This window comes from Lissotriton helveticus, chromosome 3_1, assembly GCF_964261635.1.
Source record: "Lissotriton helveticus chromosome 3_1, aLisHel1.1, whole genome shotgun sequence".
NCBI lineage: Eukaryota > Metazoa > Chordata > Amphibia > Caudata > Salamandridae > Lissotriton > Lissotriton helveticus.
The window spans coordinates 2,076,152,708-2,076,441,065 of NC_136061.1; the positions used below are offsets into that span (position 1 = coordinate 2,076,152,708).

The following is a 288,358-nucleotide window of genomic DNA, read 5'->3' on the forward strand; positions in this document are numbered from 1 at the left end:
TGATCAGCGCACGTTCTAGACATAACACATATGCAGCTGCGGCCAACTCTGGCTTTTGGCGCGTTTAATAATGCACTGCGCAGAGCATGCACACACACTTGATGAATATTCGCATGCAGAGAGCTGGTGGAAGATGATGTGATCCCTTTCCACTAAGATCAGAGGTATGGGGGCTGCCCTTCTAAAACCCAAAGAGACCTTCTTTAGATATAATATAATATACTAGCAAGGGAGGGTAAGACTGAGGTGCCATTTAGCCTTCTTCCCTTTAGCATTTTAACATGCTTTCTCCTTTTGCATTTTATGGACTAGTAACTATGCTGATAACCTTGTTGCTTATAATATGTTTGCTTGTATTAGCTATGATACTGCGCCTGAGAACACAGCATTAGAAATAAACATTTCAAACTTGCACATGTCTTCATTTACTCCTCGTTTTGGATTGGTATGTTAGTATAACAAAAAAGTGTTCAGGTGTTCCACGTTACCCGAGGTGTTCTAAGTCCATGTTCTGGGTTGTCTAATCATTGGGGGTATGAAAGAACCAATGAGACACTGATTGCTAGTCTGGTAGGGGATTTTGGATACAAAGGTGAGTTTTGGTACACCCTAATTCACTGAGGTTCTAGGTCTCTATGCACAGTTCTGTGTAGGAGCAGAATCCCTGCGACATGGCGCCCAACCGGTGGTGGTCTTATTACATGACAATTGAGTAATGCTTATATCAGTCCTTAACCCCCTTCACTATTGTTTCCGGAAGACAGTGGTGTCGGACAAACCTACCAATAGTTACATAGGTCTTTTCAAGTTTGAATCTTTTCAAACGGTTTCCTTTTGAATTACTACCCAGTTGTGCTACGTAGTTTTTTGTTGTACCTCTTTCTTACTGTGTCACTATGGCTTACGTTGACATTCCGCAGCATAGTCGAATTGCGGTTCGCAATCATTTGCAGGCTTATAACGTCGGGTTGGAGGGCATGGCAGTTATTATGGTTGTGAGTACGGAAATAGCTTACCCATACGAAATGTTCTATTCGTGGGTGACCTTCCCGGCTGTGAAAGCAAATACTAATGTGTTCGACACTTATACTGCTACTGCCGTGCCTCAGGAATATGCTCCATATAGGACAGGAGGTTCCAACTAATGCTTGGCAGCATCGAGTTTGGTTTAATGGCGCCCTACCCCACACTTTGTTGGGCTCAAGGTTAGGTCCTTTGTCCATTCCAGGCACTACCTGGCCTGTTTTGGCTGGATTTACACCGCATCCTAGACATGGAGCGGTTCCCGTTGCAGATTTACGGCTGTTACATACAGTCGTAATAAGTGTAATTCGATCGTTAGTGTCATACATTACCCGCAATCTCCTGGGCGGGGCCCCAGCCGGACCGAGCGGTATGAAGCTTAGTCCTGTTATGGTTAATGCAGTGATGGGCAAGCGCCCCAGGATAAGGATGATATGCCTTTCTGGCTTGCTGAGAAATTTGACCAGCTGGAAGCAGTATTTCCTAACACGACTCCTGTTGAAAAACACAGGATTCTGACAATTAGTTTACCTACAGACTTGATACCAGAGGTAGGTGACTGTGAGTCTTGGGGTAAGATTTTTGCGGCGGTGTACACGAGGTGCTTCGGCACTCTGTCAATGACCGTCCTTCCCTCGGTCATTAAGCGTGTTCAAGATTAGCACGGATCGGAGGCATCGGTTGAATTGGGTATGCGGCTTTGCGGCAGTTTTGACGTAGTTTCTGATCTCGTACTTGCGAATGTCAAGGGAGATGTGGTAAGCTTTCAGGTGTCTAATGCTTTGCAAGCTGTGCCCGATGCCGATAAACCCCGCTAGTTACCGAGAATTATTACAGCGGCTTATAAAACCGTGGGTCGTAACAGTTTGGGTGTCAAGCCTTTCTCATCAAAAGAGAAAAAGCAACCCCAAGGGCAGAGGTCGGAAACTGACGACCAGCCCAAGGCTAAGAAGCAAAATTGGCCGAAAAAAAACAAAGACAGGGTAAACAACAGCAACAGAAACAGGGGTCACGTCCTGCATCTCAAGTGCCTGCACCTACAGAACGTGTTTATGACTTGCGCGATGGCGCGACGATAAAATCTCCTGATCGATTTCAGGTTTCTGAACAACGCTCTCCTCTTTCTTTTCAGGACTCATCGGCCTCATCGACCGGTGGTGGAGGAGGCGGCAGAGGTCGGGGTGGCCAGCAGGGACGCGACCAGCCCCGCCCGAAAGACAGTAAAGGCAAGCAGGACAATTCAACACCGAAAAGACCGCAGTTTCAGAAAAAGAAAGTTGCCGCTTTAACAGCGAGATATGACACAGATAGTGAGAATGCAGCTTCGGAATCTGACATGGGCTCTGACCTTGCTCGGCAGCGCGGCAGAGATTACCATAGTGCGAGAGGCCCTGCGTCCACTACTGAAGGTGACAGCGACTGACCAGTATGTTGTTGTGGAAACAGCTGATACCAGAGTAGCTCCCCCTGATAGACTTTATAACATTGTCCTTTTAATTGAAGGTGACATACAACGTACCGTAAAAGGGGTATTTTAGGAAAATCTTATGACTACCTATGACATTTTGTTAGCGGAGGCTGACTGGCTCCCACCTTTTGTTCTCGCAGCTCCGAGAGGGGAGGAGGTGACCCTCCCTAGTTTCATGCACACTGTCTCAAAGGAGCATGCACTGAATTTTGCCCCTGCGCTGGCTCTGTACCGTACTCACTGTGGTTGGGATGAATTTTCCCCACTCCACGAGATTCCCTTACGGTCTCATCCTCAATATCTCATCCGATGCGAAGCTAAGGCTTCCGTTGCGGATATCCTTGAACAATTGAAATATCAAGGGGTAATTGAAACTTGTGTGTCACCGATGAATAACCCTCTGTTTACTGTGACCAAGCCAGATGGCTCGTTCCATTTGGTATTGTATTACCGGCATTTGAACTCGCATTGTCGTACCTGTGCAGTGCAGAATACCCACGGCTCTGCTTTAGTGGATGGTCTTGTGCGTAAACGGTTTAAAACCACACTTGACATTTCCAATGTTTTTTTTGCCCACAATTTAGATGGTCTTAGTTCCCAATGGACCAGTTTTACAAGTGGTGGCAAACAGCGCCAGTAGAGAGAGTGGACACAGATGCGTGTTCGTATGTGGATGACATATATCTCACAGACGACGAACTTTGGGCGCATCTGTGTCGCGTTGACCACATAATTTGTAACTTTGCGGACTTCGGTTACAAATTTAACTTTGCAAAGTCTCATATTGCAGAGTACACAGTGTTGTTCCTGGGCTACGAGCTCAACAATGAAGGTCGAGGATTGGCTCCTCACTTCTTGGAGAAATGCGCACAACTGCGTGCTTCTACAACTCTGAAAAAATGACCGTCCTTGCTGGGATTTTTGAATTTCGGGCATACATATATTCCTGAATATGCCCAGCGTATCAAGCCTTTGTATGCTTTGATACAACCTACTTTTACCAAATCGTGCTGGCTTCCGGAACATTCAGCTATTTTGCAATCTTTGCAGGCTGATCTTCTAGAATCTAAGGGGCATATTATCAAGGGGGTTTATCTCTGCTTTTTTGGCTTTAAAAGCCAAGAAAGCGGAGATAAAATGATCTCCCTATTACCTAGCTGTTGCTAACACCAGTTAGCGACAGCTAGTAGGAGATAGCGACCATCTTGGGCCCCACTTTGCATGTCAGTGATATTTATCACTAATGACATGCAAAGTGGGCGTGCCAAGATGTTAGCGACTGGAAACAGTCACTAACATCGCTATCTCCTATTACCAACTTTTGTAGATATTCGCGCTAAGCGCGAATATCTCCAAAAGCTAACACCTGCCCTGAGCAGTTCTTAGCCATGTTATCCAATGGGAGGTGGATAACATGGCTAAGAGCATTAGCTCGGTAATGCATGAATATCGCAGACTTTTCAGCGATATTCATGCATTGCGGCCGTTTTTTATCGCATTTGCGATAAACCTTAGTAATACCAAGGTTTATCTGCGATAAAAATCGCCGCAGCTTAGCAGTAAAATGTTGTCTCTAACAAAGCAATAGCGATAATTATCGCTATTACTTGGTAATATGCCCCTAAATTCTTACTGACTCGTGATAACCACACCAACCTGGTGATAAGAATCATCCCTGAGGTGGTGGGTTTCACTTACCTTACTTTTAACGAAGGAGACACAGTACCTATTGCTCACAAGTCACACTTGTACACTTCGGCAGAAATGCGGTTTTCCACTGTGGAAAAAGTTTTGACAGCAGTGCAGATGGTGATTCTTAAGGAATGTGCACTGTCGCAGGGAAAACGCATGTTGGTTGTTACCCCGTATCCTGCATTAGAGGCAGTGACGAAAAACAGTGTACCTAATTCTAAAGGTTTGCACCCACGGTGGATACAATGGGCAGCATCATTGACGTCTCCGGATGTCACATTTATTTTTGATGCCTCCCTACAGTCGCAAGAGTTTTTGCAGTATGAATTTGTTCATCCTGCGCCTTTGACCATGCGGCCTTTGGAGGACTTCCATTGCATCATATACACTGATGGTTCAGCGCAAGTTGCGCATGGGTCTAAGCACGCATACGTTTCAGCTTGCGCCATTGTGGTAGGTGCCATGGTGAACGATGAGTCCAGAGTCGTGCACACGCAGACTTTAGGGGACTGCACCGCACAATTGGCAGAGCTTCGTGCTCTGATGCTTGCATTGGAGTACGCTGATCCTAGTGTGACTATTCTTATTGTGAGTGATTCTTACTACTGTGTCCAGTCTTACAATGAAAACCTGTTCTTTTGGATTCAGAATGATTTTCGTGATCCCAAGGGTAGCGCAATAAAACATAAAATGATCTGGGTCCGAGTGGCTGAGCTTAAAGAGCAGTTGCCACTCCTGTTTGTAATTCATACTCTCGGTCATCAGCTAGTAGGAGTCCACGCTGTTGGCAATTATTTGGCCAATGAGGCCGCAAAATCAGCAGTATCGACCTATTTGGTTGCAGCAGTTACACGTTCCAAAAGTAAGATTGATGATGATAGCTTGGCAGCTGTTGCTGCGACTGAGAAGGGAAGTAAATATCCTAAGGGTTTTCCTTCGAAGTATTCATACCACTTAAGTCCTGATAAAGTACCTTATGTGAAAATACCAGACGTTGGTGAAAGGTTAATTCCCAACGCAGACCGCGGGCCAGCGCTGATTACTGCAGCCCATGAAGGTGTTGCGTCTGCGCATGCGGGCGTTTCGGCTACTGTATCTCAGTTACAACAACGTTTCTGGTGGCAGGGACTGTACAAACAGACGCGTGATTATGTCCTTCAATGTGACATTTGCCAGCAGATTAAGCCTTCAACTGCTGCGCGTCCGCCCCAGACACAGTTGTACATTTCTAATAAACCACTTGGTTGTTTATTTAGATCACTGCGGTCCTTTTTCTTCTGATACTGCGTATAAGTATATCTTAGTAGCAGTTGATTCATGCACATGCTTTATGTGTGTGTGGCCACACCGTAGTGCTGATTTACGAACTGTCATAAGAGACTTGCGTGTCTTTGTAGGGAGTTTTGCCTGTGTAACCTTCCATTCGGATCAGGGTCCGGCTTCGCCTCTAAGGCGTATAAGGATGCCATGACTTCATTGGGGGCCAAGTCAAGTTTTCATCTCCATACAGACCTTAGGGTAATAGTGTTGTGGAACGAATGAACCGAGATTTAAAGCAGTCTTTGACAGCTAGAGTTATAGGCACTGGCAGGAACTGGCTGGCCCACCTCAATAGCGTGCAGGGTGCTCTAAATAATCTCCCTAAAAGGTCTCTGGGTGGGTGGACCTCATACGAAATGCTCTTTGGTATCAAGATGTTTGTACCGGACCTTGACGGTCTAGACCAGGCGGCTGTTGCTGCCTCCTTTGATGTAGATGTACATTGCAATGTTTTACAGAATCTACAAGAGACGAGAGACAGTCTTGCAAAGGAACATTTGCCCTCCACCTCGGATGATGCATTGCAGATCTTGGTAGTTGGCTGGCTATCCCATGTTGGAGAATTGGTTGTGAAGAAGATAGAAAACAAGAAAGAATTTGGTCCCTCTTATCAAGGTTTCAAGGTTTAGTTTATTGTACAGTTAATAAAAACTCACAATATATAAAAACGTGCAATTATAAAAGACAGTCAGTAGCAGAAGGTCCCTCTTATCGAGCTCCAGTTCCAGTGTTTGGAGTGAAGGGCACAAGAACAGTCATTTTACCACCACTTCCAGGTCGTAAGGAAAACAGGTATATCTCCATTGACAATGTCAAGATACACAGAGTGGCCGATTCTTCTTAGTATGACACCGGCAGTCTCATGTTCTTCGATTTTGAGAAATTCTGTTTTGGCCCTGGCTTCTGATCCAGTGCCTGATGTTGCCCTCGAGATGCCTGCAATTTCTAGTCTTTTATTGAGTACACTGCCTGGTACTCAACTTGATGAAACTGACTACACTTACCCAACTGACTTATCGATGCCTGACTTGCAAACTCGCTTGGCTACAGAATCCAGATTTTCATTTGACACTGATTCACAAACATCGTAGAAACCTTCAAAGGCCTCTGTTTTGGCTAAATTGTTGTTTTTTTAAATGTGATTCCCCCTTGGACCTACATTTGGTTGGTGCTATCTTCAATTTACCTTTTCATGTCAATTGGCTTTGTGGTATATTTTGTTCGGCTTGTCAATGGACACTATGTCAAAGAGAGAACATGCAGTTGACATATCAATTGAACATTGGCTCCCCATTCCTCATCACACAGATTGAAGAGAGACTTGGCTTTTGTTAATATCACTGCTTGGCCTGTTTTAGATGGGATTGTATGGGATGCTGTTCGTTTTCAAATTCATGGGCCCACTGAGGTTATAAATGTCCCTAATGTGCTTAGAGTTTCTATGGGGGATGTAATTAAACAAAATATACATTCTGATGATTGGGATGTTCAGGCCGTAGAAGCTTTGTTTTCTGATTTGAAATATTATGCTGCCTTTGATGCTGAAGATTTGTATTTAGAATCTGCTAATTACGGTGATTTATATTGTTACCAACATTTTGGCAATCACTACCTGCATAAAACTAATACCAGGAGGAACACTGTAAATTATACACAATGGGAACATTGTCCAGCTCTTATACAAGGCAGTTCTGCTTCCTTTTTGAAAAGGTTCACTTATTTTACTGATTTTAATCAGTCAAATCCCAATGCATTTTATTTTAAGATGTCCACATCCAAAGTTAGACTTACTGATACTAAATTGTTATATTCGAAGTCCTTTCTAGACCAGTTAGCTGTGGGTGGCTACGAGTTGTGGAAGGATACAATTGACCTTAAATCAGTTTGGGGTTCTAAAAGCTGGCAAGTGCAAGGCACTGAAGCTTTGCACCGTGCATGCCTCATCCCGAACCATATGTTGTTCTTGAATTCTACAATTTCACAGACGACATGCTTTGGATTGGCTACTACTAAAAAATTAAATGCTCCTTCTTTTCCTGAATTAGAAGAATATTCTGGTTGGAATAATGCCACTAAATTTTCGATCAGAGAGTTACAAACTCTGTTGCAAAATTCTTCCTTTAACATATCCAGTTTGGATCCTAAGGGTTGGTTGCTCTGGCACAGAAGTGCTGATTCGTGCCAGCATTGTTTTCTGGGTTTGGCTCAAGGCTTTACACAGGTCAGGGTGGATCCCCGTTTTGAAAGTGGCCATTCTGTTACTACCTATTCTGTAGGCAAATTATGTCAGAATTGGCTCAAACATTCCACTTTGACGTCGGTTAAACTACATTTATCTAAACTGACTGACGATGTTGATCTGAATGATTTTATAAAGGGCCCTGCTAACGGCAGATCTAAAAGATGGATATATGCTATTTACAACGAAGTCTGGAAAACGTCCCAGATTGAGTCCGCTACCCGCATTAGAGCTATAGATCAGGCTAATTTAGAGAAAGTGCTAGCAGTTCTAGATAACAGCATTAATACGCTTTCTTCTCGCATTTACACTTTGGACAATATTGTATCATCTGTTGTTGATACTGTGCAGGATGAAGTGTCTGTTTTGTACCATGGTCAAAATCAATTACGTTCCATTATGCAGTTTGCATGGACTTTACAAACCTTAAAAGCTGGCAGAGTGCCATGGCATTGCATGAACACGTCATCATTGTTTGCACCGTTTAATTTAACTGACAAGCAGCGTTTACTGTCAATGAAAGATGCATCCTTTTCTGTGTTACATATTGAAAGGTTAGAACCATTACCGTTTTCTGTGGCGGAGGCCAATTCTGCAACGTGGCTTATCCACGGGTTAATAACTCTACCGTTCCCTCTGTTCAAGTTCGAGGGGTGTATGAAGTACTTTACAATTGGTAGATATGAACCTCTTGGAAGTACTTATCTCCATGAAGCTTGGTCGCTTCCATTTACCTATAGATGCCTTAGGGAGGGTAAAGAAGTTTATTTGAATGGTGAAGATTGCACTGAAACACCAGATCACTCATTGATCTGCAGACATATCCAATTGCATGGCTCTTGTAACCAGAATGAGCCGAATTAAGCATTTATTTTGAAAGGTACCAATTGTGCTAATGACGGGTCCCTTTATTAACGTCACCGACGGAAAGCAAAGCACTCATAGGTCCTCCTTGCCAGAGATACAGAATGGTAGTAGAGGGTTGGAACGCTGAATGATGTGCAGCTAGGCTCGCGCCTCAGGAAAACAGGATCTGTGGAGCGGGTGTATTTGTAATACCTAAAACAGTACCACCTCCGACTCCTAACCCTAAGCCCTAACCCTAAAGCCTAAAACAGTACCACCTCCGACTCCTAACCCTAAACCTAAGCCCTAACCCTAAAGCCTAAACAGTGCCATAACCGACTCCTAAGCCCTAGCCCTAAAGCCTAAAACAGTACCACCTCTGACTCCTAACCCTAAGCCCTAACCCTAAAGCCTAAACAGAGCCATATCCGACTCCTAACCCTAAGCCCTAACCCTAAAGCCTAAACAGTGCCATATCCGACTCCTAACCCTAAAGCCTAAACAATGCCATCTCCGACTCCTAACCCTAAGCCCTAGCCCTAAAGCCTAAAACACTCCCATATTGTACTCTTAAACCTAAGCCCTAACTTTAACGCCTAAAACACAACGGTATCCCTAAAGCCTAAAATCCTACCCTCCACTGAACTCAACCTTACCTATCTCTCGCAGTGGTTCCAGCGTTGTCTCCCCGCCATCATGTCACAGCACCTGTGTTCTAAAAGCGACTGCGATGTAATGGCGGCTGCGATCTAACGTCGTGCGTAGTGAACGCACGCGTCGTAATGTCATGTGCGTTGTGACAGCACGCGACGTATACGCATGCGATGCGACGCATGCGTTGCTATGGGTGTTTCCCATTATTATGGTATGTGTTATCAATTAAAACATCTCCCGGGTTCCCTTCATTTAGGAGTAGATGGTTATTACAGGCCGTGGAAGATGTGTGAAATAGATTTAACATAGATCCCACAATGGGAATCACATGAGTGCCAAGAGAACCGGTGTCATAAATGACCCAGACCGTCGTGTTTTGTCTTTTTAGCCAAGCTCGCATTACAATCTCAAGTCGTCATTTCAGTTTTAATTGTGTAGCTTTGAATTCAAAATTCCAGAATGCTAGGTGCTTTTGACTAGAAAGTCCCGGTTTGCTGAAAGGATCACGCGGTGGTACCCGGAAGTTATATTTAAGCATCCGGGGTAAGTGAGAGCCTGTTCTCAAGGTTTCTGGTCTGGCAGTGAACTAGGCCACAGCGTTGATACATGATCTGGGCAGGAAGTTCAGGCTTAGCATGTCCTTAAAATGCTATCATTGCCTATAGAGTAAACTTCCGGTTCGGGAGAGGGCTGTTGCTTTCATTGAGTCTGTTTCGTGAGTGTGTTCCACCTGCCTCAATGGGATGAACCGAAATGGCACCGGATTTCAGCATTTTAGAGTAAAATCTGAAAAGGAGTTCGGTCAAAGGATACAATGAGATTTCTTTGTTTTAAGCACAAATGGCGCCCTTAGTACGCACCTCAGCCCCATGTGTGGAAAGTGCTCGGGGCTGGCCTCGCTTACCCAAAAGCAGCGTACACACCCGAGGGCCGACCAGCTCTCTAGCGCTAACGCTTTTCCTCCCCAGGAGTTGGCGCGCGTGCGGCGCTATCAATACTTTGCTTCAGTGAGCGTCTATCTCCGGTTAATGCATGCAAAGGGTTACAATACGAAAAACCATTGGCTGTAACGTAAAGTCAGGTCTTCTACGCTAACATGACCTGTCTTTCTGTCATATTCTGCCTGAAGCAGAAGCAAACAAGCAGCAGGCGGAACATTGTGTGATACTCCCTTGGGTGACTGTCATTCCAAGGAAAGGACACATCTTGCACAGTGTACCTTTGTACGGATGTCGACTGTCCTCGCATTGAGATCTGTAACAGAGGCTCCCATTCGAGCACAAACCTTGCTGCTGGACACCGATGGCTCATAAAATGAAGGCCTGTGGCCTGCAGGCCGCCACAGACCTCCACAGACCTCCCGCAGAGAGCACTCACGGCTGTCCTACCTCAGGGCCCAGGTGGCCGTTTCAATCCGGTAAAGATGGGTTATTCGTGTAGTTTGCTCCTGGCAGCCACCAGGGGGACAGACTAGCCAGCTCTAAACATCTTTCATGTTCGTTGTCTTATGGAGGCGAGATCTGCACCGGTGGAAACCGGAAACTCCATTCGAGGCGGAAATGACCCGCTGGCTCTCGCCAGACATCTACCTCAACATCTTCCGCTCCCGGGGCCGTCCCTGCTCACTGCCCCGTGCGTGCACCCCTCCTCCTACTTAAGGAAGCCACCTTCCAGACTCCGGTGGGACGCTCGAGAACCATTACCTCAATCCCTATTTTGAAGGGGCTTGGATAAACAGTTGCGTCATTTAATCTTCATCAGAACGTACTAACATCAGCATAAGAGCTCAAAGCAGGGGCACGCCAGCGTAGCCCCTCAAAGGAATACAACCCTGAAGGGACAGAGCTGGGCAGGACCGACCTGCGCAGCACCGCTCAATAGACTGAGCCTGGCAGCACAACCAGGAGAACAACACGTCTGAAGGAGCAGAGCTGAACAGCACCTCCGCTTCCACAGGGTTGGACAGCGCCTCTGTATATAGACCCTGGCTGCTGCCCTAAACGGACAGAGCTGGACAGCATCTCTGCAAGAGTAGAGCTGCGTAGCACCTCTGTATGAGCAGAGCTACACGGCAGATCTGCCTCAACAGAGCTGGACAGCACCTCTGTACAGACAGAGCGGGACAGCCCCTCTGAATAGACAGAACTGGACAGCACCTCTGAATAGACAGAACTGGACAGCACCTCTGAATAGACAGTGATGGACAGCACCTCTGAATAGACAGAGCTGGACAGCCCCTCTGAATAGACAGAACTGGACAGCACCTCTGAATAGACAGTGCTGGACAGCACCTCTGAATAGACAGAACTGGACAGCACCTCTGAATAGACAGTGCTGGACAGCACCTCTGAATAGACAGAGCTGGACAGCCCCTCTGAATAGACAGAACTGGACAGCACCTCTGAATAGACAGTGCTGGACAGCACCTCTGAATAGACAGAGCTGGACAGCCCCTCTGAATAGACAGAACTGGACAGCACCTCTGAATAGACAGAACTGGACAGCACCTCTGAATAGACAGAACTGGACAGCACCTCTGAATAGACAGAACTGGACAGCACCTCTGAATAGACAGTGCTGGACAGCACCTCTGAATAGACAGTGCTGGACAGCACCTCTGAATAGACAGAGCTGGACAGCACCTTTGAATAGACAGAGCTGGACAACACCTCTGAATAGACAGAGCTGGACAGCCCCTCTGTAGAGAAAGACCTACACAGCATCTCTGAATAGACAGAGATGGACAGCCCCTCTGAATAGACAGAGCTGGACAGCACCTCTGAATAGACAGAGCTGGACAGCCCCCCTGAATAGACAGAGCTGGACAGCACCTTTGAATAGACAGAGCTGGACAGCACCTTTGAATAGACAGAGCTGGACAGCCCCTCTGAATAGACAGAGCTGGACAGCACCTTTGAATAGACAGAGCTGGACAGCAACTCTGAAAAAACAGAGCTGGTCTGCACCTCTGAATAGACAGAGCTGGCCTGCACCTCTGAATAGACAGAGCTGGACAGCCCCTCTGAATAGACAGAGCTGGACATCACATATGAATAGACAGAGCTGGTCTGCACCTCTGAATAGACAGAGCTGGACAACACCTCTGCATGCACAAAGCTGGAGAGCACTTCTGCATGGGCAGAGCTAGACAGCACCTTCGAATAGACAGAGCTGGACAGCATCTCTGCCCAGGCAGAGCTGGACAGCACCTTCACGTGGACAGAGCTAGACAGCACCTCTGAATAGACAGAGCTGGATAGCACCTCTGCATGGACAGCGCTGAACAGCACCTCTGAATAGACAGAGCTGGACAGCACTTCTGAATAGACAGAGCTAGACAGCACCTCTGAATAAAAAGAGCTGGACTGCACCTCTGAATGGACAGCTGGACAGCACATCTAAATAGGCAGAGCTGGACAGCACTTCTGAATAGACAAAGCTAGACAGCACCTCTGAATAGACACAGCTGGACAGCACCTCTGCATGGACAGAGCTGGACAGCACCTCCGCATGGACAGAGCTGGACAACATCTCTACATGGGCAGAATTGGACAGCACCTTTACGTGGACAGAGCTGAACAGCACCTCTGAATAGACATAGCTGCATAGGCCCTCTGAATGGACAGCGCTGGACAGCACCTCTGAATAGACAGAGCTGGACGGCACCTCTGAATAGACAAAGATGGACAAAGCTCGACAGCACCTCTGAATAGAGAAAGCGGGACAGCACCACTGAACAGTAGAAGCTGCACAGCACCTCTGAATTGACAAAGCTGGACAGCACCTCTGAAGAGACAGAGCTAGACAGCACCTCTGAACAGACAGAGCTGGACAGCACCTCCGAATAGACAGAGCTGGATGGCACCTCTGCATGGACGGAGCTGGGTAGCACCTCTCAATAGACAGCGCTTGGTAGCACCTCTCAATAGACAGAGCTGGACAACGCTTCTCCTTGGACAGAGCTGGACAACACCTCTGAATGGACAGAGCTGGACAGCACCTATGAATGGACAGAGCTGGGCAGCACCTTTGAATGGGCAGAGCTGAACAGCACCTCTGAATGGGCAGAGCTGGACAGCGCCTCTGAATAGACAGAGCTGAAAAGCATCTCTGGATGGACAGCGCTAGACAGCACCTCTGAATAGACAGAATTGACAACACCTCTGCATGGACAGAGCTGATTAGCACATCTGGATGGACAGAGCTGGACAGCACCTCTGCATGGACAGAGCTGGACAGCACCTCTGAATGAAAAGGACAGGGCGGCACATCTGAATGGATAGAGCTGAACAGAGCCTGCATGTGACGCAAATAATACAATTAAAATTAAACAATTAAATGTGGAGTAAAACATGGGGCAAAAGCAAAGATCATCGTGTTTGGTGCAATCTATGCATTGCCAGGAGCTGTGCGGCAGATGGAAGCTCACAGTAATGTATAATAACAACATCAAAAACATGTAAAACGACGGTGTTTTAGTTTCCCTTTTAACCAAAAGAAAAAAGGCACCCGTTTTTGTTTCGTCTCTGACTCCCCGGTGGGGTATTTCATTATTCATTTGCGCTGGTGGCCGCGGCTTCTTTGCATATAAAATCCCAGACACCCTGCAAATCCCTGGCGTGCCATGTGTCAGGCTGGGCTGTGATTTGGCGCATGGGGCTGCCTGCCTCGGAAAAAAAAGCATCCTGGCAGATCAAAAACATCTTTTTCATTAAAAACTAAGCACGTGAGCGTGGCCTGCTTTGTTTTACGGAATCTCCCTTATTAAAGTGCGATCGCCCACATTGTGCTGGCGGAGCGCGGTAGCGTCCTCGGTGCGAAGGCCACGGCGGGTGTGAGAGCGATCAGACATGCCAGGTTCCTTGGAGACACCGGCGCCGAGGGGAGGGGGCCGGGATTAGCATATCCTAAACAGCGGCCCTCCCCCAGCCTTGAACTTGGCCTTGCCCGTGTCTGCTCGGGCGGCCCAAGGCTGCGGGAACACAATGCGCGGGGCGCCCCTTTGTTTGGGGGAGACATGGGAACTGGATCACCTCTGTTGTTATTGTGGGAGCGTGCATTCTGCATGCAGAACAAAGGGGCGGCTCTGCCCAGACAGCAGGGCACGCACCGCGGCAACTGAAGGAGGAAAAGAGGGAACGCGGGGTGTGCTTGTGTGTCAGTGTACATGCGCGCGCGACTGGGTGTGGGTAGGCGCGCGCGTCCCCGTGTGTGTGTGTCTGTATGGGGGAAGCTTGTAGTCGCGGGGCGGGCGTTTGTTTGTGTGCGCGTGTGCAATCTTTGCTGACAACACACCTCATGCATCTATACATCAAAGGTGTAGCTGCGATCCAGTCCGATTCATAACGCCACACACAGCGCCTTTTGCGATGTATACGCCACAAGTGACTTGTAAATACACTTTGGGTGTTGTGTGATTTGTGTTTTGCATGGCTTCGCTGGGTTTCGTTGGCACTACATTGTTGTATAAAACAGGGATTTTAATTCAGTGCATTGAATAGTCGAGGAGCAGATTTCGTTGTGCGCGGTGACATGAAACAACATCGGTTGTAATCTCTATGGTTTTGGTGACATGTTGTCCTTCTTTCAGCAGCATATCCTGCTTGAAGGCCTGGATCTTTGGCAGCTGCCCCATGCCATGATCAGCCAACAGTAGATTGGTGACAGAGTGGGCCGTGCAGCTTGTGTTAGCTTTGCATCGTGTCTGCAGTCGTGCTTAAGCTGCATTGTTGGTGTAACTATTCAGTCAGATTCACTCGGTGAGAGAAGAACGCAAATTGAGCAATCAATCAGAGGGAGGCGGTCATTTTCAAGGCTTTGGATTGGTTAAAATGTACAGGTCTTAGAAGCCAGTGTTGTTTCTGTAACAATAATAACGAACCATCTAAATACAGTGCACGCGCCAATTTCTGTTGACATAGCATTTATATTACCATTGAACTACATGTGATCAATACGATTTTATTTGAAGCACGTGTATTAATAAATGAACAAATTAAGTACAAAGGTTTAATGACAGGTTATCACCACAGGACAGCATATGTCACTTGATGACCTGGCACAGTACTTCGCACGCCCCATGTTACAACTCATTGCAAGGATCTGTATGTGTGCGGCACTCACATAGGCCCGTTTGTGAAATGTTGTAGGAAGGGCATCGAGTTGACCTCTCCTGGCTCTGGGTTTTTACTCTCTGTCCTCAGGTGCTGGTTATTTAACCTTCATCCTACTCCGGCCCCTGCTCTGGTATTTACCCACTGTCCTCGGATTATTTAACCTATTTTCTCTGGCTGTGGTCATTTCACCTCCGTCCTTCGGCTCTGATTATTTACCCTCCGTCCTCTGGATCTGACTATTTAACCTCCATCCCCTGGCTGTGGTTAGTTAACCTCTTTCCTTTGGCTCTGGTTATTTAACCTCTGTCCCTTGGCTCTGGTTATGTAACCACTCTCCTCTTGTTATTTAACCTCCGTACTCTGGTTATTTAACCTCCTTACTCTGGTTACTTAACCTCTTTTCTCTCGCAGTGGTCATTTAACCCCCGTCCTCTGGCTCTGGTCATTTAACTTCCGTCTCCTGGCTTATGTTATTTAACCTCTTTCCTTTGGCTCTGGGTATTTAACCTCCGTCCCCTGGCTCTGGGTATTTAACCTCCGTGCCGTGGCTCTGGTTATTTAACCACTCTCCTCTTGTTATTTAGCATCCGTCCTGTGGTTATTTAAACTCTTTTCGCTGGCTGTGGTCATTTATCTCCTTCCCCTGGCTATGGATATTTAACCTTTTTTCCTTGACTCTGGTTCTTTAGCCTCTTTCCTCTGGCTGTGGTCATTTAACCTCTTTCCTCTGGCTGTGGTCATTTAACCTATTTTCTCTGGCTGTGGTCATTTAACCTATTTTCTCTGGCTGTGGTCATTTAACCTCTTTTCTCTGACTGTGGTCATTTAACCGCTTTCCTCTGAATGTGGTCATTTAACCTCTTTCCTCTGACTGCGGTCATTTAACCTATTTCTCCTACTGTGGTCATGTAACCCTTTTTTCTGACTATCGTCAGTTAACCTATTTTCTCTGACTGTGGTCATTTAACCTCTGACTGTGGTCATTTAACCTCTTTCTGTCGCTGTGGTCATTTAACCTTTTTCTTCTGACTGGTCATTTAACCTCTTTCCTCTGGGCATTTAACCTCTTTTCTCTGGCTGTGGTCATTTAACCTTTCTCCTCTGACTGTGGTCATATTTAACCTCTTTCCTCTGGGCATGTAACCTCTTTTCTCTGGCTGTGGTCATTTAACCTTTTTCCTCTGACTGTGGTCATTTAACATCTTTCCTCCGACTGTGGTCATTTAACCACTTTCCTCTCACTGTGGTCATTTTACCTCTTCCCTCTCATTGTGGTTATTTAACCTCTTTCCTCTGGCTTTGGCCATTTAACCTCTTCCCTCTCACTGTGGTCATGTAAACCCTTTCCTCTGACTGTGTTAATTTAACCTCTTTCCTCTGGCTGTGGTCATTTAAACATTTTCCTCTGACTAGTCATTTAACCTCTTTCCTCTCACTATGGTCATTTAACCTTTTTCCTCTGACTGTGGTCATTAAGCTCTTTCCTCTGACTGTGGTCATTTAACCTCTTTCCTCTGACTGTGGTCATGTAACCTCTTTCCTCTGACTTTGGTCATTTTACCTCTTTCCTATCAATGTGGTCATTTAACCTCTTTCCTCTCACTGTGGTGATTTAACCTCTTTAATCTCCCTGTGGCCATTTAACCTCTTTCCTCTGGCTGTAGTCATTTAAGCTCTTTCCTCTGACTGTGGTCATTTATCCTCTTTTCTCTGGCTGTGGTCATTTAACCTCTTTCCTCTGACTCTGGTCATTTAACCTCTTTTCTCTAGCTGTGGCCATTTAACCTCTTTCCTCTCACTGTGGTTATTTAAGCTATTTCCTCTGGCTGTTGTCATTTAACCTCTTTCCTCTGGCTGTGGTCATTTAACTTATTTTCTCTGGCTGTGGTCATTTAACCTCTTTCCTCTGACTGTGGTCATTTAACTGCTTTCCTCTGACTGTGGTCATTTAACGTCTTTCCTCTGAATGTGGTCAGTTAACTTCTTTTCTCTGACTCTGTTTTTTTTAACCTCTTTCCTCTGACTGTGGTAATTTAACATATTGTCTCTGGCTGTGGTCATAAAACTGTTTTTTTCTGACTGTGGTCAGTTAACCTTTTTCTTCTGACTGTGGTCATTTAACCTCTTTTCTCTGGCTATGGTCATTTAACCTTTTTCCTCTGACTGTGGTCATTTAACCTCTTTTCTCTGATTGTGGTCATTTAACCTCTTTTCTCTGATTGTGGTCATTTAACCTCTTTTAACTGTGGTGATTTAACCTCTTTCCTCTGACTGTGGTCATTTAAACTCTTTCCTCTGACTGTGGCCATGTACCTCTTTCCTCTGGCTGTGGTCTTTAAACACTTTCCTCTGACTGTGGTCATTTAACCTCTGTCCTCTCACTGTGGTCAGTTAACCTTTTTCTTCTGACTGTGGTCATTTAACCTATTTCCTCGGACTGTGATCATTTAACCGTTTTTTCTGACTGTGGTCAGTTAACCTCTTTTCTGTGACTGTGGTCATAAAATCGTTTTTTCTGACTGTGGTCAGTTAACCTCTTTCATCTGACTGTGGTCATTTAACCTTTTTCCTCTGACTGTGGTCATTTAACCTATTTCCTCTGGCTGTGGTCAGTTAACCTATTTCCTCTGGCTGTGGTCATTTAAGCTCCGTTCTCTCACTATGGTTAGTAAACCTCTTTCCTCTGACTTTGTTCATTTTACCTCTTTCCTATCACTGTGGTGATTTAACCTCTTTCCTCTCACTGTGGTGATTTAACCTCTTTAATCTCCCTGTGGTCATTTAACCTCTTTCCTCTGACTGTGGTCATTTAACCTTTTTCCTCTGACTGTGGTCATTTAACCTTTTTTCTCTGACTGTGGTCATTTAACCTCTGTCCTCTCACTATGGTTAGTTAACCTCTTTCCTCTCACAGTGGTCATTTATCCTCCGTCCTCTGGCTCTGGATATTTAACCTCCGTCCTTTGGCTCTGGTTTTTCAACCTAGGTCCGCACTCTCTGGTTATTTAGCCGTCGTACCTGGCTCTATTTATAACTTAAGCACTTAAAAAAGCGCGGCATTCGCCATATTCGGAGGAATAGGCCCAATCTTACTAATATTTAAGTTAGGGAGGTGCCCAACGGTCCGTCCTCTCACTGGAGATTCTGCCCCCCTTTGCCACACAGCGGTAATTAGTAACATATTACACATTGTATATAAACGTATATGTATAGATAATAAGTGTTTACGTTCATCGCCTGCAGCGCGAGGCCAAGCCACTTGTACCTCTTGTTGGTGAGGCATACCCACGCATCTCCCGCCCACTCCAAATGTCACACGAGAGACTCGTTCAAAAAAACACAGGTTTATTTCAGAAGTGCCTTTATAAATACCAACAGTACAGCGTGCGTCCATCTCCACATTGCCCACAGGGGGCGCAAAGCATTCAAAGTCGCCTTCCTGAAGGAACGACGGGAACGTGAGATGTTCTGCTTCATCACGAACGTGATTAACAATTTGCATAAATAAAACATCAAATAAAATAACACTGCAATTCGGAATCCGAATACACATACATTGGCTCGATTAATCATTTTAGTTCAGAGAATTTGGGAAAACGCACGATTTTATTTATTTCTGTGTGTACAAGATGTTTTAAAAAATACTTTTTAAAGCGCTTCCTGGTAAAGCCTTAACACGTGACTTTATTTAACCAATTAGACTGACCGTAAGGGGTTCAACAAGAGACATCTATTCCCAGTAAGCTATCAACACATATGGCAGATGGCACGTGCACGTGCAACAACCAAAGGATGCACGCTTGATTTTATTCTTGGAATTAATGTCCCAAACTATGAAACTTTGACAATTTTTGCTGGGAAATGTAAGGCCATTTTAATAACATGGACTTAAAGGAACACCTCTCCCCCCTCTTAAATCCAACTTACTCGTGTTCCATAAAAATACAGTTTTGAGCCGCACCAGTCATAGCAGGGTACGGCCTACTTCGGAAACCAAAGGGCCAGCTTCTGGGGTGCCTGATTTTTTAACTTTCAGGAGCCGCTTTACCACAAAACAGTAATGCAAGGTGCACAATATATCTCATTGGCGTTATGTTCTCTTGTGTACTGCACACAACAAGGCCCCACAGAACACACAATTACCCTGGGCCCTCCTTCTACACCATTTCCTATATTGAGACTGTAATTTCTCTTCCCGTCGAAGCCTAGAGCTGTGAGTGGCCTATGAGAGGCCCACAGAGGCGCTTCTGTCTGCACAAGGAGAGGAGGTGATGCTGCTTCGAATAGTCAGGTCTCCTGGAGATCTTCAACTGTTCCGCCTTGTAAAACCTAGGAAATAAAGAGAAATCGATTTTAATATGTCCATGCCCTCTGGTTATACGTGTCATCTCTCTATGCAAGATCAACATTGAAACACACCGGGAGCCTGCCTGTGCTCTGTGGCATGTGACCCCTGCGCCTGTAGTCACTGGGCCAATCTTTTAGTCATTTTACTTTGGTCAGCCCTGTCTATGACATTGGCGACCAAGCTCTGCCCCGTGCAATGACCAGCCACCCTGGAACCGCACTGTTTGCAGCCTCTGCACTTGCAAAGACTGAGGAAGGAGTAATTATTGCTCTGGTGTCAGCACAGGTGTTTAGTAACAGAACATCGAGATAGTTCACAAGGGCCAGGCCTAGTCCAGTGCAAAGACAGATCCCCCAGTTACTGTCCCGCTTACAGGTCATGAACATGTCAATACATATGTGATCTATAGGTGCCACCACATGCACATAATGATAGAACATTCAGATATGACACTGGGGCCAGGCTCTCCACCAGTGCAAGGACGCACAACTTGTTATTGTCCTGATTTCAAACCATGCAAATCAAGAGATCACTGGAAATCTGTGAAAAGAGCTGTTGACTTGGTGCCAGCATGTGCTCACGTGCACGCATTCACTGACTCGCTGCACCAGTGCCGGGTCCTGCACAAGCGCTATGGCAGATCATCTTATGCTGGTGATTCTAGAGACTGCACATGTACCTGTGTACAAAGTTCATGAATTCTTGGTAGCACGTGCATGTACGCATAGAAGACAGTGTTAGAGCACTTGTGCTAAATCGAGCGCAAACACTTGTATTAACAACCCCTTAATTCCTTACTTTGGTGCCAAACCCTGCAGGTGTGGGCTTTGGAAGCCCACTGTGGCATTACTATGGTCTCAGACCTTGACGTAAGGGCAGCTCAGTTTGGGGCTGGCCTGACTGCTTACAAATCCCCTCTGAGATGTTTATCAGCCTCACATCCGGGGTCCTGCAGGCAATCAGGGATCAGGTCTCTTCCCTGCAGGCCTGTGGTACTCTGGGATTAGCAGCACGTCAGGGCTGCTGAAGGGAAGGGCCTGTGATGATTCAATTTGGATGCTAACTTTCCCAGTACAAAGGGTGTGCGATTTAGAAGGACGTTTTAGTTTCAGACCGCACCCTTCCAGGCCTCGATATCTCCCACCCTGTGCGCCCTCGTACTCTGCATCTCGTATGACTTTACACTCTGCCCCTCCCACCTTCTCACCCATTTCCCTTCTACTTTATGTTCTCACATTCTTTGGACATTGTTTTGCATACTCTCAGGTTCGAAGTGGGACAGAAAAAAGGCCTGGGCACCAAAATAAAGGTGGCCCCATTAGTGAATCAGATTGCTAAAAAAAATGTGTCCCATATTTAAAAATCGGGGCATTTTTGAACTTGTAAAGACGTGCTCTACACGTGTCTTTTCAAGTACGTGCATACATTTATCCTTGCTACAGGAATGCAAACCGGTCCAGCAAACCAGAAAACAGGCCCAGAAACAGCTAAAAAGCCACCCGCACACTGACATGTCAGAAAAACCATGCTGCCACTACCAGATTGGCCAGAAGGCCAGTCCGACCCTGCACACTACTGTCCCATGCCTTCTGACATTACCTTTCGCATTTTTTTGTCTAGCACTGACACTCCTAATGTTCCTCATCTGTTACTCTGTTTCCTCTCCCTGTTTCTCCAGTTCTGTCAGATTATCTGTGACTCCTGCTTGTGTTCTTTTGTCTTTGGCACGCTCTTTACCCGCTGATCTTCATACTTTATTTCCTTTTCAGCTTCTCAAACCATTCTGTTCTTACTTTCTTTGGCTCTTGCGTCCTGTGCGAGTGCGACCCAACTTGCACCCCTTTTCTCCCATCTTGTACGTCGTTTCTCCCCAGAATACTCCTCGACCCCCTACACACTTCCTCATTCCTCATTGTAAACTGTTCCCTATTTCTTTGCCTCCTATTCTTAATCTTTTTAGCTAAAACTCACACGCCGACAAGCCCGGTGTGGTTTTGGCTTCCAGCTGCATTGTGGTTTGCTACCTACCCTTTCATCAAGTAAATGTGCCCCAGTCTGGTCTTAGACACATTGATCTCGCTGAGTTCCACCACAGAAAGGGGTGTATATGAGCTGATCTCCGCACTAACAGCTGTGAAAAGCAGCCATATTTTAAGTAATTCGCCAAAGGGTCAACATCAACAACAAAAAAGAGTGAGAACACGCTGCCCCCACCGCCCCCAGAATAAAAATCATCAAAGAATGAAAATAAAATATTAAAATCTGGATTTTGTGGAATATTTGAGAGGCTGCGGCATTGACATGCAAAGAGGGCAGCAGTGTGTCGCGAGTGAGATTTGGCCATCAGTGTCCGCCAGGCTTACAGGCCTGTCCGTCAGCCTTGGTAGCTTAAGCCCGTTCCAGTCTGAACACATCTCAGGGCTAAATATAATGAGGGGGGCAACAATGGTCTCTGTCAAGAACCGAGGAGAGGCTAATTTGTAAAGGGCGGTGGTGGCCTCTTCCCACAGGAAGGCCATCTGCCATACTATACCGGGGAGCCCAGACTCGTGCACCAAGCCTGCATCAGCCAATTGTATCCACACACCATGTGTAGTGACCACCAAACAACTTTAGTCACGCAACGTGTGAACACCAGGCAATGATATCCACGCACAATGTATATACCAGACAATGTCCTCTACCCAGTTTGTCTACACTAGGCAATGGTATTCACTCACAGCCTGAGTACTAGGCCTATGCAGTTATCCATACATGACAAACACCAGGCGATGGTAAACACACACCACCTTTAAACCAAGCACTGTTATATATGCACTGGATGTACACCAGGCAATGTTATGCAGATTTCATATATGCAACAATGTTTCCCCACACATCACAAGTACCCCACACAATCTTCCATACACAATACATACACATCAGGAAACGTTTATTTACACAGCACAGTGTTATCCACCCACCACATGTAACTGCATGCTGAGTTATCCCCTCACACCACCTGTATACATACAATTATCTACCTACTACCTCAACACCAGGCTATGGTATTCACACACCACCAGGTCATATTATAATCACACCACATGGACGAAAGGAAATGTTATACACAAACAATAAGTTAACTAGGTAATGATATCCACACAGCATGAGGACACCATGCGTGCAATGTTCAACATACACAGCTTGAGCCTCAGGCAGTCTTATGCACACACCACATCCACACCAGGAGATATTACACCTGACCGTCCCAACACAGAAACCCAGTGTAGATCAAGTAATGTTACGCTGCACCTGCCAAATTTACATGCCTCTTACAAATTAAGCAACATTACACTGTGCCTCCATAATATATGCACTTTATTCTACCAGGCAGAATAAGACCAAATCCCTTCTTAATACAAGCAGCCCACGTACATTCGGTACAGGCTGTACACTATGCCTTCTCAGAAGACATACTAGGTGGTGACCCCAGACTATATCACACTTTACCTTCCCAATACACATCTTTTTGGACCAGACATTGTGACATTATACCTTCACACTGCACGCAGCTTTTTTACGCAAGACAACATTACAGTGTGTCTCCCAAATACACAAACCCGAAATAATTCAAGTGAAATTACACTGTGCCTTTCCAGAACATGCACCTGGTATAAACCTCAGGCAGCATTATGTCGTGTCTTCACAATTAGAATATATTACAAAGTTCCTTTCCAGTACTGATGTTCTCCCCAGATAATATTACAGTGCTCTTTCCGAATACATTCAATTGTAAACCAGGCGGTGTGACATTGGCGCTTCAAAATACACATGGCCGTTTTACTCAAGACTTTACACTATGCCTTCCAATAGCAAACAGCGTAAACTAAGCAATATTAATCTGGGGTTCCTGTTACACACTCTATGTGCAGAACCAAGACAATATTACACTGTGCCTTCCCAAAATACACACACTTTGGAAATGAGTCAATATTGCACGGTTCCCCTTGTACACACAACCGTTATTTAGCACTGTGCGTCCCCAGTAACATACCCAATGGAAACCTAAGGCAATATTACCCCACACTATCCCAATACTGATGCTCTGTATAAAAGGGCACTAACACACTGTGGCTTTTAATTACGTATGCACCATTTGGACAGAGCATCCACCCCCCGAATGGGGGATGGACGCAGCGCTTAGACCGGGCCCCCGAGGACAGGGACTCCCGCGATCCGGCAGCCAAAACCGGATCCAGGTTCCACGCGTTCCGGCACCCCTCTCTACAATTGGTGGGCGGCCGGAAGCGCGTCATCGATGGGCGCCGTCATCGGGGTGGCAAGGGGTGGGGGTAGAAGGACCCGTGCCCCTTGGCCTTTTTCTCACTTGGCCACCCCGACGGAGGAGCAAAACCGGCGTGGCATCTTCTCCCTCCCTTCGGACCCTAATGTTAAACTTATTGGGTCTAGAATACTTAAGTCACCCCTGTCAGTTATCAAGGGTCCTTCAGAAGCAGTCCCTCCCTTAGGACAGTAGCAAGGGTTAAGGTTAGGCAGTCCTGGGCCATGAGGATGTACACCAGCTTGCGGGCTATGGTGCACAGTTAGATCTTGGGGGTCGGCTTGGGGTGCCCTGCTCCTGCCCACCTTTACTGCAGCCCCTGGGGAGCTTGGTGTTCGAGGGGCGTTGCCCATTGAGCAGACAAGGGTACAGGGGCATGGGGCGCCCCTCGCGGATGCAGGTGGTTGCACCTTGTGTGGTCCAATGGTGACAGGATTGCAAGGCGACCCCTTGGAAAAAAGGGGGTGTCTGGATATTGAGCTTCAACTGGCACATGAAAAATTGAGTTGATGGTTTGCTTTGCTCATGATTTTCACACGTTTGTATATGATTAGTTTACAAATGATTCTTATTATTTTAATGCACCTTTTTTCTTGTGCTGTATTGAATTTACCAGATCTGCTCAAAGTTTGTAATGTTAATGTTGAAATAAAATGATCCACAAACTAAGCTTACTTGTGTCCTGTTGGTAACTCGTTTGGGTGGTGTTGAGGTCCGGTCCTATCGGGGGTTCCTTCTCTTATAAACCATTTAATATCATCATTTGCTTCCCAGTATGTACACCCAGTGCAGACTCCTGCCAACTTGTACTCCACACTGTCCAAAAATAGCCATCCTTGATACAGTAGGCATTAGTCCACTGTGCTTCCCCAGGACACACACCCTGTGTAGACCACAGAAAATATTACCTTGTAATTTCCCAATAGACACATTATTGGAAATCTACATTATTAAAGTGTTTTCTCAATACAAACTTCATGTGTGAAGTAGACCATATTTCACAGTGCTTTCCTAAAACGTACGCAGAAAGTGTCACACTAAACCTCCCTAACACCCCTGCCTTTTTTACAGCAGGTAATGTTACTCTTTTCCTTACCAGCACACCCCCATGTACACAAAGTACCCTCATGCTAAAACTTCCCTATATGGTTTAATAAAAAAAGTTTCTATATCATTAAATTGAACCCACTGAAAGGTCAATGTCTACTGAGCTGCGCCAGTCTACTCACGGCTATTTTTTCAACTTGTTTGATTACAAGCCATCCATTACTAAATGCTCCAAATCTTTTGGCTTTCCGCAGCACAAAAATCTGAACCTACATGCTCACGTTAATTCTTTAGCTAAAGGCACACAGTACCAACTCAAATTCCTTTGAGGGACAAAATCCTGTATCACAGAAGATTATTTTAAACACAGTGGCATGATTCCTAGTCGTATCAAGGACTCATTATAGCAACTTGTTACTCATAGGATCCACCTTGCTCTTCTTAAGGTGGCCCTTTATGCCACCTCAATAAGGAACCAGATGTTTTAAGAACATCACGCCATTTCTGATCACCATTAAATGACTTCCTGTTGAAACCCTGAGTTTATCAAGTAGGCCAGTAAGGTTCATAAAGTACTTCCTTATGGCGAGGCACCACATTTCTGGTCTCAAACATTAGTCCTTTTAGGAGGCCTTTGCTCCCTTCAGTCTTCTAATACCCTTCTAGTAAAAATGTCCGCTTTCGGAAAAGAGGGAATACCAACAAAGTTCTTCTCTGGGGTGCACCCAAAGTACAGAACTATATTGCACAAGCAATTGCGACAAATCCCATCTATGAAACATTCAAAATGGGGCAGAAATGTCTGATGTTTCAATGTCATTTTCACATGGTACCTGTCACATGAATATGATTTTAGTAATTTTTTGCACCTTACAGAATGCCTGACATTCGTAAGAAGAGACAACAAAGTATTCAAGGGCGACCTCTTTGAGAAAAGCCTTTCATTAAACAGGACCAATGACTCTGTTCTGACAATCTCTTCCCTCAGAAAATCAGCACTTGCTGGCACAACATACAAGCAAGCAAACTGATACATTTAGGACTAGAAAAATGACCTTACTAACAATACATCGCATTGTGTCGTTGTCCCTGCCCATGTAAAAAGGCAGTCTTATTCTGGTGGTCAGAATACACCCAGCTTGTAAGTATCAGTCGACATTACACTGTGACTTTTTAATATGCACACCATGTATGCTGGTTACATGAGGTGGTAACTAGTCCTTCCCAATTCACCCACCATGTGTACCTCAAATAATTGCACAGTGTCTTTCCAATCCGCACACCCGCAAGTGCACCCGGGTGATTGCACACTGTCTTTTCGTAAACAATTCATATTTCTATGCACCTTCACTAGTCACCAGCTCTGCAAACTTCAAGAAACTTTACACTGCGCCTTACCAGTGGAAAACCCATGTGCACAAGGTAGCATTTCATTGCGCCTCCCCAGTGCAGACACACCAGTGCTCCAAGTTATGCCACATGGTCTTTTCAAGGCCCCCACCCCAACCAAGAAACGGTGGGTGGTGTTAATCTAAATGGAAACCAGGGTCGTCACAGGGTTGGTGTACATTAATGTGAACAGAATCAAGAGGGCATTTGGGCCACAACACCCAGAGGCCAAAACACACAAAGTAAACTTGCTCTAGAACTGGGAAATATGTAGACGTTTCAGAAACCTGTTTTCCTATTCATTTCAAGGGCCCCTGTTCAAATTTACGCTTTATGTTCTGGTATGCCATCAAAGTCTTTCACAACATGTGTATACACGTGCCAAGGGACATAAAAAAAATCGAAGAAAAAAAATAAGCAAAAAGATGCCGGGCTTGGGCAGCACAGAAAGAAACAAAGAGGAGATCCGATGAGAATAGGGCATCAATCACAGTGACCGGGTATGAAGGGAATCAGCAAGAGTAAGCCTCTGTCGTTCCTGGATGGACACTGTGTGACACTCCCTGCTGGCTTAACAGTGCCTCTAGTGGACTGTGTTTCTCATCCCTATGTGTGTGTACTTCATACACCCTTGTGATCCTACTGACACTCATTGACCCTAAAGATCTTCACCCCTAAAGATAGTAAGTACCCGAATGTGTGACTGCATCCACGCTCAGCAAAAACCCCATGTTTATGTGCAGCAACTTACACACACCATGGTTTCACCACGCCATCAAACCTTACTCACCTCGCCTACCTTGTCCCACAGAGGCCAAACATCAAACAAAGCTCTTACAAAGGCATGACTTGCTGCATGGAAGCACTATACAAACACCAATACAATACCTCGCAATAAGCATTGGCACCAAACCAAGTCTAAGAATGAGCAAAAAGACTCGAGCACTAAGCAGCAGAAAAAGAAATGTGCATCGAATTAAGAGTCGGCACACAATAAAAGTTAGTGGGGCAAAGTTAAGCAGGAAACGAGGATACTTTAAGGGATGTTTTCTCCCAGTTTGTATTGGTGCCACACCTTTTTAGAAACCGAACTTGTCAAATGCTAATAGAAAATAGTCATGGTTCAAATGCTTTTTCTTGTAGCCAGCCACATGGCCTTTGCGAGAAGGAGATATTTTAAAAAGTGTACACACCTGAGGGTATCAGGACGGTGTACATGTCAATAACATAAATGCAGAACTTCTATACAAGGCACAAAATTGCAACTATGGTTTCACAAACTGAAGTGACAAATTAAGGCCCGTTGTGATGGCAGAAAAAGAAACAGCAAGCATAAAACAGTGGAAAAGAGTATAAAAATAGGGTATGCTAAAAGATGGAAGTGGGTAGAAAAGGGTGGGAACAGCAGGATAAAGAGGTAAGGATGGGGTGAAGCTGTAAAAGTGAGCGTCAAGAAAGATGTACAGGAGGGGGTTAGTAAAACAGGGGTGAAGAATACTGCTAAAAAGGAGATATGACAGTGTAGGGCAGGAGTTTGGAGAAAGTCAAAGAAAGTGGATTGACGACGTTCTGTCACCCTGGAAGAATAGATGAACTGGAGAAACAGTATTATGTTAAACTCGGAGGAGTGGTTAGTTGAACTATAGTTTGAAAATGTGGGTTTCAGGTTTGTTTTTTGAAAATAAACTGTGTTTCAGCATGTCATAGGCTAACAGGAAGGTACATTAAAAGCAATAGAGCTGTCCCGGAGTAGGAATGTGTTGCATCGTTGTTGTTCTGAACTTTTTAAACTCTAGATAGAAATTATCAAGACTTCTTAGGTTCAAGTTGACACAAGTGTCTCAGTTGCAAGTTGGTAGATATTATGGTTGTTTTACTCAAGTTAGTATTGAGAGAAAGTCCCCCTAAGTTTAGAATGCTGTAAAAAGCACCCTGAAATTGCCAACAAACTCCAGCTCAGATGCGAACCTGGTTATCAATACAAGAGGCAAGCCTCCCAAAGCACCCCATGGTGGCTCTTAGCACCCGACAGAGAGATGGGATGCGCAACCAGCCTCGTCTCCCAGCATGCTCATCTCACACCACCCCCAAAAAAGCGACCAAAGTGAAGCACTGGATAAAAAGAAGGCCAGTAACAGCAGCGAAAGTCACAGTCACGCCCCCCTGTCTTAAGGGTAAAGCTCCACTTTTGAGATCCAACTGAAAACCACCAATTGTGTGTCTTATTCTCTGGAAGATCTCAAGATGACCAGAATGCTACCTCACCAATACGACAAGAGCAACAACCGTGACATCAGAAAAGAGTAAATCAGAGCAAACACAAGGAGATTGTGCTAGAAACCCCCCCACAACATAAACTCAGAGGGCTGGGTGGAGAATCCATGGCGAGCAATCCAGATGCTGACATAGAGGTGCTTGCGAGGGCTGGCACTGAACAGAGACCACTCTGGACTAAGCACTAGTCTTTAAAGTGCCCAGGCCAAGCCCTGCCTCCACCATACAGCCACGAAATATCGACTGCCAGGAGGACATCTCACAACGATTGGTGGGTCTAGGGATCAAAGGAAAGATACACTGCGGCTCAACTCACCATTATTTAAAAAGTGCAGTCATTCCTGGTGCTGTTGGACCCTGTCATAAGGTCGGCACCTCCCACTCTGAGGTCACCTTGTGTTATTCTGGAGACATTATAACTACAAGATCAGAACCACGAGATGGCAAAACAGGATCATATTTACATATTGTCCATTATGGTTTTTTTGATTTACGTATGTGTTTTGGGGTACTTAACTAGAAAAAAATGTATTTTTCAAACAAGTAAATATTTATTGGGAAAAAAATTGAGTAAAACACCAGACTATGCTATTTGGCTATTTGCTTTGAAAATAACATATATTTATAAATAGAAGAATGTAGAATTTTAGGAAAAAAGCACTGTGCGTTGTTAAATTTCTTTTAAATTTTCAAGTGAAGAATGTTGTCTTATGTAAAATTGTTATGGTTTTAATTAACTGTACAATAAACTAATACATCAAAAATCAGTCTGCATTGCTAGAACACTGAATCAGAATAGAAGGTATAGATTATTGAAATAGTTATTTCCATGTTGTAATGATTGGAATTAGAATGTCTAGGTTGTGTTTACCTTTCATTAACAGATTGTAGATAAAACAAATAACAATAATCAGGGCGAGTAGAATTAAGCAGTTCTATGGCTGTGGAATTTACAGTAAAATTATGGATTTATTGAACTGAAAGCATTATTTTCTGCAAAATGTCCAGGTTTCAACAAACGTGTTGCTTCTAGCTCAAATTGATGAACGCCCTACTGTCTGAGAATATGCAGCATCATGCTGGATTACTTGACTTTTCCTGCAGAATAATGAAGACAACTTTGCTATATAATTTAGTTGACCACCGTCACATTCTTCTAGGGCAGTGGCACTTAAATTGTGGCCAATGGGACACCTGCAACCTGACAGACACTTCTTTTAGGCCTCCTGGTCTTATTCTGGGACCCCTGGTAAACCGAGAGAGAAAGCCTCTTAAAATCAGTGATTGGCTAATTCTGCTAACCTAGTAACATTATGTGATTCTGGGCTTTGTTTCTAGAGTCAATTCAGCGTGTTTATGAGCAGGGCTTCCCTGGTTATAAGACAAGCAGAAATTACACTAGATGCAAAGCTTAGAATGAGAAAGACAAAACAGATGTTGCAAAGGCACATTTTGTGCTCTTTTTGTCATGGGCTTTGATTCTATAGACATTTCAGCTTGTACTTCAGTAAGGTAGCTCCTTCTCATTGGTAAAAGCTTAGACAAGATGACTTTGAAAGTGCTTAAAAAAATATAGGAAATGTGGTTGTGAATACGATGGGGGCATGGTCAGTGAATGTGTGGAGGGGTGGTAGACAGGTAATTAAAGAGAACAAAATATTTTGTACCTATTTGTTGGCTTTATAGCCTACAGGTACCTGAATATAAAATGTAATGCACACACCTTAAATGAAAAATGTGTGCAAGTGAAACTATCTGTGAAATAGTTTTGGTAGGAAAGCTCAGTTTATTTATGTATGTGTTTTATAGAGCACAAACTTGACTCGTAAGGGTATCAGAGCACTTTACAGGAATCATGGAAGTGTACAAAAGGCTAGGAATTGCAAGCATATACAAAAGGTTAGGAGGGGGCGGGGTGCTGGGTACAAAAGGGATAGCAAGACACGTATATTCAGTTTACTTTTACAAATACTCAAGACAAGGTCCGAGGTTCCTTGGTGGGGTGTCTAGCTAATCTGACGGGAGGCAGTAGTCGGAAGTAAATCAGGGTCACTGAGGTGGGTGAGGGCAAAAATGTAAGTGAGAAATTTACCCATGAGGAAGGTTTTGACATCCTTTTTGAAGCGTGCTAGAGAATTAGTTCTTCTGATGGCGGGCGGGAGTGAGTTCCATATCCTTGGTGCAGACCCAGAGAAAGCCCCATTATACGTTTATTTTTCCGAAAGCGTGCAGGTTGGAGCAAGAGGTCTCTGGCGGACCGGGAGTTTCTGATTCCTCCAGATACCACAAGTTTTTGTGCAAGATATGCAGGGGAGTTGGAGTATAAGACCTTGTGGGTGATGCATGCCAGTTTAAGCTGTATTCTGACCTCGAGAGGAAGCCAGTTCAGAGCTTTCAGGTGTGTTGAAATGTGGTTGGATTTCCTTGTGCCGGTGAGTAAGCTAGTGGCCTCGTTGAGGCAGGCTTTTAAGGGTGCCAGGGAGATCTTGGGTAAACCCAAGAGGGTAGAACAGCCAAATTCCAGTCTGGAGATGACTTGTGCTTGGACTGCCATTTTTAGGTCGGGAGCATCGAGGAACGGTTTCAGTTTCCAAAGATAGCTCAGGTGGAATCTGGCAGATTTGGCCATCGAGTTAATGTGGTCTCGCATGTTCAATTTGCAGTCGAGGATTATTCCCAAAGATTTGGCTGAGTCGACGATGGTCGGTGGGCAATTTAAAGCTGTGATAGCCTTAGTCTGTATCTGAATCTCAGGGTTGGTTTTTGGAGGGGAAATTAAGAGAAATTCAGTTTTTTCGCGTTTAGTTTGAGTTGATTGGAGGCAAGCCATTTAACAGTCAATTTAAGGGACTCGTTCAGGGAGAGGATCTCCTTGAGAGATGAGGTTTTGATGTAGATCTGAGTGTCTTCAGCATACATATGGAAGGAGATATACGCTTTGCGTAGTACTTCGGCAAGTGGTTCTAGGTAAAGGTTGAAGAGGGTGGGGGACAGGGTTGATCCTTGAAGGACTCCAACCGTGAAACGGAGAGGGAGCAGACGAAGGTTGCCGTTAGTTAGGAATCTCTGTGAACAGTTTTGGAGGAAGGACCTAAACCTTTCTAGAACAGGGCCATCCAGTCCCATCCTGAAGTTGAGGCGTTCGAGTAGTTTTTCATGGTTGACCATGTCGAAGGCCGTGGATAGGTCTAGGAGGATTAGGAGACAGGTTTTGCCTTGGTCAAGGGCTTGGAGGGCATCATCAACGATGTGGAGCATGGTGGTTTCAGTGCTGTGCCCAGGTCTGAATCCGGTTTGGACAGTTAGTTAATGCAATCACAACACAATTCACATTTCTATGTGAGAATCTAGATAGTCACTGTATTACATCCTGGTTGGTGCATTAGGGAAAAGTGATGTGCATATAAAATGCTACATGGTTCCTTCCTATGACAGTAAGTACTCTGGATATGCAAGTTATTAATTAAAAAAATGTATTATACACAGTATAAGGTAGCCTTCACAATTTTAAAACTGTATAGAATACTAACAGTACAAGATGAGCTGCTGCAAAACGTACAAAAAGACTTTAAGGAAAGCATTTTCTAGTCATCTTTAGAAAAGGTGCGTTTTTCTTTCTGTTATCAATAATCCCCCATCCTACCCCGTCTCCTTGGGATGCCACAGCATTGATGCGGACCTCAGGTACAACCCAGACTGTACATTTTGTCCCCCCACAAAATGTTTGTGAGATCCCATGTCCCAGACGGTCTAACAGTGACAATGGTCAACCACAATAAATGCAAAACTGACTCCCACTAGACCTGTATTTCTTTCCTATTGGCTTATCTAAGATGTATGGGCTGACTATGAATGTACATACAATTACGTTTATACTTTATTTCTGTATTTTAAATTGTTTTGGTCGTTTTAGATATATTATGTAAAAAAACTTTCTGTTCATACAAATAATTTTCATTAGTGAAGAATAAACAATTCTTCTACAATATAATGCATGTTATTTAGATCAAACATGAACCTTTACAAAAATGGAAACAATACAATCAAGTCTTAATCTGTCCCCATCCAACAGCCACACAAGTCCACTCTCTCCTTACACACTACAGCACACATTCACATACACATCTCATTCATAACTTTCCCAACCAAAAATGATATACACTGGTAGATACAACGGAGAGATAACTTCAACTTTAGCTGTTATTGTGTTGTAAGTTGGGATCCTGTGACAAGAGGCCTACAGGATCCTAAAATATGATACCAGTCTGCCTATAGTGTTATCAATTACTTGTTACTTATTTTCTACCCGGTGTGTACGGGCATCTATTTTAAAAGCTGGGTCTACCGGATAATTTTAGTTTTTCAACTATGTATTAACACTATTTCATTACCTTTTTACATGGTTTAAAAACATTAATTCCGAAATAGCACTTCTTTATATTTAGAACTCCTCTTTCTCTTAATGTTGCACTGCATGCGCACTTTATCTTTGCAAGAATCATGTGTACAAATTGTGCTGTAATTTTTTTTCTGTGCTTTTATGGCCATAAAGGCCGAAATAAAGAATGTTTTAATTGTATTGACAAGCGCTTAACGTTTGTTTCTGTGAAGCTTATTAATTGAATCCACCTTCATCAGGACCACCTATTTATATAATTAAAAACCGGTGGATATTGGGGGGATATCTCTTGGTTCTTAGAGTTCTGGGCCAAATACGCAGTAGGTAGTGTATGAGAAATCCAGAGCATAGGTGAGGTTTAAATAAAAGAAATGTAAAACTTACCCCAGGCGTTTACTCAGTGATAGACTTCTAACCGGAGAACCATTTCCTCAAAACTAAGGGTCCAAGCGATGTTCGACAATTTCTTTTCTGTACCCCACTATTGCCGTAATCTTTGCATACATCTAGCCGCGTTTCAAACGGGTGAGTTTCCGGAAGAATTAATGGTCAAACACTGCACAGTTTTGTCAATTTTATGATGAAACCTATATTTCACTATGTTTTTGTTTACGAATTGTTCCCTCCCTCTCGCATGCACTCTGTTCTTTTCTACCTCGTTTTACTTTTCTTTTTCAGCGTACAGTATTTCATTTCACCTGTTTGTGTCGCCTCTTCGGATTAGATGCTGGTTGGAAAGGCTGGTTGCACTTTTAGCTTTTAACGGGAGCTCCTGGTCTGTGTTTATACAATCTCAAAGCCTTCCTCTTATAGAACAGATTCGGATCCAAGCGCTTTGGCTCGAATCAGAAATGCTTCAAGATGCGGGCTAATAAAGACCTGTCTGCATCTCCCCCCTATTCATGCGCTCTGGACGGTGCCCCCCTCCCTTCTTTACAAGCCATTGACCAATTCGCAGACTCCCGGCGAGGAACTTTCAGGACAATTTAATCTCTCCGGGGTATTACTTAGCAAAACCCTTTTCACTGTCAGCAATCGCCCCCCGCCTTCAGCATATCCCCGTCCCACTGCCCCACCCAGCTCGCTCTCAACAACACACCAGCGGCTCCCTTCCAGTCTGGAGTGCACGTCACAGCGCTGGGCATCTTTCCCAGCGGCAGTAGTATGCGGTGGCACGCCAAGTGAGTGAACCCGCTCTCCACCGCAGTGACCTTAAACTTAAAGGTGGCCAGAGGGCGCCTTACCCTAGCCTGCTACCTCCCCGGCACGTCTTATAACTCCAGTCTGTTCAAAAGACCCACTGGGCCCGTGTTGTGCGCCAAGGCGTTCTGGATTGCACTGCGAGCAGAAACAAGTGGGAAGTCTCACACAAGGGGGCTACATGCAGGCGCGCAACACCCATTGGGCTCACCGGGCTTCAGCCCCCCCCCCCCCTCGCCTCCTCTGCCCGGGCTAAGATGACACGCACTGAAATCATTGAGTAATGCTGCGCATCGGAGCCGAGAATGTGATTTTTATTATGCATTCTGAGAGGCCCAGCAGCCCGAGCAGACAGCCAGCCTCTAAACAGTTTCCTCGAGTGAACCCCCCTGCCCTGACCTCTTGTTTTCCTTTAGAGTGGCGCAGAGGTGAAATCCTTGCCTGAAGGCAGGGATTCACCTAAGCACTTGATGGGTTATAAGCATGGGGTGTGAAGTGCACAGCAGGGAGGAAGGCATGGCCAGTGCAGGTGACGCTTTTCTTTTGTATGGGAATTTCTGCTGGCAGCATAGCCCAGGGTGTGCTGTCTGTGCACTTGTAAGGATGTGTATTCCATACAAGTGCACAGACAGCAAACCCTGGGCTAAGACACCAGCAGAAATTAATTTTCAAAGGAAAAGCATCACCTGCACTGCCATCCCTTTCACCCTGCTGTCTGTGCACTTGGATGGAATTCACATCCACCGCACTGCTCACCAGATAAATGGTGAACAGGGCCATGGATCTTTCTATTTTCGCATCCAAGGGCAGCAGCGAAGAAGCAGAGGGGACCCAGGCAAGGAGAATCCAGGAGACCTATCTACTCTGAGACCTTCGAGGGGCTGGATGCCAGGACGCAGTGCTGCTGATCAGCCCGACTCCACAGTATAGTATCAGAGGAGCAGTCAGAAGTTTTTTATGTAAGTTCCAGTGACTCTAATGCATTTTTCAGCACATCATTACCTTTTGGGGGTGCTAGTGGGTAACTTTAGAGTTCAGAGTGGGTGTGGGTTTTAGGGAGCCAGTGAGGAATTTTATGGTTCATGGTGGGTTACAAATTGGGGTGCCAGGGTTTAATTTTAGGGTTCTGAGCGGGTATAGGTTTTGGGGTTCCAGGGGGCAATTTTAGGGTTTAGGGTGGATATGGGTTTTGGGGTGCCAGGGGTCATTTTGGGGTTCAGCGTGGGTATGTGTTTTGGTGTGCCAGGGGTAATTTTAGGGTTCAGGGAAGATGTGGGTTTTGGGGTGTCAGCGGGCCATTTTAGGGTTCAGGGTGCGTATGGGTTATGGGGTGCCGGGGGAATTTATGGTTCAGCATGGGTATGGGTTTTTGGGTGCCAGAGGGTAATTTTAGGGTGTGGGGTGGGTATGGGTTTTGGGGTGCCAGGGGTGGGGGGGATACTTTTAGGGTTCAGGGTGGGTGTGGGTTTTGGGGTGCCATGGGATTCATTTTAGGGTTCAGCGTGGGTATGTGTTTTATAGTGCCAGGGGTAATTTTAGGGTTTAGGGCAGGTGTGGGTTTTGGGATGTTAGGGGGCTATTTTAGGGTTCAGGGTGGTAATGGGTTTTGGAGTGTCAGGGGGCAATTTTAGGGTTCAGGTTGGGTATGGGTTATGGGGTGCCGGGGGGAATTTATGGTTCAGCATGGGAATGGGTTTTGGGGTGCCAGGGGTAAATTTAGGGTTCAGGGCGGGTATGGGTTTCGGGGCTTCAGGGGGGTGATTTTAGGATTCAGGGTGGTAATGGGTTTTGGGGTGCCAGGGGTAATTTTAGGGTGTGGGGTGGGTATGGGTCTTGGGGTGCCGGGTGGATAATTTTAGGGATCGGTATGGGTTTTGGGGTGCCAGGGGTAATTTTAGGGGTCAGGGCGGGTATGGGTTTTAGGGTGTGAGGGGGTTAATGTTAGGGTTCAGCGTGGGTATGTGTTTTGGTGTGTCAGGAATAATTTTAAGATTCAGGGTGAGTATGGGTTTTGGGGGGCAAGGGTGTAATTTTAGAGATCACTGCGGGTATGGGTTTTGGGGTGCCAGGGGTCATTTTAGGGTTCAGGGTGGGTATGGGTTTTGGGGTGCCAGGGGTAATTTAAGGGTTCAGGGCGGGTATGGGCTTTGGGGCTCCAGGGGGGTGATTTTAGGGTTCAGGGTGGTAATGGGTTTTGGGGTGCCAGGGGGTAATTTTAGGGTGTGGGGTGAGTATGGGTTTTGGGGTGCCAGGGGGGGATAATTTTAGGGATCAGGATGGGTATGGGTTTTGGGGTGCCGGGGGTAATTTTAGAGTTCAGGGCGGGTATGGGTTTTAAGGTGTGAGGGGGCATTAACCGATCCTGATTATCTGCCATTTTAGCTCCGCCCCATTGATTAACATTAGCCACGCCCCTTCTTTTGCCATGTTAGCCCCCCCCCGAAATGAAGACCTAGTTGCGCCCCTGGCTACATGTACAGACGAAGATTACTTCCCATTGAGAGGGGGCAGGGGGGGGGGGAGTATGGCCACTACCAAAGCTGATGCCCTTAAAAGCCCAGTCTGACAGAATTGAAGAGACAGACAGAAAAACTTAAAGCCAGAAAGGGAGGGGCACTCACAGAGGGACACAAGTACACACGCACAAAAGTTCTCACAAACACAATGAAATATTGAGACAGTGACGTTCTGAACGGAGACCAGAGAAACAGAAAGTTAAACATGAACTTGAGTTACTGCCCGGCTCAGCACTGACAGAGGGAGTTGGTACAGTGGGCAGCGAGAGACAGCCGCTCACCAACACACTCGGAGACTCCGACCCTGCTACAGGCAGAGAGACGCCTGAAATCACCGCGCCCCCCACCCAAACACGCGCACAAGTAAACAGAAGCAGGCTGGCACACAGAGGCACAGACGTTCATGCAGAACCCCAGAGGAAACACACTCGGGCACCATTATGCACATGTACGGGTTGGTTTATCTGTGCACGCGCCTATGTCCTGCAGAGACGTCCCGGCTGCTCTTCACATATGCCATGGAGTCATGGACCTCCCCCCCTTGTCTCCCGGAGAGGTTCATGCATACATTAGTATCAGGCCCACCGCATAAATGCAGAATGAGGGGGGACTTCGACCAAGACACGGCGGAATGTGTCAAGAGTTGGAAAGAAAGGGGAGTAGGAAGGGCGACGGGCAGTGGGAACGTCAAGGCCCCCCCTGACTAATGAATATACAACTCGCCCTTGAACCTCGCTGGGCTCTGCCATTCCCAGGCTCCAGACAAGGGCCGTGGCACGGCTGCGCCCAGCTGCAGGAGGCCGGGCCATGGCTCATCTCAGACACTTTGACAGGCCGGGTCTATTCAGTGCATAGCTCGGGCCTGCCTAACTACTCCCCTGGCAACAGCAGGGCGCAGGAACCCGGGCCCGGGTCCCCTCTGGTGCTGCTGCAGACAGGAGCATGGAGAGAGAGCAGCGAGAGACTGGCGCGTGAGCTGCAGCCGATTAACCCCTTCTCTCCCGACTCGTCGAAGTAGGCTTCCTTTCCATTGGAAGCGACGAGTCAACGCTGCCTCTCTGCTCTCTACGTGAGCAAATCGGTGTATTAACTCAAAAACCTTGTCATGAGTTGTGCTTTCGTTTTGAAATACGATACTATCATCAGCTGCACTTGCTGACAACCACATTACTCCGAGTTGTCCTATCGAGCAGATTCCTTTGCCCTGTGATCGGCTTGCCTAAATACCATCATTTAACATTTACTAGCATTCTTTGTTTCAAATCTTTCATACTCGATTTTTTCACTCTTATTGCTTTGGTTTTGTTGAACCTGTAGCATCTAACTTCTTTTCGTTTATCTTTTTACATCTTGAAACGCATAATCAGTACATATACGTGATGAATACATTATAATTCTTGCTGGTGTGAAGTTGTACATTTTTGGAAAAGGTACAGGCAAACGTCTAGCTTTGGCAACTTGTAGAAATCCACGCCTAAGATGAAATAGTAACTGTTTCATTTAGTTTTTTCACACACACAACTTGATTCTGTGCTGGGGCTCAGACAGCAGTACAATATAACATCTATATCTGTGATAATGCATGGCATACTTGGAGTAGCAGTCTGAAATATAAAATTAGCACTCCTCAGACTGAATGGTGTTCTGAAGGACATGAAAGTAATCATGTTTAGACTGGGGTTCTCAAGCCTCTATTTGTACCAAAAACAGGGTTTTTTTTGTTGGTAGAACTAATACTGTCAGTCATAAATATACATAAACAGCCTTAAAAGACTTGTTTTTCATGGAGTGTGATAGCTGGGGATGAAAAGAATCATGCGTTAGATAGCAGTTCAACAAGCACTACATCAGCAGTGCTAGTCTCCAAACATTGCAATCCCTTCTTCTCCAAAAGACAGAAAACGCGGAACACTCGAGTGGCAGTGTGTTGTCAAAAATGGTGCGTAACGAGTTACCAGTCCTTGTCTGTTCCCTGATGGCATTCTCGCCCCTTTCTGCCTCCTTCAAGGGCCTGTCCCTCTTCCGTCCCCCAAAGGTGATTACACACCCTTACAGTGCTTAGAACCCACCCCACCTCTTCACATCGGGCCTGGAAACATTTCCCCACCCTTTTGAGAACTCTCGTCCCACTTTTTCCCCTGCAGGATGAATCACCAGTATGTCGGTGGTGGCCCGTGAGATGGAAATGTGTCGGAGTTGGTGGTTCCGAGTGGTGACGGTGAGTGATGGAGGAGGTGAGTTTTATGGTTGATAAGTGTCACAGGTGTAATTGTGGTTATTTTGAGCAGCTAGTTGAGTTATGAGGTAGGTGGAGGGGCATTGGTGATTGGTGGGGTCAAACACTCTCAGGTAGATATTTGGTGCAGGTGATCAGTGCAGAATAGGGTAAGCTCGAGGTAGGTGGTGGATCTAGAATACTGTGAATAATACTGGACGCGTGTTCAAGAGGAACCATGTGATGAAACGAGCCTTGCAGCACATTTGAGTGAGTTTGACTTGTAACAAAAATACTTTTTTCTGTCTGTGCTAAGATTGGGAGTGAAAACAGCAGAAGAGAAGTACTTGCCTGCTGCTAGTAAAACACATACCTGCCTACTACAACACAGTAAAGCAGCACACCCTTCTTGATGCCACACAAGCACGGCCACCCATTGCTTCTGACAACATATCAAAGCACCATGACTTTCTTAACGCTAAATAGTTAAAAAGCTTCCCCTTTTTTCTTCCACAAAGGAAGTTAATATCTACTGCTCTATGTTAAATAGCACATTGGACTGTCTTTGGCACTGCGAATGTTGCTACCACACAGCAAAGAAGTATTTTCTGAGATGCCACATTCCTTTTGTGTTACTGCACAGCACACACTAACCACCGTTTGCTGAAAAGATGCAACATCCGCGTGGTGCCCAAAAGCAAAATCTGCATCATCTGAACTCTGCCTAACAGTAGAAATCCATGCCCTGCCTCCTGCCACACAGGAAATCAGAATCCACAGCTTGCTATTACACAGTAGACCTGCATCCCCTCTAAGGCAGCGAAAAAATATCACAAATTAAAACTGCAAAATGGTATCCTATGCATGCAGTCAAACAACAAGTAGTACAACTTTCCTAGTGTAATATAAGATACTGACATAACCTGCTTGCTGCTACTCAATGATGCACCATCATATATTTGGTACCGCAGAGCAAGTTAGCAACCGCCACTTGTCGCCGCAGAGTAAATCAACAGCCTGATATCACACAGTAAGGCTTGATCCCCTGTCTGCTTCCATACAGTAGAGTAGCATCCTGTCTGGTGCCACAAAACAAGCCAGCATGCCTGCCTGACTCACACAGCCAGTCTTCACCCTTCCCTGTTAAGGCCCTGTAAAATCAGGGCAATCTAAACAATTGATCTTGAAACAAGAGAGGGTAAACTTTGTCTTCTTAGAGGATTGTAAGTGGCTATGTGCATCTGTTATCAATTTATGGAGTTGTGAGTCGTTTGTGGGTGTTTGATAGTGGTTAATGCTGCTCTGTCGTCTAAAGTGCCACAATGAATATTGGAGGTGGTAGAGTGGGATTTAAAAGTTGGTGGAAAAATAAAATTCTGTTTCCCTCACCCAGTGCAGGGGTGGGTGTCTCACTTCTTAGACCTCCCTCCAGGCCACGGCCTGTGATTAAGGGTGGGTGGCCCCTCCCCCCTTTTCAGGTGCACGAAGAGTGTCTGTCAGGCTGAGCAAAGGTCAGCCTGATAGACACTCCTGATGGTCTGGTCAGGCACCCAGGCATTGTACATGCGCTAAATACGCAGGTGCCTGGCTGCTTGAGCCAGAATTTGTCAGGCTGAAGATTTAACAGTCCGATGAGCGTAACCTCCTCAACCCAGCAAAGTCTTCTGTGAGCTTCCCCTTCATGATGAGGGGGGGCATCACTGATACACCCAGACCTGGGCGCTTCAGTTTTAGGCCCTGGAGAGCCCAGAGCCAAGTGTCCACCACTCACTCTCATAACAGAGTGTGGTGGGGTCGGCAACTCTCACTGACCCTATCCCACTCTCTGATGGGAAAAGGAAGATCCTCCTTTAATTGGCTGGCCTTTCACAAGTGATCTTCCTTCCAAAACAACTGAGGCCCCAGTAAATAACAGAGGCCTAGTGCAGGCCAGTAAGTTTTTCTTTTCAATGTGGATTGCATGTGTGCATTTATACATGGATGAATGTTTGTGTACTTGTGCGTGAGTGCGTGTTGTGAATGGGTGTGTGCATGTGTAGGTACTGGGTGTAAATATGTGTGTGCATGTGTGAAAGAGTGTGCATATGTGCATGCCTGCCCCAACCCTGCTGCACATTATGTAATGCCACAGCTCCCTCCTCATTTGAAAATGTATATTTATTTTCCAAAATTAATTGAAATTCCATGACAATTGCAATGTGATTTTCTGGTATCTTGCATCACTTTCTTTTACCTGAGTGCGCAAATAGCATCAAAAAGCCTTGCAAGATACTGGAAGGAGAATGATTTGAGAAGAGATTGTCTCTTGGCAAGACATTTTCTACTCAAATTGATACTAAAAACAGTGTTTCACTGATATCTCGTGAGACTTTTTAACAAAAGATGTGCGTTTCGGTAACAAATATATATATATATATATATATATATATATATGTCAAATGGCGTAATATGTAATTTCGAGAAATTTCATGAATTTCGCATAACGCGATATTCAAGCTTTTTGCAGATTTCACCAGCATAATTAAAATTTCTCCCAAGCCTAAACTGGAGGCCATAGGGACAGTAGTCTCCAGTTTCTCAGGGTGGAGCCTGATGATACGATGGTTACGTGGTTATAAAGCGACTAGCACTGATATGTCACAGGTTGCACTCTATCCCATTGATGAGTAAACTGACACCTATTTGCAGCAGTACTGTCACGTTAAGCATAACCCCTAGCAGACTGAGCAGCACTCTGACTAACTAATTGAATAGTTCCAATGCATTTTAAGCAGCATATCTCATGCTGGGTAGTATCCAGTCTACAGTGAGAAGCTGCCTGATCACACTGAGCAACCCCTTGACACACTAGGTAACGCTATTGCATCTTGAGTAGCATCACTGGAAATCTGGACAACAATCCTGACATTAAGCACAACAATGTCAGCATATTGAGCAGTATGCCTGTTCCATTGAGCAGCATACTAAATACACAGAGCAACCTCTTATGCGATACCACACAACGCCTAACAGTGAGTCGGTTGTAAAGATGAGCTGCACCCTACCACACTGAGCAGCCCTCTGCCATATTTTGCAATGTTCTTGACATTCTGAGCAGCATCCTGGCATTTCGAGTAGTGCCCTGTGTCTCTGGGCAGTAACAACAACATACTCAGTAGAACCCTAGCACACTGGCGGGCCATTGGCCCATTAAACAGTTCCCTGGCATCCAGGGAAGCACAATGATTTTCCTGCCAGCAACATAGCATACTAGTCAGAATTATGATACCCTGGCAGGAACATAATATACACTGTAATTGAGCTACACCTAACCCTTTTTGGCAGAGGTTTTGAGTTAATCTTGTTTAACTTAGTGTTCACAAACATTTTAGCAGTACCTGTAATACTCAGGAAGCAGTCAAATCTCCTTGACTGCACCATGCGATACAATGGTACACCTTCTCTTGGTATGTCTGGTACAAGAATTCCTTTGAAATGCTCACTGGCACAATAAGTTTGAAATATATATAACTATTTGGAGATTATTTAAAACAGATCTTATTTATACTGATTCCTTTTTATAGGGGTGCATTGTTTCCACTAGGGAAAAATACATCATGGAGCCCTGATTTCTCTGGTGGTGTGCAAGGTTTGTTTCAGAAGAAACGCAAACTCTTCTTTTGAGCCTACAGTGTGACTGCCAAACACACACCTTCTTGATGGCCACATAAAATAGATCAACTGCAGAGAAACAATACTACTTAACTTTTGACTTATAGTATTACACCATAAGCTCCCCTTCAGGAATATCTTAAAACTATTGAGAAAACCGGCTTTGGTGTGATTTTGACAGCAACAGTGGAGGGAAAGTATCTTAAAACTCCAGTTGGGAATGCGATAATAGAAAATTTTAAGCTTTGTGTGCTGTACCTGGGCTTTCACATCACCAAAGCCCAGATGTTCGCAGAAGTAGATGAGCTGTACAAATCTGAACAAAACACAGTTTCCGACCACATATACACACCAAATTCCTTAAATGACATTAAGTGTATATACAGCAAATCGAAGGAAAACTGTTCTGATCTCTTCAAGGCGCTCAGTTTCGCCACTTCCTTGCTGTTGCCTGTCTCATGCTTTTTAAGTCAAGTCTACTAAACAGTGCATGCAGTGTCTGTTGCAAAGCATTTAGTGGATTACCAATAACACTGAGGGGCTTGAAGCCTGGCCAATGATTGCCATTGGGCGAACATTTGCCTGCTTTCTATTTGTGCGCCAGCTTGTCAATCTGTGTTTGTCCCTCCATTAGAGCATTGCCTCAAACAGTCCCCTTGATTGGCTGGCATTGCTGCTTTCACTGCTTGGTTTTCAAGCACTACTTTAATCTTTCGTGTGGAGCACTCCATTAGAGTCTGCACTCCCTGTTGCTCCCTGTTACTCTCTGTTGTCCAAGTGCTTGTCCCCATCCCCTCCCTCTAGAGATCGCCTGTGTACTGCTCCACATTGCTTTACTCCACCCATTCCGACCATGTTGTTTTCCCCTAATCCTCATGTTGCTTTTGCTCATACCTTCCCCCAATGATTTTGTATACCCAACTATGTTGCTTTGCTGTTCACACCACCCCTATCAAGTTATAACAGGGAAGCATACACATAATGCCACCTCTCACCTTCTTTTACCTGTTGGAGACTAATGAAAATACCCCCTTTCCACCTTCCCTCCTTTCTTTATTCTGATCTTTTCATCTCTCCCCTTCTTCTTCCATGTTCCTGTTTACCAGCAGTCACTTTGCACTTCTGGTGAATTTCGGCAGGAAATTCACAAATGTGATGTTGAAATGTACCTCACATCCTCTAGCCACACTCTCCTGTGTCTAGTTCTTAGGTCCAATTATTAAACATATTCGGGGTCCACAGAGGATAGATGGATTTCCTGCAGAGGTTTACATGTTTTCTTTGCATAACTTGATTATTATTTTATCTTACACACTAATATTGTGTTATATCTTCGTTAAAGTCTAGACTTTGTGTATGTCAATACCGTATTTCTTTGATGAGTGGTTTAGAAAGATGACGGACACCCACAAAGTAATTTTTTCACACCAAAAATGATGAACATTTTAAAGTTGCTTAGATTGGCAGAGCAGGAAGTCACTCACTGAGTACTATAACTTTATTGAGAGTATGAGCAATATAACTATTTAAACACTCATGTAATTTAATGAAACGCAACACATATGCCACTACTAAACTGAGAGAAGCGATAGAAAACAGCTACTTTGTTGCAAAAAATAGTTTTTAGAATCTATGTGAAATATGGTGTCAGAGATTTTACTCTGGAGTAATAATGGGGGATAGTCCCAAGATATAAGAGGATCTCCCTTTTCCAGCGAGAGTAGTATGCACTGAGGACACCCAGTATTCCTCTGTGAGCAGATGTTTTGGTTTGTAAGCGTGTGGGTATTCCTTTTCTATGTTCGAATATCTTAGTGCGCCCGATAATGCTTTGAACAGAATATAAGCCGCTCATTGGAACCAGCGATCTTCCCCTGCATAAACATACTGACACCGCACATTGAACCGCAGTTTAACCAGCAGTTTCCAGTTCGTTGAGGTTGTATTTTTCAAACTAGGATTACCCAAAGACACATTTTTAAAGTAATTGATGTCTAAGGATTAAACTCCAATGTTGCAAACAAAACAAAACTCTCTCCAGCTCTCCAACTATTTGCCTGGCATAATCCAATCTGAATTCTTCAAAACACACTAGATGTGCAAGTCTTAACCCCACAAAACCAACACAGCACCATACACCATACATAAACTGCTCGCTATCAAAAAGAGAGATCATTAATATCTATAACACACTCAAAAAACATTGCACAACATATATCTGTACGCCCACTTCAGCAATCATATCAGAACACAGTTCACAAACCAACATCACACCCCATACAATTAGCACAGCGGCTTTGTTGCATAAATAGCATTCTCTTACTAACTCATGCACTAAATACAAATAGAAGGCAACCCTAAAGCCAACGGAGAAACCTTTACAAAGTCATTTTACCAATACAATATATTAGAACAACACTAAATTCGGCATATTATAGAACTACTTGCAAAGCACCCTTCAGTACTCCACTACACTACTGACGTCATGCACAGCCTCTCCTGATTCTCCATGCAGTGGGCAGTCACTATGTTTAAAGAACATTAAGCCAAAGTGTAAAGCCATATGATTCATCTCTCATCCACACAGACACATACATGGCCCACAAGCTAATCAAGAAATTAACAGGGCCACCACGTGGTCCCCCAATAAATAGTATTTTCATGACCAAATACACATTGCATGCAATTGAAACTACACCAACTAGGAATCATGAGCTTCAACAATACACAAACACTCTTAAAAAACAGATAGAACATTCTGTTGGAATCCAAACTCAGTCTGCAAGAAAGCATAGAAACATGCAGAAATGCATGTCTACTGAAATAAAAGGGCATGCCAATGGCAGGTGTGCACTATACAAACGCTGGTTTCATAACACAGCATAGTAATAATGTACAGCCTTGGGTTCACTGGACCAAGACTATCAATCCCTCAGATAGCAAAGAATTACCTTCAGGCTCTGTTGAGGCTACACTGAGCAATTTGTTTTAACTTAAACTGAGTTCGTTTGGTTGGGCATTCTAGAATGAGATGAACTAAATATTCCCTACATTTCTCCATAGGTTTGTTTGAAACTTTCAGTGGTGATAAGTAGAATAGAGGGTCTGTGCTGATTAGCAGAGTTTCAATGTCCAGTTGGGTAACCTGAGTCTTCCTCTATGTGGTCAAAGGGATGTAAATTGTTCTCTGGTCCATGGCTGGGCGGCCATTGTCTAGGTTTTTTGCCCTGTCTGGTCATGTGCCAGTTGATATGCATGTCATTGGCATGTAGTTCTATGTATGGCCCCCACTGTGGTCTAGTCCAGAGCTGATGGTGACTAGTGGGTTAGAAATTGTGGGGGTGAGAAATAAGCATAGTGTAAGCGTGCTACACAAACTCAAGTCTACATGATAGAATTTCCCAGAGTCTGGTTTGAATGTTTTTGACCAAATGTAAAAGTTAACAGGGTTCCAAGTTCAGGATCTAAGTTGCTGTCAATTCGACATCGGTCCCATTTATTCCATCAGAAGCTGCCTGGAGAGCGAACCCTGATGCACTTTGAAATAATAGCAGAAGATATTTTTAGCACGCTAATGATCACACAGGTCGGTAGCATACAGAACAATTAAGAGGCTGAACTAGAAGTAGAGTCTTATCAACAGTCTCAGATAAAATTAGAAAAGAAAAGACAATTGAGTGATTCAGCATGGTCCCTGATGAATCATTTATATATGGTTTTAACAAACTGTAGGCCTTATTCTCAGACTGCTCCTCATTCTAACCGGCTGAAACTAACTCGGACAGTTTTCTGACCCTGGGACATCACAGACAAGTGCTCCAAGGAGATGGCGTATTCAGATATCGAACCATACTCCTCTTCATACAGAATGCTTATGAAGAACTTTTTTCTGGATGACGTCCTGAATATTTTGTAAGATTTTGCCATCTCATTCTTATTCCTTGCTCTTCACTGTATGATAAGAACCATCTCATTAAAAAAAGAGAAAGAGAGGCTGAAGGAGAAAGAAAGAAAGAGGGAAATGTGGGATAGGATAGGATAGGATTTAGGCGCCTTCATTTGGGTTGCTTTGAAGGGCTGCAGTAAACAAATAACCCTTTGGTTTGACTCAGAGACCCACAGAGCAGGCAGCTATGCAAGTGAACAGTGAGGACTTGAAAGACATAGTGCTTAATTATTTGTAAATGGAAGCGGACTGTATCCCTGCTCTTATTCTGCTCCTGCTACAATTTAATATCAAGAACAGTGTTGACGAGACAAGAGTGGATAAAGCAGACGACGCGGAAACGTTTGATGGATAAATCCTGCGATCTTTGTCTTAACTTGGCTAATCCACCTGTGACTGAGGACGCCATTCAGTCGAAGGGCAAAGCAGACATTGATGATGCAAATCCCAGCGCTATATGAATGCCCAGCTAACTCCCAGAAACATCGCTGCCACGCCACATTTGGGGGGTGCGCAGTGCAGCAGCTTTTCATTCAGTCCTTTCCACTCAAACTAATACCTCGGTGATGTCTCCACAGATTAGCTCGCATTGTCTGGACACAAAGGGAGGAGGCCCGAACTGCCTAATGAAGTGGTTGTTTGGATTCCTTTGTGGCACTCCTGAAGGGCTTTGTGCACATGCTTGGCATCTCTTTCTCTCGGCCTCTCACTCCCACTCTCTCTGTCTGCAGCCTCTCTCTATCTCTGTGTTATTCTCCCGCCTTTTCTCTCCACCTCATATGAACCTCATGTGCACGAGTATTTGCCACACTGGAAAGCCAAGACCCAAACACTGAGGCCCATGGCCCGAAAACCAGGCGTTGCCAAATCCAGTATCCTAGGTAAGAAGATGTCTTCGCCTCAGAGAGGAGTTATAGTACAGCAAGACACACAGAATGGTCACATGCAGCACACACCGCAGGCATGACATAAGTAATAGTAGTACAAGCTAGATTGACACCACATGCCCCTCAATATCAAAGACAGAACATCGTGGTATGGAAATATGGTGAACAAAATATAGAAAGGTCAGGACCTAACTCCACATGTATTTACTGTGATGATAGAGAGATAGATAGATAGATAGATAGATAGATTTATTATCCCTATCTCCATGTCTATGCACGTTGAACATATATGTATATCTTGTGGAATATATATATATATATATATATATATATATATATATATAGATATAGATATATACATCAAACACCGAGTTCATCAGACTTCTTGTTCTAACTTTAAGGTGAAAATCATAGAACAGACCTCAAACCAAGGACTATCAACACCAAATCTCCCGTCAAGGAGCACCAGCCACACAACGAATCATGATCTTGATTCATGTACCTCCAGCCAATTAGCAACAAAATCCACTGAGGTGTGACATTCTACCTTCCACGCTCATCATTCACATCACGGTATTTCTAATACAACAATAGTAAACAAAAGACCATGATCTTTCCTTTCCTACTGATCATAAATGAAAGAGTGACAGCTCAGCGCGGTATAATTCCCACCCGAAGGAATAAAAGTGTTGCCATCTCTCGATCAGCCATACCATAAAAAGTGGGTGGTGGCTTGGGAGCGGGCAGCCTCTTTCCACACTGAACCTTAAAAGTTCTCCTGCCACTCCAACAGCACACCAAGACCAGTATTACTCGTTCGATGGAAAATTCCAACACCTTTGCAAGGGTCAGTATTATAAGGTATGGAAACTTCCTCGCACCCGGCAGTCACTAAGTGTGATAAAGTCCACTGCCACTGTTGAATTTTAGCGTGTCCAACCTGTTTGAATTTAACAGGGGGAAATAGCCCTGTAATTATCAGAATATGCAGACTTTGGTGTGGTATGTACCTAAATCCGGATTTAATATCCCATTGTAATATAAAATTGTAATATTTACTATTTCTTGCACCTGATAAGTTCTGACCCCTACAGAGGTTTTTGTCAGGTGTGTTAACACTTACACCCTCCTCCAGAATACTCATAATGAACGTTTAGGTGATGAGAACCTCTGGCAGAGGCCTGCACTCTCAGGCAACCTTCTGTAATACTCTAAATTCTACCCTGTAACAACATGCAGTGAGTGTCCTGGCTTCATCAAGTTACTTACATTTGAGAGAAGCCCATTTGAATGAACACATTTAAGTGATCATCACTAAATTAAGAAAGACATTTGCAAATTCAGAAAATAAATAAATAAAAATAACTTTCATTGAGATACAACAGTAATGTGAGAGATTTTGTCAAGATTAGGAATGGAGACAGGATTAAATCCAGGTTTTGATTTAAAATAAAGGTTCAGGTCAAACAGCAATTTTGGGATATGGGTCCAGGTTAGCTATAGTTATGGTTAGGGTAAGGGTAAAGGGGATAGTTTGGGTTAGGTTAATGTAAGGGTTAATGTTATTGTCATGGTTCCGGGTAGTAAGGGATTAAGGTAATCCCTGGGTCATGGTCAGATCTAAAGTTTTATTCAGGCTGGTGTTTGGTTATGGGTAAACTTCAGGGTCCAATCCAGCATTAGAGTTAGAGGTAGGTTACGATCAGGGCAACAGTTAGGGTCATGGTTAACTAAAAGCCAGGCTAATTCTTAGGAACAAGACTTGTGTGCGAAAGAGGGTAAGATTAGAGTTACAGTTTGGGGTAAGAATAATGGCTCCGGTAAGGATTGGCATTATAACTAGGGTTTGGTTTATAAACCATGCCTAAGAAGCATTTCCAACACATACTTTTCATTGAAATATTAATTTCAAGGCACAATATAGAACAATCTGACTATTTCATTGAAATAGTTTTAAACAAATATTTTTTTCTGAAATGGAATTTCCATAAATTGCACTTAAATAAAATAGCATCCTCTTGTGTCCCATCGGCCACCATACATTACTACAACATACTTCTCAATCCCATTCCCTTATACTCTTGCAGACATCCTCCACTGTCTTCCTTCTACAGCCTCCCAAGAACATTTTTAACTACCCTGCTATTCCACCGTAGACTATTTTGTTAGCCTGCTTCATCGTCCATATGAACCAATGAAATGAAAGGATTTGAACAGTAAAACAAGAATAAGTGATGCATCCCACTATTTCTTGCAAAATACCAGTCCCAACACGTTTCCACTATTAATGCTTAAGTGCCCCTGTGCCAATACTTAACAATGTTGTACATTTTAGAAAGTTGTTGCTATGGATGCTGCATTTTGCAAATGTTCTTAAAAATCTAGAAAAAGAAGCACTGTAGTCAAATCATATTTTGTATAGCGTTCACGTCTGTTATTAAAGCCTCCTTTACTGACAACAAGATTCAAGTGCAATGTAATGAGGCCACAAAACCAACACATTAAAAAATTATTTTACTGCATTTTCTACATTAATTCATTTAATTTGACAGACTAGCTAGACCTACTAGTCTTTAAAAAGTGACTTTGAAATGGGACTATGCTAGGTGCTGTATTCATTTCCTTACCTTTACAGGCAAAACATGGATAGATTTCTCAAGAACGACTTTATAAACATTTTAAGGTATCTATTTAAGCGATGCAGTCCCTGTTTACATTTCACATGTGTTACTTAATATAGCCTTCGCTAAAAGCATTTTTCTTTTCCCGGATATTGTTTCTGTAGATTTTTCATGCATGATAGGACTGTTGCATAGATCATACTGAAAATGTAGTCGCTTCAAGGAGTGTGGGTGTATTCACGTTGTGGGTGGGTGTTCCTGATGAGACACAATAGAGAGTTCAGGAGTTGAGGTTGATGGTAATCCTAGGTGCTCAGTGCCAGTTAGTTGGTCACAAAGGTGTTCAGACCACATACTTATGTAATCCATGGCATCTCTGCTGAGGACACGGAGTAATGGTCACATTTATTTTATGTGAAAGTTTGTGAATGAGTTATACACAACTGTTGGAACACTGACCTCTCCAAATGAGGAGAGATTGAGAGAAGGGGGTATGGCGAAGTGAAGGTGAAGAATTTGAGTGTGTGTGAGGGGGTATGGAGAAGTTAGGTGACACAAGGGACCACATGCAGACAGAATGAAAGGAAAGTGATGAAGAGGAAGGAGATGGTGTGAGCATATGCATCTGGAGGGTGTAAGAAAGTTGTGTGTGGAAATTGGGTGTGTCTAACAGAGAGAGAGAGCAGGAGAGCAGAGGAAAGTGGTGTGAAGGGGAGAATGGAAGTGACCAAAACTCTCACGAAGAAAGCCCATTCTTGTTCTACAGACTTTAGTAATATTCATTCACATTCTCGTTATCAAAATTGAAATAATTCAATTCTAATTATGTACAACAAATCATTTTGGTGACTCACTTATCTGATACTGCTAATAAGCATGTGCAAAGTCAACAGGTCTGGCTTTTTTGTAGGAATATTTTCGTTGCTGTGTGGTTTGCCTGGATGCTTTAACAGAGGCACCCTACTACTGGCCAGGTGAAGCACATCATTTTAGCTCAAATGTTGTAAGCAATACCTTTGATCACAACTAATTCCAATCATATTTCTTGGAAAGGATTCCTGTTACTCTTCATAGGCCAACCCCCATTTAGAGACTCCCCCTCCATCCCACTTAAAACACTCCTTCACTAAAACACAAAATGGGTATTTCCAAGTTAGCTAGAACGCTGCAGACATTCTATAGGCAATCACGTGATTCCGCAGGCCTGCGCTAGTTTTAATGAGATTGAGTGCAAACCGCGTAACAAGACTGCAGTACAATTGAAATAAGAGAAACTGTGCTTCTCCGTGAGACCGGATTATAAATTTGGAGCTATATAGCAGTTGGTCTCAAAGATTACAATGTATTTAAGAACAGCACCAACATTCTCTGTCACACTGGATTTCATAGAATGACCCATGCCGCACTGCCACATGTCCACAACGCGGCCTATATTGGTGAACATCAAGGCTTTTAAGGGGATGAAAAAGTGTGGGTCTCTAAAAGGGGTATGGCCGATGTAGTTATAGGCATGGCTTAACCACGTAACTACATTTGTGAATCCCATAGTATGCCCCGACCAGTATTTTGGTGTCTCTCTGAGCTTTCTGATATTGCATCCAAAGATAATAGCAGCAATTGGATGACCATGTATTCTGGACATCTTTTTGACCCACTGGCAGGCACTTGTAGAAACTCGCCCTGCCTTCAGCCTCAACCCTGGACCTCTTAACCCTAAGAGGGGGAGGAGGGGCCGCGCGGCGCTCTCGTACTGGTGACGGAACCGCTCCGTCACGGCCCTCGGGTGAGCTGTGCTTGTGACGGAATGGTTCCGTCACGGCCCCGCCCGCTCTTTAGAACATCACACAGGCGCGGAATTCGCGCCGCGCAGGCGCGGCGAGCTTTCCGTGACGGAACCATTCCATCACCAGCACAGCCGTTCTAGACACATGGAGGAGACTCATTTCAAAGCATCCACTGTACGAGAGTAATATGTAGCTGAACGAACAAAAAATACAAAAACGCAACGTACTGGCAATAGGTAACCCCCCATGGAGCGCAAGATTCAGTAAACCATGTGAAATATAAACAGGAAGTAAATCACTGGCATGGTTTACCTGAACATTTATTACATTACCTGTTCAGAAATCATCAGTTTTTCCCTGTAAAGTTAAGGACATGATGAATGTATGGCCCGAGAGGATGTCCGTTCTAAAGAACTACCGGGTGTGAGACCCGGAGGGACCCGGCCCACTTAAACCTCACTGAACATATTCCTTTTGGTGTTTCTATGTCGGGGAGTAAAAAAGTGATTAATAACATGAAAGTCAGATAATGGCAGGGAGTGAAGGGTTGCATGCACATATATATTCTCTCCCCCAACTAAAACAAATATTGTTGGAAAACGCTGCCGCATCTGTGTGTTTTTACGTTGCCCCCTTACAACTGAGTTGGCCAGCCCTTGTAAAACATACATTTCCCACTGTTCTCCATGCTCCGCGCCTACAGCCAACACGCCGTTCAATGTTTGGAATGTGATTCCCGGCTTTGGAGGCAGCTCTGCCAGCAGGGGGACTTGAAAGATCCCCTGCCACTGTGACAAAGCCCCCACCCGGCCCTTCCGCGGATAATCATGCTTATCTGCAGATTAAGAAGCAGAGCGCTGCAGCTGAGCTGGGTCACGTGGCCTGTGCTGTGGGGAATCGAATCTCTCTTAAGCAGCAGCGGCGGAGGTGAGGCGCCCACCGGAGCCATGTCAGGCATCAGAGGCGGCGTCTCAGCCGCGAGATCCCAGCACTACAGCATGGGCGAAACCAAGTTATGGTGAGGCGCGGGGAGGTCCGGAGGGATCCACAGGTGCGAACACTGCTACTATAAAATATCAGTGGATAAGTGCCTCGGGTGTGCTACCCTCAGTTTTTAATATTCTGCAAATAATAGAGTAGTTGTAATGCTAATAAAAAATAAAAAACAATCGCGGAGATAATGCTATTGATGATAATAACATATTAATTGCCAGTAGTATTAATGAGAAATGTTTTTGTGACTTTGCAAACTGTTATGTATTTGCAGGTCACATGTATGCACTCCTGGCTTTTCTTCGTGCCCTTCCCCCTTGCACGAGTAATAGAGGCCGAGACCTCAGTGCAGAAGAGTTAGGAAGAGACAAATGGGAGACGGGCCTAGGCCTGGTGAAACGAATGAGCAGTGAGGAAGACATGTGCAGACTATGGGAGGCTCGAGGAAAGGGAGCAGCATCTGAGAGATGGGAGATTGAGCATAAGAGATGGAGAATTTAAAGCAGAAAATAATGTCTACAGATAAATGCATGAGCAAACGGAGAAAAGAGGCATTCAAAACCGATGCTTACATCAAGAAGTGGAACAGTGAGGAACATGATTCAAGAATAGCAAAATAAATGTGTATGTTTGCGTACAGAACACTGTAGTAAGAAAAATTGCATAATCAAAATTTAGGACCTGATTACGAGTTGGGTGGTCTGACTACCTTACCACTGCAGCAGCAGTCCGAAGAAGACCGCCGCAACAGTGGTCTCCCGCCCGCCATATTACAATGTCTCCAGTGAGCCGGCAGCGTTCTTTCTGGCGGCGGTGAATGTTTTTTCATATTTGTCGATACATGTGTGTTTATTCTGACTGCACAAGAGTCAAATGTACTTATATGTGTGACACGTGAAAAAGTACCTACTACTCATTGCTGGAGTCTGGACCATATGTGCCCAATCCAGTCAATGGGCAAATACTACAAAACAGACTTCGGCACCAGAAGGGTAGTTTTCTTTGGGGTCAAGATGTTGCTGTGAAGGGGGGACCTGGAGGAATGGATTCACGTCGGAGACTGAAGGGTAGAAAAGGAAATGGGTGTGTATGCACTCCCAATCCTTTGTTTCCGATGATTCTAAGTCGGCTGTCCCACCCCCACGATTGGCTCATCGGAAAGCCAACTCATAAAATGGACGGCAGAGAATCTTCTCTGTACCACCCTATAGCAGCTATTTTTCCCCGAACGATGCCACAGCAGTCGGTGAATGGCTGGTGGTAACGGCGGTGCTCCGGGGGTCTTTCATTCTGAAATCCGACTACATCATAATACGGCAGGCGGACCACTTAATAAGCAGTGGTGAATCTGACACAACAGCGGTGGTGAGACCAAAAAACTCGTAATCAGGCCCTTAGTAAAAAAGGCAATATTGCCTCAGTTACCTTGGATTAAGTGATGAAATCTTCACTTTATTTCTTTAATTAAAATGAGTTTTTAAAAGTGATGTGCAGTTAAATATTTTAGAAGCACGTTGGGAGGAAGAAGTAGACACAGTCAGGTTTACAAACAGTAACGCACCTTGACGAAAGTGTGACTACAGGGGTTCCTGAGCCCTTCCTGCATGGGGTCTGTATGACCCAATAGTGGGTTACTTTTGGCCTTGGTACATTAAAATGTGACAAAGGTCAACCATATTGTGATCAGTGGCACACGAGTGCGCAGTTGCTACATTTGAATCCAGTGTTTCGTTCTGAAGAATGCCATGGACTCACATGAGCCATCGGGCAGAAACCTGTTGACGGCACATGTGGTGATGGGGTACTAATTCCCCTCATTTCCACACTGGTTTTTAATACCAAGTGATACTTCCTGTGACCAAGATTTCTTTATGATGTCACATTGGGTTTTAATCTTTATACATCATAGGTCCTTTCTTAGGTAGAAGTGCCTCTATCAAACTGGGTTTTGGAGAGCGTGGGAGTCCTATGATGAAGCATGGCACCTGGTGGTGTGTGAGGACATCCCGTCACATTTTTGTGTATATCCAGAAGTAGATTGTTTTAGGTAGAATCCTGAGGGATATATGATAAGCAAAAGGCAATCTCGGGTGGCTTTGTTGTGTTAGAGACATTGTGTTTGAAGGCCAGTTTACCCATGTTGTTAAATGTCAATTGTCCAATCTCAATATAGAAAATTGGTAGTTTTAAACACATTTTGGTATGTTCTCTCAATTATATGATCAAATATTGTGTTGAACCAAAGTGAAAAAAGCATGCCAACTACTTCTCACCCCAGTACACTAAAGATACTGTGCCTCAATTTACTAAATATTGCTGGACACTATAAAATGTATTTTCCCATAACAGTGTAAAACATAAAAATCTATGCTGCTTAGACGACCAGATAAGCGATCAAAACATTTTGATTTTGAAATTATATTAGACTGGTCAGATCTCTATTTCTGTGCTCTGCATTGTTTGCATTTCTTTAGTAGTGTCCTGCCGTGGCATTTTTAATGTAACATTTTGTTGTGGCAAATCACCATCACAGCACAATATTTAAGTCAAGAATACCATTTAAGATGATGATGATAACACCACATAAGACGATGATGATAAAACCAATTATATAAGTATTCCACTGTGCATGTATAAACACATTATTGCAAAGTAAATAGTTTAAAAATGATATACACATGCTCATAAAAACACCAAATACTGAAGTCACCAATTAGAATCTACATGCTGTTCAAGTGTGATGTCAAATGAAAAAGGTATCTAAATGCAAAAGATGAGCAAATATAAAAGAGTAAAAGCTAATTGGAAGAGAGCATACCATAGAACACCATATAACATATTACCAAAACCTGTACCCCAACTCTGCCAGTCTGAAATTGATGGCAAAATTTACCATAATGCAAAATGTGGTAAATAACTTACGTTTGCTAAAGGGATGAGGATTTCTAACTGTGTATCTGTCAACCTTAGTAATTCCCAAGATGTTTTATGTTTTAAGGCGACTGCATTAATTAGTGAACCCTGGCAACAATTATAACAGGGCATGCAATGTGCAGAATTATGACATACTACAAATATGTGACTCCCCTTTTCAGAACTGCATTTCCAGGAACACCCTTCACCTATACATGGAAGTGCAGAAGGGTTATCACTCAGAACACTCTAAACACAGTATTGACTTATTTGATAAAATGACATGCCCAAACTAGCAGCTTGAACCATGAAATGCATCACTTTAACCCCTTCCACACTCATGACGAGCTGGGCTCGTCATGAGGTAGCCTCCTCGCACGCTCATGACGAGCCCAGCTCGTCATGAAACAATGGGAATCAACAAATATCAGCACAGATGGGGAATATGCTGAGCATCGATGTGGTTAAAATATATCAATAGTTGTTGCGTTGTGAGGGCAAACAACACATGTGATAGTTATAGGCATTTAACTCAGTCAAACTAAGAAACACATGCCACACTTAGATAATAAAAAGAAGATCAACTCTAGTTATAATAAGCCATATAACAAGTCTCTAAATCCATCTGTTCCTCCCTCTCAGCAGTTCAAGTGCCTCATATCTCAACTAGTTTTAACTTTATCATGAGCAGGGGAAAATACAGCAGAAGCGTGCATCATATCTCAACTAGTTTTAACTTTATCATGAGCAGGGGAAAATACAGCAGAAGCATTGTTGGTGTACATACTGGTTAACTTTACAAAGAGAAGATAGCTTATTTTTAGCATTAAAAAACTGGCCTTCAGAAAAGAAAGGATAATAGTCCTACTTTGAAAAGGAAAAATGTTTTTCATGGAAAACATTGAAGAATTTTGGAACCAATGCAATGATTCAGAGAGATACATCTTTCAATTCAACCTTCAAAGCCCAAGAGAAGTTGCTTCTTAATGTTGAAATGAATATACTGTTCTCTTTTAAATATCAAGACATTTACTGTACACAGCAAATGTAGTATGTAGCATGTTTAGCATGTAGCATGTTACAATGTACTTGTCTGTAATGTATGTAATTATAGTGTATTGCTCCTTTAATGTATTTGTTATGATTTGGATCTCTTGCTGCCTAGGGATCGTCGGTATAGTAAATTGCCAACAAGGGGATTTGTTTGAAAGTATCTCAGTTACAGGCGATTGATCAATTTGTATTTTAGTAAATTCAGATCAACTTAATTCAATTAGCACCTGTTGTTTAAACTGATTTTGTCAATTTTAACTACGACAAAGTGGTAAGTACTCACAAAAGAGAGCTACACAGGGAATAGATTTAGTAGAAATATGTGGGAGAGTTGTGGCGCCGCGGCCAGGGCGACTGACGCTGGAATCTGGGGACCACGGTTCGATCCCCGGCTCCGGCGGCAGGTTAGCCCAGCACCATGTGACTCTGGGCAATAGCTCGCTTAATCTTCCCGACGGCCCCCCAGCGCCTAGAGACCCTTACGGGTGATTGTGCGCTTTACAAATGTGGACTTTACTTTACTTTACTTTATATAAAGTTTTCATCAATAAGGGTACATTTAAAAAAAAAAAAGAGAACAGTGAAAGAAATCAACAATGAACAAATGGACAAGAAATAAATAAATTGTTCTTTCAATCCACTTGCGTTGTATTCCACTCTGTATAGATAGATGACAGCGTATCTTGCTAACTATACACAAAGATGTCACTGTACAGAACGTATCTGAATACAAAGATGTGGAAAAATAAGTCTAGGGATCTTGGCTGGTTCTGGAGTGCACAGGTGGATTATCTATTCGCCTGTCGTCCACAGAGCCAGACGATCTCCAGTTGTGGTCGAGGGTCCTCTAATAAAGAAGACTAAGAAGTTTAACTTAAACCCAGGACTGGTGTCTAGTTGGTGTCCCGTGTTCCTCAACAGCATACATACCACGGCAAGGCTAAATGTTCAAGGTAAAAAGATGTTGATGCAGTTGATCAACAATTGTTTTAATGTCTATTCAGGTAGCCTCCGTATTTGGAAATGTGAGAGTCTATTGCTATACCAACTGATTCAGGTGAGTCCACTTCTGAATGTCTTTTCATTTATCAATTATGTCTACTGAGGAAGATGCAAATTCTATAAAATGGCTGTCTACTAATGTACTAGCTGGAAGTCACTGGATAGATTGGATTCAACATGCACTGGCTAATATCAGGCCGAGGCAATATCAATACACAAGATATAGAGGGAGCTGAACTCTAGTCTCCTACCATATTATAAACTATGGGTGTACCTCATAACTTTCTATGAGCTTCTTTGTGTAATGTTTTGATATAATGTACATAAGGTACCCTTTAGTTGACAAACATTTATTTGAGTTTGCTTTGTTCCTCAAAATCCACTGATCATGAAATAATGGTATTTGCAGAGTCACAACCAAATGGCCGTGTATCCCCTATTTTTATGATGGCTCCTCTAAAATTGTGATTACTTCATAACAGTAAAATATTTATGCAAATTCACAGCGCAGTGGCGAATCCACTACCAAGAGTTCTTTTAGCCTATGCGCAATCAAAAAACCTATCCATGGAGTGAATGTAAAAGTATTACCTGCAAGTATATAGGATACAACAGTGATTTGGAAACATTCTTTGCCTGCATGCGAAAGATGTATTACTTTGTCAGAGTGGGAGAGCAAACAGTGAAGAAAAAAGATTCATGAAAGGAGAGCGGAAGGTCCCATTGCATAATGTTACTATCAATTTTACTCTTTTTTAGTATTGTGTTGTAAAGTTCCAAAAATGTTACTAAAGACAAGGTTACCAATGTACTTTTGAGAAGAGAGAATTTCAAGTGCAGTTCCTGTGAAATAAATGCATTATGAATCATGGTTAACAACCCAGACAGTAATTCCTCTACTCTGACAGCTTAAATACCCTAAGTTTTGTAATATGGGCGTCAGTCTGAGACTTTACTTTTATAGTAAACTTCAGTTGCCCAATACATTTACAAAAAAGCATAAAGCCAAGATATGGTTTAGCACAATACATGCAAGTGAAAAAGTATGCATTCAAGGAAAGGCCATGCGAGAACTCTTGGACCTCCAGTGGAGAGGTCTCACAAACTAAGTGTTGGGTGTCAAAATCTAGGTACAGTAAGCATGTCCTGCACTCAGGCTCAGACGAGGGCCATTTACTTTTGGTTCATCTCTAGAACCAAGGAGCACTATAGGTCATTGATAGAGGCACACCTTACCTACTTTGAGCTCTCAAAATCGGTTTAAGGGAGCACATCGTGTTGTCCCTCTTATAGCCCTCAACAAAGGTTGAATGAACTACAGCAAACCCAGCCTGTATATTCTCTGTATCACGTTTCTTAATTTAGGCTCCACAGTATCTTTAAAGATCGTGACACATCTGCTGCCTATGCCATTACTAGTGCTACAATGCTATGATCCCTTTACCATGGAAAACAACAAACACATTCTCTACATACGCCAATATCCTCCTGCCACCACTCAGTTCATGGGTTACCTCCAGATTTTTCTCTTGCATTTACTCTTTCAAATGAAGCTTTTCAGCACAGTGGAAACTCTTCAGAGTTCAGTTTTTTGTCACTCACATCATCCTCCTTTCCAAAGCAGTGCACTGTTTCTGATTCACAACAACAGCTACATCAGCGTGCAGCTGCTCAGTTGAATCAAGGACTTAATTAGTAACACTGCATCCGTTGCACCACATTTTAACAGAGCCTGCCAAGCTGTTTACTGTCAGCACTTCACCCAGTCTCACTTCATATTTGACTTTCTTGTCCCTATTAATCATTGCTGAAATCACCATAAAGCCCCCTTTACAACTACCTCACGGGCTGCCCAGAAGTAGGAATCACTTACATTACCCAAGTCATTTTTGATAATATATCCACTGGTTCATCTCTGCACATCGTCTACAAACGCTTTAATTTACAGAAGCCGATCACTTAGTCTCCAGCTCCCTGTAATCATAGCGCCTTGTAGAGCCATCTCTAGCTGACAGTGCTCAAGCGAGGTCAATGACAGAAATTGGTCCAATCTAGCACAGGTGTGATGTGCAGACTGGTAATAGGTGTAATCACTGTGTCAAGGGACAACATAGGTCCTCTAGTCCCAAACGTTGGAACAACTCTTACCCCTCTCCTTACAGTGAACCCATTTCCCAACTTTTGCACAGATCTTTTCTTCATACTATTCTTTTCAAACTAGAGGTTGTCTCTGATAATAACCTCATACTCAAGCCTTGTATAATGTTCAGATGGTATGGTGAAGAAACTTCTTCTGGCCACTATTTGGGACACCATGGGAAGCTCTAACCAATCTACAAGCCAAGAGACAGGAATCTGCCTGCAGAGTTTGACTTCACCTTGGTTTCCTCATCCCAGAAATGTACTAGCTACCACCTTCTTCTTTTTAACTTGACTCAAAGAGGAAATCCGATTGAGGGACCACTTAGTGCTTAGCCAAGATCAATATTTCCTTGGGAGATGTCCCGCCCTGAGCTATGAAGCATGTGTAGAATTGCCAATTATTTTGCCGCATTACATTTACCAGACCCCGACATTCCAGCTAAAAATTTTGAGCATTTTATGTCATTGTTACAACCCTCCCTAAATCTGTTCTCCACGGGCTATCAGTCAAATCAAGTACTTCCACAGTTGGTGCAATAACATCCCAGGAAGAGTAGAATCTAAACCTTTCCAGCCTGAGGTGTCCTCTTCTGAACCCCCAATCAAACAATGAACTATGGCAAAAATCAAACTAATAACCAGCCTATAAGGAAGCCACAACCCATAGTAAGTCCTCATCACCGGAATATGCCCTACCCAGTAATATTTGAGAAAGGCTCAACCCTGCCCTTTCTCCTCACCTACCCCTACTATCCTGTAATATTTTCGAAATCATGCACCTTTTGTGCACATATACAACCTCATAGATGGTTTATCTTCAACACACAGGGTCTGATTCCATTCCTTTAGCTTAAGATCAGTAGGTCAATGAAGTCAGCCAATTGCTTCCTGCCTTTCTTTGGTGGTGTAATCTGCTTTCAGCCACATTCACTAGTTCGTGGACAGGATTGTCCTCCATCCTTCTCATCTTCGTCTCATCCACAGTCTCGCCTTTCCAAGAGGCAATCCATTTTCCCCCTATTGGTTGCCGCCTTCAAGATTCAGAATTTAAAAAAACTTCTGTATTTGAACGAAATTGATTTAGCTAATTAGCTGAAAGGAGTGGCACCACCTGTACTAAATGTTGTGTGGCCAGGGGGTTAAGCAACTTGGCAAACGGTCCTCTGTTTCTGCAATATTTCCATTAACAGGTCCTGGTTTATTTGAACCATGTATCCCTCGAAAGTAAAGTGACTTTTTTTCTATTATCACCTTTATGACTGTCTCCTTAAGCAGAAACAAGTGAGCTCTTGTCATGATACCAGCAGGGGCGCCCCTAGGCAGGGGGTAGGCAGGGTATGAGGCTGGGCATATTTTTATATATACCTTCACCGAAAAACATTTGCGAAGGGTAAGTTAAGTTTTTCTTTGCTCATAAGGCATTAACATGTTAAGAAAACCTTCAGAAATTCTTTGAAAAACACAGAGTGAAAATTACACTCTAGTTACCAATTTAAACCTAACCACCACTGAATTTGGTCAGTTAAGGTTAACTGTGCAAATCATATTTCACCCCACTGCTTTGCTACAGACTACACGAGATTGTGAAGACATTACAAATGTTATCATTGAAGAGATGACTTGTGACATTACCATTGACATTGACTAATGTCTATGAGCAAGATACATAAAAATTTCACTCTTAGCAAGAGTTTTCCGTGAATATGGATCGGTTTTTGATGATACGACAACCTGCTCCTATTGTTCTATATTTTACTTTTACCAACCCTTTGTGAGGCCAACCCCCACTGCACATTGCTTTCTGCAATTTACAGTCAGTGTTGGTCACAGGTATTGGCCGTATTTTTTGGGGGAGTTTTATATAGCGCAAACTAGACCCGAAGGTATCAGAGCGCTTTACAACAGTTGTGTTACAGACGGACACATTCCTTTTTTTTGTTAGGCACGGGTAGGTTAAGTGATTTGCCCAGAATCACTGGCTGTTGAGTGTCCCTGCCGAGACTCGAACACAGTTCCCCAGCTTCAAGGTTGACCCCCGAGCCGCTAGGTCAACTCCTCTCCCCAGACTATACTCCTAACCCTTGCTCTCCACCGAGCCCATACTCCCAACTCACCATGTGACCACTCTCTCACTATGCACAGCAGCTGGGCTTGACTTGCCCCAATCTCCCATGAAGCAAGGCCCTGCTGAATACAGTAGTCAGCCATGCACTGCATTCAGTCATGTATAGTGAAGGTGGACCACAGAGAGTGACTTCTAGCTAGGTCAACCTCCTCTGTGGCCCCCTCTTGTTGAGCACAGCCTTTGGCTATGTGGAGCTTGGGTTAGCCATAGGGCCTGGCCTGCACCCATGGCAAGCCCCCAAACACTAATGGACACAACCTCCAAAGTTATGGCATTCATCCATGTGCAGTGGGAGCTGGGTGCATTACCTGGCTTGTAGGTATATAGCCTTGACTGTGTAGGTTACCATAAAAAATTATTTTCATGTTGTATTTGTAGACATCTAACTGGGTCTCTGAACCACTGGAGTAGCGCGTTCGCCATGGGCCCTCTGGGTCATTGTTGTGAACATGAACTCAGAGAAGGATGCTTTAGTTTAAAACATTAGAGGCTATATTGACCCTTTTGGGATCCAGGACCCCGCATAACCCTGGAGGTTAGGGTATGCTCTTTTCCCTGCATCGCTTATGACCTACTGTTTTTTTTCTTTGCAGTAATGTGTCCAAAACCCACATTACAAAATGGTGACCACAATTGAAATGCTCCTGTTGTGGTCGGCCAAAGAGATTGTGTGGGCAAGATGTGCAATAAATGTAGCTCCTCAAGTCCACCCATCACCTTTTTTTAAAGCGCACATCTCAAAAACAACTGAGCAGATTTACACGAAACCCCACAGACATCCCATTTTGAGCAAAGCTCAACTTTCAATCTAATGTTGGTGTCATTTCTGCAGCAGCTTTTGCTATTGAGGACAGCAAAAATTCCTATGTGAGCTAGAATGGGAAAAGCAATGAAAAAAGATGTATTAGCGAAGTATTACAAGTGTAAGCGTGAGTGAAAAATAAGCTAAACAGTACTCTGAGGCTGAGTGCAGGACAAAGCGAGATAACAGGAGGTGCGGGGGTGGAGAGTTTTGTAAGAGGCAGATCTGTCCCGAATTCTTATTAAGGAGTCAGTACCCGTGTGTCTGTCCCGAGCATGTTCCGCCCTGCTGCCATCCGGCCGTACGTGACTGCAGCAATGCCAACAGCCTTTGCTGTGAGAGCTCGCAACCCACTCTGCGACCACAGATTCATTAAGAGGCTTTACTGTTATGGAAATCTTTATCCAGGGAGGCAAGTCTTTTCCAGATCAGCGTGGCATGGACTTTACAAAGCAGTTTGTGCTTCAGTAGCCATTTGGGGAGAAAATAATGAATAAAGAAAAAGTCTGAGCTAGTGATGCAGCACACAAAAGATTCACCAGGAGGGGTTTGCAGACAGGGATATGCTCACCAACAAACAGCCTTGTCGTGGTGGGGGAAAAGGTCATTATTTTATCTTAGAAGCTAAACACATCCTCAAACCGTGCAGCCTATTCTAAAGCACAGTCTCCAGGTCACCAGAAACAGACACTGACAAAGTCAATTTTTTTTGTACTTGTTTACTGTACATGTTTTCTCAATCTTCAATGAGGCAGGTACCACATGGGCAGTAGGAAAGCATGCTTTGCTCACCCACACACAAGGTTTAGCATAGACAGCTTCTTTACAAGCTACATTTACACACAAAAATAAAGGCATGAGTTGCGATTGGGTGAAAACCCTTCAACTTCTGGAATGAATGCTAAAATTTGAGGATAGTCCACTGTTTTTCAGTTGTGGATAGTGTTCCCCCCACAGATTTCAAACACTTGGATGCTTAACCGCTCACACACACAAAAACACAAACACACAGACGTATATTTACACAGATAAACCAACACACATGGAAAGGAACACATACAGAGATACTAATAGTCGAGGATGCACAAAGCTTCCACCCCCAGTGTTAGGGACGTATTCATCATGGATTCATTCCAGGTTCAAGGACAACTGTGTGTGCTCAGGGTATGCAGAGGCAGAACGATGCTTCATAGTGAGGCTTTGATCTAAGAGAGTGCTGAATGCTGGGGTTCCAAGGGGGGACTAGTATGGCCACTAGGCTGCTTGGGGTCATAGGGTCGCGGATGATCTATGGAAATGACAGGTTTAGCTGCAGTGTTCCGTCTGTACTCTGAGGGTTGGCTGCAGTGATGTGTGTGCAGTTTTACTGCAGTGGTGCTTCTCAAGATCGCGCCATGTGAGTAGGAGTGAGTGCGAGTGATTTGATGCGTCAGAAGGATATCTGAGGATAGAAACTGAGTGATCAGAGCTCTGAGAAGCCACTAGGAGAGTAGTAAGTACCTCCAGGACAGTGGTGAGAGTCAGGACGTGGGAAGGGGTAGGAGGGAAGTGAATAGCCATGATGAGCATGGCTCGCCAGTTAATTTTGCCAGTGGGAAGCGGATGCATGTGGGGGTTCATTGTAGCCAACAGATTACAGTAACAGCAATCTTAGGCAGTGAGCGAAGAAGCTCATGTAGGAAGTTCAGCACTGGTGATATTCTACATCTCCTCTTACCTCTATACAACAGGCAGAATGGGACCAAATATTCAGACTGGAAATGTACATGCAATATATATCGTTGGTCCAGTCCAAAGAAAATTATGAGACTAGTTAATTACATTTCGGAGAATAATCAAGGAAACTTAAATATTTTCTAAGATTATTTTCCAAAAGAAGGGCAAAGCTGAAACTACAAACTAGATAGTGTACTGATAGTTAAATATCATATGCAAATGTAAGGGCCTTCCGTAAATGTATTCAGGTTGGATATGGACCCATACTTAGACCAGAAAATGGGGGTTACATGGAGTGAATCTTTCTCCTACAAATAAACCTCCTATATTAGTGTATTTAGAGATCAGTGACCACTAACAATGGTACTTCTTCTTTCTCTTTGGTTTAAGTGAGGGCACAGACAATCCCAAACTCGTTCTGACTTTATAAGGATATGCCACTATATTTCACTTTCCAGCGCCTTTCCAAAAAAATGTCTGGATAGAAAAATGTCTGGATAGAAAAATGATTCGTACACTTTGACAGTCTTTCCACTAAACTGATAGAGAGATGAACTGGTTCAAACATACCACTTTAATGTGACCATAGTAATTAATCAGGACAAAACCAAAATATCACCCTCCAAGGCCAAAAGCAAACCATATGCAATCAGGAGTTTTCATTTATACCTCTAGTAAGTGTAGAAGGAACTATGACCCGCCTCCAGCTTCACACTACTCAAAGTGCACCACAAATGCCCTGTAGAGGTACACCATACTCTAGTACTCTGCATAGCTGGGCACCAATGAATTTCTGCAAGAAAGTGTGCTTCTTTTCTAAGCGTACTAACTGGAAATGAAGCTTGTCCTCAGACGTCTTGGAGCATATTGTACACTCATAGATAAAACTACCTCTGAACAATAACAACCATTAGTGGTCACAAACAAAAGATCCCGTTAGCGCAGGGCAGATTTATCAAAGCAATATCTTCTCTTTTCAGTTATATCACAATCTTTTCCTATAGCGTGTCCTGAGCACCTTTCCATAAACTGATGTGGCCAGGTGCAAAAAGAAAAAAAACATGAGCATACGAGCGTCACCTGCCTCAGAGTGATACATTTGTTATAAACCCATTCAGCTTCAAGTGATAGTGTCACACATGCGAGTCCTATCTGGTATCCTGACAAAGCCCCATCAATAGAGTGATGTTCATTTCGTGTATGCCAAGTTACTGCTTAGAGTTATCTAATGGTAACCAATAGAGTGTAGGTTCTGCTAATGGCAGGTCACAGTCCTTCCTAATGCAGGTGATGTGCATTGTAATCGCAATAGACTTCAAGTCAATAGGGAGAAAACCAAGATCTGTTATTTGTGACAAAGAGAATTAAAACTGCATGGGGTCTTGGTGGAAGTAAGTTAGAAGCGGTTGACATTTATTTGTGCCTGTAAATGATGTTCTCTCACACTCTAGCATGGAAATCACGCTGCGTAAACATTAAGTCTCAAAATCGTTAGTCACCTTATTAGTTAGGAATACAGTGCTAACATTTTCTGCAAAACAAAAGGTTTGCTTTTGGGATCCTCTTTGTGTAGTAAAGGTGAGCTGGTTTCAAGTGTAGAAATATGCTAAGAGTATGGGTGAATACAATAACCCCCCTTTTCTCATCATATCGTCAACTTCAACATCCTGGATAGAATTAATGATCAGAAAGCTCAAAGGTATGGGAGGTGGTTGAATCACGTTAAAAAACTTGGGTTTTAAAACAAGCGGAATGTTGTAAAATGGGGGTAGAAATGCAACAAAGTTGTCCATCACTACCACTGCAGTAAATAAATACAATTGAAAAAGCAAAGATGATGTGAGTGTGAGAAAATGCCCTCTTATCAGATGCCCACCCCATATTTGCTGAATATTATTGCTAGTTTGTAGACTCTGCATACTGCTGCTCTGCTGTCCAGTGGCCAGTGTATGTGCTTTGATCTCTAAAACATGTAGAAATTGGCTAATCCATGACTGGCATCTTCAACTCTTCTATAATGCCATAGTATATAGTGTAAAAAATACTCCACCAGTGGAATGGGAAGTTAAATGTCACTTTTGGACTGCAACAGTAATGGTCCATCCACCAGAGTGACAAAGAAAACCAAGGCTTCAGGCCTACCATTGTAGCCGGACTGCTGCAGTGTAAAACGTGCTGTGTGACCTGGTAAAACACCCTTTATAACAGGTAAAAACCTCCCATTTAAGTACTAGTAAGTCAGACCTGTGTATGCCTTCAAACCCACAAGGTAGGGAGAAAATGAATGTTGACATGTCCTTATAGTAACAAGGCCCTAAAGCTATTTTCACTGTGAAAAGGCCAAGCTTTCAATTTAGAAAATCGGATTTAAATATAAATACTGTATCACTGGAATAGAACTAGCTTAGATAAATAATTAAGCCACTATGTTTAATGGTCATTATAAATTCAATTCAATAGTGAAGTTAGATTTGTATTAAATAAGAAGACAAAGTGACTTTTAGAAAGTTAGCTTTTACCTACCCAAACTGTCAGAAGACTAATTACATAAGCCTCTGTTAGCTCCTATCCTGTGCGCACGCCCAGGAGTAGGTGTGGAAGAGGTGTAAAATGCATCCCAGGAGCAAGCAATTGGCTGATCTGAATGAGCAGAGATAACTCCTCTCAAAGCCATGGAATTTTCAGAGTGGGGGCTTTAGGCATATTGTGACACCACACTGTCTGTCCTGCTCAATGGGTCTGTGAAGCTACATGTAGCAGGTGCGTACTCTTGAAAGGGGAAGAACAGAATGTGAAGACTTTTCATGAGTTTCTCCTGTCTGGTTGCTGAAGCACTCTGCATTTTTCCTACCAGACGTATGTCTCTGGGTTTGTTGTGAATACAGTGCCAGCTTCGAACTGAATTTGGGACAACTCTGTCTATTTTCCCTATAATATTTGGCCCCATCCCTTAGAGCCCATGTTTAATGTGGCTGAAGATTTCCACCATCTTGAAACTGCTAGTTGAGCCCCTTCTACTTGAAATTAAAGGACAAAAAGGTCTCCAAAGATTATTTATCTTATTTGGAGAGAAACTAATCTCACAAGTAAAGAGCGTCTCTGGGTGACAGTGAGACTTATAGTGGCTAAACTTAACATCGTTAGATTATGCAGTGCCCCAACGGCCCCATGGCTGAATAATTGGACAAGTGATATGGACTGGTGCATGGTTGCTGAGAAAACCGTATATAAAAGTAGGGGCTACCCAAACAAATGGTAAATAATTTTGGAGGGTGGAACAAATATCGAGGTATGATAGGCACACCAATACCCCGCCGAGATTAAGGAATCAGTTGGAAAACACCGAAGGGTTGGACTCTTGGGGGTAATGATCGAGAAGGTCCAAAATGCATGGTCTGATTAGAATGGACATTATATCACTCTATTAGACCCACCGCATGTAACATAGTACTAACTGTGCTTTGAAATTGCTGATTGTCTTTGTTTTGTTTTCATTTTATTATTAAAATAGTTAAAACATTTAAAAATAAGATCATATGTCTGATCCCCTGGGGGCCTCCAGAACTATAAAGAAGCTGAAGTGGACTATCTTGTGAAGAATTCCAGCTGACCAGTGGCCACTGGGTTTGGACTGGATTTTGCTGTTGTCCTTTGCCTGACATCCTGGAAGTCTCTAAGTGCTCCATATAAAGTCCTAGGAGCATTTAAAGTGTACTCAAGTGGTTGTTTGGGCACCAAAATAAGCTTGGTAACTTTTCAAAATATTTTGCTCCCGGGCTTCAAGGGAACCAACCACAAAAAGTAACTAACTTGCATTTCCAGAGTGTTGGATTGAATCTCAGGTTTGTCCCATGTGGAGAAGAGTTTTTTTTCTTAAAGTCGCTTTTTAGATTTAGACTTTTTCAAACCTGCCTACGTCCAAGCCCTAGCGGTGCCAGTCTACTTGTGCTACACGAACGGGGCCCTTTCGCAGTCAGGCTCAAATCGCACATAGGTCCCAGTCTTTCCCAGCCATTGACCACAGTTGGTGCTTTGTTCTTTTTGGAGCTATTTTCACTTACATTTTTAAAAGTTCATATCTTTGCCCACCCCCCCTCTTATTGACATTTTGATGTTTTGTTGTCATTTTGCTTATGAACGTTTTCTCTTTTTATAAATTGGAGAGGGATTTTGATTCTGTTGTGGTTTTTAACTTTGAAACCATTTTGGTACTTTTGTATAATTTACACAGTCCCTTTAGTTAAGCCCGTCTGCTCTGCACCATAACTGCCAGAGGTTGAGCTCAGATTTAAGTACTGAAACATTTGTGGACCTAACAAGTTAGTGACTTTATTACTTGTGGTGAACTACCATCCACCCCAATTAGTAATTCACTTTCTTACAGTAGGAAAACAATAACAGAATTAAAACGCCCAAAGGCATAAACAGTGAGCAGAAATAGGGGAACCACACTTGATTTAAGCATGCTTAGTAGGCCTAGATTTTCTAATGTGCTTGAATTTTATATTTTTTATATGGGGATTTTGTTTTTACCTCCCAAAACTAAACATGAGATGCAAATATATTTTGTATGTATTAAGTAAATAAAAACTCACAGAGAACACAACAAACATGTATATGCAAACTATATAACAGAATAAAGAAAAAAAATAGAAAGTGGGAAGGGGGAACACATAAAGTATGCCAACAAGCAAATGACAAACAAGGGGAATGCCTAAGCCCTAAAAATGAAATCCCTAACAGTTGATGGCATCAATTTTGAAATAGGATCTGATATCTCCCAAATCACAGCGAATAAGCGGTGGGAATTTGGTAACTTGATTGAGCCTTTTAAAAAATTGGGGGCGACAGCCCAATTGAGATTCCCAGCTAGTCTTCAGGTGATGCATAATAATAAGAAGCAGAATTTCTGAAGGGTAGAAGATGCTGTGGAATTCCTTAAATCCTTATCTGATACAGGGGTGAGGTAGGGACTTGTCTGTCAGCATATCCGTATCTATTAACATCACTTAACTATATTGCCCCTTTCTAATCTAGTTTTGATTGAGCGGAAAGTATTTTCAATGTAGATATGTTCTCGTAAATTTAGGGGGCCTCTTCAGGCTTAGGCCATAAAGAAAGAAGAGGAGGGTTTTCCAGGGGAGGGAGGGGCAGGGGGTAGGTCACAGGGTAATGCTAGTGCACGGGTGTGGGAGCAGTGGGTGAAAAAGAAAAAAAAATGTGGTCCTCGTGGTAGAAGCTTGAACTTAGATCCCAACAAGATAATGATTCTAAGAAATAAAAGATGACATCCAGCCAGAAAGCACAGATATAAATCTTACCATGGAATGTCAATGGGCTCAGAGTAAAACATAGAAGGGAGAAAATCCTGCAATACTTAAAAGATGCCCCTGCCCAGATTATAATACTTCAAGAGACCCATCTAACTAAAGATGCGATGAAAGAGGTGTTTAAATCAAGGAAATGGATACAGAAAGCGGTATTCACTGAGCAACAGCGTACTATTAGAGCGGTAGCGTTTCTGGTGAAAATTAATCCCCAGATAATGGTAGAGCACAGTAGAGTGGATGGGGCGGGTAGATGGGCGATTGCCAAGATAAGATGTTACATTCAGACCTATACAGTGGTTGGCTATGATGGCCTTACCCTTGATGATCCCACGCTGTTCGGAAATCTGCTTTCAGAACTTTTAGATTTCCCTGACCCTTTCATTATGGCAGGGGATTTTAATATAGTTCTAGATATAAATCTAGACCGGCCACAAAAAGTAGAGCTGTATTAAATAATAAAATGCGTTCCCTCATAAAAAACTCAATAAAGGATCGAGGTTGGTTTGAGGAGGAAGGGTCCCCTTAAGACTTATACCTTAAACAATAAAAAATATGGGCACCCATCAAGAATAGACCTATTTTTAATCAGTCAAATTATAAAAGACCAGGTTGGAGCTGTTAATCATGTGGGACCACACCTATCAGATCATTCAGCCATCATGTTAGTTCTCGCCCCCCCCCCCTTAAAGGTGAAATTAAAAAGAGATGGTCTATGGATCGCACTATATTACTTGATGAGGGAATAGTAGAACAACTAGGAAAAGATACTCAAGAGTTCTTTGAGACTAATTTAGAATCATCATCACTAGGTATATTCTGAGATGCCTATAAGGCTTTCGTAAGAGGAAAAATAATTTCCATGCAATCCTATAAAAATAAGCAACAGAGAGAAGAGATAGCTAGTATTGAGAGTAAGATCCGACTGTTAGATTAGCAGTTGCTAGAGAATGGGATAGGACAAGGAGCCTTGCAAAATGCTATTCTGGATCTAAAGAACGATATTGCAGGGGTGGTGGAAGGCAGATTACAAGAAAAGTGGCGAGCAAGTACACTTGCACATTTTAATAATGGTGAAGGATGTAGCACACTACTGGCGTGGAAGGTGAAAAATGAGCAGTTAAAATGTTTTATTAAAGAACTAAAGCAAAGAGGTATAGAGAATCCAATTTTGACAAGAGAAGGTATAAAGGAGGCTTGTTTTAATTATTATGGAGAAGTCTACTAGGAATATCTTACCATGAATGAGGGGGGGTGGAATAATGGTTGGGTCAAGAGACCCAACATAAAGTCTCGGAAGCCCAGAGGGAAGCTATCAGTAGCTCAATAAAAGAAGGTGAAATAAGAAACTCCATTAGAGCAGTGAAATCAAACAAAGCAGCAGGGCCGGATGGTCTCCCAATGGAGATTTATAAACAGTTAGAGGATTATTTAGCCCCGATCATGGCCAAGTTGTTGTCAGCTATTTTTGAAAAAGGTAGGGAGATTCCACTATCCAGGGATGAAGCCACGGTGATGCTGAGACTAAAACCAGATAAACCTCCTAATTGTTGTGAACCATATCAGCTTATCTCTCTACTTAATTCAGATTATAAAATCTTTACGAAAATATTGGCAGATAGCCTAAATAGGGTGGTGGACATCCTTCTTCATGAAGATCAGAAGGGGTATTAACGAGGCAGGGGTATTAAAGATCTTACCTATAATTTAATTGAAGCCATCAATATAGCCACCACATATAAAGTACCATTGGCAGTAATTCCATCGGATGCAAGCAAGGCCTTTGATAGGGTAAATTAGTCCTATCTACAGAAGATCCTAAGGCTATCCAATCTTGGTGCGAATTTTTGTAGGGCAATAGATCGACTGTATAGAAACCCTTCTTCTAGAATTTTAGTAAATGGAAATCTCTCAAAATCATACAACATCTTTAGAGGGACGCGGCAAGGATGCCCATTACCTCCCCTCTTATTTAATATACATATTGAGCCTCTAGCGGAAAAGATAAGAATGCACCAGAGTATTTTGCCTTTTAAATTCTGAGCCTGGGAGAAAAAAGTTGGGCTACATGCCGATGACTTGGTGGTTCATTCCTCCGAGGTTGCTACCTCACTACCGGTGATATATGAACTGGCATCACGCTTTGGTCTCATCTCAGGGTATGAGATAAATAAAGGTAAAATGGTCATAATGACTTGAAATATCAACTCGCAACTGATTTGTATTAAGGAGGAGATGAGATACTTGGGCATTAAGATCGTTTCAAAAGTAGAACAAATCCGGGAGTCCAACTTCTTTAAGAATAATAAAGAAATGGGAAAATTACTACTAAGTTGGACCCATCTTCCCTTGACACTATACGGCAGAAGTAACCTCGTGAAAATGTCTATTCTTCTCAAATATACTTTTATGTTCCAGAATATTCCAATAGCTGTTAAGGAAGAATGGCTTAAAAAAGCTCAATCAAAATTACCAGCTTTATCTGGGCATCAAAAGGGGTCCGTATTGCAGGGAAAAAGCTAAGGAGGCAGTATGATAAAGTGGGGCTATGACTGCCAGACTTATCATATTATGATTGGCTATTTCTTCTAAAAGGAGGAAACATTTTATTCAGCACTCTGAATATCTCTGATGTTGGGAAAATGTTTAAGGTAATGCTCCAGGATGTGGAAGGAGGAGGAGAAAATGGTTTTATACATAAATATGGAGATCCACGTTTATTTAAAAAAGTGAGGTTAAAGACCCTACAGTCTTTTGCAGAGACATGGTATAAGATCAGTAGAGTATTAAAACTAAATTACTATAGTGGAACGGCTCCTATCTGGAACTCTCCTGGGTCTCCGGAGTGGTCCATGGATAGTCTGGCACTTCCATTGAAAAATGCAGGAATAATAACCTGGAGACAACTGACAGTGGAAGGAGCCTTGATTTTCTGGGAGGAGGGACAAGGAATAGCTAACAATCAGCTATCAATATAAAAAAATCTCCAAATTTTGAGTTGGCTCCACAAGGCTGGTCCCGGTGTGGGAATATCAAACGATTTAGAATCTAAGTTGATGTCGAATGTGACCCGCAAAAAGAGGTGGTGAGCTGGTATTGGCTTTTAATGGATTCAGCAGATGGAGTCTTCCATCTACCATCGCTATTGTGGGAGAAGATCTTGCCTGGAGTACAGATGGAAGCGTTATGGCAAGTATCTTGTAACTTTTTATACTCAACGGTTTGTGCTGCAAATCTAAGGTGGAACCACCTTTTCTGTCTTCACAGGGTTTATTGGACTCCATATAAGCCGTCTAAATTGGGGAAGGGTCCCACGCCGAGATGTCCAAGGTGTGGTAAGGAAAAAGGAGACGATAGACACATATTTCTGGAATGCCCCGAAGATTTCTGGCAGGACGTGAGTAATATTATTTCCACAAACCTTAGAGAGCCACTCCAGGTAAGCATAATACTTGTTTTCTTTGGGATTCCGGAACATTATGAGTTTCTAACAAATATAAAAAAATTGATTTTCTATCTTATACTTTTGGCTTGAAGAGAAATTTGTAAAAACTGGGTAGAAGCCACTCCGACGAACAAAATAGAATGGATGATGTCAATAAAACATATTACCCGGCTGGATTGGGTAGCTCAGAATAAGCCTAATGAGTTCTGGCTTCCCTATGAGAATTGGGTAAAATCTATTTAATTCCAGTCCGATAATTAGGCCTCTATACTTTTTTTGCATAATCACTCCTTTGGTGGCTTCACAGGTGGCTGTGAGAAACTAAGCTACCTCTGGTTGGAGAAATATAAGCAAGGTGTAGAGTGCTCCATTCATGGTTCAGGAATAAATCCCTCTGGTCAGTGCAACTGCAAGGGAGACCCCGGAGAACAGTTTACCATTTTTGGTTAACCAAGGCAAATGAGGACAAACAAAAAAGGGGGGAATGCCTAATCAATAGACCAATGTTAAACAGCAACTCTATAGGAGGAGGTATAATGCGCATTCAGTTTTAGTGACCACTACACGCCTATTTCACAATGATAGCAACTTAGTCATCCCTTCAGATAACTAGATACCTGACTGTTAGTAAGGAAGATATTTAAACCTTCAAAAGACGTGGCAATCGAGGTTTTGCAAGTATCTGTTGTAATACAGAAATATTAGAGAGTAGCTCATTACTATTATTAGCTTGTCTTTTGAGTTTCTATTTAAATATAAAAAGTCAAGGATAAGAAGAAGTAATCCTTGCTTTGATGATTGCCATCCAGGAAAGCTGTGGTGTTGGTGATAAAAGGTAGTTACGTTTTTGGCAGGGTGAACTTTATGAATAAAGAAATTGAATTGAATTGAATTGAAAAAGGTAGTCATGTAACACAGAGTAGCTAATTTGCACTTCTTTCCCGATTTATCTAGGAAAAAACAGATTCCTCCCAGGTTCTACAAATCAAGACAATTGCATTTGTGGCTCCATTACCAGTAAATATTATATCTGAACTAGTTAATGAAAGACTATAAAAATATTTCAGTGTGGCAGTCTGTATATTTATTCTGTAAGGAGGCTTTTCCTTCCCCAACAAAGAACCACTGGAAGAGTTGCTGTAATAAAAAAGCTTTTTTAGTTATATAAAACATTCTTGAAATCCAAATTTCCGACATCTATATTACTCTTCCAAACTTTCCAGGAAACATGCCTGTTGGACCCGACTTCCTTGATGTGGTTTGCCCCCTACTTTTTACCTCACTCCTCCATTTTGGTGATCTCATATTGTTTACCTTAGGACTCGGTGCACTTCACCACTGCTAACTGGTGCTAAAGTTTGTGTGTTCTCTCCTTTGAACATGATGAAATTGGCTTACACCCAATTGGCACATTTAATTTACTTGTAAGTTCCAAATAAAGTGTTGCTGCGTGTAACCTAGGCCTATAAATGAAATGCTAGTAACGGGGCTGCAGCACTTATTGTGCCACCCCCTAAGTAGCCTTTAAAACATGTCTCAGGTCTGCCATTGCCTCCTGTGTGTGCAGTTTAACCTGCCATTTCACCAAGCAAAAATAAACCTATTTTCAGGCCTAAACCTTCCTATTTAATACATTTAAGTCACCTCTAGGGTAGGCCCTAATCAACCCGTATGGGAGGTGTGCTGTGAATTTAAAATGTTGAGCAGGTACTTTTAAGATTTACATGTCCTGGTAGTAAAAAACTCTTAAATTCCTTTTTACTCCAGCAAGGCTTACCTCTCCCATAGGATAACATTGAGTTAACTTATTACATTTAATGATTGATAACTTTCAATTGGAGCAGGTAGGAATGTCAAGTTTTGTGTCTAAAGAATTGTAATTTAAAACCCTTTTAAATGGTAAAGTTGGATTTTAAGTCACAATTTTGAAAATGCCACTTTTAGAAAGTTGGTATTTTCTGTCTTAACCATTTGGTGCCTGCAGCCCTCTACCTGGTACGCATGACTAGGTGTAGGTGGCAGTTGGTCTTTGTATGTTGCTCCCAGACAGTGAGACAAAGGAGCATAAGTGTTGGCAGGATGGGCCATCTTTGACTTGATGAGGCAGTAGCTGTCATCTGCCACACTTGTGCTTCACAAAGGCTCTACTTAAGCACTCTCAAAAATGGTTTGACACTAGTCTATTGTGACCTCAGACAAGCTGGGGCCAGTGCAGAGAGGCAGGAAATTCCAAACACATCTGGTCATGGAAACCTCCTGAACCTTCTCCTACTTCAAGGTGGGCACCAGGTATCAATAATACACCCTCAGACCCAGCTCTCCAGTACACCTCTGAACCTGTGGAAGACTCAGAAGGACTGATGTGCTGCTCTTCAAGTTATACCAACCCGGCAGCTCCAACACGCGTGGCATCTACAGTAGGCCACTTTAATGCGCATTGCCCCTTGCCGCATTCCCTGAGGCTGATTCCAAACGTTAGTGATTTACGCCGACCGTCGGCCATACATACATGTCCTTATGACAGTGCGAGCCGCTACAAAAGCATTTACAGACAGTGGCACCCTAAATGAGACCATTGGTTTATATGTCATAAGGACATGTATGTATGTACCCATGCAGTTAAACGGACTTAATAATTATGAAACGGAAAACAATGTGCGCCGCTACAAAGGCATTAGCAGACAGCGATACCACAGGATTGAATGCAAAGGAGTTGGTTTGAGACAATCAGACATGTCCTTATGGCCTTTGGTTAATGTTAACAGCTGGCGACACACTGGTTATTCTTGCTGTTTGAGACACATTCATGGGGTTGATTTAACAAAAGAATCTTACACTTTGGCATTTACACAAAATATTCATATCGATACATGTAAAGAAAGGAGATAGTAATGGTTAGAATGACTAGTACCTTTGTGACTAATAGCAGCAAATTGACTCGTCCGTTACATGCTTGCGAAGGGATTTTACAAGCCAATGTTTTTAAGATTTATGTGTTGCACTTTGTTACTATGTGCTGTAATATGATCCAGTTAAGGTTGTATGTTTGCCTTCAGCATGGCCAACCATTAACCCCAATTTTTTTTAGGGAAGATTGACTCAGTGGTACGTAAGTAAAGTGTTAGTTATTTGGTAGTACCGCACTGAAGGAAGTTCTGATAGCATTTTTGACAAGCATTGTTACATTAATATTTACCAAAATCAGTGAGTTTTTACTTTAAGGAAAAGTCTTCATTTGCAATAGCTAAAACGAATGATCCTATTTTAGGGCCAAATTGAAAAGTTAGGCCAGTGCACATTTTTTGTGAAGCAATCATAAAATTATAGATCCTGGTCCATAGCCTGGGAAAGAAGGTGCACACGAGTAACAAAAATGCATGTATTATTTTGAAAAATAGAAAATGAATAAAAAATATCCTCACTTAGTAAAATGTTACAGTTATGGAGGTCAATACATTTCAGAGAATAAGAGTTACATTAAACTAGATCCCTGATAGGTGCCATTAGGACATCAGAAGAGTGTGTGCCTAATTCACATTCAGGTGTAAATGAAGCCTTTGCAGAATATCATTGCACACTTTACACTACGCCTAAAGATATTGGTCCACTTCGACTTAATGCCTATGTACATGGAATCCCTATCCTTAAGATTGACCTGGAAGAGTCGTTGAAATAGAAGAAATATACACTGCTATAGATCAAATGGCACGTAACAGAACAGCAGGGGTGGACAGAGTCCCTATCGCGTTTTATAAGTATAACACCTATAAAACCCATGTCACGCAAAGCTTGCTCGCTCAATGTGTGTTATGCGGCCAAACAATGTGGAACATGAAGCATTGGCAATGGTCCTTTCTAATCAAGGAAGGGACTCCTTGAATGAATGTTCTTACCGCCCTCTGTCCCTACTTAATTAGGATCTTGGGCACAATACTGGCCAATAGACTGCGTCCGATAATCGAGACATTAATACACCCAGACCAGGATGGGTTCATACTGAGAAGAAACACCTTCCACAATACTTATCTATTCTACCTCATGAAAGAGGCTGATGCGAGAGATGAAAAGTACTTACTACTGTGGCTCGACAAAGAAAAGGCCTTTGACACCATAGCATCATCTTATCTCATGTTAGTCCTAAAGAGGGTGGAGCGTGGCCCAGAGTTTTTCAGCTAGATTCAATTACTATGTACCAACCTGACTGCCAAGGTTTAAACTGACCAGATAGTTTCAGATTGCTTCAGTGTCATCAGGGGTGCTAAGCAGGGGTGCCCACTGTCCCCAAATACTTTTGAACTGGCTATGGAACCTTAAGCATTCCTGCTGAGATTGGAGAGTCCAGACTGGGGTGTTGCAGCACTAGAGAGCTGGCCCATAGTGTCACTACGTGCATGACACACTTATCCCCACAAAGCCCAAGAAACTCTACTGGCGATGATGACAATGCTGGATCAGTTTGACAACTTCAAATTTCTGGGGGTAAACACTTACCAGGAGTATGGTGACCTTGTCAAAGGTAATCTATGTCGGGTCTAATGGCTAGTCGCCAGTGTATGTATTTCAGAATCAACCTCCCACTGTCACCTCTAGGACGGGTAGTAATAGCCAAAATGTTCATTTTGCTGCGACTGTTGTACCTATTCGTAGCCCTGCCGTAATTCTCAGGAAAGTGTTTTTATGAAGCACCACAGTGTTCTCTATGTGGAAAACAGATGGTTGTACTTCCTAAGAAACAATTCCCCATGATCGAGGGGGCCCGAATTATGAAATATACTGCGCGGCAGCCTAGCCACAGTGTCCGTTGTGATGGCTGGAAAGGGCGCCTAACCCAGAGCGAGCGGACTTACGGCAGAGGGTAGTGCGAGCATTGACTGGGTATTGACCCCGGCGCTGACACCCCACAGATTGAACATGTTCCCAATGGTGGTGAAAACTTGCGGGCACATATATTTTCATGTGCATGGACAACTACACCACCCCACCCCTCCACCCTCTGTATGCACCACAGTTAATATTATGGACGCTTCTTGAATAGTGATTTCAACTTATATGCATGGCAGGAGGCCATGGATAGATGCGGGCGTGCAAATATTTGGTGGCATGTATACAGAAAAAGGGATGTGCACATTTCAAACCACAAGGAAAGCATGCATGATAGGACCTGGCCAATTCTTAACTTACAATGCCTTAGTGACCAAATTGAGACAAATATGGGTCCAAGATCATGTAAAGCCTGGCAAGCCTGCGGTAGTGCTGTGCTTACTGAATCATGGAAACGGTGGAAAGCAACCACTATACTTTATAATGCATTGATCACACGACACTCAAGCAGAGCTCATATTTAAAGAATATGTGGATCTAGGACACAAGCCTTGACATGTCAGATACACAATGGGCAGCTGCATTAGAACATGTCACAAAGTACAGAGAAGTTCCAGACTCAAATTCACACAGTTCATTCTAGCTCATTCCGTAGTGCATACAGCGAATGTTTGCACACGCATCTTCACAGTGCCTTGAGTTCAGGCACCTAAATGCAAAGTTTTATCACAGTGGGTGGAACTGTCGTGGGTTAAAGGGATGGAGGTGCATCGGACCTCACAGAGCGAAACATCACTCCTAAGCCTCAACATTGTAGGGACGATCTAGGACGCGTACCTCATAAAGCCGGACACAAGATCCGATGATAGACTACCCTGAGGACCTGTGCATGAGCTATAGCTTAAACACAGCGACTGGAGGCATAGTTGTCTGTATCAACATGTACTTTGTGCAGCTGGATCGGACTGACCCTGCAGTGATGACCAAAGATATGACATGCACTGGCTTTTGAGCTCAGGCTCTTCTTCAGAGATGCCCACTTAATTTGCCTAACTGTATGTCTACAACTGCACCATAGCATCTTTGCAAAGTAGTACTGTTATTGCTCGGATTATCCATAAAGTTACTGACGGTCAAGACACTGGCATGGTTCATTATACAGAAATGAAGGATCACTGAGTGCTTAATTCCCAACACAATGCACTGTGGATGACACAAGAGAATTCATCACATCTGCCAAGTCAGTAATTAATGGCATCAGTGAAGGCATCAGACCTGAGATACTATGCACGTGTATCTCACAGGAGATGACAGCCAACCCAGTTTGATGTACTGATATATGGATTGGGAAGCAGTAGAAACCCCATAACTATAAAGGAGAAAGTACATTAAATGGCACTCCTGTAGGCCATTATTTATTAGGAAAACTGCGAGTCAATGCATAGTTAAAGTCTTTCATTGCAGAAAAAGGTTTGTTCCTTAATTCCATCTTCAGATCTCATCCTGATTATATCTTCCACCTCCATTTATGACCATACAAGGCTCTTTGGTAAAGTTTACCTACGTGGGAGTATTTTCATAGAAATACAAAGGTTCGGCAAATAAACTGAGCAGAAAACTAAAAAGCAGGTACCTGAAGTTAGTGCAATTTAATATCAATAAATTGGTGGTATGAAAAGGGAAAGAATAGAGAGAGGTTGACAGCATGGAAGGAAGAGAATGAGGAAAGAGATGTTATATGATATAGGAAGAGGTAAGGGACAGGAGTTGGGGGATGAGATAAGGAAGGATGTGATGTCAGGTGCATGAGATAAAGAGAGATGAGGCAAGGTGGGAAGAAAAGAGTGGACGAAGGGAAAGCAAAAAGAGAAAAGAAACGAAAGAGAAAATAGAAATGGAAAACCAGAAAACGAAAACAATTGAAAGGAAGTAATGGGGCAAAAAATAAGATCGGAAGAAGTTAGATGGAAAAGGAGCAATGAGGGCAAATGCGAAAAGGAGGATAAAGACTGGAATTCTTCCACTCCCTTCATTTGTGGGACTTCCCTCACTCTCCAGCTACCTGTGGTGGCTAAACTTGAGGACCAGCTGTGTTGGAATGTATTCAAATGAGCTCTGCCTCTCTAGGTGCAGTATAATTACTTCATCATACCCATACTTTCTGTGCATCATAGGTTTATTCAAATGATCTAGCAATGAATTACAATGTGTTTTCGTGGAATCTGAAACTATTATGTAATGATTTATGATTATTTATGTCTGCTGTGTGTACACACACACATGCGTTGTTAAAAAAACAATAGCGCCAACTAAAATATTCAAAAGATTGTGTACCTGCTTCTTGTCTTAATTCTTTGGTTTCATGTTAGTATGGGTCCACTTTCCATTGTTCATTCGTCCAATACTTGCGCTAAATCATGGATTATGACTTGCATCCTTTCCTGCAAACGATTAATAATAATAATTAATATTATAATAATACTTACTACTATTTACTCGAGAACTAGAGAATCAAGCATGTTTTTTTAAACAGTAAGGTATACAGCAATAAACTCTAAACAATATGTGGCTTCATGCATGTCAGTATCATTTTGTTTTACTCTGGACATAAGAAGAGATGGCTAGCTCAGAAACTCGTGGCGGTGAGAGGCAGGATAGGCGAATGTAAGTTATTCTCATGCATCGATCGTTTTGTCGTTAAATGACTAACTTCAAAACATGCACAAAGAACAAAAATAAAAGTTGCAAATAGCCTTCTGTGTATTTGTTTTTGAAATCCATCTTTTTGACAGCGTTTGTGTGAAACGCTGTCATGGAACTCTCTCCCCGCACATCTACGACTGACCAGGCCCAGACTGGCCATACCGGCGCACCGGGCAATCCCCCGGTGCGCCGCAAGGGTGGGGGCCGGTTTTGAGCCCCTGGGGGCCGATTTTGAGGCATAGCTGCAAAATCGGCCCTGCAACAAAATCGGCCGAAAACCGGCCCTAGCAAAGCGCTCGGCGGCACCTCCAAGTCCCCCGGGGGGGGGGGGGAGGGCGGCCGAGCATTTGCCAGGGCCGGTTTTGGTTCCCAGTCCAACCCTGCGACTGACCCAGGACCATCTCACCTTCAGGAGACACCTCAAGACCTGGTTATTCGAACGGTAGCGGCACCCCCCCCCCTCCCTTCAGCGCCTTGATACCCTCACGGGTGAGTAGCGCGCTCTACAAATGTATTGATTGATTGATTGATTGTCAGACCATAACATTTGTTTGTAGGTTTCAGCCCTTCTGAATTATCGCATTGTCTAGGAGACTCTACCCTTTACAACTGTTTCTTGTCGTTTGATATAGTCTAGTAGGAGCTACACTCATAACGCTGACTCATTGTATCATGGAACAGCATCAGCCAGGTTGTATGTTAGGATATCAGTAACAAAAATTAGCCTGACATAATACCAAAGACCAACCATGGTCTCTACAGGGTGAAGATTTTCTGTTATTACCTCAAATGAGGTGAAAGTTTTGCAAAGGATATTTAGGAAATAATCAGTGCTTAATTTGTAAAAAAAATATATATATACGTTTTGGGAACCAAAGTTTTGCTTAGAAGCCTGCAGCTGGCCCTACAGAATGTCCAGGGTGCCAAATAACTAAGCTTCTTAGTCTTGAGTATCCCTTGTGTCTCTTTCATCCATCATCAGACTCTTCCTGTCCTTTTAAATCACTCTTGCAGTTTTTTTCATCCCTGATATGTCTCTTTGTCACTGTTTTTCCGTCTTTCTCTTCCTCCTCCTTATATATTTTTATCTCCCTCTGTCCAAAGTCAGAAGAGGAAAAATAAGTGCAAGTCCCCAGAAATGACTGCTTTGGGCCCCACCTGCAAGCACCGGTTCAAAGTAAGCAATGGACACAATATTTCTGTCAGACAATATTTCGGCCACAATATTCTGGTTCCAGTTCCATCAGACATGATGATCCGTAGGTCATCTTTCCAAAATTGCATTATTGTGCATCTGGCCAAGCGACATAATCATTGCAATGTCCATACACAGACTAAAGAAAAGGACGGGGAGGGGAACCACAAGCGAGACATTTAAACTTCCAAACGGAATCCTTACAACATTAGGCGAGCTGGTTTAAAGAGCATCCCACTTACAACTAAGGGTCATAATACAAGACCTGAGATTTGAGGCCCAATGGCAAAGAGTGGTGCACAAACAGATTCTTCCCAGACCAAGCAGGTGTGGCAGTCTCCTTAAGAGAATCCACAAATACCTGTGATGGGGCCCATAGAGTGGTGATTGAGGGAAGCTACATTTAGAGCCAGAGAACGAGGAGCCATCAGTCCTCAAATAATAATGAACTATACTTTAATGTACGTGTCTGTTGTGTGTCTAATTAGTGTACAAATGTAAGCTAAACATTGCCATAATAATAATTCATTTAGATATCCCTAGTCTACAATACCACTGCATGCTGAAATATCACCTCGGCTAAGGTCTGAATTGAGAGTCCATTGACTAAATTTTTCAAGACTAGACTCAGTAAATCATGCCCTTGTGAAAACTGTTGTAGTTGGCGTGACTGATAGTATGTTTTCAGAAACTGAGTAACGTCTCATGCATCCGTTTCATTTTACACTCGTAAATAAAAAGGAAGTTGGTGATATATTATATGTAGTTTCTGTGTGCAATACATGCATTGTCTTGCAGTGGAGAATGCAGATTTAGATAGATTTATTACTTTGGTAATGCACATAGAAATGTATGGGTTAGAATGTATAAAAATATAAAGTTACATGTGGTGCATAAATTGTACACTCAAGATTAAATATAGAAAATATAGATTTGGAAGTGTAATGCTCATGATAAATACACTGTTCAGAATATGGACTATGAAGTGCATTGGGTCAAAAAGATAAGTCATACTTAGGTAAAAATGTGAGCTATATAAAACAATGTGTCCTATGTGGTAGAATGACTATATATGGGGAACTGTGTTTCATGTGATATAATGGATGTATAGATATTATTGTGGAAAAAACAGTATTTATAAACAGTATATGAAAGATAAATGAAAAGCTGTGAGAAGGACAAGAAGGTGGAATTAAGGGGGGTGTGGCTGGCAGAGCAAGATGGTGGCAGCTATTTGCTGAAGCTCCCAGCTGGCGTCTAGAATCCAGCAACATTCTACCCACCCAGCGAGGTACCCGTACCTTAATGGCTTGGCAGGACTGGAGCCCACTGAGCTGACAGCCCCCATGCCCAAAACCCTTTAGCACAACTCGGTGGCCCTACCCCCTGAGTGCTACCAAAGTTCCAAGGGAAGAGTCTTCTTCAGTCAGGGAGAACATGTGTGTGGAGCCAGGCTTGTCCTGCTGTCCCTCGTGGGCATCTGGTGGGCCTGATAATCCTGAGTCCATCATCTGCAACATGGCAAAGGATATTTATCCCTGAAACAAAGCAAATTAGACAAATTCACCAAGCCCCTACAGCAGGGTGACGTTCTAGCTGTCCACCTGACTCATGAGGCAGCCCTTACTGACCTGCCTTTTACTGGTAAGGGTGTGAGTGTGCCGACCCTACTGCAGGCACACTCACACCCAGGACTCTAGACAGCTCTAGAAACCAAAATTGAGAAGTTTAAAGTGGATTTTTCCCTACTGCACCTGGACCTCTGCAATGCAACTGGCAGGGTCAAGAAAGCTGAAACCCCCATCTCGACCATTGAAAGCATGTAGTTCCACCGGCAACAAATGGATAGCAAGCTCCAGCTGCCAGGTTTGGACAAGGCGGTCAGGGTAGATGACGCAGAACGTCGATCCCATCGTAATAACTTACAGTTCATGGGCTTCCCAAACGAACCAGAGTATCCCCGCCAAAAGCCTTTCTTGCGACCCGGCTTCGATCGTTTCTCCCCTTGGACCACTTATCGCCCTGCTTTTTCATCAAACGAGCATGTAGGGCCCTTGCCCACAGGCCTCCCCCCGAGCTGCCCCCACCCGAGCTGCCCCCACCAGAGTACTTTTCGCCCGTTTCCTAAACTATGGGGGACAGGGACTTAATTCTCTGCACAGCTAGACTTAAGGGTAAAACTCGCTTTGAATTTTCACAGTTATTCATTTTTCCTGAATATACGAGACTGGTCCAGGCCCAGCACAGTTCATTTGGTCAAGTGAAGCAAATCTCTGAGCTTTAGGTGTGAAATTCTCGTTCCTGTTCCCTGCCAAGCTCAAGATACTCTTTCAGGATAAAGCTCTCTTCTTTGAACATACTGACAGGGTGTGGGAATGGATCTAGGGGCACACTCTGTGTGCAGGGTGGGCCTCTCCCCTGGCGGTGGCAGACAATGCCTCAGCTTCACCTCAGCAATCCCCCCTAGTTCTTTGACTGTTTTTCCTAATAGGTTCACTTTATCTGTTGGAGAGAAGCCCTGTAATCAATTAAATGGTTAGGGAAGTACACTGCCCTCACGCCACTATGGAGCGGTACCTGGTTAAATCACACAACACAATTAGAGGGCATCTGTGGGTAGGACCTCATGGGATCTTGTCTCTAGGGGACCAGTAGCAGGGTGACCATATAGAATCCTTTGATCATCTCAAAACCGAATTTGGGCTACACTCTACTTAATTCTGTAAATACTTTCAAGTGAGACACACTTTAGAGACCCACAGAGAGACTCTAGGATCAGTGCCAAACTTTAACTCTCTGGAGGCAAAACTAGCATTAGGCCCACATAAAGATATCTCATGATTGTACAACTCCCTGGTACTTAACACGCCTGACTCCCTGGTAGTGCTGTGTGAGAGGTGAGCAGAAGACATTGGAGGCCTGGACAATGAGGACTGGCATGAGGCCAAGATGGCCAATCAGGTACTGGCTATCCTGCCTACCCTGAAGCTAATTCAGTTCAAATACTTCCACCATTCTTATGACAGTCCATCCCATCTGTGGAGAATGGGGAAAGCAGAGTAATCAAGCTGCTGGTGCTGTGGTGACCTATGGGATTCCTTTTATCACATCATATGGGCTTGTCTGCACATTGCTAAATACTAGAGGTCTGTCCACACCTTAACAAGGCTTCTCCAGATTACTGAGTGCCTAGACCCAAAAAATGCTTTGCTGGAGTTAATGGAGGGCGGAGCACACACTAGATACCAGCGTCTCATTCTGGGCTAGGTTACCTAATTGAAAAGAGAGACATTGCTAGGAGCTGGAAGACTCCAGATCACCCTTTGATGACTGTATGGGAGACCATGATGAAATGTTGCTGCAGAGCCGAGAAGGAGATTAATAAATGGAGGTTGTAATACGGAATATAAGACTATTCTTCAATATTTATGTCTGCTACCTCGTATATTTTGAGACCTATTCTTCCCCAGCCTATCCCCTCCTTTACTATTCAACTGTTACCACATTAACTGTATATATAGTTGAGAGGAGGCAGTGAAATATAAAGTATGGACGTCTACCCTCCTAGTACATTTTATAGAACAGTAGTTGCGTGGAATCTCCATTGATAGCTTTGCGCCACCATGCAGATTTAGACGTCTATGTGGCACACAGTGTTGTAGAAAAGGCATCTGGAAGCAGAGGCCAGGCATTTGTTTCCCTAACCCGTCTGTGTGGATTTTTTCTCTTCCAAAGAGCAGCATTCATTCACTAGAGTTTCACTGAAGATACCCAAAGTAAATGCTCTAAGCAGTGGTTCTTAACCTGTGGTCCAAGGACCCCTGGGGTCAATGAAACCTGCACAGAGGGTCCGTGACTACTTAGAAGATGAAACAATATTAACAGATTAATAAAGTCTAATATAAATAAAGAAGAAAAATTTAAAATTGAAAATGTTTAAACTGTAAATGTTAAGTATTTTACATTGGAGGCTAACAATTAAATCAGTATCTTTAGATACTCAGATTGATTGTAAGAGCAGTGCACATGCATTAAACCAAATATAGTATGGCCAATGAGTGCCTTCAAATGAATTTAGAAAAGCTCCAACCATTCCATTAAAGTTAAAATGTGAATCCTTTGTACATTTGTGAAATATTTTATCATTTGTGAATTTGTTTGATGAATGCCTTTTTCTGTATTGTTCTGTATTGTCTTGTGATTCAAATTATCAAAAATACTTAACCCAGGGTCTCCGGCTCACAGTAATGACCCAGTGAGGGACCTTGGATACCAATAATGATTCAGTGGGGTTCCCCGGGTTCCAGTAATGATTAAGTGAAGGTCCACAGGAGTCAAAAGGTTAAGACCCACTGCTCTAAGTACTTAAGCACACCTTGGGTAGGTATAGAGCATGTATGAGCACAAGGGGGGACATATTTATACATATTTATATATGTAGTTATGGGGGCATATGGCAACTCGAGAGCATTTAGTGAAATATATACAATACGAACTCGAAGGCACATTTCCTGGCAGATATGATTGTTTTGTAGGTCAAAAGTTTCTCAATCCATGCTTTTGCTATCAAAGCAGCTTCTGGTTTCTGGTTGTTAGTTTGTACTTTTAGGATCGGGCACAGTGTGTTTAAAAACTGAGGGACCTTCACCCCTAAGGATCAACTGGCATACTCAAGCTTATTTTATTCAGTTAAACAGGCCATAGTATTAAATTTTTTTATAGAATCCTCGTGAGCGTGTTATGTGTTGCAAGTTTTTGTCCCAGGTATAATTTCTAATTTAAAATGCTTGTAAAGCGCAGCATACACCTTGCGGTTTCTTGGCGCTGAAGGTTCAGTGGCTGAGGGGAAGGAAGACCGGGGAGAAAATTTAGGCGGGGAAAGCCTGGCTAAATAGGAAAGTTTTCAAATCTCCACGGAAAGAAAGGTACTGAGTTGCGGAGCGGAGGTTATCAGGGAGAGAGTTCCAAAAGGAAGGGGCCAGAGTAGAGAAATTGGATCCACCCCATTTTTTGCGCGAGAAACGGGGGATCAGGAGAAGGGACTTGGAGGAGGACCGGAGATTTCTTGCGGGGACGTAGGGTTTGATAAGTGAAGTGATGAAAGCAGGGGCAGTGCCCTGACGGGCCTGGAAAACCATGCACCCGATTTTGAAGAGGGAACGTTGTTTCACGGGGAGCCAGTGGAGTTTCTTTAGGAGGGGGGTGGAGTGGTGATAACGTGGGAGGCCAAATATCAGTCTGGCCGCCTGGTTCTGGATGGCTTGGAGTCTACGCAAACTATAGGCAGGGATGCCATGGAAAAGAGCGTTGGCGTAGTCCAAACGCGAGATTACCAGGGCGGCCATGATGGTCTTGAGGGCCTGAGGGGTGAAGAAGCGGGAGACAGAGCGGATAGTTCGAAGAGTGAGGAAACAGGAGGAGACCACGGAGCTGATGTGAGAGTGAAGAGTGAGCTGATTGTTCATTTTTACACCCAGTGTTTTGACAGTGGTGGAGGGGGAGGGTGCAGGGCCAAGAGAGGGGGGCCAGAAAAGAGAGTTCCAGGGACTGGACGAACCACCAGTGAGAACCAGCTCAGTTTTATCAGGGTTCAGTTTAAGGTGGTTGTGATTCATCCAGTCCCTGATGAATGTCATAGTAGACTGGAAATTGGAGACCGAGAGAGAAGAGGGGGACAGATCAAAGATGAGCTGGAGGTCATCCGCGTAGTTAAAGACGGTGACCTCCAACTGCTGGAGAGCAAAGATGAGAGGAAAGATATAAAGGTTAAAGAGAAGAGGGGAGAGAGAGGAACCCTGGGGAACACCACAAGTGACAGGGAGGGGAGTGGAGGTGAAGTCGCCTAGACGGACCGCCTGGGTGCGGTCCCTCAGAAAGGAGGAGAGCCAGACAAGGGCTGATCCCCCGATGCCAGCCGCCTTGACACGGGTGAGTAGGATGGTATGGTCCACCGTGTCAAAGGCGGCGGAAAGATCGAGGAGGACCAGTGCCTGGTGGTTGTTGTCATCCATGCCCTTTCTGAGGTTGTCTAGGACGGCGACTACGACCGATTCTGTTGAGTGCCTGGGGCGGAATCCTGCCTGACGAGAAGCCAGCCCCCCATTCGCCTCAATGTGGGTGCTCAGAGCCGCGGTAACATGGCGTTCCATCACCTTGCCCAGAAAGGGCAGCAGGGAGATGGGGCGAAAGTTGGACGAGATAGAAGGGTCCGAGCCGGGTTTCTTCAGCAGGGGTACTATGGTGGCTGCTTTTAGTACCGGGGGCACCACACCCTGTGCCAAGGCGCTGTTGAGGAAGGCAATCGGGGGATCAGGGCAGCTAGAATAGATTTGCTGTAGGATGCGAGCAGGGCAGACATCCGCCGGTGACCCAGATTTAACTTTGGGAAGGATCGACAGAAAGGATTCCTGAGTGAAGGGAGGGATGACAGTGAGATGATTTTGAACTGGGGGGGGGGAGGGATCGACGAAGGTAGGCGAGGGTAGAGGGATATTGGCCTTGATATTGGTGATCTTATCCACGAAGTAGTTGTTTAATTGGTCGCAGAGAAGCTGGGAAGGAGGGATTTGGGGCGAGGCTCGATCTGAGAACGCCAGGTCGTTTACGATGTCAAAAATAGCCCTGGGTTTGTTGGCGGCCGACATTATTCTCGTAGAGAAGTAGTCGGTCTTAGCAGCTAGAATTGCTGATTTGTAATCAGCCAACAGTGTCAGAAAGTGGGTTTTTAATAACGGGCAGTAGTTCTTCCTCCACTGCCTCTCCGCCCTCCGAACGCTCAGCTTAAGTTCTTTTAGATGGTCGTTAAACCATCGGTTAGAGTCCTTAAGCCGGCGGATGGAGATGCGTCGTAAGGGGGCCTCTGAGTCACAGGCTCCAGCCAGCCAGGTGTTAATGGCCTTGGCCTGTGAGGCCGATGATAAGCCAGAGAGGGGGGGGGTGGAATTGTGAAGCAGGGAGGTCAGGGAGGGGAGATCCAGCCTGTTCCAGTTCCGCGCCCAGGTGTTTTTGGCAAGCGGGGTTTTGGGGGATGAGTTGTGGGGGATGGTGAAAGAGATGAGGGCATGATCGGACCAAGGGCAAGGGGAGACCGCCACCGAAGCCAGAGGGAGGTTAAGAGCCCAGACCTGATCAAGTGTGTGCCCGTGAGAATGAGTGGGGACAGAAATGTGTGGGACAAAGTTGAGGGAAGACAGAGATTCGGTAAATTCTTTTGAGGCGGAGCACTCGTGTGGGTCTGAGGGCCAGTAATTAAAATCCCCCAGCACCAAAACCGAGGCAAAGTTGACCGCCAGATTTGCCAGCAGGTCTTGGAAGGCAGGTAGAAATGAAGGCGAGGGCTGAGGGGGGCGGTACATGAGGAGACAAGTGATGGGAGGGGCGGTCTGGAGGGAACGGGCCACCAGGAAGTCGACAGGGGCCATAGGGGGAGAGGGAAGTAACTGGAAGTGCAGGTCTGACCTAGTAATTAGTGCGACCCCACCGCCCGCCCTGCCGGCCGGTCGATCGGCACGTAGGGCCACGTAAGACGGTGGAAGGGTGGCCAGGAGAGCGGGAAGGGAGGTATCGCAATACCAGGTCTCGGTCAAGAGCAGTAGGTCAGGTTTCTCGGTATCGAGTAGGACGAACAGCTCGTGGTGATGCTTGACCGCCGACCTGGTATTGAGTAGAATAACGGACAGAGCTGGGGTGGAGGGGGGTGGGTCAGGGCAGGGGAGGCAGGGTGGGAGGGGAGATTGCGGCAGGGAGTGCGGCAGTGCAGGGAGGGTGGGGGCAAGGCCCAATGAATCGACGAGTCTACGGACAGGGTCCGGAAGTGGCCAGGTGCCTTGGAGGGCGATAAGGTCTTTGGAGGAATATGATATAATTTGGGCATAGCGTCGTGCCCCTTGCCCCGTTCGGCCGCGGACGGGCGCAGACGGGCTTGACTTGTGCGCGACTTCGGCGCGAAGTCGGCGCTCCCGCTGCGCGCGTCCGCTGCGCGTTCTATATTGACACATAGATAAAGGCGGCCGTAAGGGCGGGAAGGGGCGTGGCCTGGAGGTGGGCGTGGCCAGCCGTTGGGAGGGCGTCACGTGAGCGATGGATCCGCTGCACGGAGCCCTCGATGTGCAAGTCAGCAAATAGCAGCAGGTAAGGTATAAAAACACAAGTTACACACTTTAAAATACAGCGTCTCCCGGCTTCCGCCTCAGGAGCATAGAACCAAATGAGCGCTCGCTAGCTGGCGCTTAAGAAGGGCGGGAAGGGGCGTGGCCTGGAGGTGGGCGTGGCCAGCCGTTGGGAGGGCGTCACGTGAGCGATGGATCCGCTGCACGGAGCCCTCGATGTGCAAGTCAGCAAATAGCAGCAGGTAAGGTATAAAAACACAAGTTACACACTTTAAAATACAGCGTCTCCCGGCTTCCGCCTCAGGAGCATAGAACCAAATGAGCGCTCGCTAGCTGGCGCTTAAGAAGGGCGGGAAGGGGCGTGGCCTGGAGGTGGGCGTGGCCAGCCGTTGGGAGGGCGTCACGTGAGCGATGGATCCGCTGCACGGAGCCCTCGATGTGCAAGTCAGCAAATAGCAGCAGGTAAGGTATAAAAACACAAGTTACACACTTTAAAATACAGCGTCTCCCGGCTTCCGCCTCAGGAGCATAGAACCAAATGAGCGCTCGCTAGCTGGCGCTTAAGAAGGGCGGGAAGGGGCGTGGCCTGGAGGTGGGCGTGGCCAGCCGTTGGGAGGGCGTCACGTGAGCGATGGATCCGCTGCACGGAGCCCTCGATGTGCAAGTCAGCAAATAGCAGCAGGTAAGGTATAAAAACACAAGTTACACACTTTAAAATACAGCGTCTCCCGGCTTCCGCCTCAGGAGCATAGAACCAAATGAGCGCTCGCTAGCTGGCGCTTAAGAAGGGCGGGAAGGGGCGTGGCCTGGAGGTGGGCGTGGCCAGCCGTTGGGAGGGCGTCACGTGAGCGATGGATCCGCTGCACGGAGCCCTCGATGTGCAAGTCAGCAAATAGCAGCAGGTAAGGTATAAAAACACAAGTTACACACTTTAAAATACAGCGTCTCCCGGCTTCCGCCTCAGGAGCATAGAGGTATGGCGTATGCATGTTTGCTACAACTCAAGCTCAATTCAGCTATCCTATCAAAGTGATGTGCTATAAACTTCATTCCCATAGTGCAGGCTAGCTTCCAACAGAACATATCAGGTAGAACACCTCACATGCATCAAATTCAGCACAGATATGTCATACAGGCACCAATTATTTTGCTCACAATAGCCGTCCCCTGTAAGTCTCCAGACACAAATGGAACCAGAGCATTAGGAAGTGCTTCCAGCCCACGCCCAACAAGACACAATGTACATATGCTGTGCAGACAGCAATCAAATTACCCTCTAAATCACTTTCCACTATATTTCCACACACAAACACATTAGACAGAAATTCTCCAATAAACACATAGCAGCAAACATACGCTATAAAGTCCCATAAACACGAGCCACCAACAGGGCCAGACCGGGAACCAAAACCGGTCCTGGCAAAGTGCTTGGCCTCCCCCGGGGCGTTGGGGGTGCGACCGCGCTCTTTGCCATGGCCGGTTTTCGGCCGAGTTTGTTACAGGGCCAAAAACCGCCCTGTAACAAAAACGGCCCCCAGGGGCCCAAAACCAGCCCCCACCCTTGCGGTGCACCGGGGGATTGCCGGGTGCCCGCAACGGCCAGTCCGGGCCTGGCTGCAAATCTATGGCCGCCCACAAATACATCAGAAGGCAAGAAGATTTCACATGTCCATCACAGATACGAGATAGCCTGTTCCCCCAACACCAAGATCACAAAAACACTCTCTCATACAGCAGACATTGTCAGCCCATCACACGCACACCCATCGCTGCATAGACCTGCCATTCAGGCCCCCATTACCAGGTCCCTGTTCAGTGACGTCTACAACAGCATGCCCTGGTCCAATCAGAGCTGTGAGATCCACTAGAACGCCTCAGATCTGTTCACAGGGCAAAATAAGGAAATAGCCGTGGAATGAGACCAAGGCTCCTGGAACTGATAACTCTTTGGAGGTGTACTTAAAATGGCCAGTACAGGGTCACTTAATGAGGCCCTTAGTTGGCTATCACCTTGCTACAAACACCACTAGCGTCTTGCTTATACTACTTTGAAATACATGCCAACCATACCAACGTACCCAGTCAAGGAAATCATTTGCAGCCACGACTGATATTAGCCTCATCTCAATAAGTGTAGTAGCCACTGGCTGACAGGTACCCGTACTTGATAACTGCAGACCCCTTTTTCTGCTTGTACACATTATTGCTTTTCTATAAAACGAGGTCTTAGTATTCTGAGAATATAAGTATCCTCTGAGATCCCAGGGATGCACATTTGGCAATGAAAAATATTGTATTTGATGTAAGAATGCCACAAAGTGTGTTCCACAGGGTTGCAAAGAGCGATTTGAATTAAAAGGAATCAATGACATTTTTACGCAATGTAACTTTTTTCTTCCGTTTTACTTTTTAGTTTATAAACTATGCAGCCGTGTTTTTGAAGGATGCATTTTGCATGTTTCCAAAAGCAAATTCGACCACCCACTGTGTTTGAAAATAAAGATTAGGTCGTACTCAGACACAAAGTCCATCCAGCAATTTGACAAGACTGTGGTGAGCAATGAAAGTACAGACACAAGACAGGTTGCACTGATGAACCATTATGTGTTAAGACCACATTTTAGGAGACATTTTGCAAAACATACACTGTTGAATCCCCTGGGACATATCCCTTCCTCTGAACATTAAAGTCAAATCGTTTTATGGCAGCACAAGAATGGAAAGCTGCTATAGGTTGAGGAACCTATGAGTCAAAGCTGCTGCTGAGAGTAAGAAGGGAAAATGAATTATCTAAACAGTTATTCTGGTTTTCACTGTAAAAGCTCACATTTAATGAAAAACTGAGGTGGGTACTAAAGACTCACAAATGCATTAGTTGATAAATAGATCTCGTAAGTTAAGTAGAGGGAGGATTACCTTGTGCTAACTCACTTGAGGTCTCATCTGCAGCAGTGAAATTCCGAACAGTGTACTACACAAACATGTAGCTGTGTCATAAAATAAGGTTGGGCGGATTTTCAGCTAAAATCAAACGTTGAAGTCATTACAATTTCCTCTAGACCAATGTCTTAGCTGAAAGTGTAGCTTGGCTGAGATGTGTGTTGCAGGCTCTGAAGGTAGGCCAACTAGGGAATTGTATCTAATGGAACAACATCATTTTTGTTGTTCCATAAGATACAATTCCCTTACTGGCCTACCTTCAGAGCCTGCAATACACACTCTCGATAGCAAAATTTTAAGGTGTGGGGGAGATGTACCATATTACTCACTCCATCACCCTTTCCTACAGTAAGGGTGGTGCTGGTAGCACATGCGGAGGAGTCGGCTGATCAGTGCGCTGGTGATACTGCAGGCGCACGAGGTAGGCTTGCGGAGCAACAGCTGATCACTACTATTTTTTCTGTTATTAATGTTTGTGCAGTAGGACATGAGTCCTCTGATCCTAACCATATATCTACATCCAAAGTGATAACATTAAGAAATTAAAGACGCGGGCCGGGTAAAGCCCATCTTTCTGGCACAAGTTACTTCGTATCAAAGGTCGCGGCAACTTGGGATGGTACAACCCCAGCACGATAAAGGGAGGCAAAAGCTACAATTTTATCTTCTTTGGGGTTTTCATAACTAGAAATAATAGACTTATGGGTGCCATTCAGCCAGGGACTATTTGTAAAAGATTAACTACACTCTTGACGTGACTTCCTCTCTATAGAGTGAGGAAGTCGTTGTAAAGTGAGTTAATCCTCACAGTTACCACATTTAAAGCAGCCACCCAGCAAGCCACGCAGACATCCCACTGATGTTTGATAAACAAGGGGCAGGCACGGGAAAACAGGGTATGCTGGAAGGCTGCAGTGACAACATATGCTAAAACAAAGGGGAGGCTGCAATGACAAAGCCATCGCTTCGCCACCACAAGGCTTCCTGTTCTCACTGCCATATATTAGAAATTGCTTTCTAGATGCCTGCTAGGGACGTGGCTGTGCGAATGCTTAAAAATAAGGTGGCAACCGAGCGATGCTTCTGCTGGGTGTGCTAAAAATATGGGCTGTCTCTTTAACCTGCCTCCTCCAGCAGCAGTTCAAGATGTCCGCTCGGATCCTTTCCACAGGGGTGGTGTTTGCCAAGGGGACACAGTCCGAGGCAATCCGTGCGGATTGTCTCTTTAGTAGCGACCTACACACTCACTGGTTCTTCAAATTCCAACCATGTTGGCTCAGGGAGCTCAAAACAGAACGCCTTATATTTCTCATCACTTGATTTGTCTCCCTTCCTCCCTCCCGCATCTGGGATCTCTCTTCCTCTCTTCCTTTTACGGCTTGCCCTCGCCATCCTTGGTACACACATCGGTACACACGCATCCATTCCCCCCGCCAACACCCCCACCACCTTTATTCCCACCGCTTGCAGGAATAAATTAGGGCAGGCATCTGTACTGTAGCCGCCGGAATAAATTAAGAACTGTTCTGCCAATCTCGCCACGTTTTAAAGCTATTCAGATACAGTGACAGCCCAGAATCTTTTCATCCCCATTTCTTCAATTCTCTCCCCCTTCGCTCCCTTTCTGCTCTTCTCTGTCCTACTAGCATTCATGCCTTCCCTTTTGCACATCTGACTGTTCCCATTTCTGCCAGCAGTCATTATTTTTTTGCCTTTGTCTTCCACTATCATCGTAGCATCTCATTCCTTTGTCTTTCCTTTCCCAGTTCAATTCTTGTTCTGGCTCTCTATTGCTCTTCGTGTCACTACATTTATAATATTTCACCCCATGTGCCATGGTGGTGTGTTCTATAGTCTACATCGCTTTACACTACATTAGATATTAACTCCATAAGGTAATTCTGCGACAGAGGTATGGATATTTGCAACAGCCATCGTTGAGGAAGGGCGAATGTTTGGAGGATGCGTGGTAATGCCGGTGTTGTCTGTGCAGAATTCTAACACGATCACCTCTGTAGAATATAAGGATTTACACATTGTGCTGCTCTCTCTTGGTAAAGAAACAACCTTTTGTAGGGAGCAGGTATACATCGTCTGCACAACCCGCTTCTCCTCTCTTGAAGATCATTATCTTTGATAAATTGCAGGAGTTTTTTTCATACAAATTCCATACAAAGACTCAAGGACCACAGCGATGGCAACACAATTAGATATCTTTTTTAGACACAGTACAGCAGAGGCATGCAGGTAAGCATTCAATTAATCACTTGCACGAAGCAATGTTTTAATACATCTACACACAGACAACCGCAGGGCCTGCACAATGACCAGTGCAATTCATTGTACAGAGAATGCTTTAAAGCAAATTGCGTTTTCTTTTCAAGTAAACATAGAGGTTCATTAATTGAACTGACCTTTTTTTTATGGAATCATTTAAATGTAATGTCTATAAATTGGAGATATTAAGAAGAGAAAGAATACAGAGGGGTACCGAAGAACAGACAGAACGCGGGAATACACTTGAGATGAGAAGGACAGAGAGAAGGGAGGGGATGTGTGGAAGGAGGTAAAGGAGTGATGTACGGTGTATAAAAACAGTCGAGGTAATGTGACAAAAGAGGATTGGAGGAAGAATAGCAAGAATGAAAAATACAAAACTCAAGATAAAACTGAAAGGGAGGAACTGAAAAAATAAAAAATATGAAGAAAGGGGGAAGAAAACAAGAGAGTAGGAAGTTACATGAAGAAGGAGGACAAAACAGAAAAGGAGTACAAATAGGGAAAGGAAATGTACCCTGGTGCAAGGGTAAAAGGATTGAAGGACAGTAGAGAAAGTAAGCTGGAATGCATAGAGGAGGGATCAAAAGAGGGCCAAAGAGAATGGATTAACAAAAGAAGATTATTGTAACTAAGTTAACTTAACTGGTGTAGCGGTGAAGGATGGAGAAAATGAAGAGGAAGGGGGAAGAAGTGGTAGGAGGGGTATAAAAAGGGAAAGTTCGGGGGCGTCTTTGGTGTGGATGGTTGAAATGGGAACATCATAGGAAGAGACAGGGAAGAAATGGAGGGAATAATAATAGAGAGCAAGTAAAAGTGAAAAACAAATAATTATAAAGTAAAAAATAGAAAGGAGGGTCACCAAAAAGGGCAAGAAGGACCAAATACATATAAAACTGAAAGAGGAACTTGAGACCAAGGGTAGACGGGCAAACAAGGAACTAATTAGGAATACGAAATAGTGATTAACTATAGGAGAAGAGGGTAGAAAGGAAAGAAGGTGGTAATATAAATAAAGGCAGGCAAAGGAAAGTAAAGAAACAAGTGGGAAAATTAAAGTAAAGGAGGAAATGTCAAAGGAAGAAGTTTTTAACCGACTCACTTCTTTCCTTAAGGTTTTGTTGCCATAAGAACATCTTTCACGTAATTTCCATGAACAGATTAGAAGACAGGCCATAAACAAACAAATTTGTCACAGCAGAAGGTGAACGAACATGTTATTTACTGAATTTGGCCCAGGATGCAAGGGGTGAATCCCTGTAATAGCCGTGTGTGAACAATAACTACCATAACGGTTCAGTCAGTAAATGAGGCCAGCTTCCCACACTATGCAAATAGGACTTTTCTCTGTGAAATGCAAAGACCAGTGCAAGCATCCCTCTGCCGCTTTCTTTTGGTCGTTGTTCAATTATAAAAAATAAAAAAAGAGGAGTCTGCCAGCCAGTATTCAGCACAGAGCACAGCAAGGCCACATCCCCACCCCATTAAAACGGCTCTCTCCAGTGCAAGAACAAAATAGATTCTGTGCTTTGGCACCTTATCAGACATGCATGCACAAACTAATTAACATAGCAAGACGCGCATTCAACCGTACCGCTTCTTATGCACACACATAAGGGGGCAGAAACACACACGGGCACACACGCACACAAGACAGCCCTTGTCTGGGGTTGTGGGGGGGCCTTCAATAGGCTTTGTCGCTAATTTAGGCATCTGTCTGTGTCTGGTCTGGTCCCCTTCAGCGGGGCTATTTTTCCCACCCCTCTGACAATGCTGGGAACATGCCCGGAGACCCTCATTCAGACCCCTCTTGACAATGCTGTCATTGTGCAGACACGGAGGAAAGCAGAAGGGGGAAGGGGGAGCATCAGGGGGGACTGGGAGCTGAATAAAAATGGGAACCCATAAAAAGTGTTTACTAACACAGCCCCTGCAGCTGCCCCCGCGCCAGAACCGGGAGCAATAGGGGGCACCGGGCAGAAAGAATGGGCAGTGTTGCTGGCTGCCCGCGGGTAAAAACAACATTTACTTAAACCTTGTCTTGTGAGCTAATGTCACCCCCTATAAAATTCGCCATTGTGTTTTATAGCTGCTTTTGTGCTTGCTGTAAAAACCCATCACTGCGGCGAAAAAAAGTTTCTGTGTGTTTTGGGCCATTGTGTGGCTGCCAACCGCAGCATGGCCGCTCCTGCCAGCGCCATTGTGCCTGGCTCCCCCGGCCATAAATTACTGGCTGCGCCATGAACCGAACTTCAGACAAAGTCAAATAATGTAGACTTTTAAGAAACACAAAAGAAATGTGAGGTGGTGGAGAAAAAGGCCCGCGAATACCTTCTCGTGTCATTAACGTGAAATTAATTCAGCTCTGGGTGGGTGGATGGATGGATGGATGGATGAATGGAGTACGGTGTCGTGCAAATTACGAAAAATAGATGTAGTAATTAACTGTACCCTATACAGTAGTGTGGGTGCATGCTCTTCGTGACAGCAACATCACACCTCCCCATCCCCAAGCAAGGAATCTTTTAACATCTCTCTCTGAAACGATCATTCATATGTAGAAATGGTAGCCACTGACACCATTCTAAGGAAAAAAAAGTCGATGGCAGGGGTTCATTTCATGTTTCCATTTCCATGTTTTTGAGATCCTTTCGTGATCTTACTGGTGAAAATAGTCTGTACAGGTTTGATTACCATTATTCTTTTTTTCAGATAAATTGTGTTAGAAGTCAGTTGTTAATTCCTTGGGGTTGTCCTAAAAAAACAGTATATTCCTGACTTTTAATGGATGCAATCTAGTGCTAGGCAAATGCGCCTTCTTAGCCAATTGGTCTGTTTGCCCAACTGGGTCAGATGTCAAACATCACTTCACTTCAATATTTCTTTATTTCGGTTGATAACCATAAAAGAACAGACACATGTATATACAATACAGGTTAAAAAAGTTAAAAAGTATAAACCAGTTCATTTGAGATATTAGTTTAGATATAAAAAAAGAAATGGGAAAGTCAATCACATATCCAGTCCATGACTTTCTATTTGAGAAAGTTCATCCTAGCCCACTACATGGAATTTAAAAAGCGTGAGACTACATAGACAATATGGGGATCAGTGCTGATTATTAAAAGTCTAAATGCTTCCATACAATGAGTTGTGCCTAGATTTTTACATAACTGTAACCGCCATCTATGTCTTCACACATATTGCAAACTGGGCACCCCACTGCGTTGCCACTAGACCATTTACAGGTGAATACACGCAAGGGGAGACAACCATGCCGAAACTGCACATAGAGTTTCCTGCCTAATGCTGGACGAATTTTGTCGACGCATGGCTCCAACTTCTATGTGTCCTTTACGTCCAGAAAATGTGACGTAAGAGAGCCATGGGCAGATTCTGCATGGATGTTTGTGTTTTTTCTGCCCCAGTAACCGGAACTTAGATGTTTGTGTGAGGGTCTCCGACATGCTAAGTCAGGGTTGTCCCATAGATCTTTTCGGACTATTGTGCAGAGTCCTTCCCTAATGTATATGAGTCAAACATCAACCTATACATGATTGTCAGTGATTGTCAGTGACCTTAAACGAGAAGTAAAGTTAGAATCATGAACATATAGGTGTATATCTGTGTTAAGTGTTTATTAAGGAAAGTAATGATTACATCTAATGGAGGGATCTCTGTGCTGCACTTCTAGTATACATCGCATTGCAAAACAGAAATTTAAACAACCAAATGTTTATTTATGTGATGTGACTATCACATTATGAGTACATATCTTCATGCACCCGTTTTTTAAAATATGGTGATACATTATTTGTAAATTATTTATACCAGCCTACATCCGTTTAAATAAAATTGTTTTTGCCAAACATTTTTTCAGAATTTAAATGTGAGCTCAGCCGCTTTGTCAGGGGCGGTGTCGCCCTTAGTGATTGCTAGACAGTGTTCGTCCAGACATGCAAATTACATTTAGGAGACAACATATGTGGCTGCAAGCCTATGTCTAGCAAGGGGAGGAGGCCGCCCATTGTGTCTTTCATGGCAAAATCCTCGCCCGCTGGAGTCCAGGGTGATTTATTAAACATGGGGCTGTTCTGTTTAATTGTATTGTTGATGGGTCTGAGCGCATTCCATGAAAGTGGATTATTCCGAGGAACAGAAAAAATCAACAAGAAATAATCAAAACAGAACAGTGCTAATTACAATTTCAGCAAAGAGTCATTTTACAGTTATCATGTGGGGGCACCATAGTGGATAAATGGCTGTAGAATGAAATAACATATGTGTTCTCTTTGCTCAGCCTCTGAAATCACAACAGGCAAGTAAACATTTCACAGTTACACAGAGTGCACTGCATTAAAAAAATTGCAAAAATAAAATGATGGATTGCTAATTGCGGGGGATACTGTTGTACTTGTCACCAGGAGCCCTACATATGAAGTGTACCAAACCCCACTTACTCCTAAGCACAATTAGGCAGCAGCTTTGTACATGTTCTAGAACATGAACTATCAAGTGTGCTTTCCCTACACATGGCCCTGTAGTTTGTAAAAGATTTGATGATAATCTCAGAAAATCAAACATTCTCTTGATCTTTGGAAAAAAATGTAAAATCTTTTTGTTCAGCAAATATCTGAATGTCTGATTATGTTGGAGGAAGGATTTCTCACTCCGCACTGTTGTCTCGTTATAGAATGAGCCACTAAATGTGTTCTGCTTCATAATCTGCTGGTCTAGTATCTGTGTTAAAGGCCCATAACAAAAATAAAAATCACCAGGATTTAAACATTGTTGCTGTTGTACATCAAGTACAGTTGAACAGATTATTGAGATAACAATGTTTAGGCCTTGCTTACTACCAGCATTAGCTGTCTAACAACCTATTGTGTGCAATGTTATTAGTTAGAATAGACTTTGTGTCAGCCCATTGCTTATCATTGGTTGGTATTCCTGTCAGTCTCATTAGATTACTTCCAATTTGATGGCTTTCCTTTCTGTGTTTTTGTTTGTCCCTTCACTGGAGCATAGCTTCTTTACCATCCTTTTGACTACATGACTTGTGTCCTTCCACAATGGACTTTAGGCAACCACGTTTTTCTTTATCTTTTGTCAATTCTTATGAGTGCATGTGTTTGTCTTGCAATCTGTCCATCTGCTGTTCACTCCTCAAATCCCAGCTACCCCTGCATTATAAGTGTTGCTCCACTCATCCCCTGCTTATCCTTTATGTTACTCTTCAGCATCGCCCCACGGTCTTCCCAGATCCAAGGAATGTGGGTGGTGTTTTGCCTTTACCAAGAGCCACATTCCCTGTCAGGGTAGGTCTCTGATGACCCCTTCTGAAAGTGCAAACAAGCTAAAGGGCCAGGGGGATAGTGGATCTCTCAGAGCTGCAGTTAGCGCAGCTCTGGCGTTTCACTATCAGTTTGAGAGTGGAAAATGCACCTTTGAATAGGGAGTGAGAGAAAAGCTGCAGAAGGTTGTTTTTTTATATTTGGGTGGGGAGGGAAGCAACAGAGTAAACAGAGTTGGTTGTGTGGGGTGGTAGGAGGCTAGGTATTATTTTCAGTTTGGCCAGGGGGAGAGTAAATATAGAGGGTAGTGAGGGGAAGCAAAGTATTTTTTTATTGGGCCCGGGAGGAGGTTAAATATAGAGGGTGGAGGGATTAGTTACAGGAAGCCGTGTGTTTTTTATATTTGTGAAGGGGTGGGGGCCCATGTTAGGTATGGCTCCCCCGTTGTTCCCCTGAGCCTGCAAAGATGTTGACAGTAGGAGCAGATGATTTGGTTGGGCAGATGTAACATAACATTGTGAAGGGGTAAACTGTGAATACGAATATTTTTCATCTCAGTTTTCTGTGTGACATCATAGACATCTCGATCACTCTCACTGTTATTTGATGTCACTCAGAAACTTTCAGTAAACATTATTCCCTTTATTCACTATAAACCATTGATAGTTCTATATGTTCAGGCTACTGCAAAGATTGTTTTACTGTTATTGATTTTCTCTTGATTTAAGATTGAAGTGTAATAGTGTTTACCCTTCATTACTCACTTGTAGTTCATCCAATTTGACTTCACTCACTTTCCAATGTTCACACGGGGATGATTCATGTATGCACAAAGAGCAGTTGTGAATGTGCGGTAAACTATCTGACTCCCAATGTCATGCAGAAGTTGTTGAACCAGTGGATTTATGCCACATGCTCCAAAATATTTGACATTTCCTGCATATCAGCTAGGCAATGGATTTAGTCACCATTGGCTTTGTCTTTGTTAGGAAAATGGGAAGTACAATGTGAGTTTAATGACTGCATGGTTTCCTGTCAAATACTGATTAAATGTCATGTCATTGAGTAGACAAAGAAAAAACATGAAATTCAGTACACCATGGCTTATTAGAAGAAACATATTTGGAATTTAATTAAATGCTGGGAAAATACATCCAGGAAAAATAATCAAGAAAAAGAGAGATAGCAACAACTCTTCTACTTGTGTTGTTTTAGATGGTCATTTATTCTTTCGTTAGTCATGTTTGTAAATTTTAACATTTAATACAGAACTCTACTCACTTTTCTCGCTTCTTACATTTAGTTGCTGTATTGTAATGAAGACCACAGTAGCATCAAAGTTAGTTGTTATCTTTGAATGATAGCAGTGAGACTCAAAAATAATAGGGAAGGAGCCAAACTAATCAAAATATAAATGTTAACAGTGTGGTATATCAAGTTATATATATATAGAAATAATATGCTCCTTTTCAGTTTTTGTTCATCAAGGAGCCAAATCAACTCACACCATAAGCTCACCATTGTTATAAAGATTGTTTACATTCTAAGACACAACTCTGGGATTAATTAAAAATTGAGGGGACCAGAGAGTTGATCATAGGTCACATTTTTGTAAACTGCTTGAACCTGTTAAGTTTTAAAAGATCGGTCTGGGCCTAAATTAATTTGTAGGCAACTTTCTTACGCAAACTAAAAACTTATTAGCATTCACTAGTTTCTTTGTGGGTCTGATTAAATAGAAAAGGAGATACGTTTAGAATATGAATTATTCTCTCATCAATATATTCCCTAGTGTGATCAGTCACTTTAGGGATTAGACCTGGGAGGTAGTGCTCTAGGTTCAACTGCAGTTTGTTGATGACCAATAGATAATTCATGCCTGTATACAAATGCAATGAAAAAAAAGAACATTTCATATTTCATTGCTCGCCGAAAGTATTTTCTCTGAAATACTACAATTCACATACAATAAAATGAGCTTTGCAGCACATGTAATTAAAGGATTACAAGAAAATAAAAAACAATAATTGTAAACAAGTGAATATAACGATTATAATATTTAGGTAAAAAACAAGTAAAACTAACATTGAAAGTAAATAAAACATTTCTTGTAAAAAACAATGTGACAATTATTGAAAAGAAAAAAGGGGTTAGGGAAAATAAAAAGTTATTGATCGGTTTAGTGATGGAGATTGGATGAGGGTCAGGTTTATGGTTGGTTTAGGGTTAAGGACAGTGTTGCATTAAGGTTATGGTTAGGGCTTATATTATGATTAGGGATCTTGCTATGCACATTTTCCATGATGGGAATTGTCATTATAACTCCCTCTTTATATAAGAGCCCAGGAAAGTATCTCCATTATGAATTTATATTTTTAAATTCATCACTATTGTATTTGTTTATTATGGCATTCTTTATTTACTTATAGATCCATATTTAAATGGACATACTTAATGAGCATGGCACTTCTATCTTCTTTTTGATTTTCCTAGCAATTTTGAAATATAATTGGTGTTATTGTTTTCAGCTGTACGTTTGGATGAGCATGTAAGTAGCAACATGTCTTGGTCAGTGGATTCTGCAAAGAAACGCTAAAACACAATCTTTGCATTAGCATTCTGAAACCAAGAAAAAGAGTGATAAGACAATGATAAGAGTGTCCACTTCACCCGCAGTTCAAACTTGCAGTGCTCCCACAGGCTGAGATGTGTTGAAGAAATAAAGAAGTTTGAATGCGACACCAACTTTTTAACATTTCCTGTATGTTTTATCTGACCTGGACATGTGAGCCCAGCTCCACTCCCTAAGAAACTCACTGAATTGAAAGTAGACACTGAAGATTTAGAAATTGTGATAGTTAAGGAAGAAGCATTAGACCATCTTTGTCTCCTTTTCATTTTGGTACATGCTGACTTTACCAGTAAATGGGAGGCTTGAATATCGGCAGCAATAAGAATGATGAGAAATGTAAACCCCGCGACCTTTAACAGGCCGGTGAAATTAATATTCAACTCTGGGATTTATAGATCATTCAAACAGGCCGCCACCAATCTTAAGTAGCAAATATTAGAAACCAGAGCCTGACAGTAAAGTAGATTTATTAGGTCGTAGAAATTAGCTTCAATAAGTGGACATTTTACGAAATAATACGTAGGAAGGGTAGGGCTCTTACATGTTCATCAAAACATAGGGCCCAGGACAGCCTGCAGTAGAAGAACTAAAGTACAGTTCAATTGCAATTACCAAACACCACTTCTGGTGTTACACCTTGTGTCTTCTTTCTCAGAGATCAGCACATGCTTTTTAAAAAGTACCCTTCGCTCTATTTTCAAAGAGAGAGATGTTTGCCAGAGCCAGTATTCATGGAATAGGCTTTCAATCTTCGTGATCCAATGTTGTTCTTATAGTTTTCTGTTTTTATCTTGGGCAAAACCTTACAATTAGAGCATGGATACTCCGGGTCTGGCATTTCTCCTAAAGATAAAGACCCCTACAATATCAATATGAACCTATTCAAACATATTCTGGTTATTTACCAGGCTGAATCCCTAACCAGTACTGAAACTGCTTCCTTAACACTTGTTTCGTAAGTATGTTTTTGTATGTTCAAAGAATAGTAAAAACAGAATAAGCATTTTTTCATTCTTCACGACTTAGGTAAATACTTCCATGGCAAACATATGGGTAGTGCATACCCAATGAGATTGATTGTTACAATATATAAATGGTAAAATAGGCTATAAAAGGAAATATGTGGTAACATGCCATTATAGTTGACGTGCGTGCGGCTGAACAAATAAAACAAGCAAAAGAAATGCGAAAACGTAATTATGGTGAGGTAACCATTTGTCCAAATTGTAATAATCAGAATGAATGAGCCGCAGACGGTGACTGCATAGCCATTAAAAGTAAGCTGGCGTTTTGCATTATTGAAAGTTATTAAAGGCTATTCAATGCAACATAAATCAAGGACGAATTGGTGAAAATTGCATTTTAGATGCATCCGATGTCCTATTTTCAGCTGGCTTGAATGTGCTGAAATCCCCTCTGCATGAAGGAATATGCGCAGTCTAGCACCTTCCTCTGTGCATTGGTCCTTGCTATGCGTCATGTGTACCCACCCTCGTAACCATGGCTCCCGAGCCCTGCCGTGCTGTGGACCCATTGGTTGGTTCTTTAGCTGCCTCTGCCCACCCATGCCTGTATTCATGCTTATGATCAGTTGGCAAGCCCTAAAAATCCTCACTCCACTAAGATCTTGGATGCTGTGTTTTGTTTCCTGCCTGTATCATTCATCTGTTAATAATGTATTGCTTTATTTATTTATTTTAGGTGATTTATGAATGCCATATGCTTTGGACAGTGCATAGTAAATGATAATGCATTCATAAAACAGAAAAGAGAGTCAAGTAAGCAAGAAGGCAGAGCGGTAAACAGTCAAATAGAAAGCTGACAAAAAGATGGCCTGTGTGAAAAACAGATAAAATGAGTGAGAGAGAAAGAAATGGCAAAAGATATAGAAAACATGCATTAGGCAACCAATGGGTTGGAGTTATTAACCGTGCCACAATATACTTGGCAAGCTTTAGCTAGAATTATTGAGGCCTGTTGAATCACAACAAAATCCATGCATCAATTTTATTAAAAAATTTAGCTAAGGAAGAGATATGCTAATGCAAACCATTCATAGGCAAGACACTGACAAACGTATGCATGGACAACAGATTGTCAGAGAGACATGGGGACGTTAGAGAGAAATATGTAGGAAATGTTTACTCTAAACGATGTATTTATTTTTATAAATAGTATTAGTGGTTGAGGGACATTCACATGACTAAAATTCGTAACAGTAGTTGGATAATACAGTGCAGAAGTTGAGGAGGAAGATGTGGTGGATATGAGTGTATACATATACGGACAGATAGTAAAATCTCAGATGGAATGGGCACTTGGAATGGAGAGGATCTGGAGCCCTTTTTTTGGCCTACTGGCAGGCACATGCCTGGGGTGCATGCCACCTGGTGAAGGGGTGTTAACATTTTTCTCCAAAGCAAATCATGCTAGGAGAGGAAAGAAATGGAGCATTACTGAGCCGCAAGGTAAGGATGATGCCTCGGATCAGTTGTCTGTCAAAACAATCTGAATCGTATTTTGATTGTTGGGTACAGTGTTTTCTGATGCAAAGCCTCAACTAATATTTCACTTTTCAGAAACCGATCTACACACCTATCCAAGAATTGCCAACATAACCCAGGGTAAATTGAACCAGATCTATTCTATGACGTCCCCTCCATGCGACTGTGCATGCAGCATAAAAAACAGGGACAGATTTTCCTATTGCGAATTGTTTCTGAATTTCGTTATGACACCATCCCGGTGAGCGAAGTGTTGCATTACTGAGGGTTTTGATCGTGCACCGCATTTGCCTTTTTCAATATTCTGTGTCATGGTACAACTCTAAAGTAACTCTGAGAATTGACTCTTTCCGCTTATCACAAAAAACATGGCACTTCTATCAGTGAGTAACTGAATATGAGTGAGTGAGTGAATGAGTGATGGGTGGGTGGTTAAGTGAATAACAGATGAGTGAGTATGAGTGTCTGAACAAGTGAACGGGTCAAAGGGTGAGGGATTGCATGAGTGAGAGTGAGTAAATGAGATATGGAGCAATTGAGTGAATGAACTAAATACTTTACTAACAGGGCATGCCCTAAAAGCGCTGATGGGGCTTGACCGAACTAAACAGAAGGTTCTTTACAGAAACTAAAACAAAGATTAATAATATAACTAGTTGAGGTAATTCTTCACCCTCATTTCTGGTCATAGATCTCACGTATCTTCACAGAGCTAGAGTGAATTTAGCTCCTTAGGCCATGTAATTCAGGGTGCCAATGCAAGCATGCAGAAAGTGACTTTGGGGTAAAAGCAGAGGTCGCAGAGCAGAAGTGGCGGTGCCCGAGTGCCACCTCACAGAACGAGCTGTAGATGTTCATTCTCACAAACTTCCTGGCAGCACCGAAAGCAGCAAGAGGAAAGCAGGGTTTTCTAACTGTAGTGGACGCTGTTAAGTTTACCATCTGAACAGGAACATGCTCTGCGCTCTAAAACACGGTTCCCCAGTTCACCCAGAGTCCAGATTCAAGCCTGTGGGCTAATGAATGTAACCCAAAAATATGTCAGATTCCTCCATAGAGGAGTTTAGGGCACTTTGTCTCTGGGACAACAATAGTGCTGCTTTGAATCAACATTTTTAAAGATGCCGTTATTCACATACCTTGTTTGATACCAAAACACCACAGTTTATAAGTGCAACAATATCAACAATATAAAGAAAAGACTCACCCTCGTATAGGCTCCCCACTTCTTTATGTGCTCCGTTGATACATCTGGATAGTGCTGAAAAAAGAATGGCATATCAGTTTGTTTAATATCAATAAGAATAAGGTCTCGCAATATATCTCAATCCTATCCAGTTTACAAAATCACAACTTTTCAGATTTATGTTAATTCTTATGTTTTTATAGCCTCCACTGTACGAGAAAAGTAGAGTTCCTAGTCAATAAGTTGCAGCACATAAACCAGGATGTGATTGGGTGACATTTGCAAGGAGGAGCTCATCTCTAAAAAGCCCTCCTGTTGATGTTGGTCAGTAAAAAGGCTTCACTGAGCTGATCAACTCAATTGCAAACCAGCAGAAATTGATCCTATTGCAGAAGCACACTCTTCTTAGCAACTGGGTGGATCATACACTAGATGTTTACAGTCAGCTTTTTTTCTGTTGCTTTCTTATTGGCCTCTAGCAAGCCCAGCCTCCCAAGAAAAAATACAACATGACTATTCTGCTAGAAAAAGCAATTGCCAATTACTAAGAAGACAAGATGATACAAAAACGAAGACCTGCCATTCAACTGCCACTTGTATGATTCTTTTTTTTCTGGTTCAATGAAACTAATCTACATAATACATTGAAAAAAGGAAGAAAAATACAAAAATAGAAGCAATAATGTCAAATTTAGTAATTCAGTTTTGAGGGACGTTCACAAAACTTTTAATATTTATTTTTAGAAGCAAACTTCCATAGTGAGAGCTTGTTTCAGTAAAACAAAAACCGAATGACCCCCACATGTGGGGGGTCTTGATATTCTGTTCTGAAACAAAATACATCACACTGTACACCCTAAATAGGGCGAGTGGTGTAATACCCTTACTCTGATGACCCCTACACTGTTGGGTCATCGGAGTACAATCTCCATAGATGGACTAAAGGGGCTCGTTTGATGGAAAGCGTAGAGTCCTCTCAGTCTCTAAATGAGGTGGGGCCAAGGGTTTAGTAGGCAGGGTAATCTGTTGCAATAGCAATGGAACACCCTGTCTGCCAAACCCTAAATCAGGCAATTCGTTGTTTTAGCTTGGAACCCTTTATTCCGTGGACCTTACTTGGTGTGTGAAGTGTGTTAATTTTTTCTGGCCCTTTGGGAATCTTGTAGCAAAAAAACATTAATTTTATTGATTCTCAACCCTGCTTTTTCTCTAGTGTTTTTATGAAATTGGGTTTACTTTGCTTCAGTTATAACCAATGAAAGAAACTAAGCATAGTTTGGCCTTTCATACTCACCTTCCATGGATCCAGCTTCAGAGCCTCAATTACACATGCACCTGCCTTGCAATCTACTGATTACCAATTATACTATCATAAAGCTTCAGTCTCAACTTTAAACTTTCTGAAAATATTTAGTCATTGTTAGCATGACTGTCACAGAAGTTTAATCAGTCAAAGTTTCATCAGTCATTAAAGCTCTGGATCTGCTGTCCTATCTTAATCATGCTTTTAGAGACTTCTAAATGTTTAAAGTGTATTTAAGTAAATTATCCTTGAAAACGGAGTACTAAAAATGATCAAATACAGTATGCATAGTTTAGTGAAAAAGAGATCCACAATACATAATTTTAAATTAAAACACTGGAATGTTGAGAGCTTCACTGAAGACAACGAAGTGGCTAAGAGCTAATAATGTCTGCGCCAACATTCCAAAGCTTGTCTATTTGTTTCTTCCTGTTTATTTTAGAACATTATACCCGAGGTTAACGGAATTGTGAAATAGCATTATAGTCTGTTTTGCCTCTGGCTACAATAATAATTAAATGCCCACTCTCATGCTATGTTCCCTCACCTGTGACCTGGGCCTTTAATTTGGAAGGGAGCCTTTACCAGCATTTATAGCCCTCAACAGTGGGGTGCAAAAGCTATAATGCTGGCTACACGACGTGCAAGTATAACTCTTGCAAAGATCGCATCAAAGTAATGCTCACATTGGTCTCTTTGCCTGTCCCTAATTCCATAATTCATTCTCAATTATTACCTTTTCTGAATGGTGACCAATTATGTCCTGCTTGCCATGCTCTGATTTGCTTGACACCCAGAGTAGCAGTTCCACCACAGAGTTAAACACATTTTCTGCTACCTACCTCTAGCGAGAGGGAATGGTGTAATGCAGACTGAATATAAACTGCATCATTCCAACAATAATGGCCAGTTAACTGGTCAGGTTTCTACTCCTTTCCAGTGCAATAATTATATAAGAGTAGATGGGAGCACATGATGAGGATCAATCTCAGTAATAAACTCTTTTTTTTTTAAATATGTGTATGATTACAATACTGGGACCCGGAAAATGGAATAGAAGAAATGGGCAGAAATCCATAACAGTAAAATAAACACAACATCTTGCAATTAAACTGCAAATTCAAGCAATTTTAATTCTGTATATTTAACAGCTAAGGTTTTTATTTTAAAAGACAATCCTAAAATTAAATATGCATTTTCACAACTAAACCCAAATTAAATGCAAAAGACCCCAGTTCAAAACAAACAGCCCTTAATGTAAAGTAGCTTGTTTCACAAAGGCATGATCTACGAAGTTATGGCATCAACTTTAGGCAACTCCATGGCAACCGATAGAACACATCACAAGACCCATTGAATATTATTGATAGGAACCAAATGTCAATGATTCAATATTATTATGGTAATAATTCAGCTCTGACATCGTTTTCATATACACTTTGGAAATTAACTTTATAATTAAAAATAAATTAATTCATTTAGTTACATAATAGTTCATACATGCAGGAAACAAACCCTAAATAGATGTGAGCGGCAACATAAAGCTGTAAGCAGGAGTGTCCAAACCTAGTTTAGTTAAAAAACAAGAGAACCTGGGCAAACCATCAGGCCTCTGGTTTCCCATCCCAGAATATGAAATCCTGTTTTCATATATCAATGCAATGCATGAACCCGGATTACTGACAAACCAACCAGAGCCAAAATGAAAAATCACAGTTGTCAGCTGACTGTAACGAGACTTTTGGGGAAAAGTCTTTTTGCTCAAGTTGAAAAACTATTAATGGACACTAGCTCAATGACATATGTCTTTAGCTAATGGGATGAAAATACAATCAAATAAGGCAAGTAGAAGAGTTCACTGAAAAATTATCACTTCAAAAGACTACAATATATCTACCTACATGTTTATAGAATGTAGTTATCTACATATTTACCATAATGACCCATAAATGAACTGATAAATAGAAACACTTGATCAATCTTTAAACATTTTAAGAGAAAATAAAATCAAGTTTGAGTACATATTCTACATGACAAATGGCGGCTGGCACATGTGAGAGTGGTGAAGCGGGGCATGGGCAGGGTGTGGTGGGGAGTTGTCGACAGATGATACGATAGGTAAAATTAAATACAAAAATAAATAATACCACTTACCTTACGCTCACCGCATCGTCGATGCGGCGAGTGCAAGGTAAGTGGTTTTATTAATGTTTTTACTTAATTTTACCTACCCCATCGTCTGTCGACTCCCCCTCCACCCGGCCCTGGGCCACTGCTGTTACCTGTGCCGGCCACCACTAGACAAATGTAATCATGGGAAAAAGCTAGAAATTGACATATCACTATAACATCCTTTGTTGTTGTGCCAAAGAGTAATGTTGTAGGTAGAGGGAGTCATATGCCATTTAATACACTGATTGTGCAAATTGCACACACATATTACAGCACTGTCATGTAAGAAAAATCTAATGTCATATCCAGAGGAGAATTTTATTGAAAATAATGTCTTGAAGAAATGTTCATGTATTACTATATTACATATAAGGCTGTGTTTGATTTAGGATAAGCATAAATGGCAAAATACCACCATCCCTGAATTCTTTTGAGAATGATTTTTTAAAGTAAAAAAGGTAGATTTAACCATAACCAGGTAATTAAGTAAAGATCATGGGACTAAACCAAGGCATCAGCAAAGAGGCATAAACCCACTCAAAAGCTGTCCAAAGTTGTGTTCTAGAGTCCTTACAAAAGTAAATATTGCACAGCTGCAGGACAGCAATTTTCTGAGGGTCAGGCAACGGTCTACTTGGATTTAAGGGTTCTTTGAGTACATGAATACTCTGAAAGTGAGGCTATTAAATAGTCAAAAAGCCTGTATGTTGCCAATAATATTGCTGCTACATGTGTGCTTGATATCAGGTGGATGGCTTATGCTGAATTTACCCAAACCCTGCGTCACTGAATGACAGTTGTTAAATTAGAATATTTTAAATTAGAAATAATATGTAAAATACTAAAATAACGTCTGTTCTTGAAGCCTCGAAATGTAAAAGTCAACAATAACAAAGTGTTGCTTCTAGAATGTGGGCTTGTCACAGAGTGTTTCCAAGCATAACCTATAGGGGGTAATTTTTAACAACCTGTTTCTGGAGTTCAGGAGTATTCAATATTAGGTTATTTTTTTATATTTAGCTATGTTTGTGTATTTAAAAGTAGGTTGTTACTGCACTCACACATTCAAATGAAATTTCAATTCATTAAAATGTTGAATACGTTCCTGAAGACATGACATAACGCCTGTACTTGGGCCATATCTTGTATGTGAACGGCATTGGTAAAACAGAACTAATTTTATAATTACATCCCAAAGTAGTTGTCAATTTCTTTCTGATATCTTTGCATTCAAGTAAATAACTGATTTAAAAATAGATTTGGAATTAAACAGAGAGCTAGAGTCATACACCATTCACAGTATCCTTGTGTTTTTTCAAACAAAAGAAAATCCTACATGAACAAAGGCTGTCTAAGAGCTCTTTCTATCTCTGTTTCAAATATTATGAAAATTATACAATTGTTCCTAAATAAAGGATCACTCTCCCTCCCTTCATATATACATGTCTCAGTAAACATCATATATTTTAGAGCTGCTTTGAGCTAAATCTTCTGAAATGAAATATACAATTTCAATAGATGAAATGTATCTATTAAAATTGTATATTTCAAGAGGAAGGCTATAACCATATTACGTTCAATACAAACATTCAATCTTGATAAAAGAGACAACAGAAATGAATGTGAGAGAAATGCTACCGCTTTAATTGCCTGGATGCCGCGATACAAAAATCATTCCAGATTTTTTTAAAGTCATTAATATTTTTTCACGTGCATCTAAATTACCGAATATGCAAATATATACTCATCACATCCTGAATGGGCGCAATGAAAAACACGAAACAACGGCGAATTAGAAAGTACGTTAATTCGATTAATATCAAGGGCAGATTTTCTGCATGAAGAAGGAGGTGGCAGACGTAACTGGGTCATGCCAGCTTCATTTAATGTTCTGCTTTCATTGTTAATTAGCGAGATAAGGAGGAGAATAAACGGCAAGATGGGGGAGGAAATAATATGGTAAGAATCATGCAGCATTGCAACCTACCTAATGTCAACGCGGCCATCTTAGAAACTTCATTTGATTCCATCAAAATGGCTTCCACGCAAATAGCAGTCTACAACAGCAAAATGGAATCTGGCCAGGAATGGGGTAAAATGCAGTTCTCTTCCTTGTATTTCCCAGTGTGGTCTTGGAGGGCACCATGATATGTCAGGGCACAAAATGAAGGGGGTTGAAAGAGCCTGGAATGCACTCCACCACCGTCTTCCACTGCTCTGTTCAAATATGAACGTTCTTTGCGATCACAGCAGAAGGTTGTCTGCTCTGTGCTGAAGACAATAAGGCAGAGCAATTACTCCCTGTGTACTCTACATGGGTACAATGCCATGGTTACGCAAATCTTTAACTGATTCAGTGCTGAGATATAAATTGGCAGATTTCATTTTTATTCATTTCTAAGAAGGGGGATACTATCTACACTGCTGAATGCACAAGCATTTGTATTTGAAGCAAAAACACACATACTATTAACCTTTCAGTATAATATATTGTTTATAGAATGCAAACAGTTTTAATAAAGCATAAACTATTCATAAAATGGATTTAACAATTTAAAGTAATAAAGTGACAGAAAATGTAATAAGAATATTTTAAAGAAATATAAGATACTCTGATATTCTACAACCCGCCTAATGAAATCTGATACCTTCACACTCCTTATAGAGCTTCAAACTCAGTGCAATCGATCAACTCTTCTCCATAAAAGCAGTACATTGACACAAGTAAGTAAGGAGTTCCTACAATATCCATTTTCCATTATTCACCCTGAATGGACAGCATTGTATACATCTTGAAATATCACATTATTTCTCTGTTTAAGCTTCAAATGAAACAACACATTTCATAAAATAGTGATTTGTTGTATTTTTGTTTCCTTATATTTAGACTTTTTGTATAATGTCACCCTGTCTTTTGGCAGTGTCCGTGAACCTCTCAAGGGAAGAACAGGAAGTCACAGAGCACACTCAAAGAAGACAGAAATGAGCTAAGCAAAAAATGTTACAAAAAGTGATATAAACAGTAAAACGTTAAAGTATGCCACCTGAAATGGATTATATACATATTTAATTGCATGACACTGATTTCCTAGTGTAACAGTAGGTCTTTGTAAGCATACGGATCATCCTACAACATGTGTACTTCAAAGTAGAAGCAGTAACCTGTTATGGGAAGGCTACCATAAGTATGTGTTCAGCTGAAAGTCAATGGAAGGTGTCCATCATGCAAGTGTAAAATGTTTACTGGTATTTTGGGAAATTCAAGAAATATGCCACATAGACACAGAAGAAGAAAGCCAGCATATGATATGCACCACTTTTATTGTCAACCAAGCATCACATCAATGCATATTTAACTTGACATATTAAGTGACCTTCTAGCTATTATATTTCAAAGGGCTTGAAGTTTTTTCTACATTTCCAGATGGCATGTTGACTTACAAATACATTCTCAGCGTTCCAGACGACATTCACTAAGTGATAGAACTCAAGTTACATCATAAGTGTACCCCAGTAGTTTCTCAATTCATTTAAATATATCCTCAAAAAGACACACAAGCATCATAAATAGCTTCAATAGGGACTGTTTAATCTCACAGTTATTATAACAGAACACTGTAGGGAATGTTTCAAAACAGAAAAGAGGGTTGCTCCTGGGGGAGTGTAGAAAAAGGATTGTGCTTGTGAAAATAGAACAGATGTATAGGGAGGGAAATCATAAAGCTGTTAAACAATCAATTACACATAGTAATGTCCTTAGTAAACTGGTCATGGTTTACAGTAGCACCAGTTTTACAATGGGGCCTGTCTCTCATGGATTCGAAAGTACTTTTCTTGTTCTTGATGTTGTACGGAGTATAATCTTCTGTAAAGAGGTAGGGATGGGGTGAAGTAGGGTACAGGCCCGGTAGGGGAAAGTGTTGACGTTTCGACCCTGGCGCATAAAGGGTGGTTTGTATCCCCTACAGGCGGGTCTTCCTCAGGGCGAGAGGGGACAACCTGTATCAAGGCAAAGTCAGGGTTACAGCCCCTCAGGTAGTGGTCCGCATTATTGTAGCAGTGATTTAGAATAGGTATTGAAATACAATGTGCAGTTTTCAGGACAACATTGTCGATTGAATCCTAACACTGGTGGATTAAGGCATATTAGTAAGCCTCCATAGCGCAGTCCCGGTGATCATCACTGGGACTGCGCTATGGAGGCTTACTAAGATGCCTTAATCCACCAGTGTTAGGATTCAATCGACACTGTTGTCCTGAAAACTGCACATTGTATTAAGGCATCTTAGTAAGCCTTCATAGCGCAGTCCCGGTGAACATCACCGGGACATGATACACATAGAACTCAAGTTACACCATAAGTGTACCCCAGTAGTTTCTCAATTCAATTAAGTAGATTTATTTTATTAATACCTCAAAAAGACACACAAGCACCATAAATAGCTTCAATAGTGACTGTTTAATCTCACAGTTATTATAACAGAACGCTCTCATTTTGCTTTCGTTTGAACTAGTCTCCCACTTGTCTATAGGCAGAAGTCTCACTGTATGGTACCTTTACATTGTGGCGTACCTTTCGAGTTAGATTGCTATTCTTTATCACACCACTCTCAGTCTCAGCCCTGTTTGTCTTTACTAGAACCAAGTGCATAAAGCAGACTAAAAGATGTGAAAGCAGTCAACGCAGAAGCTATGTAGGACAGTCTCAAAATCATTGGAGGGCAGCATCAACATCAAGTAAAACCAAGCAATTAAAATCTGCAACAAGGATTGACATCCTTTGCTCCATGACGATAGCACATAAAGTGCCTGTTTTATATATTTATACAAAAACTTTGTCATAATTTTCCAAGTAATGCATCCCCTTCAACAAAGCTTTTTACCACCGTCACCGTTTACCTAAAGTTCTAGAAGCTGTCATTTAACTTTGTTTTGGAGTCCTTTCATCTACAATTATTGCTTTATATGTACTCCAATGTACCTCCTTTTCACTTGTAGAGTACACAACTCTGTGTTGCGTGTAGGACTGTACTATGGAAACCCCTACTTCACCCCATCCCTACCTCTTTACAGAAGATTATACTCCGTACAACATCAAGAACCAGAAAAGTACTTTTGAATCCATGAGAGACAGGCCCCATTGTAAAACTGGTGCTACTGTAAACCACGACTAGTTTACTAAGGACATTACTATGTGTAATTAATTGTGTTAACTACTGTCTGATTTTCCTCCCTATACATCTGTTCTATTTTCATGAGCACAATCCTTTTTCCACATTCCCCCTGAAGCAACCCTATTTTCTGTTCTGAAACGTTCCCTAGAGTGTTCTGTTATAATAACTGTGAGATTAAACAGTCACTATTGAAGCTAGTTATGGTGTTTGTGTGTCTTTTTGAGGTATAAAAATATATATATATACTTAATTGAATTGAGAAACTACTGGGGTAGACTTATGGTGTAACTTGAGTTCTTTGTGTATCATGTTCATAGATTTTGACTTAATGAGTACTTTCTAAGGCAATTAATCTAGGACCATTGTTTTCTATACCAAGCATTACTCAGGTCCTTGGACTAGTATGGGTCACCCCATTATTTTGTAATGACATTAACTAAGCATTCAACAAGCATGGTAAATGCTAGTGTAAGTTGAAATGTTATTTGCATTTGTTATGAGTTATCTTGCATGACTGGTTGAAAACGAATTCTTCTGTGATAGTCTATACAAAATATTTTTTTATTTCATTTTTATTTTACCTGCACCTCATTTTGCTTTTGTTTGAACTAGTCTCCCACTTGTCTATGGGCAGAAGTCTCATTGTATGGTACCTTTACATTGTGGCATACCTTTCGAGTTAGATTGCTATTCTTTATCACACCACTCTCAGACTCAGCCCTGTTTGTCTTTAATAGGACCAAGTACAAAAAGAAGACTAAAAGATGTGAAAGCAGTCAATGCAGAAGCTATGTAGGACAGTCTCAACATCATTGGAGGGCAGCATCAACATCAAGTAAAACCAAGCAATTAAAATCTGCAACAAGGATTGACATCCTTTGCTCCATGACCATAGCACCTAAAGTGTCTATTTTATATAGTTATACAAAAACTTTTTCATAATTTTCCAAGTAATGCATCCCCTGCAACAAAGCTTTTTACCACCGTCACTGTTTACCTAAAGTTTTGGAACCTGTCTTTTAACTTTGTTTTAGAGTCCTTACATCTACAATTATTGCTGTATATGTACTCCAATGTACCTCCTTTTCACTTGTAGAGTACACAACTCTGTGTTGCGTGTAGGACTGCACTATGGAAACCCCATTAGCATACAACAAACATGTATTTTAATGTCAGGTCATTCTGTAATGCTGCTTGTTGACATATGAAAAACACCCATAACTTGAACAACCAGGTGTTCTGTCAGTTGTATAAATATGCAGCACCAGTTATGCTAAGTTCAAGTCTGCATTTCTTTCTCATCTGTACTGTAAAACCATGTCATTATTCATTTTGTAGTTAATTCAATTGATAACATGCAATTAGTTGTGTATATTCTTTAAGAAAGTTGTATATAGGTAACCCGAGGTCTATGACCTTGCATGGGTACAGAATTATGATTTTCAGTAATTCACAGACGTTTTCAGAAGTACTCCTGTTACAGGCGTACTTCTAAAAACGATTATGAATTCCAATCTGACATTAGCAAATATATACATAAATATATATGCTCACAGAAAAATCCACCACGCATGGACTAATGTACCAATAAACATTAATTATTTTTCTGTACATGTAAATAATATATTTCCCTACACCTCTGCCACAAGAGAAGTTCGAAAATATCCATTAAGGAGTACGTTTGTCTGTGTGTGCAGAATTTCACAGGGCATTAAAGCCATGGGACGCCCACTCGCAACCTAGTAGAGTAGATTTACTTACATGACAATTTTTCTGTGAGTAAATTCTTTTATAAGGTCAAAACGGCTACTTGTTTGCGTAAGACAAGCTTACACTCACAAATAGCTGTACAGATAGGACCATTTATATTTCCCTTCCATGAAACAAGGGCAAACATTGGGGACGATTAGGATGGCGGACGGACTTGCGTCCGTCCGCCATCCCAGAGGTGGAGGGACCGTCCGCATGGACTGCGGAGGTCCCTCCGTGCAAATCAGGATGTGACCGCCACCCCGGCGGTCACATCCTGGATATTTAACATTGCGGCGGGTGCTGCTTCAAGCAGCACCCGCCGCAATGTTAAAAGTGCATGTTTTACATTTACATGCACAAAGCGGCAGGCACCGCGCGGTGCCTGCCGCTTTGTGCATGTAAATGCTGGGGGGTACCATAGGTACCCCCCATGTGCACCCCCCCACCCGCCTACGCCCTGGGGGCCCGCAACGGGCCCCCAAAAGCAAAAGTACACATGCTTTTCCACGGCGGAAAAAACGCCGCGGAAAAGCATGTTTACTAATGCTTCCTAATTTGGCTGGCGGTGTCTGATAGACACTGCCAGCCAAAGGAGAGCTTTTCTGCCGCGGTTGTAATCCGACCACGGCGGAAAAGCAGCGGACAGAATCCAAGACCCACCAGCCATCGTAATGCGGCGGTGGGTCTTTGGTGACTCCGCAGAGGATTTTCCGCCTCCTCCGGGCCGGCGGTGGCTTCCGCCGGCCCGGAGGAGGCGGAAAATCCTCTATCATAATCGGCCCCATAGTTTTCAAATGATGAAAAATCATTCAATTAAGCAGTGGATATTAGGATTTGGAAATATCCATTTGGAAACACCATGTTAACAATGCAGTTGGTGAAGTAAAATGGTGAACCATTATGGTACTTTCAGTCAGTTGTAGCTGAAACTATGTCATACTGAATTAATTCACAAAGTGGGTCCAGCCATCCAGCTACATCCCCACCGTCCTTCACCACCCCCATTTGTACCGTTTTGTTCGCCATAAGTTGGCAGGGTATGCTCATACGTGAGTCCCTTGCTCACTTTGCCACTGGATTCAAGCAAGCCTGGCTGTAGATGGCTGAAATGCCAGAAACCGGTCCTAGGAAGCTTGTTTCCGGTCCAGGGAAGGCATGGCTTGGCAGTTCGGGCTGGACTGTTCCCATGAGGCACAGGGTCGGGCTGATTTGCATATGGACTTGTCTGAACTGGGGTGGCAGAGTGGGCTAAAGAATGGTGATGGATTAAACTCAGATCTGTTGACTGGGTGTGAGTGTTTGATTGGTTCAGATGCTCCGACCATCACCACCCCCTTTTGTACCACTTTGTTCGCCATAAGTTGGCAGGGTATGCTCAGACGTGAGTCCCTTGCTCACTTTGCCACTGGATTCAAGCAAGCCTGGCTGAAGACGGCTGAAATGCCAGAAACTGGTCCTAGGAAGCTTGTTTCCGGTCCAGGGAAGGCATGGCTTGGCAGTTCGGGCTGGACTGTTCCCATGAGGCACAGGGTCAGACTGATTTGCATATGGCCATGTCTGAACTGGGGTGGCAGAGTGGGCTAAAGAACAGTGATGGAATAAACCCAGATCTGTTGACTGGGTGTGAGTGTTTGATTGGTTCAGATGCTCCGTCCATCACCACCCCCTTTTGCACCACTTTATTCATAAAATTGGCAGACGCCTGCAAAGCCCTCCACAACCTTGTACCAGCATACATCAACCGCCGCTTCAACTTCCACCAACCATCCAGGAACCTTCACTCTTTCACCCTTACCCTCACACAGACCCTCTGCATCCACCAAAGCCACAGCACAGGCCGTTCCTTCTCCTACCTCGCAGCTAAGTCCTAGAATGGCCATCCCCTCCATTTCCGGACATCACCTTCTCTGGAAGAATTCAGGAAGAGACTCAATGCCTGTCTTTTCGACTGAACCCTGCAACCTAGTGCCTGGATACCCTTATGGGTCATTAGTCTCGCTATACAAATCCTGATTGATTGATGGAAATCAAGAGTACCCACTGTGTGGTTGATGGGATCTTCAGAAGATGCTCAGTGAATCTGACGAGCTCTCCCTGCTAATAGGTTCTGGTCCCACATAAAGCGTCTTAGGAATGTTAAGTTGGATGAACATGGGATCTGACACTGAGGTTAAAAGTATTTGTTATCCCTTGGGATGCATCTGCAATTAAAGTGATCACTGAGTGTTTTTAGAGATGCTTCAGTGTGCATGCACTTTGTACCACATACACAAATTCTATGTGAAAGTGTAAGTACAGCATGAGAAAGGCTAGTCATTTCAGTCCATGGTCTTACTCACATTCACAGTCCGCACAATCAGATGAAATAAAGCATTTTATTAGAAAAAATGCCCAAAAAAAACCAATTGAACACAGGGCATATTTTTTTGTTGAAAGTGGGAGTCACAGAACATTGGTATTGTTTAATGTGGGAGACACATAATTTCCTTTTATATGAGGATGAATTGAAACACTGGGCATACTGTATTTAGGGCATAACTGTATGTTAAACAAATTAAATGGTGTATTAATTTCTAGACATGATGATTTCTGGTGATTGATGGGTTTAGTTTATATTTCAGACCCCTGACGAAGGGCTTTTCAGCCCGAAATGCATTGAGTAAACATAGGTATGGTTTCCAAGGATTGAATGTGAATTCTGACATGTTATAGGAAAAAGCCTGGATTGGCATTTCTACAGTATTAAAAGAGTGGAATTGCACAGTCTTTATAAAAGTATTGAAGTAATTTTGGAATAAACATGGATTACAATTGATCCAATGGTTAAAAATATGGTTTCTTGATATTGGATTCTTGAAATTCAATGCTTGTATAGCTGTTGCGGCTGGATCTGTGAGTTTACAACCCATCCGCTTGTTTTGATAACTTTTAGAAAGTTGACAATTTCTTGCCTTTCCCAGTTGGTGCCTGTAGCCTGTCTCTGATCACATGACTTAGTGTGGATGGTAGTTGTACTTTGTGTATTCCACCCACACAGCCACCCACAATGGGAACTTGAGTGTGACTGAGTGGCAGAATGAGAAGGATGAGCTGGACCCTAGCCTCACCTACACCTGAATAGGCTGTGTCCTATCCCCACACAAAGGGCTGCCACCCCCCTGTAGTTAGTCTGGAACCAGCGATGCATTGGCAGGGCACTTTGAAGGCTTGTCTTTAAAGTCTCTCCAAGTTCAAAGGCATTACTGGGTATAAGTACTGGACCGCAGGCTCCCTTACTTCAGTACACTTCTGGACCTGTGGATACTCTGCCAGGAAATAGGACTGTTGTGCTGCTGAGAGGACTGCCACTCTGCTAGACTGCTACTTTACTGGACTTCTGCTTGGCTCTGCTGTGCTGACCGGCTGTCCTCTTGCATGGGTGAGAAGGACTGGACCTGCATCTCTCGAACCCAGAACCCAAAGTGACTCCAAGGGCTAATTGGATGGCCTCCTGATCTAACGCCTGAGGGTCATAACAGGCTTCCAACAACCTTGCATCTGCACCTGGACTCTGCCATCTGTGAGGCTACCTTGCCAAGTGGTGCTTTCTCGGTCCTGGACCCTTGGAAGTGGGTCTAAGGTGCTTACCAGCAGAACCAACGCATCTTCTCTGCTGAGCAGCGCATCCTTTAGCACGCATCTCCATGGCTGAGTGGTGAACCCTCAAGCAGACTGGATGCAGTGCTGCTGCATGGATTGGGCCCGCCGCAGAAGATCTGCATCACCCTTGCATCTTCAGAACCGACGCATAGGCAATCTCATGGCGCAACTCAGACACCAGCCCCCGCATCTTAGCCTTGCAGCTCATCAGAACCAACGCATCACCTCAGCTGCGTGGCACATCATCAACACCTAGACTTCACATTGCAAGCCCTGTCAATAGTATCTTCAAAGATGACACACCAGGACCTCGCACCACAGCCTTGCCTCATCTCAGAACTGACGCATCACTTCGACTGCCCAACGCTTCTCCGCCTCAGATCCATGCAGCGCTCCGCAACCAGGATTTAATGTACTTTGATAAGTGGGCGTAACTGGGTCTCTGTAGCCCGAATGTGCTCTCACACAGTCGGCCTGAACTTGTGACTTTCTCCAGGTCCGGTGTGACCAGATATCCCTGTTGGCCCTTTATGCTTTTTGCTGCTATTTCAACATAACACTTTGGAATTCATATCTCCACTTTCCCTGATTGGATTTTTGTCATTTTGGTCTTGTTTTATTTATTAAAAAATATTCTATTTTTCTAAACGTGGAGTGGGATGTTTTTGTGTGGTGTTTTTACTGTTTCACTGCTTTAAGTGTTGCACAAAGGCTTCACACATTGCATTCAAGTTAAGCCTGACTGCTCTGTGCCAAGCGACCACAGGGTGAGCACAGGTAAATGTGGGGTTTGCTTGTGCCTTACCCTGACTAGGATTGTGGTTACTGCTTGATCACAGCTCACACCCCAGTCAACCAAAAACCCAATTTCTAACAAAAAGGATCCCAAAAAGTTTTTATAGACATAAAACCAGGTATTGGTTAATCCTAAACATGTACCCATGTGCAGGAGTAATTATACAGGAGCAGATTTATTATTCTCCTTGTGAATAAGGCACATATCTTTCTAATTTGCTGGGTGAACTTTCTCATAATGGCCTTGTCTACACTAACTGGATGTTACTACAATCACAAAGGGTTATTAAGGTGAGTTTGCTATCCAGACTCGGATCTGATCATGCCCTGAGTGTACACCGGATGCCTCTTCTGTTTTCGGTGGGCTTCATCGTTCATGGCGGTTTGGCACCTCTGAGTGACCACTGCTGAGGTAGTTGGTGACCACCGTTGGTGGTGCAGGGGTGTCCACCTCATATGGGGTCTCTAGCCAGAAGAACTTCAGTAAACATCTGCCATGCTTGCCAGCTGTCTGTGTATAATTATTTTACTGAACCAATGAGGTGTTTTTATTGTTCTTATTTAACTGTGTACTCTACTGCTTTTTCAGGGCACTCTCTGTCCCCCCATCGAGTTCCAAAAACAATAGCCTATCGTGTTCTTTGGATACTAGTAGTTCTAGCATACTTAATCTATAACTAGAGTTTCCAATAGAATGTTACGCTTTACAGTTTAAATTATTTTTATTGTGAATATGAATGCTCACGAACATGCTAAAATGTCTTGCAATTAGTGAATATATTGACGTAAACATTTAAACCGAAATGCTAAAGTCAATTTACCAATACCAGTAAATATGTAGTATTATGTGTATAGATTGTTAACTTATTAAAGTTGTCAGTTATTTGAATTTCATGCTTGCAGACTTCTGTTTTTGCCATCAGAAACAACATATATAAGATGATCACATGATAATATTTATAAAGGTTAAAAATATAATTTCCACAGTTCAGCAGAAGCAGTTTATCAGTATCTATGCCTTTGATACTTACTGATCTGATTGCTGGTTTTGTTCCTTCATCATTCAGTCGTCGTGATATTAACGTTGTCATTTCTATTTGGAAAAAAATAGATATGATTAGAAATGCATTTGCACAAGGTCCATGTTTAATGGATCCCAGATCCAAACCCCAACTCTAAAGACACAGGTACAGCTAAAATAAAATGCTTTACAGTGTATGCCAGTTGGTAATTAGGAAGGGGCCAACTGATGTTATCAGAAGTAGGTTTTTCATTCAATGTCATTATCGCAATATTATCTGGCACCACAGACAGAGTCGGATTGGTAACGCGGGCACTCGGGTAATGTCCGAGGGGCCGGTGTTCAGTTCCAGTTGTGGGCTGCTTTTCTGAGCAGCCTGGGGCCGATTTGGGTGGTTTATGCATTGTTCAGATACCGCCAGCGGCCCAGTAGGGGCCTGAGTGGCCTTTCTGGAGGCAGATGAGTGTCATTTACCACCCTTTCATCAACGACAGGTGTCACTCCCTTTCTATTGCAGGGCCGGCCCTTTAATATATGCATATTGAATGGGGCAAGGGGCCTGAGCAAAAGTGTCCTCACCTGTTTTCAGGTGTGTTTCACCAATGTAAACTAATACGTGCATTTTTTTTAACCCCCCACCCATCCTTGTTTTTATAAAATTTCGCCGAAGCATTATTTTGCCGAAAACCAATATGCAAAGGTGGGCCACTTTTTTTTAGCATGCCCGGGCCGATTTTTAATCCCAATCCAACCCTGACTACAGATTATTTAAATCCATCTTCTCTGAACATCAGTGCCTTTGTCAGTCACTGCTGAGAGTGGAACAGCATCTATGACATCACAAAGGCATTATGCCTTCTGCTTTAACAATACTCCATTGCCTGGCAGAATGTAATAGTGGCAAGCTCAAACACATAATCACAAAAAAGCCATTCATTTGGGACGCAAACAAGTTTCTATGTTGTTCTTTATAATTAATTCGCCAAGTGAGTACGATTGCTTCAGAGATGTAAAATTACTCAATTAAACATTATTGCCCACCTCTTAGAGTATTAACAGCAGTTAACACCCTTCCCTGGGGACTTTACTTCTGTAAATTATCCCCTCAGCCAGGGGCATAGTTTTATGGAGGGTATTTGGGATCGTCACCCCCCTAATAAATCTATTCTCTAGTAAATAATTGGTTACAGGTATTTTCAATGGAGTATGGTGAACAGTATGTTGAATTTCACCTGGGATATTTTCACACACAAACACTCACACACACACACACACTATGTCTTCCCTGTTATGAAGGTCTTAAAAAATGTTTAGTTTACAAAATATTGTGTTTTAGCACCCCTTACATTCTGCACTCAGCTCCCTTTCCACCACCCCTTAAGCTACCCATTTGCACTACTTCTCTTATAATGTATTTTAACATGTTGTCCATACCTTTTTCCCACATCCACTATGTTGGGAAGGGAAAAAGATTTTCTATACAGGTGTACAGGGGAATCGTAGAATGCAGCCTCCCAAAATCAATGATGCGGATTATGAGATACTGTGGAAGGGAGATATGATAATTCCTCTCCCGCGCCCCCCACCTTTCTCCTCTCAGCCCCTGGCACCCTCCCACCGAATACACTCCCATCCAGATGTTTTTGCTGAAAGAATAGGCTTGAAGAGACCTACATAATAAAAATATAATGATAATACAAACAAAACAGTTCGCGTTAGCAGACTTTAGCTATATAGAACATGAAATCTGTATGGGAACCAAACTAGGAGAATTGCCGGTGTTTTATCGCTATGGCTACTAGGAAACTACACTTCCCGTGTTGCCTCACGATCACAAGACACGTAACACTGCACGCTCCCATCACCTTGCGCCAAACCCAGAATACACAGTACTGACCAATATGCAAACATAAGCAGTGGTTTCTCTGCAGTCCGGTTATCTGCACAGGTGAATCGGTGGTTAAATAAATAGTATGGTGGTGGTGTGGTAAGTGAGGGAGCCATCGTATATTTTAGGAATGAGATGAACAGAATAAGACTTCTAATCTCTTCATAACCTACCGCACTTCTGCTAACTTTTTCTAAGTTTAGAGTGACAATAGGGATGAGCCTCCACCAACCCGGATATGGTGCAAGTATATCCATTTAGAGTAATACTGTGCTAACCAATAATCCATATAAGTGCATCGGGAAGCCCTGTGCTCTCTCAGATGTGTGCAGTGATCCACAGTTGAGAATCTCACACTGGAGTGTATCTCACAAATCTCAATGATACACGTATATATTATCAAGTTGGTTTTTTATCGAAAGATGCAGAGGAAGCTTGTATGCTTAAATAATGGAGCTTGCAACTGTGCACAGAATAGATCCACTGTACCTATGTTGGTCTATCTTGTGTACGTTATACAGCATGCAACAGGTACAGAATGTATATACCACATATCTGTCTTACGTGTACGCGAGTGAACCCCCATTTTTACTACTGAAATTATTATGGTTTTTATTTCTTCTAATTGACCACAACACATTGCCTGGGATGACAACAAGCGTTAATACACACCAACAATACCTTGGGATAGGCAAATAGGCCTGCCTGAAATTAAGTGTTGTGATATATGTGTTTCCACTGACTGACATGATGAGACTATTAATCAATAGAGGATAGAACACTTAAAATACGCGGACGGGGCGTGAACATAGGGGTTGTCATTATGAAAGTCCTGGACCTATGGTAGGCCATTCAGAGGGCTAAAACATATCAACAACAAGTTAGGGTGGTAGAGTATTAACTCCCCTAAGAACTCCCCTATATTTAAACGTTTTAGTCAAAGTCACCCAAGAATAATGGGAAACCTGGGTGTCGTTTAGGTATTTTTAATCTTTTAGACCCCTCTGGGAATAATATTCAAAATGCTCCCGGGAAGATGATTGAGCCCACCCTGGTTTATATGGACCAGGGTGAGACTCGACGATCAAGCATGACACCAATAGGGGGTGTCATGATCCCTAAACTACCCTTTTGGGTTGTCTTTCCTTTGGAGAAACAGGCTTAAACGAAGACAAGATGGTGATAGGATACTTTTTTTGTGATACATTTTAACATGCTGTGCCAGCATGGTTGTTGGAAAACCTGAAGCTCACCCCCCCTCCTAATATTAATGACCAAGCCACGCCCCTAACCCCAGCAAGTATGAGCCCAGGCCAAAGGTAAAAGAGCATAACGAGAAGAAGATCAACTAACTACTCTTAATGTCCAACAATATCTGGGCGGTACTGCTGCTAGCACCTGTCTCCTTAATGTCAAATAATTCTGACAGTCCACAGGCAAACTATCCCTTTCTGCTTTTTGCCCCTGCTTTACACTCTCGGTGCACTGATTGCAGGCACACACCAGCAGCTAGAGCCAATATTCCCAGGTTTAGTCAGTCCCAACATTACATAGAGAATGCTAATTTTAGGGATTTTATTTTAAATATATAATTAATCCTTTTACCAAATTAAAAAAATATTTTTCCATTCATCAAACATAAAAACATCATTTAAGCAATATGGAGAATAATGTACCGATGAAGGTACAAAAGTATACGCCGTTTGTGACTCTTGGAGTACAACAGCATCCTAATCCACTAGATTCTTTAGTCATGGAGTATGGTGAAAAGTATCAGAGGGTGGAGGACCGTTCGCCATCACCCATCGCATAACTCAAAAGGTGCTGACCACAGTCTATTGCTTTATCAACCATCTATTCATGGAAGGTAAACAAAAAGTACACATTCTAATTCCACTCTGTATCCATTGTTTGCTGCACCTGGCAGAAAACAGCTTCAGCTGTCTCTCCCTTCTACTGACAATGCACAACACTTTTAAAATAAAATTCTACATTTTTAACTACATAATTAAGTATTGTTTACTTCTTTTTACTGCAGACAGTCAAACAGTATAGACGAGTAAGTGACATACTGGACCTCACACATGCTGGATCACACTATTTCCCTGTTTGAGAAAAAACACATTATTAATGCTAACTACCCCATAGAAAGCAGATAATTTCAATATAATGGATGGATAACGTTTAATATTATAGCCTTATAGCCCGCCATAGAGGGCTATACCGGCTATTAAAGGCCCTCTCCAGCGTTAAAGGCCCCGAGCCGAAGGTGAGGGCCTTTAACAAGGGAGAGGGACTTTAATAGCGGTATATCCCATCTACGAAGGGCTATAAGGCTATTAGAACATTCTTTCACTAGAGGACAGAATGTTCTAACAAAAAAAACAAAGCCTTTTGGAAGCGTGAGGGGATTGGAATCCCCCCAGGCTCCCTGAAGCCTTTGTTCACAGCCAGAGCTGTGAACAAAGGAACATTGGAATGTTGGAGCTCCAGGCTTATACCAGCCATTATAGGCCCGGAGCACTCCATTGTTTTCAATGGAGCTCCCAACATTCCAATGTTCTAATATCCTATATAGCCATCTCAGGCTCTAGTAACATTTACAAACCATACATTAGCCCAAAGCTCTTTTCTGGTATGGCTTCAAATTGCACATGCTGCACTGGAGGCTTAACATTTATCAGGTATCTTGCAATGATTATTTAAATCTCTTTTAATTTACTTATTTAATTTCTTCAGAGTTTAAAATCTTACAGCAATCAAATCCAACACCTACTCTTCTTTCCTTGTCCTGCTATTGTGTGTTTTAGGCCTGGCATGGCTCTTCCTCAAGGTCTAACAGGCATAGTCTCAAAGTCCTCCCTTTAGCTTTGTGCTAGATGATGTCTCCAGAGCCCCGGTGAGAGCCATATTGCACCATACTGGATGTTACTCATTCCGTATCCTATAAACATATGTATTGTATATATGCAGATGTCCAGAGTCTAATATGCTATTTATTACCACTGTTGAGTGTGAGGAGAGGCCATGATCACAAGAGACGAAGCCTTGAGTGGGTCATAGTGGCCATCCCCTCCCGAGTACAGAGGCGAAGATAAACCATCTGGTTGCCGCTGTCCAAAGTACCACAATCCACTTGTCATTGGCATCTGGTTTGAGCATGGCAGTACCCTGGCGGAGTGAGGGTACTGCCTCTCTTTGCCAAATTGTAAATCAAGGCCCTATTGTAGAAGTGCAGCATTCATTTAAAATGTGAGCTCCTTTGCACCAGGAGAGATTTTGGCAGCTGTGATGTTTATTGGCGTTGTGATTGTAAACAAGTATGTTTAGTCCAATAATCCAACACTGGTTGGGTTCAATTGTTTTAATATATAAGCTATCAAGTAGCCAATTTAGTGCCACGTTTGACAAGGTTCACCATGCAATTGTATGCATTGATCTAGTCGTTCTTTAGTGTCTTTTTCTGGATGGGCCCGGTACTTGCTCGTGTAATGCATAATTACAATACCGACAGGCAGTTCTCAGAGCAGAGCATTCATCTCAGATGCTCTGTGATGTAAAATCGCTGGCAATTCTTATGCAACGGTGGCCAATATGGCACCAATACATAAGTCCAATTGCAAAGATGTTTGTGTGCATACGTGTGGCTTACGGGGGGACTACTCATAAATTTGTGGAACTGTATATTTCATCCTCTCGTGGACTGATTGGACTGCGGCCAAAACCATCCCATTCGGACCTCAAATTGAGGATATGCAGAACAATTCCAAATAATCCAATGTTGTATATTCCCACAGCCACAGCAGGCCGTAACATCTAAAGAAAACCATACCAGCCGCGTCGTAAAACGAGACGTCCAATAAGTAGTCAGAAACTACACATTGAAAGGAATGCCACGCTCCTCCCACCATTGTTGATGTAAATGGAATACATCACAAATGCAGGTGGGGAGCAAGACATTATAGAATTCGTTCATTGTCCTGGTGAATAAGGAAGGGTGTTCTTTGTAATCTATCTGTTGTGTGATTTATGGCCATATCTTTAGCCCAACAAGGCTGATAAATGCCATTTAGCAGTGTTACTAGCCTGCGTTAATGTGATAGCGCATATTGTAGTAGGGTGTATACATACATATGTAGATTTGTGTGTGTTAGGGCACGCCTCCTAGCGCGTCCTATTGCAATTAAATCTATTTATAAGAAAATGAGCCCCACCAGGCCAGACTAGTCATGTAGGACATTGGGAACCCTCTGACCTTGAACTGGGGCTGCATTCGGGGCTAATGGTCTAAAGAGTCACCAGTCCTCGGAGCCCTAAAAGCAGCCCAAGAGTTCAGCAGCCATGTGTCTCGCTTTTAGATAAATTGTACCTGGACACTGTCGAACCTGTGTCTTTTTAGCCGATATATTTATGGAATTCTACTGTCATATGAATAGTTTGGCTCCATCTTTCTATTTCAGATTACATGGAACCAGGCCCACCAGTGTCTGCCATGAATTCTGTCATGTAAAACTAAACCTGTTTAGGGTGACAGGAATGAACACGAACTAGGCCAAAATGAAAAAGTCATGCATAGTTTGTTCCAACGGGATCAGTGTTTTGTCGGCACCTGGGAATCTGCTGTCGTGATCCTCTGGTGGGTGAAGTGTTCTCCTATGAAGAATGAGTTCAAATGTGGGTGCTCCTAGAAGTCATGCACCTCGCCGCGAGTGCACATCCATGACTCTGGTTGTAGAAGTGCACTCACTCACAGCCCCTGGATGTCATTGCGTGTGTCATTAATATGAACAGCAGTTATGCATAATCCTCTTTATTTTACTAAACTCACAGAAGCTGCTTTTAAAAAGATAGTCTTCCAGATTAAGATGGCTAGAAATATCAAAACATTTTGTAATCTAGGCAGCCCACAGGCGCTCTCCAATCCAAAACAGATTTTTAGATGTTGACACTAGTTCACAGTTTGAGTGAAATGAAAAAATAATTTTGCGCCAAATACCCAGCTAAACAGTGGCATTATTCCGTTTGTGTCCAGAGAATAAACTGGCCCCCCAGGGTTACAGGCAGCAAGGGTGTGGAGAGTGCTCATTTGCACCCTGTGCCCTCCTGTCTGTCTTAAGTCATTGGGGAGTCGGGCATTATTTCAAAAGAGATCATTAATGTGTTCCATCGGGCACTATCTGCAGGAAATATTTTAGTGGGCAAATGCAAGCCAACCGTGCAAAACATCCCTCCTTTTTCTGTCTCTGTGTTCCTTTCTCCCTTCATGTCTTCTGAGATTTGTATCTTGCTCCGCCTGTGACGTAGTGAGTGTATCGAAGGAGCGCAGTCATGCTTGTAGCACTTTTCAAGAATGAGCTTTCATAATATCTTGCATAATGCCACAAGGACGCTGCCGCATGGCATAGAAACAAAGGACGGAGAGGAGGCGGAAGGGGTGCCTGGGAGTGGAGGGAGAGCTTCTGCATTTCCTTTTTCCAGTTCCTAACATATTTACTGCAGTCCATGCTACAGTACAAAGGGCGAAGGTTACGCCACATCCTTTCGCTGCTGCCCCTTTCACTGCTACCCTGTACATTGCAGGCACCTCAGTGTGGAGTGGATGACGAACTCTGCGGCGGACCGTCAGCAGCGTGTCCGTGCCAATACCGGAGCCGCCCCCACACTGCAGAGCAAAGGGCACTCGCCCTGCTCTCTCCCAACCAATCTCTCTCACTCTCAAACACGCTCTAGTGGGAGGATTCCTGCCCTGCTGTCTCCCATACTCTCTCTCTCTCAAACACGCTCTAGTGGGAGGGTTCCTGCCCTGCTGTCTCCCATCCTCTCTCTCTCTCAAACACGCTCTAGTGGGAGGGTTCCTGCCCTGCTGTCTCCCATCCTCTCTCTCTCTCAAACACGCTCTAGTGGGAGGATTCCTGCCCTGCTGTCTCCGATCTCTCTCTCTCTCTCTCTCTCTCTCAAACACGCTCGAGTGGGAGGGTTCCTGCCCTGCTGTCTCCCATCCTCCGTGTCTCTCAAACACGCTCTAGTGGGAGGATTCCTGCCCTGCTGTCTCCGATCCTCTCTCTCTCAAACACGCTCTAGTGGGAGGGTTCCTGCCCTGCTGTCTCCCATCCGATCTCTCTCTCAAACACGCTCTAGTGGGAGGGTTTCCGCCCTGCTGTCTCTGATCTCTCTCTCTCTCTCTCAAACACGCTCTAGTGGGAGGGTTCCTGCCCTGCTGTCTCCGATCTCTCTCTCTCTCTCTCTCTCTCTCTCAAACACGCTCGAGTGGGAGGGTTCCTGCCCTGCTGTCTCCCAGGCCCTGCTGTCTCCCATCCGATCTCTCTCTCAAACACGCTCTAGTGGGAGGGCTCCTGCCCTGCTGTCTCCCATCCTCTCTCTCTCTCAAACAAGCTCTAGTGGGAGGGTTCCTGCCCTGCTGTCTCCGATCTCTCTCTCTCTCTCTCTCTCTCTCAAACACGCTCGAGTGGGAGGGTTCCTGCCCTGCTGTCTCCCATCCTCTCTCTCTCTCAAACAAGCTCTAGTGGGAGGGTTCCTGCCCTGCTGTCTCCGATCTCTCTCTCTCTCTCTCTCTCTCTCTCTCTCTCAAACACGCTCGAGTGGGAGGGTTCCTGCCCTGCTGTCTCCCAGGCCCTGCTGTCTCCCATCCTCCGTGTCTCTCAAACACGCTCTAGTGGGAGGATTCCTGCCCTGCTGTCTCCCATCCTCTCTCTCTCAAACACGCTCTAGTGGGAGGGTTCCTGCCCTGCTGTTTCCCAGGCCCTGCTGTCTCCCATCCTCCGTGTCTCTCAAACACGCTCTAGTGGGAGGATTCCTGCCCTGCTGTCTCCGATCCTCTCTCTCTCAAACACGCTCTAGTGGGAGGGTTCCTGCCCTGCTGTCTCCCATCCGATCTCTCTCTCAAACACGCTCTAGTGGGAGGGTTTCCGCCCTGCTGTCTCTGATCTCTCTCTCTCTCTCTCAAACACACTCTAGTGGGAGGGTTCCTGCCCTGCTGTCTCCGATCTCTCTCTCTCTCTCTCTCTCTCTCAAACACACTCGAGTGGGAGGGTTCCTGCCCTGCTGTCTCCCATCCTCCGTGTCTCTCAAACACGCTCTAGTGGGAGGATTCCTGCCCTGCTGTCTCCGAACCTCTCTCTCTCAAACACGCTCTAGTGGGAGGGTTCCTGCCCTGCTGTCTCCCATCCGATCTCTCTCTCAAACACGCTCTAGTGGGAGGGTTTCCGCCCTGCTGTCTCCGATCTCTCTCTCTCTCTCAAACATGCTCTAGTGGGAGGGTTCCTGCCCTACTGTCTCCCAGACCCTGCTGTCTCCTATCCTCTCTCTCTCTCAAGCACACTCTAGTGGGAGGGTTCCTGCCCTGCTGTTTCCCAGGCCCTGCTGTCTCCCATCCTCCGTGTCTCTCAAACACGCTCTAGTGGGAGGATTCCTGCCCTGCTGTCTCCGATCCTCTCTCTCTCAAACACGCTCTAGTGGGAGGGTTCCTGCCCTGCTGTCTCCCATCCGATCTCTCTCTCAAACACGCTCTAGTGGGAGGGTTTCCGCCCTGCTGTCTCTGATCTCTCTCTCTCTCTCTCTCAAACACACTCTAGTGGGAGGGTTCCTGCCCTGCTGTCTCCGATCTCTCTCTCTCTCTCTCTCTCTCAAACACGCTCGAGTGGGAGGGTTCCTGCCCTGCTGTCTCCTATCCTCTCTCTCTCTCAAACACGCTCTAGTGGGAGGGTTGCTGCCCTGCTGTCTCCCAGGCCCTGCTGTCTCCTATCCTCTCTCTCTCTCAAACACGCTCTAGTGGGAGGGTTGCTGCCCTGCTGTCTCCCAGGCCCTGCTGTCTCCCATCCGATCTCTCTCTCAAACACGCTCTAGTGGGAGGGTTTCCGCCCTGCTGTCTCCGATCTCTCTCTCTCTCTCTCAAACACGCTCTAGTGGGAGGATTCCTGCCCTGCTGTCTCCGATCTCTCTCTCTCTCTCTCAAACACGCTCTAGTGGGAGGGTTCCTGCCCTGCTGTCTCCGATCTCTCTCTCTCTCTCTCTCTCAAACACGCTCGAGTGGGAGGGTTCCTGCCCTGCTGTCTCCCAGGCCCTGCTGTCTCCCATCCGATCTCTCTCTCAAACACGCTCTAGTGGGAGGGCTCCTGCCCTGCTGTCTCCCATCCTCTCTCTCTCTCAAACAAGCTCTAGTGGGAGGGTTCCTGCCCTGCTGTCTCCCAGGCCCTGCTGTCTCCCATCCTCCGTGTCTCTCAAACACGCTCTAGTGGGAGGATTCCTGCCCTGCTGTCTCCCATCCTCTCTCTCTCAAACACGCTCTAGTGGGAGGGTTTCCGCCCTGCTGTCTCCGATCTCTCTCTCTCTCTCAAACACGCTCTAGTGGGAGGGTTCCTGCCCTGCTGTCTCCCATCCTCTCTCTCTCTCAAACACGCTCTAGTGGGAGGATTCCTGCCCTGCTGTCTCCGATCCCTCTCTCTCTCTCTCTCTCTCTCTCTCTCAAACACGCTCGAGTGGGAGGGTTCCTGCCCTGCTGTCTCCCAGGCCCTGCTGTCTCCTATCCTCTCTCTCTCTCAAGCACACTCTAGTGGGAGGGTTCCTGCCCTGCTGCCTCCTCTCTCTCTCTCTCTCTCAAACACTCTCTAGTGGGAGGATTCCCGCCCTGCTGCCTCCCATCTCCCCTCTCTCTCTCAAGCACACTCTAGTGGGAGGGTTCCTGCCCTGCTGTCTCCCGGACCCTGCTGTCTCCCATCCTCCCTCTCTCTCAAACACGCTCTAGTGGGAGGGTTGCTGCCCTGCTGTCTCCCATCCTCCCTCTCTCTCAGGCACGCTCTAGTGCAGGGGTACTCACAAACATTTCCCATGGGGCCACGAAGTTTGGCCAGTGATGTGGCCGAGGGCTGCATTGATGCCAGCAGGGTGGTGATCGGGGTGAGGGCTAAAGGTGGGTATAGGAGAAGCGAAGTATACATCTGGGGGTGAATTGCACAATGTGAAACCATAAAACCTGGGATTGATGCCAGCATCCCCACTTTACCAAATTGTGTGATCCTAGGAAATCGTTTTATTTCATTTTACCTCCTTTTTCTTACAGTTATTAGAGGAGCTCGAAATTCATGACCTCAGGATGTGTGTTGTACAAAACGTTCGTCTGTGTTTGATTTTAATAAAATATAATGTGGTTTATGTAGAATAGGGACCCAGGCCACCCAAAGAGGGCACATAAGACAGACTTGCCTCTTAGTTCACTATTGGCATTGTTATCAGTATCGGGAGAAATAAATGCTTCATATTTGAAAACTATCACTTTAAAAAAATACTTTTCAATGTACTGATATAATCTGATGTACTAAGGTGAAATGGTTCTACATGTTAATGAAATACACATGGTTTGATTTTTGAAGAGACCTTATCGTGTTTTAACACTTTTGCTGCAAGATGTCTTTTAAAATGGAGTTGTTCCTAAAGTTAAGTGGTGCAGGCTACCTAGTTGCTTCCTTTTTTAACTTCAATTAAACTTTAAATATAGGTTTGCCTGTTTATTCAACATCTTTTTAATGTTAGTGCTGAGTCAAGAGAACAGCAGTCCAGGGCTGCTCTTGACCATAGGGCCACATGTAAAGGTCAGGGGGGCCGTACTCTGAGTATCACTGCATCTAGTGGGAGGTTGCTTATTTGTTTTATCTCTCTTCCCGGTCTCTTTTTCCCTCTCCATTTGTGTGTGTTTGATTTTGTGTCTGCCTGTGTGTCTGTCTGCCCATCTCTCACACATGGTAGCTCCATTTCAAGCAAAACGTGAATCTGCACTAAGCCAGCTCAAGCTCTTGTCAATGGCATCGATCTGCTAGTGAAGATCTGAAATCTTTTGTTTCACTTTGGCAAAATGATGGGCAAATAAAAAGATGGGTCATCACAGAAGCAACATTCTAGGCTACAACATGAAGATGTGAGTAAGAAACTACACTGTGTAAATAAATGTGTAGACAGGGCTGGATTAACCATTAAGCAAAATACACATGTGCTTAGGGCATCAAGGGAAGAGGGGACACCACAGTAAAGTTCCAGTGCCGGATTTACCATGGACCATATGATGCAAAACTGCAAATGGTGCAGCTGAGCCTGTAAATAAAGTGAAGTATACAAAAAGAAACATTATTTAACATCTTACTGTAAGTTTTGTTTCAGTTCGAATATTTTATTTTTTATTTTACGGTTTATTATTGCTTAAATTTTGAATCAGATATATTTCGGGGCACCACAATCTTTTGGGTGATTAGAGCCTCTACAGGTCTTAATCCAGCTCTGTGTGTAGGTGAGTGTAGGAGTGGACAGTGATATACATATACCACAGGCCTCAGAGGCAAGGCAAGTGAGGGCAATAAGATAACGTCCCTGTAAAAGGCACTGACAAAGATCCCAACCTCACTTTTGTTTTCGGGAGATGGAAGAGGACCTTCTTCACAGGGTATCAGGATCTGGTTTTAGGTAGGCAATAAGCTGTCTGAGGCATAGCATAGGCCAGTCCTCCTGGGCCTGAAAATGGCACTCTAGCATACTTTACATGATTTCGATGCTAACAGACGTACCAGAAACCTTTATAAGGATGGCCCAAAACTGGCAGGCAGCAGTGGCACCTACTTTTGAGGGTAGGATCCATGGCACGAAACGGTGCATGCTATTGGAAGGTCCCGTAGAGGGATCCTCGGTTGCAAGCACAACATGGCACGATTTGGGGGTCTCCAGCAGGTACATTTTGGTCCCAGTGTTGGGAATGATTTTCCATTAATTTACTTGGTGTAATGTCCCTTTTCTGGTCTGTTGGGGCATGTGGTAGTGTAATAGTGGTGCTAGCAGGGGGCAACTATGCTACCTCATGCTTTATGTAATCATTATTTTCATATAGATTCTTTCCTCTATATTTTTAGTCCCGCTTGGGTGCAAAAATGCCACTCACGTTTGAAAAATAAAACAAGATGCAGACCCCATACAAACATTCACACCACAACTCTTCCCATACAATCATTCATTTTTACATTTTAACCCAGAATGAAAGATATCAGGATTCCCACTCAAACGCTCCCTCTTTTTGCCTCCAAGACTCCAAGAAAAAACAGAGGTAAATAGTATGATCAAAAGACAACATCCCTCTAAACGAACATCAGCCAAAGACTAACATCTTTCAGGCATGTTGAACAATCACAATTACATTTTGCCTAGCTGAGAATCACCAACTGATGTAGTTTACATGCTCAAAGAGAAACAAAGCACCAAAGTGTGGTTAAAATTAGGGAAGGAACGATGACAGATCTGCCCCCGATGATATAGCAGCTAAAAAAATCATAACCCACAATTTCTGCTTGCCGTGTATTCTCTTGACTATGATGGGCTTGGAAACAGCTCAATAGGGAGCCAGTACAATGTAGGGGGGTGACCAGCATTTAATAACTGAAAACAAGACGCTCATGAAGACAAACCGGCAGTGAGAGCACAAATACACCACCCACAACAGACAGGGTGCCATTTTGCAATATACAGACACCAAGTGAGGGTATTGTATGCTCTTGCCTTGAGAACTGCCAGGTGTGGCTGATACTGCTGTGGAATGGAATAATTTGCATCATCACATCTAAGGATGTGGTTATATATACTGTGTGTGTGTAGTCACTACAAAATACCCAATAACATCGGGATGCAGTAAAATACTTTCATTGGGGGGGGATTATGTGTAAGGTGGGACATTCGTTGTGTGTGTTTCCTCACCACCATGTACTCTGATTTTCAAAAACTGGAGGAACAATAGTGGCTACATTTCACTTGAACTCATAATTTACTCTAAAAAGAAAATTGAGTACTAATTTTTGAGAAATTTGGCAAATATGTCCAAAATGTAGGTGCCCAATACGGACAATTCTTTTTGAAGCATAAGACCTTCACAGTTGTGCTACACTTAGCAATGATTAAAGTGTCCATGCCCAGGTAAAGCAAGAACATTCATTTTTGTAACACTGTGATGGTTTTTGGAACAGGCCAGTATTAGCTGGATTCCTATAAAAGCAAAGTATTTACCAGATGTTGGTGGACTCTGCTTTTTCAGCTTGATTCGATTGTGTACAAGGATGACTCATAGAAAACTAGAAGAAAGGTACTAGGTGTGCCAGCTCCTCGGCAATCCGAGTTATAATCTGGCTTTGATGAAGAAAATATATTAACGGTGTGGATTTAAAGTTGGAAGAGAACAAATCCTAGGGTTTCAAAAAGATTTTGTCTTCCAGTGAATACAACTGGAGATGTAACATTAGTCAGTTGCCGGCCTGACAGAGGAATAATGATGATAAGAGACAATAGGATGTAGCAATGGAGAATAAGCCAAGTCCAACAAACAACGGTACTTCCCAGTTCCACCTAAGGCACCTCCATACATGGCAGGGAACACTGCTGTGGCATGGCTAGCTCACCAGCCGCACAGAGGAACCCCCAATTAAATTCTGCTTTAGGTTTAAATTTGAAAACTGCCATACAACAAACATTAGTCACGTGTCAAGGGTTGGTTTCTTTTTCTTAAAAACATGGCATTACAAAACTAGAAATTGTGTATTGTATAAGGTAAACATCAAAATTAATATGTTTTATTGGAAATGAGACCCCTCTTAAAAAGGGTACTGGTGAGACATTTTGCTTTCGTGGTATTAAGTGGGATGTTGGTGAAGAAGAAATGCCTGTCTGTGGATTTTGAAAGGTTGGTTTTCCCATCGAATCTAGTCAGTCCGTTGCTCATTATTAGCAAGGGAGCAGGTGAAACAAGTGCATCGCCGGTGGAGTGGTGGGTGACAGCATGTATGTCTGTTGATACTGTAAGAACCCATTCTGTGTTACACGCACCAGGGTGAACAGTTCGGCTAAGGATACAGGCAGTGCATGAGGTATCTGGACTCATGGATGAATTGTGTGAGAAGAGAAAGGTAAAGCACGGCATCACACAGCTCTCTCGCTGCTTGGCTATGCCATGGCAGTTAATATCGGCTGGAAGTTTCAAGAATCTTATTAAATTCATGCAAAAGAATGCACCTGTTCAATGGTATAGGTGATATTTCTTAATATTCTAAGACATGAGCTGAAAGGAAACAAGAACTGGAAACAAATTATGATTTGAGAACAACGGGGAGGCAAAGTGCTTTAGAAACACTTACAGACATATGCAAAGGGCTAGTAAGGCAGACATTAAGAGGAGTCTCAGACTGATTCACAAAGACCAAAATAAACAAATAAATGCAAACGTGCACAATCAGTTGCATACACTCGCTAAAGACAGACTCAATGAGATATATAAACAAAACAGAAGAAGCAAGACAACAGAAATTAAGAATACCTACGAAAAGAAAGGCTGAGCGGCACAAAAAGTTGTACAGACATGGTAGGGTCTGATAGGGTTACCCATATACAGTATGCCATTTAGCCATATACAATAAGTTACAAAAAAGAGTAAAGAGAGACACATACATAGTTAACAATACCTATTAAACCAGAAGATTTCTATGTAGCCAATAGTGTATAGATTTCCCACCGAGACAACAAACAGCTCTGGGCTTGACCAAAAGACAACTCCAGACCTGACAGATAGGAAAGTAGCAACAAAGAGACATTTTTCTAAAGAAAGTATCTGAATTGTGTATGGCTTTTGGAATAGAAAGTTACCAATACAAAGACCCTGAACCCAATAAAATCTATTACCCCAGGGTTCAGTATTCATCAAGTGCGATTAACATTTTTAATGTTACAAATTAAACCCATCAAAATGGATCATAACGTGCAGATGTAGGTGCTTTCTACACCAAGCTCTGTGTGTCCCGGTATTTTACGGACATTTGACTCCAGTAAACATTGGTAGGCTTAATCTGCCAACATGTACAGGGGAAATTGTGGGCGGTGGGTTTTATCACACACAGTTATTACTGTATGTAATCAGTTCTACCCAGATCATAATTCCGATCTCATTGCAAACAGTGGCTTGAGGAGGGATTGGAATTCTCCAGGTCAATTATATCCAGAGTCCAGACCTTGGTAGTCAAAGATTATCTGAACTGCATCGGTGACTGAAGAGAGGGAAAAGGCTAAATGATATTGCCTCACTTTTAGAATTTGTTAGCAGAGAAGGAGAGGAAGTTTTCTATTAGTCGAATGCTTTTAAAAAGCTGTTTCCTTTACACTGAATATATTTTCGGGACTGATTCCTGAAGAGGACACACATTAGCGGCCAGTGGCGGTTGGCACTGTCATAGACTGGTGAAACAAGTACCCACATAGATGCGAATTAAGTGTATCTAGCAAGTGCGGCTGTCAACAATGAGCGGCAGGACACACTTCACAAGACACGATCAGGGTAGGACCACAGCTCACGACTGTGACAGCTGCAACTAAGTTCCCAATAAAAAAATACATTTAATGTGAAATATTGGGAGTCAAATGAGGGTCGGTGATCAAACTCCACTGCAAGGTCATCTGTGCTGCGAGTAGGGTGACCACCTCCCTCTGGGTCAGTAGGAGCAATGAATGGTCACTCAGGCTACTCGTGCATAGCAACACATATAATGATATGGGCGTGCTTTTTAATTAATAATGTTAAGAGAGGGGAAAGGCTATAGAGTAATGTTCACTTTTAACATTTCTTAAGAGACAGCGAGATTATGTTCTGTTTGATATTTCTATTTAGTATATCAAGTTAATAACGTTTTATTTTCATTAACTTATGCAACATAAAAAAACAAATAGCCTAGTATACAATTATAAAAATCACATATGTGCGCATAAAAGGTGACTTCTGGGTTATTCAAATACTTCAAACCAACTTCAATGACGTATATAGTACAAAAAATAATTTCACATTGAGGCCATTCTTGTGACATTAGAGATACAGAAAAAACCGGGTCACTTCTATCCTCTCTTTTTGGTCTCACTGAGGGAATTAGGAGCCTATCCACACGTGACAGACATCACAAGTAGAGTCCCAAAAGTGTTGGTGCTATTTCTGATCCTCTTCAGTGCCTGCATGGTACCCATGACAAACATCTATGACAGTTTCAAAATGGCCTAACCCAGATTCATATCATAGTAACCAATGAATGCACAAGGGCTGACAACAAATCAAGGACTACCCAACACCCGCCCAATACAGGACTTAACTCACAATGTCTAAAAACCTCCAAAACGAATGTCCTATTACTGGGTTCAGATGAGTCTACCCCAGTTTTATTTGACTGGCCACCATCAGTGGGCCCTCCACTTTCACCTTTTCCAAAAAGTCTGAACCATGGAAGTTGCCCTACTGCAAACTTGCTACTCCAGCCATAAGTGAATAAGAATATAAAAAAGTGTACTATCTCTTCTGCATCCACCATATCATCTTATCTAGAATTTTCCAGAATCAGAATTTTGCCCTTCTATCTCAACTGAATGATAAATAGATATAAATTATATGAAGGTTTGAGATTTTATTTGGATTTATGGAATAAAGAGCATCAAATAATGAACTTAAGAAAGCAGGTAAATATTTTAACACTGCTGGTGAAACATTTGTAAAGACCACGTCAAACTAATCCCTTATAAACCCGTGTGAGATACTACGTTTGACACAGTAGATGGGACACGTAGATGGGGTACGGGGACAATACACTTAAAGGTGCTGTGCAGGTAGGATACATTAACAACCGCCTAATACCTGAAAAGGATGACCTCAAATTCAGGAAATCCCTGAAAATGCAACTCTTCACTCTAGCTTTCGGATAATCCTACTGTTCCAAGACCAGTTTATTGTATCTTCATACTAGTCCGGCCAGTCAGATGCCTTATATTAGGCCGTCCCTTAAACTCAGGTTCTGAACTTCTATATGCCCATGGTCTTGACATCAGTGTGAACTCTTTAGTGGGACTATCACATGGCATTGTTATGGATGGCCTGACCAAAGTACATTACTATATAAGGCACCTTTCAAATTCGCCCATTTACTCTCACTCCATCCGTGCTATGAGACCATGAATTTGGTGGTTGGCAGCTCTTCACAAAACCCCTCAAATAAATACATTAAAAATGTGCACTATAGACAGTCAGTGGGAATATATATAATATAAGAAGAGGGCAGGCCCTGGTGCTGGGGAATGAGGCAAATGTCAGAGCTGGGCAGCTTGGGTGGAAAGAGTGGAGTAAAGAGGGAATTCTTTGGAACCCACTCGTGGCTTATTCCAAGTGTCCGTGTCCCACTAATTGCTCTAACAACGAGAACTACCGTCATGGTTAAACAGATGCAAGAAAGACCTACGATTTTGATATTAAAATAAAAAATTTGTGAGTAGCCTGGCTATCATTTTCATGTATTCTTTAAGTCTTTCTAAAACTGTGTTAATTAGTAATGTGATGTCAATATAAAAGGAAATAATTTCACGTGTGGTGGTATTAGAATAGCAGCTGCTGAAAGTTGAAATGTTGCCTTCTTGAGACAGGACGTCATACAGTCCTGTGAAGATGGAAATCTGATAAGCTAGTTATTTTTAAAATGACATGTAGAGGTGTTTGTATAATGAGGCGGAGCAAAAAAAGGAGCCTTGCGCAGTTCCAAATGTAGGCGTTCAGCATTCTCAATAAAACGCATCAATAATCTACTACCAACAACTTGCAACCTACAGTGGCTGTGATAAGCCAAGCGTGAACTGCCTCACGCCCTTAAGAGCAGCATAGGTGTGTCATGGTGGCAGTGCACAAAGTGGGACCCTCTCTAGATGCAGCTTTTATAAGGGCTCTCCTCCCATGACTGGCTGCAACCAATAACCATCCACCTGGTGATCTAGAAGAGATCCAGGGTGCCAGGGGAGCTGTCTGGGGCGCTCTCTTCAGAACATGGCGGAAGGGAAAATGGTCTAGTAAGTGGTTAAGTCTTGGGTGTGGAGGAACTGACCAAACTGGTAATCCTGGCTTCCCACCTATGATACACTGTGAGTTTCTGTATAAATCAATGTATCTTCGTGGACTGCAGTTCGGATTTGGGCCAGAGTTTGGGGCGCTTTGAAGCACATTTTCTTCATTCGCCAACAGTGCACCTCCCACCGCCCATTATTAGAGGTCAGACATGGCCGTGTGAAGTGGTTTACATTGCAATTTCAAGCAAGCATGGAATATGCATAGGATGCAAATTTAGGCCAACAGAGATATGACCCTGTATCAAAGGGAAGTAAATGCTGAACCCCAAGCGCTGAAATAAATGTTAATAGCATTGAAAATAATGCATTTTTATCTCCCTCCTCACTGTAGCATTACAGCCTACAATGAATTGTGCTAATACGTGAGTTCAGGAAATTGAAGGGCTGTTTTTTAATTGCACAGATCAGCACTGGTTCCCACATTAAAGGCAGTCTGTTCCCATATTTTAAGACCCTGTTCACAGTTGAGCGGCACTGCTGGGATAGATAAATCTTTAATTCTTGCCCGGCGTGTGGGACCCACCAGATCTTGGGATTACTGGTGCATTTTTGGATTAGTGCTGCTTTGTAGATGGGCGTCTAATTCTGGGCAATCATGCTCCCAAGCACTCTGCCTCGCGCAGCCTTCACCTGGGAGACTGCGTGCAGAATTTGGCAGGCTTTTTAGGATAAGGCTTGTCATGAGAAGGAGCTGTTTTGGAAGAGGTCGTTTTCTGGCTGGCATGATGCAATGGGTAATTAGGCTGGGTCTTCGGAATTTAGGTAACAAGCTTGTAGGATCCAACATGGAAGTTCCAATGCCAAGACAACAGGAGCCAAGCTGTGCAGAATTTTTCCAACCATTTTGCTCCTTTAAGATTTGCCCCTTAGCAATCCTAGCCTTTTTTGGTATCATTTTTACAAACAACGCTAGGAAAATGAGTTCAGTGAAATGAAGGCCTTAAGCAAAGGGGTTCAGACCACATGAGAGGAAAAGACAGAATATTTGGGTGACTGTGTTTCCTAGTGTGAAATAATTTCGAATTGGAAGTGTTTTCGTGCAAGCATTTGTTATTCCTTATGCAAAGCTAAGTTCCGAGCATCTGATTTACACCACAGAGGCCAGTGACGTTGTGTCTGTCCTTTATGGAGGATGTTTTACATCTACTCTCGGTCTGCAAATTCGAATGGGTCGCGCTACAGTTCTCAAAGCTGGCAAAAACCATCTCTATGGGGCATGATACATATAAGCTACAAATCAGCAGCAAGACGGACTTCAGGCCAATGGCCCAGGAGGCAACAAGCCAATGCCAAGAAAGACTTGAAGCCACTGGTAAGGCAGATGTCATGCCAATAGCAAGACAGACTTGCTTTGCCATAAAGATATAGCTCATAAAATAATCCTGGACCATTCCCATGGGTCCCAGCAGGCACTGCGGCATTGTGGGCCTGAGCAAGGAGCAGAAGCATCCACACTCTACCACTCCCACTGTACCAGATCATAGCATGACTAGGGGACCGCAGCTAGGGATGTACTGTGTGTGCTTCCTTTATAAATGAAAGGTGTCGCTGCTACATCCCTACCCAATCCTAAGAGAACAAATGTCGCACTCTGGCACATTTTGGGGTGAGTTGGCACATGAGCAAATTGGGGAAAATGTTTATGAAGCTGGCCGTATATGTTTAGCCTCTCTTGTGTGACAACTGGTCATAACTGACTTGGCAGAAAACTCTGGCTTTTCGCTGAAATATCGAATTTATTTTGTTTGTGTGACTTTTCCACGTGAAAATGATGTGTGAACCTCTCCCGTAGCAGCAAAAACAAATATTACATTTCTGTAAATACTATATTTCATGATAACAGTGCTTCATTTAAATAGGCACTCCATGTCATTAAATGTAGAGAATCCTGTCTACTTGTGTTCTCCCAGGTCACAATAAGATACAGGTGCAGTGGGCATCGTGGATAAAAAATGACCCGTAGTTTGGCCTTCAAACTAGGTAAACAATAGGGCTAGATGGGAAAACATGGAGAATTGTGGGGGTTTAGAGCAGCGTTTCCAACTTTCGCATTAAATCTGAAATAACTATTTTATAATTTTGTATTTTGAACCTTCACCAGGGCATGCCTCTGAACTGACTCTGGCCCTTAGCAGAAAAGGTATCAATTCTAACATCAAGAAAAGCTTTTGCTTGCTCTTCATAAAGTGGAGGATAAGACATGAGACGCCACAGAGACATGCTTCCCCGAGATGTGCAAATTCTTCCCGCTATCCTGCCCCTGAGAGTCTTGTGTGCTCCACTCCAGGCTTTATCGAGCATTATTTTAATATTTAATCAGTCAGTGTGGGCTCTTTGATTTAGTAGGCTGTAGTTTCACAACACCATTGCTTGGCAATTGACAGTTCTGGTAAATTATCAGCAAGCGAGCTTAAGTTCATTACTGGGCCAATACATCGCTTTGAGTCTGAAAAGTTACAGATAGGCACCGCGCGGTGCCTGTCATGTTGTGCTTTGAAACGCACAACATGCATTTTTAGCATTGCGGCGGGCGGTGCACAATGTTAAAAATGCGGGATGCACCCGCCACTGTGGCGGGTGCATCCTAATTCGGCGCACGGGACCTCCGCCATTATGGCGGGTGGTCCCTTGCCACTACAGGATGGCGGACGGACAAAGTCCGTCCGCCATCCTAATCGGCCCCAATGTGCCAGTGGAATGTATCCTCAAAGGCAAACGTGGATGAATGAACACAAATGTTACAATAAGTTACAACTTGTGTATATGAATAATTACATTTTAATATTGAATGCAACCATAGTGCACAATGGTTTTGATACAGGATGCTGCAAACCATAATGTAGAGTGGTGGTTATGCAGAGAACAGACAAACATTCAAGCACACAGATACACAAAGGCACCAAAACAAGTTTCGGCCCAGCTTCTAAAGCTGGTGGAGATGGTGCTGTGCTGGAAGACATATTACTGCTGCCTTTGAATGAGGTGGACAATTGTCACCTCGTTTATACTGAACGCATATCAGTAACAGTATTGGTTCAGATGCACTCCCTGAGACCTTGACCCTCCTTTCCAATACATATTATCAGAAGCATGTTACCCTGAATTGTCTCTGCCCTACCGTCCTGATGAAGACCTGTGCAAGTAACCTTTCTAGCAGTTCAAACATTCACGGTGTATAGTTTGAGTTGTGTTTTCTTAATTAAACACTACTCCTGAAGTATAACATTTCAATAATCTACCCAATGATTGCAAACAATCAACAGCTGAAACTTGCTTCTGTACTCTTGTGCATCTATGTGCTAGACTGTCTGTCTGTACTCTGCACAATCACCAGTCACTTACGTATTATGATTGTATTAACAATTATAATGTAAGTATTTATATGCACAAGTTGCCCTTATGATAAAGTGTTTTTCAAGCAACCTCATTTTCTACTGTTACATCAACATAACTGAGGCTTTGTGTGCCTTGATGGTTAATCCTTACGCCTAGTAATGGTATATCAGAAAAACAAAAAAACTAAAGGGTGGTGAAACAGAAGGCACATTTTTCACAGTTTTTTCTTTTTTGTAATTTATATTTCATTTCAGAATCAACTAGACCGCCTCTTCAAGTGAGAAGATTTGACGTTCATCTCAACATGTTTCAAAGAAATTAGCCAGAATAGAAAAGATGGTGCTTAAGAAAAAATATAAACGGAGAGCAAAAATAAAAATACAGTTTAGTTCTGGCACAAGAGCTGGGAGTTTGACTCAGTGGGTCATGCTGTCACATACAAGATATGTACATGTATAAATAACAGCCCCTGTGTTTTTTTTTTGTTAAGTGAGGAGTTTTGCCCAGAATTGAATTTGAATTTAAAAGTATTTATTAAGCGCACGATTACCAGGCGGTTTCTTGGCGCTAATGGACGCAGACCCTAGGAAACAGAGGAGCAGATGCTAGGAGGAGAAGGCTTGCAGAAAAAGAAAAGTTTTGAGTGCCCCGCGGAACTTAAGATAGCAGCCAGCAGATCTTATGTGGGGGGGGAGGGTGTTCCAAAAGGTAGGAGCGAGAACAGCAAATTTCATCCCACCCGATTTGTTCTTCTTAAACCATGGTACAGAGAGAAGGGACTGAGAGGATGAACGTAGCTCTCTCTGCAGGGAGTATAGGCCTTAATTTCAGAATTAATAAAAGCGGGGGCAGTCCCAGCACGGGCCTGAAAAGTTGTACAACCCAGCTTGAAAAGGGCGCGCTCTTTAATAGGGAGCCAGTGCAGGGCCTTAAGCAGAGGGGTCACATGATAAGACTTGGAGAGACCATAGACAAGGCGGGCAGCCTGATTCTGAACCAGTTGGAGGAGTCGGAGGGCATAGGCAGGAATGCCGTTATACAGAATGTTGCCATAGTTCAGGCGTGATAGAACCAACGCCATGAGAATGAGTTTCAGGGAAGGAAAAGAACCGGGAAATCTTCTGAATAGTGCAGAGAGTGAAAAAGCAGGATGAGACTACGGTGCTAACCTGGGAGTACAGTGTGATGTGTTGGTTCAGCGTAATCCCTAGTGTTTTAGCTGAAGGGGAGGGGGACGGAGGGGGACCAAGGGAAGGGGGCCAAAAAGTGGGGGTCCAGGGACTGCGATAACCTCCGGTGAGAACTAGCTTGGTTTTATCCGGGTTCAATTTGAGATGGTTGTAGTTCATCCAGTCCCTGAGGAAGGTCATGACTGATTGGAAATTGTGAATAGAACCAGGGGAATGTGAAAGATTGAAAATAAGTTGGAGGTCATCGGCATAGGTGAAGACCGTGACCTCCATATGCTGTAAAGCAAAAATAAGAGGGAAGATGTACAGATTGAACAAAAGAGGGGAGAGGGAAGAACCTTGAGGAACACCGCACTGCACTTTACGTGGGGGAGCAGAGAAGTCACTGAGATGGACTGCCTGGGTACGATCGCTAAGAAAGGAGTTAAGCCAAGCCATGGCCGACCCCCCGATGCCCGCCGCCTTGACACGGGTAAGAAGGATGGAATGATCAACCGTGTCAAAGGCGGCAGACAAGTCAAGGAGGACAAGGGCCTGGGGCAAGTTGGTGTCCATCCCCTCTCTAAGCTTGTCCATGACGGAGATGACAACCTTCTCGGTGGTGTGTAATGGGCGAAAGCCCGCCTGGCATGAGGCTAAACAACCACTCTCTTCCACAAATGTGCTAAGGACTTTGGTGACGTGAGTCTCAAGGACTTTACCACGGAAGGGGAGAAGGGAAATAGGATGATAGTTGGGCGGGGAGGATGGATCAATGCCGGGCTTTTTTTTAGAAACCACTGTGCAGTGCCAGTGTGTTTACTAACCTCACTCCCACTCATGAGTTCAGTTCTGGTTGTTAGGAGCAAGTGAAGAGCTGGGGGGGGGGATCTATATTTCACAGGGTCTGGGTGTCTGAGCAGTCTGGACTTCATGTGTTCAGGGTGGGCCTATCACCGGTAGAGGGGTGTGTGGTAACCCTGGTAGTTTATTATCAGTGTTGGGAATATTAATACTGTCATTAATATCGTTGCCATTTGCACTATCCTCATCCCTCCCCCCCTTCATCTAAGCATTCATGGCTGGCACTTGTAAAGGCTTTGAAATGTTGGAGGCCTTCAGCTCAATCAAAGCAAAGCACCGTGTTTGCAGCAAATTGGTTGTTAAAAGTGTGGCAGAAAAAAACAGACAGCGCGCTGTGCTTTGTGTCTCCATGGAAACCAAATGCAGATTTCCAACTGCTTTCATTTTTTATTCCTAGACATTTTGACGTGCTTTACTTTCCAGGTTTGAGGGTCGACGTTGAAATGTAATGAGCCTCTACTGCCCTTCATTAAACTTTCTAGCGCCCAGGTGTACCTCACTGCAACACACAGCACTATGTAAACCACCATGACCATACAGAAAGTGACGGTGTCATATTTTCAGGACGCCAGCTGCAACAGCTAAGTGAAAGAGGTGGTTTTCAGAAAACATTGTGGTATGAATCTCTGCAACCACCACGACCGGGCCTGCTTCTCCTCCCCCCTTGCCCCCCCCCCCCACTCAACTGGTGCCCCCCCTACTTTCTGCTCCAGCTAACTTTCCAAAGAGCACCCCCTCAGAACGGCACAATGGGAGCTGCCAGGGCACGTGAAAAGTGATCACATTATCGAGAACTTGACCTCCGGGGGAGAGGTGGGGGGTTTGGGGAAACATTCTCCAGCCCGGCCTACGTCGGTGGATAGAAAAGTCAGATGCTAATGTACCCCGAGGTTGGGCTCCCAGGGAACTCACACGGGTGGGGGCATTCATGAAATGAGCCCAGTCGGTGCTGTCTGATTTACGCCCCAAGCTCCCAGGCGCGCTGAACAGCCTGCGGGGCAGCCTGTCTAGGAGTTTAAAATGCATTGACGGCAATCGAAGCTGCTGCTGGGGACAGTAGGTGGACCTAGGGTGGCGGGGGTCTTTTGGGCACATTCTTTCTGCAGAGACCACGAGACATGGCCATTTTAATCAAAAGGAAAAAACAATTCACTTAGCAACCAAGTTCGACAGTACAGTGCTGGCTAGCCGGCTCTGGGACCACCGCCTGCCCAGCTTGATTTTCAGCAAAACAAAAACGGGGGGGAGGGGGGAGTCCTTAGGGGGGAGAAAGTGAAGCGATCTGAGACAAACCAGCATGATGGCCTACTGAAGGGGGTGCCCGCAGCACACGGCAGCGTTCGGGTGACACCCGGCTTCAGCGGGACATACCTTGTCAGAGAGAAGGGCGCAGGCCTCCCCGGCCTGGGCGGTGCATACCTCGGCTGCTGTCCGTCCGTCCGTCCGGCGTCCACGCTCCGTCCGTCCTGCCGCGCCTCCTTCCTGCTGCTGCGGGGGCCCTTTCTACTTTCGGTTATCTAGCTTTATGAAGGGTGAGATTACACTCATACAGCTAGATAACCAAAGACGGAAGCGGGCTCCATGTGGTGGGGCGCGGGGCCTCGCCGAGGCGGGTGCTGGCCCGGATCTTCCATCTGCCAGCAAGAAAGGCGACAACAGCAACAGACACGTTAATGCTACACGTCACGGCATGGAGACATTCAGCAAACAGCAGCAATGGGGGGGGGGGGGGTGTCTGGGGATGCCCCCTCGCCTCGGGGTGAGAGGGTTCACGTGCAGGTCTGGCAGAGGGGGCCGGGGGACAGAAATGGGCAAAGAGTGTCTCTGAGGTCCTCGTACCCTCTGAGTGAACACACACAAACACACACAGACTGTGGAAGAGATGGTTGGTATGCAGACCTGGCAGAGAGTGGGGGAGGGGGGGGGGCAGAAGTGGGCAAAGAGTGTCTCTGAGGTCCTCGTACCCTCTGAGTGAAACTGGGCAGAGCGGGATACCCCCCCCCCCCCTCCCACGCACACACACACACAGACATACAGACACACAAACACACACAGCCTGTGGAAGAGATGGTTGGCATGCAGACCTGGCAAAGAGTAGGGGGGGTGGAGAACTGGCAGTGGGGTGTCTGGGACTCTGTCTGAGACTGGGCAGAGCGGGATACCCCCCCCCCCCCCAACACACACACACACACCCAGGCTGGTGGAGATGTGGTTAGCATGCAGATACGTCGCCGGGCAGTGACAGAACTGGAGAGATGTGTGTGAGCTCTCCTCGGCCCTGGGACCGCGCAGAGCCCCCACCCCCTGGGATGCAGATCAGACAGCGGGTCCTGGGAGGCAGAGCTGACAGAGAGGGGGGTGGGACCCTTGGACCCCCGGGGGGAGACTGGCAGGGCCCCAGGACTGGGAAGGCGATGGTTGCCTTGCTATTCAGCCTCAGGGTCCTGAGAGGTTGGGGAACAGCCCGGCACTGGCGGCCTCTCCAAGTCCCTCCTCTTTCTAATGCTAATCAACTTCCTTAGCATCTCTCTCACAACCGTGACGTCACATCAATCCTGTCCAATGAGAGATCGGACATTCAAATCAAACAACCCTCTTCCCGCTCTTTTAGTTCCCAGCCTATTTTTAACCTCCACGATTCTGAAGTATGGTTTCTTTTTCACTATTAAGCACACAAATTCGAACGTGAAATTCAGAAGTGTCTCGAACTAATAATAACATGTAGATTTAATATGTAAAAATAGCGGCTGACCAGAATAAAACATATTCAGCTTATCAGCAAACAGCTCAAGGCGGGTTTGCAGAGGAGCACACTGCTTGAAGCTCGGAGGAGTTTAAAGAGGCGCTTTTATTCACCACAGGCACATCTTCCAAGTAATGTGGGGGACTGGATTGCTGAGTAAAGCAGCGTTTGTGACAACAGCCGCAACCCCCGACCGACACCCCAAAGCTAAGCGCATGCCATGGCCAGTCGCCTGAGGTGGAAAGCGCCCACCACTGGCGCTAGGTCAGGTGTGTGTGTGGGAGGGGGGGGGGGTGCTATGCACAGCCTTTCCACTCACCTGCAGGCGCACCGGAAAGGGAACGACTGTGCCTTTAAGGCGGGCTTTCGGGAATAAACTACCACTGTATCAAAGACTTGTGTCATTCGGAATGAATACGTCTTTTGGGCACACGCAACAATATCTTTTAAGATCGAAACACAAAAAAATACCGATGTGAAACTAGACAGCAATCACAGGTAAAGAGAAACAGCAGAGCGCAAAGGAAACAGAAAGACGGGCATACAGCCGTACACACGAACACAAGAGGCTACAAGAAGCCACACGCCCATAGAACGGATAATCAATATAATAATACATACAGGCACGCGCTTATCATTTACCTGATACACGAACAGAAAGACAGACAGTCACATAACCAGCACTCAGACTAGCGCGTGCGTGTGCTGGCAGAAAGATATACACATGTCCCAGACAAAAACGCTACATATATGTTTACACACAAAGATATGAGAAACAGAAAGACGCAGATATGCCTATACATATGACAGGCAAGTAGACGAATACACACATATTTAAGAAAGACCGGCTACCAGTGGAAGATAGACACATGTACAGACAGCTATATATAACCGACAATCCGACTAAAACATACATGCACACATACTCGTACGTGCATACATGCATAGAGTTATGCACACAGATTCAGACAGCCAAGAACCACAGCGATACAGTAAGCATACACACTTCCATATGCGAGACAGACCAACAGATACAGGCTCCCATATGTAAAAGGCAACCAGGCGAATACACACGTGCACACAGTACAGGCAGGCGGGCAGCCAGGCACACACGTATGACCGATTATAAAACTCCTACATGCACAGTAGAAAGCCAGACACCCACACACATGCGCACGGCGGACTGATGTATGCATACACCTATAGATCTGAGAGACAGACAGACAGACAGAATGAAAGACCTCTAGACACCCCCATTAGAGACTTGCATTGCACATCAAAGTACATAAAAAAAGATTTGGCTAATAAACACAATGTTTTCATTCTGAACTATCGTTTTTAAATTGACAAACCAAAGATGAAGTTTGTATTTGGTTGTTTTTGTTTTTTGTGGTGTGTACTTATCGACATTTATAACGACAGAAAAGTGTCTTATCCCTTCTTTAAACCCCTACATGCCGACGTATATCAAAACGGTCTCACTGCTTTTATTGCACATGAAGTCGTTGTTTAAAAAAATCATATTTCACATTTGAAATAATTTCCATAATTCATGGGAAATAAATACTTCTTGTGAAGTTTAGAATTCATCCAATGAACGCCCTAGTCTCAGCTATATTTTTTTTCCCTTTCAAGTGCTGATTGGTGCTTAAGCATGGCCAGTCACTGATAATGGAAAACTATTGCAGAGTTGCATCCGCCCCTCTCGGAGAGGCAAAGAGGACCATTCTAATTTCAACCATTGTTTGCTGAAGGTTTCTGAGAGAGGCTTCGCCGTATCTCACTTCCACAGGCAGACACCTCTTAACACATCAAGCTCAGCAGTCTCACAATGTCTGCAAGAGACAACTGCACCTCTCATGTTATTCTTTACTGTGTATAACCAAAAAGTATAGTTCGGTCTCCAATTTATTGTTTTCAATATATATTTTCCTGTTTAGATAATACAAAAGTTTGTAGTACCAGCTGCACCAAGATTGCATATGCTACACCATTACTTAATGGTGGGTAATTAATTAAGGTCCAATGTAGTCAGCTTGACATTCTCGTGACATTTGCAAACCACTGGGTTCTGGGGTGCGTTTACTCCCTTGTGAATGGCATTATTGGAGCATATTACAAATGATGGATCGTAGATAGATACATAGATAGATAGATAGATAGATAGATAGATAGATAGATAGATGGATGGATGGATAGATAGATAGATAGATAGATAGATAGATAGATAGATAGATAGATAGATAGATAGATAGATAGATAGATAGATAGATAGATAGATATTGTTTACTTCTGGCATGTTGAAGCAGCTGTATTTTATTTTTTGTTGTGTGAATTCTCTAGGCCGTGTATTTTACAGTCTAGTTGCTATGTAAATGACGTCTTAACATATCTTAAAATATGTCATATGCCCACATTAAGGATGTCGTTTTAAAACGAGTGAGCTCCAATATATTTTTTTCTTTTTAAAATGCCATTTCAGATGAATATTTTTGAAACATGAATTCTAAGAGCTGGGCAATGGCCGGGAAGCGATCATGGCATGCACATTGGACTCTGATTATTCGCTGTCATGTAAATGATTCGGATTCTCCTATGTGTGGTGCCCAGAAAATACATTTTAATCTGTAGGCTTAATTTCCTCTCCAATGAGATTTTTTAATTTAGCTATGTATTTGGTTTCTAAATGCAGAGTATTTTGTCCAGAACGAAAACACGGTCGTCTTTTTTCATACAGATTATATAAAATACAAGTATATCAAGCATCTCCGATGTTTTCAGAGAAATGTGATAGATTGTAAATGTAATGTGAGGGCCCTTTTTATCCGTGGTACCTCTCCTAATACAAATATGGGTAACAAAGCATGGGGGATAATGCGACCTGCTCAAGATCACACTACTGGGCTAATGGGGAAGCTGGGGTTAAGGTTTAACACTCTATGCTCTGCAGATCAACATGTATCAATGCCACATCACCCTCGTCTTCCCAGTTAAAAACCTATATAAGTATATGGACGTGCGTGCATGAATGTTTGGAAATAAACATCTGTATTTTATACGTACATGTTAATAATGACACGAACATGCACAAAAGAGCATATTCAGATACAGCCACTAGTTTTCAAACTCACAAAAAGAATACGCCAGACTTACACACACACATTGTTGTGACGTCATTCCACTCCGCGCGCCGGCCCATGAGGTCACAACACACATGCAGATGGTAAATGAGAATACAGGACATAGAGACTTGTACGTTGTTATATATATATAGACACACACACCTTTCAATCTTTCCTGTTCTTTTAGATAGAGATAGACAGATATATAGATAGATATATAGATAGATAGATAGATAGATAGATAGATAGATAGATAGATAGATAGATAGATAGATAGATAGATAGATAGATAGATAGATAGATAGATATTCAGGTGCAAATATATCAATTAATTGATTGTACAATGATCACGTGCTCCTATGAAGGATCGCTACGTGTACACATATTAACCTCCTTCTCCGCCTGTTGCTGTCTGTATGCTCTGCCTGTACACACCTGTAGGTAACGTACCATCGCTTTTCTGACTGCCCAGGAAGGACAGGTTGAGCCCCTGTGTCCACGTGGAAGATTTGTGACCTCAGCCCCCATCAAACAGTACCAGACGTGTGTGGTAGTTATACGGCACACCTGCGCATGCGTACACGCGGCGCGGTGGCAATAATGGAAGGTGTTTTTCTACAATACTATTATTGATGGGCATATGTTCAGGGATGAGACCCGCACGGACATGTACACCTGTGCCAGCGAGAGAAGGAAGGGTTCTCACTGTGCCGCCGAAGGCACAAAATGGCGCCTGCTCTGCTGTGCCCGATGCCAGCCAGCAACTCACTGAGAGCAACGTGGCATGGCGTCTCTTCTAGAAACAATACCTGCCTCGTTTCAAACATGCAGCTAGAGCAGGGCCGCGTTCTCTTTGGTGCGTAGCTTACGCTGACTGCAGGGCAGAGGGCCGAGAAGGAGGCCCGGCATGGCCTGGGTCTGCCCATGAGGGACACCGAGAGGCGTGCCAGCCAACATGGGCATCCACAGAGGTGCCCTGGCCGGGCGGCCCACCGGCTGCTCGGCTGACGCCCTACTATCCCTCGGCCGATAACCTGTGGCTCATAAAGCACCCTTCCGGGTGCCCTGTGTGTGCACGAGGGCTGGCTCGGGGATCGGTTGCACTGTCACGAAGGGGGACCACTGTCAAATGCTCTAGCCACGCGTCGGACGGGGTGGGCCCAGGGCCCAGAGAATGCATCGGGGAGAGGCCCTTCCACCTCCCGAGTCCGACCGGCTCCTTTCTGGGGAAAGCCACCAAGTACCGGTAACAGCAGTCGACTGTTGTCCCTATTGAATCTGTGACGACAAAACACTCTATTGCACCGTGTCATAGAGAGCAGATAAGTAAACGGAGAGACAGACAGAAAGGCAGGCCGATAGGGAGACAGACAGGAAGACAGGCAGGCAGGCAGAGAGGCAGGCAGATAGGCAGACAGGCAGGCAGATAGGCAGACAGACAGGCAGATAGGCAGGCCAATAGGGAGACAGACAGGAAGACAGGCAGGCGGATAGGCAGGTATGTCGATGGATGAGTGGATGGATGGGCGGACTGACTTCTGCAGTCAAGTTTACTAAAACCCTCATATCTAGGTGCACTCTTATGTTTGTTAGCCGAGGGTCTCTTACTAATTTACGACCGGAAATGTAACCTCCCAACGCTCTCTGGCAGGTGAGGTGCGTGGCAGTGTTGTAACTGCACGGAGATGTCAATGGCGCTGCAGCCTCCGGGGTTGAGTCGCAGTGCTGCTCGCGGAGGCTGCAGCCCGTACGAGCCCGTCTGTCCCTGTCCATGGTGCTGCAACCCCGCCAGGGATGTGTGTGCGCTCCGAGGCCCCGTACCGCGACCGCGGCCACTGGAAGCTGAACACGTGAACAGAAGCTGGGGCCAAACCACCCCGAGGCAGCCCCAGGGCCACCACAATACCCCCGCACACGGAAACCACCCGCCCTGCTAAAGGAAATGAGCACAACACCGGCGAATTCACTGCTGGCGACCATTTTAACTTCTAACTCGAACCTTCCCGCGCCCACCACCCTGCAGCGAATGCATAACATTCATTCCTGGTTAAAAAAAAATGGCAACGCAACTACAATTCAAGATAAATTCACACACCTCCACTGACGGAATTCACCCAGCGGCGGTGGCACACCACTCATTCCTAAAAATGCTGAAGAAATTCTGCAGTACTGAACCGATTTCACAACTAGGCAGACCTTCATCGCCTGGAGGAACCCCAGCCCCATATACAGCAGACTGCAAGCAATCACCCACCGCAGGCCCAAACCCTCCATCGTGGTAAACGAAACCTGCATGCAGAACCGATTTCACAACTAGGCCCCAACCAACTTGAAGTAACTTCCAGATACATGCACACGAGTCAGCACCGGGAATTACCCAACCAGACGGTGCACACCATTGAAAAGCAAATCCGCACTACAGAACCAAACGTACCCCCAAGCGGCCAACCCCACCTGGCGATAACCCCGGTCCCATTCACACCCGTCGCCGATTAAAAGAACCCAACCGGAGGGTTAAACGAAACCCGCCTAAACACAACAATCACCCAAACTGAGGATCCGCATTGTCAGTCAGGTAAGTGATAGCTGGCCTGTGCACACCCGGCCACACAGAAAAATCAACCAACTAGAAGGAGCTCCTCTCACATCTCTCGAAAGGAACCTGCCTTTTACACATCTCTGTGTTCAAAATATTTTACACATATCACTAGACGGAATCACACACAGGGGTGGTTCACGCCCTTCATTCGGGTAAACAAAACATGCACTGCAATGCCGATTTCTCAGGTGGACAGCCATATGTCACCTGCCTCTTTTAATCGTCACACAGCTACCCTTAATTCAATTCAAGGGCTACAGGCCCAAAATCGATACACACAGACCACGAGCGTGGGCGCACAGACTTAACACAGAAAAGACACAACACATACACAGGTAAGCCCTTGCCAAAATGTGTACAAATGGACCCAGACACACACACCGTGCAGCCCATAGAATGTCACAGAGACAATATAACAGGACGCAAGCAGGTATGGGAAAGCGGCCAAATCGGATGCACTCATGACAAAGGCGTGCATGTATAAGCAAAAACAAAAGCCAAAAAACAGGGTCTCGTTATTGACCTTTCCCTTTATTAGCTCCTCTTCATTTCAAATCCACAAAATACGAAATTCTAATTTAATAAGTATGCGGTTACATTATTTGTAGCTTAAGTCCCTGGCAAGGGAACTGATTCTTTAATGTTTCTATTTCAAACAAAACACTGCTCAGAGGTGATTGGCCTCTGGTTTCAACTCTGACAACGCGTGCGCAAAAGGACACTTCCGGCAGACTAATAGGTCTAACTAGTAGGACAGTAATACGAACTAGAAGGCCAAGTGGCGAGTGTTATGTTTCTTGTTAGCCTTCTATGTGAGGTTATCCACAAATGCGTGGGTGGGCTTAGACTTGGGGTGGATTTGTGATCTGTAATTAATTTGTGATTGGACCCAGTTTTGCCACATGCTACAGGTTTCTCATATGTGTCGACTGAATGAATGTTTTAATCGACAAGAGATGATAATTGTAGATCCTCATAGGCAGAAGACTGCGAGAAGACGCCATTGATGTTATTTACAGAATATTTGCATTTCTGAGGAGATTTGTCTATGCTGGCTACATGCGGTTGGTAATAGCCTGCTGGCTTTCCCTGTCACGTGTACTGGTGGAGTACAGTGGCTCGTATTCAATGTAAAATAAACACTCGTGCCAATTGCTCTTTCCACTGCAAGCCTGGCCTTTTACGTCAAAAGCTTGATTGTCCACTGGCGGCTGCCTGGATTCCTCCCAAGGAGAGGTGTCTGTGGGAATGAACTCGGCCACTGACGCTCCAGCTCCTCTGCCAGGAAGCGCGGCCATTTTGCCTCAGCCTGAGGTCAAAGCGCGCGCGGTCCGGCCTTGCAGCCCGCCCTGTGGTACAAGACGCTTCGGCTCGGTAGATTTCCCCACTGCACCCCGGGCTCTCCGCCATAGTTATTCCCGACGCCAAGGGCGTCTGACGTCACTTTTGTTCATTAGGAGCTGGTATTTTTAGACAACCTGAAGTGCCCCAAGTTATTACAGTCTGTGGGAAGTGCGTCTCGAACTAATTACACACGCCTCTCGTCGGTGCCAACGCATCCAACTCGCAGTCTCTCTCTCTCTCTCTGCCTCCTTGTTGCTATATTTATTTATTTATTTCTCTTTGCGTCTGCCTCGCTCCTCTGATAGTTCACTCTCTCCCTTCCTCAATCATATATATATATATATATATTCCCTTCAAAACAGTGCCCTATATATATTCTCCATTCCTTTCACTCTCTTCCTTTGGCTCTATTACTCCCCGTGTCGGTCGCCTCTCTCTTTCTTCCTCCATGTCTCTTCATGCCTCTCTCTCATTTTCTCTACATTTTCAGTTTTTATATATTTATTTCTCTTTGGCGCTGTCGTTCTCCCATTCCTGCCCTTATTTTATACTTTGTGATTTTTCTTTAGCATTTAGTGCTGGTCCTTCGCGCTGAAACACGTTCGGATCAAAATATAAATATACATACGGACATAGACTCACAAACTCGTGTCACACACATTCACATACAAACACCCGTTCTCTCGTAGACACACAGACACTCCCGCACAGACACAAACTCTATTTGACTAGCATTCTACCCTCCTGAGCACGTTAACTTTTCCATCAAATGCTCGAGTGGTCGAGTTGACTTCCTGAGGACATTTAAGGAACATATATGAATTTATTGATTGAAAGCTTCTTCACGTGGACAAAAACTACTTGAATTGCACAATGTTATTGAAACTGTGCACACAAAATGGGGGCTGGCCCAAATGTCAACGTTGTAGGTTATTGCTAAAGTCCGCGTTTCTGGTCGAAGACCCTAATACTAGTGGCGTGGGGCCTGTGAGGCTGCTCTGCATTGCGCTTGGAAAGAATCAAAAATCCTGAGAAGGATTTTGTACAATTCACGCCCACGCCTGCATTCATATTACAGAGAGATGTGTCTGAAAAACAGCGCTACCTGCCACAATGTTCAGAGAGCGCCACCTAGCAGGCCTGGGCGGGTGCTGCATTCAGGCATTTCCTCTGCTTGCATACAAAGGCTGGTGCAGCAGACACGTGGGCCTTTCCACAAGCGAAGGATTCCGGGGGCCTAGATTTAAATCCACCAGCCATTAATATCAGGGGATGTGCCCCGGAATGGGGTTGCCCGAGGAAGACCTTGGCACGAAGCCTTCCACCTGCACACTCATATATTTTTTGTAGAGGTGCCTAGGCTTTCTATAGAGGAATACACCAGCTTCTTACAGACCCTCCGCCGGTCACCGGCCCTGCAGACATGCCCAAGGCCTGCCCATGAGCCCTGGTACTCTCTGCTAACACACCACGCGCGGAGCATATTCAACGGGGACATGCCTGGCACAGCACTAACCTGGCGCGTCCCTGAGCCTCGGCGCCTCCTCGTGCAGGCTCTGTGCTTGACGATGACACTGAGGCCTTTCCGGCCTTGGCACAGGCCTCTCTGTGACCACAGCCACCCCCTTCCTGCAGGGACTTACCTCTGCTGGGTATGGCGCTGCGGCCGGGCCTGGCGCGGGCCTCTCCTTCAGCCATGGCGCCCTTCTTACAGAGAATAAGCCGGGTACCGCCAGGGCGGGCCCTGGAGCGTGTTAATAACCTGCCCTGTCTGCGGGTGGTATGACCCGCTGCCCAGAGCCAGCCTTACTACACGCACTTCGAGGGAGGCGAGGCAAACGTCTCCAGAAAGGCAGATATTGTGCGCAAATCTTTTTGTCTTACGGATTTTATACGTATCAATAGATTCTAAAGTGTAGGCGCGTGTGTTTGGAACCTGGAGTCTGCATTCAGTGCCAAGCCACACACCATAGGTTTATATATATCGACATTGCATACAAACACATATATGTTCATCACTCTCCCTATGTATGTGTGTGAGCGTGAAGCACGCACATACAAACACAATCCTTAATAACCGAGAGAAAGAAAGAGACACAAATGAAGGCCTAGCAGGGCAGTCTGTCGTGGCGCGGGCCTCACGTGCAGTCCAGCATCACACGCACGCAAAGCCGTGCATGAAGAGAGAGATTGCATGACAAACTCGTGTCTTCAAATCACACCCGTTTTCTGCTGCGCCAGGGTCCGTAAACGTGGAATACGTGCGTTATTACACTTTAATGCCCGTCCTTGTACAGCTATTTACGTGAACATCCAATATGTGTACCCTCGAGCGCAGGAAGCAATATGATAGTGCTAAGTTAATGTTGACAGAGCCTCACTTTGTTAAAGCGCTATACAATTAAATGGGTCGCGGCACATGCGTGTATTCTCTCAGTAACGACGTGGGTCCCTGGAAACACCGCCTGAAAGATGTGACCCCTACAAACGCTGCCTGGCACGGACCGGAAGAGGCCTCTGAAAGAACCCGTGTGATGGGCCCACTATCCACGGAGCAATGGACGTGAAAAGCAGTGTTGTCAATAACCTAGCCATATTAACATCCATGTACTAAGTCTTTCTCTCTCTCTCGCTCATTGCTACATCTATACACGTGCGTGCATGCGAATATACGCATATGATTATATCAATACGTGTGTATGGAAAGATATATACATACACACCAGCATAAACACACACGTATAATACATTTTTAACCTAGGTGCACAGGTATACATGGCTGTGATACATGTATGGGTATGATACTTATATATGCGCATGTGCACACATTGCGATGCGTGTTTATGTTTGCGTGCATGCATTAAGATATATCTGAATATTGCATATGCACGTTCCTAAAGCACTAGTCTCCCCGCCCCTTCACTTCCGAGGCCCTGGCCTCTCGCTGTTTCCTCCACATCTCGGGGCACCCTGGGCCCCCGATGCCTGGCCCATCGCCCGTTAAGGCCCTGGCTACGGCGGGTGGAGGGCATAGGTCAGGCAGTGGCCGTGTCCTTCCGCTTCGAGGGGCAGTTGGCCGGTGCAGGGGACCCCTGACGCCCCTAGAGCCCAGCAGGGCTGTTAATTACAGCCCTCGAGTTTGGAAGCAGCGCGCGGTCACGTGACTCCGAATTAGCACATGGCGCACTTTTCGACGTTGTCATTTTAAGAGCCCGCGGTGCTCGCGGCCTATCTGCAGAGCGAGAGGCGGGCAGCGAGATTCCGGCACTATCAGAGCATTCCTGTCAGAGGCCTGGGCCAGCATTGCCTGCGCGGCACCTAGTTACATACATGTGTTACATACAACTGTCGATATATACACGACAACGTGTAAGTGTTAAGAGTCTCTTCATTTTACGTATACACATATATTAAACACATATACATCCCGAACACTCGCGGCTACTGTGCACATGATCACCAGTCGTGTTCACCCTTTGGCCTGCCATATGTATGTATATTTAAGACAAGCACAGGCCGATTATATATGCACACGCGCTAATGATGTGCATGCACAATTAACACATAAACATATCTGCATCATACGCACATGTGTGCATATTGCAAACACACTAGATAGTGCACCTGTGAACCGTCGTACACACAGCACATGGAGACAGCATCGCCCATCCATACCTAGGCGTGCACGAGTACATATGAGAGGTACACATTGTAGACATTAACACAGTTGCAAGGCATGCACATATTACTAAACATGCGCGCACACGCCTGCATATTGCACCCCCGGAGATGTAGGCATATGCTCCGGTGCACGCACACGGCCACACGCGCAGCCCTCCCTGTGACACACGGTGCCGAGCGCAGCCCTGCCTCCCGGGCCGGAAGGAGCAGCACTTACAGGAAGAGCCGGCTCGGCAGCCGCCGTGGATGGTGCCCGGGGCTCCGGCAGGGCGCAGGGGCTCCGCTCGCGGCCGAGGGGCCTGGAATCGTCCGTGCAGCGGTGCCAGGGTCCCTGCGCTCCGGCTCCATCCCGGCCCCGTGCGCTCCGGGGGCCCCGCCGGCCGTCCTCGGCGGGTGTGAGGGTGGCAGGGGCCCCGTCCCTCGCCTGCCCCGGCTCCCCGCGCCTCCAGCCGCTCCGGGCTCCGAGCTCCGGTGCCCCCTCCGAGAGCCTCCTCCGCTGGCAGCCGGAGCCCGCACTGACGTCAGCCGGCACCATCCTGCCCACTCCAACCATTGCAGAGAGGGGGAGGGCAGGAGGAGAGGGGGAGGGGCCAGGGAGGGGGAGCGGAGGGGCTGGAGGGAGGGAGGCGGGCGGGGCCCTCCAGCCAACGGGAATCCAGGCTCCCCGGCCCCTGTCTCTAATTAACACTCCGAAGGCATCTCAATTAAACCTCCCGGAGCCAATAGCCGGGAAGCGGCCCCTTTAAAAGGAGTCTGCCTCTGCCCACCTCCAGGAACAACACAGTCAGACTTGTAATGTGGGTTCAGACCCCGCCAGCCTCTACCCCTGCCTCTGTCCATCCCGGGAGGGGCTGTAGTGTGAAGGCAGAGCCTGCCCCTGCCCTGTGGCGCAGATGTGGAGTCCCAATAGCCTTCCTCTGCCCTTCTCTCTACCCACCTCTGGGAACAATACGCCCAGGCTTGTTCTATGTATATAGAACCCCTCACCAGCCCCCAGAGCTGGTTCCTGTCGTTCTTTCTGCCCACCTCCAGGAAGGACAACGCCACGCAGGCCTGTCCCCCTCCGGAAACCACCCGGCCAGGCCTGTGGGGTGGACGCAGAGCCACCCGAAGCCGGCATGCCCTTCTTTGCGCCTTCTGCCCACCTTTACAAAGAACACCCCCACGCTTGCAGTGTGGAGGCAGGCCACACAGAACCTGCCTCTGCCCCTCTCCCTGTCCCCTCCAAAAACAACAGGGCCAGGCCTGCAGTGTGGATTCAAGCCTCAGAGGCCGGCCTCTGTCCCTCCCTCTGTCGCCTCCAGAAACTGCACAGCCATGCCTGTCTGGTGTGGTGTGGAAGAGCTCACAGGAGCCGGTATCTGCCCTTCTTTCTGCCCTCTACCTACCTCCAGAACCGGAGGAGCCAGGCTGGTGGTCTGGATGCCTGCCTCTACCCTCCTGTCTGCCCCCTCCAAAAACAACCCAGCTCGGCCTGTGGATTGGATGCAGCCCAGGGCCTGCCTTTGTCCCTCTCTGCCCACTCCAGGAGCAACCCAGCAAGGCCTGTAGCGCGGATGCCGAGCTCCCCGGAGACTGCCTGTGCCCGTCCCTCTGCCCACTCCCAGAAACAACAGAGACTGGTGATGTGGACGGAGGCCTCTCTGCCTGTCTCTGCCCTTCTCTCTGCCTGCTCTCATGAATCATACAGGCAGTCTTGCATTGAGGAAGCAGAGAACCCAAATACCGCCTCTGCCCACAACCTGAAACAACACAGGAAGAATCAACGCAGGGACGCCTGTGGGTGGCAGGGTGCAGAGGGCCCTGGAGACCGCCTCTGCCTGTCCCTCTGCCCACTTCTAGAAACAACACAGGCCTCGGTCCCCACAGTCCGCCACTGCATCCCACTGCCTGGCGATCCCCACACGTGGGCCTACAGGCCAAGAATGGCCCGTTCCTGCGCGTGTATCCGCACGTCTTTACGTTTATCAGCATTTTCAATTAATTGAGTCTGCGGTTTCATTCTTTTGCGAACACGTATTTATGTCAACATACATAGAAGCACTTATAAACCCAGATCGACAGGTCAGAATATTCCGTGCACATATCTCTGCCCGTGAGCGCATCTCCATGGGCCGCTCAACCCCCTATTCTCTCTCTCCCTTTCTTTCACTCTCTCTCTCTTTTTCGGTCTATTTCTCTTTCTTTCACTCTCTCTCTTTCTCTGTCTCTTCCTCTCTTTCTTTCACTCTGTCTCTGTCTCTTTCTCTCTATTTATTTCTCTCTCTCTCTTTCTCTCTCCCTCGCTGCACATCTCTGTCCAGACCCTACTCTCTCTCTATTTCTTTCATTCTGTCTTTTTCGGTCTTTCTGTCTTTCTCTCTCTTTCTCCCTTTCCCTGCCTCTCTGTCTCTTTCTCTCCTTCTTTCACTCTCTCTCGCTTTCTCTGTCCCTCTCTCTCTTTCTTTCACTCTCCTTCGCTGCACATCTCTGCCCAGACCTTTCTCTCTCTCTCTCTCTCTCTCTGTCTCTCTCTCTTTCTTTCACTCACTCTCTCTTTCTCTCCCCCTCGCTGTACATCTCTACCCAGATCCTTCCCTCTCTCTTTCTTTCACTCTCTTTCTCTCGCTGCACATATCTGCCCAGACCCTTCTCTCTCTCCCTCTCTCTCTCTCTGCTCTTGTGGGCCTCTCTCTGCCCAGTCCCCGTGCTCTCCGTTTCGTGTTGTCTTCTCTCGGCGCCACACCCTTCCTTTCTCCTTTTCCTTGCATTCATGCGCACTCTCTCTTCTTCAAGGCCCGGTCTCTATTTCGCTTCTCCTCTCTGCGTGTGTACCTCTTTTGCCCCTCCCGTAGCCCCTCCTCCCGTTTTAATTTTTCTCCCTGCTGCCACCTAACATGGTCTGCTGCTGCCTGTCTCGCCCGTCCCCTCTCACCCTCATACCTAGAATTGTGTGTGTGTTGTCACTTCCTCGGCCACCTCGGCCAGTCTCAGGCCCTGCTGTCCCTCACTCTGTTCTGCTGCCTCCTCGGCTAGCCTCCCCTTCTCTTCTCCCACGCACACCCTGTCTCTTACTCCCTCCTCTCTCTCTCCCCCCTGTCACTCGCTGCCCTAAGCTTGCTCGAAGGCCCTCTCGTACTGTGTCTGTCGTCTCCTTGCCTCTTCCACTTGCTTTCCGCCTCTCGCGCCCCGCCCCCGTCTTCTCCTTCCTGCACCTTTCCTTCTTAGACTCTTTCTTCTTTCTATGTCTTGCTCCCTCTCAGAGACCCCCTGTCGGCACCCCCTTCCTCCCCCACCCCCCTTCTCCCTCGCGCACGGGCCAGCTCCCCCTCTCCCCGGCCTTCTGATTGAACAGCCCCACATAGTGCAGTGAATTCTCTCCCCCCGCTCGGGACAAAGTCCCCACACTATGCATTTAATGCACAACAGAGAGCTACTCGTGTAGGGCGCATCTCTCTCCGCCAATCCCGTTTAAACCCCTGATCCCGGCCACCTTACAAGCCTCTGCCCAAACGGGGAAAATTAACTCAGATTAACAGGGCACAAAGCCTCTGTCCCTCCTGGCAGGCAGGCACTCTGATCCCCCATTATTTGGGGGGGCTGCAGCGCTGCCTCCACACAGCCCAGCTGCGGGGGTCTGGTCTGCGGGCTGCAGGGCAACTGCAAACTTTCTTTGATGGGATGAAGACAAAAAAAAAATCCTCCGCATTGAGAAACAAGTCGGCGCTGCCACTGGGAGAGGGCCTGCCGAGTCTGGGGTCACGCCCCTCCGTCCGACAACCCATGGCGGGGGGAGAGGGGGGCAGCCATCCATCACCCCTAGACAGACAGCCGGCCAAGTTCACGAGCAACTCTTTCACCCTCCCAGACCGCGACAGCTAATTATTCCGGTCCCACATTCCGGGAGCCAGCTTCCCATGAGCCCGAAGCGCATATATTATTATTTTCAATAATTATTGCTTCCACGCTCCGTTACTCGATTCCCGCCTTTCCCTCCCCTTTCCCCCCGCTTCCCTCATTTGCAACTGGTAACTTATTTGCTTTATCTTTTGTTCCTCGCAGCATAACTTGCAGTGCATTTTATGCGTGCAAGATTCCGTTCTCCCCGTTTTATTTTCAGCAACAGCTCCCTTTCTTTTTCATATTTAACGTTTCTTATTCATATTTATTTCTGTTTGAGTGGTTGTTAATTATTGTTAAATTACGTTATTCCCGTAATTCTCAATTAATTTCAATTTCCGTTAAGTTTAAAGCCCTGAGCCTATTCCAAGGTTTCCATTCGTACTTGCCACGGTCGCGGCTTCGTCTGTATTTAGTGCCGTCTAATTCCCCAGACCCATCTAATTCCACTGTTTAATTCGGGCATACTGCAGACGATGAGCGTGGCAGCAGAAAAAAAGAAAACTGTGTGTCTTTATATCCTGCAGCCTTATATGGGCAGTTGAAGTGCTCCGGCGGCCATTTGCTTTCAGTTTCCGATGACAGATAAGCCTGGTACAGGCGGCACTGCCCACGGCCTCGCCACTGGCAGCGGAATGACCCGTTCAGCCCACTTGGGCCGAGAAACGCGCCTTTGTCCTTAAAGAATACACGTTAAGCGGAGCCATTCGGGTAATCCCGCCCTCCCGAGTGTAAGGCCCGCTGTCTGCAGGGGCCGCCCCACGGGCCTTTCTTCAGGGCCCCGAGCCCCGGCTCCTAATGAATTACGTCTGCTCGGCTGGCGTTGAAAGGTAGAGCCCGCCACAACTTTTAGCCCCAGCTTTTTTCTCAGCAGTGGAGAAGAAAAGTGCTCCCATTTTCTTTTCTCCTCCTTGGATAATTCAAGGCCCGGGCGGGGGGGACGTGTCCTGCAATTTAACTACTTCCCTCACCTTTGTCCGGGCCACGCGGGGCCCCATTCTCCGCCGTGGAGGAGCGGGGCGAGGCCTGGCTCTGTGAGGGGACGGTCTGGACTGCGCAGCACGCCCTCGGAGGAGATACGCACAGCTCCTAGCACGCTCAAACACAGAGCGTGTATCGGAAAAGAAACCACAGTGCGTGCCCCGGAACCTTGAACACGCACACCCATCGGCATAACATATATTCAAGCCCTGCCATTGAAAACATGCAATAATGCTGGCACATACAGTCAGCCAAATCTCGTCCACGCCACTGAGGCGCGCGCGGGCACTCACACTTTAAATCGACTCCTCGAAAACACACATCAGAAATGTAAATAAAGATATCCACCTCACATATATGAACACAGAAAAAAACTCCATCCCTTAAAAACCCACGTGAATGTATGTATGCCGCACCACGTTCCTTTAAAATACAGATTATATACACACACACACATACGTATCTCCGTATATAGCTGTCTCTAGATAGATGTATATGTATATAAACATATATGTTTGTGTGTGTATATATATATACCATTTCTGAGCTGTAAAAGGGCCAATGACGTATGAGAGGTGGAGCGAGGAGTGCGTCATGATGCCCCTCCCTGAACATTGGTAATTCATGGCATATTACTCTCTGCGTGTGCATATATGGTTTATGCTATGCTGTTGACATTTACACTGTATTAATACATGTCTGAATATACATTTATTATCACATTTGCTCCAAATGTATTTTCACTGGGATGTATATGAATATTTATACTTATGACATGGCAGTGACTGTAAGTGTGACCCAACAACACGTTATATAGAACAAGGATGCCAACGCTGAACACATCACCTTACGAAAGTGCAAAGGTCAGATTGAAGTTTATTACTGCTTGAGAAAAACGCTTTACTGCATTGCCGATTGCACGTAACACTCACTTTACACAGGGAAACAACTCTCCAACTAATTCACAGTTTAACTCCTTGCATCCTGGTTTGGATGATAAGTTTTTCGCTAAACAAATGCAGTGGCACAGACCCTATATGCAGAATGCAGCGCCTAATATGCCATAGTGCAGGGGGGGGGATGTGTCGTCAAGACCCGCTTGTGGGTGTTAGCCTCTTCCTATACTGAACAATGGCAATATTAACACAGGAACTCTGTTCAGCCACATAAACATGTTATACAAATAGTTGCATAAACAATATATATACATACAAACAGCAGGGCTGGGTGTGGGGAGTAGCCATTATTTCAACAAGTCCACCCTCTTGTTCTCTCCATCTAGGCAATACATTACACATCACTCCTAACAGATCTGAAGATATCTTTTCTTCTCATCAAGTGTGAACGTTATAAGCGGCCGTACTTAAACAAAACCACTGCCCATTCTTTCTACATAGACCCAGTTATTTTTATTGGAAATCAAAATCCGAGAAGAGCCAATTGAATTATGCGGACTGTTTCCGCTGTATTTACTGCACAAGTATACATTTGCTGCATTTCCCACATAATCCATTATCTACTGCTTAATCTGCAGATGTTAACAAAAAAATCGTTTCTAGCGTAAACACTAAAAGGTGTGGTGACTTCAGCCGCCAGTTCGAGGGCCCTTTGGAGAGTTTGACGGGTGCCTCGTGTTTGCTGTATTTGGGTGTTAAACTAGGACCAACGAGATGAAACCTTTGCCCAGACAGTTGTAACGTGTCTAAATGACAAACGAGTGAAGTATTCCTATCACAAGATGTGCTGTATTACGCGGCATAGCGTTGCCTTTTCTTGCTGTACATTTTAGTCAACCCAACCGCATAAGTTGGTTCAGCCCTACCGCACAATTCGAGTGACCTTAATATTAGAAGGGCACGTGGGTAATACCAATGCCTGTTACGTTTGCACTGTTGCAATACATGTTTGCATCTTAATTACGTGTCACATTTGTTCAAACAAGATGCCGTATTGGGTCACATGTATTTGTTCTGATTTTTACATTTAATGTTATAGATTTTCTCGTGCGTATACACCCACACACAGTATTATCTATGGACTGAGTAATGTGCAGGTTTCGCACATACCCTTTGTAGAGTCTTTTCACACGGCCTGGGCGCGCGCTCCTCCTCTTGTTTGTTAGCGCCTCGACACACCGAGCTAGGCAGAGCGCGCTGGCAATGCCCACGGGAATCCATGCCATTGGTTCCTGTGAGGTGGGAGCGCGCTGCGTCTCACAGAGTCTCATTGAAGCCTCCCCTCCCACACTCTCTCAAGTCAATCACACTTAAACAGCTCCCTGCGCACCCCCACCACACACAGGCACTTTATTATTTCTTAAACTGGAGTTCTAAAGATGGCGCTAGCCTTTGCTTTTAGAAAGGTGCGCGTGGGTGCGCGGTGCTTACCTCCAGTGTCCTGTCTCTGGGGGTTGGCAGCTGTCCCCGGGGCGCCTCCAGTCACTTCAAGGATGCTCTTTTCGGGGCCAGGCCCCCCTTCTTTTCTTCCAGTTGCGTCTTCATCTTACCAGCTTGGCGGGCGCGGGGCTCTGAGGGGCGCTGGGGCTGTCTCCAGAGCAGAAAAGGGCCCGCGCTGCGAGGCCGGCCGGGAAGATGTCACTTCACTGGCAGAAGCCTATGAGAGCTGGCACTGGGGCCAGGGCTGCCCACGTAGGCTCCTACGTCACCTATAAATGCCTCTGCTGGCCTGCCAGCCTCCGGCTCTGAGGCCCGGCGCTCGCTGCCCCAGCCCAGTCTGCGCGGCCCGGCTGCTGTCGAGTACAAACACATGCGAGGGTGCTCCTTTGGGGGTACAGCAGGGCTGGAGAGGGCCACCTCTGCCCCCTGCCCCACCGCAGCCCCCGTGACCCATGCGCGCAGCAGAAAGGAAGTCCCTCTCCCAGAGCCACAGACACGAGTGGCAGTGGGTGACTGACCCTTCCCGAGCCCCCCAGCCCCCCACCGCAGCCCGTCCGGCCAGTACCAGCCGCAGACGAAAGGCCCCTGCGCCCCCTGCCCCGTCGCAGCCTCCGAGACCTGAACCAGCAGTAGAAGTGGCCCTGTGCCCCATGTCCTGTGAGTCGCAGGCACCAGCCCTCTGCACCCTGCACACTCACTACAGCCACTGAGACTCGTGAAAGTGGCAGGCACCAGCCCTCTGCACACTCAGTGCAGCCTCTGAGGACCTGTACAGTCGCAGGCACCAGCTATCTGCACCCTGCACACTCACTGCAGCCACTGAGGACCTGTACAGTCGCAGGCACCAGCCCTCTGCACACTCACTGCAGCCTCTGAGGACCAGTACAGTGGCAGCCAGCAGCCCTCTGCACACTCACTGCAGCCACTGAGGACCAGTACAGTGGCAGGCACCAGCCCTCTGCACACTCACTGCAGCCTCTGAGGACCAGTACAGTGGCAGCCACCAGCCCTCTGCACACTCACTGCAGCCACTGAGGACCAGTACAGTGGCAGGCACCAGCCCTCTGCACACTCAGTGCAGCCTCTGAGGACCCGTACAGTGGCAGGCACCAGCCGTCTGCACACTCACTGCAGCCTCTGAGGACCAGTACAGTGGCAGGCACCAACCCTCTGCACACTCACTGCAGCCTCTGAGGACCAGTACAGTGGCAGGCACCAGCCCTCTGCACACTCACTTCAGCCTCTGAGGACCAGTACAGTGGCAGGCACCAGCCCTCTGCACATTCACTTCAGCCTCTAAGAACCCGTACAGTGGCAGGCACCAGCCCTGCACACTCATTGCAGCCTCTGAGGACCTGTACAGTGGCAGGCACCAGCCCTCTGCACCCTGCACACTCACTGCTGCCTCTGAGGACCAGTACAGTGGCAGGCACCAGCCCTCTGCACCCTGCACACTCACTGCAATCACTGAGGACAAGTACAGTAGCAGACAACAGCCCCACGCGCCTCTCACTGCAGCCACTGAGGACCCATACAGTGGCAGGCACCAGCCCTCTGCACACACACTGCAGCCTCTGAGGACCAGTACAGTGGCAGGCACCAACCCTCTGCACCCTGCACACTCACTGCTGCCTCTGAGGACCAGTACAGTGGCAGGCACCAGCCCTCTGCACCCTGCACACTCACTGCAATCACTGAGGACAAGTACAGTAGCAGACAACAGCCCCACGCGCCTCTCACTGCAGCCACTGAGGACCCGTACAGTGGCAGGCACCAGCCCTCTGCACACTCACTGCAGCCTCTGAGGACCAGTACAGTGGCAGGCACCAGCCCTCTGCACACTCACTGCAGCCTCTGAGGACCAGTACAGTGGCAGACACCAGCCCTCTGCACACTCACTGCAGCCTCTGAGGACCAGTACAGTGGCAGGCACCAGCCCTCTGCACACTCACTGCAGCCTCTGAGGACCAGTACAGTGGCAGCCACCAGCCCTCTGCACACTCATTGCAGCCTCTGAGGACCCGTACAGTGGCAGGCACCAGCCCTCTGCACACTGCACACTCACTGCAGCCTTTGAGGACCAGTACAGTGGCAGGCACCAACCCTCTGCACCCTGCACACTCACTGCTGCCTCTGAGGACCAGTACAGTGGCAGGCACCAGCCCTCTGCACCCTGCACACTCACTGCAATCACTGAGGACAAGTACAGTAGCAGACAACAGCCCCACGCGCCTCTCACTGCAGCCACTGAGGACCCGTACAGTGGCAGGCACCAGCCCTCTGCACACACACTGCAGCCTCTGAGGACCAGTACAGTGGTAGGCACCAGCCCTCTGCCCACTCACTGCTGCCTCTGAGGACCCGTACAGTGGCAGGCACCAGCCCTCTTCACCCTGCACACTCACTGCAGCCTCTGACACTCGAGACAGTGGCAGGCACCAGCCCTCTGCACACTCACTGCAGCCACTGAGACTCGAGACAGTGGCACACAGCAGCCCCTTTTGTGCCCTTCACCCTCGCCACAGCCTCTGAGCTCCATGCTAGCCACGCCAACGACGCCACTGCGCACTCCCGGCCGGCGGAGCCTCTCAGGCCCGTGCCAGTCATAAACAAGCCCCCGCCGCTCCCCGCCTCTCACCACAACTTCTTCCACCAGTGCCAGTCGCAGCCGGGCTCTCCTCGCCCTCACGCTCACCGCAGCTCTGGAGCACCGACCGGGCCAGCCAGAGCCGCTGACACGACCCCACCGCACCCGAGACCCCCGCAGTCTCCAGGCGCACGCCCCTGCCCTAGACTGTCCTCGGTCGCGACAATAATACGTTTTGTGTTCCAAATATTATAGTGGTGTCACTCCTCTGCCGCTGAAGGAGCTTCTCACCGTGAGGAAGTTTGCAGTCTCGTTGCTGGTCTGACCGCGGCCGCCGCGGCTGCCCCTGGATGTACACACTGGAGCTCTCGCCGCGCGGGTCTGTCGGCCCCGCACTCTCGCAGCCCCCGCTCCAGAGAGGGCTGGTCCAGACCCTAGGTTATACAGGGGGGGCTGCGGCCACGCCGTGTGACGGCCGAGGAGTTAATACCCAAGCAATGTTCTGCAAGTATCGAGGGTCAGCGGCAAAACGTCTAACGCCGTCTGCCCCGTTGAAGATGTCGGCTGTATAATGTGAGCGAGAGTGTCCCACGCACATTAGGATCACACATGACATATAGCTCTTTTGTAACCACTTTATAATTTAGTTTTGCAATCTGTTTTTTTATTTGCATTTTACGCGCACTGGTCGAACCATCCCCCTAACCTCCTCGGGAAGCTGCTGTGCCTGTCCTGGCAGGCCAGGGTCACCCACCTCTGCTCACCACCGCCTCACGCCCGGGCACTTCTCGCTGATCCGGGGCTATCCCTGCCAGGGAAGCCTCTTGCGTGTATGGGGCCACGGACGCATGTTTACCCTGCGGCCACATCCGTGTAGAGTCGGAGCCAGTGCTCCCCGACCCAGTGAAAAATGACAAAGTACGAATACAAAGCTATTTTCCCGGTTCGTAATGAAAGTCCCAGTTTGAAATGTCATTTGTGGGTGCGTCCGGCGTTTTAGGGGGGATTTTGAAGCGATTTCTTGCGTCATTTACACAGAAGCACAACCCATTACGGCAGATGCTGAACAGAAAGATATTTATGGAGTAATCTGTACATATCAGTGCACCCTAAGGACTGATTGCACATGTTCATTAAAAAGTGATACCAGTACCTTTGTGAATATTTCAAAATTGTACACTGTTAAAATACAGTAAGTATGTGCATTTGTTTGTTAGGCTGTCTTTCTTCTGCTTTTTCAGTCTCTCGTTAATATTGAGGTCTTACTTCTAGTTCTTTCCCCTGTTTTTATTTTTGCAAGCCTTTTTGTTTCTTTCTGTAATTATCCCTTAATTGTTCTTGTTATGGGAAATCGCGGTTCTATTATTCCAGTAGATTAATTTGTCTTTCTTCCTCATTTTTTTCTTTAAACCTGGCCACCTCGATGTGCTCTGTTTTCGCTTATTTTTTTCTACTCTCTGTGCGTCATATATTATTTTTTTCTTTTTGGATTCTCTTCATTTTATCTCCCGTTGCTCCTATTTTTTTTCCTTCTGTCCAGTCCAGCCTTTCTTTTTTCCTTGCTTTATTTTTGCACTTCGGGTTATCCTATTTCTCTACCCATCACTTCAGAGCAGCGTCGCTTAAGGAGAGTGCCTTTCCTAGACCCATATGAAGGCCGCTGGATCCAGTTAGCACAGCTGTGCACGCGGACCTGCAATCCTGCACTCTGACAGCACTTGTAAAAAACTGAAGGAATCCGCGAAGGCCACGCAGGGCGACCTCTTTAATGATCGTCTGGTGACAGAGGTCAGGCACATAAAGTGGGGAGCGCGCAGGGACCCTTGACCTCTGACCCTGCGGTATTGTCAGGGGAAGGACGACAATGTGTGCCCTCTCTCCCTAATAAGGCCCGGTCCGGGGGGTTAAGTAAAGCGCTCGTGTCCTCTTTGTCAGGATTGTTTATCACATGCGTGTTGGAAGCATCCTCCCCGTGTACCTCATAAAATGGATTATGTGGCTGGCCGCTGCGGCGTCCCCTCGGACGGCTGCCCACTGCCCCGAAGCAGGCGCACTGAAGCCCCTCTCTGCGGGCAGAGGGCAGAGGGTGGGCGACGCTTTAACCTCGACGCCCAGGCTCGTGGCCTGTGGGCGTCCTAATGTGTATATAGAGCGCTCTGCCCACGCCCGGCAGGTCCGGACAGTCCGTGGACATTTCTCACTTTACACAGTTTGCGAACATTTAGCTGCAGCGCCATTACATTGTATACCATATGCGCATTAAAAACATTATTTCTGTATAAGTCAATAAATAGGCTGTTGGAAGTGTCTTTGCGTTTCTAGTTCGTGCCCTCCCTCCGTTTCTCGTTGCGGGAAGTTCGCGAACCTTCAGTCCAGCCCCTACACAAAAAATACAATATTTTGTCACCGCTAGCTCTGCTGTGTCGTTCATCCAGTCACCTTCGCTTTCGAGGTATACGCCGGAAAGTTGTCGAATGTGAGAACGTATATTTTTAAAAGAAGTTCCTCAGAAGAAGAAGTTAGTGTGACAATTAAATATGGGGTGGCGGATAAAACTACACAGAAAGGGCGTTATTTTGAATTTTTATTTCAAATACCTAATAAAACCTGTTTGTTGATTCAAGTGGTACCTGGAAACACACAGTGGCGAGTAGGTGCGAATATGACAAAGCTGTAGCCGGAAGTTGCTCGTTAATTTTCAAATAAGTGTTTTTGTATATACAGCGCGTGTGAGCACATTGTAGAAATCACGAACATTAAAATCATGCTGTACAATTGTTCTGACGAGTGGAACGGGATACAGGGCTATTGCAGCAATCGTTCCGAGCTTTCCATTTTTAGAGAAAGGACTACACGGTATTTGTTTACGTGGAATTAGCAGTACAACGCTCCGAAGGTCCCTTGTAGATTTTTTTTTTCAAACTATAGCTTAGAAAGTACATTTTTTGAGTTCTGTTAACATTTCAATTTTCTCATTGCCTCGAGATGCTAAAACAGACGAAATGCCTTTGAACTGCTAAACTCCATTCAAACCCCAGAAGATTATTTTGTGGCTGGGTACGTAATAAATAATTTCGCTGGTGAGGAAGCAAGGCTTGATGGTAACGCAGGGGGAAGCTTTCAACCCTGAAAGGCTGATCTGCACTGGTTAGGCCAATAGCGCCCTCTAGAGGCCAGTTTCCGGGACCGAATTTAAGAACGAGCGGGACTTCCCTTCGTGTTTTGGTGTTTGAAAACTCCGCAATGCGTGTTGCTTTAGGCGTGGATTAATAGCCGGCTGTGACGAATTGTTGAATGGCCTGAGAAACAAATAACTGGCTGCCCCAAGGTCTCACTTTCTACAAATAAAATACCACACCATTCTTTGAAACATCACATTCTGTCTATAGCTAAATGAAGACGTCGGCTATGTGCAAAGGTTTATCGACGTATGGTTATCGGCAACAATTAATTTGTTTGCAATTTTTGCTTTTTCGTTTATAATTTAACAGACTGCTGAAACTGATTTAGTCACATGCAGATGGGTGTTTGTTTAAGGTGAAAACGCCTGGTATATTTAAAGCACCTCGGAAACACATTTCGAATCACCTGGGCATATACAAATGTTGTGCCTCTGGTGGGAAATCCATACATACAAAGAGATCACATTTTAGATTACAGCTTTGGAGCAGAGTATGTTTATTTTTACTCTGCAAAATAGTATACATGTTTTTATTTTCAAGTAGCAATTTTAGTAATCATTTTTATATTACCTTTGTGTTAAGCTGTTGGAAATTTGACAAACTTGAGAAATGCCCAACTTTAAAAAGAAGAATCGTTCAAATTATAAACGTATTTCACTTCCCATCTCAAAAGTAATAACATCTGAATAGACACGTGAAGATTGTGTTTTTTTTTAAATCTGCGAGTTACAAGCCTGGAGCGTTAACTTCAAGAAATTATGAATACTTTTGCAAAGTTTGTATTAATACACGTTACAACGCTACACAAAGAAGCAAAGGGTCTGATGTAATCTAGTCATTAAATCATTTAACAAAAATTACATCACCCCCTCAAAAAATGACCGATCTATCTATCTATCTATCTATCTATCTATCTATCTATCTATCTATCTATCTATCTATCTATTTATCTAATGTTTATGCCCCAGATCTGCACCCCACAATGTTAAAAGTGTCTCAGACTATAAATGTAAGTGGGCCCTGGAGCCTAAAATCACTCGCTGTAGTAGTTTGCACACAACAAATCACAGGTGCCTGCTTAGCAAACGTTCGGGGAAAGGTGTTGCACGTGTTTGGGGTGAAAGTCGAGTAAGGAGCAAGTCTTCAAAGCCAGACTTTCTTCTTTTTGCACACAAGTGAACAACGAACAGACAGCCCCACCTTTCCCTTCACGCCACCAGATCCCTAAAGTGCAGCCGACTACCTGTATCTATCTGGGATTGGACCCTGAACAGGAGTGGAGGGATGCCCCCCATCTCCCGCCACCCTTCCCAAAAACCACAGGCGCCCCAAAAAATCCGCATGCCTCTGACCCCCGCTCTCACCAGAGCCCCTCCGCTTCTGCTCCATGTAATGTGCGCTGCACCCCGACACAGGCAGCGCGTGACAAGAAAGAAACATGCACAGACCAGCTCTGCTACAAATACACACGTTTCTTATACGCACACTGCCAAATGCCTCACGCACGATCGCACACACGCGACGCGACCTCTCCCCACACTACCATCGACAGAGACAGCGCCCCCCAGAGCAAGCTCACCGCACAAAACGACCCCAAGCCAGGAGGGCGCTGAACGGAAACAAATATGTATATGACATCTACGTATACAATGTGTTCATGCAGACTTATAAAGATACACACATCTGTTTTATGGACAAACTAGCTGCATAGATAGATGCTTATGTATGGAAATACACTAACCAATAAATAAAGAGAAAGGCGCACCACCGACCCAGCGGCCCAGTTCTTCCAGAGGCGGCCACCCAGACGACAGGCACACAGGAGCGACAGACAGGCAGGCATACCGATAGACAGCCAACAGAGAGAGAGATAGGGGTTTGAATCCCTCACACTCCACACACACACACCCGCCACACACACACACATGTGTGTGTGTGTGTGTGGCTTGTGTGCAAAATTGTAATGACATTTTTATACTGCTTACTACCCCTGACAAGTCTTTGACCCAGACACACAGGTAAACCATCAACTACACACATAAATCACACACAGAGGCATGGGCACTTACGCTGTCATTGTCATAGCAGCACACGCTTTATATCCGGCAGTTTATGTCTGTTCCAGAAACTTCCAGCCGTGCACCTGTCCACAGCACGGCTGCACCGAGCTGAGAGCCGTAAAGCGCTCTCTGCTGTTCCCTGGCCATTCATGAATTGGGAAGCTGGCCCGGCTCCGCCCAGCTCACAACTGAAGTCAAAACTCTGACAGTATTTACGAAGCTGCTGAAGAGAACAGAGGCGTTTTTGTTTTTCTGCCCCTCCTCTGGAGCACGGCGCGTGCAGCCGCTGTGATAACGGCGTCTGTGCTGTGCTCACATGCGAGCGGTCCTGTTCTTCTGACGCTTGTGTGCATCTGTGCACATGTCAGCAGAGAGGCCACAGACATACAGGACGGAGACAATGTGCACGCTGCACACAGTCAACAGAAACGTCTTGTTTTTAGAGCAGAAACATGAAACATTGCCCAGCTAAAACAGCACATTGTTTCAAATATTTTTGTCACGCCTGTCGTACTGACTTCGTAAGTGTTAGCTTTGCAAACAGGTACACAGTGAGCTTTTAATATGGGGGAAGAACACATTTTAGATTAGTTAAACGTACTAGCAGATTGCTTTATTATCACGTCTTCAAGTTATGGTTTGAATCAATCCACCGGATTTACACACAAAAGGAGGGACGTTTTCTCTGAGGTTTTACTTCAAGAATCCGGGTCGAGCGTTTTAAAGACAGTCGACTGTGGAAACTTCTGGAGTCTGCCCCGAAGCAGCCAGCGAGGCTGGTGCCCCACACACCTCTGTATTAACTACGTGTATTAATAAAGCAGACAAGACCAGAGGCGTACAGAGCACGGGGCATCGGCCATTTCCCCTGGAGGCTGGAAGGGTGGGTGGATGGGTGGTGGTGGTGAGTTTTTTTTTAGGAGAGGGGTGGTTTTTCAGCAGATCTGCCATATCGGACCCCAGTAACCAGCAGGTCAGTATAATCCACTCAGCACTCACTTTCGTTTCCAGCCTCCCAGCGTTTTGAAATAGGTTATGGTTTTAAAAGCAGTGTTCCTTGTGTATCCAGCAGTTTGCAACACCAATAAAAGTGTCAAGATTTCTGTGGCAATTAACCTTCCAGCTGGAGAGAGATCAGAGTTTTGTCTAGTGGCAGTTTTCACTCATCTAAGCTAGTGCAGAGAGTCAATGTGCCTGCTGTAAAGAGCGTGTACCATGCAGATCATAGAGCTGTATTTTTTGTGCATAGCTCTGTGGGTTACTGCTTTGTCACAGAGATTCTTTTGTTACTGTGCAGTTCATAAGTTACAATTATGATCTAGCACACTGACCCATGAACTGCAATCAAAGAGCTGCATGCAGACTGCATGGAACAGGTGAGAAAGTTATTTCTTTTCCCAGTCTTTCACTAACCTAATGTTGCAAACATTTAGTTTTTGGGGTGGAAATAAAGTCTCATGAGTAAAAACAACCCTAACCACTGTGTTGCATTTTGAATCCTGAGTTTGTGCTTCTCCAGACAAACCACTCTTCAAAACACCTACCAGTAGGGATACAATGTGAATACTACACCTTGTAGTCCCCTGTGTCTTATGTAACATTTTCTATACACTGATTTCCACACCTGTTCGTTGTTTCTATGTGAGTGATGTAAAGTGCTCCAACAACCTACACTGGCATGAGAGGCGCTACAAAACAAATGTAATACGTGTGTGAGAGGGGCTATGGAGAGATGAGTGTCACCGTTGGAGGGTGTTAATAAGGGAATTACTGAAGACCCACGACAAAGATTGTAGTATCCCGGTGCACCGTAGGGTAATCATTTACTATGCTTTAAAAGCTAAAACAATTGAATATATAATGAAAGCTGTATTGTAGAATTTACAATTTCTGCCATTTTCTACCATATCTTCCTGGGAGAGAACCCTCCTGCCCAGCCCCTTTTGTAGGTGTCAGGCTCGATCGCTAAGTGTACCCATGATGCAGAGATAAAAGCAAACGGTGAGAGTCCTCTATAGCTGCTAAAAGTACTTGTAAGAAATTGGGTTGTTGGTTGACTGGGGTGTAATCCCTGGTCAAGCAGCAACCAAAATCCTGGTCGGGGCAAGGCACAAGGAAACCCCAGGTTAACCTGCGCTCACTCCCTTGGCAGCTTGGCACAGATCAGTCAGGCTTAACTCAGAGGCAATGTGTAGAGTATTTGTTCATCACTTCAAACACTAAAACAGTGAAAACACACCACAAAGGAGCCCACAACAGAATTAGAAATGTTTAGTAATTTAAAAAAAAACATGACCAAAACAACAAAAATACAATTAATAGGACCAGAGATATTGGATGTTAAATTTATTTAACAAAATAGAGGCAAAAAGTACAAAGCAGCAACTTGGGATATCTGGTCACGCAAGACTGGGACAAAGTCAAAAGTTCAGGCTGCATGCGATAGAGCACCGTTGGCTACAGGGACCCAGTCAGGCTCTCTGAACAGAGTACCTTAAATCATGTTTGCATAGCATTGCTTGGATCCGCCTTGAAGGTGTGCCACATAGCCGAATCGATGTGTCTGTTCCGAGATGCTACATGGCTGCGGCACAAGATGCTGTTGCATCGTTGTCAAGGATCCCGTCGACAGGGCTTGCAATGCGAAGTCTGGCATCGGGGATGCAGCGCATAGTGGGAGAAGTGTCGGGTTCGAGGAGCTGCAAGGCTGTGATGTGGAGTATGTCATCGTCATCAAGGCTGCTGTCAACAAGAGATCCAATCTCCTGGGCTGTGGATGTGTCATGCTGTCGGGGCGATCAGTGAGTTCCGAGGACTGCAGAGGTGATGCGAGCCTTTGTGACAGGTCTAATCCACATAGCAGCAGTGATGCATTGGTTCTGCTCGAGAATGCGCCGCTCAGCAGAGGAGATGCATCAGTTCTTCTTGGGAATGCATCACTTAGCAGGGAAGATGCATTGGTTTCACTAGCAATCAACCCAGGGCCAATTCCAGGGGTCTCGGACTGGGATGGCACCACTAGGCATGGTTGACTCACAGATGGCAGAGTCCCAGTGCAGGTGCATGGTTGTTGGCAACCTGTTATGTGTCTGAGGCTTCAGATCAGAAGGCCACGAGACTAGCCCTTAGAGTCACTCAGGGTTCTAGGTTCAAGAGATGCAGGTCCAGTCTTTTTCCCCAGGCAAGAGGACAACAGGCAGCAGGCCAGCACATTAAGCAGGAGTCCAGAAGACTGCAGTCCAGCAAAGTGGCAGTCCTTCTTCCTGGCAGAGTATCTGCAAGTCAGGAAGTGTACTGAAGTGATACACAGTTGTGCCTTTGAAGTGGGGAGAAGCTTCTGGAGTCCTCTGTGTGGAGACAGGACACAGTATATTCAGGAGTTAGTGAGGCTGAGCCCAGTCCCTCCTTCCCATCCTGCCAGTTATCGCTCACTCTGTCACACCTAATCTCCAATTGTGCTTGGCTGTCTAAAAGGAGTTACAGCTGGCCCGTTTAACTACTTCTAGCATTCTCCATATTCGTTCAGTCCTACACTCACGCAGTCGTATTTTATAATTAAATACGCTTCTCTTTTTAACAGTAATGTCTCTACATTACCCCCACGTGGAGGAGCCTTTATTCCTGACAAGACAGACCATCTTAGGTCTTTTTCCGTATGTCCAAGGTCAATAAAGTGCTGGACCATGGGTGCGTTCAACACTTTTTGTTTGATTCTCGAACGGTGTTGGGCCAATCTTTGTGTGATTTGTTGGTTTGTTTTCCCAATGTATAGCTTGCCACACGGGCAAACTATTACATAAACAATATTTTTGCTTTTGCAGTTTGTGAATTCGTTATGGGTCCATTTGATGGTGTTATGTTCAAACGTGGTGCCTTCAATAGTGCTGGCACATGATATGCAGGTACCACATTTGTGGTGGCCTTTCACCGGATTTAATTTCCATAGGGTGCGTAGGTCACTTTTAGCTTGGGAAATGCCCAAATCTGCTCTAATTATTTGTTGGCCTATGTTCTTGTTCTTTTTGAGTGCGAACATAGGTATAGCAAATGGGATTTCAAGATTGGACAACAGATGCCAATTTTTAAGGACAACCGACTTGAATTTGTTGGTAAGTGGACCATAAGTTGAAACACACCCCAGTTGTTCCAATGGTTTCTTGTCTTTTTTAGTCAGTAAAACTTCTCTAGGTGTGAACCATGCACGCTTGGTTGCATGTTTTAACATTTTCTTGGGATATCCTCTTTCTCATAGCTGGTCACACAGCATCTCTGCATGTGTCAGGTAATCCTCTTTTCTGGAGCAGTTGCGTCTAATCCGCAACAGCTGACTGTAGGGTAAGTTTTCCTTAAGGCTCTGTGGGTGGAAGCTCCGGTAATGGAGGATGGTGTTTTTGTCTGTCTGTTTGCGGTGTAAAGTGGTTATCAGCTCGTTGTTCTGGTGGAAGACCTCAACATCCAGAAATGTTAGTCGTGACTTGCTGTGGGTCATGCTGAATTTTATGTCTGGATGCCTGTTATTCAGCCAATCGTGGAATTCAGTCAATTGTGCTTCCGTACCTCTCCACTGGCACCAGACGTCATCGATATAGCGATACCATCTTACGATGTGTTCGCTATACGGATTATTCTGATAAATGAATCGTTCCTCATACAGGGCCATGAAGAGGACCGCCATCTCCGGAGCATAAGGACACCCTATGGCGGTCCCCTTCACCTGCATGTAGAAGGTATCCATGAACCTGAAATAATTCCGTTTTAATGCTAAGCCGGCCAGCTCGATTATAAATTTAGTGGGGACTCTTTGAGATTTAGGCCTTGTATCTAAGAAGAACTCGATAGCTTCCAATCCTTCCTCTTGGGGGATTTGTGTATATAACGAGTTCACGTCAAATGCCACCATCAACTCGTTGTTGTCATCAAACAGTAAATATGTCCACTGTACGGCAACGAACAAACCTCAGACCTTTTTCAAAATTTTTAGATGAAAAGTGCTGAAAACTTGTATTATCCAAAAAAAACGTTTAAAAGCATCCAAGGATTAATTACCTTAGGGTGAGATTCTGCTCAAAATAAAAAAAGCGGCAGAACAAAACAGTGACCGGGTCCTCTTTCTTTTCAAACTTATATGTTGTCTACCCGGCCACAGTGCAGGACACAACCCCACTTTCAGTAAAACTTTCTAAAAGAGGCTTTTTCAGAATTGAAATTTAAAATCCAACTTCAACATAAGTTAGGATTTTAATTTGTGATTCCAGAGACTCCAAACTTGAAGGGGTTATCTCTTCCCATTTGGAAATGACACATAAAATGTAATAAGACAGCACCAATGTTATCCTACGGGTGCTTACAGCAGTAAAAAAACACAACAGTAAAAATCAAATGCACTCTAAAAACAACAAAATAGGTGAGTAGTTGTGACTATTAGTGCCCAAAGTTCAAACACAAACAAGGAATTAAATCTTCCCAAATGAAAGAACAGTAGTCGATGTAATTTGATTGTAGACAACGTTCCCTTTTAGTCTTTTATTTCTTGACAAATTTCGTAAAAAACATCACGCTATGGACAAGACTGCCGACGCGTTTCGTCCCCCTTGGGACCTTTTCAGGGCTAAAATATATACAAAGACTATTTACAACATGATTGATAATTAAAATTAAAATTAAAACCAAGCATCACAATTTTCAAATGAACCAGACTGAGTATTACAAACATTACCTAAAGTTAGTTATATCCCCAATACATATAGTGACTACTGTGTTTTAGTAATGAAAATGGGAAGATCATCAGCTTGCAGTCATACAAGATAACAAAGTAAGCATTGAGCATCTATTGAGCATTCTCGAATGGAGCAAGGCATTGAACTCAATTCTCATATATTTGTAACTGCAAATAGCTAATATATACAGAAAATCATCCTTTAATATTCTAGAAGACATACAATGTATTTGTTCAACCAAAACAAAGAAAAATATATATTTTTTCTTTTTAGAGGAATAAGGAGCAGCTTATATTAGAAAAACATTTTTCAAAACAACTACCACGACAACTAAAGGGTAATAACTTCATATATGTTTTGAAAGAGGAAGAGAGGCCCAAAATAGATGAAAAATATATCTATTGAATAATAATGAGATTACCACAACAAGCCTTGATAAGTAAAATAAATAAAATCCTGTATTCTTTACAATGTAGCAAAATGTAGATAGATCAAGTCAGTCTACGAAGGAATAAGACATAATTGTCATTTCAATTCTAAAGCTTAACACATTGAACATTCTCAGTTTAGACATAGGTACAGAAATTACTAAGTCTACATCTGCCTATATTTTTCACTTGCAACTATTATCTAGCACATAAGTATATACATTAGTTGAGCAACTCACCTTAATTGTAAATATCTCGAATTCACTGTCAGTTTGATTTCATATTAAAACTCATGGCCCAGTATTCAATACTAGTGCATTGGCAGAAGCCATTTGTCCAAAAGAACTTAGTGTTGCAAAAGACTGACTATACAAAGCATGTCCAGTGCGCATGCTACAAGTTAAAAAAAGTGCACATATTAAGTCACAAATGTGTCACATGACCTAAGTGTATACCAATCGTGCCACCTTGAAGTGTCGTTATCAGGAAGCCAACATATGATTTAGGGCAACATTAACATAGACAGCAACCATCAAATATTGGGAGAAATCAAAGTTAGTGATATCACCACCACGCACCAAAAGTTGTTACGACAAAATAAGAAACTAGTTATAAATATTGCAAACACGAGCTACAAAGATGAGTTAAAAGTGCTATTGTTGCAAAGTTTGATAACATATGTTATTGTACTTCCAAAATGAATTTATCCCTGAGGTGTTTGAGTGGCATCCGGTTAAAAAAAAGAAAGGGAACTAAGCGCAATCAAAGCCAAACTTATATACCCTTTCTAAGTGCACCTCAGAAGAATTGAACGACATGCGCTCAGCATCAAAACATGGTCATGTGACCTTGATACAAACGGGTTACACCATCTTTGAGTAGTTAAAAACTAATAAGGCAACACAGTGGATATATAGAATAACTACCCTTAAAACTAGAACGTTTTATCCTAACTGCACATATTTCAGAAATAGTAGGCAGATTTTTACTTCTGTCCCAAATGGAAGCTGGAAAATGTTGCATGGTGAGAAATAATCGCATTGTTCTTCTAAGAACCAGCGCCATGTTAAAAAAAGTTATTACAACACCCGGTATTCCTGATAGAAGAATGTAATCCTAACTAGAGAATCAAGGTCTTTTATAAGGAAACTGATTGCATTACTGCAGTGAAACATAATAGCATGTGTTGTGGTAATTATGGGATAGGGGTCTCCCTAAGGTATTCCAAGTGGCGTCCAGTTCATAAAAATGAAAGGAACTGAGCGCCATCAAAAACCAGCTTATATACCATTTCTAAGTACACCCACCTGTTACAATTTTGAAAGACGTGCGTTCAGCGTCAGAGCAGAGTCACATGACCCTGATACATATGGGTAGAGCCATCATGAAGTGCACTGGTTAATTAAAACAAAATAAATCAGCACACTTAATGTACAGAATAACTTCACTTAAGAGCAAAAGTTTTTATATTAACTGAACATATTTTTAGGTTAACAAACAGACCTCCACTGCCATCCTGAATGGGCAATGGAAGAGTCGCATAACGAAAAATAATCGTACCCCTCCCTTTATTTCAATAACGGGTGCCACACCAAGAGAAAGTCACTGCAGCAACAAGTGCCTCATAATGGAAACCAATCACAGTTTCCCCTCAATAACGGGCGGCATATTGGAGTAAAGTTATTGCAGCACAAGGTATTCTTAACAAAAGGACATAAGCCTAAAAAGTCATGGGCTTATTTAAGGAAAATGACCGCATCATTACTATCAAACCGGGCGTTATATTGATAAGGGGTGCTGACTTGCTGGATATACTAAATGAAGGGTCACAGGTCCAAGTAATGTGATGAATACAGCACAGAAAGCAGTTGACAATAACAAAATCTGTGAAAAGACCAGCGAAGGAGAACCTCCTTAAAAAAAGTTTGGTCATAAATATAAACACAATTCGTGCCAACAACATTATTGCTTCCATGGACAAAGGGAAAAAATAGTGCATTGCGAAATAAATTATCAAACAAAATCGGACGCAATATTAAACAACAGCAACATCACCAAGTATTCAAAAAAATAATCATTACCATAAACACTACATTCAAGAAATGATCTGCACACGGAAACGATGTTGGCACAACCGGTCATCCTCAAAAAATAGGGTCAACATACCCAGAATGTACTCATAGCTAAAGTCACTGTGACTCTGTTAGTACATAACCACCAGTTGTTTACCTAAGAAATTTATAAGGACCAAAGTTGCTATCCACGATTAGGTATAGTGAGAATAACATCACAAGTCGAGTTAAATACAGGATCGAACAACTAAAAGAGACAGGGTCCTATATTGGTTTAAAAAAACCAAAGACACATGGAGCCGATTGGAGCTCAAAACCAAAATTCTAAAGAATTTTATAAGAAATGATGAAATTCACTATTAATGTTCAGACCACATGTCACAGCTCTGAGGTGACATATCCATCGCACCTCTGTTTGTCTCAAGTGATTTGCCCTATTCCCACCTCTATTATTGCTCTTAACATGATCTAAGGCATGAAATGTGATTTTGGTATTATCAGGATGGGTAGTATGTATATGCAGTGTGACAGATTATCTTTCATCTCTGTTCCTGATGCTTCTTGCATGCTCTTGTATACGTGTCTTTAGACTCCGTGTGCTGCTGCCAACATATATTTTGTTGCATGTACATTTAAGAAATAGATGACAAAGGTCGTATTGCAGTTCGTAAAAAATGTAATCTTAAAGTCTCTCGAACCATTATATTGAAAGCTCGTGAGTTTGTTGGTTCCTAAACTGCAAATGCAGCAGTTACCACAAACATAAAAACCCTGTGGGTTTTCTGGCAACCATGTACGTGAAATGGTCTTAGGTTCTTTAACATGGCTCGAGCATAACATATCTTTGATAGTTTTACCTTTACGATACGTTACTCTACGTTTTTGAGGGACAATATCTGCAGGTAAGGTATTAGACTTGAGTAGGTGCCAATTCTTTCTCAATATATTGAATATATGGTCACTATATGTGTCATACTCCATTATACATGCCACTTGGTTCTGATTTGCTTCATTCGTGCTACGGATCCTGGGAATAAGAGTATCTTTCCTATCTACTTTTTTTTGTTTCTTTTTTTCACCACGATTTATATAGTGCGAACTTGACCCGTTATCGGGTATCAGAGCACTTTACATAGCACCATCTACTCTCTTTATTTTCTATTCTGCTTTTTTTAGGCAATTTATATCATACCCTCTTAGTATATCCAGCAAATCAGCACACCTTATCAATATGACGCCCGGTTTAATAGTGATGCGGTCCTTTTTCACGGTAAATGGACAAAATATCGAATCTGGAATATCGACTGGACTTAATATCGAAGTCAGAATATCGAGATCCCCACAATATCGACAGTGAGTATATCGACATTAAAAATATAGTTTATAATAATAAGTAATAAATATCGTTGGACATTATATCGAGTGTAGAATATCGTTTTACCAAAATATCGTTTGTAAAGTGCTGTTAGAAATATCGAATTGTAATATATAGATTGATCAAAATATCGAAAGACATAATATTTAAAGTATAAAATATCGAAAATATATATAATTTAATATAAAATTTATAATAATTAATATATTTTTAATTAATATCTGTATAATAAATGAAATGTATAATAATATTTTTTATGTTATATTTGTAGTAATTAATATTGTGTTTTAGGAGCGGGATGTTGGGTTAATAGGGGATAAGGGTGGGGAGTGTTTTAAAAAAATAGTATAATTTTTTTACATGTTCAAAAAAAAAAAAAATTCGAATGAATTATGAAATTGTAAAATGTATAAAAAATTTTGAATTTCATTAAATTTATTTTAGTAGCAGGATGTTGGGTTAATAGGGGATAAGGGTGGGGAGTGTTTAAAAAAAATAGTATAATTTTTTTAAATAATCGAAATTTTAAAAAAATTCGAATGAATTATGAAATTTTTACATTTTAAAAAAATTTCGAATTTCATTAAATTTATTTTAGTAGTGGGATGTTGGGTTAATAGGGGATAAGGGTGGGGAGTGTTTTAAAAAAATAGTATAATATTTCTAAATATTCAAAACATTTTAATAATTTGAATGAATTAGGAAAATTTTAAATGTATATAAAATTTCGAATTTCATTTAATTTATTTTAGCAGCAGATGTTGGGTTAATAGGGGATAAGGGTGGAGAGTGTTTTAAAAAAAAATGTGTAATTATTTTAAATATTCTACATTTTTAGAAATTTTGAAAGAGTTATGAAATTTTAAAATTTATAAAAAATTTCGAATTTCATTTAATTTATTTTAGTAGCGGGATGTTGGGTTAATAGGGGATAAGGGTGGGGAGTGTTTTAAAAAAAATTGTATACATTTTTTAAGTATTCTAAAAATTTTACAAAATTTAATTAATTACGAAATGTAAAATTTTATAAAAAATGTTGACATTTAATTAATTTATTTTAGTAGCGGGATGTTGGGTTAATAGTGGATAAGGGTGGGGACTGTTTAACAAAAAATAGTTTGAAATTTGTAAAATATTAAAAATTATAAAAAGTTCGGAAAAATTTAAAATGTCAGAAATTTAAAAAATATTTGCATTTCTTTACATTTATTTTAGGAGGGGGATGTTAGGTTAATAGGGGATAAGGGTGGGGAATTTTTTTTAAATTTAAAAATGTTAAAAAAAATTAAAATATTTCTAAATTTATAAAATAAAAAAATTGGTAATTTTGTTCAAAATTTAGATTTTGTTTGAATTTATTTTTAGAGCGGGAGGTTGGGTTAATAGGGGATAAGGGTGGGGATTTTTTAAAATTAATTATTATAAATTATTCATTATTACATTTTTAAACTAGTGTATATTGGGTCACTGTCCAACACGTTCCCTGACTTTTACTTGACTGGAGTTGGAATAGTAAATTCTATTTGGTCTGTGTCCAGCATCTTCCCTGATTTTGACCTGACTGGAGTTGGAATCGTAAAATTTATTGGGTCACTGTCCAGCACCTTCCCTGACTTTCACCTGACTGGAGTTGGAATAGTAAATTATATAGGGTCATTGTCCAGCACCTTTTATGACTTTTACCTGACTGGAGTTGGAATAGTAAATTGTATTTGATCAGTGTCCAGCACCTTCACTAGTTTTCACCAGACTGGAGTTGGAATAGTAAATTATATTGGGTCACTGTCCAGCACCTTCCCTGACTTTTACCTGACTGGAGTTGGAATAGTACATTATATTGGCTCACTGTCCAGCATCTTCCCTGACTTTTACCTGACTGGAGTTGGAATAGTAAACTGTATTTGGTCAGTGTCCAGCACCTTCTCTAGTTTTCACCAGACTGGAGTTGGAATAGTAAATTATATTGGGTCACTGTCCAGCACCTTCTCTGACGTTTACCTGACTGGAGTTGGAATAGTAAATTATATTGGGTCAGTGTCCAGCACCTTCCCTGACTTTTACCTGACTGGAGTTGGAACAGTAAATTATATTGGGTCACTGTCCAGCACCTTCTCTGACTTTTACCTGACTGGAGTTGGAATAGTAAATTATATTGGGTCACTGTCCAGCACCTTCCTTGACTTTTACCTGACTGGAGTTGGAATAGTAAATTATATAGGGTCACTGTCCAGCACCTTCCATGACTTTTACCTGACTGGAGTTGGAATAGTAAAATGTATTTGGTCAGTGTCCAGCACCTTCCATGATTTTCACTTGACTGGAGTAGGAATAGTAAATATTATTGGGTCACTGTCCAGCACCTTCCCCGACTTTTACCTGCCTGGAGTTGGAATAGTACATTTTATTGGGTCACTGTCCAGCACCTTCCCTGACTTTTACCTGACTGGAGTTGGAATAGTAAATTATATTGGGTCAGTGTCCAGCACCTTCCCTGACTTTTACCTGACTGGAGTTGGAATAGTACATTTTATTGGGTCACTGTCCAGCACCTTCCCTGACTTTTACTTGACTGGAGTTGGAATAGTAAATTGTATTTGGTCAGTGTCCAGCACCTTCCCTGACTTTTACCTGACTGGAGTTGGAATAGTAAATTATATTGGGTCAGTGTCCAGCACCTTCCCTGACTTTTACCTGACTGGAGTTGGAATAGTAAATTTTATTGGGTCACTGTCCAGCACCCTCCCTGACTTTTACCTGACTGGAGTTGGAATAGTAAATTGTATTGGGTCAGTGTCCAGCACCTTCCCTGACTTTTACCTGACTGGAGTTGGAATTGTACATTTTATTGGGTCACTGTCCAGCACCTTCCCTGACATTTACTTGACTGGAGTTGGAATAGTAAATTGTATTTGGTCAGTGTCCAGCACCTTCCCTGACTTTTACCTGACTGGAGTTGGAATAGTAAATTATATTGGGTCAGTGTCCAGCACCTTCCCTGACTTTTACCTGACTGGAGTTGGAATAGTAAATTTTATTGGGTCACTGTCCAGCACCTTCCCTGAGTTTTACTTGACTGGAGTTGGAATAGTAAATTGTATTTGGTCAGTGTCCAGCACCTTCCCTCATTTTCACCTGTCTGGAGTTGGAATAGAATATTTTATTGGGTCACTGTCCAGCACCTTCCCTGACTTTTACCTGACTGGAGTTGGAATAGTAAATTGTATTTGGTCAGTGTCCAGCACCTACCCTAGTTTTCACCAGACTGGAGTTGGAATAGTAAATTATATTGGGTCACTGTCCAGCACCTTCCCTGACTTTTACCTGACTGGAGTTGGAATAGTAAATTGTATTTGATCAGTTTCCAGCACCTTCCCTAGTTTTCACCAGACTGAAGTTGGAATAGTAAATTATATTGGGTCACTGTCCAGCACCTTCCCTGACTTTTACCTGACTGGAGTTGGAATAGTAAATTATATTGGGTCACTGTCCAGCACCTTCCCTGACTTTTACCTGACTGGAGTTGGAATAGTAAATTATATTGGGTCACTGTCCAGCACCTTCTCTGACTTTTACCTGACTGGAGTTGGAACAGTAAATTATATTGGGTCACTGTCCAGCACCTTCTCTGACTTTTACCTGACTGGAGTTGGAATAGTAAATTATATTGGGTCACTGTCCAGCACCTTCCTTGACTTTTACCTGACTGGAGGTGGAATAGTAAATTATATAGGGTCACTGTCCAGCACCTTCCATGACTTTTACCTGACTGGAGTTGGAATAGTAAAATGTATTTGGTCAGTGTCCAGCACCTTCCATGATTTTCACTTGACTGGAGTAGGAATAGTAAATATTATTGGGTCACTGTCCAGCACCTTCCCCGACTTTTACCTGCCTGGAGTTAGAATAGTACATTTTATTGGGTCACTGTCCAGCACCTTCCCTGACTTTTACCTGACTGGAGTTGGAATAGTAAATTATATTGGGTCAGTGTCCAGCACCTTCCCTGACTTTTACCTGACTGGAGTTGGAATAGTAAATTTTATTGGGTCACTGTCCAGCACCTTCCCTGACTTTTACTTGACTGGAGTTGGAATAGTAAATTGTATTTGGTCAGTGTCCAGCACCTTCCCTGACTTTTACCTGACTGGAGTTGGAATAGTAAATTATATTGGGTCAGTGTCCAGCACCTTCCCTGACTTTTACCTGACTGGAGTTGGAATAGTAAATTATATTGGGTCACTGTCCAGCACCTTCCCTGACTTTTACCTGACTGGAGTTGGAATAGTAAATTATATTGGGTCACTGTCCAGCACCTTCTCTGACTTTTACCTGACTGGAGTTGGAACAGTAAATTATATTGGGTCACTGTCCAGCACCTTCTCTGACTTTTACCTGACTGGAGTTGGAATAGTAAATTATATTGGGTCACTGTCCAGCACCTTCCTTGACTTTTACCTGACTGGAGGTGGAATAGTAAATTATATAGGGTCACTGTCCAGCACCTTCCATGACTTTTACCTGACTGGAGTTGGAATAGTAAAATGTATTTGGTCAGTGTCCAGCACCTTCCATGATTTTCACTTGACTGGAGTAGGAATAGTAAATATTATTGGGTCACTGTCCAGCACCTTCCCCGACTTTTACCTGCCTGGAGTTGGAATAGTACATTTTATTGGGTCACTGTCCAGCACCTTCCCTGACTTTTACCTAACTGGAGTTGGAATAGTAAATTATATTGGGTCAGTGTCCAGCACCTTCCTTGACTTTTACCTGACTGGAGTTGGAATAGTAAATTTTATTGGGTCACTGTCCAGCACCTTCCCTGACTTTTACTTGACTGGAGTTGGAATAGTAAATTGTATTTGGTCAGTGTCCAGCACCTTCCCTGACTTTTACCTGACTGGAGTTGGAATAGTAAATTATATTGGGTCAGTGTCCAGCACCTTCCCTGACTTTTACCTGACTGGAGTTGGAATAGTACATTTTATTGGGTCACTGTCCAGCACCCTCCCTGACTTTTACCTGACTGGAGTTGGAATAGTAAATTGTATTGGGTCAGTGTCCAGCACCTTCCCTGACTTTTACCTGACTGGAGTTGGAATAGTAAATTGTATTTGGTCAGTGTCCAGCACCTTCCCTGACTTTTACCTGACTGGAGTTGGAATAGTAAATTATATTGGGTCAGTGTCCAGCACCTTCCCTGACTTTTACCTGACTGGAGTTGGAATAGTAAATTTTATTGGGTCACTGTCCAGCACCTTCCCTGAGTTTTACTTGACTGGAGTTGGAATAGTAAATTGTATTTGGTCAGTGTCCAGCACCTTCCCTCATTTTCACCTGTCTGGAGTTGGAATAGTATATTTTATTGGGTCACTGTCCAGCACCTTCCCTGACTTTTACCTGACTGGAGTTGGAATAGTAAATTGTATTTGGTCAGTGTCCAGCACCTTCCCTGACTTTTACCTGACTGGAGTTGGAATAGTAAATTATATTGGGTCACTGTCCAGCACCTTCCCTGACTTTTACTTGACTAGAGTTGGAATAGTAAATTGTATTTGGTCAGTGTCCAGCACCTTCCCTGACTTTTACCTGACTGGAGTTGGAATAGTAAATTATATTGGGTCAGTGTCCAGCACCTTCCCTGACTTTTACCTGACTGGAGTTGGAATAGTAAATTTTATTGGGTCACTGTCCAGCACCCTCCCTGACTTTTACCTGACTGGAGTTGGAATAGTAAATTGTATTGGGTCAGTGTCCAGCACCTTCCCTGACTTTTACCTGACTGGAGTTGGAATTGTAAATTTTATTGGGTCACTGTCCAGCACCTTCCCTGACTTTTAATTGACTGGAGTTGGAATAGTAAATTGTATTTGGTCAGTGTCCAGCACCTTCCCTGACTTTTACCTGACTGGAGTTGGAATAGTAAATTATATTGGGTCAGTGTCCAGCACCTTCCCTGACTTTTACCTGACTGGAGTTGGAATAGTAAATTTTATTGGGTCACTGTCCAGCACCTTCCCTGAGTTTTACTTGACTGGAGTTGGAATAGTAAATTGTATTTGGTCAGTGTCCAGCACCTTCCCTCATTTTCACCTGTCTGGAGTTGGAATAGTATATTTTATTGGGTCACTGTCCAGCACCTTCCCTGACTTTTACCTGACTGGAGGTGGAATAGTAAATTATATAGGGTCACTGTCCAGCACCTTCCATGACTTTTACCTGACTGGAGTTGGAATAGTAAAATGTATTTGGTCAGTGTCCAGCACCTTCCCTGACTTTTACCTGACTGGAGTTGGAATAGTAAATTATATTGGGTCAGTGTCCAGCACCTTCCCTGACTTTTACCTGACTGGAGTTGGAATAGTAAATTGTATTTGGTCAGTGTCCAGCACCTTCCCTGACTTTTACCTGACTGGAGTTGGAATAGTAAATTATATTGGGTCAGTGTCCAGCACCTTCCCTGACTTTTACCTGACTGGAGTTGGAATAGTAAATTTTATTGGGTCACTGTCCAGCACCCTCCCTGACTTTTACCTGACTGGAGTTGGAATAGTAAATTGTATTGGGTCAGTGTCCAGCACCTTCCCTGACTTTTACCTGACTGGAGTTGGAATTGTACATTTTATTGGGTCACTGTCCAGCACCTTCCCTGACATTTACTTGACTGGAGTTGGAATAGTAAATTGTATTTGGTCAGTGTCCAGCACCTTCCCTGACTTTTACCTGACTGGAGTTGGAATAGTAAATTATATTGGGTCAGTGTCCAGCACCTTCCCTGACTTTTACCTGACTGGAGTTGGAATAGTAAATTTTATTGGGTCACTGTCCAGCACCTTCCCTGAGTTTTACTTGACTGGAGTTGGAATAGTAAATTGTATTTGGTCAGTGTCCAGCACCTTCCCTCATTTTCACCTGTCTGGAGTTGGAATAGAATATTTTATTGGGTCACTGTCCAGCACCTTCCCTGACTTTTACCTGACTGGAGTTGGAATAGTAAATTGTATTTGGTCAGTGTCCAGCACCTACCCTAGTTTTCACCAGACTGGAGTTGGAATAGTAAATTATATTGGGTCACTGTCCAGCACCTTCCCTGACTTTTACCTGACTGGAGTTGGAATAGTAAATTGTATTTGATCAGTTTCCAGCACCTTCCCTAGTTTTCACCAGACTGAAGTTGGAATAGTAAATTATATTGGGTCACTGTCCAGCACCTTCCCTGACTTTTACCTGACTGGAGTTGGAATAGTAAATTATATTGGGTCACTGTCCAGCACCTTCCCTGACTTTTACCTGACTGGAGTTGGAATAGTAAATTATATTGGGTCACTGTCCAGCACCTTCTCTGACTTTTACCTGACTGGAGTTGGAACAGTAAATTATATTGGGTCACTGTCCAGCACCATCTCTGACTTTTACCTGACTGGAGTTGGAATAGTAAATTATATTGGGTCACTGTCCAGCACCTTCCTTGACTTTTACCTGACTGGAGGTGGAATAGTAAATTATATAGGGTCACTGTCCAGCACCTTCCATGACTTTTACCTGACTGGAGTTGGAATAGTAAAATGTATTTGGTCAGTGTCCAGCACCTTCCATGATTTTCACTTGACTGGAGTAGGAATAGTAAATATTATTGGGTCACTGTCCAGCACCTTCCCCGACTTTTACCTGCCTGGAGTTGGAATAGTACATTTTATTGGGTCACTGTCCAGCACCTTCCCTGACTTTTACCTGACTGGAGTTGGAATAGTAAATTATATTGGGTCAGTGTCCAGCACCTTCCCTGACTTTTACCTGACTGGAGTTGGAATAGTAAATTTTATTGGGTCACTGTCCAGCACCTTCCCTGACTTTTACTTGACTGGAGTTGGAATAGTAAATTGTATTTGGTCAGTGTCCAGCACCTTCCCTGACTTTTACCTGACTGGAGTTGGAATAGTAAATTATATTGGGTCAGTGTCCAGCACCTTCCCTGACTTTTACCTGACTGGAGTTGGAATAGTAAATTATATTGGGTCACTGTCCAGCACCTTCCCTGACTTTTACCTGACTGGAGTTGGAATAGTAAATTATATTGGGTCACTGTCCAGCACCTTCTCTGACTTTTACCTGACTGGAGTTGGAACAGTAAATTATATTGGGTCACTGTCCAGCACCTTCTCTGACTTTTACCTGACTGGAGTTGGAATAGTAAATTATATTGGGTCACTGTCCAGCACCTTCCTTGACTTTTACCTGACTGGAGGTGGAATAGTAAATTATATAGGGTCACTGTCCAGCACCTTCCATGACTTTTACCTGACTGGAGTTGGAATAGTAAAATGTATTTGGTCAGTGTCCAGCACCTTCCATGATTTTCACTTGACTGGAGTAGGAATAGTAAATATTATTGGGTCACTGTCCAGCACCTTCCCCGACTTTTACCTGCCTGGAGTTGGAATAGTACATTTTATTGGGTCACTGTCCAGCACCTTCCCTGACTTTTACCTGACTGGAGTTGGAATAGTAAATTATATTGGGTCAGTGTCCAGCACCTTCCCTGACTTTTACCTGACTGGAGTTGGAATAGTAAATTTTATTGGGTCACTGTCCAGCACCTTCCCTGACTTTTACTTGACTGGAGTTGGAATAGTAAATTGTATTTGGTCAGTGTCCAGCACCTTCCCTGACTTTTACCTGACTGGAGTTGGAATAGTAAATTATATTGGGTCAGTGTCCAGCACCTTCCCTGACTTTTACCTGACTGGAGTTGGAATAGTAAATTTTATTGGGTCACTGTCCAGCACCCTCCCTGACTTTTACCTGACTGGAGTTGGAATAGTAAATTGTATTGGGTCAGTGTCCAGCACCTTCCCTGACTTTTACCTGACTGGAGTTGGAATTGTAAATTTTATTGGGTCACTGTCCAGCACCTTCCCTGACTTTTAATTGACTGGAGTTGGAATAGTAAATTGTATTTGGTCAGTGTCCAGCACCTTCCCTGACTTTTACCTGACTGGAGTTGGAATAGTAAATTATATTGGGTCAGTGTCCAGCACCTTCCCTGACTTTTACTTGACTGGAGTAGGAATAGTAAATATTATTGGGTCACTGTCCAGCACCTTCCCCGACTTTTACCTGCCTGGAGTTGGAATAGTACATTTTATTGGGTCACTGTCCAGCACCTTCCCTGACTTTTACCTGACTGGAGTTGGAATAGTAAATTATATTGGGTCAGTGTCCAGCACCTTCCCTGACTTTTACCTGACTGGAGTTGGAATAGTAAATTTTATTGGGTCACTGTCCAGCACCTTCCCTGACTTTTACTTGACTGGAGTTGGAATAGTAAATTGTATTTGGTCAGTGTCCAGCACCTTCCCTGACTTTTACCTGACTGGAGTTGGAATAGTAAATTATATTGGGTCAGTGTCCAGCACCTTCCCTGACTTTTACCTGACTGGAGTTGGAATAGTAAATTTTATTGGGTCACTGTCCAGCACCCTCCCTGACTTTTACCTGACTGGAGTTGGAATAGTAAATTGTATTGGGTCAGTGTCCAGCACCTTCCCTGACTTTTACCTGACTGGAGTTGGAATTGTAAATTTTATTGGGTCACTGTCCAGCACCTTCCCTGACTTTTAATTGACTGGAGTTGGAATAGTAAATTGTATTTGGTCAGTGTCCAGCACCTTCCCTGACTTTTACCTGACTGGAGTTGGAATAGTAAATTATATTGGGTCAGTGTCCAGCACCTTCCCTGACTTTTACCTGACTGGAGTTGGAATAGTAAATTTTATTGGGTCACTGTCCAGCACCTTCCCTGAGTTTTACTTGACTGGAGTTGGAATAGTAAATTGTATTTGGTCAGTGTCCAGCACCTTCCCTCATTTTCACCTGTCTGGAGTTGGAATAGTATATTTTATTGGGTCACTGTCCAGCACCTTCCCTGACTTTTACCTGACTGGAGTTGGAATAGTAAATTGTATTTGGTCAGTGTCCAGCACCTTCCCTGACTTTTACCTGACTGGAGTTGGAATAGTAAATTATATTGGGTCACTGTCCAGCACCTTCCCTGACTTTTACTTGACTGGAGTTGGAATAGTAAATTGTATTTGGTCAGTGTCCAGCACCTTCCCTGACTTTTACCTGACTGGAGTTGGAATAGTAAATTATATTGGGTCAGTGTCCAGCACCTTCCCTGACTTTTACCTGACTGGAGTTGGAATAGTAAATTTTATTGGGTCACTGTCCAGCACCCTCCCTGACTTTTACCTGACTGGAGTTGGAATAGTAAATTGTATTGGGTCAGTGTCCAGCACCTTCCCTGACTTTTACCTGACTGGAGTTGGAATTGTAAATTTTATTGGGTCACTGTCCAGCACCTTCCCTGACTTTTAATTGACTGGAGTTGGAATAGTAAATTGTATTTGGTCAGTGTCCAGCACCTTCCCTGACTTTTACCTGACTGGAGTTGGAATAGTAAATTATATTGGGTCAGTGTCCAGCACCTTCCCTGACTTTTACCTGACTGGAGTTGGAATAGTAAATTTTATTGGGTCACTGTCCAGCACCTTCCCTGAGTTTTACTTGACTGGAGTTGGAATAGTAAATTGTATTTGGTCAGTGTCCAGCACCTTCCCTCATTTTCACCTGTCTGGAGTTGGAATAGTATATTTTATTGGGTCACTGTCCAGCACCTTCCCTGACTTTTACATGACTGGAGGTGGAATAGTAAATTATATAGGGTCACTGTCCAGCACCTTCCATGACTTTTACCTGACTGGAGTTGGAATAGTAAAATGTATTTGGTCAGTGTCCAGCACCTTCCCTGACTTTTACCTGACTGGAGTTGGAATAGTAAATTATATTGGGTCAGTGTCCAGCACCTTCCCTGACTTTTACCTGACTGGAGTTGGAATAGTAAATTGTATTTGGTCAGTGTCCAGCACCTTCCCTGACTTTTACCTGACTGGAGTTGGAATAGTAAATTATATTGGGTCAGTGTCCAGCACCTTCCCTGACTTTTACCTGACTGGAGTTGGAATAGTAAATTTTATTGGGTCACTGTCCAGCACCCTCCCTGACTTTTACCTGACTGGAGTTGGAATAGTAAATTGTATTGGGTCAGTGTCCAGCACCTTCCCTGACTTTTACCTGACTGGAGTTGGAATTGTACATTTTATTGGGTCACTGTCCAGCACCTTCCCTGACATTTACTTGACTGGAGTTGGAATAGTAAATTGTATTTGGTCAGTGTCCAGCACCTTCCCTGACTTTTACCTGACTGGAGTTGGAATAGTAAATTATATTGGGTCAGTGTCCAGCACCTTCCCTGACTTTTACCTGACTGGAGTTGGAATAGTAAATTTTATTGGGTCACTGTCCAGCACCTTCCCTGAGTTTTACTTGACTGGAGTTGGAATAGTAAATTGTATTTGGTCAGTGTCCAGCACCTTCCCTCATTTTCACCTGTCTGGAGTTGGAATAGAATATTTTATTGGGTCACTGTCCAGCACCTTCCCTGACTTTTACCTGACTGGAGTTGGAATAGTAAATTGTATTTGGTCAGTGTCCAGCACCTACCCTAGTTTTCACCAGACTGGAGTTGGAATAGTAAATTATATTGGGTCACTGTCCAGCACCTTCCCTGACTTTTACCTGACTGGAGTTGGAATAGTAAATTGTATTTGATCAGTTTCCAGCACCTTCCCTAGTTTTCACCAGACTGAAGTTGGAATAGTAAATTATATTGGGTCACTGTCCAGCACCTTCCCTGACTTTTACCTGACTGGAGTTGGAATAGTAAATTATATTGGGTCACTGTCCAGCACCTTCCCTGACTTTTACCTGACTGGAGTTGGAATAGTAAATTATATTGGGTCACTGTCCAGCACCTTCTCTGACTTTTACCTGACTGGAGTTGGAACAGTAAATTATATTGGGTCACTGTCCAGCACCTTCTCTGACTTTTACCTGACTGGAGTTGGAATAGTAAATTATATTGGGTCACTGTCCAGCACCTTCCTTGACTTTTACCTGACTGGAGGTGGAATAGTAAATTATATAGGGTCACTGTCCAGCACCTTCCATGACTTTTACCTGACTGGAGTTGGAATAGTAAAATGTATTTGGTCAGTGTCCAGCACCTTCCATGATTTTCACTTGACTGGAGTAGGAATAGTAAATATTATTGGGTCACTGTCCAGCACCTTCCCCGACTTTTACCTGCCTGGAGTTGGAATAGTACATTTTATTGGGTCACTGTCCAGCACCTTCCCTGACTTTTACCTGACTGGAGTTGGAATAGTAAATTATATTGGGTCAGTGTCCAGCACCTTCCCTGACTTTTACCTTACTGGAGTTGGAATAGTAAATTTTATTGGGTCACTGTCCAGCACCTTCCCTGACTTTTACTTGACTGGAGTTGGAATAGTAAATTGTATTTGGTCAGTGTCCAGCACCTTCCCTGACTTTTACCTGACTGGAGTTGTAATAGTAAATTATATTGGGTCAGTGTCCAGCACCTTCCCTGACTTTTACCTGACTGGAGTTGGAATAGTAAATTATATTGGGTCACTGTCCAGCACCTTCCCTGACTTTTACCTGACTGGAGTTGGAATAGTAAATTATATTGGGTCACTGTCCAGCACCTTCTCTGACTTTTACCTGACTGGAGTTGGAACAGTAAATTATATTGGGTCACTGTCCAGCACCTTCTCTGACTTTTACCTGACTGGAGTTGGAATAGTAAATTATATTGGGTCACTGTCCAGCACCTTCCTTGACTTTTACCTGACTGGAGGTGGAATAGTAAATTATATAGGGTCACTGTCCAGCACCTTCCATGACTTTTACCTGACTGGAGTTGGAATAGTAAAATGTATTTGGTCAGTGTCCAGCACCTTCCATGATTTTCACTTGACTGGAGTAGGAATAGTAAATATTATCGGGTCACTGTCCAGCACCTTCCCCGACTTTTACCTGCCTGGAGTTGGAATAGTACATTTTATTGGGTCACTGTCCAGCACCTTCCCTGACTTTTACCTGACTGGAGTTGGAATAGTAAATTATATTGGGTCAGTGTCCAGCACCTTCCCTGACTTTTACCTGACTGGAGTTGGAATAGTAAATTTTATTGGGTCACTGTCCAGCACCTTCCCTGACTTTTACTTGACTGGAGTTGGAATAGTAAATTGTATTTGGTCAGTGTCCAGCACCTTCCCTGACTTTTACCTGACTGGAGTTGGAATAGTAAATTATATTGGGTCAGTGTCCAGCACCTTCCCTGACTTTTACCTGACTGGAGTTGGAATAGTAAATTTTATTGGGTCACTGTCCAGCACCCTCCCTGACTTTTACCTGACTGGAGTTGGAATAGTAAATTGTATTGGGTCAGTGTTTAGCACCTTCCCTGACTTTTACCTGACTGGAGTTGGAATTGTAAATTTTATTGGGTCACTGTCCAGCACCTTCCCTGACTTTTAATTGACTGGAGTTGGAATAGTAAATTGTATTTGGTCAGTGTCCAGCACCTTCCCTGACTTTTACCTGACTGGAGTTGGAATAGTAAATTATATTGGGTCAGTGTCCAGCACCTTCCCTGACTTTTACCTGACTGGAGTTGGAATAGTAAATTTTATTGGGTCACTGTCCAGCACCTTCCCTGAGTTTTACTTGACTGGAGTTGGAATAGTAAATTGTATTTGGTCAGTGTCCAGCACCTTCCCTCATTTTCACCTGTCTGGAGTTGGAATAGTATATTTTATTGGGTCACTGTCCAGCACCTTCCCTGACTTTTACCTGACTGGAGTTGGAATAGTAAATTGTATTTGGTCAGTGTCCAGCACCTTCCCTGACTTTTACCTGACTGGAGTTGGAATAGTAAATTATATTGGGTCACTGTCCAGCACCTTCCCTGACTTTTACTTGACTGGAGTTGGAATAGTAAATTGTATTTGGTCAGTGTCCAGCACCTTCCCTGACTTTTACCTGACTGGAGTTGGAATAGTAAATTATATTGGGTCAGTGTCCAGCACCTTCCCTGACTTTTACCTGACTGGAGTTGGAATAGTAAATTTTATTGGGTCACTGTCCAGCACCCTCCCTGACTTTTACCTGACTGGAGTTGGAATAGTAAATTGTATTGGGTCAGTGTCCAGCACCTTCCCTGACTTTTACCTGACTGGAGTTGGAATTGTAAATTTTATTGGGTCACTGTCCAGCACCTTCCCTGACTTTTAATTGACTGGAGTTGGAATAGTAAATTGTATTTGGTCAGTGTCCAGCACCTTCCCTGACTTTTACCTGACTGGAGTTGGAATAGTAAATTATATTGGGTCAGTGTCCAGCACCTTCCCTGACTTTTACCTGACTGGAGTTGGAATAGTAAATTTTATTGGGTCACTGTCCAGCACCTTCCCTGAGTTTTACTTGACTGGAGTTGGAATAGTAAATTGTATTTGGTCAGTGTCCAGCACCTTCCCTCATTTTCACCTGTCTGGAGTTGGAATAGTATATTTTATTGGGTCACTGTCCAGCACCTTCCCTGACTTTTACCTGACTGGAGGTGGAATAGTAAATTATATAGGGTCACTGTCCAGCACCTTCCATGACTTTTACCTGACTGGAGTTGGAATAGTAAAATGTATTTGGTCAGTGTCCAGCACCTTCCCTGACTTTTACCTGACTGGAGTTGGAATAGTAAATTATATTGGGTCAGTGTCCAGCACCTTCCCTGACTTTTACCTGACTGGAGTTGGAATAGTAAATTATATTGGGTCACTGTCCAGCACCTTCCCTGACTTTTACCTGACTGGAGTTGGAATAGTAAATTATATTGGGTCACTGTCCAGCACCTTCTCTGACTTTTACCTGACTGGAGTTGGAACAGTAAATTATATTGGGTCACTGTCCAGCACCTTCTCTGACTTTTACCTGACTGGAGTTGGAATAGTAAATTATATTGGGTCACTGTCCAGCACCTTCCTTGACTTTTACCTGACTGGAGGTGGAATAGTAAATTATATAGGGTCACTGTCCAGCACCTTCCATGACTTTTACCTGACTGGAGTTGGAATAGTAAAATGTATTTGGTCAGTGTCCAGCACCTTCCATGATTTTCACTTGACTGGAGTAGGAATAGTAAATATTATTGGGTCACTGTCCAGCACCTTCCCCGACTTTTACCTGCCTGGAGTTGGAATAGTACATTTTATTGGGTCACTGTCCAGCACCTTCCCTGACTTTTACCTGACTGGAGTTGGAATAGTAAATTATATTGGGTCAGTGTCCAGCACCTTCCCTGACTTTTACCTGACTGGAGTTGGAATAGTAAATTTTATTGGGTCACTGTCCAGCACCTTCCCTGACTTTTACTTGACTGGAGTTGGAATAGTAAATTGTATTTGGTCAGTGTCCAGCACCTTCCCTGACTTTTACCTGACTGGAGTTGGAATAGTAAATTATATTGGGTCAGTGTCCAGCACCTTCCCTGACTTTTACCTGACTGGAGTTGGAATAGTAAATTTTATTGGGTCACTGTCCAGCACCCTCCCTGACTTTTACCTGACTGGAGTTGGAATAGTAAATTGTATTGGGTCAGTGTCCAGCACCTTCCCTGACTTTTACCTGACTGGAGTTGGAATTGTAAATTTTATTGGGTCACTGTCCAGCACCTTCCCTGACTTTTAATTGACTGGAGTTGGAATAGTAAATTGTATTTGGTCAGTGTCCAGCACCTTCCCTGACTTTTACCTGACTGGAGTTGGAATAGTAAATTATATTGGGTCAGTGTCCAGCACCTTCCCTGACTTTTACCTGACTGGAGTTGGAATAGTACATTTTATTGGGTCACTGTCCAGCACCTTCCCTGAGTTTTACTTGACTGGAGTTGGAATAGTAAATTGTATTTGGTCAGTGTCCAGCACCTTCCCTCATTTTCACCTGTCTGGAGTTGGAATAGTATATTTTATTGGGTCACTGTCCAGCACCTTCCCTGACTTTTACCTGACTGGAGTTGGAATAGTAAATTGTATTTGGTCAGTGTCCAGCACCTTCCCTAGTTTTCACCAGACTGGAGTTGGAATAGTAAATTATATTGGGTCACTGTCCAGCACCTTCCCTGACTTTTACCTGACTGGAGTTGGAATAGTAAATTGTATTTGATCAGTGTCCAGCACCTTCCCTAGTTTTCACCAGACTGAAGTTGGAATAGTAAATTATATTGGGTCACTGCCCAGCACCTTCCCTGACTTTTACCTGACTGGAGTTGGAATAGTAAATTATATTGGGTCACTGTCCAGCACCTTCCCTGACTATTAACTGACTGGAGTTGGAATAGTAAATTATATTGGGTCACTGTCCAGCACCTTCCCTGACTTTTACCTGACTGGAGTTGGAATAGTAAATTATATTGGATCACTGTCTAGTACCTTCCCTGACTTTTAACTGACAGAAGTTGGAATAGTAAATTATATTGGGTCACTGTCCAGCAACTTCCATGACTTTTAACTGACTGGAGTTGGAATAGTAAATTATATTGGGTCACTGTCCAGCACCTTCACTGACTTTTACCTGATTGGAGTTGGAATAGTAAATTGTATTTGGTCAGTGTCCAGCAACTTCCCTCATTTTTATATGAGTTTAGTTGGAATAGTAAATTATATTGTGTGAGTGTGTAGCATATTTACTGGTATTTTGAGTGGGAATTGTAGGTTATATATTTAATATGTTTCAATGAGGAAAATATTAATACAACATTTGTTTTGATACAATAAAAATGCTTTTCTAAAGTTTGTAAATACAATATAACTTTTAAATATATAAGAATGAAAAGAGACATTACAATTTGTAAAATAAATTTTTATTGTTGCATGACAAAAATTTGAAGGAAATTTGTTATTTACATACTTTATTTTTATTTGTGAAAGTACATATGATAATAAAAGAATGTTTTCTTTAGGTTACATTTTTTGGTAGAATACATTTTTTACATTACATTTATTTTTGTTCATAAATGTTTGCTATTTGAAATACAATATTTTTTTATTACATTGCATTTTGAAATTATACATACAGTTTCCTTTGCATTTTTCACATTTAATAACATTTATAATTTTGCTAAACAATAATTTACAGTGTTACATATATTTCTTGATGTTTTTTAAAATATTTAATTAATAATATTAATATATAAAATATATAAATTTTATTAATTAATCATCATTATTATTATATTAACAAAAACAAAACAAAATACGTTTATTCATAATATTTTTCTTTTTTAACATATTATAAACATTTACATATATAGAATGTATTGATAATAATAATTAATAATTTCTTAATTATTATTAATAATTTACAAATGTCACTTCATTGTAAATAATTTTTAAAATGTATAGAAAAATGTTTTGAATGAATACAGTCAGGTATAATGCTTGTTATCGATTTTTCAAATTTTTATATACATTATAACAATTATTAATAATAATAATTAATATTTGGTATTAATTAAATATTATTAATATATAAAGGTACATCAGTTGTGTAGTAATTTTTTAAGTAACAAATATTTACTAAGAATATATATATTGATATCCAATTTTAAATATTTTTTGTTAGGAAGATATACATATCAATAATATTATTATTAATAATTATTAATTTGTTCATTAATAAGTATTATTAATTTACAAAAGTTCTTCTGTTATATAGTGAAAATTAATGCTAAATAAAAAATAAAATTATAAATACTGATATGTAATTTGTTATATATGTTTTTTAAAGATTCAACTAAGTATTAATAATAGTTAATAATATATTATTATGTATTATTATTAATTTACAAAGGAAAAATCAACAGTTTTTAATTTATAAAGGTATAAAATAATATTTAATATTTTTACAGTGTAGTTTTATGTTTTATTTTTTGGAGTAAATTGAATTTAATAGGTTTAAGTTAATGTTTTGGTTTTGCAGGGACTACTTTCTAACCGCGTAATGTTATTGTGCTTTATTCAGGATTGGAGAAGCTCGCGGTTGGATGCTGCGTCACCGTTGGGAAAGGTAAGACTATTTTTAAGTATTATTTGTTAGAGATTACAAATGTTTGACTGTAGTTTGGATGTGTTTAGTATTAGTTTAATTATTTAAGAGTGGTTTCGGTATGTTTTAGGTGTTTGTTGTTTTTAACAGAAGTGTTGTGACGGTGTGTTTTAGGCCTAGTGATTTTCGCTTATTTCTTTAAAGTTATGCTTCTTTGTAGATGATATATTATTTTTTATATGTCTTCTGACATTTTTTGGGTGTTTTGTGTGGGTGGGTTTTGTTTCAGTAATTTTTAACCGGTTCCCGGTTTTCGCTGTTCCGTTTCGTGGATGGATGTGTTTTTTTTTTACAGAGAAGAGTGTAATAATTAATTTAACTACTATTTTTACACTCTATTTCCTTTTTTCGGGGTGTCTGGGAACTGTTTTTAAATCTTTAAGTTTGTATTCTGTTTTTAAGCATTTCCGATTGATGTTGCAGATGAACATGCGTTTTTTATAATATTACAAGTGTGTATATGTTAATAATTTTTTTAGGTGTACACTTTTATTTTCTTGTGATTTCCTGGAGCGATTTTTAGTTTTTAAAACTTATTTTCGGTTTTTGAAGGGTCTCGATTTGATGTTGGAGAAGAGCGTTTTTTTAAAATTAAAAGTGTGTGTTTTAATCTTTATTTAACAAAGTTACCACACTTTTTTTTTTATCGGGATTTCCTGGAGCGTTTTTTTTTGGGACTATTTTTCGGGATTTTGAGGGTTCGTATGCTTTGGATTCATATTGGATTACCATTGGATTTCGTGGATTATCAGTTGATGGATTACATCTTGGACAGCTACATGAATTGTAAGTTGCTTTTTTATACATTTATTTGGGTGGGAAATGTTTAAGTAATTGTGTTATATTTTTGACTATTTGTAAAAATATTATTTAATTGTTTATATATTTACTGTATGTAAATAAATATGTATGACAATTATATAATATTTTTAAAAAATATATATGTTGCGTTAATGTTTTGATTCTATTATGTCTAGTATTTTAATGTGTGTAGATGAAATTTACAGGAGGGTTTTAGGTATGAGAGACAGGTAGTCAAGACCTTTTGTAGAAGGATATGAGGTAACCTGACTTTGAAGTTGTCTATACATTTGTTTAGTTTGTTTTGTAACTTTAGGTCCTAATTGAGTTATTGATTGGTGTATGCGTAGTTCTTGGTAGCTCGGTTCTTTTTGTAAAGCTTCAAGTAGTTTTTGGACTGTAGGTTTTCCTCTGCTACTGGTTGCCTGGAAGGCATTGTGCCATCCTTCTACGCTGTTGTTAGTTCTTGCTTCTTGGTTAAGTGTGCTTAAATATACATTCCACCTAGCAATGTGAAATTTAGGTTGGCGTCTATGTCCTGAGCAGTGTAACCTTCCCACCCATGTGTCCTCAAAGTAGTCGAGGAGAGGTGATTGTTTTTCCTCATATTTTTTGTAGCATGGGCTATCTATTAATGTATTATAATGTTCTGCTACATCGGTGGTAGGGACATATGCTAAAGCAATCAATTTTTTCATTTGGTAAGCAAATGTAGCATATTGGATGCTTAATGTAGATTTCTGCAATGCTTTGGTTGAAATGATAATAACAACCCTGTATTGCTGTGTGTGGATAAGTTTTTAGAATGGAATCAATCATAGCTAATTCGAAATCAATAATTATTTTCTACGGAAAATAATTATTAGTTTCTTGTTTAATTGTGTTTAATACCTCTATGTGGGTATTCTGTTGTTTGTTTGGTAAAAGGCAATATATGAAAGGTATATTGGAATGATGGTATAATCCATGTATGGTGTAAAGTTGGTAAAATGGTTTGGGGCATGTTTTAAAAGTCCCATCCATCATCCAGTGGTGGCAGTCTTGTAAATTTCTAATATTGTTAGCAGTAGCAAACATTATAATTCTGTTTGTAGGGTCTTTGTTGTCATAAAGCAAGAATTGGTCTTTATTGTGAGTTATACTGAATTCAGGGGGTATGACAACTTCTTGTAGTGTTTTAGGATTTGGTAGAGTTGTACGAGTTACTCTTTTTTGACTTTGAATAACTTTTTTAAGGGAGTCAATAGAGGGAAGTTGTCCCGAGGCGTGTTGAGGAACTTTTAAGAGTTCCTCTTTTAATATTTGGGTTGTAGGTTTGTCGGTGCTCGTACTTGCTTCTTTTATGCTTTCAAGAGCATCTCTTATTTATATTTCTGTGATATTGGGGGGATGATTATGTTCTCTTGTACTTAGTACTCTGGCTTCTTCTGTTATAGCCCTGCCATAGTATTTATTGGAATAGTATTTTGTGCATTTCCCAAAAACTTTTAATCCTGTCTGTCTTTCTTGATTATAGACATACCCCATATAACATTGTAATAGTTTGTTTTTTTGAGACATGACAAACTCTGCACCTTCAGTCATTTTTGTATTGGTAGTGCTATGAAAGAGTAGAAAGAAACAGTTGTTAAGTATAAATGATGGTCACAGTTTTTTACAGTATTATTTTTGCAAATATTATACTTACTATTTATATTTGGTGCAATGTTGAACCTTCAGTATATTTTCTTCCGCTTTTACTTGTATTTTGATGATGTATTTTCTGTTTGTGGGAGAAAAATATTATTTGGTTATTGTATGTTTTTATGTAATTTAGAGATTGTTTAAGAAGGCAAAACGTTAAAAGTTACTATTATCATTTGTTAAATAGTTGAAAATACATACTTACTTAGTCAAATTGTGAATGTCTTTATTTTTCAGGAGTTGCTTATGAGTATGTATAAATTATCTGTTAAGGAGATAGTAATAAATAAAATATGCATTACAATTTGGTATGGAAATATACATTAGTTGTGTTTTGTTATTATTTAAAATAATACTTACTTTGATATTTTGTAGAGGTTTTCAAGTTGAAGGAGTAGGTTTTGGGGGATGTATACAATTTCTGTTAAGGAGATAGAATAACAATAAAATGTGAATTGAAATTAGTGTTTAAAATGTTAGTCGGTTTGTTTTCTATTATTCAAAAACTATACTTACTTAGGATATTTGTAGAATAAATAATTTGAAGGTAGTAGGTTTAGTGGATTTATACATTTTCTGTTAAGGAGAAAGTAGAGAAATAAAATATATATTACAATTTTGCATTAATGAAAGGAGTTTGTGTTGTTTACTATTATTTAAAATATATACTTACGTAGGTAATTTGTAGAGGACTTTATTGTTGATGAGTAGGTTTTAGGGGGGGTATAGATTTTCTGTTAAGGAGATACAACAAGAATAAAATGTGCATTAAAATGTATTTATTAAAAAGTATTTGGTCTGTTTCCTAATATGAAACATTTGTACTTACTTTAGTATTTTGTAGAGTTTTGTAATAGAAAGTATTAAGATTTGGCTTTTTATAACTTTTCTGTTAAGGAGATTGAAAAGAAATACAATATGCATTACAATTTAGCATTTTAAAAAGCTAGTCGGTATGTTTTAGTAACCAGTAAAATATATACTTACATTGTTAATTTGTGTTGTTCATTCTTTGGATATTTTTCTTTTTGGGTGTGTATAAATGCTCTGTTAAGGAGGTATAACACAAAAAATATTAGCATTATAATTTAGCTTTTAAATTGTCGTTGTTTGTTTCTTAAAAAATGCTACTAAATGCTTATGTATTCAAAAAAGATATGAAAGCTTTAGTGCTCTATTTAGGATGTCTCTGTAGAGGAGATATAAATGGTGTTAAACAAATGTGATAAATAGTGTTTGATAACATAAATGGTATGGTAACATGTACTTTGGTAAAGGTTAAATATAGGCTAACTTACTTTATGTATGGCTGTAATATTCTTCTCAGCAAGAGTAGTTATTTTTGGAGAAAGTTGAGCAGCGTGGCATCTTCTTTAGATTTAGAAGTTGGAACTAAAGCTTGAAACAGGTTCCTTTTATACTGTGTATTTGATTAGTGTTTGTGTTTGATAGGTTGAATGGAGAATGGGAGCTTTTCATTGGCAGGTTTGAATTTTTTTTTCGTTAATTGGGATTCTTTGTGCAGAGTAAGTGTTAGTAAGTAACTTAATTTATAGAAAATATACTATAAGTGTATTTAGTTTTAAAATATATGTTATATTATTTTGTACAATGTTTGTTTTAATTATGTAAAGTAGTATACATTTAATGTATGTCTTTTTGTGAGTTTTAGGTGTTAAAGTGAACTATTTTTTGATTGTTCGTTATTGAATTGGTATTATTAGTTAGATATGTATCGTAGAGTGTATAATTTAAAAAATATATATATATTTCTTAAGAATGTATTGTTTGGTACATTTTTACATAGTCAATATTTTCGATATTTGTACTAACTATATTTTAGTTGTCGATATTTTAGCTGAGTACTGTATATTTTTGGGATTGACGATATTATGTCTTTCTATATTTTGTCTTTCGATATTTTGTATTTCGATATTTATTAGTGACTATATTTTGTACTCGATATTTTGGTTGTTTGTTAAATAGGTATAGGGATTCGATATTATGGGTGTCGATAATTTCTCAACGATATTTTTGGTAGTCTATATTTTGTCCGTCGATATTAACTCACTGATCCCTTTTTCTTATATAAGCCCATGTCTTTTTAGGCTTATATCCTTTCATTAAGAATATCTTGTGCTGCAATAACTTTCCTCCAATATGGCAACCCTTACTGAGGGAAAAATGTGATTGGTTTCCATTATGCAGCACTTGTTGCTGCGGTGACGTTCTCTTGGTGTGGCACCTGTTATTAAAATAAAGGGAGGGGTACGATTATTCTTAATTTTGTGACTCTTCTTATGCCCATTCGGGATGGAAGTGGAGGTCTGTTTGTTAACCCAGAAATATGTTCAGTTAAGATAAAAAACTTTTGTTCTTAAGTGAGGCTATTCTCTAAATTTTCTGTGCTGTTTCTTTTAGTTTTAATTAACCAGTGCACTTCAAGATGGCGCTACCCATATGTATCAAGGTCATGTGACTCTGCTCTGACGCTGAACACTCGTCTTTCATATTTGTAACAGGTGTGTGTACTTAGAAATGGTATATAAGCTCACTTTTTTACGGTGCTCGGTTCCTTTCCTTTTGGAAGTACAATAACATATGTTATCGAGCTTTGCGACAATAACACTTTTAACTAGTCTTTGCATTTCATGTTTGCAATATTTATAATTAGTTTCTTATTTTGTCGTAACAACTATTGTGCGTGGTTGTGATATCAATTTCTTTGATTTCTCCCAATACTTGATGGTTGCTGGCTATATTAATGTTGCCCTAAATCATATAATGGCTTCCTGATTACAAGACTTCAAGATGGCGCAATCGGTAGACACTTAGGTCATGTGACACATTTGTGACTTAATATGTGCACAGTTTTTTTACTTGTTGCATGCAGTGCGCATTGGACATGCTTTGTATAGTCAGTCTTTTGCAGCACTCGTTTTTTTTTGGGCAAATTGATTTTGCCAACACACTAGTATTGAATCCTGGGCCATGAATTTTAATATTAAATCAAACTGACAGTGAATTCGAGATATTTACAATGAAGATGAGTTGATCAACTAATGTATATACTTATGTGCTAGATAATAGTTGTAAGTGAAAAATATAGGCATATCTAGACTTAGTAATTTCTGTACCTATGTCTTAACTGAGAATGTTCAATATGTTAAGAATTGGAATTGAAATGACAGTTATGTCTTATTCCTTCGTAGACTTACTTGATCTATCTACATTTCGCAACATTGTAAAGAATACGTGATTTATTTCTTTTACTTGTCAAGGTATGTTATGGTAATCTCATTATTATTCAGTAGATATATTTTTCATCCATTTTGGGTCTCTCTTCCTCTTTCCAAACACATATGAAGTTATTACCCTTTAGTTGTCATAAATAATTATTTGTTTTGACAAATGTTTTTCTAATATGAGCTCCTCCTTATTCCGCTAAAAATATTTTTTTTTCTGTGTGTTGGTTGAACAAATACATTGTATGTCTTCTAGAATATTAAAGGTTGATTTTCTGTATATATTAGCTATTTGCGGTGACAAATATATGAACATTTCGTTCAATGTCTTCCTCCATTCGAGAATGTTCAATGGGTGCTTACTGCTTACTTTGTTATCAGATATGACTGCAAGCTGATGATCTTCCCATGTTCATTACTAAAACTCAGTAGTCACTATATGTATTAGGGATATAACTACCTTTAGGTAATGTTGTAATACTCAGTCTGGTTCATTTGAAATTGTGATGCTTGGTTTTAATTTTAATTATCATGCATGTTGTAAATAGTCTTTGTTTGTATATATTTTAGTCCTGAAGCAGTCCCAAGGGGGACGAAATGTGTTGACAGTCTTGTCCATAGAGTGTTGTGTTTTTACAAAATTTGTCAAGAAATAAAAGAATAAAAGGAATCATTGTCTACAATCAAATTACATGGACTACTGTTCTTTCATTTGGGAAGATCTAATTCCATGTTTGTGTTTGAACTTTGGACCCTAATAGCCGCTACTACTCACTTATTTTGTTGTTTTTAGAGTGCAAGACCATTTCTTGTTCAAAATTTGTGATGAGTGGGTGTACCCACCCTCTTTGGGACGTATGAGGGTCACGTCTTAGGTTCTTTGCACCTAAGCCTAATTCCAACACTGTAGCTACAACACGTCACTGTAACTGGTGCTGGACTTTATTGCTTTGACCTTCTCTTTTGTGGTTTTGTGTAAATTTGGGCTCTCTAGCACAGTTTAGACGGTAGCTCTATCACTGTAGTACAATGGACTTTGACAACAACAGGGAGGAACTGATTGCAGATCTTCTAATAAGTGCGACAATAGCATGTTACAAACTAAATCAAAAGCACCCAAAAATGATGGCCTAAAAACAAATGTATCCATCTAGAAAGACTTAAAAAGCAAGAACTCTCCAAATGGTGGGACGGGGCAACTCTCAAAAAATACCTTGAGAACAAAAGAATCTCACGCAGCTTACGCATTCTAATTTTTTCAAAATTATGAGGATCTAGACCCAGACCACTGAAGAACCGGGTTTTAGAACCCAGCGGCGCCAGGGACACGCCCAAAGTCTTCGGGTTCTCCTGTCTTGGCAAACAGAGACACGGAATACTTCTAGGTGGCGTCAGAGATCAAATTTATTAGCTGCAGCTAGTAACAGTAATCCCAGCAATACAACACGGTGTACAACTCAGGAAACTGCTTAATTTTCGTAGCGCAAGACATCACCTTTTATCCCAATTTTGCTCATTATTAATGCACACCCACTGCGACAAACACTGACGAATAGAATACATATTCCCACGCATTATCACATCATAAAAAGCTCATTTTACATTGTATCAACCCACAAGTTAATTATTAGGAATGTCCCAAATTCAATTTCCACGAGCCGGACAAACCCATAATTGAAAGCACTACCCATGTAATGAAAAGACATAAGAAAAGAAGCAATTCAGATGTTGAGTAGGATAAGATATGTGCAAGAGAACTAAAAGTTAACGATATCCTGAACAGTGATTGGCAATTTCAGACAACGATCAGCCAGGGAAATTGGCCTCGCGAAGGGTCAGTTTCAGGTGACGGGGTAAGCATCTTTGCAGTTCACTCACAAGTCAGAAAAGGCCTAATTAATATGTATATGAACAACAAAGCCCATGCAACTTTGTTCGTTCGGTTACCTCCACGGGCCTACGTGAGGGCAACACAAAATGGCGTCTTGAACAACGCAAACAAAATGGAGTCTGGTTCGAAATCACGGAACCTCAGACCCTCCTTTTGCCATTACGTAGGCAATAACCTAAACTCACGTCAATCTGAATCTAGGTCTATATCTATTCTCATCAGGTCATCAAAGTGTTGCTGTAACATCATCTTATTATCCTACACTTCTCTCGGGACTGGTCTTCTCACACAGATCGTAGCACAAAGACTACAAATGGCGGGACCACACTGGATGCATAAGCAACACGAGAAAAGGATAGCTAACACCATACCAAGGAACATCAGAACCTTCCATCCCCATTTGGACAACAATTCCCAAATCCATCCTGTCAATGACCAGTTCCCTTCGTCTACATATATAGACTGAGCGGACTTATGTAACTTCAAGATGGCTTGGTACACTGCCGGGGCATTATCAGGTCTGAAAACGCAGCAACTAGACCTGATCAATTTACATACCCCACCTCTATCTGCAAGTATAATATCTAAAACCATACGGTTTTGTAACGTAAGCTGTCGAATATTCCTGCTATTGGCCATAGGACCCCAAAAGGGCACGAAACCCTTAAAGAAGTCTCCAGCTTCTTGTGCGACAGTATCTTCCGCATCGATAACACCTCTACTATATCTTGTCTTATGGTAATTGAAAACAGCAGTGTATGTAGGGGGAAGCAAAAACGCCACATAACATGTACCTAAAAAGTCAGATGGCAACCATGTATATGCTCTGTCGTGACAAACAAAATACGTACCTTTAGCTGGCACGAACGGTGGAGATTTCTGGGACGTATAAACATAGGTGTAAACACACACACTCTTACCGAGCTGAGCTCTCGGATTCTGACCATTACCTTGCAGACAAAAATGACCTAGGTGGGGTACAATCCAAATAGGGGGAGACCTCTTTCGTCTCTCCTTCTCTGTCAGGCTAATGCTATATTCAGTCTTGTTCCAACCAATATATGCTCGTACCTCATCCTTAGGGATAGCATTATACGCATCGATATCTCTGATCATATCTACTATTCCCTGTATCAAGGCATTTTTACTCGCATTATCTTTGACAGATCGTACAGGAGATGCTTCATTCGCATAGATAAACATTGACTGGAGTGCCCACACTGACCCATTAGGCGAAAAAGGCAAAACCAAATATGGCATTCCCTTATTTGTCGTATGCGGCATAAGACCACATACCCAGCAGTTCATAGTATTTACGACTAGCTGATGCTGATGCAACAACTGTATAAACGAATTGCTGATCTTCGTGTCTGTTCATGTTCAGGCAACGTATGAAACTCATGTGGAGAAACAGTAGAAAAAGAAAGAGTAGGTTGGGACGTAGATGTAAGCGTATGTTGTACGGCATAAACAATCCAAACCACACATCCCAATATAATATTCAAAAGCATCAAAAAACACAATATCAAAAAACATTTGCTACGGACCAATGTACACATTCTCATTTTAGAATCAATTCTCTTAACACCCTTATCAGATTCAAAAGACTCCATCCTCTAACGTGCTGCTCACGGCTTTTACCTTCTTCACTTAAGTGTGCGTCAAGATCGTACTAACGACCATGAACCACAGACCTTTCGTCAATTCGCGGCTCACCCCTTAAGGCTGTACCGCGGCCCTGCAGCTGAGTCCGGATGGTGACTCGAAAAAGAAAAAAAGAAAAATAGTCTCTTGATCTGAAAAGGTATAGCTCACAACCAAAAAATTCAAGTTTTATTTGTACATTTATTTGTCCTTTTTCAAACTTGGGTCATCCTTTCTTGGCCTTAGATTGTAGCGTTCTTTACCAGACACAGTCTGTTCCTGAAAAAGTACTTCTGGATCCGTTGTATCAAGTCTCAGATGCAGAGGCACACCAGCTTGTAGGATATCATCATCCGCACGTTCTGACTGAGTCCATTCCAAATGTGCATCACTAAAAGGTACGAATCTAGGAATTCTTTCACACTCAAAATCAGCTATACCTCCCCTTACCCACTTATCATACGGTAAGGGCAACGGGACTTTTTTACAATGGGTGGCATGCACCCAGTTCTTCTTGCCAGCTACTCTAACTGCAGTCCGAGTGGCCAACAAAACTAAATACGGTCCAGTCCACCTTGGCTCCAAGTTCTTGGATCGTTGAAAATTCTTCGTTAGGATATATTGGCCAGGTTGAATCGTGTGGCCTGGATCCGCAGTAGCTGTCGGCAAACTGTCATAGACCTGTTGGTGGAGAACACGTAATTTAGCAGTCAAGTCATGTAAGTATTCCACCAACATAGGGTACTCGATGTCGCTGTACATTTTGGGCCTTGGGACACCCCAAACATTGGCCGCACGACCAAACACAATTTCATACGGGCTAAGTCCCACACGAGAATGTACTGTCGTCCTCGTTGACAAAAGGGCTAATGGCAAGGCATCTGGCCATGTAAGACCAGAGCTCGCTTGTATCTTAGCTAACTTCAGTTTCAAAGTGCCATTGTAGCACTCGACAAGTCCAGCTGACTGGGGGTGATTCGCAGCATGGAATTTCTGATTAATACCCAAACCCGCACACACTTTCTTCATGATCTGGCCCACAAATTCACTCCCATTGTCGCTCCATACGATTCTCGGCAAACCGTACCTAGGGAAGTACTCTTTGAGCAAAACCTTGGCTGTAGACAAGGCAGTATTATCCTTTAGGGGGTAGGCCTCTATCCATCTGGAAAAGGCGCAAACAACCACAAGGACATACTTCAAATTATTGCATCTCACCATGTGAATGTAATCTAGCTGTATCACTTCAAACGGATACGTTGGAGGAGCAAAATGACCAGCTGGAGTTGGAGTTCCCTTTCCAGGATTATACATTAGACAAATCATACAATGCTTCACCACATTCTCAGCACATTTAGGAATTCCAGCATTCTGCCATACTGGAGCCAACAACTTACATATCCCTTTCAAACTAATGTGAGCCATTCCATGAGCCATAGTAACCACTGGGAGCACATACGCATCAGGCAACAACCATCTCTGTTGCTCCGACAACTTAACCCAACAACCTGTTGAATCCAACATACCCGTACCTTCTCTCCACATGCTCACTTCTTTCTCAGTAGCTTCAGCCTGAATCATCTTCACACTTTCTATTGTGTCTTCACACATTCCACCAGCCATAACCCAATTAGCAGGGCCTGCAACATACATAGGCTCATCATGTCTTTCGCCGTTTCCTTCGCAACTTCATCCGCAAACGCATTTCCTTGACCTACATCATCCACAACTTTCTTATGCGCACTACACTTCACAATTGCCATCTGCTTTGGGAGAGTAAGTGATTCCAGAAGTTCATTCACTAACTGCCCATGCTGAATTTTCGTACCATGGGAAGTAAGAAATCCTCTCTCTCTCAACAAACGTCCGAAACTATGGGCAACACCAAACGCATACTGTATAAACATTCACTCGCTTTCCCTCTGACAACACACACGCTCTAGTCAATGCAATCAATTCTGCTGCTTGCGCAGAATTCTGTGCTGTACGTGCTGTCTCAACAACTGTATGTAAAGTTGTGACCGCATATGCCGCAGTCGTCTCTCCATTCGAAAGCTTAAAACATGAACCATCTACCCATAGGGTACCATCAGCATTCGAAAGAGGAGTATCTTTTAAATCAACTCTAGCTTTTGTTTCTTCCTCTGTCCGAAGAAAGCAATCATGCTGTTCTTGAGCATCTGTCTCTACAGAAATCGGCAACAACGTAGCTGGATTCAACACATTACATCTTTTAATGTGAACATGGCTAGCCAAAAGAGTCAGCTCATAACCTGACAGACGTGCACTAGTACGGTGCTGAGTCTTAGTCCTATTCAATAAGGTATCCACTGCATGTGGGACCATCACAATCAACGTATTATCAAATACCAAACCAGCAGACTGTCGGATAGAAACAGCCGCTGCCGCTGTAGCTCTCAAACAGCTCGGCAACGCTTTAGCTACCGGATCTAACGTAGCTGAAAAATACATGCATGGGCGCTGCTTGTCTCCAAATTGTTGTGTCAACACTGACAACGCACAACCTTCTCTCTCGTGGACATACAATATAAAAGGCTTACTGTAGTCCGGGATACCCAACACCGGAGCAGAACACAATGCATCACGTAATTCAGAAAAACTTTTCTGACATTCGTCAGACCAAGGAAGAGGATGCGGAGTATCTTTCAGAGTCAGTGCCAACAGAGGCTTTGCTAAGAGGGAAAAATTTGGGATCCATTGTCTACAATACGAAGTGATACCTAAAAAGGCACGCACTTCTCTCTGCGTGGATGGCACAGTCATTTGGGCAATCGCTTGAATTCGTTCTGGGGTCAATCGTCGGCCCTCCTTCGACAAGAGATGACCTAAGTAGGTCACTTCTTGGCGGCAATACTGTAACTTTGAAGGCGACACTTTATGATGGAGGTCAGACAAATATCGTAACAAAGAAAGAGTAGCTTCTTTACAAATCTCTTCATCATCAGCAGCAATCAGCAGATCATCAACGTATTGGATAAGAGTAGCACCAGAAAGCAACACAAAATTATCAAGCTGAGTTTTCAACGCCTGACTATAGATTGAGGGACTTTCACAATAACCTTGAGGAGCACTCTTAAACCGGAAGCTTCGGCCTCCTAAAGAGAAGCCAAAAATATATCTACTTTCCTCAGCAATCGGAATACTGAAGAAAGCGTTCTTCAAGTCGATAACTGAAAACCAAGAATCTGAAGCAGGAATCATAGTCAACAAAGCAGTGATATCCGGGACAACAGGAAACTGGGGCACGACAATCTTATTCACTTCTCGAAGGCCGATCACAAACCGATACACAGGTGGCTGAGAAGCATCAGTACGCTTAAGGACACGCAAAACAGGACTGTTACACACATTACCTCTAGTTTCTTCAACTACACCCTTCTCAACTAAATCATAGATGATCGCCAAAAGAGCTCTCTCGCCATCACTCGAGATCTTTTATTGCGGAATACGAGGTAGCCTAGCATTCGACTTGAGAGTAACAACGTAGGGTGGAATCTGCAAGAGACCAACATCATTGGGACCTGTAGCCCAAAGTGTATCAGGAAGAGATTGCAATTCCAGTGGAAGACAATCTTTAGACAAATACATCGGAGAAATCACTTTCTTACCCATCGTAAGATGTAGTCCCGAAGGAGAGCAATGTAATGTCGCATGCAATCTTTTCAGCAAATCCAAACCCAACAGATTCTCACCACAACCAGTCGTTAAAATAAGAGGAGCTTCCAATTCACAAGGACCAATAGAAAGAGGCAAAGGACTAGAAACCGATTACGAACTGGGGCGCCAGAAAATCCCACTGAAACATTGGTCAAGCCAGACAAAGGTGCGCCAGGAAGTGTAGAGTGCATAATGGAACTCTTCGTTGCACCAGTATCCAAAAGAAAAGGTTCTGCCACACCTAATGTAATCACTTCAACATGAGGTCCACTCTGGTCTACTGGAACTGACACTACTACCTCTCTATGCCCATGGCTGTCCTAGCAATCATTGTAACCAGCACTCTCACTCTCGACACAGTAGTCATCAGCATAATAGTGGGCAGACTGAACAGTCGGAACGTTCTGTCTAACAAAACAATTCGCAGAATTCTGAGGGGGAAAGGAACGCTCATTCCAGGGAAACACACCACGTCCCCTACCCCTAGGAGCTTGTTGGAAACCACCATGACCTCTCTGATCAGATACACCATTCGCACGCTGTAACAGAACCGGACAACTATGATTAAATGTGACCTTCTTCTCTGCAATAAGCACACTGATTAGGGCCTGGCAAAAATCGCGGAGCAAAATACTCGGGATTCTGTAACAATCTCCGAAACTGTGGAGATTGCTGAAACTGAGGCTGATTCATACGAGGAGGATAAGCTTGCTGCAAAAGAACTTTTGTTTTTAATTCTTTAGTCTTTTTCTCTACTTTATCCTTCTCATCTTTATCCCTATTCTCATAATATTGTGCAGTAGCCAATATCTGGGCTGATGAAGAAACAGCCCATGAACTCTCAGAATCCTTTAATTTATTACAAAGTTCGGGAAGCAAATTAAAGACAAATTTGTCCACGAACAACCTTTGACCACCTTCAGTGCTCATGTCCTGACCACTATGATCAATAAACGTTTCTTCAAACCTCGTGAAGAAATCAGACACACTCTCGTCTTTCTTTTGTTTGCATGCTGCTAACTTATCCCAATTCACCCATAAAGGAGGCATCATAGTTTTCATCAAATTAATAATTCTACCAGGTAATTCTGCAACTAAAGGTTCAGGTTTGGCACCTCCTACCTGTCGACCATCTGCAGCAACAATATTAGCCCACGTATCTCCTAATTCTTGCGCATGATTCTCATGATGAATCTTCGCCCACAAAGGTTGAGGGACTACATTACCCATCAACATATCTATTTCAGCTAAATTCATAATACACGCATCAACTGTCTGAGACAACTCTTTGTAATAACCAGCAGGATTTTTACGGGGGTCAGGCAAGGTCTGCTTAAGAGCCAAGACCTCTGCTCTTTTCCAAGGGACATGTACCCATACGCGCTCGAAATGAGCTGGCTCAGCTTGAATACCCAAATTTACATTAGCAGCAACTGCCTCTCTCCATACAGGGGGAACTTCTCTCATGGGATACTGCTTCACTTTCCTCCTAACGAAGGAATCAGGTTCGTACAATGTCTGAGGCGGTAGCCTAGATCTGTAAACAAGTATCGTCTCTACGGCATCTGTAACATCGGACTCCACTATCGTCCCTTGAGCAAATTCTAACTGAACATCAAGCACTTCCTGCAGAATCTGACCCAATTCATTATTTTCCCATTCCTGAAGAAGAAAGGTGCACATCACATCAAACACATACCTTTGCTTCGGGGGTTCCCACTGAAAGAAAACATCCATAATCGCTTGTAAATTATACCTTGAAGCATTTAAAACCCATCTTCGAGCCAAAAGATACAACACTGCCTGCTCTTCGGGACTAGAAAACTGACTACGACTCTGCCTTCGTTCCGAAACAGGGGTCATATTCAATGACCCAAAGAGTGGAGACAAAAGATTAGCAACAGTCTCAGTCATTCGTTTTCGAGCAGAAGGAGAAGAAGTAGCCATAAGAACAGGAGAAAGAGTATTTTGAGGCAAAAGAGGCATAGGGACAAGAGTAGCAGGAGTCGGAGATACAGAAGTAGAAGACAAAGGAGTTTGAGACAAAGCTAATGACAAAGATGGCGACCCTAGATGGGGTTGTGCATTAGGAGGGAGAACCATCTGTGGAACAACGAGTGGCTGAACAACAGCAGGGGGCTGAACAACAAGGGGTGCAACAACCGGGGTTAATGGAGGTGCAGTAGCACCCTGCACATAAGGAGGTGGTAATCTCAGTAAATGAGACATCAAAGGATTTTTTTCATGGTCTTCATTCACTTTTGGAAAGGAAGGCGGCAAGGGCGGATAACATTTATCGATAGCCATGCAACGCTGTCTATCTAAAACTTCACTCGCACACTCTTCTCCATCTTCCTTAAACTGCCTAGCAGCTTGTAGTACTGACATATTCTTATCTTTCCTATGTCTCTTTGCTTGCTTAATTTCTCCCTGTTTGGCTTCCTTACGCCAAAGGCGAAAAAAGTCAAACATCGCCGGCTGGGCTTTCTTCTTAAATAGCTCAACTTCCAGATTATCTAAAATATTTAATTCGAAACTACCATGTTGGGGCCATCGTAAAACACCATCTTTCTTTGTATAGCGAACCCACACTTCATTATAAGTAATGGGACCCACTCCATGTTTTGAATAGAGCTCATAAGTTGGAGTTCCAACCGGAGGTATCGGACACGAATGCTCCAGTCGGGAATCCCTGTTGCAACCACAACCAAACCATTTCCCAAATTTGCTAAGACCAGGCATCTTATAGCTCACTAGTCTAGCTTCAAACTTCAAGGGGTTATCAACTATCGATACACTCGTAAATATACAAGCCCCCCGGCTTCAGCTATTGCAATATCTGAATCAAAACCAAGGACCAAAACAAAGATCGTGGGAGCGACCCACTTATACTTAACCAAAGTATCCGTCACGCCACCAGAAGACCGTCTATCGTCTCGCTCTACAAAGGATCAATCAAGGGTCCAAGACAGAGCAACAGTCAGGGCAGCAGTCCTTCGTAGCCGTTGGAAAGCGGGAAGCCTCGCAGCAAAATCTTTCGGTCCACGTCGACATACAGGGGTCGATGAAGTGGTTGGCCTTCCTCCAGAATTTTCTCACGTGGCTCCTCACGATCCTCGGGCTTGGACCGGTACCGCTGAAGTCGCCCCACCGTTGGGCGCCAACTGAAGAACCGGGTTTTAGAACCCAGCGGTGCCAGGGACACGCCCAAAGTCTTCGGGTTCTCCTGTCTTGGCAAACAGAGACACGGAATACTTCTAGGTGGCGTCAGAGATCAAATTTATTAGCTGCAGCTAGTAACAGTAATCCCAGCAATACAACACGGTGTACAACTCAAGAAACTGCTCAATTTTCGTAGAGCAAGACATCACCTTTTATCCCAATTTTGCTCATTATTAATGCACACCCACTGCGACAAACACTGACGAATAGAATACATTTTCCCACGCATTATCACATCATAAAAAGCTCACTTTACATTGTACCAACCCACAAGTTAATTATTAGGAATGTCCCAAATTCAATTTCCACGAGCCGGACAAACCCATAATTGAAAGCACTACCCATGTAATGAAAAGACATAAGGAAAGAAGCAATTCAGATGTTGAGTAGGATAAGATATGTGCAAGAGAACTAAAAGTTAACGATATCCTGAACAGTGATTGGCAAAACGATCAGCCAGGGAAATTGGCCTCGCGAAGGGTCAGTTTCAGGTGACGGGGTCAGCATCTTTGCAGTTCACTCACAAGTCAGAAAAGGCCTAGTTAATATGTATATGAACAGCGAGCCCATGCAACTTTGTTCGTTCGGTTACCTCCACGGGCCTACGTGAGGGCAACACAAAATGGCGTCTTGAACAACGCAAACAAAATGGAGTCTGGTTCGAAATCACGGAACCTCACCACCTAGGATAATGGGAGGTAGGCCTATATGTGGCATCATATAAAATGATGGACATTTTCATAAGAAATTCATAACGTAAAGTTAAAAAGATCAGAGAGGAAATTATTGATCTAGAAAAAGAAATCAATGCCACAAACTTACCTGATGTAATTTAAAAAAAAGTATGTGATTCTGAAAAAAAGAGATAGCTAATTATCAAATTATCTCAAAGATAAAAAAACAACAGAAAATACTAAGAGATCAGGGAGACTATGAGAGGGGCCGCATATTTACATTTGTGAGAAAATATGATGACATTTCCAACAAACCTACAACAAACCTCTATTGTTGTAAGAGACTCTAGTATATCCTTAAGCAGTATGTCTATTTGATCTGTAGAAAGTGATCCAGGCGAGGGCCCTAGTACAGCCATCATTAATTCCAACTCACCCTCAGTTTTTTAATGGGAGGTTCAACGCTACCACCTAGGCAACAAAAAGAAAAGCTTCAGCAATGAACAAGGAGGGGTGGCAAAAAATACAACGGCAGGCACAAAAGCAAGAATGGAGAAAATACAGAGCAAAAAGTAATTGAGATTGTGAACCACCTTGTGGACAGCTGTAATCACTTGACTGATACAAATTAGTTGAATGTTATAAATCTGTCCTCTAGAGTACTGAATGACTATGAAATCTCTGTCTTCAGTAAAGGACTACATTTTTGTTCCTCTGAGAAACCGATCTTTGAGAACGTACACATGGATCTTTTCAGATTTGTGCGTAAGCTAAAATTAAAAAAAGTTTTTGCAAAATATCCTTCTGGTTGTCACCCTATTGTCAATAATGTGCATAATTCTGAGCTCACCATATCAGATCTACATGTTACACACCTGTTAACCACCTTGCATGATGATGATGACTCAGGGAACCTGATTGAGTTTGGCATTATCTTAACATAACAGAGAATGTGACTGTAGATAGTGGTCTACGTAGTATCTCTAAATTCATTCCACCTAGTCACACAAAACCTGTAATTGATGAATTTGCTTCTGGGTTACTCGATATCTGTATCTCTTAGAGCACAGCATGCCACAAACAAAAAGTGTTTACATCATTCCAATATAAGCAAAGAGGATAGAGCTTTCCTTCAATCTATCACCGATGACTCCAACTTAGTGATCCGCGAAGCGGACAATGGAGGAAATATAGTGTTAAAGAATCTTACAGACTACATGGCTGAAATTGATCGGCAACTGAGCCAGGTAAAATGTTATGAAAAATTGAACTCCAATCCTACATCAACGATTGAGAGAAACATCAATGCCAGGTTAACGGAATGGTATGAGTCTTGTCTCATCACTGACCATGAAATTGAGTATTTCTTTGCATGAAATTCAAGACATCCTTGTATCTACCTGCTCCCTAAAATACACAAGGGTTATATCTGGCAATGGGGGCCCCACAGAGCACCTAGCCGAGTATGTTGATACCTTTCTCCAGCCCTTTGTCCAAAACCTTCTATCCTACTTGAAGGATAACAGAGAACTATTGTGCAAATTGGAAGACTTCAAGTGGGAGCAGGGTCTTCTCATATTTGTCATCATGGATGTAGATAGTTTATATACTTGTATAGAAAAGAACCAAGGACTTAGAGGACTGACACATTTTGTGTATAAATGCAATGCATGTCACTTGGAGCACACTTGTATGCTCCTGGAAATGTCAGAAAAGATTCTTACACAGAACGCCTTTATGCATGGCTGGCGATGTTTGGTTTCTGCAAAGACAGAGGACCGCCATGGGTTCCAGGTTTGCTCCTTCTTATGCTAACCTCTTTATGGGGTTGTATGAGATAGAGCATTCCTGGGGCTCAGGTGCAAGTGACTGGATTAACAATATCCTGTTTTATGTCAGGTACATTGATGATGTCTTTCCTATTTGGAAGGGCAGTGATGAGGACTTGAATCAATATTTCAACTACCTTAACCACAATAACTTTATTGTCAAACTTATGATTAACAGCTCTAAATATGAAATTGCATATTTGGATCTCAGACTGTATGTTATTGGGGACACTATACTGAGTGACATTTTCAGAAAAACCACGTCTTGCAATAGTGTGCTTCATGCCACCAGTTGCCATACGAAAGCTACCATCTCAGCGATACCATATGGCGAGATGGTGAGAGCACGCCTCAATTGCAGCCACGACCACAACTTTGAAAGGAATCTAAGCAAGATCAAGAGAGATTTCAGTGAGAGAGTGTATAATATAAATTGCCTAAAAAAGCAGAACACAAAATGAAGAGAGTAGATAGGAAAGATACTCTTATTCCCAGGGTCCGTAAAATGAATGAAGCAAATCAGAACCAAGTGGGCTTTATAACGGAGTATAACACATATACAGCAGCGGTCGGTAGTAGGTGTTCCTTCAGGGCGGTGACGTGGGGAGGGGGAGGGGCAGGGTGGGGGGTAGTAATCTATGGATTACGGACTTTAACAGGTAAGTAAACATAAAAATAAATAAAACTAATTTCGTTGCTTGCACTGCATTACAAAATGCGATGCAGTAGATGCAACGAAATTCGTTTTATTTATTTTTATGTTTACTTACCTGTTAAAGTCCGTAATCCATAGATTACTACCCCCCACTCTGGCCCTCCCCCTCCCCACGTCACCGCCCTGCAAAAACACCTACTACCGACCGCTGCTGCACATATAGTGGCCATATCTTGAATATATCGAGAAAAACTTGGCACCTACTCAAGTCTAATACCGTACCTGGGGATATTGTCCCTCAAAAACCTAGAGTAACTTATTGTAAAGGTAAAACTATCAAAGATATGTTATGCTCGAGCCATGTTAAAGAACCTAAAACCATTTCACATACATGGTTGCCAGAAAAACCACAGGGTTTTTATGTTTGTGGTCACTGCTGCATTTGCAGTTTAGGAATCAACAAAGTTATGAGCTTTCAATATAATGGTTCAGGAGACTTTAAGATTACATCTGTTTTAAATTGCAATAGAACCTTTGTCATCTATCTGATTAAATGTACAGGCGACAAAATATATCTTGGTAGCAGCACACGGAGTCTAAGGACACGTATACAAGAGCATTTAAGAAGCATCAGGAACAGAGATGAAAAATACGCTGTCCCACTGCATATACATACTACCCATTCTGCAAATACCAAAATCATATATCATTCCTTAGATCATGTTAAGAGCATTGATAGAGATGGGGATAGGGTAAATCACTTGAGACAAACAGAGGTGCGATGGATATGTCGCCTCAGAGCGGTGACATGTGGTCTGAACATTAATAGTGAATTTCATCATTTCTTATAAAATACTTTTGAATTTTGGTTTTGAACTCCAGTCAGTTCTATGTGTCTTTGGTTTCTTTTAAATATAGGACCCTGCCTATTTTGCTTGTTCGATCCTGTATTTAACTCTACTTGTGATTTTATTCTCATGGTACCTAATCTTGGATGGCAACTTAATCCTTATAAATTTCTTAGGTAAACAACTTATGCTTATGCTTATGCACTAACAGAGTCACAGTGACTTTACCTATGAGTACATTCTGGGTATGTTGACCCTATTTTTTAAGGAGGACCGGTTGTGCCAACATCGTTTCCGTGTGCAGATCATTTCTTGATTGTGTTGTTTATGTTAATGACTATTTTTTATGAATACTTGGTGATGTTGCAGCTGTTTAATATTGCGCCCGATTGAGTATGATAATTTATTTTGCAATGTACTATGTTTTCCCTTTGTCCATGGAAGCAATAATGTTGTTGGCACGAATTGTGTTTATATTTATGAACAAACTTTTTTAAAGAAGTTTCGCCTTCGCTGGTCTTTGCACATACTTTGTTATTGTTAACTGCTTTCTGTGCTGTATTCATCGCATTGCATGAACCTGTGACCCTTCGTTTAGTATATCCAGCAGATCAGCACCCCATATCCATAGAACGCCAGGTTTGATAGCAGTGATGCAGTCATTTTCCTTATATAAGCCCATTACTTTTTAGGCTTATGTCCTTTCATTAAGAATATCTTGTTCTGCAATAACTTTCCTCCAATATGGCGCATGTTATTGAGGGAAAAATGTGATTGGTTTCCATTATGCAGCACTTGTTTCTGCGGTGACTTTCTCTTGGTGTGGCACCCGTTATTGAAATAAAGGGAGGGATACGATTATTTTTCGTTTCGCGACTCTTCCTGTGCCCATTCGGGATGGAAGTGGAGGTCTGTTTGTTAACCTAAAAGTATGTTCAGTTAAGATAAAAACTTTACTTCTTAAGTGAGGCTATTCTGTACATTTTCTGTGCTCGTTTATTTTGTTTTAATTAACCAGTGCACTTCAAGATGGTGCTACCCATATGTATCAGGGTAATATGGCTCTGCTCTGACGCTGAACACGCGTCTTGAACAGGTGTGTGTACTTAGAAATGGTATATATGCTTGTTTTTGATGGTCCTTGGTTGATTTCATTTTTCTGAACCGGACGCCACTTGGAATACCTTAGGGCAGACGTCTTCAATCTGTGGGGTGTGACCCCCAGGAGGGTCCTGGTGTCCTGGGAAGGGGGTCACGTATTCCCCTGCCTCACTTAGCCTGGATTCGAAAACATTTGCTTTCGTTTTGAAAAAAGACAGCCCTCCTGGGACAGCAAATGCCGCTCGTTAAATGCTTTATTTGAGTCGAGTCTCCTGAGCTGTGTAAATGTTTCGCGCCAGGGTGCCTGGTCGCCTAAAAGAAATGCAAATGTGCCCCATTAGTTTATCTGCAAGTGTGAAGGGTGCCTGGTCCTTCGCCCCAGGTAATGTTTATTTCATAAAAACAAGATATTTTTCACTGGATAGCAAAGAAAAGGTTCATGGCGATTGATAATTTATTTTATTTTTATTTTTATTTTTTATTTTTATAAATTATTTATTGATAATTTACTCGGTAATAGAATCGTTCATCCTCCATGCCCATCCAGTCACTGAACGTTTAGGAATGCTCAGATGTGTGCAATGCTCTTTGACTGCTCATTCCTCCCTTTGCCTCTTTGCTATAATCACCCATACTTTTCACAGCAATTCACGGTCTTAATTTATTTAATAATAACTTATGACACGAGTAGGTTTATAAGATGGCTTCATTGACATCAAACATAGTCAATTGTAAATCTGCACCTGCAGGATTACACCTTTGGATTGGTGCAGATTTCAGATTCTGCAATTCACAAAGAATTCTAGATGTACTACCAGCAACCCTGCAACAGTCATAGGTTTCCACCCGGCTTCCTAAAGAGCCCTTGTGAATTCCGTTTTTTCATGCGAAAATATGCACATCTTTTATCAAAAGAGTATCTACAGTACCAGTGTACTGGCTGTCTCAATGTGTATAATTGTCATGGAGAAAACGTTTTTCCTCTGTGAAGAAACCCCAGTTTTCAAAAAACCGACTGATTTTCAGGGCTCTTCCCTTTCCATCATTGTAAAGCATGTACTCTTAACCCCCAAAAAGGGTAAACTTCCAACCCTTTAAGTTTATGGGTGTCCACACAAGTACTATTACTCATAGGCAAACCTTCGTGGAAGTAAATCCTTTTCTGAGGGTAAAATCAACATTTTTGAATCAGAATAGTTATTTGCACTAGTTTAAAAAAAAAAAGAAGCTATTTGCCTGTCTAAACAAAACTTTATAACATAATATTTTCGCTTTGCTTTTACAAACATTACTCTCTGATGTGTTGGTTAACTGAAGCAAATGAAGACTACAACTTGTAGAATGCACTGATTAGTTAAATATTGAGATGAGCTGGTGGCCCCGCCAGCCGCCACCTACCTTCTGGGCTCGTCCTCTGTTGCTTGGCATCCCCTTTGGTCCTGCTCCATTTGCCTGCTCCAGCTACTTTCATAAAGGGCAGATCTAGACTTAGTAATTGCTGTACCTATGTCTTAACTGAGAATGTTCAATATGTTAAGCTTTAGAATTGAAATGACAATTATGTCTTATTCCTTGGCAGACTTAGTTGATCTATCTACATTTTGCTCCATTGTAAAGAATACACAATTTATTTATTTTACTTATCAAGGTATGTTGTGGTAATCTCCTTATTATTCAGTAGATATATTTTTCATCCATTTTGGGCCTCTCTTCCTCTTTCCAAGCATATATAAAGTTATTACCCTTTAGTTGGTGTAAACAATTCTTTGTTTTGAAAAATGTTTTTCTAATATGAGCTGCTCCTTTTTCGTCTAAAATTATTTTTTTTCCTTTGTGCTGGTTGAACAAATACATTGTATGTATTCTAGAATATTAAAGGATGATTTTCTGTATATATTAGATATTTGCGGTCACAAATATATGAGAATTGAGTTCAATGTCTTCCTCCATTCGAGAATGCTCAATATGTGCTCACAACTTACTTTGTTATCATATATGACTGCAAGCTGATGATCTTCCCATGTTCATTACTAAAACACAGTAGTCAATAAGGGCCAGATGTAGGTGGCCAAATACCGAGCGGTAACGCAGAAATTTGCAGAATTGCTGCGTGACCGACCGGTATTTGGCTGAGTGCAATGTAGGTGAGTTTAAACCTACTTGCAAAATAAGGAATCGCAAAATAGCGATACCTTATTTTGCTCTTGCATTTAAGGAATCAGAAATACCGATTCCCTAAATGCAATGTACGTAGCACTGAAAAAAAGTGCACTATAGCCTTAAGGAATCGCTAATTACCACCAACCTCAAGTTGGTGGTAAGTAGCGATTTCCTTTAAAAAAATGTTTTTGCTTTTTTAAATGTGCCATGTGGCACACATCCATGCCCTTAGGGCATGTATGTGCGCCACATGTGCACACATGAACATTTCAGGGGTGCAACAGGGTGTCCTCTGGACACCCTGGCACCCTTGAAATAGCTCCCGCTATTAGGGATTCTGTAATACCGAATCGCTAATAGTGAATGTCTTCCCATTCATTCCTATGGGCCTCCTAGCCCATAGGAATGAATGGCTAGATATTCCTTAATAAAGAATCTCAATTACCGATTTGTTATTAAGGAATATTAAGGAATCACTAATATTTTAGTGATTCCCACCTACATTCAATTTAGCGAGTCCTTAATTGTGATTCAGTAAAAATCGCTATTAAGGACTCTCTAAATTGAAGTTACCTACATCTGGCCCTATATGTATTAGGGATATAAATACCTTTAGGAACTGTTTGTAATACTCAGTCTGGTTCATTTGAAATTGTGATGCTTGGTTTTAATTTTAATTATCATTCATGTTGTAAATAGTCTTTGTTTGTATACATTTGAGCCCTGAAGAAGTCCCAAGGGGGACGAAACGCGGCAGCAGTCTTGTCACTAGCGCAATGTCTTTTTAGGAAATTTGTCAAGAAATAAAAGATTAAAGGAATCGTTGTCTACAATCAAATTACATCTACTACTGCTCCTTCATTTGGGAATATTTAATTCCACTTTGGGCACTAATAGCCACTAACACTCACCTATTTGTTTTTTTTTAGAGTGCAAGAAAATTTCTTATTTAAAATTTGTTACGGGTGGGTGTACCCACCCTCTTCAGGACGTATGAGGGTTGCATCTTGGGTTATTTGCACTGAAACTTAATTCCAACACTGTAGCTACAACAGGTCACTGTAACTGGTGCTGGGCTTTGTTGCCTTGACCTTCTCTTTTGTGGTTTTATCTATTTCTCTGATTCGGTTTTGCTGGCCTTAGGACTCTGCAGTCTGCACTGCTAACGTACTTGTGCTCACTCCATAAAACATGGTAAAATGGTCTACACCTGATTGGCATATTTGACTTAATCCCTAGTAATGTGTTCATATACACAGGGATGGTTAAATAAATGCTACTTGTGGGCCTGCAGCACTTATTGTTCCACCCAGTTAAATAGCCTCTTAAAATATTTCCCAGGTCTACCATTGCAGTCTGTATGCAATTTTAAATTGGCAATTCAACTTGGCAAAATAACCACATTGCCAGGCCTAAACCTCCCTTTAAAATACATATAATTCACCCCACAGTACGTCCTAAACAGCCCATAGGGCAGGGTGCAGTGTGTTTAAAAAGTTAGACATTAACTTTTAAGTTTTTTTATGTCCTGGTAGTGAAAAACCCTAAATTCATTTTTCACTATTGTGATGTCTCCGTCTTCCATAGGATAACATTGAGTTACCTTATTCCATTTAATAAGTACTAACGTGGCTTGGGAGCAGGGAGAGGAGTAATTATGCTGTTGTGGAATTGTAATTTAACATCTTCTTTAATAGTAAAGCTGGAGTTTAAATCATAATTCTGAAAGAAAGTTTAAATGCACTTTTCCTACCCATTTGGTGCCTACAGCCTGTTGTTGGTCACATGACCAGATGTGAGTAGCAGTTGTCCTTTGTATATTCCTCCAAAACAGCGACACACTTGGACTAGGTGTGCCTGAATGGACCATCTCATGGAAGGATGGGGGCTTAGGTGTGCACAGACCCACTAGCACTTTCATAGGCCGTGCCCTGCTTTCACAAAAAGTATTCAACACTAGCCTCTTGAGCCTGCAGATAGACTGATGCGAGGGCAAGGAGGCAGGAAATTGTAGATACTTTTATAAGGAGAAGCGTCCAGAGGTTTCTCCTATGTCAAAGGAGGCGCCAGGTATAACAAGCGGCTGAAATGACACTACACACCGGCGGTTTTCCCAGTACAACCACTAAAGCTGTTCCTCAGCACTGGAAGGACTCTGTATGTATCGCGCTTGGTCACACATCTATACACCACTATGCAGACCACAGCCTCACTAATTGTGCTTAGGACAAGGAAGGAGTGGGGTCGTTAGCTCAGTGAGGATATTACAGAACAGCCGTGACGATACTGCTGTTGGACATGTGTGTGATGCGGGCGCAACGGGTCGGATTTTTACAACTAGCGCAGCTTTGCTCCTGCATAGCACAGTACTGGGATCCAGTGCACGGTGTCCCTGCAGACATTACGGCACATGTGCTATCACGACTGCCAAAAGTGTCCATTCTCAGCAATGTGAGGAAACCTCCCTGGTCACCTCCCACCACCCAACCTTTCCCAATCTGTTGTTCGTCACTTGCCTGAGGCTACGACTGTCTTCGAAAGTCAGGGTAGGGTTGTACCAAGTACCTCCCCCTGATGAAGCCTCCGCGTTTCCTCCCCCTCTGGTACTGGCTCCCTGGAAGTCACCTGCTGAGGCATCCACTCAGTTCCCCTGACGTCCTCCTGTTGAACTCTGGCTGCTTTTATGGAAAACATCCGGTGACTTTGCCACCTCCATTGTCCAACGAGACTCCCTGCTCATTATCTTTTCCCAGCATTTTCCCGGCCGCTGCTTGTTCTGTCTCTGCCTCCCACAGTCAAATGGAAAAAACGGCACGGATTTGTCACACATGCGTACGATGTAAGGCATCGCCCGCATGTGAAACAAAGAGTGCAAATTGGGTCACCAATCAGATAACAAACAAGCACTGAAAATGCAACAGGACTCGTATTTACGCGAGCCCTGTTGCATTTGAAACAGAAGTGCGGGCATTAAAGAAGGCACGAATGGGAGGGGGCAAGGGCGGTTGTGGTGAAAAAAATTACGGACTGCGGGAAGGAACAGGTAGAGGCAGGGGAACAAAATTGTTTTTACAGTAAAGGGGCTGATAGCCTCGGAAGAATAATAATTACAACATGGCCGTCAGGAGGCGGGACTAAGAAGCTAGAAACCAATCAGAATGCTCAATTTATAATGGAAGCCAATGAAACTTATAGATGGAAAGTGGGTGGATCTTCCCCCAACTATAGTGTATACTGTCAGGGTTGGCTCCACAGAATCCGGTTGTAGTATATAATGGTCCACCTCCAAACGTCACAAACACTCTAGTTGTAAATACACAGAGTATTTGAGCCATTAGGCGGGGGAAAAAAAGGGAAGGGAAAGGGAAGGGACAGCAGGGAAAAGGAGAAAACCTGAAACGACAAAGCATACACTTAGAAACAAAGCATATAATATCAAGCTACTCTCGTATGGTCTCACTAGATGATCTAATATACCTGCTAAAGAAGGAAACGTAAACTTCTGTTGAACTTCTCCTCATTCACCACAAGTCTTGACTTTGTTTCGCCTAGTGAAACATAAACAATACTCAGAATTCACACATAAACACTTATGCCCTGCACCTGTGTAATATGAAGACAACCCTCCAGCATACCATAACAAGAGTAAGAGGATTGCGTTGTAAAAATGTTTCTGGTAGTGGTTCCAAATAGTAAATGAAAAGCAAATTGCTCCTTTTCGAGGAGAAGAAAGAAAATCAATTGTAGCCACCTGGCTTTACAGAAACGGTGGTGTGTAGGGAGCAAGAGCCACAACACTCCGCTCTGATAATGTTAGAGATAAAGACTTCTCTTTTGCACCCAGTACAAGGTTCCAGTACATATGGATATAGAAAACCACAACAAAATAACATCACTCTCTCAGTGCGGAACAATAGATCCTGCAATAAGGAACGCGGTAATGCGGAGACCTTACCCCCAGCACTCCGCTTCCTCTAATACCTTTTTGGCAAGAATCGAACCACACGGTAGCGTGTAGTTGCGACCACTATGGCGCTCCGCTGGTATCCACAGAAATTAGAAATGCCCAGAAAAGTAGAATCCAAATATGCTCCTAAAAGTTATATTATCACTTCTAAGAACGGAGCAGAACGGCAACACGTAGCTTACACTACCGCGCTCCGCTCCAATGCCAAAAGACGGTAATACTTTCCACACGGCCGCGCGGCGGGAGGCAGCGCGCTCCGTATCTGATGAAACAGAAAGAGAGAGCCCCAATCCTACCTCGAGTCAGGGTACCAGACGGCAGCTTCTCGTCATCTGAAGCAGGGAATCAAGGCGACGTTCAGGGAGCTTTCCTACGAGCAGGCAACGACTGAAGTCCAAAGGAATTACACGCAACAGGAAGCGTGTCGTGCATACCAATAATATCTCCCCTCCGCCGTGGATTCTGGGAGATGTAGCCAATGCCTGTTTTCTCACCTTTCTATAGCACGTGTACCCATGAACTAGCACACCCAGCATTGTAGGCGCAACACCTGAAATCCCAGCATTGTAGGCGCAACACCTGAAATCCTGACAGTATGTCCTCCCACCTAGCGCCTCCTAGGACCAGGCCGCATAGGGAACCTACGGTGAAAGGTACGGATAGCCTCAGGGGCATGAATGTTGTGCACAGGTTCTCACGAATCGTCCTCCGCCGAGTATCCCTTCCAGGAAACCAGATACCACAGTACACCCCTCCTCAACTTGGAGTCCTTGATGCTCCGCACCACATACTCAAACCCCCATCACAGAACACAGGAGGAGGGGCACGCCGCCTTGCAGAGAAAGTGGGTTTCAGCAAGCTGCAATGGAACACAGGATGTATTCGAAGAGTACCAGGCAACTTTAATTTGTAAGCCACAGGATTGACCTTCCTTGGAGAAGTGTGGCTCAAATGGTTAGACCGGCAGACCCTGATGCAGAGGTCTGGTCTGGGACCAGGGTTCAATACCCACCTCGGCGGGTCTTGGGCTCAATTTCCTCGGGCCTGATAATTCTCGCCTCAGTGCCTATTCTAATCATGGGTCCCACTCCGCAACTCTGGGCAATAGCTTGCTTAATCTCCACAACGACCCCAACAGCGCTGGGATGCCTGGCTTCACCTTGGGGGTGCCCAGGAGTGGACATTTCACAGGGATAAAGCCAGGAAGGGTTCCTAAGTGGTATACGGACAGCGCCGGGACACTTCCGTTGGAGGTAGCTGTGCGCTTTACAAATGCCGGCATTTCATTTAATTTTCCTCAGAATTACATACGGTCCGATATATCGAGGATGAAAGATACTGCGTAACTTAAACCTGGTGTTCCTGGTGGATAGCCATACCCTGTCTCCCACCTGATACAATGGGCCTTTTCTCCGATGCTTATCCTCCCCTCTCTTGTACTCATGTTTTGCGTTTTGCAGATGTACTCTGACCTTCCTATGTATAGCTTGCATTTTCTGCATTTGCCCCAGTACCGTAGGCTGATCAGCCACCCCTTCCGGGATGCTGACAGGAAGTATTCGGGCTTCAAATCCATAGGTCGCACAAAAAGGAGATACACCCGCTGAACAATGCCAGGCATTGTTATATGCTAACTCGGCCATCCATAACAAAGAGAACCACGAGTAATGAGCGTCCGCAGCGTAACACCTAAGGTATTTTTTCAGGGTTTGATTTAGTCTTTCAGTTTGCCCATCCGTCTGTGGGTGGCAGCTGGTGGAGAGAGAGGGTTTGATGTGCATCGCCTGACACCATACTTTCCAGAACCTGGCAATGAATTGTGGGCCCCTGTCAGACACAATGACTTCTGGCACTCCATGTAAACGTATCACGTTACTTAACAGTAATTGTGCCGTTTGTCCAGCAGTGGGAAGGTTCACACAAGGAACGAAATGCCCTAATTTCGTGAGACGATCAACAACCACCAATATGGCTGTTTTGCCCTGATCAGGTGGTAGTCCCGTAATGAAGTCTACACTGATGGTTTGCCAAGGACTTTTAGGAGTGGGTAGAGGCATCAACATTCCTTTCTTCTTTCCCGTCTCATTTTTTGCCCAAGCACAGGCCTCACACTTTCTTACCCATATAGAAACATCACCTTTGTCAGTCTCCCACCAGAAGTGACGTTGCAATAATTGAACAGTTTTGCTCACACCTTGATGACCTGCTAAAGGGGAATCATGGCATCACTCAAAAGCCTTCTTCTGCAATGTCTTAGTGGGTAAAAACTGTTTGCTGTCATAGAAAGGCAGCCCTTGCTTTAATTCGTGACCACTTCCTTTTGTGGCCCAATCCACCCATGCATCCTGGTCTTTTGCTCGGCGGATCATATCCAAAAAGCTGTCTGCCTGAATCACACAAAGTACTTTTACAGAATCCACTATAGCCTCCAAAACATCCTTGTTTCTAGACTTGTCTGCATGATCCTGTCTGGATAACGAGTCTGCTTTCCGATTGTCTACCCCAGGTCTGAAAGTGATCAAAAAGTCATACTCTGAAAAGAAAAGCATCCACCTCATTTGCCTCTGAGTGAGGTGTTGTGCTGTCTTCATAAATTGCAGGTTTCTATGGTCAGAAAACACTGTGACCGGAAAGGCAGCCCCCCACAGATATTGTCGCCACTCCTGAAATGCCTTTTTTATTGCTAACAGCTCTTTTTCAGCAATCGTGTAGTTCTTTTCTGCCATGCTCAGTTTCTTGGATAGATATGCTACCGGATGTAGTTGCCCTGTGGTCTGATTTCTCTGAGACAAGATAGCCCCTATCGCTTCATCAGAAGCATCAGCTTCGACTATGTATGGTTTTTCGGGTTTGGTGTGAGCAAGTATCGGTGCTGTGGTAAAAGCCTCCTTCAATTTCCCAAAGGCTTCTGCGGCCTCACTAGACCAGTGAAAATACACCTCTTTCCTAAGCAATCGTGACAATGGCGCTGCCACCTGGGAGAACTGAAGAATAAATCTGCGATAGTAGTTCGCGAATCCCAGGAAACTCTGGACATCTTTCACACAGGTGGGGACAGGTCACGTTTGTACTGCCTGCACCTGTCTGTCAGACATCTGTAACCCTTTAGGGCAAAGCACAACCCCCAAGAATTCCACTTCGGGCACGCTGAATTCACACTTACTCAATTTACAGAAAAGTCTATGCTCTCTCAATTTCTGTAAAACACTAGAAACATGCTGCCTGTGCATCTTGTTCTTTTTGGAGTATATTAGGATATCATCAATGTAAACTACTGCACAGATGTCCACAAACTCCTTCAAGACATCGTTTAGGAAGTACTGAAAAGCTGCTGGGGCGTTACATAGCCCGAACGGCATGACAGTATACTCATACAACCCGTAACGTGGCTTGAAGGCAGTTTTCCATTCATCCCCCTCACGAACGCGCACCAAATGGTACGCGCCTCGGAGATCCAACCTGGTGTATATTTTGGCATCCCTCACTTGATCCAGGAGGACAGATATGAGGGGTAAGTGGTACCTGTTTTGTACCGTATTCTTGTTCAACATGCGGTAATCCACACATGCTCTCAGATCACCATTCGCTTTCGTTATAAAAACAAGGGAGAGGCAGCAGGAGATCTGGATGGTCTAATAAACCCAATCCCCACATAGTGATCCAGGTATTCCTTCAAATGTTTAGTCTCTGGATCTGATAAAGCATATACACGACACGATGGAATGGTGGCTCCCTCCACTAGGTCTATGCGACAGTCATACATCCTATGTGGTGGTAACTGCTCTGCCTTGGTTTCGCTAAAGACATCTTGGTAACACAGATATTCAAAAGGTAAGGTAAGGATTTTCTCAGCTGCAGTAGCCACCACCACTGGAAGCAACAATGCTGCTGTATGGTATGTAGGGTGAGCTTCCATGTGCTCCTTGCATTCATCCGACAAGAACTGGATCTTTTTGGCCTTCCAATTTATCATAGGGTTGTGATGACTTAACCAAGGCATTCCCAAGATGATTTTTTTCAAGGCACAAGGGTTGAGGCAAAAGACAGATGCTGTTCGACCGGTGATGCGTGATTCTCTTCTGGCTACCATGCCTCTTTTTGTATTAACAAGATAAAGTACGATATAGACAGCATAATAAGACTAAGCAGGTCATAGACAGATACTTATCATCATCTAAAGACTATTTAGTGCATTCCCTCCAGATCAAGAGAACTCATATCTACCTGCTACTCTCAAGGAACCTTACTTTGCTGCACTGATTTTGATAAATACACATCTTTGAGCCCTGAAGAAGTCTCAATTTAGAGACGAAACGCGTCGGCTAAGAAGGGAAATCCACATGTGTTCTTGGATTTTTTCCTGTCTTGGATTACCACAATAAAGATTTGAATAAGAAACTTTGCATCAGTCGGACCTATTTATTTCAAGACTTTGCTTCTCATGGACATTGAAGTTATCAGAGACTGTCTTAAAAAACATTTTTTTGATGGGTGCTGATTCCATATTTCCTATTGCATTCCCAAGATGACCTCATACTGAGGAGCCTCTATGATGTTGAATGACAGTTCTTCTCTATGTCTACCCTCAGGTACTTCAACAGTCAGTACCACAAAATCAGTCTGTTCTGTGATGAGACCAGATTTCAATGGCTTCCCGTCAACCGCTAATACCTCTTCAGGTGTGTCTCGAGGCACTCTGTCTAAGGATAAGGTGGACACCAAACCACTGTCTATAAAATTACCAGTGGCCCCGGAATCTATCATAACCTTGACCTGATGTACCTGTAGCTGACTCTCAAGTCTCATGGGAAGAATGAAATGTGTCTCGGTGTCTTGCAAGGTTAGAATGGTTAAAGAAGGAATTTTCAAAGGCTGTATCTCTTTTACCTCTTCCTGAGGTGTCTCGGACTTACTCTCGGATGTACCTATAACAGATACTGCTAACTTTTTACTCCGATTCCATACCCCCGAGGTCTTTGGTTTGGTGGGGCACTCTTTTACATAATGCCCCTTCTTCCCACAGTACATACATAACCCCAATGCTCTGCGGTTCTCTTTCTCCTCTCTGGATAAGGGCGCCCTTACTGCACCGATCTCCATGGGATCAGTGCCTGAGTCTGACGAGGGTAGGGCTCTATGAGGGTTGACTTCAGATCCAAAGGAAACCCTGTCCCACCTTCTCCTATCACCCCCTCTTTCAGCTAGTCTACCCTCCAATCGCAGCGTCAAATTAATCATGTTGGTACATGTGACTGGTTGTGGATCGATTTGAGCTATGATATGCTTTCCTTTAGTCCGTCTCTTAGCCCTCGGTAAAAAAGAGACATTCTTTTTTCTTCGGGCCAAGCCGTCTCAGCCACCAACCTATTAAAATCAGTAAGATAGGTCACTAAATCACGTCTTCCTTGTCTAAGGGTGAGAAGTTCTCTATCTGCACTGAATGTGGTGGCCCTTCGGTCAAACACCCTTTCAAACTCGGTGCGAAACGCCGACCAATCTGAAAATATGGCGTCTTTCTTCCTTACTAGGGGTACCGCCCAATTGGCCGCATCACCTACTAAATAAGAAATAGCAAAAGCCACTCATGAGTGGATATTAGGGAAGGAGGCTGGATTGCATGAGAAATGAAGCATGATTTGGGTTAAAAATACTTGTGTCTTAGCTGGGTCTCCAGAATAGCGCTTGGGGCTAGCCAAAGGGATAGGTGGAGGTACTGTTACCTGTATCTGAGGGGAGGAAGCATCAAAGGGATTTCTAGTTAACTTATCTACCTTTTCCCTTAATGCTGCTGTTTCTGCCTTAGAAGAGGCTAACTCTTGCTGGACCATAACTAAGGCCTGGAGTACATCCTCCATTGTAGCCATTATAATGACAACCGGATCAGGTAGAGCTAATTTCTTGGGCGTGTAATTCTGTCAGGGTTGGCTCCACAGAATCCGGTTGTAGTATATAATGGTCCACCTCCAAACGTCACAAACACTCTAGTTGTAAATACACAGAGTATTTGAGCCATTAGGCGGGGGAAAAAAGGGAAGGGAATGGGAAGGGACAGCAGGGAAAAGGAGAAAACCTGAAACGACAAAGCATACACTTAGAAACAAAGCATATAATATCAACCTACTCTCGTATGGTCTCACTAGATGATCTAATATACCTGCTAAAGAAGGAAACGTAAACTTCAGTTGAACTTCTCCTCATTCACCACAAGTCTTGACTTTGTTTCGCCTAGTGAAACATAAACAATACTCAGAATTCACACATAAACACATATGCTCTGCACCTGTGTAATATGAAGACAACCCTCCAGGTTACCATAACAAGAATAAGAGGATTGCGTTGTAAAAAGGATTATGGTAGTGGTTCCGAATAGTAAATGAAAAGCAAATTGATCCTTTTCGAGGAGAAGAAAGAAAATCAATTGTAGCCACCTGGCTTTACAGAAACGGTGGTGTGTAGGGAGCAAGAACCAAAACACTCCGCTCTGATAATGTTAGAGATAAAGACTTCTCTTTTGCACCCAGTACAAGGTTCCAGTACATATGGATATAGAAAACCACAACAAAATAACAGCACTCTCTCAGTGCGGAACAATAGATCCTGCAATAAGGAACACGGTAATGCGGAGACCTTACCCCCAGCACTCCACTTCCTCTAATACCTTTTTGGCAAGAATCGAACCACACGGTAGCGCGTAGTTGCGACCACTACGGCGCTCCACTGGTATCCACAGAAATTAAAAATGCCCAGAAAAGTAGAATCCAAATATGCTCCTAACAGTTATATTATCACTTCTAAGAACGGAGCAGAACGGCAAAGCGTAGCTTACACTACCGCGCTCCGCTCCAATGCCAAAAGACGGTAATACTTTCCACATGGCCGCGTGGCAGGAAGCAGCACGCTCCGTAGCTGATGAAACAGAAAGAGAGAGCCCCGATCCTACCTCGAGTTGGGGTACCAGACGGCAGCTTCTCGTCATCTGAAGTCGGGAATCAAGGCGACGTTCAGGGAGCTTTCCTATGAGCAGGCAACCACTGAAGTCCCAAGGAATTACACGCAACAGGAAGCGTGTCGTGCATACCAATAATACCTCCCCTCCGCCAAGGATTCTGGGAGATGTAGTCAATACCTGTTTTCTCTCCTTTCTATAGCACGTGTACCCATGAACTAGCACACCCAGCACACCCAGCATTGTAGACGCAACACCTGAAATCCTGACATATACTGCATGCCTCGCAAATCGATGGCAGCGCTTTCGCTCTGCATCACTAGGCGAGACCTAAAAATAGGCCCTTCAGACCCACGCTTCAGTTTACTCATGGGCATGTGGAAGGACTATCAGAGGACTGCCTTCTGCCCTGCCCTGCAGTGTACTTCAAAAGGACTGCTTTGCTGTACCAAGAAGGACTGCTCTGCTGCCTGAAACCTGCTCTGTGCCCCAGAGGTCTTCCCTGCTGCTTGAGCTTTGGTCTTCTCCTTGAACCCAGGACTTCCAGAGTGACTCCAAGGGCTAGCTGGCTGGTCTCTTGATCAGAGCGACAGAAAAGGCTCTACCCATTGTGAACCTGCACCTGGACCCTGCCTGAGTGCGTCCTGACCCTCCAAGTGATGTCTTCCCAGTCCTGGACCCTTGAGAGAGGTGTTAAAGCTTCCCAAATAGCCCAAATCCAAAACTGGGGACGTAGAAGATTTGTGGCTAATAAGTGCTTTGAGATCCAAGAGCAGGCTGGGACCGTACCTGCTTGCTGATCAGCCCAAGTTGTATCACCGGTCAGCTTGACTTTGCGGTAGCTCGAGCTACTTTCTTCTCCACAGCAGCAAATCCTGTTCAGAGGCTCCTCACATAAGGGTTATCTGGCCTCATGGAGCCCTAATCGGCTATAGCCTTCAGCTTTGTCCCCCTGGAAATTTTTGACTTCCAAAAAGGAGATTGAGTCCGACCGTAGGAATCTTCAATGCAACTTCACCAAGCGGCTCCCTGGCGATGGCACCTCGGACACCACCAGCTGCCTTGCTCCGTTGAACTTTACCTTCTCGGATATTTTTCCTTGAAATTTCTTTAAAGTGCAAAGGTAAGCGCAGAGACTGGGCCCAATCCACTCCATCTCGGTCAGCAATAACTTTCGACTTTGCCCCTTTCCCAAACGACTAGATGTCCGCGGAGGTCGCTTTGATCTTTTAGCTGCTATTTTCTAGGTTAAACTTTCAAACTTACTAACTCTGATTCTACTGGTTGGATTTTTGTGTTTTGGTGTCAAATAAATTCGTAAAATTTACTCTATTTTTTAAATTGGTGTGGCATTTCTTTTGTGTTGTGTTTTCACTTTTTACTGTTTGAGTGCTACATAAATACTTCATACATAGTCTCTAAGTTAAACCTGACTGCTTTTGTGCCAAGCTACCAATGGGTTAAGCATAGATTAATTTAGTGACCTTTTGTTGTCCACCCTGACAACAGCTGTAGCTGTTGCTTGAGGAGGGTTTCTCCCCACTCAACCAACAACCGGATTTCTCACACAAACCTTTAAAAAACGTCATCACAAGAGATGATTTGAACAAAGAGGGTTGCTCCGGCAAACACAAAAAAGATAAAACTGCCAGCAAGTAGCCTTTAACAACAAAGCCAATGCAAGTACATGCTGGGCCACAAACAAAAATAACAGCCCATCTGACAGTTTAGCCTGTAATGGCTCCGGTTGATGGTCACACCAAGTCACAAATTTGTCCCAGCCCTCGCATACACTGACTTCAGGAAGGATGCCTGACTGCTAAGATAACATCAATGACTTCGGGATGGTAATCAAATGGAATCAAATGCTGCCGCCCAATCTCCAAGTGTGGAGATTCAGATTGCGGAGGCCTGAGTGCAGGACCCTGCAGTACTGCTGCAACAGAAGATCCTCCCAAAGTGGCAGTTTGATTGCAGGACAGATGATTATGCCAGAAATTCCAGATACCACACATTCCTGGCCCAATCAGGAGCCACTGGGGTTTCTTGGGCCCAGTCATTCATGATTTTCTTCAGAACCTGAGCAGGCGAGGCATAGGTGGAAGGCACACAGTAGTCCTTAGCTCCACTGTAGTGGAAAGGGGTCTAAAGAGAGAGAGCCTTCTTGGTAACTCCAGCATGCAAAAGTGTTGACAATGTACATTCTCTGTATTGGCATGGAGAACCAGCCAGGGTTCCCCCCATTGCTGGTAGAAGCCTTGCACCACCTGTGGGTGTAGCTGCCTTTCATGATTCACAAGGCATCGCCAGCGGAGTTTGAGCTGAGTTTGTCCACCCTGGCGTTTTAAGATCTTACCAGGTGGTTCACGAACAAGAAGATGCCCTTACAACTCAACCAGTTCCAGAGTCAGACTCAGAAAATTCCTGCTTGTTGCGGTATCATATGTCAGTGGTGTTGTACCTAAGAACCTGCACCAGACTCCCCTTGATGGTTCGGATGGAAGCTTTCAACTCCAAGCGGATTGCCACGGCTCCAACAAATTGATGTGGAGCCATGTAACAACCAGAAACCACAGTCTTCGGATCTCCACCTCTCCCAGATGGCCGCCCCAACCCAGCAGTGGGGTAAAGAGGAGGGGTCTGCCACCAGTGCAATCTCAAGCCGCCACCTCTACAGATATTTTGCTGCCTCCTCCAAAACCTATATGGAATCCAGTAGGTTGCCATGGTTCTGTGCCCACTGAGACTTCAGATCCCCCTGCCCAGCTGACACATGCCCCCTGTCATAGTTGACTAGCAGGATGCAGGAAGTCAGAAGGCCCAGAAGGCTGAGAACTGCCCTCACTGAAATCTAGAACCATCAGGTTCATAGGCTGAATGTCTGGTGTCTGCACTCTGGAAGTATTGCTCTGTATCCAAGATGGCTCTGATAAACAGAAGCATCTGTGAAGGACTCAGGTGGGACACGCCATTGTCTGGAGGTGTTCTAAAACTGCCTGCTTTCAACAGTTGTGGAGGTTGGGGAAGACTGGAACATCTGACCTTCGAAGGTGTGCAACGATCACCACTATCACTTTTGTGAACACCGATAGGCACTGGCAAAGCAAAAAGGGAGCACTATGAAATGCAAATGTTCCTAGCTAACTGTGAACTGCAGATAGCACCTGTGGACTGCAGGGTGGGGATGTGGAATTAATGGTCCTGCAGGTCTAACACAACCATCTAGAAAGAAATTGGAGCGCATAGTCCAGTTGGACAATTTTGAAGGACCCATCTGTCGGAGGTGATGTCTTGCCACCCTGGAGAAAAAGGTGGATCCTTCCCACTAAAGGATGCCTGTGTGCCAGAAAGGACATACCAAGTGGTGTTTTTGAAGTAGTTGTTGTAGGGGTGAGAGAGACTGAACTGTGCTCCATGGATTGTCCCTGATGTTCTGGACGTTGCCTATGGAAATTGTGGCCATCACCGTGAAAGGGCTGAGAGGCTTGCTACACTGGCAGCAAAGTCTGGTTTTGTTGATATGCTAAACACCTGGCGTATCCTCAAAATGAATGAAATTGTTAGGTAAACTGTCTGGCAGGCATGGAAGGACCTTAGGAACGAGATGAGGAGTGACTCACTTTGAAACGCTATAAGGCCAAAACGCCTTCTCACCAAAGAGGCGAGCGCCATCAAATAGCATATCCACTAAAGATGCCTTTACATCCCCTGAAAAGGCTGTAGATATCATCCAAGCATGGTTCCAAAGCACCACACTTGTGCCAGTTGCTCAATGCAAGCAATTAGTTGTGTCTAGGCCCAACCAGATAAAACATTTTGCTACATCCTTGCATCCTGTATCATTCGGACTTAGGACACCCGTAAATCACCTTGGACCACCGGTAAGGTCTAACTGACCATGTTCCATAGAGCATGGAAGTAGTGGCCTGGAGGCAGGTGACATTTGCTGGTCATAGAGCAAGGCGATGGAAGAAAACATGTGTTTGCGAAATGCCTCCATATGTTTGGATTTGCGGCTCAGGAGCGGTTGTAGGAAAAAAGTTAGGGTTGACTTTGCTGGTGGACACTTGAACCAGTGAGGACTCTGTTGCTGGAAGCTGCCTGAGAAAGACAAAAGTCACCTGGAGCTGGTCTGTGATGATGAGCAACTTGCCTGTTGACCGGAGGCCCAGAACATGAGATTGCCCAAATGCCCAAAAGTGTATCTATAAGGGCTTCATTAAAGACCAAGAGAGGTTCAGCAAGTGCAAGACCAGGCTGAGGCTGCAGGACCTATGTAAGGACATTCATTTTGCCCACCATAGTCACTTCCACAGATGATGCACTCTCCTCAATGGCACTACCACGAGGTTAGAACAACCCAGTGTCTGGGAAGGTATCCAGACCAGTGGCATCCTGTTGGTCTTCATAACAGTTTTCTTCATCATATTATGGCACAAATTCATCCTCATTGTCACTGAAAGTATGGCTTTGATCTGAGTCTCAGACGACAATTTGATGTAATGTCTATGCACGACTGTCTTTCTAACAACCTCAGAGTTGTAAATAGCAACAACATCAAGCAAGTGGACACCACTCAGACATCTGCACCACACTCGCCTGTACAGCTGAAATGTGCACTACTCAACTGTAGATCAGCCAGTAAACATGCATCGGATATCCTTGACCTCATCCAAAACAATGAGGTAGATATCATTATTCTCACGGAAACATGGCTAAATTCCTTATCCACCCCTATCTTAGACCTCTTAGTACCTCCCAGTCATGACATAATCCGTCGAGACAGACCTGATAAGCAGGGCAGTGGACTAGCTTGTATACACCAGAATACAATATCTGTTTCCCTCATAGAGACCTCCACCTTATCCGCAGTTTTATACCTCTGCCTCCAAATCTCTAGTAATCACCTCCCGGTGTGCAAACTTCATACTTTCTACCACCCTCCAGGTGATAACCTCCTCTTTATTGAACAACTAATGGAAATCATTGCTTCCAAGACGACCCCTCAGTGTCCCAAATCTACCTCAGCGATTTCAACCTTCACTGGGCTAACCCTAAGGACCAAGCGTAATCTGCCTAAATTCATTCTTATTGGATCTGGAACTTACCCAATTTTGTGACCGTCAACAAAGGAGAAATTCTGGACCTCATCATTTCAAAAGGTAATACCATCACACTGGAGGAAATTACCCCTTGTGATTGGTCCGACCACCACAGCATCTTCTTCTCTATTAATAGGGAGGTGACATGGAAAAGGGATCAACCGAAGAAAATCAAACAATGGAAAAAGGACCATGGGAGCATTAACACGGAAGTTCCATCAATGGACTGTGATTATGCCTTGTCCCCCCAAGATGACATGTCTGATGTACATGACTTAACTGACTTCTATTATTCCACTATCTCTGGTATCATGGATTCCATAGTTTCTCTACAACAAAAAAATGCCTCCTACAAATTGCCCAAACCATGGTTCAATGACAGCCTAAACTCTGAACGCCGCAACCTAAGGGCAGCAGAACGTGTCTGGTGATCCAAACCTTCCTTGGATCACCTAAAAGTCCATAGATCGGTAAGGAGTTCATATAATAAAAAAATCAAAACGGCTAATGCCGATTACTTCAGATACCAACTTACTCAGGCATCAAATCGCCCCAAGAAACTCTTTGAAATCATCAAGCAACAATTTGCAAAAGCACCCAACCACCTTGAATCAGGAGTGGACTCCCCCTCATGCGAAGATCTGGCTGCTTTCTTTATGGAGAAAACTAAACTCATCAGTGCTGATCTCGAATCTAAGAAGGCCCTTCTTCCAACATATGAGATTGCGGATCCTCCTGTTCTCTAGGAGAGGAGAAATCCACCTAGTATTGGCAGCAAAAACAAAGCCATCTTGGACTCTTTCACCCCTCTCAATGAAAACAACATTTTTAAAACCCTGATTAGTATCAACCCGTCTAATCACTTCAATGACCCATTGCCACTGACTGTCTTCAAAGAAATTAAGGTTGCCTTTATCCCGTTTAGACAAAGATTGTCAATGCCTCCTTATCACAATGCATGATCCCCTAATGTTTAAAAGCAGCTCAGATATCGCCCATTCTTAAAAAACCCAATGCAGACAGAACGGATGTCTACAACTTTCGCCCCATCTCCAACATCCCTAGTCTGGCTAAGTTCCTTGAAAAATGTGTGCAATCGCAACTTTGCATGCACATTGAGAATTTCATCTCTTGGATCTTCATCAATCTGGCTTCCAGAGCGGCCAAAGCACTGAATCAGCACTCACCCACAATATTGATGGCATGTTAAAAATGTGTGACCAAAACTAATCTTGCCTCCTTATCCTCCTTCAACTTTCTTCCACATTCGACACGGTTAATCACAATAAACTCTTAGCCAATCTGGAACACATGATTGCACTCACCCACAATATTGATGGCATCTTAAAAATGTTTGACCAAAACTAATCTTGCCTCCTTATCCTCCTTGAACTTTCTTCCACATTCGACACGGTTAATCACAATAAACTCTTAGCCATTCTGGAACACAGGATGGGCCTTTCCGGCTAAGTATTGCAATGGGTCTCGTCCTTTCTTCATAACAGATCCCAAAGATTCAAGGTGAATCAATCCCTTTCCCAGCCTTCCACTGTCTTCATAGGGGTCCCTCAAGGGTCTGCGCTGTCTCCCATTCTCTTTACTATTTTCCTGGAACCTTTAGCGAATTCACTAAATTGCATGAACATTCTTTTTCATATGTATGCGGATGACACAAAACTTTATCTGAAGTTCACCTCTTCTGATGATTTCACTTCACTGAAGAATACCCAACATTGGCTAACTGAGAGCCACCCACTGCTCAATACAGCCAAAACAGAATTCCTTCTTATATCTTCTCCTATTCACACCCCAAGATAGATCACTGAATGAAACACCTCACTGCCTTCAACTGCGCCCTTCTTATCATTGATTCAGCTAAATCTCTCGTAATCACCCTGGACACGCAGTTGAACATGAAGAATCGTATTAGTAAGATGTGCAAGGGGGCTAACTACCAAATGAGGATTCTCAGAAATCTAAAACCATTCCTTCCACAAGAAGACTTCAAGCAGGTCGTCCAAGCACTTGTCCTGTCAAGGCAAGATTATGTTAGCGCTATGCTCTGTGGCCTCCCTAAATATACATTGGCCCCTCTCAGAGCCTCCTTGAATGCCGCTGCCAGACTGATTATGGACACAAAGAGAAATGCTCACATATCCCCAGCCCTGAGATCGCTAAACTGGTTACCCTATGAAGCAAGATTACAGCTAAAGATTTCCTGTATGACGCTCTAAGCCCTCTATTTCAAAACCCCTGGGTACCTGGCTCAAAAGCTAGAACTATCTGGAGGCGGCAGATCATCAAGAAGTGCAAATTCTCTCTTATTAAACCTCAGACATTTCGCAAAAAGAGAACAAGGTCTAGAGCCTTCTCTGGTTCGGCACCGAAGATGTTTGATTGATTGATTTGCACAGGGTGAAGTACATAGCTGTTTAAAATGTCTAAATGTAAATTACACATTTTTTACATTAACATTATTTTTTTAAGTGTGTTCACAAGATGATGTACAGAAAAGTCTGAACTTCGAAAGTTTCTGTGGCCATTTTTTAAGTGTAGGTGTTGGTGCTGGTATTTTTATTGCCTGCCTGCCTGCATTAATTTCAAGGTGATTCCCTTGAAGTAACTGTGAGTGGCCATGTGGGATGTGTGCCATTCTCCAAATCATGGCTAAATTAGATTTGACAGCCCTAATCTGATGCTTAGGCAATATTTGTTACATCTATAAATCACATGCATCTATAAATTAATGTATGTGTGGTTTCTTATTCATGACAGTCTAAGGCTTAGCTTGTTCCTTTGATAGTTGTATCCAGGGTATGCAACCAAGTAAATGTGCTCTACTACTGTATTTTCTTAAATGAGAAAATGTTATTCAATCAGCAGTGAATTAATTACATCAGGGCAGAAAGCACAGAGATAGGTAACATGCTTTGTACAGTGCTTCTCATGATTGGTGCATTCCCTCTTTAAAAAGGTGGGTCCTGCTCTGTGTTAAAATGGGTTCAATTGCTGGGTCTGACTCATTACCACCAATTGCCTTTGGAACAAATGGTGGGCCTCCTAGACTACCCCTGTTACTGGAGGGACTGGACAATTCAATATGGGTAGTTTGACTAACACCATAATTTGTCAATTCACAAACATTTTCAGAGGTATGCCTGGAAAGCTGCGCAAGGCACAGCTTCTAGGTATACTACAGGGAATCTCGTGTGACATACCTTCCTGTTCACACTTGGTTGAAATCTAGATAGAATTGATTTATGCACAAGGGGAATGCATTCTACTCTGCAAATACACATTTTTTCTTTCTGAATCACCCATATAACCAAATATTCCATGCCTTGTGAATATTCCCCTGGCATCACACTAGATCTGGAAAACTCTAAAGAGTCACTCCTGTTTGCCATATGACTCCACGCCAACTTTGGTGCCGTAAGGCTCCATGCTGACTTTGCCCTGCTCCAGAAATGTCGAATTTTATTAACTGCACAACTACTCATAGAGTAACCTCGACCAAGGTTAAGCCACGGACGGAAACCAGACTGGGGTAGGTGCAGAAGCTGGCCCTGCTCCAGGAAATTGAGCAATTGTTTAAATACTGTTCTACGGTATTTTAGAACACGCATTTGCAATGCAATCGGTCTCGCCTTTGGGACCTTATATGTATTTAGCTATGCAGCACATTAGCCTGGGTGCTGAAACATCTACTGTTCTTTAACTTGGAGGGAAAGTAAGCACCAAACTGCTTGACATGCCAGGTATGGAGAGTATTATTGCCTTTCAGCACGAAATGGTATAGTTCAAAGCTCTGTTTTCAATATAAAAGCAGAGCCTTCGGTGGTCATATCACTGGAAAAGCAAGATTTGAAAAAAATATTGTTGTCTGTGGGGGCTTGTGGAAGACAATTTCTGTGGACTGGAATCTAGAGAATGCTAAAGTGATTCTGGTATTTTACTGACCTCTCCTGGTCGTTTTCTATCAAGAAAGTTAAATTGAGGCAGTTGCCAGAAATATAGAAAAAAGAAAGTCCCTCATCAGAAAGCAATTCTGGTATTTTACTGACCTCTGCTGGTCGTTTTCTATCAAGACAGTTAAATAGAGTCAGTTGAACAGAAAAAAGGTCCCTAAGCGGATGCAGACAAGTCCTAGGGCTAATACCCAGAGCCCACAAAGAACATACACATATAAGTAAATGCTAAAGTATAAAAGTATATACTAAAGCATATACAAGAGGTCTCGAATGCTGGACCTAAAAAGCAGGCAGTAAGGAGATGTGCCTGAAATTTCTCAAAAGTGATCTATCTCCCGCAGGTCTTTTCAGTAGTAGAATCAGCTGAACTTATTTCTAACAGCTAGGAACAGTTGCAGATTGAATAGACCAGGGGTGTCCAACCTTCTCTGCTATGAGAGCTACTTATGATAAAATAAAATCATCCCATAATTTGTATTGTAATAGCGATTACATCAGAAAAGGTTGTCAGTGACCACCCTCAGTAGAATTTTTCATTTCAAATTGTTTTTATTGATTTTTCAAGAAGGAATTATACAAAATGAAAATACAGTAATAATAATAACATAAGAAACAATAATGCTGAATATATGATGAAACCAAGGAAAATTACAAAAGAAGAAAAAAGACCTAAAGTTACCCATGTGCGGTACATCAGGAAATGCAGTTATGTTACAGAGATACAGGTTAAAGAGATACAGGTGTACTATGAATATCACATTCTACACACAGTCTCTGGTACAAAACAGGCATACAGTAGAAGACATAGCAGATTCACTACATTACGTTATATGCAATCGTAAAACAATCCTATGAGAAACGATCTTTAGCAGTGAGGAGGAAGGTGGGGGGACTCCCTTTAGAGTACAAAGACTCTAGATACGGTGTTTGTGTGATGGAATGCAGTGAGGTGGGTCTCATGTTGGGTGAAATGTAAAGGAGAAGGCATCGAGGGACCTCCATAGTTTCCTATGTGGAGTGCGCCAGCAAGAGTAATGTAGAGAAATTTTGTCCACCCCTCTGAGGAAGGTCAACCATTCCTGCCACATTCTGAAGGAGACTTCCATGTATAGAATTAACCGCAGTGATCATCTCTGCATCAGACAGGGTTTCCAGCAGTAATGTAAAAAAGGCTTTACAAATTTGGAATGCCTTTACATGGGTAATACAAAACAGCCATAGCTTAAATTCCCCTGGCACTAAGGTCATAATATTAGTAATTAACCTTACCTACACCACGTTATTTATCAGCTAATTATCAGCTTCCAATATATTTTGGAAATTCAATCCTCAGCTTATCAGTTCTGAAAATACGCACATTCTCATTTTGAAAACACATTTTGAAATTTTGTTATACGTATATTAATTTGGTCAAGCAAACGCTTCTAATTTAGTAGGTTGAACTGGACCCAGGACAGCTACTCAAAGGCAGCTGAAGCTCATGAGCTACTCGTTTAATACAGAATTGATGGTATTCAGATAGGCAGCCAAAATTCGAGGAGGTCAAGGGTCGATAGGTGAGCCAGACTTACATGATTTCAAAGCCTGTCCAGACTCTTCCAAGGAGATGGTGGAAAACTCGCAAAGGGAGCAAGAAGAGATTTTAACTGGGCAGGAAGGCAGATTATTTAACCAACCAGACTCTAGGTAGCTCTCAGAAACCATGGACTTAGGAGCTCCCAAAGGATGTATGTCAGCACGCATGCTTTTACAACGCATGCCTTTACCACGCAACTTTTACAACGCAAGTCGTTACAACGACTTGCGTTGGGGGGCGCTGGATAGTGACTAGTTTAATTTACTATTCCAACTCCAGTCCCCGTGGATAGTAGGGAAGGTGTTGGATAGTAAATTAAACTATTCTCTATCCTAGAGCGCCCCCCAGCGCAAGTCGTTGTAACAACTTGCGTTGTAAAAGTTGCGTGGTAAAGGTAGTTCGTTGTAAAAGTTGCGTTGTAAACGCTGTTCACCGCTCCCAAAATACCAAGGATTTTACTGTCAAAGAAAAACCGAAAGTTGCTTACACAGATTAAGAGAAGCCATTTAAAGGCTATAAAAGAGCATCTGTGAAACTTTCCTGACTATCTTGAAGATGTCTTTATATTTATAACCAAACTCATAATTTAATTGGCAAACAAGGCTGCTTGAGTGTTTTTAATAGTTAGACAATAGTGCTTCAGAGCCCTTTTATAAAGTTCTTTATCTCTGGAGCAATAATTCTTCCTCCAAGATCTTTGCAATTTCTTACCGTGCTTACTCTGTGCTCTAAGATTCTCATTAAACCAAGCGGCAGAAGAAGCCTGCTGCAGGAATCAGCAGACTTCTGCTCTTTCATGGGAGGCAGTGTGTTGGCCATATATAACAAATGTAACCAGCATTAAAAATGCAATAGGTCTTGCCTTTGGTTAAGTTAAAGCCATTTGCTTTGCTAATGGTATTGTATAGCAATTAGCAAAGCAAATGGCTTTAACTTAATTAAAGGCGAGACCTATTGCATTTTCAATGCTTGTTATGCCAGTATCGGCCAATGACACCGCAAGAGAGCCGATGACAAGGGGATAGTAAATATAATAGCAATTAGCAAGAGGAGCAAGAGCGCACCATGTGCGCGTTGTGCAAAGATGGCACGTGTAATCACACGTGCCGCGCGTGCACATCTTCTGTCCGTCCGCGTGCCCGCTTTGGAATCCGTATTGATTCCAAAAGATCCTAGCATGGCGAAAGCAGCGCATGTGCGCTGCTAACACCAGGCGAAACCTAAAAATGGAAAGTAGAATAATAAAATAAAGGTACAAAACAGTAGAAAATAATCATGTAACTAAACATTACAGACGCCTATGCTAATCACATTATAAAGAAAGTAATCATAAAAGATGCACATATATAAAACTGCTCAATACACAGTCAAAGATTAACCCTAACACACTGCTTAGTCCAAACCAACCCACAGACATGCTCATAATGACACAAAATGCAACTGTAGTTGGTGTCTGATTCCACAGTGTCTTGAAGCATAAGGGGAAGAGGGTAGAACCCAGGGTCTGGGCTCTTTTTTGTGCACTGTACTAATGTTTGTCAGGTGTGTTTTATTTTCCTTAGATGATGCCTGTTTTTTCATTCTTTTCAATTAGTTGTTCTATATAGTTTTGGCAGAGATCCCTGCCTACACTGTGTAGAACTACATAGGTAGATTACCATCTACAATAAGTCAGCAAAGTTAGTAGTAGCGCCTTTATGGTCGCATTTTGAGCTTTACATGTTCATAAGGGGAGGGGGGCAGATATTTCTACTGTTAGGCATAATCACTACTTGAAGCAAGTGAACAGCATTTAGGTAAAATTTTAAGCCTAAGCGTTGGTGTAAATTTATTTTCACATGCAGGAAATTTCACTCATAGATTTCCCTCAGTAACTTCGCCCCTCTATATATACTAAATGTACTTATGATCCAAGGGCGAGGGAAAACATCAAAAGTACTCCATATTTACTATATGTATTCGTGATGCAGACAAGGGACAGCGAATCCTCTGTATTTACTAAATATACTCATGATGCAGAAATGAGGAAAATAAGGGAAAGAGTGCCCTGTACTCAAAGAATCAACTTATTATACAAAGATGAGATCTAGGCAATGAACAAAAGAGTGTTTTGTATTCACTAAATGAACTCATGATGCAGAGAGCAAGGCGAGTGATGGAGTGTCCTCTGGAGCCGCTACATTTTCTCCTGGTGCAGATTTGAGGGCAAGGAGAGAAAGAGTCTACTATATTCACTAAATGTAAACATGAAGCAGAGACCAAGACAAGGAGACAGCAACTCTTCTTCATTCATTAAATGTATTCACGGTGAAGCGATCAGTGGGAGTGCCTGCGAGACCTCTTCATTCAGTAATAGCTGTCAGACAAAGTGCATTTCACATTTCCCCTTTCCATCTTCCCTTCGTATGAAAACACCTGAGTCAATATTTGGTCTTCACAGTGTAAACTTTATTAACTTCAGATACGGGCAATTACTCCATTGGCCGAACTTCTATTAATTTCCGTGACCATCCTTTATTCTTGTTTTATTTAAAACCACACAGCACACAAATAAGATATCAAGGTTATACGTTTCCATTGTATTTACAATTGTCTCTCCACAGGACCTCTTGCTTTACCTTCGGGCTGTGCCAGCAGGCCACAACCAATATACACCCTGCTCTCCTTATGCTGACCGCCCCCCAGCCAACAGAGCAGCAGGTAGATAATTTGCCACTGCTTGTGACAAGCGCCGGCTTCCTGGGTAGAGCCAGAGAGTCCAGAGCCACCAGCAGGTCAGCCCCCTCTCCCGCCAGCCCGTAGCCCCTGATATACTGCAAGCCCTGTTCTGGGGCCCAACAGCCACCGACAAACAGAGTCCCTGTCATTTCTCTTGCCCAGGACCCCGCCACAGGGCGAGGCGCTCACTGGCGGACTCGACCTCCCCCCCTGCGCCTTCTAATTCTTCAGCCAGGGCTCCCAAAACAGTCTGTGTAAACAGCTCCAAACCTGCTATGGACAGGTGTACCCCCTCCGATGCATACAAGTCTGCCCTTGACACTTGGATCAACTTGTGCCTGATGGTACTAATGCTTGATTTCCTTAAAATCTCAGCCACGGACTGATTCAGTCTCCTTACTGATTTGGCGGCGCTCCCTTTGCGACGCAGTATCACCTCGGACCATAGTATTTTAGTGTTAGGCAACATGTTCTTAACTACGGCCAAAACTGAAAAAAGGGCCTCCTTTACTCCCCTCCTTCCCGATGGGATCATATTGTTGCCACCTGAATGAATCACCAGAATATCGGGAAGCGGCATGCCCTTGGCCATGGCGCCCTGCAGATTGGTATGCACCTCCGCTAGTCGCTGCCCGCCTACCCCCACCCAATGGTGTTCAGTTACCTTCGCACTCTGTATTCTCTCCTCGCGCGAATTCTTGAAGAGGTGCCCTGCTCTGCGAATAAAAGAATGGCCACCCCAGCATATATGCGCCCTCTGACACGGTACACCTAGATCAAAGTTGAAAATGGATACAATCAGCGGACAAGGGGACAAGAGGGGAAGGACTGACTGACGGCTCATGCTAACTGGGGACGTACGTAACGTTCAAAACATGTAGATTTCCAATGCCCCGCCCTCTTAATGGTTTCCTCGGAGAGGCCTAGGTCAGCCGCCGTCGTGGCTGCGCCGATGCGGAATGAGTGCGAAGTGAAATGTGCCGTTTCTACCGCTAAACATTCCAGAGCACACTTACATATCCTAGTGAACTGAAACCTGGTGAGAGGGATGCCATCAGCATGCAATAATACCCTGCTGTCACCCCCCCCCCCTGGTCTAATCTGGAAAAAATTCCTGGCCAAACTCACCGGGCAACAAGTGGCCCCCGCAACTGATCCTAGCTGGACCCAGGTTCCCTTACCCAACGGATCCGTTTTTGATCTCCTCACCCTGACCTGAAGGTGTTCTGTGGTCAGGATTACGTCTTCCCAGCGTATACCCCCTTCCTTGCCTGACTTTGACGCAGGTAACAATTCGGAAATTCTAAACGCCCCAAAAAATGCTAATGAGTATGCCAACCTGAGTAACTGCTTCTCGTAAGCTCTGAAGCAGATTCTGGGCAGTATTCCCAAGATACTTGTAAGTCTGCTGGCATCTATGGGTTTCCTACTGTCCTTCACCCCGGGTGCCAAGTGCTCCCAACCCCTCATAGCCTCATGGTTGGTCCCTCCGTTTTCTCCTCGGCTAACAGTACGCCCAGCGCTTTTGCCAGATGCTGGAAGCCCAGCAGGGCCTTCCTGCACGCAAGGGAACCTTGTGGTCCCAGAAACAAAAAATTGTCCAAGTAATCCACCACCTCAACAGATGTCACTGATGTTAGAAATTGCTGCACTGCCCACTATAGAAACCTACTGAATGTTTCAAACACCGCGCACGCGATGGAACACCCCATTGGCATGCAGAGGTCAATGAAAAATTCCCCTTCGTAGGTGAACCCCAGGAACCTGGTGTCGTCAGGGTGTACCGGGAGGAGACGGAAGGCTGCCTCGATGTCTGATTTAGCCATCAACGCTCCCTCCCCTAGCCCCTGCAGCTTCTGGATTGCCATATCGAATGTGGTGTAGCGCACGGTGCACAACTCTGGGTCCAGTTTGTCATTGACTGACAATCTAGGTGGGCTTGACAAGTTATGGATCAAGCGAAATTTCCCTTTCTCTTTTTTCGGTACCAACCCCAATGGTGAGCATACTAAGTCAGGCCTTGGAGACTGTTGAAAGGGACCAGCCACCCTGCCCAAAGATACTTCCTTCGCGATTTTTTGCCTAGCCACCTCTAGGTTTTGGAGCACCGAGCATTGGTTGCGCGGTGGAGCCGTGGGCGGGGTAACTGAGGACGGAATGTGAAAGCAGGAACTAAATCCACTATGTAGGAACTGAGCCTCTGTAACTTGTCATACTTGCTAAGGAGGTGTGTCAAGACGTGTAGCTGGATGGGCGTTGGTAAGCACCTAGGGTGCTTGGGCAGGGCGTCCCTTGGCTTGGGATTGGGTGTGTGCGGGCTGCTCTTTCGGCCTACCCAACTTCTTGAAGCATCCAATCTCCGGGTGTGCCATACCGCCACAGAAGGAACAGCAGTGTTTGAACCTACAAGCCGTGCCCCGGTTACACTCATTCTTGTTGAACTGCCAGCAGGCCAGTTTCTTATCTCCAGATCCCCTGTCCCCACAAAAGGGTTGACTCGTCTTAGTCACGGGTATTGTTGAGTATAACACCGTGTGCCATATGTTAATCTCATGCTAATCCCAGGCTACTTCCGGGTGAACCGCCTTCATTTGCCTGAATTTGTTGTCATATTGGAGCCACCCTGTCCCTGAAAAGTCTGATGCTGCTGCATGGATCATAGACATGTAACTGATCGATTGGGCTGCCACAGTGGAGTACCTTTCTACCATAATCGCAGCGTACATAGCGAACCCTGTGATCCAATTCTTGATTGACCAATCTACCCATACACTTTTCTGCTTCAGCTCCCCCTCCTTCCCTGCCCTGCTTTTCCCTGGGACCACCCGAGCGTTTATGAGGTCAAACACATCAACATACTCTCCCTTGAATATTCTTTCCTTGGTCTCCACTGGCACGTGCCACGTGATCCCCGCCGAGGGGGCTAACGCCACGGGCTGTACGCTAGTGTTGGCTGCCCTGGGGCTATTGACCCTACGGCCATGGGGGGTACTATTGAGGGGACCAATGACCCTGCTGCGCTATTACTATGCGCTTGCCCTTGCGACGTCGCCGCCACCATCACAGGAGATTGAGCCACACCCCCCCGACTGGACCCACACCTGCGCTATACCACTGCTTTGATGTGCTACCACTGGATGGGCGGCTTGTGTAGCGATAGGCGTCGGGCCGCTGTGACTAATAACCCCCCGTCTGCGGAACAATATTTGATGCTGCGTTGCTTGTCATTGCAATGGAACCCCCGGCCGGGCCCACAGAGGGCAAGTTCATCGGTTGCGCCGTGTAAACCACCAAGACTGTTTTGTCCATCACCCCTGCCTCACCTGAGATAGCGGCTTGAGAGTCCCCCGTTTTGCTGCGCTTCTCTGGCTGCGCATCTTTAAATCTCTCTGGCGTACGCCGTACCCGCTTGGTGCACGGTGCGTCCCCCTGCGCACTCGCACCGGCCCCTTGCGTCAAAGTCCGTAATACCCAGTCCATGCCTTTTTCCTTAGTGACGTCCAACAGCTCTGCCAGCGTGCGATAATCATCCCTTGTGGCCGGGCGTCCTTGCCCTTGCGAGCCCATCTAGGAGACATTCTGCACTTAATGGAGACTGAAAAGCATTAGTCTTCATTCTCTCCCCTGTAGCCTCCTCTTAACCATGGGACCTGAGGCTGCACACCGTTGTTTGCCCACCCTACCACATGCGTTTTACCCCATGCATTTGCCCGGGCACTGACCATACCTGCTCCGCCCATGTAGCCCTCTTATCCTAATCATGCGAACTCTCTCCCAAAAGCACCCTCGCCCCCATGCCCTTCTTGGCGCCCCTGCATTGCTCGGGTTCAACTCCCCCTGCATGCCTTTGTCATTCTTAACACCCCCCAACTTGCCACTGCAACCAATGCACCTTCCTATGAGCGAGGGTCTGCTGGTTTTACCAATGCTTATTGCATGCCTCTAAATAGCCATCAAATATCCTTTTATCATATTTACATTTAGGCCTTGCTGTGCGAAGCTAGTGCTAGTTATGAAGCATTAAACTTTCCCTTTAAACCTAATCAAACCAATCCTTGACCGGCTCTCTTGGCCTTCCTCGAGCCCCTGCACCCAGACACAGCTGCTTGTATTGCCCGTTCTGCCGCGCGGCGCCGCCGTCCCCTCCTGCACCCCGGCCTCGCCGTTTTAGTTAACGTGCACACGTGTCTTGGTATTGCGGTTCCGACTACCGCGTGCACAAGCTTATCAACATTATCCCCGCTCAAACCTGCGCCTTACCCGCAGCAGCATGCAAAGGAAGGGCGAGCAAAACACAACGTATGGGGTTGGAGTGAAGTTTAAGCAGCCTCATGTATTAACCCTGGCGTTCGCCAGTCGTCTCTTAAAATTACCCAGTGCAAGCTTTTTTTTTTTTCAAAACACTACTTAAGCATTACTAATTAACATTTCCTTCCAAATAAACCCTTTACTTATTAACAAAAAGTAGGGCCGGGAAGAGCACAATTCACTCGGCTCGCATCCCGCCCCTCTACGCACCGGAGCACCGCATTCCCTATGTTTCCTTCATAAAGTTCTCCGGGCCATGCATCTCCGCCCCCAGCCGGATTCCTGAACTTGGGTGTGCTGCGACTCGCGCCCGAGCCCCTTCGCTTCAGATCTCCTTCCAACCACCAATTAGGCATTATACTCTGTTCCTCCCTTTGCTGCAGCTAAAGGCTCCACACACCCTAGGTGGGGGTTGTGCCCGTTAATGTACTAAGGCTACAAAGACCAGGGCAGGGGCAGTCAGTTCTTTTTATTCATTAAACGTATTCTCGAGGCAGTGATGAAGGCAAGGAGTGCTAGAGTTCTCTGTATTCACTAAATATACTTATGACACATAGAACAGGACAAGTGACACTGAGTCCTCCGAATTCACTAAATGTATTCATGATGTGGATGAGGATGAGTAAACGTTGCGAGAAACACTCTGTATTCAGTACATGTGCTCTTGATACAGAGTACAGGGCAGGGGCAGAGAGACTCCTGTATTCACCAAATGTACTCATGATACAGATGCCTGGGTACGGAGGAGACCAGAGCACCTTCTCTGTTCACTGGAATTACTCAGCATGCAGAGACCTGGGCAAGATGCAGAGATGTCCCTACGTGCATTAAATGTACTCAGAATGTAGAGACTAGGGCAAGAGTGAAAGTGTTTTCTCTATTTATTTTGTTTACCCATGATGGATGCACAGACCAGGGAGCAGTGAGTGAGTCACCTGTATCCACTGAATGTGCTCATGGGGAGGCAAGGGAAAGAGGTTTGTTTGAAATCCCTAAGTCTAATCATGATGCAGAGACCGCGGTAAGGCGCAAGAAAGTTTTCTGTTTTCACTTAATGTGCTTCTGATGCACAGCCCAAGGCCAGGTGTCAGCTAGTCTTTTGTATTCATTCTGTATACCCATGATGCAGAGAGCAGAGTAAGGGATACAGAATGTGCTGTAGTAACGACATGTGCTCATGAAGCAGACAACATGATAAGAAATAAGGGAGTCCTCTGGGTCCCATAAGTGCACTCAAGGCTGGGGTAGGCCTTCTGTAGTCACCTATGTGTTCCTGATGTATAAAACAGGGCAAGCAGAGAGGGAACCCCCTTTATTCACTAAATATACTCATAATGCATAGAATAGAGCAAGAAGGGAAATAATTGTCTGTGTTCACTAAATGTATTCATAACACAGGGACCAGTACAAGAGACATATAGTCCTCTGTAATTACTGAATGCACAAATGATGGGCACTCCACAGCAAGAAGCAGAGACCAGGGCAAGGCTTTCCTATGATGCTTGCAAATTTCAGCTCCGCAAATCTGGCCTTGGATCCACAATGAATGTGCGCATGCGCACCCAGTACTCTTCAGGTGCAGCTCAGTCGGCATTTGAGTGGTAAGCTGAGTAGTGGGTTGCACGCCTTTTCAACGTTCCTCTGATTATAAGAAGCTTTTGCATGGACTTGCAGGAGGTTCTCAGGTCCAACAAAGCCAACCGTCCACAAATGGCCAAAAGAGTCCACTCCAGGTTAGAGAAATACTCACGGAACATAAAGTGGTTGATGGTGGTCAGTGCTCAGTACACATTCACCGGAGTAAAGACATTGGTCCAGGGGCAAAGAGGACTCACTGCACCTTCCACTGGGCTCCATACTGTGAATATCATTGATGAAGCTGGACCCCTGCATAGCAGCTCTGCACCAACGTGCCATAGTAGTGATGCAGAATTTACAGCATCTCCCAAAGGTCAGTCATCTGGGCTTGATAAACTCCTTTCAGGTTTCCTCTGTGGAGGTGCAGTCCAGAAGCCCCACTCCCAGCAGGCAGCACCCTTCGTCTTACTGCTGGCAGTCGAGTAGAGCCTCTAACAGGAATTCTGACCCCCTGCTCAGTCTCCAGTATGGTAGGAAGGCAGCAATCTGTCAGACTCTGCATCGAAAACACAGTACCTTTTGAACTATATTGGTGTGCAGTCCCCCTTGATCAGTGAGAATTCCAGGGCCACTGAACTGGCCAGGAAGATTACCAATCAGCTCCTGTGCTCTGTTTGCGTTTCAAGGAGAACTTCAATCAAATCCTGCATGCAGCACACTGAGGGATCTACGTCAGGGGTCCTAGGGCAGCCATGATTTAGCATCAATTGTGTCAATTCAATCCTTTTCCTCTGGTATGTAAGGACTACCATACTATTGGAACAGCGCAATTTTAGCTCCACCCTCATTATTATTGATTAGGCCACAACAGCGGCGGCCGGCTAAGGTAAGCGCGGTAGGGCGGGGCAGGGCACGGCAGGGGGGAAGCCGATGGACGACTGAATAGGCATTATTTATTTATTTAATTATACTTATTCCGTTGTCCGTCGGCTCCCCCCTGCCGCGCCCTGCCCCGCCACACCACGCTTACCTGAGCCGGCCGCCGCTGGGCCACATCTATGTTTATTAAGGGCCTTATGTACTCATGTGCTTTGGTGTGACTAATGAAGTATAGTGCACTTAAAACCATATAGAAAGCGCATTTATCATGTAACCTCGACATTTATACATGTGTGTGCACTAATGTTTCTTTTACATTAACAGCGAACTGCAGTTCTCATGTATATATACATGCATACATTTCAATAACATTGATTAAACTACATGTATTCATGCATTCATTTAAAGGTATTCTGTATTTACTGTATAATGGCACATGTATCTATCAGAATTGCATCTTGCACATATAACATGACTGTCTATGTATCTGTATTCTCACAGTTACGTGTATTGAATCTTAGCTTTTGCTAACTTGACCAAAGGACTTAAGCATTTGGATTTCGCAATGTTTAATCTTCAACGTGAATGTTTTCTTTGGCTGCAGTGTGTTGCTTTCCTCTGAATCTGCCTGGTGCATGATCTAATAAATGTAGAAAGACACACTGTGTGAGCAAGATAGAGAAGCGTGAGGGGAGTCAAAGATGATCAAAATTGATGAGCAGAAGGGAGGAATACTGTCTGTGAGGAATGAGGAGATGCAATCCAGGTCCACTTTGAATAAGTGGATCAAAGAAGAAGAACTAGGAGTATCGTTTGGAAGTAGTCACTAATTGGACCCTTGATACTGATTCAAGAAGGGTCTTTCTGTGGGTGTAACTATGGAATACTTTTTAGCTTTGGTCAGATTCCTTTAAGACTAGGAGAGATACAGACCTCTTTGTGCTATTCTCGTTGCATGGCTTCATGGTATGCAATTCTCTTGCTTTAAGAATTTCTACAGTTCTTATTTGTTTACATCTTTCTACCTTAATGATTTTAATCTGGGTTTCATTTAGCACTCATTAGTGAAGGTTAGTTGGAGAAAATTAGAATCTCGTGTATTATAGGCAGGAGGACCGAAATTTTCAATCCCACCACCATAGTGTTATTCTATATTATTATATTATATTTTGCCTGATTGTTACTGAACTCCTCATGTGTTACTTGCTTTTGAGGATAAACTTTGATCGCTGATTTGGCTTTCATTTGGTAGGTTTATACTGCGATTTTATGTTTCTGAGACTGATCTGTATTACTTTGGCTTTGAATTTGTTATAAATCGATACTTAATCCTAATTAGTGACCCTGAGCTTCACTGTGTGACTAAATGGGTTGCACTGTAATTGTCAATTAAAACTAAACCTAACTCTTTTATTTCTCAAGCACCCTAAAAAGCTCCATCACAGGGGGGTAAGAAAGAGGGCCCAACTCCTCTGTGTTAGCACTATTGAATCCAAAACTAGTCATTATGTACAGCCCTCAGGACTTGACCGGCACTTATTACAGAAACGGCTAAATACTACCTATGGAAATATAAATCAAAACTGAGAAACCACAAACAGCAGAAAACAGGTTTCAACAGGAAATAATTCCTGCCTTTTGGCTTTGACGTGGGGGTTTTATAATCAATTAGCCTCTAAATACATGTTTCAAAAAGAGGTTTAACAACAAACCAATCCATATCTAAAAACCTTGACAGAGGTTTTTTCACAAGCAATAAGCCACTGTCCGTTTGCTTTATTACATGGCTCTTCACAATCAATATTCCGCTGTCTATGGCCTTTGACAACAAGGATTGATTGGCACAGAAAGCGTTTTCCTAAAATGAAGTTCACAAGCAGACACACACGGCTCCTAAAAAACAGGGATTTGAATACAAATATCTCCAGAACGACTGGGTGGTTCTGGGTGCAGTTTATGGGGTTTGAAAACTTACAACCACATTGGCAACTTCACAAAAAGTCTCCCCGGGCAGGCAGGAGGACCAAGTAAACTCAATGTTATGTTTTGTGAAAATACGGGAACACGCTGACATTTTAGGCAAGGAGGGTATTTACCACAATTCCTCGTATGGCTAATCCTCTCCATGGACCTCACACTGATAATGTAGAGATGCTTTCTTGGCACGTCTTCACAGCTTCCTCAGACAGTAGGTTGACGGAGGGCTATGATGTATTTTATATAGTTCCTCTTGCAGGGATAAACTCTAAGTTCTCCTTCTACTGTAGTTGGTTACCTCCTCCAAGACAGAGTCAGGAGGTAATTTTAGCAGGATTCAGGACCGTAAGTCCCATTCAAAGCTTCTGGTGAACAGGTAATTGACCTCATGACTCTATGAGGCAGGTGCTCCTTTGGGACTGCAGTCCAGCAATCCCTTGGATCCTTACTGGAGAACCGGGCCTTATGGGTCCAGCGGCGCAGGGCACGCCTAATATCTCTGGGTTCACCTGCCTGGTCAGACGGAGACACAAGACACTCTGTTAGGCGTAGAAAATCAGGTTTATTAGCTGCAGCTAAGCACAGTGGTCCTAGATGTACACCAGTGGTAGATTCTCAGGAGACTGCCACTTAATTCCGTGGCGCACAATCTATTATAGTGTACAGATTTACAATGCCCACTCCCAAACATACAAAACTGACGAATAGGAATAGTTCGAAAACAAGTTATCGAATGTCCAAAACACACCCATTCTTCAGACCCTGTGTGCTCTCCTCCCCTCAAGTTAATCAACACTAGTGCCCGTAATTAAATTTGCAGGTGGTAGAACATGTTTGAATGCTTCAAAAGGATAGTTTATGTAACAAGAGTATACACGAAGAGAATAGCGAAGGCCAGTCAAATAAGATAAAGTCAGGAAGAATAGTGAGAGCCAAACAGTCAGTCGAGACAGGGATCAATCAGCCTAGACATGGATTAGTGGACTCGGCCAGACCCTGACATCGGTTTCGTAAACAAAGGCAGAGGGTTTACTCTTTAACAGACAAGACACGTAGCAGCTGAAAAGGGCAAAAACACTGTGTCCGCCGTGCTGCCTGAGTGAGGCAACACAAAATGGCGGATAGACACAAAATGGCGGCTAGATACGAAGCGGAGCCGAAAACTACGTAACCTCAGACCTCCTTTTGCCATACTCAGGCAAAGCACAAAAGACTCATGCTAGTCTGAGTCGATGTCAATGGTCATGAGGTCATTGAGTTGTTGCTGTAACATCATTCTAATATTCTCTGTTTTCGGTGACACTGGTTTTGGAACGCATACAGTGGCACAAAGTCCACAGATGGCTGGGCTACACTGTAAACAGAGGCAACAAGAAAAAATTATCGCTAGAATCGCTCCAAGGAAAGTTAATACTTTCCATCCCCATGTGGACAGTAGTCCCCAAAACCATCCCATCACAGACCAATCTCCAGTATCCTGATGAATGGACTCGGAGATGACATGTAGTTTAGAAATGGCTTGGTATACTTTAGGGGCATTATCAGGAACGTAAACGTAGCAACTAGACCCAATTAATTTACAGACTCCTCCTCTATCGGCAAGGACGATATCTAAAACCATCCTGTTTTGTAAAGTCATAAGACGATCCGCCTGAAGTTCCACTGTCAGATTATTCAATGCTCCAGAAGTTACGTTTATGGTAGCATCGACCACACGGACTAGACGTCTGATATGTCTGCTATTTACTATTGGACCCCAAAAGGGAAGAAACCCTTTCAGAAAATCTCCTCCCTCTTGTCCAGCTGTGTCTTCAGCATCGATAACCCCTCTACTATATCTCTTTCTGTGGTGATCTGCAGGAGCAGTATATGTCGGAGGAAGAAGGAAAGCTATATAACATGTTCCCGAGAAATATGTAGGAAGCCATGTATAGGCTCTGTCATGGCAGATAAAGTATGTACCTTGAGATGGTACTAACGGTGAAGAAACTGAGGGTGTGTAAACATATGTATGGGAGCAATTACTCTTTTCCTGCCTAATTTTAGTATTCTTGCCATTTATTTGTAAACACAAATTACCTTTATGAGGTATAGTCCAAATCGGTGAAGATCTTTTCTGTTTAATCTTGTCAGTGAGGCTAGTGATATAGCGTGTCACATTCCACCCATCATATGCTTGCTTGTCATCCTTGGGAATTTTACTAATGTCAGCTATTTTTACCATTGTTACTATTCCCTTTATCAAAGGACTGTGGCTAAAATCCACTCCACCATTATAGGACCCACAGGAGGATATCGAAGTTGATTCTGGTATGCATTAGAAAACATAGCCAGATAAGCCCAAGCAGAACCTTCATATGAAAATGGGAGAAGTAGATACGGTATCCCTCTCTCTGTATTGTGGGGCATGAGCCCACAAACCCAACAGTCAATTGTATTTACTACCAATTGATGCTGATGTAACAATTGGATAAATGAACTGTTGAGATATTCCGTTCTCCTCATCTGCTCATGGTCTGGGAGTGCATAAACTTTGTGCGGAGAAATAGTGGTAGAGGAAATCAAAGAGACAGAAGTAGGAGCAGGTGCTGGCTGCATAATGTGTACAATCCATCCTACACATGCTAATAAACTACATAAACTTACTAAAATGCATAATGCTATGCCACAAAGACTAAACAATAATTTCTTATAATGGTTTCTTTTCATCATTTTAATATCGCCCCCTCCCATTTCATTATCCATTACTCTAAAGGCGTTGCTCACGATAATCTTCCTTAATCACTTGGCGGTGATTGTTAGCCATCCTATGACACTGCAAGTCCTGTTGACCTAGTCACTATTCAGGTCACAGCCTAAGACTCCTACCGTGACCCTGCAACTTGATGGATAAATGGAAAAGGAATGTTTTTTTTAATAAAAACAAAATTATAAAACACAGAGTTCAATTGTCTTAGGTCAATCTTTGTCGTAGGTTGTACCGCGTCTTGCCAGGTATCGTTTGGTCTTTAAACAAAATTTTTGGATCTGACGTGTTCAGACACAAGTGCGATGGTACAGCCTCCTGTAAAACGTCGTCGTCTTCTTTTTCAGAACTTGTCCAGTCCAGACGTGCACTACTGAATTGTACAAATCTGGGTACTTTTTCACATTCGTTGTCACCAACACCTTCTCGGACCCACTGGTCATAAGGCAATGGCAATGGTACCCTTTTGCAGTGCACGCCGTGGATCCAGTTCTTCTTCCCCACGACCTTCACTGCTGTACGAGTAGTCAGTAAGACTTGTCTCGGCGGCCCCCAACGAGGTTCCAGGTTCTTTTTCCTCTGGAACTTTTTCAAACAAACCCAGTCCCCAGGTTGGATGGAGTGTCCTGGATCTGAGGAGGCCTCCGGCAAAGCGTTTTGGACCTGTTGACGAATAACACATAATTTAGTGGTAAGGTCATGCAGATAGTCAACCAACAAGGGGTACGGAATGTCCGAGTATTTCTTAGGTCGAGGGACTCCCCAAACATTGGCTGGGCGTCCCAAAAAAATTTCGTATGGGCTAAGCCCCAAACGAGAATGAACTGTTGTTCTTGTTGAAAGGAGTTCCAAAGGCAAGGCATCAGGCCAGGATAGGCCTGTGCTGGCCTGTATCTTTGCCAATTTAAGCTTGAGAGTGCCATTATAACACTCTACCAAACCCGCTGACTGAGGGTGGTTTGCCGCATGGAATTTCTGTCTAATACCAAGACCCACACACACCTTCTGCATAATTTGGCCTACAAATTCACTCCCATTGTCACTCCAGACAATGCGCGGCAAACCACACCTCGGGAAAAATTCCTTCAAAAGAACTTTGGCAGTAGACAAAGCAGTATTGACTTTTAGGGGGTAGGCCTCTATCCATCTGGAAAAGGCACAGACTACCACCAAAACATACTTGAGGTTGTTAAAACGTTCCATGTGAATATAGTCTATCTGTAATACCTCAAAAGGATACGTAGGGGGAGCAAAATGACCTGCCGGAGTTGGTGTTCCCTTTCCTGGATTGTGCATCAAACAGACAATACAATGCTTCACCACATTTTCTGCACATTTGGGAATACCTTCATTCTGCCATACTGGAGCCAGAAGTTTACATATACCCCTTGCATTAATATGGGCTGGTCCATATGCCATAGTAACTACAGGTAGTACATACGCATCTGGTAATAACCATCGCTGATGCTCTGAATATCCAACATTCCCGTACTCTCTTTCCACTTACTCAATTCTTTCTCAGTCGCTTCCTTCTGAATCATTTTCACGCTTTCCACTGTGTCTTCACACATACCTCTTTCTGCGACCCATCTTGCGGGGCCCGCAACATACATGTGACTTTCAACATCTTTCACTGTTTCCCTCGCTACTTCATTCGCAAATGCATTCCCTCGACCCACATCATCAGTAATACTCTTGTGTGCACTGCACTTCACAATCGCTACTTAAGCAAGCAAAAGAAGTGATTCAAGAAGGCCAGTTACCAACTGACCATGCTGAATTTTAGTGCCGTTAGAGGTAAAGAATCCTCTTTCCCTCCACAAACGGCAAAAACTGTGAGCAACGCCAAAAGCATATTGGCTGTCTGTATAAATGGTCACTCTCTGTCCTTTCGCCAACACACATGCTCTTGTTAAATCAATTAACTTTGCAGCTTGCGCTGAATTCTGTGTAATGCGTGCAGTTTCTACTACTGTATGCAAAGTCGTAACAGCATAGGCTGCTGTCGTCTCGCCATTAGGAAGCTTAAAACAAGATCCATCTACCCACAGAATTCCATCTGGATCCGCAAGTGGTGTTTCTTTTAAATCAACTCGACCTTTAGTTTCTTCTTCTGTGCGAAGAAAACAATCATGCTGGTCTTGTACATTTTTCTCATCTAAAACAGGTAACAATGTTGCTTGGTTCAAAACATTACATCTCCTGATATGTATGTGACTAGCTAAAAGCGTCAACTCATATCCCGACAACCGAGCACTCGTTAAATGCTGTGTCTTTGTTCTATTCAAAAGGGTATCTACTGCATGTGGCACCATAACATTAAGAGTGTGAGCTAACACTAATCCAGCAGATTGACAAATGGAAATCGCCGCTGCTGCTGTTGCTCTGAGACAACCAGGCAATGTCCTGGCTACTGGATCCAAAGTAGCCGAAAAATAGGCACATGGCCTTTGTTTGTCTCCAAATTGCAGTGTCAAGACTGACAACGCGCAACCTTCTCTCTCATGAACATAGAGTGTGAACGGCTTACTATAGTCTGGAGTACCCAACACCGGAGCAGAACACAAAGCAGTACGTAAATAAGAAAAACTCTTCTGACATTCATCAGTCCAAGGAAGAGGTTGGGGTGTGTCTTTCAAGGTAAGTGCCAACAAAGGTTTGGCCAATAAAGAAAAATTTGGGATCCGTTGTCTACAATAAGAGGTAATACCTAAGAAAGCACGTACCTCTCTTTGTGTGGATGGCACAGACATTCGTGCAATTGCATGGATACGTTCTGGGGTCAATCGCCTTCCCATCTTTGACAAGAGATGACCTAAATAGGTAACCTCTTGGCAACAATATTGTAACTTTAGAAGGTGACACCTTATGATGTAAGTGAGACAAATGTTGCAGAAGTAACACAGTCACATTTTTACAAACATCTTCCGAATCTGCAGCCACCAACAAATCATCCACATATTGTATAAGAGTGGCACCTGGAGGCAAAGAAAAAGTGTCAAGCTGAGATTTCAAAGCCTGACTATAGATGGAGGGACTCTCACAATAGCCTTGAGGTGCACGCTTAAATCTGAAGCTTTGGCCTCACAGGGAGAAACCAAAGAGATCCCTACTCTCCTCGGCAATAGGAATGCTAAAGAAAGCATTTTTTAAATCAATAACCGAAAACCAAGCTGCCGAAGCAGGAATCATAGTGAGCAAAGCAGTAATATCCGGGACAACAGGAAACTCGGAGATCAATTATGAAACGATACACAGGTGGCTGAGAAGGATCGGTACGTGTAAGAACAGGCAAAACAGGACTATTGCAAACATTTCCTCTGGTCTCTTCAACCACGCCCTTCTGAACCAAGTCATAAACAATAGCCAACAAAGCTCTCTCACCATCATTAGATATCTTATATTGAGGAATGCGTGGCAACTTAACATCAGGCTTAACAGTAATCACATAAGGTGGAATTTGAAGCAAACCAACATCATTCGGACCCGTAGCCCAAAGCGTAGCAGGAAGGGAATGCAATTCGAGTGGCAGTTGGTCTTTAGATACGTACATCTGAGAAGTCAATTTGTCGCCCAAAGTAAGATGTACACCAGAGGGGGAACAATACAATGTAGCATACAAACGTTTTAACAAATCCAAACCCAATAAATTCTCTCCGCAACCCGTCGTCAAAAGAAGTGGAGCTTCTAAATCATACGGACCAATAGAAATGGGCAAGGGACAAGAAATATGGTTAGCAACTGGGGCGCCAGAAAATCCTACAGAAATATTCGTTAGGCCAGACAAAGGTGCCCCAGGAAGTTTGGAATGTTTAATAGAACTTCTCATTGCACCAGTATCCAAAAGAAATGGCTCTGTAACACCCAATGCTACAACATCAACATAGGGACCATTCTGATCCACTGGAACTGATACGACTCCCTTACTTTGTCTAAGGCTGTCCTCGCTAGTGTGAAAATCAGGACTTTCACTCTCCACATAATAATCCTCATTATAATATTGCGCAGACTGAGATTTCTGCTGATCGAAACAATTCATAGTATTCTGCGAAGGTAAGGAATGCTGTTCTTGAGATACAGCACCTCGCCCTCTACCTCTAGGTGCTTGCTGAAAACCACCAAGACCTCGTGGCACAGATTGTCCACCAGTACGTTGTAGTAAAACCGGACAATTAATCTTAAAATGACCTTCCTCTTTACAATAGGCGCATTGATTAGGACCCAACTGAGATCGCGGAACGAAAGGTGTAGGTTTCTGCAATAACCTTTGAAACTGTGGAGGCTGTTGCGATTGGGGCAGATCAGAACGAGGGGGATAAGCCTGTTGCAAAAGAATCTTCGTTTTCAATTCTTTAGTCTTTTTCTCTGCTTTTTCCTTTTCTTCCTTATCTCTATTCTCATAATACTGAGCAGTAGCTAATATTTGGGCAGTCGACGAAACAGCCCATGAACTCTCTGATTGTTGCAATTTATGTGATAGTTCCGGAAGCAAATTAAAGACAAATTTATCTACAAATAATCGCTGTCCACCTTCAGTACTCATATCTTGACCGCTATGGTCGATGAAAGTTTCTTCGAAACGAGTAAAGAAATCGGAGACACTTTCATCTGTCTTTTGCTTACATGCCGCTAACTTATCCCAGTTAACGCGTACAGCAGGCATCATTGTTTTCATAAGAGCTATTATTCTACCGGGTAGTTCCGTGATCAAATCATCGGGTTTGGCACCACCTATTTGTCCTGCATCTGCGGCTACTATGGCAGCCCAAGCACCACCTAAAGCTTGATCATGATCTTCTCTACGAATTTTAGCCCATATAGCCTGTGGGACTACATTGCCCATCAGTAAATCAATATCTGCCAAATTCATGATACATGCATCAACAGTTTGAGACAACTCTTTATAATACCCAGCAGGATTCTTACGAGGGTCCGGTTAGGACTGTTTAAGTGCCAACTCTTCCGATCTTTTCCAAGGATCATGTACCCATATATGCTGAAAATGAGCTGGAATAGGTGGATTAGCACCTGCTTGAGGAACTTCCTCTCTCCATATTGAAGGAACTTCTCGCGTAGGATATTGTTTTATTCTTCGGCGAACCGCAGGATCAGGTTCAAGAGGAGCTTGAGAGAAAAAGGAAGACTTGAAAGTAACAAGTTTATGAACAGCATGCTCTACATCAGGACCCACAATAAGCCCCTCATCAAATTTATCCTGTATCTCAAACAAACCCTGTGGAGGTAAATCCAAATCCATATCTCCCTATGCTTTGATAAGAGTATTACACATAACATTAAAGACACATCTCTGCGTAGGCGCATTCCATTGAAGAAAGGTGTCTAAGATATCACGCACACTATACTGTAGACTACTCATAATCCAATTACGAGCGAGACAATCTAACTTAGTCTGTTCTTCTAAATCTGGAATCTGACTATGAGATTGCCTTCGAGATGAAGCAGGAGAAAAAGAAAGAGGCCCAAGAAAAGGTGACAAGAGACCAGAGACAGTATTAACTAATCGTTGTCGAGCTGTAGGGGAATCCGATACTAGAACAGGAGACAATGTATTCTGTACGGCAGGAGAAGAACTAGTAGCAAGAGAAACTGACGGCAAGGAAGACTCAGGCATAGAAAACTGAGGAACAAAAGCCGGTGGCAAAGGAGGCGGAGGTGGAATCACTGGAAGAGGCAAATGTGCGGGAACCGGAAGAACTGGATTAGCAGCAGGTTGTAATGGGGGTGCATTAGCACCTAATACATAAGGTGGAGGTAATGTCAATAGATGGGACATGAAAGGATCCTCGTCAGGACCTTTACTCTTTGAGGAAGTAGGCAACACAGGATAACACCTATCTATTGCCATACGATGCTGTCGTTCTGAAACTTCAATCAGCTGATCAGTCTCATCATTTTTAAACTGTTGGGCAGCCTGTAATATCGTCATGTCTTGCGTTTTTTTATCTTTTTTCGCTTGTTTAATTTCTTTCTGCTTGGCTTCCTTACGCCAGAGGAGGAAAGAGTCAAACATTGCCGGCCGGGCTTTTCTTTTAAACAAAATCGCTTCCAAATTATTTAATATGTCAGGCTCAAAGCTACCATTTTGTGGCCACTGTAAAACACCATCTTTCTTTGTGTACCGGATGCATGTTTCATTAAAAATAATAGGACCAAGACCATGCTTCGAATAGAGCTCATAAGTGGGAGTTCCAACCGGAGGAATCGGACAAGAATCCTCTAGCCGGGAATCCCTAGACCAACCAAAACAACAACATTTCCTAAACTTACTAAATCCAGGTATTTCGTAACGAACTGGATTTATTCCAAACGTCAAGAGGTTTGAAGACAATATAGTCACAGCACAAGCGTACTTACCACTTGGCTTCGATTAGTGCATTGATCGAATAACAAAAACAAAACAAAGAGTGGGCGCTAACCTCGAATACTTAACTAAATATTTTCTTACGCCAACAGATGTCCGTCTAACGTCTCACGATACCAATCATCATCAGAGGGCCAAGGCAGGGCGACAGTCAGAGCAGCAGTCGTTCAAAAGACTTTCTGTCCACTTCAACATACAGGGGTCGCTCACGTGGTTCGCGAATCTTCCAGAATTTTCTTGCGAAGCTCCTCGCGATCTTCGGGCTGAACCACTACCACTGAAGTCGCCCACACATTGGGCGCCAATTGGAGAACTGGGCCTTATGGGTCCAGCGGCGCAGGGCACGCCTAATATCTCCGGGTTCACCTGCCTTGTCAGACAGAGACACAAGACACTCTGTTAGGCGTAGAAAATCAGGTTTATTAGCTGCAGCTAAGCACAGTGGTCCTAGAAGTACACCAGTGGTAGATTCTCAGGAGACTGTCACTTAATTCCATGGCGCACAATCTATTATAGTGTACAGATTTACAATGCCCACTCCCAAACATACAAAACTGACGAATAGGAATAGTTCGAAAACAAGTTATCGAATGTCCAAAACACACCCATTCTTCAGACCCCGTGTGCTCTCCTCCCCTCAAGTTAATCAGCACTAGTGCCCGTAATTCAATTTGCAGGTGGTAGAACATGTTTGAATGCTTCAAAAGGATAGTTTATGTAACAAGAGTATGCACGAAGAGAATAGCGAAGGCCAGTCAAATAAGATAAAGTCAGGAAGAATAGTGAGAGCCAAACAGTCAGTTGAGACAGGGATCAATCAGCCTAGACATGGATTAGTGGACTCGGCCTGACCCTGACATCGGTTTCGTAAACAAAGGCAGAGGGTTTACTCTTTAACAGACAAGACACGTAGCAGCTGAAAAGGGCAAAAACACCGTGTCCGCCGTGCTGCCTGAGTGAGGCAACACAAAATGGCGGATAGACACAAAATGGCGGCTAGATAAGGAGCGGAGCCGAAAACTACGTAACCTCATTATATGCAGCCTTCATCTCTTCTTGCAGGGAGTTGTTTGTTGTGTGTTTCTAATCTGAAGAAGAGGATGGCAATCATAGAGCCCAGTGCTGGCACACAGACACTCACAATGCGATCTGGGTCTGGCAGTGGTCAATGAGAGTTCTTAACACCCAGAGCAAGGCGAATGGCCAATATTTATTCTTGGCTTGACCAATTAGTTCTCTGCTTTGTGTGCATTTTGGGACACTCCTACAACCAGACTCTGCATGCCCCTGTATTATCAGTGTCTGGTCATGAGTGTCTTTCACAGGAGCTCTGACCAGGAACAGGAAGTCAAACTATAACAGAAAAGAAAATGTATCCCCATTTCCCAGCTGCTGTAACCTGACTGTAATAACGTTTCTGGGGAAGATGCTGGGATCCTACAGTTCTCATTCACAAGAAAGAGAATTCCTTCCATGCTCGTCAACCACCAGATCCCAGTCATAGTAAGCATCTCTCGGGGTGGGACAGAAAACGTCCAGACCTGTCGGCATGACACACAAAGGCACCTGGGTAGACCTAGGGCCTCCCTTTTTTTATATAGCCATTCTTATCCATATGAGTGCCAAGATATGTTCCTGTACTATACAGTAAAGCAGAGTACTAACCCTACTTCATACATTTGATGAGACATGGGCATAGCTCCTCCATGATCAACACAAATGGTATGAAGGACTCGCCTGAATGTTACTAGCACACCCGTAACAGGAGAGGCCGATAGGGATCAGTCACCGGAATGTGACAAGTAAAAAAGTCCTATCCCTCCCTCTATATATAATGCTATTGCTCTGCCAGTCTATCTCTGCCCAGTGAGAGGATAGTAGTCACTCTGGGTGCCCCTAATGACCTCACAGTCATGCTCGGGGGTCTCATTCCTTTATATGGGGCATCCTCATTGAACCTGTTTGTGTGTCATCTTCACTGAGGCAAAGAATGAAAACCTGCAGACATATCATCGCTTTATTAACAGTCTAACACAGAACAGGGGGTGCATGAGCTCGAGAGCCATGTAGAGGACATGTTGGGTTCCCCACACACACTGTGTATTCAGTGCATGCCAGGTATGTGGTCACCAGAAGTTCTTCATGAGATAGTTTCCATTGGCGTAGGTATCTATGTGCATTGAATTCAGATATCCATCCCAAATCCTTTATGATTACACATGACGCAAGAAAGGGGTGTGGAGCAAGGAGCACTATGGCATGAGGAACAGGAGGCAAACGCAAAGAGAGCAATCTAACACTTTCCATGCACAGGAATATTTAACAACAAAGAGTAAAACACTAGGTGAAGTGAAGGAATGTTCCATTGCAGGCTTCTGAGTTAACAAAAGACCTATGAGGGATCACCAAACGTCCCTACTCTGTTGTACTGCTAAGCACACACACCAAATCTAAAACAGATTCCCTGCTGGTTCGAGCCAGACATTCACACAGGCTCTACTCTCATTCTGTGCCACTCGTACTGTCATGATCACGGTAGCAGGGCCCATTTATATTTATTTTATTTTATCATGTTCTGGCTTGCAAACTCTTTTATCTCTTTCTACTAGAGAGTGTGAAGTTAGACAAGCGTTAGCAGCATGTCCGCTTTCTATCTAGGATGACATATTTTCAATGCTTATATTATGGTCACTGTCATGTTAACAAGGACGTTTTACAGTGGAGGCTAAATATGTGAATTGAAATGATACAGTCAAAGCCATATGTATTTTCTTATTGAGACTTTAGTGTTGCCAAACACTAAAGTCGGAAGTTTCATCTTATAAACATGAGATAAAAATCAGAGGTCAAGTGTTTAAAAAAACCCTGCGTTTGATCATAATTTGTATTTTCCAGTTTGCTGCAAACCAGCCCCAAACAGGGGTTGTACCAGGGCTCCGACAGTGGCACAGAGCAGTGGCTTTTAGCCTGAAATTTCTTATCATTCACAGGTAAGGGCTACGATAAAGAATAGCTAAAGGGCTTTTTCTTGCTAAGGAAGATATGCTGTGCAATCCATCTTAAAACAATTAGATTTGTAGCCTTGCTATTATATGCTTCTGCTAAATTTTAGTATAATTCTCAGAAGTAATGATCAGGTGTTAGGATCCTAGGAACTATTCACGTGGTATTCGCTGGCTTTGTCATGTATTGCTGCATACATTTTCTCATTCTTTAAGATTACTTTTCATAATTTACGCACTAGACTTGAGTTTTAGAAAGAAACATTATAAAGTTTTAGCCTATATTTCTTAGTGGACATGTGAGTGTGTTATTCATTTATAAAAGAGGGTTTTGAAGTTCTGCTGTGTCCTGAAACTCATCTAGAGGGACTAATCAATTATTGCAAATATACAGAGGCATCCAATGTAATAATGATCCCCTCTTTCATATTACACAGGAAACCCCTGTTTATTGTGACTGTGTCTGAGCATGGCTCTTATAGGGATGCTCCCCATCTAGGCTTTCTGCATTTTGGATCGCATGTTAATTCAATTTGGTTATTGAACATGTCATTTATTTTTGTGATAGGAGGAAATTATAGGGCAGCAATTATACAACATCTCAAAATTGGAGGTGTCCCTTACACTGGGTATTGGTAGAAACGTTCATGGTTCATGCACTTGCCAAGTATGCCTTTGAAATGTTTTACTCACGGGTAGAGTTTGATCCTATGGATGCCAGTACTGGGTATTTCCATTCATATAAACCTGCAGGCGTTCCTGCACAATAATAGGGATATCAGTATTCTGAGGTTCTTTTGACCTACCAAGAACACCAAAACTGGTTTGATGATCACTTACCCACCACTCAGAATGTCAGACTGGGTCACCTTAGTAATGAAGGGAACACCTGGGCTGTGTTGCCTGTGTCTACACCTTTTACTAATCCACACCAATTATAGCCTGCAGCAGTTGAAAACATATTAAATCAAATACAAGCCCTATATAGGCAACTTAGACATAATGTACTACATTCCATAGCAGGAAGAGCAGTTCCAGTGGGATCTGCACCACAGGCACAGACTGACATAGAGGACATCAGTCCACAGACCATAAATGCTATTCTAAGTAAAGTGCCCATAAAAGGTGATGAAATTGCCTTCTCGATTGCTCACAAGACCAACCAGTTGGAAGTGGTCTATCCTCACACAACACCCCAGGACAAGGATAGAATTCTGACTATGGGCCTGATTTAGAGCTTGTCAGATGCAATTTACTCGCCCGCTGAATTTAGAGATGTCACTGGCCCAGTGACATCTCTTGCATTGGCAGGAACCGCTGTAGTGGCAGTTCCTGTTCTTACATAGACAGTTTGACAGAGCAATATGGCAGGATTTTCTTTTTGAAATTAAAAAAAGCAAGGACTCACCTCGCCATGGGAGATATTCCCATGGTATGGGGTTCATTTACAAGTTTTCACTGCCCCATAGCCACCAGCGACGGACAGTGAAAACTAGCCATTTCAACGCCCATTCTCAATCGGTCGAACAGTTAAATGGACAAACCTCTGATGGAGCTTAATTTGTTGGACCATTGGAGGTGTATGTTAGCAGCAGAGATGGAATCATCCCCGCTGCTGGCATACCGAAGGGTCTGCTCAACTCTAACTAAAGTTGCATACTGTAACTACCGCTGCGGCCGAACAATTTTCTTTGTCTGTTTTTTTGCGTGTACTCCAATCTAATGATATCACATTATATGTAAAGCGCTCTGATACCTTCAGGTCTAGCCAGTTCTATAAAAAACGTATAAATAAATAAAAATAAAGTAGGCCGACATTCAGTTTGGCAGAGAGGGTACTCCACCACAGTTGTGATGGAGTACATTCTCTGGCAAACTCTAAATCAGGCCTTATGTGACTTCATTTTGGAATGGCGCCACCCATAGGGGAGTGCAATACCTGGGGTAGAATATTTGTGTGTATTTACACCTCTACACATGGTACACCCTCATTGGTAGTACTTTCTGATGTACTATGACATATACAAAATGAGCACAGAGCTGCACCCGCTCTAGATTTCGCGATGAAATTAATATGACATTTTGAAAAAGTTTCCTCTTGCATTCTGAGCAACATTTGAAGAGAAGCTGCGGCTTTGCCATATGCGAGAGACTCGTATCGGTTCCTGTTAAAAAGTACAAACAAAAATGACCTAAAATAATTTCTGAAATGTATATATTTGTGAGCCATGACAACTTGGGATCACGAGCCATCAAACTGCATCTCAAAACAAAACAGGAGACTGAGGGTTCTGCTAAACAAAAAACTATACCATTGACTAAAAAGATATAGAGAGTAAAACAAAAGAAAAGGACTGGTTCTCCATCAACTTAGGGGTTTACCGAGGTAGTTACAATTTGAGAGACCAAAAAGCCTAATCAGTATCAGTATTCTGATGGCCATTCTTCCTGTTCTTTTCAACTGAGAACTGGGTGGCCAAAATACTGTTAAAAAGACAAATATATCAAGCAAAAAAGGTGAAGGATGTGAAGCTGAGGTTAGACTAAAGAAGAAAGAGAAAGGTTCAGAATCCAAGACTCACTTTAAAAAGAAAAAGTAGCCAGATTAGCTATAAAACATGCCTTGCAAACTATGGATACTTTTGTGGAACGAGACTTGGGCGACGGTGCTTCTGAACAGCGCAGCAGAAGTGCTGATGGAGTTTCCAGATTCTCCTAGAGCTTTGGGTGGTGAATCAGACTGAAGTAAATATATACATGTTGTTAGAAATGGGGTTTCTGGTTGACTAGGGTTTGCATCTAGGCCAGGCAGAACCCACCACTCTAGTCATGGTAAGTTAAATACCTAAGATAACCCTGGCTCACCCCCTGGGCAGCTTGGCATGGGCAAGTCAGGCTTATCCCAGAGCCAATGTGTAAAGTATGTGTACACACACACACACTGAAATACAGTAAAAAACACTACAAAAGGACTCCACACCAGTTTAGAAAAATAGCCACTACTGATCTGAATTAAACAAGACCAAATGACAAAAATTCAACATACACAAATCTAGATATCACTTTTAAATAATTATATCAAGTATGGCTCTTAGAAGTCAAAAATAGCTCCAACTGGGGCTATTTGGTTGCGGTTGACGACTCCACAAAGTCAGTTCGACCTCAATGGAGTGAGGGTCAGTTAAAGAGTCGGGCAAACCCCAGTACAGTACCTTGGAGGCGTTGTGATAAACAAAGATGATGCAAAACACAGGGGAGGTGAGGAGTAGTGGAGGCCAGTATGGCGTTGGTTCCTTACTGTTGCAGGGGAGGTGATGTGTTAGTTTCTTACTGCCCGTCAGGGGAGGTCAAGTGTCGGTTCTTGCTGCACAGAAGGTGACAATGCAGTTGCCAGTGCAGTACTTTGGTTCTTTACTGTGGAGCAGCAACAATGAGGTGTCGAGAGTCAAGCCACAAGTCTACGGTTTCCATGGCATTGATGTGGGGCCAGGTCACTAGCATTGAGTCAGAGCAGTACGACTCAGACTTCGATGGAGTGGTTATCAAGACTCATTTATAGGTGGAGCTTTGGAGGTGCTCCATTGTCAGAGCCTGTGGTGCAAGCCGCAGGTGATGTGTTGGGCGGGACCTCAGCTCCAGTGCAGGCAGCGGCACAGTGGCAGACCTCCAGACAGGTGCCAGTTCCAAAGTCGATTGGAGTCAATGCCTTGGTTTCCTCTTTGTAGACCCCCAAACTCACTTCCAAGGGTCCAGGGACTGGAATTGGCACCAATTGGCAAGTAGGCTCCTCAGCAGAGGGGCCCAGGAGTTGCAGGTGAAGTCTTTGATGGACCTGAGACTTCTTAACTGGAGGCACGCTTAACTCAATTCCTTGGAGAACCTTGGAAGATGGAAGAAGGATGTAGAAAGCAAAGTGCAGTTTTTTCACTCTCAGGACAGAAGCAACAAGCAGCAGGCCAACACAGCCAAGCAAACAGCTAAATGGCAGTCCTTCCTGACAGATATCCAATCTTGCTTCCTAGCAGAATGTCCTCAACCGAGAAGAGTTCTGAGTATATGGTGTCACAGGTTCAGTACTAATACTCCTTTTAGTCTTTTAAGTAGGCAAACTTCAACGAAAAGTCTTTGTAGTGCAAAAGACCTGGCCCTTCCTTGCTCTGGCACAAGACACACTACAGGGGGAAGAGACTTCTTTGTGTGAGGACAGGCACTGCCCTATGCAGGTGTCAGTGTCACCTCCTAACACAACTCTAGCCCAGGCAGGCCCATCAGCCTGGTGATGGGCCATCAGGATAGGCAGGGCACACCTCAGCTCCCATTGTGTAGTTGTCTAAAGTGAATGCACAGACAGCCCAACTGTCATCTTGACCCAGCCATGTATTTAGAGATAGGCAGAGGTACAAAATGGTTAAAGTAAGAAAATGTAATCTCTCCAGAGACGCCAAACTCCAATTTTCTATCCGCTCCCAATTGGCAGCTGCACTTGTAAAATGTTACATGGCAGCTCCAATGTTAACCAATGGGAGAGATAGTCCTTGCTGTAGTGAAAAACGAAATTAGCAGTATTTCAATGCCAGGGCATGGCAAACACAACAGTACATGTCCTACCTTTTAGATACAGTGTGCCCTGCCCATGGGGCTACTTCGGGCATACCTTAGGGGGGCCTTACATGTGAAAAAAGGGAAGGTTGGGCCTGGCAAGTGGGTGTGATTGCCAAGTTAAAATTGCAGTTTAAAACTGCACACAAAGACACTGTAGTGGCATGTCCCAGACATGTTTGCCAGTCTACTCGTGTGGGTGGCATCATCAGTGCTGCAGGCTCACCAGTAGGATTTGATTCATAGACCTTGGGCACATGCAGTATTCTATACTAGGGACTTATGAGTAAATCAAATATGCTAATCATAGAGAAACCAAACATTTCATGTTTTAGAGGCGAGAGCATGTGTACGTTAGCACTGGCTAGCAGTGGTAAAGTAACCAGAGTCCTAAAGCCAACAAAAAGAAGGTAAATTAATAGGAGGAAGAAGGCAAAACGTTTGGGGAAAACCCTCTAAAAATGGCCAGGGTCAACACAACCCCCTTCCAGCCTAAAGCTAGGGTAGACTAATCTATACCTTGATGGGCTTCCCTGCTTGGGGCAATAGAACATGGAATCTGGCCCGCAACAGCATGGGCATGTTCCAGTTCCACGCCTTTATGAACCCACAGTCCATACTCTCAGGGCCCATTAAGCAAACCCATGGGGAATCCTTCTCCTCACCTGTGGATCCCAACTGTGCAGCACCTAACCTTACTGTGCTCACAGTTGTATCCCAGTAGGCCGATAGTCCCACCATGGACAGCGATGTGGCCCATTCCACCCCCTTGGTTTGATTCCTGTCCCCAACCCAAGGGCAACTCTGTCCACAAGGACAGCAACTCACAGTGACCAGTGACAGCTGCAGTGACAAGAGCTGGACCCCAGGCCTTTCAGGGCTCTCTAACCTCTGTAGTTTCTCAGAGTGGGGGGCGGTAGCCCCAGGTGACTGGCACCCTTGGTCCACGCTCCCTCCCACCAGTTATGTGGTGGTATCCTGAGACTGGTCCTCCATCCCAGGGTCTGTAACCTTAGGCTGGACAGCAGTCAGGGGCGAGCCCTTCCTCCCCCTGGCCCCTGTCCCCCTTTCCGGGGCTTTTTACCTTCCTTTTGGGAGCAGAACTCCCAGACTCCAGAACTGTCAGGGTGCTTGTGGCAGCCGTCCTGCCCAATTCTCCCACCAGCTCAGGGGTGTTATCCTGAAACTGCTTCCCCAACCCAGGGTCTGTACTCTTAGGCTGATCACATGCCTGGCAAGCTGGGACTTCCAGGGGAGCACAAACCCCCCAGAGTAACACGCTCTTCATGTGTTGTGTGAGTGGCTGCCTGACAATGGTCTTCTGACTCTTGTCCCTCTGACAGAGCATGAAGCCCTCCCATGCCAAAAGTGGGTCACCAGGGTAATTCCTGGGGTGCTCTGATCTCAGAGCGAGCAACCATTGACCCACTGGTACTCCCACTGGGGACCGTCTCCCCTGTTACCCTTCCATCTGGACTTCTGCACCCTCCTGTCCGGAGTTGTACTGACAGACACCAGAAATGATGGGATGTTTGTGGCAGCCACTCCACCCCCAAGTTCTCCTGACACTATAGGCCCCCCTCAGTGGATGGTCTCCTGGTTCAAACTGAGGTCCCTTCCAGGTGTCCCTCTGGGTCCTAAACAGACCCAGCCCACCCCCTCCTCTCCCTCTACTCTATGAAGGGACATGGGATCCGCTACCAATCCCACTGCTACAAACCTCCCCCACCCTCTGTTGGGTTGAAACTAAGCCATTCCCTTTAGGATTACTCTCCAATGCCTCTTCAGACACACTGGTCCTCACCCAGTGATCTGCCTCCAGTGCAAGCTCTCTGGGGTCAGAGAACTCACACTCCACCAGGTGTTGGTGGAGCTCTGGAAAACTGTGACGGAACATATGCTCTCCGGCAATCAAATTGCACAGCAACCAACCATCTAGTGCCTTGAAAAAGCACCCCATACCCCCCTCCAGAGACTGATAGACAGTATCTGACTGTCCCTGAAACTCAAACATGCTCTTCTGGGGAGACTCCATACTTCCTTACCAGGGCTTCCTCAATGGGGACACACCTCTCCCTGTTACTCCCTTCTAGAGCCAGTAGAGTCACCCTCCCATCACTAGGAATATGACTCCCGTGCCAGTTCCCCAATCCTCTTCAGGGATCCTGCGCATGTCTGGAGCTACCTCATATGCCCGAACCCTCGGTGTATGTCATCCCCCTCCTTTAAGTCAGCCATCAAGTCTGTGGGTATGTGGAGCTTTTCTTCAGTACTGGACATGGTACTTTTGCTGCCACCATCTGCGCTGGACCCAACCCTGTTTGCTTCCAAGTCCAGTTCTCTGAACTTCCATTTATGAGCTAAAATCATTTTCTTTTCCTTAGCTAAGGATCTCTCCTCTCCTCTGCTACGGCTTTGTCAGCCTCACCTCTGCTGCCAGTTGAGCCAGCTGAATTATTGAGATCTTGCATGAAGATCCCAGAAGCACTATGTTACATTGATAACATTTACATCGGAGACAATGACTTAGAACAGCACCTAACCAGAGTGGACCAGATAAAGACAATATTGACTACACACAGTTACAACCTTAAAAAATCTAAAATAAAGTTTCTTAACTTCAGGAGGACTTATGGCACATTATGCTGAGCAAGTGAAATTCTTGTCCCCCTATTTTCTCTTTACGTTTTCTGAAAAACATTGGACTGAAAAACACCCTGCTATCTTACATGGACAGCAAGCAGACATGTTAAAGACTAGTAACAGACTAGGGATAAGAAACTAAATCTAGTTATTAGAATTGTTCCCAGTTCCTTAGGCTACACTTAAATACTTAAACACAAGGAGATGATCAACGGAGCACTGAATCTTTTCAGAGACTCACCCCCAGTCACAGATCTGGGTTGAAACCATCATTGTTCTTTAGCTCACTTTGCCACCTCAGTTCATACCCAGCTATATGCAAATCAGTCTTGACCCCGTGCCTCATGGGAACAGTCCAGCCCAAAATGCTAAGCCAAGTCTTCCCTGAACACTTAAATATTCTACAATGAAGGACAGACAGCTCTTATTGCTTACAAATCATATTTGTATTCTCCAGCCAAAGCACGCTTCACTCCCACAGACAAAACTTTTACTGTGGTGCAGATGTTCACTTTGAAAGAGCACCCTTTGGTGCAAGGGAAACTAATAGTTATCGCTTCAACTATTCCCAGACTAGTAGCAGCAGCAAAGCAAGCATTCCTAATGGTCATGCTCAACGCCTGGATTGGGGCAGTGTGTCACACCTTAACTGAAGTTGACTGAAAAACACCCTGCTATCTTACATGGACAGCAAGCAGACATGTTAAAGACTAGTAACAGACTAGGGATAAGAAACTAAATCTAGTTATTAGAATTGTTCCCAGTTCCTTAGGCTACACTTAAATACTTAAACACAAGGATATGATCAACGGAGCACTGAATCTTTTCAGAGACTCACCCCCAGTCACAGATCTGGGTTGAAACCATCATTGTTCTTTAGCTCACTTTGCCACCTCAGTTCATACCCAGCTATATGCAAATCAGTCTTGACCCCGTGCCTCATGGGAACAGTCCAGCCCAAAATGCTAAGCCAAGTCTTCCCTGAACACTTAAATATTCTACAATGAAGGACAGACAGCTCTTATTGCTTACAAATCATATTTGTATTCTCCAGCCAAAGCACGCTTCACTCCCACAGACAAAACTTTTACTGTGGTGCAGATGTTCACTTTGAAAGAGCACCCTTTGGTGCAAGGGAAACTAAGAATTATCGCTTCAACTATTCCCAGACTAGTAGCAGCAGCAAAGCAAGCATTCCTAATGGTCATGCTCAACGCCTGGATTGGGGCAGTGTGTCACACCTTAACTGAAGTTGACATGAAATTTGAGTACAATCCGACTCTCCTCACTCTAGAAATTGTCCAGTGAGGGCTATAAGAGCATCTTTTATAGAGATAGTTCTACACAGCCTGCGGTTGGAGCTAAACCGGAATACTTCATGGCTTGCGCAGCAGTGCTGGGAATTTTTACAAATAGTTAATTCAAACCAATACACACTCACACTAAAACTTTAGGTGAAATGTAGGTTGTGTTGCTTGCATTAAAGTTCCCACGCTAATCGTGTCAGATTTGGTGTTGTGTGTGCAAGAGTACAATGTTGGTTTAGCACATAGGCAATTGAACAGATGGATTTAGAGATTCAAAAGGGAAACTGGTTGAAAATAAACAGCTCTGGGACAAAGTTGCTGCCTTGAAAGACAAGCTACTTTTGGTCAATGTTCAACATAAAAGTGACAAAATTCATGAGAAAGCGAACTGTTCAGCCAACTTAGCCGCAAAGGCACAGGTTCATACTTTTGAAATAGCAGTGGTAACCAGATCTCAAACCAAGATAGAGACATATTGACAGTGATACAAGCAAAAGCTACGGGTGAAAAGCCTGCAGGCGACTTTCCCTGTGAATACTCCTACATGCTCTATCAATGTAACACTTCAATGGTTTTATTACCTGGACTGGGAGAGAGACAATGAGCAGGATTTATTACATTTAATCAAAGCAGCTCTTGAGGGGTTAGCATCAGTCCATGCTGGCATTAGTGGCACAATAGCAATGCTCAAGTAAAGATACTTGTGGCCTTATCTACCTAAAAATACTAAAAATGATGTGTGACATCTGCCAAGAAATAAAATGCTCTACCGTTCCAAAACCAGAGGAGACTCCCTTTATTATTTCCAATGAACCGGTTGGGATAATTTACCTCAATCACATCAGGCCAACCAATTCAGTAAACATATATTGATATATATTAGTTGCTGATGATTCATGCTCTAGATCACGGGTACTCATAGTACGGCCCGCCGGCCGCCAGCGGCCCGGCAAGCCTTCCCTGGCGGCCCGCGGACCTGGCAGACATCGTACCAGTAATTTAAAAAAACACATTTCTAAGTGTCTGCAACCGGAGCGAGACTCTGCTGCTCTGTGGGAGTCGGTTGGGTTATTCATTCAGGTTATAGGGAGAGCGGAGCTGCAGGGGCCTAAGAGGTGAAATACAATAAAGCCCCATTAAAATGCAAATGGTCTTTTAAAGACCTGTTAAGTGCTCGGGTGCGGCTTTGTGTGTGTGTGTGCCCGGAAGCTGTCTCAGCCGGGCCGACACACAGGGTGAGATGCCGTTCCTGTCGCATGCTGACACAGCACCAGTCTAGCAGAGGAAAAAGGACTGCAGCCCCAAAGCTCCAAAGTCAGCAGCAAGAAATTCCTCAAGTTGGGGGCGCAGAGGGGAGCTACCATGACTGACATTACAATTGTCAAGGAAGGCTGGGTGCAGAAGAGGGGTAAGTGTAAAAACGGAAGCATTCGCTCTGTATCAAAAACAGTCATTCTCAACAATATGGAAGCAGTTCTGTGACCACATTTAGAGAAATGACCAATCGATGAAAAATGCAGTGAAGGGATGAGAAATGTTCAAAGATAGTTTACCTCTTATGGACGGGATAGGTCGGTGTGTTGTTGTTGTTTTGGTTTGTAACACATGATTTATTTTATAAGGGGTTAGCTGTTTTTGTATTCACTTGTCTGCAAGCATGTCTTTTCTGGCAATCCTTCTTGAAATGAGGATGTTGTAAAAGTAGTCTCGTTTTGTATTATTTTGGTCAGCAAGTTTAAACACAGAGGCCTACCTTAATGTCTCGGTTTTAGAAATTAAACGTTTACAGCGTTATGTTCCCATTAACCAAAAACAAGTTTGTGTGCACCCTGCCAGCCGTAAGATTTTAATCGCCAACAAAACAGAAAATGAATGATTTGCTTCTGTTTTGCCATTATTGGAAGGAATTGTTTTGTTTCTAGCATTCAAATCTACTGATTCCTGAGGCCCAGCTCGGTATCCTTTGTTGTGGGAGGTATTGATGACATCTAATACCGTTTTTTTAGAGACTTATGGTGGTTGTGTATAATTGAGAACGGAAATTGGGTTATTGAAGTCCCATGGGTACACAGTGGGTATTTTTCACTTGCTTTTTGCACCCTCTAGGCATCTGAATCTGGAATCTGGAACTCGCTTCCTCCATCGATCCGTGTCACCATTTCCACCCGGATCTTTAAAGCAGACCTCAAATCTCTTCTATTCCAAAGACACTTTCAGAACTAATTCATACAATGCATAAACAAACAAATAAATAAATAAATAAATGACAGAGGGAGGTAGAGGGATGGAGGGAGAGGGAGGGAAAGGGAGGGAGACAGAGGGAGGGAGGTACAGGGAGGGAGGGAGAGGGAAGGGGAGTGAGGGAAGGGGAGGGAGTGAGGGAAGGGGAGGGAGTGAGGGAAGAAAGAGGAGTGGGGGAGGAAGAGAGAGGGAAGGGGAGTGGGGGAGGGAGAGAGGGAAGGGGGAGCGGGTTAGGGGAGTGAGGGAAGTGGAGTGAGGGAGGGAATGAGGGAAGTGGAGGGAGGGAGTGAGGGAAGGGGAGTAAGGGAAGGAAGGGGAGTGGGGAGGGAGAATGGGAAGGGGAGTGAGGGACAGGGAAGTGGGAGCGGGTGAAGGGGAGTGAGGGTGAGGGAAGGGGAGTGAGGGAAGGGAGTAAGGGAAGGGGAGAGAGGGAAGGGGAGAGAGAGAGGGAGGGAGGGAAGGGGAGTGAGGGAGGGAGAGAGGGAAGGGGAGTGAGGGAGGGAGAGGGGAAAGGGGAGTGAGAGTGAGGGAAGGGGAGTGAGGGAAGGGTGGTGAGGGACCGGTGTCCAACCTCATGGTCACAGTTTTTTTTTGTTGCTCTAGCCCCGCCCCCTCCCCCACTGACCCCGCCCCCACCAGTGCAGCCCTCGGACACAAACCACACTGTAAATTTGGCCCCCGAGAGAAAGTTTGTGAGTACCCATGCTCTAGATTCTTGTGAGTCTGGCCGCAAACGAGTGTTGATGCTCGAGGCGCTCTTAAAAGATATAAGACTTCCTCTGCCGTGTAGCAATGAGTGCAGTTCAAAACCTTTTTTCAGACAATGGTCCTGCACTTGTTCCAGAGGCATTTAGGATTATTATGTCTCTGAGAGTATGTCTGCAATACTTGTACCTCTTTTTTACGGAGAGCAATGGGTTATTAGAGCATACCAATGGTAAACCTAAGCAAGTCTTGACGGCTTCTATCAAGTATCAAGTAAAGGACTGAGGTGGCTACATAATTTATATGAAGTTTAGAGAGCGTTAAATAATCTGCCTCGAGGAGTATCAAGTGGTCGCACTTTGGGGTATCTATGTATGCGTACGTTCTTGATAGTTCTGGGACAATGGTGGAAGAAAAAGAATTTGACCTTGACCAACATTTGAATGTCTTGCAGAGCGTACCAGAGGTCAGAGACAATCTATCTAATTTCAAATTTTCAGGTCAGGATTCACAAAGATAAAGTTACACCTTTGTAGAAGTTTACTATTTTTTTTTTTACTAATCACTTACTAGAAGATGTTAGTAAGTATACAACTGCGGAGACTCCGCAGTTGGGGCAGAAAACCCTGCCCCAACTGAGCAGCCTCCGCAGCTGTAAATTTACTATTAACCGGTAGTTTGTGAACAACAAAAAAAATTAAAGTTTCACAAAAGTGTAAATTTACCTTTGTGAATCAGGCCCTCAGAATCCACCAATGGTGAGGATAAGCTTCCTAAAGCTGCTGACCGGTGGCTCCATGGGGTTGGTGACCTAGCACAATAAAAGATCCCAATAAAGGGCCACCAACTACCCATTCCACACATATTGTAATCCTATCTCTGTTGCCTGGTTCAAAAGAAAACCGAAGGTGTCCATCAATCATGTTAAAAGCATTATGTGGCCAATTCTGTTCAACAGATGCCCTTTGACACCAAGACGTCTTCGGAGAAAGCCTTTCAACCTTTATCTACTCTGAGGGAACCTCTCCAAGAAGAAATTGGAGAAAGCAGATACACTGAAAATGAAGTCCTAATCTGCAGACTGTAGATCTTACTATGTCGCAGTTTTACACAAAACTTCTACTGAAGAGCCTTATACTGCGATTTCAACAGTTTCCACTATGGCTGTGGTTTATTATGAACCACTAAATGAACCAACATCAATTGAAATGATGCCCTTGCACGAAATAAAACTGCATTAAAATGATTCTGACTTTGAATTACATGAAATCCTGACTCACTCCATAGTTACTTAACATCACCACTGGCTCTCTATGTGCTACTGGTTGCGTGATAAATATATATAATACCACTGTGACCCTATTTCTGGATTGCAACCAGAGTGTTTGCCCTTCAAATGTGGCTCATCATGCTGATCATGCTATTGCTGCTAATAAATGCACTATATATTTCTGATAAAACTGCACCATTTCCTGTAGTTCTAGAATTTCAACCACATTCTTCTTCTCACAGAGAATGACGGCATCATCATGCTATGAATATCACTACATATCATGTGCTAGACGGTGTAGTTTGAGATAAGACTCCTTATCAGATCATGTGATCGACTGAGATTTTACAGCATCCATATGTTTTAAAAACTGCTCTTGATGATGTTAAAATACCTGGCTCCTTTTCAGATCAATGGGACATAAAAACTGTTGAAAGACCGTTGAAGTACCTTCAGGCTTACTCCACTTTGGATAATGAAGATCCCTATTTGAATGCTCATAATCATAAAGAAATATTTAGTTTTTATCAGTTTGGTCATTATTACATCCACAGAACGCGCACACCCCAATAAATACATCATTATACATAGCGGGAGCATAGCAGAAGTTCCACCCAAACATAGCCACCCGAATCTCCAGCAAAAATTCCTTATTTAAATCGTGTTGACAGGTCAGATACAACAGCCTTCTATTATTTACAGAAGGAAGAAAAGCCACAAATTGATATATTTGCATACATTTGTTGGCAATCTTGCAGTGCAAGACTATGAGTACAGAAAAGAAAATATTGAAGAAAAAAGTGTTTGTAGAACCAAACCTGGGACAATTCAGGGCAACTAAGTCTCATTCAGAGCATGCATAATTCCAAAAGAAATTATCTCTTCGAGCAAATCTGTCTAGCAACCTACGTGTCTAGAATTTAGTATTATAAAAGATTTCAGCAAGCCCTCAATTCCAAAAGTCAATTCAACCCAGTTTCCACAATGTAAAAAAAATAAATTAAAATAATATTCATTCTAAATTAAATGATCCCTAATGGTGCTTACAGTCAACTAAATTACAGACCAAAGGGATAGCCTTCTGGCCAATTGATATTGATGCATGCATGAATCGGTTTCTTTCCACAACTCCTAGCACTACCCCTGTAATTGTCACCACACACAGTGTGAGTAAGCTGTGCGAACAATGGTTAGCACATTCCAGTCTCACCAGTGTGAAGGAGCATCTGTCCACAATTAGTGAAACAATGGATTTCAGTGAATTCGTCCTCAGTCCACACCTAGCCAAAGTTAAACACTTTATGTTTGCGGAAGTTTATGCAATCTATTATGAAATGCAAAGATACTCAGAAAAAGAAGCAACTGAAAAACGTCAAGAAATTGACAGGAAAATTATGCAAAACACATTTAAAGTTATTGACAATGGCATGCAAACATTTTACAAAGCACTGCATTCTATAAGTACTATAATATCACCTGCCCTTGATTTTTTATAAGACTTAAATCTTCAACATGGACAGGCTTAGTTGATCCAAACATTCAAATCTGGTAACGTGCCTTGGCAACTCATCAACACAAGGGCTATTTTCAAGCCCTATAATCTGACCTCATCACAAAGAATCATGGCTAAAAAAGAAGCCACATTTACCTTATTAAGTATTGAAGAAATCGAAGATACCCTGTTTCTATAGCAGAAGACTCGTCTATCACGTGGCTTCTACATGGAGTAGTTTCAACACTGCATGTGACTACCTTTCATTTAAATGAATGCCAGAAATATAAGTCCTTTGTTTGGGGTGGTATTGAAAAATAAACATGACTTTACTCCACTAGGTGTGGGCGCTGAGGTTTGATTTTGCCCGCTACACACAAGGCAATCCTGCATTCATGCGCACAGGCGGATGTTCAAATCTTCTAGGTTACTCACTCCACTGTGATTCAATCACTCTGCTCGGAGCCTGATACCCTATGAAGCCAGGATTAAGCTGCAAATTGGTATCTTGGTATCTACCCTTCTTTCATCCTTTCCATCCCAATACATATTCATGAATAATGGGCCCTATTTAACCATCACAGACAATACATGCGGCAAAATGACACCAATGCCAACCGGATTTGTTAACTGTATTGGAAATGGTAAAATGCTGTAGGATAACTTTGTACCCTCCTTCTGCAAGATTGTTAGAAAATGTCTGTTGGCTCAGAATTGACACAGGTAATATTCACCTTGATACGTTTAATACACTTGTTGCCATTTTAGTGGAGAAAGCGGTCTTCCCCGTCTGAGATTTAGAAAAACTGCAATTCCAGTATCCCACTCACCTTGCAAACTTTGCGCACACCATCTTTTATTCGTCCAACGCCACTGGCATAGTGCATTTCGTCAGGAACAATGGAACTGGTTTATTGACTGATTTTAAGACTGTTTTTAGATTAAACCCATCATTTTTTCATTGCATGCTCTACAGTCTATTTGGTGAATTTCCAACAATTCTTCTGACCATCTGCTGTGAAGTTCCCACCTTTCTCCAGACAAGGAAATGAAACCAGTCTCATCACCACAATAAATTCCTAATGGGAGTACCCCACGAAAAGCAGTGAGTGGGTGAGTGTTGGTATCTGCCCTTTAGTAAATTGATTGCCTGTCAAATCAAATCAAATCAAAAATCCTTTATTCGGTATAAAGATATATAAATACCATAAAAGTACAGACAAAAGTTTACGTAAAAACAATTGTTTAAAAAGAGATTCCATCATAAAAACGACTCAAATTTTAAAAAGTTGACAAACAATACCAGCAGATCAAGTGATAAGAGGCGATCCAAATTCCTATCAAATAGGGTCAGTCTACAGGTGTGTGCAAGAAACTGTTCTGGAATTCAAGAACTGCCTCCAATGGATTTGCTCAATGTAAAACAACTGTTACGACCACTAAAAATGTGGCAAGCCTACTGCCGAGCATTGCTAGTGCAGATTGCAAAATATGCAGAATATGAAGGCCAAGTCGTTTTTCCAACTTTTGAGCAAACAACGACTACAATGTTTGTACATCAATGTCACTAAAAGCCAACCTGCTGGATTCTCTGGATCTTCATCCTTAAAGGGAAAGGCAAAAACCACTAAATATTATGGAAACTACATCACCAATTTAGAAAAAGTGAATTAGGTTCAAGCCATGTCTCTCACTTTAATGGAAAAAAGACTGCTCCTATTTTTCTGAAATGAAATGAAGAAGAGTGTATCAGAGGCACAATTCGCCCTCCATTTTTTTTCTCCCTTTTGTTTTGCACCTACCAGTATTAGTAATGGACATGGAGCCAGATGTACGACCCTAAATTGCATGCGGAAACAGGTTTGCGACCCGTTTGCACATACAAAATGGCCCAGCGCCATTCCCCAGTGGACCCCTTCCACTTTGTGACTGTCTCTAAAAATATTTTTTAAGGGCAGGCAGTGGTCCCAGGGACCACTACCTGCCCTTAAAAAATAAACAAAATGTTTAATTTTTTTTTAAATGCATCCCGTTTTCCTTTAAGGAAAACGGGTTGCATTTAAAAAAAAAA

The 288,358-nt window shown here is 43.6% G+C and overlaps 1 long non-coding RNA gene across 2 annotated transcripts; it reads right to left on the minus strand.

Annotated features, from left to right (window-relative positions):
- Positions 1–18,696: 18,696 nt before the first annotated feature.
- LOC144825265 (uncharacterized) lies at positions 18,697–168,068 on the minus strand. 2 transcript variants are annotated; one of them, XR_013609366.1, is made up of 6 exons: positions 167,934–168,068; positions 123,004–123,065; positions 112,600–112,883; positions 107,159–107,212; positions 80,633–80,739; positions 18,697–19,687 (listed from the first exon to the last, which is right to left on the minus strand). It is a non-coding gene; the product is annotated as an uncharacterized LOC144825265 (long non-coding RNA). The 2 variants fall into 2 exon arrangements; XR_013609367.1 differs by lacking the exon at positions 167,934–168,068 and adding an exon at positions 160,904–161,088.
- Positions 168,069–288,358: the final 120,290 nt, after the last annotated feature.